The sequence below is a fragment of the Typopeltis vanoorti genome, chromosome 10 (assembly GCF_054136105.1).
Source record: "Typopeltis vanoorti isolate ZY-2024b chromosome 10, IOZ_Tvanoo_1.0, whole genome shotgun sequence".
In the NCBI taxonomy this organism is placed as follows: domain Eukaryota; kingdom Metazoa; phylum Arthropoda; class Arachnida; order Uropygi; family Thelyphonidae; genus Typopeltis; species Typopeltis vanoorti.
Window position 1 is genome coordinate 21,523,912 of NC_143558.1, and position 288,358 is coordinate 21,812,269.

The 288,358-nt window shown below is 36.4% G+C and overlaps 1 protein-coding gene across 2 annotated transcripts; it reads left to right on the forward strand.

Annotated features, from left to right (window-relative positions):
• The first annotated feature begins 3,337 nt into the window (after positions 1–3,337).
• LOC150102217 (SANT and BTB domain regulator of class switch recombination) lies at positions 3,338–217,020 on the forward strand. 2 transcript variants are annotated; one of them, XM_090399431.1, is made up of 15 exons: positions 3,338–3,552; positions 42,174–42,339; positions 56,343–56,532; positions 69,868–69,949; positions 73,230–73,456; positions 89,980–90,133; positions 109,103–109,168; positions 114,578–114,730; positions 126,053–126,097; positions 133,004–133,289; positions 149,175–149,393; positions 178,091–178,157; positions 187,370–187,481; positions 201,104–201,180; positions 216,662–217,020. In XM_090399431.1, the coding sequence occupies exons 2-15, from the start codon at positions 42,181–42,183 to the stop codon at positions 216,724–216,726; spliced, it is 1,902 nt and encodes a 633-aa protein (XP_090255557.1). In that variant the 5' UTR covers positions 3,338–3,552; positions 42,174–42,180; the 3' UTR covers positions 216,727–217,020. The 2 variants fall into 2 exon arrangements, with proteins under 2 accessions (XP_090255557.1, XP_090255558.1); XM_090399432.1 differs by having other exon boundaries at positions 126,071–126,097.
• Positions 217,021–288,358: the final 71,338 nt, after the last annotated feature.

Sequence of the window (288,358 nt, forward strand, 5' to 3'; positions counted from 1 at the left end):
AGAATGAAACCTGTGAAACTTTCGAAGTTCTACATATATTCGGCTTTGAAGTAATGATCGATTTTTATTCCCACCATTTCTAAATACCGCATTTTTCCGTGTATAAGACGATACTATTTTCTAAAATTTTTGGACCAAAAATTCGGAGTCGTCTTGGCAACTGGTTGAGAGACCAGCATGGTGAAATTGCTGGTACCTTGTCTCCGCGAACAGGCTTCCGCCAATCACTTGTCTTTGTTAACTCTGTCGATTAACGTCATTAATGGCTGATTCTGAATAAACCAATCAGAATTCTGAAAGCATTCATACGTCTGCAACTCTTTGGTGGGGTAAGTTAATGCACTAACAATATGAGCACTAGCCCATAAAAATGCGGTAATTTATTAATATATTCTTGGATATATTGTTAACTTAAGATAAGAAAAAATCAGCTAATGACTTTATACATGTATAGGGAGTAGGCGAGACGTTTTAGTCCTATCTAACTTTTGGAGATTGAGTGGTCATTTCAATCTCCATTTGTAGCCAATCAGAGATAGCTGGCCCAAAGCTATCATATCACTGATTTAAATTGTACGCAGTGAAGACACGACTAAGAAATGCTGCCATTTCTGGTCCCTGACACAATATTTTTAATGTCTGAAATAGTGTGAGTTATATGGTCGATTTTTTGAGATATCGTGACGAAAAAACTTCGTCTCTCCTGGAGAAAAAACTCACTTGCCCTTTCCAGAGATCAGCTAACGGAACCGGTCGAAAAAAGGCTTAGAAAAAGTTCCTCTAGTCGGAGACTAAAATGGGACTCATCACGCTATTTCTTTGGGCTGTCCAGCGCTGAGGAGGAGTGAAAACACCACTCCAAGTGAACTTCAACACAGGCTCTTAAGGTAGTGTACAAAATGCTGTCATTGTGTAGTTATACTAGACAATGTCTAGTATAACTAGATATGGCAACTAGTATACAGCAGTACAACTAGTATAGCAAAGGTACGCTATTGCTCTGTCGAGCAACAGCGTACTGTCAAAAGGAAGCTAACGTAGATTTCTGAAAAGACCTTTCTGAACAAGAGCATCGTGACAATCATATTGACGATGCAAATGACAATGAAGAAAATAAATTAACACATGAAACTTCGTAGGTTACAAATTATTCTATAAACAACCCGAGAGATACAAAAAGTTGAGAAATGTTTAGAAAAACTCAAAAGGGAAAAGAAAAATAAGCGGAATAGCTCTAACTATTCAGGTTAAAAAAATGAACGATAGGAGGAATTCAATCAAGAAGAAAAATAAAAGAAAAGGGATGGTAGTGCTTATAGAAACAAATGATTTTATAGCATGAAATCTATACAGCCTGTATAAAAGAAATCAGTTGGAGTGTTTGAATGTGTTTATCGAGTTTGATAGTGGAATTGATGTATAAGAGATATAACATGCAATTGAATGGATTATCATCAGTAACGGAGAATTATTCATTACAATGAATGATTGGCGACATACAGCTATTTGCTGATGATGATGCAACGATAGGTTGGGTAATCAGGAATGCTGCTGATATGCAGTACTTGCATAATGATTTGATTAGGCTGGAATTATTATTGAACTGACATTTTGGATGTCAGTTCAATGTCAGTATATGTAAAGTCATTCACTTCGGCGTGATTAGATGTCCAATGTTGTATTATATTGGTGGGATTATACTTGAAGAAACTGGTGAGGCTTGGGATCTTGGAGTGTTAGTAGACAAGGAAGTTGACGTTCAAAGATCATATTGCAAAAGTTGTAAATACAACTCAGAGAATACTGGCAATGCTGAAACGAACCTTGACATGTAAAGATAAGGAAACCATTTGACCTTTTTATAAGGCCTTCATAAGATCTCACCTGGCCTACTGTGCAGAGGTCTGGTTTCCGTGGTGATTCTGATAAAGTGGAGAGAGAGTGCAAATGACAGTGTTAAAATTATATCAGGACTCTGTAATATAGATTATGAAGACAGACTAAGAATTTGTAGGCTGCAGACAAAAGAAAGAGGGCTGATATGATTGAGACTTACAAACTTCTGAAAAGGTCATACAGGATACCAGTAGATCGAATTTTTCGCTTTATGGAGGGTGGAGAAAGAATTCGAAAGCATTCATAGAAGTTAATGCAGTCAAGAAGAGGATTAGGGCTAGGTTTTTGTCTCAAACTGTGGTGTGTGATTAAAATGGATTGTCATTGGATGTTGTGTGTGCCAGTACAGGTATGACAAGTGGTGCGAACTGTATGCCCTCCCTCAATGAGTTACTGACTTCTTGGATGTCTCTCTTGATAATAATAATAAGAAGAAGAAGAAAAAAAAAAATCAGCTAACAACTTTTTGTTCCCGCTTTAGCCCTTTTGCAAACTGAGTGGACAGTTCAATCTCTACTGGCAGCCAATCAGAGATAGCTGGCCCAAGGCTATCTAATTAATCGGTAGGCAGTGAAGGAGGCGGCTAGGAAGTGGCGCCATCTCGTGGTCCCTAACACAATCTTTTCAATGTCTGAGAATAGTGTGGGTTCGACAGTCGATTTTCTTTAGTTTACGGTACGAAAAATCCGAGTGTTCTTGAGGAAAAAACTAGTCAGAGATCAACTAACTCGGAAAATGGTTAAAAAAAAAAGCTTAGTAAATGTTGCTGTAGTAGGCAACTAGATTTGAACACAAGTCTTCTGTCGTGCAATCTAGTGCGGTGGAATGCAAATGCCATTTTCACCGAGGAGCCTGTGTAGCTCAGTAAAGTGACGTTTGCACACTATGGCATGTGACCGTACGAAGGAAGACTTGGGTTCAAATCTAGTCGCCGACAAGAGGAACATTCTCTAAGCCATTTTTCCAACCGTTTCCGAGTCAGTCGATCTCTGCCTTCTCGAATAATATTTTTCTCATTTGCCCGTATATACGAGATCGTACAAATTTCTGCAATATATTAACACCTAGAGAAGCTACACTAACTCGTCTATAGTTTGATGCTTCCTTTTCTCACCATTTCTATACAGTGGCACTGTCTTACCCTCTTTCCAATCCCCAGCGACATTTCCCTTTGCAAGGTTTCATTAAGCAACCAGGTGAATGATGCTGTTGGTTCTTTAATACATTCCTTTAGAACACTTGGAGAAATTTCATCTAGTTCTATTCTCAAAATATTGAAAAATTCGGTGGGACTAGATGAATCCTAGAATTATTTTGGCGGCAGTGCTTCTGTTATAAATTATGGAGTTAATAAAAATGTGAAGCAGAAAGAATTGTCAGTGTACAGCGGCGGTATCTTTGTTAGGTTGCTAGGCAACAGTTATGCCCTGTCATGGTCGTTTTACAATGTTAGGTTTACCAGAATACTTTAGCATTCTGGTTAAGTTAATGCTAATTAAATGCAAATATTTGGAATGGCTATTAATTCCTTTTATAGTAATCTCATAGCCCACTTTTTAAATTATGAAAAACTTTAAATGAAAAGTTTAATACTAACTTCACATATCGCAAAGTTTTTTGTTATCTTCATTCCACATCTGCAAACAACGCAAATAGGTAAGAAGGTTTGTCTTTATGAGTATATTTAATCAACGTGGGTTATGTATCTTATCCAGAATTTTCAAATATCATTAAATCCTTTAAAAAATAAATATGAAATTAATCCGTATTTTTATCAACAATATGGATTGGTTAGTACAGATATTGTCAATATTTTTTATCCTATTTTAATGAAAGAAACAAACTATACTTATTGGGATAGGGAAAGTGAACCTTTGCCCTAAAAAAATAAAAGTAAAAAAAATAAAAAAAAACTTCGAAAGTGAATTTTTCAAACCCAGAAGTGACATATCTTTTCATTACTTGTATATGGAACATTTATGACTTCTCCATTAATTCAGCCTTTGTATCTCTTCTGGGTCTGGTCAGGCTCCCACCAATGAGATCTCAATGAAGAGAAACTAGTGGAAGTAGTGATCCTTCCTAAAATTCATAGTAATATACACTTCTGAAAGGAAATGTACTTTACATTATGGGATTCCAAGCAACTAATGTTAAGTCATGAGCCTCTGTATAGAAATAGTCTAGTCGTGAAGATGCTTCATGCACAAAATTTGTTTTTTTGATATACTTGAATAATGGATTAAACAAGAATGTAATTTCTTGGCAAGTTTAATTTCACATGCACACGCCATTTAGTATATAGTCAAGATCGCATTCATTTGAGTTTCATTAGAATGGTTTTATATGTATTATGAAGAGGAAATTGGATATTCATAACATAGTAACCTCCCTTCCCCCTCCATGCACACATTAAGCTTTACAAATTTTTAGTACTTCACTGTTATCTTGTTTAATATGGTGCATAACTGGAAGTTGATGGCATTAATTTAGAAGTGAGATATGCAATATATATGTGGTTTTCACAAAAAAAAAAAAAAAAATTTGCTTCAAAATTACAGTAACTCATTTTGCAATTACTAACATGTTGATTTTGTAATGTTGTTACTATGTGCATTCATCATAGTGTTACCAGATTGTTTACATAGGCATATAGTTAATGTTTTTGGTTTATTTATAAATTCGAAATATGTTAAAATTTATATAATGAAGGGAAACTTATATAGAATTACTCTCAGTGACATAGTTACTTTTAGCATATGGTTACTGTGACCATATAAAATTGATCTGCATTTGCACAGACATTGTTCAGATGGTGAAGATACTTCTGAATAAGTAAAACACATAGATAGCTAAAAATATTTAATTAAGATGGATGAATTACAAATATTTCGATTCATGTATTGTGGATCATCTTTAGTTTAAAATAGTTTGAAATTAGTTTTGAAGATTGCACAAACATGTAATTCTTTTATTATTACACTGACCACACATTAAATTGGATGAGAACTAATATTAGTTAGTATCATCATGTCACTTCCCTTAATATTATATTTACTATAATACATTGATGATGTTGAATAATGACTGCTTGCCTATTATCATGTTAGACTATATTTTTTGTACAGATAAAACCTACCTACTTCGACTTATAGTTCTCATAGATGTTTAGAGACATTAGTATTAGGGTGAGGAGTGGTTTCTTTGCATGGAGGGTGGTTGAACCATGGAATGCATTGCCTGATGGAGTGGTGGGCGCGAGAACAGTCAATGCGTTTAAGGATATGATAGACTTTGTGTTTCTTAGGAGGGACCTCCCTTGATGAGTCTTGATAGACCTGTGTTTCTTAGAAAGGACCTCCCACGATGAGTCTTTTGACTCCATGGAGGCCAGAATAATAATAATAATGATAATTAGTATGGAAATGCAACCATGTCTGTAAAGCTTCTGACAGTCCTTGAATGGAGGAGGGTGCAAAGATGTTCTAGAACATCTCACTGGTGTGGATCAGGTTGAGATCTAGTGAATTCACTCTAGATAGCAAACATTCAGAACAAACAATGCTGTAAGGCAGAAAACATTTCCTGAACCAGTTGTTTATAGTGATTGTTCTGAAAGGTTGTGCTTCAGAGTCAATTCTTGTGTCACACTTTTATTCTCTCCCTGTGTCTTATTCTACTGACATCTAATTGCAGTTTGAAAATTAGCATGTATTCACCCCATTCCTAAAATGTGTGATATGATAAATCTTTAACATTGAATTTCCATTCAGTTTCTCTCATTATAATTCTTTTCAGAGTAATAGAGAAAATCATTAACTTTCAACTTCTAGTCTGCTTGCAAATTTCTCAAGTAAATTATCACCATTCTGGATTCTCGCTATGTTAGTCAACTAGGAATTGACCTTGTTTGTATCATGTTACCCATCTTTGGAAAATACCATGGAAAAGCATGGAGAATCTTAAATAATTGCTGTTAACATCTGTAATGTATTTGATCATATTTGGCATGAGGTCCTATTAAAACAGTCTATCGTATGGTCTGTCTTCTGATTCATGCAACTGAGTTGCTAGCTTTCTCTTTGTTCATATATTACTTGTAATGGCAGATGGATCTGTATTCTCGAGTTTTGCAATTAATTTTGGAGGTCTACAAGTCGGTTGTTTTACTTACTCTTCTTACTTACTTTTCCTTAATATTGACAATCTTCTTCAGTTTTGTTGCTGAGCTCACTGTGCTCCTCATTCTCTCTTCGCAGATCTAGCACTACACAAACTATTAACATCTGAATATCAACATCCACAGTCATGAATTCTAATCTCCAAACCATTTGTCAGTGAGTTTTTTTTTTATTTTTTTAGTAACTCATGTGCCAGTAGAACTCAATCACATCTCATTGCTCACAAAAAAAGAACTCTTTCTTCCAATCTCACTATTAACAATAATCTGATATCTCTGTAGACAGGATGAAATTTCTCTTTATGAGATAACTATAACATCCAGTCTTTCTTTATTTCTTGACATAAACATTTTACGCATATTGCAGCATCCAATTCTTTTTTTCTTTTGCTCAAGGCAATGCTTTACCTCTGAATAGCTATGAACTCTATACAAATCACAAATCCATTAATACAGTTCTCTCATTTGAGGAAGTACCCTTTAGAGCTTCTTAAAAATCATTGACTCAGTAGAATAGAGTAATAAGTTCATTATTGACCCATCTTTCTCAAGTTTGCTCTCTTTCACACAGCCATCCAATTTATGCTCTTGCATTTTCTGTTATCAAAATTGGCATCAGTAATTCTTCCATTGTCTTCTAAATCTTTTAAGTGTAGATACTGTTCAACACTCCTTTGCAGTTACTAGATAAATTATTATAACATTCCCGTTGATCCCTTTTTATCCGACATTTTCTTCTGAGTAACTTAGACCACAGCCTTGTGCAAACCAATCTGTGGGGACCAAGTGGAATTTTGCAATCCACAGGCTGTGGATACAAATCTCAATGGCACTGATGCTTTTGAGCATCATTAGATGATTTCATTGCCTGGTATGAGATCATCACTCTGTCTATTTGAAAGTTTGATTAGGCTTGAAAAGTACTATATTTGGCCTCTATAGTAGATTTCTCAGTTATATGACTCTTAAACCATTCATGTTGTTTAATGTGGTAGGTTTACCACATTTTGTAGGTATGATTATCATAAAAAATCATAAAAAATTCTCCTATGAAATATTTTTATCATAACCATTCTGAGCATTATATCCTTTGAAACTATAATGGTCAAGCAGTAAAACATCCACTCAGCTCTTCCATGGTCAAACTGCTGTTACGAATCTAAATACTTCCTCGGATTAATTTATCAAAATAATTGTTTATAGAATGATAGCTTTCCTTTCTTATTATACTCAGATTCCTCATTCATTCATTTCCTGTAATCTTGTTTTTCCAGTAATATCCCAAGGTATCCAACTAAAAATTCAATATACAAGTGAAAGAAAATACGAAACTGTCAATACAGCTAATGCAGAAGTTAGCAAGAGCCTCAAAATATAACCATTATCAAAACCAAATACAACTTTGAAAAACAAAATAAGTACAAATGGTGGTCATTCCTTCTGGTGTCTTGCCATTGTTTACATTTCAACCCATCATTGTGTGCACCTCTCTTACAACCAGATGCCATCCATTGCAGTATTATCTTAAGACAAAGTTGTTGGAAGTTTTTTCACTTGGTTATACTATTATGAAAGATACCAAGAAATTATATATTTAGTTTGATCCTTTATCCAAGTGTAAGCAAACAAGTTTGCACTTGAACTATTTTCAGGATTGGGGCAACTCGTGATATAAGCTTGTGACTTCACATCACTTGCCTTAGTATCCCATAATGCAAAGCACATATCCTTATGGATATGTATAATGCTATGCATTATGGGAAGGGTCACTACCCAGACTGTTTTGATGTTTATTGAGGTCTCATCAGTGTGAGCCAGACCCAGAGGTGATACCAAGGTTGAAGTGATGCAGAAATCATATTTTCATATATGAGTTGCCAAAAGGTGTCACACCTTATTATCAAAATTCTTTGGATTAGAGATAGTTGTTGGAAGTTTTTTCACTTGATTGAACAAAGTATTAAACCAAGTGTATAATTTCTTGGTATCTTTAATTTATAGTACTCCAAGTGAAAAAAACTTCCATATCCGTAAGGATATGTGCTTTGCATTATGGGATACTGAGGCAAGTGATGTGAAGTCACAAGCTTCTGTATATGAGTTGCCCCAGTCCTTAAAAATAGTTCAGACTTGTTTGCTTACACTTGGATAAAGGATTAAACCAAGTATGTACTTTCTTGGTATCTTTAATTTATCTTAAGACAAAGTTGATCTCCTGGCATTGTAAACTTTTCTTTCAACATCTTCACGAGTGACCTCTTACCATGGAAAAAACAGTGTACTGCACATTCCTTGATCTTTTTACAGAAAGCCATTTGATGAATTTTTAAGTAGCCTACATAACAACAACAAACCAAAAAAACCTGAAATATTATACTGATCTTAAAAGTATTTATTTCATCTTAATAGTGTTGACTTGCATTATAGCAAACACTAGGAGATGAATTGGTGGTGCTGATAGCATTAGCCTGCAAAGATTCTTGGGATCTCTGAGACATGGTAGACAGAAGACGATATACTGACAGCAATAAAAATATCAGGGTATAGCATTTTTCGACAGGATAAGAAGGGAAAATGCGGTGGTGGAGTACTGCTTATGATAAGTGATGACTTATGTCCTCTAAGAATGGAGGATGTGGAGGGAAATGGCACTAATGGTTTTGAAAGCATATGGTGTGAGGTAGAGGTAGGCAGGACAGGATATTTAGTGGGGTGTTGCTATAAGGCAAGGAACATGGAGGATGAAGAGTAGGAGATGTTTAGGCAGATGAGCTTGGCAAATGCAAGAAGAATGATTGTTATGGGAGATTTTGACCTAGAGCAGTATAAATTGGGAAGAAAAAACTGATGTAGTAATAAGAGAATGGAATTTTTGGAATTCTTGAGGGACAATTGTCTTAGGTTTGGATTTAGTCATAGCATCAGAAGAGTTAATTATAACTGAGATGGCATCTCTAGCCCCATGGGAGAGGGTAACCATGTGATTTTGACTTGGAAGATTGAATAGACATGCAGGAGTATTAAATGGAAAGGAATGTAGGTGGAATTATAAGGCAGGTGATTATAATAGACTTAGGTATCAACTAGGGGCAGTTCCATAGAGGGAAGAATTGGAAGGCCAGGATATCATTAGTGCTGTTATTAAAGAAATAAGGAGGGTCGTGGAGAGCAGATGCATGAAGAATATAAGACTCAGGCCAGGAGAGTGACGAGTATGGTAAGGAAGGCAAAACTGGAATACGAGAGGCTGGTAGGCCCTGAGATCCAAAGAAAATTCTAAGGAATCTTTTCACTATGTGGTCAGTAGGAGAAGAAATGATTGTAGAAGAATGGCATTGTTGGATAAAAATGGGAACAGAGTGATTGATGCAGAAGATAGTAGAGTTGTTCAGTGAACTTTATTGGGGTATTTCATCCTGGAGAAGTGGGTTTTAATACTAGAGAGATAGGGCAGATTCAAAGTTTAGAAGTGCAATAAGAGAGTGTGTGTTTCAAAAACTGAGGATGCCAATAAAGCAGTGGGACAATGCTATTTTGCCATGAGTTTTGAGAGAATGTGCTAAAGAACTGACAACTCCGTTGGCCAGTCTTTTCAATGAAAGTCAGGTCACAGGAAAGGTACCTATTGAGTGGAAAGAGGGTAAGATAGTATAAGAGTGGTAGTAGACTGGAAGTGTCAAACTATAGACTAATTTCTATTTCATCGGTAGTTGTTAAGATCTTGGAGAAATTAGTGAGGATCATTTACAGCAATGGACAGATGACGGTAATGTTATCTGTGAGAGTCAGAATTATTATTATTATTACGGGCAACTCCAAGGGATCCATAGACTCATCGATGGAGGCCCTAACATCATGTCAAGAACAATTATTTGACATTCACACAGTATCTATCATACTTCTCCTTGAACACATTTACAGTCATGGCCCTCACAACAGACTCTGGCAGCTTATTCCACTCATTCACCACTCTCCAAGTAAAAAACCTAGCTCTAACACCCTTGCTAACCACACTCTTGCCCAGCATTCATGTATGGCCCCTAGTCCTCCCACCACCAGTCATATTCTCAAAAATATCTTCTGAATTAATCTTATAGAAACCCTTCAGTAATTTGAATGTCACAATCATATCACCCCTTTTCCGCCTATCAACCAATTTCTGCAACCCACAAATCTTCAACCTGTTCTCATAAGGTTCATTCCATAGACCTGCTATCATCTTGGTCACTTGTCTCTGGATCCTCTCCACCTCCCCATCCAGAAGAAACCCTGGTGCCCATATCTGGGCACAGTAGTCTAGATGGTGTCTTATCAAGGCTCGATAGAGAGGAACAATAACCTGTGTTTGTCTCTGCTTTAACAAGCAGAGACAAACTGGTTTTTTTCAGCAACCAAGTGATTTGATGAGCTGATTTAGCCACTTTTGCGATGTGCCCCCTGAACTTCAACTCCCTATTCACCAACACTCCCAAATCCCTGGCCTCATCAATCTCCTAGAGTACAGTTCCACAATGTGATATACTGCTGCTAATCTTTTCACCATAAAATGCATAACCTTACACTTTGCCACATTAAATTGACATCCATTCTCCTTAGCCCAGTCCTCCAAACTATCCAAATCATCCTGCAAAATTTTGACATCCTGTGCACTCACTATTGCTCTACCCAACTTTGCATCATCAGCAAACAAATGAACAGGTCCTCTGAGATCCTTTCCTATATCCTTATTGAACAAATTGAACAGTAGTGGTTCAAGAACAGAGCCCTGCGGCACACCACTAGTCATAGGCTGTCTTTTGGACTCTACTCCTGAATAAGCCACTCTCTGATATCTCTCCATCAACCACCCTCCTATTCATCTCACCAACCCTATATCCATCCCCATATGCTGCAGTTTACTGATTAGAATTCCATGCGGTATCCTGTCAAAGGCCTTAGCAACATCCAGTAGAATCACTGTAAACATCTCTCCCACCAGTTGGAGAGAGTGACCATATGGTTTTGACTTGGAAAATGAATAGACATGCAGGAGTATCAAAGAGACAGGAACTTAAGTGGAATTATAAGGCAGGTGATTATAATAGTCTTAGATGTCAACTTCGGGGAGTTTCGGGGAGGGAGGAATTGGAAGGCCGGGATATCATTAGTGCGTGGGAAATTGTGAAAGAATATTTGTTAGCAGCAATGGTAAGTTGTATACTACGAGTGAAGAAGAGGACACAATTTGGAGTAAAGTGGATAATAAACAATATTAAACAGGAATTGCATGCGAAAAAGAGACTATGGAAGAGACATAAGGAGACAGGTGAAGAGAAGATGCATGAAGAATATAGGACACAGGCCAGAAGAGTGACTAGTGCGGTAAGGAAAGCGAAACTGGAATATGAGAGGAGATTGGCCCTAAGATCCAAAGAAAATCCTAGGGACTTTTTTAGCTATGTGGCCAGTAGGAGGAGAAATGACTGTGGAAGAATGATATTGTGGGATAAAAATGGGAATAGAGTGGCTGATGCAGAGGACATAGTGGAATTGTTCAATGAACACTTTATTCGAGTATTTCATCCTAGAGGAGTCAGTTTTAATGCTAGAGGAATAGGGCTGGTTTGAGGTTTAGAGGTACAGGAGGAGAGGGTGTTTCAGATACTGAGTACTCTGGATGTCAGTAAAGCTTTGGGACTGGATGGTATTTCACCATGAGTTTTGAGAGAATTGCTAGGGAACTGACAGTGCCTTTAACCTGGCTTTTCAATAAAAGTCTGGCTTCGGCAAAGGTGCCCAGGGAATGGAAGGAAGGTAAGATAGTGCCATTGCATAAGGGTGGTAGAAGACTGGAAGTGTCTGATTATAGGCCAGTCTGTGTGTCATCAGTAGTTGTTAATATCTTGGAGAAAGTAGTGAGGGACCGTATACAGCATTGGGCAGATGAGGGTAATGTTATCTGTGGGAGTCAACATGGATTTGTGAAAGGGCGCTCTTGTTTTAGCCTTTTATAATAAAGTTACAAGAACATTAGATGAGGGAAGGGCATATACTGCAATTTTCTTAGACTTAGCAAAGGCATTTGACAGGGTGCCACATGATAAACTGATATTTAGTTGCAGCACAAGGGTCTGGATGTTCAAATTGGTCAACTGGATTCAGGATTGGCTGTCTGATAGGTATCAGAGAGTTGTGTATGGTGGAGCAGTTTCAAGGAAGCAGAGGGTTACAAGTGGGGTCCCACAGGGCTCAGTACTAGGACCTATATTGTTTAACCTTTATATCAATGACATTGCCAGTGGATTGCAAGGATATTCAGTTGTTTGCGGATGATGCGAAGCTGGGAAGGATTATTAGTAATAGTGCAAATGTAGTAGCCCTGCAAGAGGATTTAAATAAGCTAAATAAATGGGCAAATGAATGGGGGTGTCAGTTTAATAAAGCAAAATGTAAGGTCTTGAGGTTTGGGAAACATCGATGGGATGCTGCATACTCTATGGGAGGAGTTATACTGGAGGAAGTATGGGAGACAAGAGATCTGGGGTTGATGATTGATAGAAAGCTGAAGTTTAGGGGACATATTGCAAAGGTGGTGAAGATAACACAGAGGATTGCTGCTATTATGAGAAGGATACTGACCTGCAGAGATAAGAGGGTTATCATTCCGTTGTATAAGTCTCTGATCAGACCACACTAGGACTATTGTTCTCAGATTTGGTCCCCAGGATTTGAAGGGGATAAATTAACTGTGGAAAGGATACAAAGACAGATGACAAAGATGGTTTCAGGACTGTACAAGGATAGTTATGAGGATTGGTTGAGGGAATGTGGACTGCAGAGTTTGGTGGATAGAAGAAGAAGGACAGGTGATGTGATTGAGACTTTTAAACTGTTGAAAGGTGGTTACAGGATTGACTGGGAAGTTCTTTCGCTTGGTTGAACAGTGGGAAGGAGTGATGACAAGAGGCCATCCCTGGAAGTTACGAAAGGAAACTGTGAGCAAGAGGGTAAGGTGTGGTTTCTTTGTGTGGAGGGTGGTTGAACCGTGGAATGCATTGACTGATGGAGTGGTTGGAGCGAGAACGGTCAATGAGTGTAAAGAGTGGTATGATAGACTTTGTGTTTCTTAGGGGGGGGACCTCCCCTCGATGAGTCTTGACAGACTTTATGTTCTTAGGAAGGACCTCCCACGATGAGTGTTTTGACTCCATGGAGACCTAAATAATAATAATAATAATAAACCCATTGCCCTTATCCAGTTCGGTCTGACTCTAAAACTTGAGCAAGTTACCGAGGCATGATCTACCCTTCACAAAACCATGCTGTATCCCATACAGCAGGGGTGTTCAACTCGTCGATCACGGAGCGATTTTTGGTCAATCTCTTGTGTATTCCTCCTTACAAATTTAATTAAAACTGAAAACATAATATTTTATTTATCATTAGTTTGTATTATTTTTAATTCGCTTTAAGCATATTGCTATTGGTTATTTATTTTTTGTTAAAATTGTCAAATCAATAATTTTCTTATAAGATCCAAATTAATTCATTGTAAATGAATTAATTTGGATCAGTGGAAGTCAAACAGCGAGCTGAGTGAATACGATTATAAGCAAAGTGTAAAAACTCGATTGCAGCTTAAATATTAAATATTCCAAAGCATGTTACATTGATTTTTTACTTAGGTTAAGTCCCATGTGAATATTGTAAGAAAATAAACTTTGTTTGTCTCGGTATAGTTTGTATTAGATGTTTTTGTAAATAACTTTTGAAGCTAACTGTATGTACTGCTTTAATAAGAATATGTTAGAGTGTTAAAAACAAAAGCAATATTTTTGTCACTGAAGCTGTACATGGCGGCATTAGAAAGATTGTTATTGAAACTTGTATGTATGAGAAAGTCTTGCAGGCTCTAAGTGTAAACATCTCCGAAGTCAGTCAGAAATAGTTCAAACAACTTTCCAATGGCCGGCAACTTACAATCAAAAGAAAGTGGAGGAGAACAAAAGGCTTGCCGAACTTGAAACTTAAGATGAAAAACTCGTACCGATTCTTTGGGGGGGGGGGGCTGCCAAACTTCATGCGAGGTCTCAGAGGAGGCCTAATAAAAAGGGACTGAAGCAAGCAGAAGGGGTCCCGGTTCCAGAATTGCTGTCAGAGAGGAGGCTGCCCAGTCCAGAATCGCCGTCAGAGAGACTGCCCGGATCCACGTTGCTTGAGAGAGGAGTTTCCCGCTTCCAGAAAGGAGCTTCTCGGTTCGAGATGTCACTAGAGAGAGACTACTTCTAAGCCACAGACAAGGTTTCAAATTGCTGAAAGGAAGAGTTCCAATTGCCCGAGAAAAGTTTCCAGGCCAGGTTAATGTCAGACATTCACCAGTGTTGGGTTTTCATTACAATTTGATGAATCAAACGACTTCACTGATATTGCTCAGTTAATGGTATTTATTTGCATGGTATGTCAAGATTATTCAAGTAAAGAAGAACTTTTGAAAATTATACCATTATTGGGAAGGGCTAGGGGAGAAGACATTTTTCGGCATTTGATGAATTTGTGAAACAACACAAACCTCTGCTTCTTAAACTTGTGTCTATTACTACTGATGGTGCTGCTGCAATGATAGGTAATAAATCAGGTTTCATTTCATTATGGTAAAAACGATGAAAAATATCCAGATTTTTTAACATATCACCGTATTATTCACCAACAAGTACTGTGTAGTAAACGATTAAACACGAAAGATGTTTTGGATATTACATTTAAAATTGTAAATTCTGTTCGAGGAAAAGCCCTGCAACGGCAGTTATTTAAATTACAGGCAGATGACGATAGGGAACTTCTGTTGTACAGTAACGTTCGCTGGCTCAGCAGAAATCAATTTTTAGAAAGATTTCTTCTATTAATTAATGATATAAAAAATTTTCTTGATGAAAAAGGAGATATTTATCCACAATTGTGTGATAAAGGATGGTTGTTACACTTATCATTTTTGGTAGATTTCTGTACGAAATTAACCAATTTAAATTTAGAGTTACAAGGTAGAGATAAAAATTTAATTGACATGTTAAGTTCAATAAACACTTTCCAACAATACTTACTTTTATTAAAGAGAAATATAAATGACCGCGAATTTAGACATCTCCCATATTTATTATAATTTTTTGAACAAAATCAAGAAATGCTTTGCTGTGATTTAAAAGAATTTATTCGTGAAATAGAATTAGTTGAGGATGAAGTAAATTTAAGATTTAGAGATTTTAATAAAACTGAGATGATTGTATCTTTTATCAATAATCCATTTCAAGAAAACTTGAACATCACAGAAATTTCAAATAAAATTAGTGGACTGTTTGATATAAACCAAGCTGAAGTAGAACATGAGATAATAAACATTCAGAATAGTTTACATTTAAAATCAATAAACAATGAAGTCATTTGGAAGTGTGCACATAAAAAATTCTCAATATTAACTGATATTGCGCAAAAAATTCTGTCGTGTTTCGGATCAACATACTTGTCAGAATCCGCTTTTTCAAATATGACCGTCATAAAAAATCAGTTAAGAAACCAAATTACAAATGATCATTTGGATGATTGTCTGCGATTGGCCACTTCTTCATATCAACTTGACTATGAAAATATTGCAAGGTCCAAACAATGCCAAATTTCACATTAACTTTTTTTTTTTTAATCAACCAGCATTTCCTGTAACTTGTGAGTTTGTAATCAATCTGTTGTTTTTTCTAACTTTGATTTTTCCAAAATAGAGAAATAAATATTTTATTCCATTTGTTTTTTTGTTGTTGTATTAAAATGTTTGTTGTATTAAAATAATTAAAAGTGATAAATAAATTTTTAAATACACAAATAAAGTTTTTAGTTGAGTATTTTTTTTAGTTGTTTATTTGTGCGTAATCAGATATCAGGTTGGGGGAACGTGACCTATATAAGAGAGTAGGTCGCTGAATAACTTATATATAAGAGAGTAGATCGGCAAATTACTTTTTATAGAAAAGTAGCTCACATAGTAAAAAAGGTTGAACACCACTACCATACAGTATTCCATTTTCATCTATCCAATCCTGTATTTTCCTCTTGACTATTTTCTCCATGACCTTGACAACAATTCCTGATATGCTGATTGGTCAGTAATTTACAACAGCAGTCTTGGAACCTCCTTTATGCAGTGGAACTATTTTCCCCTCTTTCCACCCCCCTTGGGACTAACCCAGACCTGAGACTCAAATTAAACAAAATGGTCAAGGGCACTGACAATTCTTGAGCCATTTCATGTACGACACGAGCTGGTATACCATCCAATCCCACAGATGTTTTGACATTGAGGTTTTGTAATAGACTATTCACCTCCACTTCATTCACCACAATTCCCATATAAGCTGTTGGTTCTTTCATTCCTGCAATGTCACCACCTGGATGATATACTCTTGCAAAGTGCTCGCTCAGTAATTCCACTATATCAACTGATTCGGTTACCTCCCTACCTTCAGCATTCTTAAAAATAATCATTCTGCCATATACATTTTTTCTTTTACTTGCAACATATCGAAAAAACTGTTTGGGATTCTCTTTAGCCTGCATGCTAATGTTCTTTCATAATCCTCTTTTGTTTTTCTTACCACACTCGTTACCCTTCTGGCCTGCGCTTTATACTGTTCGTGTGCCTTCCCGTCAACTTTCTCCTTAAATTCCCTCCACAGTTGTTTCTTTTTTTGCAGCTCAAGCTTAGGTATACAGTCAGCCATTGCCTCCTGCAAACACTTCTTAACCGTCTCCCATGCACTATCAACATCCAGCCCTTGCAGTTTTACATGCCATGGCACTGAGCTAATCAAACTCCTAAGTTTGTAATACTTACCTGTTGAAAGTTTATTTTTCACTTGGTTAGACTATAACAGTGGCGGCTGGTGAAAATTTTAAGTGGGGGTGCTGCATATACAAAAAAAAATAAAAAAAAAAAAAAAACACCTTTTTTTCTATAATAAATTTAGTTTAATCCTTTATCCAAGTGTGAGCAAACAAAGTTTGCGCCTGAAAGTATCTTCAGGACTGGGTTAAGGTGGTACACACCAGGGCAACTCGTTGCAAAGGTGGAGCAAGCTGCCAACACTCCTATCCTAGTATCTCCTATAATGCAAAACACATCTCCTTGCGGGGCAGCTTGCTCCACCTTTGCAACGAGTTGCCCTGGTGTGTACCACCTTAACCCAGTCCTGAAGATACTTTCAGGCGCAAACTTTGTTTGCTCACACTTGGATAAAGGATTAAACTAAATTTATTATACTCTAACCAAGTGGAAAATAAACTTTCAACATCTTTCTCTAAATCCAGAGTAATTTATTAAAAAAGGGTGGCACACCAATTGGCAATTCCTATAGGTGGAGATGACCTGCAAATGCTTCTGCCTGATATCTCGACTTGGGCCTGGCTCCCACTGAAGAGACCTCAATAAAGATCGAAACCGGTCTGGGTAGTGGCCCTTCCCTTAATGCATAACAATAGACATATCCGCAAGGAGATGTGTTTTGCATTATAGGAGATACTAGGATAGGAGTGTTGGTAGCTTGCTCCACCTTTGCAACGAGTTGCCCTGGTGTGTACCACCTTAACCCAGTCCTGAAGATACTTTCAGGCGCAAACTTTGTTTGCTCACACTTGGATAAAGGATTAAACTAAATTTATTATACTCTAACCAAGTGGAAAATAAACTTTCAACATCTTTCTCTAAATCCAGAGTAATTTATTAAAAAAGGGTGGCACACCAATTGGCAATTCCTATAGGTGGAGATGACCTGCAAATGCTTCTGCCTGATATCTCGACTTGGGCCTGGCTCCCACTGAAGAGACCTCAATAAAGATCGGAACCGGTCTGGGTAGTGGCCCTTCCCTTAATGCATAACAATAGACATATCCGCAAGGAGATGTGTTTTGCATTATAGGAGATACTAGGATAGGAGTGTTGGTAGCTTGCTCCACCTTTGCAACGAGTTGCCCTGGTGTGTACCACCTTAACCCAGTCCTGAAGATACTTTCAGGCGCAAACTTTGTTTGCTCACACTTGGATAAAGGATTAAACTAAATTTATTATACTCTAACCAAGTGGAAAATAAACGGATCTGATATGAATGAATCAATCGACCGTGAGATGCGGTGATTGATTCATTCAATCCAACACCCTTGAAGGGTAATGGAAATGGATAGCAATGCTGTAGCTAATGAAGCTCTAACTGAGGCTCGGCTATTGCTGTTACCCTCCTGCCATGATCAGAGCTTTAATAATAGCTCAATAACCTTATCCCTACACTGTCCGCTACAGATAACGGGGAATATGAAAAGCATTCTTGCTTCGCCCCTTTAAGCCAGTCCTTATAAGGACTATAAGGATGGAAAATAAACTTTCAACATCTTTCTCTAAATCCAGAGTAATTTATTAAAAAAGGGTGGCACACCAATTGGCAATTCCTATAGGTGGAGATGACCTGCAAATGCTTCTGCCTGATATCTCGACTTGGGCCTGGCTCCCACTGAAGAGACCTCAATAAAGATCGGAACCGGTCTGGGTAGTGGCCCTTCCCTTAATGCATAACAATAGACATATCCGCAAGGAGATGTGTTTTGCATTATATAGGAGATACTAGGATAGGAGTGTTGGTAGCTTGCTCCACCTTTGCAACGAGTTGCCCTGGTGTGTACCACCTTAACCCAGTCCTGAAGATACTTTCAGGCGCAAACTTTGTTTGCTCACACTTGGATAAAGGATTAAACTAAATTTATTATACTCTAACCAAGTGGAAAATAAACTTTCAACATCTTTCTCTAAATCCAGAGTAATTTATTAAAAAATGGGTGGCACACCAATTGGCAATTCCTATAGGTGGAGATGACCTGCAAATGCTTCTGCCTGATATCTCGACTTGGGCCTGGCTCCCACTGAAGAGACCTCAATAAAGATCGAAACGGGTAGTGGCCCTTCCCTTAATGCATAACAATAGACATATCCGCAAGGAGATGTGTTTTGCATTATAGGAGATACTAGGATAGGAGTGTTGGTAGCTTGCTCCACCTTTGCAACGAGTTGCCCTGGTGTGTACCACCTTAACCCAGTCCTGAAGATACTTTCAGGCGCAAACTTTGTTTGCTCACACTTGGATAAAGGATTAAACTAAATTTATTATACTCTAACCAAGTGGAAAATAAACTTTCAACACCTTTTTTTCCTAATCAGTAACGAATTTATTAATAAATAAATTTACATATTAAAAATTGCTTTATTAAAAATATTTCATCCTCACCATGAACAAACACTTATAATAAAAGTTTCGTATGAATAGCAATGACAAGTGCAAACAAATATAGGCGTTAGATCGCAGTGCGTGTGTTTTGTGTAACGATAATTGAAAAAATATAATTCTTTTCATATTTTCAACAGTGACACTTGTCATAATTCAGCCTTGTATCTATAATAAATAAATAATTATATGTTATTTTAACAAAATAAAATAAGATTTACAAAAAATAGTTCACCACGCACATGCACCAATAATAAACGTTTGATATCTCACAGAAATAAGGCGCATAAGCATACTAAAAATACACTGCTGTTTGAGCAGTTACAGTTGAGAATGATGTAACGTGCAATGACAAGTGCAAACTATCGGCATTAGATCGCAGTGCATTTGCTTCGTAATCTAAAGCGTTAATCGAACAATTCCAATTATTAACTATTCAATCAATGTCAAAACATAAGCTGTAGCCTTTAACATATTGTACTGCATTTATATAATGTTGTAAGCATTGTTATTATTTATAAACACAAATAAATTTTAATTTTTCCATTTCTTCCTTGGGGGTGCTGCAGTGTTGCAGTGCTTTTGTACGGGCCACCACTGGACTATAATAAATTTAGTGCTGGGAAAGGTTAATAGTAATAGTGCAGATGTTGTAGCCCTGCAAGAGGATGTGCAAATGAATGGGGGTGTCAGTTTAATTTCAACTAAATGTAAAGTCTCGAAGTTTGGGATTACATTGATGGGAGGCTGTATACTCTATTAGAGGATGTGGGGAGAGGCAAGGGATCTTGGGATAATGATTGATAGAAACCTGAAATTCAGGGAACACATTACAAAGATGGTGATGGTAACCCTGAGGATTGCTGAATACTTAGAAGGATGCTGACCTGCAGAGATAAAAGAGTTGTTATTCCATTGGTAAAGCCCCCGATCAGACTACATCTTGATTATTATGCTCAAATTTAGTCCCCAAGATTTGAAGGGAATAAATTAACCGTGGAAAGAGTATAGAAGTGGATAACAAAGATGGTATCAGGACTTCCGATGTTATGAAGATTAGGTGAGGGAATATGGACTGCAGAGTTTGATAGATAGAAGGAGAGGGTGATATGATTGAGACTATTAAACTGTTGGGAGTTGCAGGGTTGACACTGGGGAGTTCTTTCATTTGGTATAACAGGGGAAGGAGTGAGGACAAGGGGCCATCCCTGAAAGTTGTGAGCAAGAGGGTAAGGAGCGGTTTCTTCGCATGGAAGGTAGTTGAACAGAGGAATGCATTGCCTGATACAGTGGTGAGAGTACAAACGAGTACTCTCACCACTATGTTCAATGAGTTCAAGGATTGGTATGATAGACTTTGTGTTTTCTAGGGTGGGCCTCCTATGATGAGTCTTGTGATTCCATGGAGGCCTGAATAATAATAATAATAACAGACCACCAAAAATTACTGACATAAGTCCCATAGGTACAATGTTATTTCAAAAAAAAAAATTCACTATAGCAAACTCTTCTCATAATCCCTAGAAGTTTACTGGAGAAAGTTGACTGTACAGAACGTTGCCATTGGATGTTGTGAGTGCAAGCAGTGGGTTAATTTATTCCCTTCAAATCCTGGGGAATAAATTTGAGCACAATAATCGAGATGTGGTCTGATCAGGGGCTTTATCAATGGAATGACAACTCTTTTATCTCTGCAGGTTAGCATCCTTCTAAGTATTCACAACATCCAGTGGCAACATCCAATGTTGCCATTGGATGTTTTGAGTGCAAGCAGTGGAATAAATTGAAGAATAAATATGATTGCTAGTGAGTGTAGTATGTGGCCTCCATCAGTGAGTTCTTGACTCCCTTGAGGATTCTTCAAATTCCACCTATTGTCGCTTCCAATTCCTCCACTTCCATTCTCTTCTTTCACTCTTTTTCTCTCGTGTGATTTCATTATTACTATTAAGAGAGATCTCCAAGGAGTCAAGGACTCATTGATGTATGCGACATGCTACACTCACCAGCTATCATAATTATTCTTGAATTCATTCACACTACTTGCACTCGCAACATCCAATGGCAATCCATTCCAATCACGCACCACCTTATGAGAGAGAAATCTAGCCCTCACCTCCTTTGCACCATTCATTCTCAGCTTCAAAGGATGCCCTGTTGTCCTTTCCCCACCCTCCATAATTTGAAAAAGCCATCAACTGAAATCTTTTATGACCTTTTCAGAAGTGTGTAAGTCTCAGTCATAACCCTTTTTCTCCTGTTTGCTAGTGTTTGCAGTCTACAAATTCTCAATCTGCCTTCATAATCAGAATTCCACCTGATATCATTTTTAAATTCTCCTGTACACTCTCTCCACTGTATCAGAATCACAATGTAAATCAGGAGACGACCTGCACACAATAGTCCAAGTGAGGTCTTATCAAGGCCTTGTAAAGAGGCAAAATGACATCCTTATATTTACATATAAATGTTTCTTTCAGCATTGCAATTATCTTTTGAGTTATATTTTCAGTCTTTGCTACATGATCCTTGAACTTCAACTTCCTATCTACTAACACTCCAAGATCCCTAGCCTCATCAGTTTCTTCAAGCATAATCCCAATATAATACAACATTGGATAGCTAATCATGCGAAAGCCATTTTCCCATGCCCACAATTCCAGCCTATTCAAATCATTCTGAAAGTACAGCATATCACCTTCATTCCTGATTATCCTACCTATCTTTGCATCATCAGCAAATAGTTGTATGTCGCTTGTGAAATCCTTCCCAATATCATTAATGTACCGATTGAATAACAGTCAGCTCACATCCCCATATACCACTTTTTGATATCTGTTGGTTGGCCTTCCTCTTATCAATGCTAATATTCTATAATCCAAGCCCATATTCTTCAATTTATGTAATAGTCTACCATGCTGATGATTGTCAGCATGATTATCACTAGATAAAATAAATTGATGAGGTTTATGTTCTTTAAATAGTTTCAGTATTTCTTCTGATTTTGTCAATATATACCATCATTTATGGATACCTAAGTCATTTTTGTATATTCACCTTCCTATTGACTTCACACACTGTCGCACACTTCACACACTGTGGGTAGGAGGTGCCCTTGTGCAAAACTTTTTTTCAGCGCCTTCGTAAAATAAGTTTCCATGAAAAATTTTACTTTGTTAAAAGTACAAAACAGTTTATACGCATACATAAAAATAAATTTTATTTAACAGTAGTAGAACATTGTAATCACTGAAATTCATTAATAAGGAATTTTTAATAATAAAAATTTTCAAAAATGTTTATTCCTTGATATATCAATACAACAGAATATGTGTATGTGTGTGTGTATATATATATATATATATATATAAACAAAAATTACTTTCATTTTAATATAAAAACAAATATTACATAACAAAGATAATTTGGAGATATGCTTTTATCTATATAACAATTAGAATAAATGTAGATTTATTTTACATTTTTATCCATCTTGCTTTAGCCACCACAAAATTTTTAATAATATCTTTAATGTGTAATGAATCCATAATATTATTTTCAATTGACATAATTGATAAATCCGTTAGATGCTCTCCGGACATTGTCGACCGCAAATATTATTTTATTAGTTTCAGTTTTGAAAAACTTCTTTCCCCTGGTGTGCTATGGATATTGGTAATGTTAAATAAATGCGCATCACAATTGCAGTATTCGGAAATGTGTTGGTTAATTTATTTTCGTATATATAATTTAAAACATCCTGAGGAGCCGACTCTTTTTTAATAAAACATTGCAAAGTTTTTAGTTCCTCAAATAAAGTCATACCATCAATATCGTGATTGTTGGAATCTTGATTGTCGCTCAATTTTATGTGCAAATCTTTACAATGTTTCATTAAATCTTCATCGATCCAATCTTTTAATTTGCTGATGTCTCTTTAAAACTTTAAAGTCCTCGCTATGTTGTTTTAAGAGTATGAATCTTTCTATGACTAAAGTTAAAAGTTATTGTCGTGTCTAAAATCACGAAGAAAAAATTTATTTTAAAATTTTGTTTAGGATCATGCGTTGTCTCATCTGATGCTTCGTAACCAAACATTTTTGTTTTTGTTCTTTTGCGAATGTCTGGAAAAATAGGATCAATATTAAGACTTTGCTACTTCTTTTGCAGTTCTAATAATATTTTCAAAATATTGGTTTGTTCGGCATGTATTTAATTCTTGTATAACATAATCAAGATTTTCTGTAATTTTTCCTATATCAAATGTCGGATGCTGCATTAATTTTCTTGCAACATTTACGAGACTTAAGATTTCATACCAAACATGAAGAGAGCAAATAAATTTAAACGAATAAATCTTTGAAATTAAATTATCTGCCTGAACTCTAGAATTGATGTCTTTAGTTTCATCTTCCGTAATATCAAAAAGAGCCTGGTAAATTTCCTTGATGTTATTTTTAAGTGGCTTTATTGCCTCTACTCTACTTTTCCACCTAGTAGCAAAAAGTGGTTTCAAATTTAAAACACGAATATGTTTTTTAATATAGCCCAGCGCTTCACAGATATTGAAAAATAATTATATAATTCCTGTATTACCCCAAAAAAATTTACAGTTTCACAGGATATCTTAGCCATGATTAGCTACCAAATTTAATGAATGAGCAACACACAGAATTAAAAAAGCCCTTGAATTTATTTCAAGGATTTTTTTCTGCAGCCCATTATGTTTGTCTCGCATATTTGAACCGTTATCATAAGCTTGGCCGCGTAAATCCGAAATGTTAATATTCAATAATTTTAAATAATTTTTTATAAATTGAAATAGTCCTTGCCCAGTGGTATCTTCTACAGATTGAAAACCCAAAAAATGTTCATGAAGTTCTGCTATATTTGTTTCTTTATTTCGATTAACAAATCTAATAACAATAGATAATTGTTCTGTGTGGCTTATATTCGGAGTAGTGTCAAGAATTAATGAATAATATTTCGCCTCTTTAACCATTTCTAAAATACATTTTTTTGTTTTATAGCTTCAGAAATTATACGGATGGTTTCATTTTGTATTTTATCACCTAAATAATGAGCAATGTTCCTTTTTTGTGATGTTTTGATGCTATGCAAGTGTTCTGCCATTATCGAATCAAATTTAGTGACAGTTTCTACTAACTTTAAAAAATTCCTATTATCATTTTCAAAAAGTTTTTGTGAAGAATCTCTAAAAGCTATACACTATCTTGATAAATATTGTATAATGTAGATTAACCGTTCTATAACAGATTGCCAATATTTTTTCTCAGTTTCGTATAATCTTTGTTGTGTGCAATCAATAATGCATTTCAAGATCAATGACATTTTAAGTACGCTGTATTTTGAACAGTTTTTAATGTGCGCGGAACTTGTCTCGTGTATTTTTAGTATATGACTCAAATGTTGCCAATTGTTACAACCGTATTTGTTAGTAAGTTGGGAATTTTGACTACCAAATATATTGCAATAATAACAGAAAACTGAATTTTGCGATTCTGAATAAACTAAATAACTTCGTAAAAGTTTTTCTCCATTTGCTAAAGTTCGATAATAGTATGAATCAGAAAACTTGCGGCCAGATTCATATTTGGGAAATTCTTTATAAACTACTTGATGCGGGCAATACTCAACTAAACAGTCTCTAACTTTGGTAGTTATATGATTCGGCCAAGTACCTGGATCATTAACATTAAAATTTAAAGTAAAATTTGAAGTTTCGTGTTTCGCTGAATCGGAATCCAATATTTCTTCTGCTGCAACTTCTGTGGACAGTCCAGTCAAGCCAGTTTCATTTTCGCATGTAACATTGGTTTCTTCATAGTTATCTTGTGTCCTCTCTTTTTCTGTTGTAGAGCTACATGGAGTACTTGCTTCATCAGAACTTTCTGTTCTTCGTTTTTTTATGTGGTCCTGAAGTTAAAAATTTATTCAGCGATCCAGCCAATTTATGTTCCAGTTGTGCTTATTGTAATTGTCTTTTCCTGTTTTGTGCACCAGATCACTTCATCTGGCTTTTTTTCCCCAACATAAAGTCTAACCAAGAGTTAACACACTTGGTTAGACTTTAAATTAAGAAGAGTGTTAAAAGTTGTTCACCAAAATAAATAATAATTTCTGAAATTTTCCCTTAAACTTATCTTTCAACCCCTTAACCGACTATTATTTTTAAGGTGAATGGTCCAAGACTGACTTTTTTTTTTTTTTTTTTTTTTACAGAATTTGATTTTTCAGATGTTTTGAATAATAATTAGGTATTTTTTGAAAATTAACATGTAGAGATATTAGCCACTGGTTGATTTCTCAGTGATATTTATTTAATATTTTTTACATTCTGGTAATTGTTTAATAATTAAGAAATTTCTAGAATATTAAAATTATTTATTAAAGAAATTAGTAAAAGGACCTGAACTTCAATGTCTTCCAACCAGAACAAGAACAAATATATAAATGAATCTCTTATTGAAAATTTAGTTATTTTCTAGATGTCTACCTAACATAAGATAAAAATCTTGTGTTCAAAATAAGATAATTAACTAAAATGAAACAATTTAACTGATTTTCAAACTTAGCAAAAATCAAATAGACATACTTACTTTACATGAATAATAATCCAAATTCACAAAAAATTTACTAAACAATAAATATATTTTATAACACAAAAGGCAACTGCACAGTAACACTGTAATGCACACAAAATGAAATGATGCAAAAATACCCCAAAAAAGTATCAAGAAAGGGCCAATTGCAGTATGTTAAACAAACTTAGATCATCTAAAGAATTTTATAGCTCATAAATAACCAATGTTTATTAATTTAATTCGATCCACGCCAGCCTGATGCGCTGATAGTCTACCCCGCATATATACGGGATTTTTAGCTATGGTGCTGATTATTATGTTTATAATTTATAAACTATTATCTTTAAAATTTTATTTGTCTATCAAAAATTCAAAAATAAGTACACAATTAAAATCAAAGTCAAAAATTGTCCAAAGTCACTTAAACCCAGAATACACAATACACTCAATATGTTTCACATTCAAAATTGAAATGATGCTGAAAAAAATGTAAGAAGTGCATATTTGGATAGACGCTAGTTCGTCTATCCAAATTCAAGGCGGAATTTAAGAAAATGACCATCGTAATATACACCTATGTTTCAGACTAAATATTTGGATAGATCAGTGTTTCTGAAACTTCAGATATCCGTTTACCCCTTCTTTAATTTTCATTATTACCGAGTATCTTTTCAAAACACCCTTATCAAAATAATAATAATAATAAATAACAATATATTTCATTATAAATGTCTGTTTTATTTGAATTTAGAACATTTAAACAAAAAAAAATATGATTTATTTTTTAATAGAATAAAATTTATAAAGATACTATACATTTTTACTTAATATAAATAATTTATCATCAATCAGACAAGTTAAATTGCTTATTTCTATATCTGCTATATTGCTCTCTTTTGTGCGTTTTATAAATCCAGTCTTTAACTAATAATTAAGAATTATTGGTTAAAGACATACTTAAGAATTTGAAAGCTAAAAAAATTACCATATTTACTCTACTATAACTCACACTTTTTTCCCAAAATTAAAGCTAAAAAATCGTGGTGCGAGATATATGCGGAGATTTTCGGAAACTAAAGTTTTCAGAAAAAAAGAACTGAAAATGGGTATGACTTACCAAGAAGCTTCTATTCTCCATCGCTTCTTCTGTCTTCGAGAGCGTTTTCCTTGTGTGCAATCAAAGTTATCTACCCAAATAGAGTCATCTTCTTTCTCGTTACATCAAGCAAAAATTACCAGTAATTTAAGACTTGAGATACATAATGAACAATCCTTGACAAATTACTAATGAGAAGTGAAAGATGTGCACGATTAACAAAAAATTACATGACCCAAACAAAACAAGCTGACAATTGAATTGAAATGCTAATTCTCTTAAACCAATTTCCATAATATCTAAAATGCATTCACTATATATTTCTTAGTTTTAACACGTTCATGACCAGGTAGTGTCAAGCAAAACCATATGTTGCACTTGCAACATGTGGTTTGCTCCAGTCTATACAGCAGTTTCTATTGTAGGAGAGATGTGATTATTAGTTAGTATTTATATATTCCCAGTTTTCTCTAATTGCACTGTTTGTTGAGAAATATATTACACAGTCTGCAAATGTCTGTGGACCTTATTCAGTGACATGATAAAACTAATTGTTTTTCGTGTTTCTGCAGTATAGTTGCTGTTGTGGAGGGCTTATTGTTTACTGCAGGGAGCATGCAGTAAAGAATGTGAATTCATGCATAATATAATTTAATATATGTATATAGACTATAAAAGTTTATGAAATTCACATCGTATGATACTTTATGGTTGCTTCCTTAAGTATCTAATAAGTGGGTTCTAAAATGTTTAGTTTTAGTATGTATGACTGTAATTTTTTTATTAATAAAAATATAATAAGCACATATTTAACTGTCAATGGGAACTGCGCTTTTTTTTTATTTGCTAAACTAAACGCTGTATTTTTGTGAAATATCATGTTGCCGTAATATGGCTGAACGAGCGCCCTTATTAAGCAGCGCTGTGAGGCAGGCTGCCTCTATGCTACACTCTGTCGGTACTGGGCAAAGCACAGCATAAGAATGAATTCATGGTCTCTCTTAAACTAACAATTTCCACTAAAAATATAATAAACAATCGAGAATATTTATACAATTTTCGCCGAGTCGATGCTTACTATGAGAAATAAATCTGTGGTAATATTGATAACGTTTCACTTCAAACAAATTATAAAAAACTGGTGATGTATTAAGTTAAAAAAGTTGTTAGATTATTAAGAATTAATAATAATTTGACTGATTTAAAATTTCATTTTTATTGCATTAACTATAATTTGTAATTGTGATATTTATATAGTACGATATAATTTAAGAATAAGAAAATTTATATATATATATATATATTTATTTATTATTTCCTGTGGTGAAATGGCACCCCTATCTTCAAGCGCCCTTGTGCGGCGCACAATCTGTACAACCGCACGGCTCGGCCCTGACTCCACATGACTGAAAAACCAAAGATTTATTTTTGACTTGATATACTGACGGTCTTATTTCAATTTCTCTTTCCTCACCTACATCTTTCACTTTCCTAATCTGAATTTATTTTTTTCTCTTCATGCAAATTTTCATGTATTATGATTATTGCTATATGGGTATCTCCATGGAGTCTGAAGGCTCATTCTGGAAGGTCTGTGTTAAACATTATTCACACAATGCCTATGATACCTCACCATAAGCTCATTACTGATAAACACTCACAGCCACCTCTGAAACTCGCTCCACTCATTAAACATCTCCAAGCAAAGAATCTAGTGCTAAAGCCTTGTCCTTCTCCTCTCAACAGATTTCAAAAGAATATATTCTGAATATATCCTTAGAGTTCAAAGAATAAATAGGGTAGGAGTGAAATGATGTGCAACAATATTAAGCAAGAATCCATAATAAGAAGAGCATGTGGAAGGAATATTATGAGAATAAGAGTGAGAGGAATTATGAAGTGCAGGCCAGAAAAGTAATGAGTAAAGCTAAATCAGAGTATGAAGAGATATTGGCTATGTAGGCTAAATGCAATTCAGAAGAATTTTATCATTATGCTGCAAGTAAAAGAAACAATGAATGTGGAAGAATAACTTTTTTTTACTGAATGCAGATAATACTCTAGTATCAGAAGCTAATGAGATTTTTCAGTTAATGAGTGCTCACTTTGCTAAGATATATCAACCAAGTATATGTAACATGGTGCACAGTGCTACTACTACTACATTGAATAAACAGTTAAAGGTGCCTGAGAATGATGTTGAAGAGGTGTTGCATAACCAGGATAAGAATTTGGCAATGGAATATCAGCACATATGCCAAAGAAATGTTCAGCCAAACTGACTGGGCCTTTGACATGTTTGTATAACTTTAATCTCAACTCAGAAAAGATACTACAGGAATGAAAGGAATGCATGATAGTTCCATTTTGCAAGGGTTCTCATGATTTCACCCTGATAAGGATGACACACCCTTATAAATTGATCACTGAATAACTCAACAATCTTCTGCAGCAATTAACATTCTACCATTTTTATCCATTAACATCATCTTACCATAATCATACTTTCTTCTATTTGTTACATATCTGAAAAACTCTCTAGAGTTATTCTTTGCCTGATTTGCCAATTTTTGCTCATAATGCCCTTTTGTTGTCCTTACTAACTGTATCACTCTCCTGACTTGTTTTTTATACTTTTAATATACCTGATTATTACCATTATTCATCTTTTGCTGCTTTCAAAGTGCCTTCTTCTTCTTCTTCCAGATTTCAATGCTTAAGCCCCATCATTCATCTATTTTTACACCTACCTTATTCAGCCTTTTCACCTTCAGAGTACATTCATACATTGATGCTGTCATGTATTTTTTTGTCATTTCCCAAGCAGCATTTATTTTCTTACCGCTCAACTCCTTGTTCAATGCTATAGCTCCAAGCTGTCTTCTAAGCTTTATCATAATCACCCGTCTTGTACCTCCACATATATCCTTTCCTCACATAAGTCTGCATATAGCTAGCCACAACTCAGGTGATCACTGCATGATCACTCTCACCAACTGGAGGAACGTGCAAAACCCCACTCAGTGGATGAGATAATTATCTCTCAAGAACTTGAGAAATTTACTTTCCTTGTTCCCAAATGCTATCTCTTCATTCCAGTCTTCTTCTTCTTTTCAGCCATTTTCTGTCCACTGCTGGATGAAGGCCTCCTCCAGCTCTTTCCACCTTTCTCTGTTCTTGGCAATGGTTAATTAACCAATTTTTCCCAACGAAATTTAGCAGTTCACCACTCCACCTTCTTTTAGGACATCCTTGGCGTTGTTTCCCTTCTTTTGGAATCCAGTTCATCAGTATGGTGGTCCATCGCTCATCTTCTCTTCTGGATAGATGTCCGACCCATTTCCATTTTAGTCGCTCATGATGAAGAATGATGTCAGTGATGTGAGTCTGGCTTCTTATCCAGGTGTTTCACTTCTTATCTTTTAATGTGATGCCTAGCATCAACCTCTCCATTTTTCTTTGAGTTGTTGTTAGTTTATTTGCCAGTGCTTTTGTTAGCAACCAACTTTCACAACCATATGTGATGACTGGAAGTATACACTGGTTAAATGTCTTCCTTTTTAAACAGAATGGGATGTCATTGTTTTGAAAAATGCTTTTCAATTTTCTGAATGCACCCTAGGCAAGTTGAACTCTCCTATTTATTTCCTTTTGGAGTCCCCAGTTTAGATCAATGAGATGACCTAAGTATGTATATGAAGAGACTCTTTCCAAGAAATTGTTTTCTATTATTATGTTTTTTGGTGTTACAAAATGATTAAACATGATTTTAGTTTTTTCTCTGTTTATTTTTAGACCGACTTTTCTGCTTTCATGATATAGGTCTTCTATCATTATATTAAGGTCTTCTGGAGTGTTTGCAAAAATTATGATATCATCTGTGTATCTTAAGTGTGTGAAGTTTCTGTTATTAATTTTTATACCAAGGTTTGTCCAGTTTATATCTGAGATATCCAGTTTATTACTGAGATATTTATCTCTCAAGAACTTGAGAAATTAATTTTCCTTGTTCCCAAATGCTATCTCTTCATTCCAGTCTATACCTCCATAATTAAAATCCCCATAATTAAAATACAGGAAGGGGCACTACCCAGACTGGTTTCAACCTTTATTGGGGTCTCATCGGTGAGAGCCAGAACTCCGAAGTGATACCGAGATTGAATGCAAAAGTCATATTTCCATATACGAGTAGCCAAAAGGTCACAACTTATTACTAAAATACTCGAGATTAGAGTAATGCTTCTCATAATACATAGAATTACACATGTCCATAAGGATATGTGCTTTGCATTATGGGATACTAAGGGCAAGCGATGTGAAGTCATTAGCCTCTATATACAAGAAATTATTACCCAGTTATGAAGTTACTTCATGCGCAAACTTTGTTTGCTTACACTTGGATAAACAATTAAAACAAGAGTATAATTTCTTAGCATCTTTAATTTATAGTATAACCAAGTGGAAAAACTTTCAGTACCTTTATTACTTATCACATATATCTATTCAGTCTCAACTTCCCTACATGTACCACGATCTGTTCCATTTCTATGCTGATCATTCCCATATGTACATTCACTGCTACTTCCAACATCCACTCTCTCCCTATGCTGTGTTTCCTTGTCCACCTGGACTTTCCCCATTTCTTTGTTCCTCTTGCATTCCCATTCTCTCCCCATCTTTCACACTGCTACTGTTTCCATTGCCAAGCACTTCCGTTTCTTCAATACCACCCTCCTGATCTTTCACTTCATCTCTTACTTATGATCTCTTATAATGTGTAGGTTATAGTATGTTTAGGAGGGACAGAGAGAATAAAATGGGGGAAGGAGTGTTATTGATGATATCTGATGAACTGCAGCAAGGACAATTGAAGTTGTATTGCAGGATAGTGAAAAGAGCTCATTTGAGGCTATTTGGTGTGAGATTGAGACTGGCAGGACAAAATATATAGTTGGGTGCTGCTATAGACCAGGTGATGGAATAGATGGTGGAGATAGTATGCATAAACAAATTGATGAAATGAGTGGAAGGAGGGTAATTATTATGGGAGATTACAACTGTGGTAACATCGATTGAAAGGAGGAGAGGACACATGTGAGAAAGGAAATGGATTTTATTCAATTTTTAAGGGATAACTATCTGAGACAGCATGTAATTGAAAATGCTAGGGGGTTTGAGAGTGCTTGACCTGGTAATAGCATCTGAGAATTTGACTGTAATGAATATGATCATGTTGTCACCTATTGGTGAGAGTGATCATAAGGTCTTGACCTGGGAGGTGGCTAAAGGTGTGGAATTTTCGATTAAGACATGGTATATGTGAAATTACCGTGCTGGCAGGTACGACAAGCTTAGGAGATTGCTTGGATCAGTGCCATGGCATGTAAAACTGCAAGGGCTGGATGTCATTAAGTTAAGCTTGAGCTGCAAAAAAAGAAACAACTGTGAAGGGAATTTAAAGAGAAAGGTGACTTGCAGGCACACGAACGGTATAAAGAGCAGGCCAGAAGGGTAACGGGTGTAGTAAAAAAAAGCAAAAGTGGATTAATGAAGGAAAGTAACTATGCAAGCTAAAGAGAATCCCAAACAGTTCTTTCAATATGCTGCAAGCAAAAAAAAAACTATACATGGCAGAATGATTTTAAGGAATGACGATGGTAAGGAGGTCACTGAATCAGTCGATATATAGTGGAATTACTGAGCGAGCACTTTGCAAGAGTATATTATCCAGGTGATGACATTGAAAAAATGAAGGAACCATTAGTTTATATGGGAATTGTGATGAATGAAGTGGAGGTGAATAGTCTATTACAGAATCTTAATGTGAATACATCTGTGGGATTGGATGGTATACCAGCATGGGTCTTACGTAAAGCAACTAAAGAATTATCAATGCCCTTGACCATGTTGTTTAATTTGAGTCTTGGGTCTGGTTTAGTCCCGAAGGTGTGGAAAGAGGGGAAAATAGTTCCACTGCATAAAGGAGGATCCAATATTACTGTTGCAAATTACCGACCGATCAGCATATCAGGAGTCGTTGTCAAGGTCTTGGAGAAAGTAGTCAAGGGAAAAATGCAGGAATGGATCGATGAAAATGAGATATTGTACGGGGGGACAGCATGGCTTTGTGAAGGGTAGGTCATGCCTCAGTAACTTGCTCAAGTTTTATAACATAGTGACAGCTGAACTGGATAAGGGTAATGGGTTTACAGTGATACTGCTGGACCTGGCTAAGGCATTTGACAGGATACCACATGGAATTCTAATCCGTAAACTGCAACATATGGGAATGGATAGGTGGCTGGTTGATGGAGAGATATCAGAGAGTAGTTTATTCAGGAGTAGAGTCCAAAAGATGGCCTGTGACTAGTGGTGTGCTGCAGGGTTCTGTTCTTGGACCACTGCTGTTTAATTTGTTCATTAACGATATAGGGAAGGATCTAAGAGGAACGGTTTATTTGTTCGCTGATGATGCAAAGTTGGGTAGAGCAATAGTGAGTGCACAAGATGTCAAAATTTTGCAGGATGATTTGGATAGTTTGGAGTTCTGGGCTAAAGAGAATGGATGTCAATTTAATGTGACAAAATGTAATGCATTTTGGGGTGAAAAGATTAGCAGCAGTATACCACATTGGTAGAACTGTACTCCAGGAGATTGATGAGGCCAGGGACTTGGGAGTGTTGGTGGATAGGGAGATGAAGTTTGGGGGGCACATTGCAAAAGTGGCTAAATCAGCTCATCAACTCACTTGGTTGTTGAAAAATACTTTGACGAGCAGAGACGAGCAAGTTATTGTACCTCTGTACCGAGCCTTGATAAAATCTCATCTCGACTACTGTGCTGATTTCATCACCTAGGTTTCTTCTTGATGGGGAGGAGGTGGAGAGGATCCAGAGGTGAGTGACCAAGATGATAGCAGGTCTATGGAATGAACCTTATGAGAACAGGTTGAAGATTTGCAGGTTGCAGACATTAGTTGTTAGGCAGAAAAGGGGAGATATGATTGAGACATTCAAATTGCTAAAGGGTTTCTATAGGATTAATTCAGAGGATATTTTTGAGATCAGTACTGGTGGCGGGAGAACTAGGGGACACCTATGGAAGCTGGGCAAGAGTGTGGTTAGCAAGGGTGTTAGAGCTGGGTTCTTTACTTTTAGAGTGGTAAATGAGTGGAATAAACTGCCAGAGTCTGTTGTGGGTGCTATGATGGTGAGTAAGTTCAAGGCAAGGTATGATAGATCAAGGTATGAGAATGTCGTATAGTTGTGTGGACATGATGTTTAGGGCCTCCTTCGATGAGTCTAAGGACTCCCTGGAGTCGCCCGTAATAATAATGGTGGTCTCTTATAACTTCTGATAATGGTGGATAGGAATTTGAAGTTCAAAGGTCACATAGTAAAAAATGCAAATACAACTCCGAGGATAATTGCAAAGTTGAAGTGAACCTTGACATGTAAGGATAAGGAAGTCGTTTTTCCTCTTTACAAGGCCTCGATAAGACAGCACTGCATATTTGGTCTCCTTTGTTCCAAGGAGATAAAAAAGCTGCAGAAAGGATGCAAAGGGTGAGTTACACAGATTATATTGGGATAATGGAATTTAGATTATGAGGACAGATCAGTATGGTATATCCAGACAGTTAACAGGCGAAAGAGGTGGTGATATGCTAGAGGTCTTCTTAATTGGTGTTATAGGATATTGTCTGATGAAATGTTTTGTTATATGGAAGGCAGGGAGAGAGCACAAAAGGGGGGGGGGGATCCAAAGGGACTAAGAGCTAGATTTTTCTCTTGCTGAGCAGTGAGTGGTTAGAATAGTTTGACTTTTGAGGTAGTGAGTGCATCTAGTGTAAATGAGTTTAAGAGATGGTATGACAGCTGGTTTGGATGGTGTATAGTCTCCCTCAATGAGTCCTTGACTTCCTGGAGATCTTAGATGATGATAATGATAACAAACCATCCCTGAGATACTTGATCAGTCTATGATTTGCTACCTCTTTCTTGGAGTTTCCTTCATTGAAAAGAAACTGTCCTTCTCTCTTTCTTCTCTCTTGCGACCTGCCAGCATTGAGACTTTGAGAATTAATTCATTGAGAATTAAATAGCTACTTTCTCACAACACACACACACACACACACACACACACACACACACACACACACACACACACACACACACACACACACACACACACACACACACACACACACACTATTCCATCCAATCCCATGGTCATATTGAGATTTCACAATATCCTAAACACTGTCACCTCATCTATCTTCATCAAGCACTACTGTTGGTAACTACCAACACCTAAGCTTATCATTATAGTATCATCTCTAAATTTGCTTTATCCATTTCACATCATGGTGATCAGATTTGAGCAGTAACCGAATACTTTCTGATCAGAACCTTATATAATGGGACCACAACCATCTTATCTCTGCTTGTAAGTCCTTCTCAGTATTGCAGAATTCCTCAGGATTGTCATCACAACTTTTGCTATGTATCTCCTGAACTTCAAATTTATATCCATTATCATCCCAAGATTCTCTGCTTCCTCCAGTATAGTTCTGTCAATAGAGTATACAGCCTTCCATTTGCAGATGTCAAATTTCAAAACTTTATACTATTCAACATTTTCAACATTCTTTAATCTTTCCCATTCTCACACTTACTCACCTGCATCCTCTCCACTCCCCTACTTTCCAAGATTTTGCACTCTCATTCTCTTATTTTACTAAACACTACTTTCTCCAGACATCTCACTCTAAATTACTAACTATTATAATAACAGAATTAACTCACATAAATTATTCTTTATTCATAGAATTTTCACCTGAGTATCACAGGCATCATCATCAGTACAGGTACAAGGCTAATTAAACAATAACTGTTATATTCACAAAGCGCCACCTAAGTAGCTAAGGTTAAATTTCCTAAATTTATTTTATTATTATTATTTATTTATTTATTTTATCTATTTTTAAGAATTTAAATTTAATTATTTAGTTATTTAATTATTAAATAATAATTATTTTTATTCAATTATAATAATTATTTTTATTTATTTTTTTTTTATATATATATATGTGTATACAATTATATGTTAGGAAAGATTTGTTGCTTTATAAAGTACTATCTCCCACAAGGGGGAAAGACATAGACCATCGGATCTGTTTAGGTTAGGGGAGTGAAGTAATGTTTCTTTGTATAGCAGTTCCATTACGAACCGACTTTTGTGAATGACTTTTGTCTTGTTCCACTTAACTCTATGTCTGGTGTTGATGGCATGTTCTGCAATTCCAGACTGTTCGGGTTCAAGGTACTGGATGTACGACTGGTGTTCTTCTAACCGGACCTGAGCAGATCTTCCTGTTTGTCTGAAATATGATAATCCACACGAGCAGGGAATCTGGTAGACACCTGGATAGCTGAGATGTGGGAGCTTGTCCTTTGGAGACATTAGGAATGTGGAGATTTTTCTGATGGGTCGAAAAGCCACACAGATATTTAGTGGTTTTAGCACCTTAGCTATGCGTTCACTAACCCCATATACATAGGGGATACATAGCTATATGTGTAGGTTCTTCTGTACTTAAGAGGATGCTGGAGCACGACTACTTAAAGCTCATTTTATGAAGGACTTCTTATAGCCATTGGATATGAAGGAGGAATTAATATACTGTAATTCTTTTTTTGTAAAAGTTCTTCTGAAGGACAAAAGGATTTGGCTCTATGAACTAGCGGTTTTATAGTACCTGCCTTCTGGCTGGGATGATGATGTGATTCAGTGTGGATGTACTGGCCTGTATGATTCTCTTTCCTATAGACTGTGAATTGTAGATAACCATCTGGTTGGCGAAGAATCAAGAGGCCTAGAAAGGCTAACTGCTTATTTACTCCTACTTTTAGGGTGAACTGGATCCTTGGATGAAGTGCATTAATTTTTGAGAGAAACTGTTGTAGTTCTTCTGAGGTGCCCTTCCATATGGCAAAAATGCCGTCCACATATCTGAACCAAATGTTAGGTCTGGGTGTAATGTTATCAAAGATACGTTGTTCGAAATGCTCCATGAAGTAGTTGGCAATAGCAGAAGATATTGGATTACCCATGGCTGTTCCTTCGATTTGTTGGTATAACTGGTTTTTTGAAGGAAAAATAACCGGACTTTATTACAAATTCAAATAATTTGACAATGTCTGGAGGAAATTCTTGGTGTAGTAATTCTATGCTGTCCGACAACGGAACATTCGTGAATAGTGAAACAACATCTAGACTAATCATAATCTCCGAATCGTCTAGATGCAGATCGTAAATTTTATTTCTGAAGTACACAGAATGTTTTTTATATTAGCAGTTCTTCTAGTTGAAGAAGTGAGTAAATTTGACAGAAATTTTGATATTTTGTAAGTGGGACAACCTATACAGTCTACAATCGGTTTTATGGAATTCCTGGCTTATGTACTTTTGGAAGACCATATAATCTCAGTGGGTGCCCAAAGGAGGTCTTTAGTGTTTTCTTTTTATCTTCATCCCATATCGATATTTTTTCTATAAGGGCATTAAGCTTTTTTATTTGACTGCCGGTAGGATCTGAAGTGAGTGGCCTATAAGTCGAATAGTTGCGGAGTAACAGTGATATTTTTCTCTCGTATTCTCTTCTGTCTTGGATGACTACAGCCTTCCTTTTGTCAGCTTTCGTAATAATTAAGTTCTTGTTATTTTTTAGTGATTTCAGTGCTTTTTGTCCAGCATACAATAGGTTCGGCCGCGGAGGCTTGGTGTTAAAAAGAATTTTTGCACACTCGAATCGTGTTCTGTTAGCTGATTTTTGGGGTAAGCATCAAATACTTCTGTCTATACTATGGAAAAAGTCTATTATGGGTACTTTATTCGGAGCAATGGCAAAATTATGCCCTTTTGACAGAACGAAACGTTCGCTGTCTATCAGTGGGCAGCCTGATATGTTGATCACTACTCTATCTGTATCAATGACAGTATTACTAGATTTGGGGTGGCTCACCAGTGAATCAAACTTGCATTTCAATCTATCACGGGAAGCATTAAAAACCTTTCGGTATGACATCGATGAAATGCATAAAACGGTGTTAAAATTTTCAGTCTCTAATACTGGTTCTATAGCGTTCTTGATATCTATTATTTCTTTGTTCAGAAGGGCAAGAGATTTCTTTGCTTCTTATAGCTGACAATTTAACAGTGACCTACTGGCCTTTATATAAATCCGATGGGCTCTTTGAGACTCAAAAACTTCTTTTAGTTTACAGCAAGTAAACTAAAAGTAAACTCACTCTAAATCTGCTCATGAATAATCCATCAGTCATAAGTTCCTTTATCCACCAAATTCACTCCATACCTTTACATACTGCATATCATTTCTGCATAACATCTCCATTGATTCATTAACAATCATGGCCTATCACATTATAACATTTCACTCCTATCACAACCAACCAGCTAACCAACAATTTATATTCTTTTTGCTGCTGCTTCTTGCTTAATGCAGGAGGAGGGAAAGTTATTATTATTATTTGACACCTTCAAGGAGTCCAAAGACTCATTGTGGAGGGCACATTACTCCATTATACAACTCACCATTTCCGCTTAATCCTCCAACTACACAACTCTACTACCATTAACATGCACAATGCCATCTATTGCCCATGACCAAAATTATTTTGCATCTGTAAATTGCATGTGTGTGTGTGTGTGTGTGTGTGTGTGTGTGTGTGTGTGTGTGTGTGTGTGTGTGTGTGTGTTCGTTCTCAAGGTTGATTTGCCTGTATTCAGATGAAAAACCCAAGTTTCTATGAAGAAAAACCCTTCTACCTCCATCTAAGATCAGCTAACTTGCCTTCAATTGAAAAAGCCCATATGAAAAAGTTTGTCTGAGGTGTACAATATTGAAGTATAGACAAGCTGTTCTTTTTTTATAATTTACCAGTTGATCTTTATGTATTTGTTTTCTATTTTTTTCCTAATTTATGCCTTTTGAATCTTTTTTTTTTATCCACCCATTCATTTATTTTCCTAAATAACACTTTCTTCATACATCTGTGACATTAACTGATGGGAAAATAGAGATTGATGAATTATGCTTAGGGTATTGCAAAACTTTAATGCAATTAATGTTCTTCATAAATCTATTGATCTACTGTTTTATCATTACACAAACTTGTATTTATATATTGCATTTTTCTTGCAGGTGAGTGTGGATCTAGGTAACCTAGACATGAGTAAGTGGGGGAGTGATCACATGATGCTAAATGTAATTCCCCAGGGTCTTAACATTAGTGGGATAATCATTAGAAGGTGAAACAGTGGTTGTGAGATGAAGAGTGTATTGCAGTTTATGGACACTAATGCCAGACATATTTGAAATAATGGTGAGGAGGTTTTGGGATTGTTAGTTCAAATTGACCAACATCTTCTGTCAACTAAGTCTTGCTTAGTTGACAGAATGGGAAGATGAATTTTGCTAATGATAGCAGAAGAAATGAAACTGAAGAAAGTAAAAGTACATCGGGAAGACAGGGATGCAGATGGCAGCTCAGCTGATGAGAGATAGCCCAACAGAATGAAATACAGTATATAGTTGGTTGTGCTATAAACCAGGGAGTAAAAGGGTATAACTTTCATGGCTTAAACATGTAACAAAAATTATATAGAATTTATTCAAAAATTCTAATATATTTCATCCAACATATTGTTTTATGGAGCATCTAGAAAAAGAACTCTTGGACACTATATTCCCTCATCCTCATATATGGTTATGTTTTGTTGATGATATATTTGAAGTCTGGTCCCACACTGTCAGAATTACTTAAGTTCTTAGAGAAAACAAACTCCTTGTACTCCTGTATCAAATTTATTATTGAACGTAAATCCCATAACCAACTACCCTTTTTGGATACCTTAATAATTCATAATCCCACAGGCCATGTTGAATTTTCAGTTTATTGGAAGCCAACCTTTATTGGCAGATACATTCACTCATCCTCCCACCTTCATTCATCACAAAAATGGGTATTACTAGAATTTTGTATATAGAGCTCATACAGTCTACTCTTCTGATCCCTTTTTGTTAGATGAACTGAATAAAATTAAAAGCAATCTGATATGCCTGCCTGGTTGGCTGAGTGGTTAGCATATCCGCTCTCCAGCCAAAAGGGTACAGGTTCGAATCCCATCGTGGACATGGATGTTTGTGATTGTCTGTGAAAATAATAGTGGTGATGGTGGACAGTAGACAGGGCCGGCATTACCATTTAGACAAACTAGGCAAAAAAACAAACTAGTGCAAAACTTTCAAAATTTTTCAAAATTGAAGGCAAGAAAAATTTAAATTTGATTTTCATATATTATACATATTGTATATTACTTTGTATATTATTAATAAAGCATGCCAAAATAATTTTTATTTTTTATATTTAAAATTTCATTTTAAAAAATATCCAACTTGTGAAATAAGGGGTGCACTTGTAAACTTTTCCTATGGTGCAAAATATCCTGGCACCAACAGTGGCAGTAGATGGCATTGGTGTAGATGAGGCAGTTTGTGGATGAGGTTGAGTGGTGGAGACGGAGAGTTGTAGAGTAGGTGCCCTCCCTCGATGAGTGTTAGGACTCCCTGAGGTGTCAAATAATAATATGTAATGGATACAATAAAACATTATTGTTAATTATCTGGTAGAAGAATGATAACGAACAAAAAATTCTTGTTAATTATCATCTTTCCACCAGACTACAGTCCATTGTGAAAAGAATTTCAATACCATGCCTTAAAGGAACCTCGGAATAAATAACAAGGATTCTTCGTAAATTCAATCTCTACACTTCCTTCATACCAGCTTGGAAACTTGTTCATCTCTTTCTTCTAGATTCATGGAAAGAAAGTATTGTATCTTTCAATATCCTTTTCATATCAGCATGTTATCCTCAACTTAGCATCCAGTCCTGTTTTACTAATGTGAATTTTTTTATTGAACTTGGTCATTTAGCAATACTTTCTTCATTCTTAATATTAGCACTTATAAATAATCTTAGCATTTATAGACAATCATAACTATTCACACTTTCCTCCTGTTGGTGAACGTGAACATGAAGTAATCACCTGTGTGGTGGCTGGTTATATGCAGACTCTTGTGAGGAAAAGATATATGTGGAATTATAAGACTGGTGATTATGACAAGCATAGGAGACAGCTTGGAGCTATAGCAGCTCCAAGATCATGATATATTTCCTTACTGCTAAACAAGGAGTTTAGCAGTAAGGAAATAAATGCTGCATGGGAACTGACAAAGAAATACATAACAGCATTAATATGTGAATGTATTCCGAAGGCTAAAAGACTGAATAAGGTAGGTGTAAAATGGATGAATGTGGAGCTTAAGCATGAAATCTGGAAAAAGAAAGTACTTCGGAGGAAGTACAAGATGAATAATGGTAATAATCAGTCACATGAAAAGTATAAAGAACAAGACAGGAGGGTAACTCAGTTATTGAGGAAAACAAAAGCAGATATGAGCAGAAAAGTTAGTCAGGGGTTGTTATCGGATTGACGTAAAGAGATTTTTCATAGAATGGGAGAGGGGGGGGGATAGAACAAGACGGCATCGCTGGAAACTGTATAAGAAGGGTGTGAGGAGTGGGTTCTTTGCATAGATAGATTGGTGAGTGGAACACATTATATGAGTGTGTTGTGGGTGTAGACACATTGAATCAGTTTAAAGCATGGTTGGATGAGTACTGTATGCAATAGTGTGTACCTCCCATGATGAATCTCTGACTCCATGGAGGTCATATGTTAATATAATAATGATATATAATGATGATGATATATAATAACCAGAAGACATTTCTTTGTTTTCTTAATTCTTTAAGGAATGTCCTAATATTATTTAATCTGTAATTATCTCATATTTTCAAATATGGTATCATGATGAGATGTTTGAACCAGTAATTTAGTATTAGTTTTATATTTTTTTGTTCTTTTCATTATTATTCTGGTTAATAGTTCTTATTAAAATGCAGAAATAACAGATGTTTTCATCCAGATTTAATAATAAAGAATATGAATTTTTTGCAGCATTATTATGTGTGCATATCATTCAGAAAGTTCACCTTCATCTTCTTTATTATCACCATATTCAAGTTTTCTTCTGCAGACATTAGCTTCCCAGGAAGATTTTGTTAGTTGCTTTAGCAAAAATTGGAATGCCTTTACATATCTTGCATCTTGTGATACACAGCAGGTTAGAAATTTAATATTTACTTTTGATTCCTTTTTTTTAGTTAAGTAAATTAATTATTTAAAAATGTTTAATTATTATCATTAAAAAATTATGCTCTCAATATCATAGTAAATCATCTATATTCCAAGAAAGATACTGGGAAGATGACAAGGGAGTGATGACAAGAGGCCATCCCCGGAAGTTATGAAAGGAAACTGTTTGCATGAGGGTGAGGAGTGGTTTCTTTGCATGGAGGGTGGTTGAACTATGGAATGCATTGCCTGATGGAGTGGTGAGAGCAAGAACGGTCAATGAGTTTAAGGAGTGGTATGATAGACTTTGTGTTTCTCGGGGGGGGGGGTGACCTCTCCTCGGTGAGTCTTGATAGACTTTGCGTTTCTTAGGAAGGACCTCCCACGATGAGTCTTTTGACTCCATGGAGGCCTGAATAATAATAATAATAATAAAAAGATAGTTGATTAATATATAGTTAGTGGTTCAGGATTTGAGATGATAATATTCTCAAATCTTGAAAAATCACCAATTTTTGAAAATATAGACTGTGATTTAAAATGCATTAAACATCATTAACTTTGTAATACCAACATCCTTCATTTGCCAACTCAAACATAAAGCAAATGAATTAGGTGCTCTGAAGATGTCTTTTTAGTCAGTGATGTTCCTTATAATGTAGGAAATTCAAAACTTACCAGTCATTTTGTTATAAGAATAGAATGCTTTTTTTTTTTTTTCAAGTTAGAGCTGTGATCTGTATTTGAATACTATCAAATACATTTTTATTATTCAGGACCTTCATGGAGTCGCAAGGCTCATCATAGAAGTAGTATCCTGAACAACACAAAGTCTATCATACCCTTTCTTAAACTCATTCACTGTTCATGCTCTCATGACCCTATCAGGCAATGCATTCCATGGTCCAAACACCCTTCACACACACAAAAAAATAAAAATAAAAAAATAAAGGCACTCCTCACCCTCTTACTTACCACTTCCATTTGTAACTTCCAGTGATGGTCATTTGTCCATGCTTCTTCCTCTTGATCTATCATACAAAAGAACTCCTTACTGTCAATTCTGTAACTATTCCCTCAGCAATTTAAATGTCACAATCATATCATCTCTTCTTCTTCTGTTGACCAAATCCTGCAGTCCTCATTGACTGCAATGCATTCCACGGTTCAACCACCCTCCACGCAAAGAAACCACTCCTTACCCTCTTGCTCACAGTTTCCTTTCGTAACTTCCAGGGATGGGCTCTTGTCATCACTCCTTCCCGCTGATCAACCAAGCGAAAGAACTCCCCAGTGTCAACCCTGTAACCACCTCTCAACAGTTTAAAAGTCTCAATCATATCACCTCTGCTTCTTCTATCCACCAAACTCTGCAATCCACATTCCCTCAGCCGATCCTCATAACTATCCTTGTACAGTCCTGAAACCATCTTTGTCATCCGTCTTTGTATCCTTTCCACATTTAATTTATCCCCTTCAAATCCTGGGGACCAAATCTGAGAACAATAGTCCAAGTGTGGTCCGATCAGAGACTTATACAACGGAATGATAACCCTCTTATCTCTGCAGGTCAGTGTCCTTCTCATAATTGCAGCAATCCTCTCTGTTACCTTCACCACCTTTGCAATATGTCCCCTAAACTTCAGGTTTCTATCAATCATCAACCCCAGATCTCTTGTCTCCCCTACTTCCTCCAGTATAACTCCTCCCATAGAGTATGCAGCATCCCATCGATGTTTCCCAAACCTCAAGACCTTACATTTTGCTTTATTAAACCGACATCCCCATTCATTTACCCATCTATCTAGCTTATTTAAATCCTCTTATAGGTGGATTAATACAGTAAAAATTACCTTAGAAGATAGAAATATAAGAACTGATAATGTTGGAGTCTTGACAGTTAACAGACTGATTTGGAGGAAAATTTTAGATAGGAAGCTAGTAATGATATAAATTTTTCATGTAGGACTATCATATCCTGAACATCCCTTGAGGGTATATGTCAGGAATCTGATGATGAACTTCTTTATCTCAAATATGGAGGTACAGTTGCTAGTTCTTCAGCTGTTTTTGCTGATTCCATAATCATCTTCTTTAGGAATCAATCATAAGCTAATTACAATTTTAAATACTTTAATTAGGTATTATATGCTTCTTTATCTCAAAGATATCAAAAAAGTTTTGTCAGTATAAACCTGCCTATTATATACAGGCATTTTATCTTTCTTGATTAAAATAAAGTTGGAAGCATTTTGCTCTTGCTTGAAAACAGGCGATTTTATATTAATTAATGTTTAAGAACCATCACACTAATTGAATCTTTTATCTGAACGGCTGCACTTTTTAACTTCCTGTGAAAATATTTATACTAAAATTCCTGAATCATCTAAAATGTAATATATTTTTTGATTTGAACTAAGACCTTAATAAATATTAACAAATTTTAGCATCTGTATTTTAGTATAGTGGTTGATGTAGGATGATATAATACACAGAAATTGAAGTGGCAGGGTACAGCATTTTTCAGCAGAATAGGAAAGGAAAACGTCGTGGTGGAATACCACTTGGCAGTGACACTAATAGTTTTGAAAGCATATGGTGTGAGGTAGAAGTGGCCAAGACTGTATATTTAGTGGGGTGTTGCTACACACCAGGGAGTACAGATGGTGGGGAGCAGGAGATGTTAGGCAGTTGAGCTTGGCAAGTGCAAGAAGAATGATTGTTATGGGAGATTTTAACTACAGCAGTATAAACTGGGAAGAGGAAAATGCATGTAGTAATAAGGGAATGGAATTTCTAGAATTCTTGAGGGACAAATGTCTTGGGCAACATGTAAGAGAGGGAACAAGAGATTCAAGAGTTCTGGATTTGGTCATAGCATCAGAAGAGCTGATAATAAGTGAGATGACATCTCTCCCACCAGTTGGAGAGAGAGAGAGTGACCGCGCAGTTTTGACTTGGAAGATGAATAGACATGCAGGTGTATCAAAGAAAAGGGAATGTATGTGGAATTATAAGACAGATGATTCTAATAGTCTTAGGTATCAACTAGGGGCAGTTCCATAGAGGGTAGAATTGGAAGGCCAGGATATCATTAGTGCTTGGGAAATTGCGAAGGAATATTTGTTAGCAGCAATACTAAGCTGTATTCCACAAGTGAAGAAGTGGACACAGTGTAGTGTAAAGTGGATGACAAGCTATATCACACAGGAACTGCAGTTGAAAAGAGGTTATGGAAGAGATATAACGAGAGGGGTGGAGGGCAGATACACGAAGAATATAAGATGCAGGCCGGGAGAGTGACCAGTATGGTGAGGAAGGTAAAACTGGAATATCAGAAGAGATTGGCACTAAGATCCAAAGAAAATCCTAGGGAATTTTTAGCTGTGTGTCCAGTAGGAGGGGAAATGATTATGGAAGAATAACATTGCGGGATAAAAAAGGGAATAGAGTCACAGATGCAGAGGACATAGTGGAGTTGTTCAATGAGCACTTTATTGGAGTATTTCATCCTGGAGAAGAATGTTTTAATACTAGAGGGATAGGGCAGGTTCAGGATTTAGAGGTGCAAGAAGAGAGTATGTTCCAAATACTGAGTACTCTGGATACCAGTAAAGCTGTGGGACTGAATGGTATTTCACCATGGGTTTTGAGAGAATGGGCTAAAGAACTGACAGCTCCGTTGACCTGGCTCTTCAATAAAAGTCTGGCTGCCGAAAAGGTACCTAAAGAAGGTAAGATAGTGCCACTGCACATGGGCGGTAGCAGACTGGAAGTGTCTAATTATAAGCCAGTTTATATGTCGTCAATAGTTGTTGAGGTTTTGGAGAAATTAGTGAGGGACTATATACAGCGTTGGGCAGATGAAGGTAATGTTATCTGTAAGAATCAATGTGGATTTGTTAAAGGACACAATTACTTTAGTAATATGATTGCCTTTTATAATGATGAGCAGTTGATGAGGGAAAGGCATATACTGCCATTTTTTTGGATTTTGCAAAGGCATTTGACAGGGTACCACATGACAAGCTGATATTTAAGTTGCAGCACATGGGTTTAAATGTCGGCTTAGTCGACTGGATTCAGGATTGACTGTCTGATAGGTATCAGAGAGTTGTGTATGGTGGAGCAATATCAAGGAAGCAGAGGATTACAAGTGTGTTCGACAGGGCTCAGTACTGGGACCTGTATTGTTCAACCTTTATATCAATGACATTGTCAGTGGATTGCAAGGGGATATATTCAGTTGTTTACAGATGATGTGAAGCTGGGAAGGGTTATCAGTAATAGTGCAGATGTGGCAGCTCTGCAAGAGGATTTGAATAAACTAGACAGATGGGCAAATGAATGGGTGTGTTGGTTTAATGCAGCAAAATGTAAGGTCTGGAAGTTTGGGATCCATTGATGGGAGGATGCATACTCGATTGGAGGAGCTATACTGGAGGAAGTAGGGGAGACAAGTGATCTGGGGATAATGATTGGTGGAAAACTGAAATTCAGAGAGCATATTGCAAAGGTGGTGAATGGAACCCAGAGGATTGCTGCCATACTGAGAAGGACGCTGACTGCAGAGATAAAAGAGTTATCATTCCGTTGTATAAGACTCTGATCAGACCACACTTAGACTATTGTTCTCAGATTTGTTTTCCAGGATTAAGGGGATAAATTAACTGTGGGAGGGGTACAGAGGCAGATAACAAAGATGGTTTCGGGACTGTACAATGTCAGTTACAAGGATCGACTGAGGGAATGTGGACCACAGAGTTTGGTAGATAGAAGAAGGAGAAGTGATATTATCGAGACTTTTAAACTGTTGAGAGGCAGTTACAGGGTAGCATTGTGGAGTTCTTTCACCTGGTGGAAAGGCGGGAAGGAGTGATGACAAGGGGCTATCCATGGAAGTTACAAAAGGAAGCTATGGTGAGGAGTGGTTTCTTTGCATGGAGGGTGGTTGAACCATGGAAAAAATTGCCTGAGAGAGTGGTTAGAGTAAGAACGGTAAATGAGTTCAAGGAGTGGTGGTATGATAGACTGTGTTTCCTAAAAAAACAACCTCCCATGATGAGTCTTTTGACTCCATGGAGGTCTGGATAATAATAATAAATTTTCCAGTAGGACATGCTATTGTCCTGTTGGAGTGACTATATGCTGTTCTTGTTCGGATGTCAACATTTTTTATTTATGTATTTTTTATGTAATCCATTCATTCTCTTCTGTAACACAAACATTGTGGTGTGGCCATTAATAGTTTCATTTCACAATAATCAATAATAAACTAGCATAGCTATTGTCAACAGTTAAGTACATTGAAGAGTATGATTTACGGCAGTTGTATTTGTGGTAAGAAGAGTCTTTTAAATCTAAAAGTTTGTTTCTGAAAGTTTTAGACCACGTGCAAATGCGATTGAAGGCAAAAAATATGATGTGAGAGCTCTCTTCCTTGCATGTTGTTGGTTGTCATACATAAATTAACACTTTTTAGCTTGGCCTATTTGTATCCAATATGCAGTTGACAGGTAGTCCTACCAAAAAATAATTATCATCTTTGTCATGTTCAGAGATTAGTATATCTACTTTACCTTTCTATAAAGTGGTAACTGAAACTGAACAAAACATTTCTTTTAAAAAAAAGAGTATCTTTTTTTTGTTAACCCATATGAGACATTACAAAATGTATAACACAACAGTGCTTTGTATGGAGAAGTGGTTAAGGAGAAAGAGAATATCTGTTAACAAGTTTATTGAAAACCTGGGAGTTGTATCATTGGGGAAGGGACAATATTATTATTATGGGCTACTTCATGGAGTTCTTAGACTCATCAAGGAGGCCCTAAACATAATGAAAAGCAGTATCCAACATTTGCACAATATCTATCACACTTTGCTTTGAACTCATTCACAGTCATGGCACACACAACAGACTGGCAACTTCTTCCACTCATTTACCACTCTCCAAGCAAAAAAATCTAGTCATTCTGTTTACAATCCTGACACCCTTGCTAACTACACTCTTGCTCAGTTTCCAAGGATGGCCTCTAGTTCTCCCACCACTAGACCTGTTCTGAAAAAATTTCTTCTCTATTAATCTTGTAAAAATCCCTTCAGTAATTTGTATGTCTCAATCATATCACCTGTTTTTGCCTGTCAACCAATTTCCATAACCCACAGATCTTAAGCCTGTCCTCATAAGGTTTAATTCCATAGACCTGCTATCATCTTAGTCACTTGCCTCTGGATCTTCTTCACCTCCTCTTCATCCACAAGAAACCCAGATGGCCATATCTGCCCACAGTAGTCAAGATGGGGGTCTTACCAAGGCTCTATATAAAGGTATAATAACCTGCTTGTCAGGATATTCTTTAGTAACCAAGAAATCCAATGAGCTGCTTTAACCACTTTTGCAATATGCCCTCTAAAGTTTAACTCCCTATCCACTATCACCCCCAAATCTTTGGCTTCATCAATTTCCTGGAGTACAGTTCCATCAATGTAGTATACAGCTGGTAATCTTTTCACCCCCCCCCCCCCAAAATGCATAACCTTACATTTTGCCATATGGTGCAGCTGTGTCCAACAGCATTAGATGGAATAAAGGAAAAAGATGAGAAGTTGGTTCAATATATTTGGATTTTAGCAGTGTATGGTTGTTGTCTAGTACCTTTTGGTGTTCTGACATGATTGGAGAAAAGTAGAGAAGTGGTAGCAATTAGTTTGGTGAAGCACCACCCACAAAAGTACGTATAAAAAGCATAATACAGAAACATAGCATCTTTGAGAAGGTGACTGTAAGAGAAGAGGTTCACCTTAAGCAGATTGTCCTCTTCTGTATACAATCAAGAGAATTCTTAGGGAGATCTTGGGTATACTACCTCAAATGTGAGAACAATATATTCTAAGGTCATTCAGATTTGAGATTTATAAAGCATTAGAATTTAAACAGAAGAGCAGTAGTGTTTTGAACAAAAGATATACACCAAGTTTTTTGGAACCTGAGGAAATTGATGTAATATGTTTATACCAGATATGCTAAATGTGGAAGCCAACTGAAGAAGAGAATACTGATCTTGACTGGAAATCAGAATGTTATCAAAAGTAAGAGGGAGTGAAGCACAATCTTTCTTCCAGGTAATAAGACATGACCATGTTTTGATAGCATTGAAATTCACTAGATTTTCTTCACCCACTTGAATATAGTGGGTAATTAGTGTTTAAGACTTTGGTTTATGGAAAGATCCTTAAGCTTGAATGATTTGAATACTACAAGGTTCCTTGAATGAAGAAGAATAGAGAGTACTGTCATAAGCAAAACTATGGACAGTATTTAAAATCAGAGAGAGAAAATCATTTAAGGTAAGTGAGAAAGTCAGTATAGGTAAGAGTACAGTATCCTGGGGTACTCCATAATTGATAAAGAAATCCGATGTGAGGAAGTCATCCATCATGTCACACTCCTGCCATTTATGATTGGCAGTCCAGTGTCATAAAAGGCAGGAGAGGGGGAGAGCCTAAGATGGTCTTGGTGAAAAGGCCTTGATATCACACATGATCATATGCCCTTGAAATATCATGCAACATAAGCTCCTCCAAATCTTTCCATGACCTGTGTCCAAAGGTTGGTAATGTTAGCGATGAGGTCTGTTTTAGAATGAAGGAATCTGTATCATTGATCATTAATTATTATTAAAACATTTAAGGAATAGAACAACGTAGTTAAGGATATAAATTAAATTAAACTTTAATAAATATTTTCCGATATTTCGGCAACGTCACGTTGCCATTTTCTAAAGGAACTTACAAAAAAGTTACGTGCACGTATGCACTACAACACAGAAACTGGAAATGAAGAGATGAAGCTATTGTTCTCCTAACAGTCCTGATGGTGCCCTCTAGCGGGCTAAGTAGGTGTTTTTGGCCATTGGGCTGAAGGTCTGCAGATGTAGGCCTCCCAAATTTGGGGCAGTCGCATACAACCAAATTTGTTGAGGTTTGGAGAATTTCTTAGGGCTGAGGCTGATTCCATAAAGAGTCTTTCAAATTTGTATTTGCTACGGTGTATCACTGTAGCTTTCTTCCACCATATTCTGTGGCGTGTATCCAGAGCATGGTCCGCAAGCCCAGAATGACTGTATTTGTGAAAACGGATGTAGTCCTTGTGTTCCGAAATTCTGATAGTTGCTGTCCTGCCTGTTTGGCCAAAGTAAGACAGTTTACAACTGCAAGGGACCTGGTAAACACCAGGTAGGTCTAGGGGAAGTGGTTGGTCTTTAGTGGAGCGGATAAGGGATGCCAATTTTCTGTAAGGTTTGTAACAGGAGGTCAGGTCATGTTTTTTTAAGATTTTGGTAATCTTTTCCGAGGTTCCTCGGATATAGGGAATGGTGATGGATTTAGAGTAATCCTTGTTGTGGGGGGGGGGAGGGGATCTGTGGTTTGTAGGTTCTAATATTTTTTGGATTTTTTTGGGGGGGGGGAGCCATTAGCTGAGAAAGTGTTGAGGATGTGATTTAGTTCAGTGTTTAGGGCCAAGTCGTTTGAACAGATTAGTTTAGCCCTGTTGTATAATGTTTTCACTACTCCATATTGTTGTGAGGGGGGGGGGATTGTTGGTGAATGTATCTGCCTGTATGGGTGGGTTTTCTGTAAACTGAGAAAACCAAGGATCTATTAGGCTGGCGGGTGACTAGTGTGTCTAGGAAAGGGAGGCTGTTGTTTTCCTCTTTTTCCAGAGTGAATTTCACTCTGGAAAAAGAGGAAAAGCGCCTCAGAAAAGATTACCAAAATCTTAAAAAAACATGATCTGACCTCCTGTTACAAACCTTACAGAAAATTGGCATCCCTTATCCACTCCACTAAAGACCAACCACTTCCCCTAGACCTACCTGGTGTTTACCAAGTCCCTTGCAGTTGTAAACTGTCTTACTTTGGCCAAACAGGCAGGACAGTGAATATCAGAATTTCGGAACACAAGGACTACATCCGTTTTCACAAATACAGTCATTCTGGGCTTGCGGACCATGCTCTGGATACACGCCACAGAATACGGTGGAAGAAAGCTTATACAAATTTGAAATACAAATTTGAAAGACTCTTTATGGAATCAGCCTCAGCCCTAAGAAATTCTCCAAACCTCAACAAATTTGGTTGTATGCAACTGCCCCAAATTTGGGAGGCCTACATCTGCAGACCTTCAGCCCAACAGCCAAGAACACCTACTTAGCCCGCTAGAGGGCACCATCAGGACTGTTAGGAGAACAATAGCTTCATCTCTTCATTCCCAGTTTCTGTGTTGTAGTGCCTACGTGCACGTAACTTTTTTGTAAGTTCCTTTAGAAAATGGCAATGTGACGTTGCCGAAATATCGGAAAATATTTATTAAAGTTTAATTTAATTTATATCCTTAACTACGTTGTTCTATTCCTTAAGTGTTTTAATAATGCATAACCAACGTATAAGCCTGTCTACGAGAATGATCATTAATTAATTGATGAGGTTCCTAGTAATGAAGAAAGTGGTTGTTGATGGCCTTCTGCATCACTTTTATGAATGTTGAGGTGAGGGCAGTGGAATGATAGTTTGATGGCTGACCATTGCCTCCCTTTTTAGGGATAGGCTGGATAAAAGCTTGCTTCCATGCTATGTGGTAAATAAATGCTATATGAGTATGACAGCTTATATAAGGTATTACAGGATGGATGCTGATTCTGGAATACAAGTTTTTAGTACAACTGGAGGGATACCATATGGACTATAATAAATTTAGTTTAATTCTTTATCCAAGTGTAAGCAAACAAAGTTTGCCCCTGAAGTATCTTCAGGACTGAGGCAACTCGTGGTAAAGGTGGACCAAGCTCACATTACTCCTTGTCTTAGTATCTGCCATAATGCAAAGCACATCTCCTTGCTGACATGTACCAGCCTCAGAGATGGTGATACCAAGGTGGAAGCAATGGAGAAGTCATATTTACCTATATGAGTTGCCAAAAGGTGTATCACTTTATTATTAAATTACTCTGGATTTAGAGAAAGATGTTGGACCATATGGACCAAGAGATAAATTGGCATCAAGGATACTCATTATTTTTCTGACAGTAATGAGTATCGTTGATAATAGAAGATTTGTCACAGTCAACTAAACAAGAGCCTTACCTTTCAGAGGTGTGACCACCAGAGTGAGAAGCATAGCATGGTTGCAGTTTTGCTCAACAGCCCTAGTGAGGGACAAAGAGGACTCAACTGCCATTTAAACAGGAGGTAAGCTTAGTTCATTTGGCTCTCACATAGTCTACTTTAGACTTGTTGATATTTTTTTACAGTTGTTATAGGCTGTAGTGTAAGCTGCATGAGAAGATGAAATCTTTTAACTTGATTCATAGAATATATGCTGAATTGTTATCTTGGACTGCTTTGGCAGATTTATTGGAGAACATACGCTTGTACAGATGTTATAGGTTTTGAGTGGATAAAAGGTGCTTATTTCAGAAAGAATAATTTAATTCATTTGGTCAAAACAAGTGCTTGGATCAGGAGGGAGGGGAGGGACAATAATCAGACCATGAAATGTTGCATAGAAATCCTGAAGTCCCAGTTGTTACCATTGTAGTGGTATCATAGGATACAAGGCTGAGAGGAGAAACATCGACCACCCAGGTTATTATGGTCACAGTTGCCAAGAGGAGAGATAATATGAATGGTGTTAAGGTCCACAGTGTTGGAAGAATGATGAGGATTATTGTATTCTGGTAGGTTGGACAGTTTTTGTTCATTACATATAGATCATTACTAGCAGCAAACAGTTCTGCTTCTCTTCTTCTTCCCTCTACTTCCAGCATGGTCTGTGAAGTTAGAGAACGGGAGCCAGATTGTAATTATGAAGTCTCTGAGGAAGATGATCTCATATATGGATAATTATTATTATCCTAAGACCCCACAGAGTCACAGACTCATCTCCCATCCCATTCATGTGCCATCTCCTATCCAGGAGATGGCACATGAATGGTGCACATGGTAGTCAACCATTATGTGATTCATAGTTAACTACGGACATAATGACATGTGGTGAGTGCCCTACTCTTCCACATATTGGCATAAGTATTCATGGCTGTGTGTGTTCACAGCACTAGTTTGTCTGTTCTGAGGGATGAAAAACCTGAGTTTCCAGGTGAAAAATCCCTCTACTTCCATATGAGACCAGATAAAGGTTCCTCCCGTCATGGACAGGAATCGAACCAACCAAAGGGCTACGTCCATACCGACTGAACCACAGACTCGTCTAAGAGATCCCTCTTGTCATACCACACCTTAAACAAATTCAAATTCTTTGCAGACACCATACTCTCAGGCATTGCATTCCAATCATTCACAACTTTCCGTGCAAAGACCTGCTTCTCGCTTCCTTGCTCAAACCCTCCTTATACAGCTTCCAGGGATGACCTCTCTTGTTCTCTCCCAATTTCTCACCATGTTATGAAAAACTTCTTCAATGTTAATTCTATAACAACCCCTTACTTATTTGTACATCTCTATCATATCACCCCCTCCTCCTATCCACTAGACTCTGCAAATTGCATCGTCTCAACCTTTCTTCATATTCAACATTCTGGAGATCAGAAACTATTTTGTTCAATTGTCTCTGGACCCTCTCCAACATCTCTTCATCTTTTTGAAAACCAGGTGACCAAATCTGTGCACAGTAGTCCATATGTAGCCTAATCAGAGCCTTATACAATGGAACCAGAATCTCCTTACTTCTACAAATCAATGCCCTCTGCATCATTCTCAGAATTCATTGCATTGTCCTCACATATTGCCAAAATTGTCCTCTAAATTTCAGATCCTTATCTGCCATCACCCCAAGATCTCCCATTTCCTTCACCTCCAAAAATATATCATTAACAAGAGTAAATTCTATATTCCATCTTTGTTTTCTAATTTGGAATCTAGAGTGTAAATTCTACATTCCAAATTTTAAAACCTTACATTTTGGAAGATGGAACTGTCATCCCCATTCTCATGCTCATTCGCTTAGTCTATTCAAGTCCATACACCATAGCATCTGCTCTACTCATCCTAGTTCATTCCAACTTTGCATCATCTGCAAACACCTGTATATCCCCATTCAAATCTTATCCGATATCCTTAACATACAGGTTAAACAGCAATGGCCCTAAAACAGACCCATGAAGCACACCACTAGTGCCTTTCCTCTTTGGGCTATTGCTCCTTCATACACAACTTGTTGATACCTATCAGACAGCTAATCTCCAATCCAATGCTGCTGTCACCTTATTGTGATAAGTAAGTAGGTTACTAAAACGTTACTGCTCTTTAGCATATTTGTGCTGTCCATCACAATTCTATATTGCTGTCCATCACAATTCAGATAATACCATTGTTGTCAGCCTAATTCTGAATCCTGATTCTCACCAATCTTGCCACCACTTGAACCAAAACACCTGACACACACACACAGATTGGCCTATAATTTGATGCTTGAATTCTGTCACCTCCTTTATGAAGTGTACAGTTTTGCCTTCCTTTCACTCCTTTGGAACTTGACCCAGAGTAAGACTCATATTAAACAGATATGTCAAGGCAGATGCCAGATGTCCTCATCCACTGCTCTCAAACTTTCTATAATGTCACATTCAGAAGGATGAAAGACCTTTATGAACTACTCATTAAATATCTCAACTATATCCACTATGGCAGTTGTCCTTATACCACTTTCTCCTACATATCAAAAGTACTCTCTGTTTTTGTTTTTTTTTTTCATTAGCTAACTGCTGCTCATACTTCACTTTTGTTATCCTTACCAACTGAGTCACCCTCCTTGCTTGTTCTTTGTATTTCTCATATAATTGATTATTACCACTCCTCTTATGTTGCATCCATAATGCCTTTTTTTCTCTATATTGCATGCTTAATCTCTTGATTCATCCATTTCACATCTACCTTATTTAACCTTCTGACCTTTTGGAATACATTTAGACATTTTTTCTTTTAGGGTTACACAGCAGTCAGCATTCATAGTGAAGAATTTATGGAGACACAACACGTGTTAGAATAATTACTTTACTTATCATTAAGAAAGTGACATTTAACGTTTTTGTGTAGTGTAGTGTAGTGTCATGTAGCTTGTATCCTGTACATATGTGTATTTTCCTGGTGATGACCTCAATACAGAGGTCAAAATGTTGAATATTACTTTCTTAATGATAAGTAAAGTAATTATTCTAACACATGTGTGTGGTGTCTCCATAAATTCTTCACTATGAAAATTTAGACATTGCTTCTATAGATAGTTCTTGAATATTATCTGAGCAGCAGTGATCTTCTTCCCACTCAATTCCTCATTCCATGCTACAGCTGCAAGCAGTTTCCTGAGGTTCTCATAATTGCCAGCCTTGTGATTCCACATATACCCTTTCCTCACAGAAGCCCTCACACGGCTGGACCACCCAGGTAATCACTTCATGGTCCTCTCACCAACTGGAGGGAGATTTGATTATTATAAACATCAAACTTGATGTTTATAATAACATCAAGTTTGATGTTATTATAAAGATTTATGATTTTGGTTTTTATTGTTACTGTGTGCAATAGAATCTTGCTTGCATAATGAAAACTACAGTCACAGTAACTCGACTACTTACCATCAAAATTGTAAAAATGTAATGATCTCTTAGTTTTTGTAATTTGAACTGCTAAACCTTTGAGTATAATTATATACACTATGAATTTTGAGTTTGTTATGATAATGCAGTCAAGATCTTATTTGTTCACCACAGTGGCTAAGAGTGAGCGCCAAAATATTCAAAAGACAACAAGATTGACTGATTTCCACTGCTTTTAAGTGATTTGTGCACTTTCATGCAATTATTTATGTGTGTGTGTATCAGGAGGATGAGAAAAGAAAAAAATCATATTCAATTATATTATTTTATCATGAAAAAAATAATAATAAAGTTATATTTTCCCCCTAACTTCCTTCAGTGTAAAGATGAATTTGAATGGATCAAAGTGACTTCTGTTCAAGCAAGTTTTGCTGCTCAGTCTGCTAATAATAGCCCAAGTATTGCTTGTGGAATTATCTCCCAACAAAATAAAGCATTACTTGCATCATTGAAGGATAAATCATCAAAAAAAAAATCCTCTGGCAAAGTTACTCGTGCTTCACAGAAAGGTATGTGAATTGGAATAGTTATAATGTATTTTAAAAATTTTGATATACTAAATGAAAGATATTCCAGTTTAGACCAAGATGCAAATAATTTTATATTTCTTGGATATCAGCATGACAAGCTTTTGTTTTATGTTTTCCAGCAGATAAGATTCTGAAAATAATTATGCCCAACCAGAGACACACCTTCTGAGATCATTTAGTAATCGATAAGACTTTTTCGCAAAGTTTCTTAAATGTTAGGTAGTCATCTTTTAATGCGTTCTGTTGATTTGAGCATGCATAGTCTGCACTTTTAGCTGACAGGCATTATAAGAATGATTGTTTACTTCTGCTATTTGGTTTCATAAAGAAAAACAGATGTGTAGTATGCATATGGCCATATTTTTTTGCTATTTTTTTTATTTTTGAAGGGAATAGGATATAGGGAGAAAAAGTGATTGTAGCATTAATTAAGGCAGCTCTTAATTTATGATTTAAAAGATTTTTCCTAATAAAATTTTTTGACTAGTTAACAAGACATATTTTTGCTTCTATTTGATGCTTCTTGGATGTTCAAGAATGCAACTTTTAAATATATGCTCATAGATCTTTGAGTTGCGTAAAATTGAACAGAATCATTTTGTATTTAAAAACCATCACTCTCTCAGATATACTCAATTGTTATTATTGCAAAAAATTTCATTGCAAAATTTTATTGCAAAAAATTTCTTTTTTATTCTTTCTTTTCATTATTTTTAAAGACTTTTAGTAATTTAGGATACCTTTACTATGATATTAAGGTTGCTTAATTCTAAAAAGCTAACTACTGCATAAAAGTTTCTAATTTAACAAGAACACTTCTGTCAGAAAAGATAGGGATAAAAAATTAGAGATTATTCCTAAAAACTATCTTTCTCCATTCTGTGAAAAATCTCTTCCACGTTAGTAATCACCCCATATCACTCCTCTTCCTATTCACCAGGCTTTGCAAATAGGAAGAGGATGAGGAGTGATATGCTCAATCTGTCCTCATATCTGACATTCCAAAGACATGACACAGTAGTCACACCTCTCCTCTGGACCCTTTCCAGTACACCATTATTCCCCTTGATATACAGATGATTAAAACTGCACACAATAATTCATATGCAGTCTGATCAAGCAGTGTTCAGTGGAACAGTAACATCATAACCTCTTTACTTCTGCATGTCAGTATCCTCCTTATCATGCCAGAATCCATTGTAACATCCTCCTAATTCTAGTGAAGTGGTCCTTAAATCTCAGGATCTTTTGAATGGTATACTCTACATTCCAAATTTCAAAACCTTATGCTTTGAGGCACTTACCTAGACTATTCCCACTCACTTTACCACTTGTGTATGATTGGAATCAAGAAGTTGTTGATTCCAATCTCTCTTATCTTAGTCTCTTATCCAACTCAATATTATATTATCCGTCTCCATCCATCACAGTTTTATTATCAGCTTGCCATGTGGTAATCCCATTCAGTTTTATTACAAACCTGCCTTTGTGAAAAGTCCTAAAAGCAATTTGCAAAATATAACTACTGTATAAGCATATTCTTTATCCAATGTATTTGTATCCTATTTTAATGTTTTCATATGCATATTGAATCTAACATTAGACTTTTCTGATTCTAAAACACCTTCTTTACAAACTGTTCTCTTGAAAGTCTATATAACACCTATTAGAATCTCACATTCATACTTTTTTAGTATGAATCAGATAAGCAATGTTTTTAAAATGTTTTTAATACTTCAGTTGTTTTTTTTTTATTCTCATGTCCTCTTCCTTTAAGTTCTCATATTATTTCATACAATTTAAATCATAGATGCTCTGAATAAGCTGTGCTCTTTGTATAATATAAATAGCTATTTCTTTTACAAAGAATAACTTTTTTAGTATGCAATAAACGGTATTTGCAACTGACAGGTTACTGTGATTTTGCTGGGCAGTTCAAAATCAACTGTGGCAAGCTGTGAATCTTTGAGATTTTTGAATTAGCATTTAATATAGCATAAAGGACCATTCAGATATAAATAATGAAATCACAAGCTTAAATTAAAAGCTACCCTTTATTTTGTTGTTATTGTAGTGGAACACTGGAACATACTGAAGCATGCTGTCACCTCTGTTAATAAGTTGTCATTTCTGTGTAGTGTGCAAATAAAAAAAAAATTATACTTTTTTTGAGAAAGCGAGTGTGATTGTGGAGCTTGTGTGTATCTTAATAAGTTACAGCTTAATGGTGACAAGGCATAACAAGGGTAATGAAATGCAATATATCATTGTTTGGGAAGTTCAACATGCATGGCTATGTTATATATAGTGTGTACATAATGTATTCATTAGTGAGGATGAGAGATTTGCAGGTACAGAGTGAAAAAGTTTGTTTTGAGAGCACAAGAGAGAGAGAGAGAGTGAGAAGGTGTAGTCACGTTTAATCATAATAATGATTAAGCACACAAAATGAGATCATGGTGGAGCTAGAAAGTAGCAACTCATCTAAAGTAGTGAAGGATGGTGAACAAATAATGGAAAAGTGAATTGGAATTAAGATATACAAAGAGAAGATTAGTGGTGAGAAGTGGCTTATGAAAGAAATTGTGTGCTTGTGAAGAAGACTCCTGACACATGACACATTTTTCTGCTACAGATAAAGAAAGAAACAGAAAAAATTATGGAAGTCTGAAAAGAAGAGTGGTATTGTATTGTAGTATTGTATAGTGATCCATGATTGGGGTTTACTTGATGAAAATTGTCAAAAATCATATTTTCCTGGAGTATAGATTACAGATGTGAATGCGCCTATTGGATTACATAGAAGAAAACAGTGGATATATTGTTCACAGGTACAAATGATTGGAAAGATGATGTGTGGTATGAGAAAGGATGCGAAAGTGTCACAGGAGGAAGTGAAAAAGAAGAATGTGAGAAAATAAAGATTGTAAATGTCTTGCCAAGGTATTATTATTAAGATCTGATCTCATGTGTGATACTGTGTATCTCCCACATTGTGTACCTCCCTCATTGTGCGTATCTCCCCACAATGAGTCTAAGACTCATTGTGGGGAGATACACACTATCATACACACAAAGTTCATTCAACCATGTCTTAAACGGATTCAGTGTGTTCATCTCTATGCTGTATTTGGTCACTTATTAAATATTAAACTGGAACTTTATATTGGCTTTATATTTTTCAAAAAATCTCTGGTAAACTAATAAAAGCCAATATAAAGTTCCAATTTAATGATTCAGTGTGTTTCAGTTTAATGATTCACAACACACTCATAATGATAAGAATAAATTTGAGGAGGGCTATGATAAGATGAGCTGCTGTGTGACTTATGTAAGAGGCATGGTATACAATTTATAGATTTATGGAGTGAAACTGATTGATGAAAAAACTTATTGTGAATGATAGCCTGTATTTAAATGAATTTGATAAAGTTGGGTGTTTTGAAAAAAAAAAGTGCCAGTTTGAGAAAGAAAGTGAAATATTAGTAAACAAACAGGTGCTTGTGTGTGTGTGTGCTTGCGTGCGTGCATGTGTGTGTGTGTGTACATGATTGGTGAAAAAACTTATTGTGAATGATAGCCTGTATTTAAATGAATTTGATAAAGTTGGGTGTTTTGAAAAAAAAAAAGTGCCAGTTTGAGAAAGAAAGTGAAACCAGAGCTATTAGGAAACAAACAGGTGCTTGTGTGTGTGTGTGTGTGTGTGTGTGTGTGCGCATGCTTGCATGCATGCATGTGTGTGTGTACATGCATAAGCACCTTTCAGGTGAGAATGAGCATGATAAGAATGTTGAATGGAGTTTCCCAGTCTCAAATCTATATGGGACTCATTAAAAGATGAAAGAATACCTAGCAGACCAAGGGGATATTGCAGTTCATGTTTACTAATGCCAGAATTCTCAGAAATAAGGGCAAGGAGCTTTTGGCATTGGTTAGTTCAACTTGGCCAAAAATTATAGGTCTCAGTGAAACTCTGTTAACAGTGGAGAATATCATTACAGGGCTAGAATGTAAAGGTTTTATTTATTTATTTACTTTTTTTTTATGGAACTGTTTCTGACACTTCCCACCATAAGCATTCATCAAAATTATTTCACCATAGCCATTCTTCCTTTTACTTGCCACATACCAAAGGTAATCCCAAAGAGTGAGTGCTGTTGTATGCATGTGCATATAACAGCACTCAAACAGTGCTATTATATGAACGTGTGGTTTGTATGTGCTGACAGCTGTAAATGATTTACTGATGGATTAATGGTTTATGTGCTGTTCAAGTGGTTAACAATATTTATGGCTAGACTAGGCATAATTATTACTATTATTACGGGCAACTCCAGGGAGTCATTAGACTCATCGAGGGAGGCCCCAAATCATATTCATCACAACTATTTGACATTCATACAGTATCTATCATACCTCGCCTTAAACTCATTCACTGTCACAGCATCCACCACAGACTCAGGGAGCGCATTCCACTCATTCACTACTCTAAAAGTAAAGAACCCAGCTCTAACACCTTTACTAACCACACTTTTGCCCAGTTTCCATGGATGTCCCCTAGTCCTCCCACAACCAGCCCTGTTCTCAAAAATATTTTCTGAATTAATTTTATAGAAACCCTTCAGTAATTTGAATGTCTCAATCATATCTCCCCTTCTCCGCCTATCAACCAATTTTTGCAACCCACAAATCCTCAACCTGTTCTCATACGGTTCATTCCACAGACCTGCTATCATCTTGGTCACTCGCCTCTGGATCCTCTCCACCTCCTCCCCATCAAGAAGAAACCTAGGTGACCAAATCTGAGCACAGTAGTCTAGATGGGGTCTTATCAAGGCTCGATACAGAGGAACAATAACCTGCTTGTCTCTGCTTGTCAACGTATTCTTCAGCAACCAAGTGATTTGATGAGCTGATTTGGCCACTTTTGCAATGTGTCCCCTAAATTTCAATTCCTTATCTACCAACACTCCTAAATCTCGTGCCTCATCAATTTCCTGGAGCACGGTTCCACCAATGCAGTAAACTGCCGCCAATCTTTTCACCCCAAAATGCATAACCTTACATTTTGCCACATTAAACTGACATCCATTCTCCTTAGCCCAGACCTCCAATCTATCCAAATCATCCTGCAAAATTTTGACGTCATCTGCATTCACTATTGCCCTACCCAACTTCGCATCATCCGCAAACAAATGAACTGTTCCTCTCAGATCCTTTCCTATATCATTTATGAACAAATTAAACAGCAGTGGTCCAAGAACAGATCCTTGTGGCACACCACTAGTCACAGGCCGTCTTGTGGACTCTACTCCTGAGTAAACCACTCTCTGATATCTCTCCGTCAACCACCCTCCTATCCATCTCACCAACCCTATGTCCATTCCCATATGCTGCAATTTACTGATTAGAATTCCATGTGGAATCCTGTCAAAGGCCTTGGCAAGGTCCAGTAGAATCACCGTAAACCCATTACCCTTATCCAGTTCAGCCGTCACTGTGTTATAATACGTGAGCAAGTTACTGAGGCATGACCTACCCTTCACAAAACCATGCTGTCCCCGATACAGTATCCCATTTTCTTCTATCCAATCTTGTATTTTCCTCTTGACTATTTTCTCTAAGACCTTGATAATGATTCCTGTTATGCTGATTGGCCGGTAATTTTCAACAGCAGCCTTGGAACCACCTTTGTGCAGTGGAACTATTTTACCCTCTTTCCACCCCCTGGGGACTGACCCAGTCCTGAGGCTCAAATTAAACAAAATGGTCAAGGGCACTGACAATTCTTTGGCCGCTTCACGTACGACACGAGCTGGTATACCATCCAATCCCACAGATGTATTGACATTGAGGTTCTGTAATAGACTAGTTACCTCTACTTCATTCATCACAATTCCAGTATAAGCTGTTGGTTCTTCCATTCCTGCAAAGTCTCCACCTGGATGATATACTCTTGCAAAGTGCTCGCTCAGTAATTCCACAATATCGACTGATTCAGTTACCTCCCTACCCTCAGCATTTTTTAAGATCATTCTACCATGAGCATTTTTCCTTTTACTTGCAACATATTGAAAAAACTGTTTGGGATTCTCTTTAGCCTGCGTGGCCAATTTCCTTTCGTAATCTGCTTTTGCTTTTCTTACCACCCTTGTTACCATCCTGGCCTGAGCTTTATACTGTTCCTGCGCCTGATGGTCACCCTTCTCCTTAAAATTCCTCCACAATTGTTTCTTTTTTTGCAGCTCAAGCTTAATAGTGTTATTCATCCATTTAACTCCTAATTGATTTATTATTCGGACTCTTGGTATACAGTCAACCATTGCTTCCTGCAAACAGTTCTTAACCACCTCCCATGCACTATCAACATCCAGCCCTTGCAGTTTTACATGCCATGGCATTGAGCCAAGCACACACCTAAGCTTGTCATACTTACCAGCCTGGTAATTCCACATGTACCCTGTCTTAATTGTAAATTCGACTCCTTTAGCCACCTCCCAAGTCATGACTTTATGGTCACTCTCACCAATTGGTGGCAATATGGTCATGTTCATTACAGCCACATTCTCGGTTGCAATTACTAGGTCCAGCACTCTCTGCCCCCTGGTATTTTCCAATACATGTTGCCGTAGATAGTTGTCCCTTAATAACCGCATAAAATCCAATTCCTTCCTTCCATGTGCCCTCTCCTCTTTCCAGTCAATGTTACCATAATTGAAATCACCCATAATAATTACCCTCCTTCCACTCATTTCTTCTATTTGCTTATGCATACTATCCCCACCATCCACTCCATCACCCGGTCTATAGCAGCACCCAATTGTATATTTTGTTCTGCTGGATTGTATCTCACACCAAACAGCCTCAAATCCGCTTTTTTCCCCATCATGCAGTTCAACTTCTATACTCCTTGGCTGAAGATCATCAGCTCTCATCAATAACACTCCTCCCCCCTTTTTATTCACCCTGTCACTCCTGAACACGCTATACCTGTCGCATTCAATCCCACTAGCTTTATCATCTTCTGTCAGCCATGTTTCACTAATACCGACAACCTCTGGCCTGGAAGTGCCAACCATGGCCAAAAACTCTTCCTTCTTGTTCCTAATACTCCTGGCATTAGTGTACATGAATCGCAGAAGCCCATTTGTCCCATCCTTACTTTGATGCCTTATACTAACTATCCCATTCTGATTTGTTGTCCGTTGTACTCGCTCGGGCATAATATACTCATTCATACACTTAACTGCCCCCCTAAAGTCAGTATATCTACTCCCCCCCCTCTTAATAAATCTAGTTTCGACCACAGAGAATCACATGGACATCACAGAGAATCCTGCTTTTATCATAATTTTGAATTCTTAGTCCTCCCCAATCTTTCCAATACTTATATAACCCCAGGCATACACAGATCAGCCTATCACTTTATTCCTATAACTTCTGTTATAAATTGGAACAATTTTACTTCTTTATATTTTAGGACACTCTTTAAGCCCTGTTATGGTACTTGACAAACAGGTATGCAAGATTACAACTGCAAATTCAGATGAATCAGCTTGTGGCAATTTGTATAGCTGACAATTTCAAGTAGAAAGCAGGTGCACATTAAAATTTTTAAATCGAGCATAAAGGAGCCACATTGTAGCACTCAACAAGATAAAAGGCAAAAGGCTTAGCTAAGTGAATTTATTTGAAGGAAGTGCTTTTAGGAAGGAATAAATTTTCAGACTTGGATGTCTTGTAATGTCTTAAAGACATAATCTAGATGATTTCACATGGGGAAGAACTGGAAAGTCTGAAGAATGCTGCAGAATTACTGATATTGCCAGAGAGTTTGGACTTTCACATAGCATTGTATCCAGGCTCTGTGCAGCATTTCAAACCAATGGAATGTGTTCCAGACATTTGCTAAGAGATCAGCGTTGCTCTACCATGAAGCACAAAGACAGATTTTGGTTATAACAGCAAAACATAATCTGTGTGCTATGGCAGGTCAGCTTGCAAGTCAGCTCTATTCAAGCACAGGTACATGGATATCTCAACAAACTGTGAAAAGACATCTGCTCAAATAGACCAACGCTCCTGAAAGTCTGCATCCCTTTATCAGAGCTCATCGTAGAACACGTTTTCAGTGGTGTTGTAACCATAAAAATTGGACAAGACACCAGTGGGCTAATGTACTCTTTACAGACGAGAGTCGTTTTAGTCTTTCCTGCAATTCTAGACAATATTTGATCTGGCCTGAAAGTGGTACTACTTACCATTGGGAGAATGTTCTTGAAAGTGATAGATACGGTGGTGCCGGTAGATGTACGATAGATATGGTGTGGGAAGGCATTATACTTAATGGACGCTCCAAGCTACAAGTGCTGGAAAAAGGCAATATGACTGGCAAATGGTATTGTAACAAAGTTCTTCAACGTCATGTTTGATTTTTCCATGGTGCTGCAGGCAAAGAAGTCATTTTTATGGATGACAGTGCCACACCACATTGTACACAAGCAGTGAAGGTACTTCTGGAGACCAAAGATATTAATCGAATTGAGTGCCCAGCACGTTTCCTAAATTTCAATCCCATAGATCACATTTGGAACTCAATTGGGAGATGCATTGTTGCTTGAAATCCCCCCTCCAGAAAACAAAGAAGGCTTTATCTTTGCTTTGAATGAGGAGTGGACCAGTTTGCCTCCAGAACTCCTGACTCACTTGTTGCTAAGCATGGTATAATGTTGTGAGAGTTGCATCACAGTTTGGGGTGGACATATTTCATACTGAAATGTCTCTCCGCATAGTTTACCAAAAGGACTGTACTTTAATTCCTTAACTTTGTCCTTAGGAAATTTGTAACTTTCGCAAAAAATGTATTGGAATTTAATTTGTATGAATTTATACACATTTTTTGTTTAATATAATTTATTAGTATGCTGGCAATAAATTTGTCTGCATTTGGCTGTAGTGATGAAATTTTTTTCATATACAGGTAAAAATGTCATTCGTCTTTAGCTTTTGCACACTAGTGTAGTTCTTCCTGCACAATACCATCTGCACTCAAGTGCTTCATGTGCATTCATGAGGATGAAATACCCTGACCGGATAAATTGCTCATTTAATACTTCAGCTATATCCTCCCCCAGCAGTTATCAACCTACCATTTTCATCCACTAACATCCTCCCATAACCATTCTTTCATCTAATTGCCACACATCAGAAGACTACTCTAGGATTTTTCTTGGCCTGATTAGCTAATTTCTTCTCATACTGCACGTTTGCTATTCTTTCCAACTTCCTGACTTGCTCATTATATTTCTCATGCAACTGATTATTACTCTTCATCTTGTGCCTCTTGAGAAATTAGAGAAGGCTAAGTGTTTATAGCATTGAAATTTACAGTGTTATCCTCATTCCATTGATGCATAACAAGGAGATCAGGGTTTAGGACATTTGTTATTGTAGAGCTTGAAGCTTCTAATAATTGGAAACTACATGGTTTGTCAAATGAAAAAGGGGATTGGAATGTACTGTCATCAGTATAGCTATGAATAGGATTTGAAGTCATTGAAAGTAAGTCATTTATGTAAGGAGGAAGAGAGTGGGTGAAAGTACAAGACCCTAATGTGTACTCCAGCATTGGTAAGGGAAATCTGAGGAGAGAAAAAAACATGGCACATAATGAGTGATTAGAGAGGAAGTTGATGACCCATTTTCAAAAGGTAGATGGCATACCATAGGATGGCAAAGATACCTGCTCAGCAAACTACCATAGGATGGTAGTTTGCTGAGCAGGTGTCTTTGTCAGACCCAATCAAATGCCTTTTAGAAATGTTGCAGGCAATTACATGGGTTCTCCTAACTTTTCTATTTGCCCAAGAGTAGGTGGTGAAAGTTAGATCCATTCTGAATTGAGAGTGGCAAAATTCATATTGCTAGTGATTCAGTCTCCAGGTGGAGAAGAAGTTTACTTTGATGGCATTTTCCATTGTTTTTAAGAGAACTGAAGTGACAGCAGTTGGATGATACTTTGTTGGCTGACTTTTATTGAACATATACTAAAAATATTGACACATCCATAAGATGCACATGTTGCTAGCAGCATCATATGCATCATCGCCAATTTTTTAGTTGCCTCATCTGACTGATTTGATGTGACATCCATAGATGTTTGTAGGTTTCAAAGTGCAGATGATCTGTACACTTCTGAAATATTTTTGCAAGTGCATAATAACAGCTATTCTAAACATTGATTTTTCATTTATCATGAGTTTTAATATCAGTTTTCCCTACTGTAAATGAAAATGAAACATAACTGAGTTCCAAAGTTTAGAAATCTTCAAAGTTTAAATTAAAATATAAAAAATAAAATAAATTAGCCAAGAAGTATTTGAATGACTTATGAGTCAATAACAGTGATTTTAATTTATTGAGCAGCAGCCTCAATGAAATTATAGAGAAACAAGAAAGTTAATGGTGAATGAAAGATTTCAAGAAGTAAGATAGATGTGAAAAAGCAAGAGAATAAGAGAGGTGAGTCTGAAATGTGATGGTGGTGGTGGTGGCAAATCAGCAGGGAGAGAATAACAGTGATGGTTAGTAGAAGAGTGAGGAAGGAGAGAATGGGCATGCAAGATGGATAGCAAAATGGCGAAGGGAATCAGGGTAGACAGGAAGATATGGTAAGTTTTAAAAGAGGTATACTGTGAGTAGACATATCGATACAAAATAAATAACGGAAAAAACTCATGTACAAAGATTTAATAGTATAATTTTCGCTTGTGAGATGCCTGTGACACACAGGCGAAAATTATACTATTAAATAATCTTTGTACGTGAGATTTTTCCGTTATTAATATTGTATCGTTAGGAAGATATGGTATGGAAGCAGTGATGAATATATGTTTAAAGTAATCATATATGGGGATATAGGGGAGACTTCGAAGTCTAGTGTACAGGATTCAGAGCTGAGAGGTGGTTTGGACTAATTATGGACCCCACAATGAGTTGTTTTATTTGTTTATATTTGTAAACTAAGTGAGCAGTGGTTATATAAGTAAGCCCAATGTCATAAGATAGTAGAGTGTGATGATATCACTGTGATGTGCTTTACAGAAATATTCTGGAATTAATGTCACACTTGAAATGCATATTTAACAGTATTCTTTCTAAAGGAGAGTTTCTGGAATGGTAATAAGGTAATAAGCAGTAGGAGCCACAATTTGTTTGGTAACTGTAGGATTCTGTAATAGACAAGATCAAAAGAAGACAACTTCATTGGTATGGACATATTGAGAGAATGCCACCAAAAAGGCTATCCATCCTGCTTGGTATGCGAGATTAGAAGAAAAAAGAAAAAAAAAAGGAAGATCAAGAACAAAATGGATAACATCAATAAAGGTTAACTCCAGATTACAAACCTATAGACAGCTTACCACCCATGCAAGAAATCAAGACTCCTGGAGGTTGCTGTGGAAACACGGAAGACTCAACCCATCTCCAATGGAAGAGGACAGTAAGTAAGGATGATCTGCACACATGTCAGCACAGATCTGTTTGGAGGAAAATCACATTTAGCTGTTTACTTACCTTTACAATAGGGTGATAGATTGTATTGGAGTTTTGTGCAGAGGAGCAATATCCCAGATTAAGAAAGCATTAATAGTGTACTATAAGGGTATGTTTTAGAGAATAAAAAACAAGGGAATGGCAGTAGACAAGAACTTAAAATTCAAGGGCTACGTTGTAAGAATTGTGAGGACAAAACAGTGGATTAAGGCATGATGAGAAGAACATTGACATATAAAAAAAAAAAAAAAGGAAAAACACTGATTTTTGAAGAAATGAAGAGATATTGGAAAGGGTTTGCCAAAGTGTAACCAACTTAGCACTCCAGAAAGCTCAGTATGAGAAAAGATTAAGGGATGTCAGCTGCAGGGCCCAGTGGATAGGAAGGATCTACCATTACTTCAAGGTCCTGATACTCCTCTGCCTTCTTCAAAATACCCTCGACAATCTTACTCTTACCTTCCAAATTTCAAAACCTTATATTTACAACACTAAATTTGTATTCTCACTTAATATTACAGATATTCTATTCATATCCTCTTGTAGAACTAAATCTGCTCCATTCCTTCTAGTTCTCACCAATTTTGTACCATCTGCAGAGTTACTTTAACTAATTTATATTTAGATATGGCCATGCACAGTCTCATCACTATCCACCTCAAAAACTTGGTATTATCTCTACGCTAGTCAAATATGCCACTCACTCCTGTGTGAAGAAGAAGATATTAACAAAGAACTTCAGTTTCTTCTTACAACCTTTCAACAAAATGGTTATTCAAAACAAACAGTAATAAGTTATTTTTCAATCCACCTCCTTGCCATACTTGAAGATAGTGAAAAAGTCTTTTTCATAGTGAAAAAGACTACATGTCCCTACCAATATATATATGAGTTCCGTTTTGCCAAAATTGGCCAAAGTTCTTAAAAAATACAACATCCAGACTTCTTTCACTCCTCTTCAGAAACTCTGTTCCTTGCTTAGTAGGCCCAAACAAAAACATAACAACCTGAAATATCCTGACATTTACCGAATTTGGTGCAACTGCAATTAACTTTATTTTGGATAGATGGAAAAATCCATCGAATTACATCTTGAGGATCATAAAAGAAATGTCACATACGGCAAAACCAGAGCTAGTGCTCTTTCGAACTATGTCCTGAATTCTGTTGAATGTTAATGAGGAAAACTTCATTCATCCAGTCTTATGGGACAAATATGAAAATATCTTTCGATGCTATGATGAACTGGAAAGAAGAATTGTGGAATTCAAAAGAAATGTCCTCAATCAAACGTATTTCAACACCAACCTCAGCTATAATCTCTCAAACTGCCATTGCATTGCCATCCAACTTTAGCGTTCACCAGATGTTGAATGCATGCGCACGCCCAACAATGAGGAGATACGCGAAACAGCTTCAAATGTTAATACGCTAACACTTTAATGTATAAATTTTTTGTTCTTTCGCAAGTTTTTGTTGGTTGTTCCCTCTTGTTATGTACCCAAAGAAGTCTTCTATGAAGATGAAACTAGTCATGCAATCTACCTAATTAAATACTATTTTTTACTTTTATCTCTCGACTTTCAATCATTTAATCTTTTTAAAAAAAAAATATGTCTCTTCGAGTAAATCTGTTATGCCATATATTATTATTATTGTAATCTTTTTTTTTTTTTTTTTTTAGAAATAAAATATATCAGTATGTTATGTCTCTTGAGATGTATCTCAGGCATATAATTACAATAATACTTATTTCAGAAGCTGGATTACAGGAAAACAAAGTCATTATTAACTGTACCAAAACTAAGGAAAGGAAAGGAGCTTCTTCAAATGCAGAAAAGTAAGATTAAATAATAATAATAATTAACATATAGGTACACTGAAATTAGTGTGTGGTAGTGTTTTTCAACATTTCTTTAGAAATGTTGTGTTTTTGTCCTTTGATTTCAGTTTTTGCAGCTATTATTAGTAAGAAATTCTTAATAAGTAATGCTGTATGTAATTATGCATCATATAGGCACCTCATGGTTTCAGTTCTCCATAGAAATATGGAGCAAAAAGAGTGTCCATTAATAGGGAATAAGCAGTAAATGAAGGAAGTGAAGATGTAAGAATAATGTTTTATTATCAGAGATTTTTTTCAGAGTTCAAGAAGAGGAGGTAATAGTGATTGATGAACATAGATAGGGAAAGAAACTTATGTAGAAAGCTTTTTCACTTGGTTAAAAAGTAAATTATACTCAACAAGAAATTATATTCTTGTTTAATCCTTTATCCAAGTGAAAGCAAAGTTTGTGTGTAAAGTATCTTCATGACTTTGTTTACACTTTTTTGCTTACTTGTCAAGTCCAAGTGAAAAAACTTTATCTCTTGCTTGCCCCAAATTTAATAATAAGGTGATACACTTTTTTTTTTACTACTTGTATATAGAAAACATGATTTCCATATTAATTCAGCCTTGGTCTCTGGGTGTGGCTTCCACTGATGAAACCTCAGTAAAGGTCAAAACCAGACTGAGTAGTGAACTCTCCCATAATGCATTATAGGATACTAAGACAATTGATGTGAAGTCAACAGCCTCTATATTCAAGTAAAAGTTGTGAAGATACTTCACCTGCAAACTTTGTTTGTATACACCTGGATAAAGAAATATACAAGAAAATAATTTCATGTCGAGTATAATTTAAAAGAAATTAAAAATATGGATGTATAATACATAATTATTGTACTACCGAGACGGAAAATTTGTGAACGATAGAAAGGGGAATTGGAGAGTGTAGAGATGAAAAAATGTGTGTGTGTGTGTGTGTGTGAGAGAGAGAGAGAGAGAGAATGTGATATCAGCAATATGAATGATTTCATTCTTTACCTTGACAATGAGCAAAGTAAAGAATGGAAAATATAGTTATTAAGATTAGATTATCAGTAGTATAAGTAATGTACAGAGCACTTCCAAAAGCATTTCAAATGAAGGGGAGGCGGCTGCTTTTGTAGAGATTAGTAGGTTATTATTAACTGACCTCCATGGAGTCAGGGACTCATTACAGGAGGCATGCACTATCACACAGATATCTCATAAAACTGTGCCTCAAACTCATTCAATGTGCGTGCATTCAAAGCACACTCAAGCATTGCACTCCACTTTCCATACAAAGAACATTCTCCTCACTCCTTGCTCACCCCTTATACAGTTTCCAGGGATGGCCTCTTGTTGTGCTGTTAACAATTTCTTCCATCTTAACCTGGTAAGAACCTCTGACCAACATTTTGTCTCAATCATGTCTCTTGTCCTCCTCCTCCTATTCACAAGCTTTGCAAACTAGATTCTCTCAATTGGTCTTCATACCCCACATTCCAAAGACCAGTTGCTATCTTTGTGAATCTTCTCTGGACCCTTTCTAACATACTCTCATATTCTTGTTACTATGAAAACAGTGATCAAAATTGTGCACAATAATCCATGAGACCTGATCACAGCCTTATACAATGAAATCATAACCTCTTTATTTCTGCATGCCAAGGTCCTCTGAATCATTGCCATTTTCCGATGTGATAACTTCATGAATTTGCAGTCTGGCCCTTGAACTTCAGTTTCTTTTTTTTTTTGTCCACCACCACTTCCAGCTCTCTCATCTTCTCTACCCAAAGTTTTCCCAACTAGTGTATACCTTGCCTTCCATTCTTGCTGGTGAAATTTCAATACCTTACACTTTGCAACACTAAACTAATAGTTCTACTTACCTGCCCATTCATACAATATATTCAAGTCCTGTAAAGCATAACAATGCTTGACTCCACATTGTTCTCTCCAGTTTTGCATCATCTGCAAAAAAAATTGCCTGTCATCAGTTAAACCTGCCTCAATATCATTAATATACAAGATGAACAACAACTGCACTAATACAGATCCTTGTGGCAGACCAAAAGTGGCTTTCCTTCCTTTGAATATTGCACCCCATATATAACTTTTTAACACCTTTCTGGCAGTCAGTCATAGATCCAACTCACTATTCTGTTATCCAACTCCATCCATTTCAGTTTATTTAGCAGCTCGTACTTTCTGCTCATACTGCAGAAATACGCAAATTTCTGCAGTATCCATGCAGTTTCCATGCAGCATTCTCCCTCCTGCTTAACTCCTCATTCCATGCTATAGCACCAAGCTGTCTCTCAGCTCATAATCACCAGCTGGCCACCACCACTGCCTAGGTGATCACCTTATGGTCATAAGTAAAGTGTAAATCTCAATGGATGAAGACCAATTACAATGATCACTTCTTTTACATTAGAATAATTGATAGCTATTATTATTTCTGCAGAATAGACAGGTCTGAGAACTCATGCAATTGACAGACATAAATACTCATTGCTTTTGCATTTGTCAGCTGCCTTATTGTATTACTAAGCAACCAAAGTCAATATAAGTAGAGTGCTAAAAGAATGTGAATATTTTATGAGTTTGAAGAATAAATGAAGTAAAGAAAGAATGAATGATTTGCAAGAGAGAGAAAGAGAAAAAAGGGACATGATCAAATTGTGGAGGTGGTGATGGTGAGTTCACCTCTTCCTCATTATAATGTTCCGTAAGTCTAATCCATTTAAAGTGCATATTTGATGGATTGAGACTAATTACAATGATCACCTCTTTTACATTAGGATACAGGATAGCTATCAGCAATAATACCAATGCAAAAATTAAAATTTTTGTTTATTACTTTTTTATACAGGCAGTTGGATAGTAACTCCTTTTCCAGAATCTAAATTTTTTCCCTAGAATCCTTACTTCTAATCGTTATAATATCTTTCATGAAACACTAATATGTTATGTTTTAATGGCATTTGGTAGTATAGTACAGTATGTGTTTGAAAGATCTCCATGAATAAAAAGAAATCTTAATGCATCATTGGGATGATGGGCAAAGAAAACAACCCATGTCTTGATGATGCTATTTTCTTTCAATTATACTTACAGGATAACTTTATTTTAAAAAAAAAAGAGGCATGATCAAGTAACAAATACATTTGAAATTTCAAACTTTGTAGATATGTTTATTTTACAGTTATTAATTATAGTAGCTATTATATCTTACATCTGACCCTTCTTATAAATAATTTTATAGGAAAGATGTTAGTATATGTGTTTTGGATGATGCTAGAGGTAGCCAGGAAACATTTTCTTGCTCTTGGGAACTGTTGACAAAAGAGATGCCATATTTTGATCAGTGTGTAAACTCTGAACAGCCTGAAGGTGAAGTACAAATTTCAGTTCACTGTGATTTATCAGTTTTTAAGAAACTTATGGCTTACATTACAAGAGGAAGTGGACCACAAGAAGCTTTTTCATTTGGTAAATAATATGAAAGATAATTTATTAATTTTTTAATGCATGGTTCATAGCATAGAATTTTTCATGGCACAGCAATGAAAATTACTGTAAATATATGTATATATATATTTCATTATCTATACTTATAGTTATCCACACTGAGAGGTGTGAGTGTGCTGTAAATTCTGGTTAATTTGAAGCTCAATTAAAGAATTAAAATTATTTCCATAATGTTTGTTCAGAAAGTATTTCCATAAAGTTTGTTCATGCTCACTTAGTTCTGCTCTTCTTATTTCCCCATAAAGGTTGAAGGAGATGAGGTGAAAGGCACTACAAAAAACAGGTATTACAAGTATTTACAAAAAGGTCACTGTAATATTTATTCTCAAATCGGCATTTGTTTATATTTATCCTTACCCTCAAAAAAAAAAAAAAGAAAAATAAATTACTGTCAAATACTCAGGATTGCTCGGTAAGTCATGGGCATCGCTCCCAATACCCTAAACTCTCATTACAACAAATGCCTCATTATCATTGTATGTAGCTTTACTCAGGAACAACAGATATGCAGTTTGCTCCTTCAGGTTGGGAAAAGTGCATATTTTATCTGTCAGTGATAAACTGTACACCTAGAGGTCATGTTGTTTATAGCTTAATTCTCTAAAGTTAATATACTTTGTATTGAAGAACATGACATATTCACATAAACTGTACTCAATCGCTAAACAGATTTTAACTTCATTAAAACTTGAGACTTAGACGCAAAATAGTTATTAAAAATTCTTCTATAAAACAGAAGATCAAAGGCCAAATGCTAATTGAATATAATTCACACCCACTTATCACATTATAATAAATTTAGTTTAATCCTTTATCCAAGTGTGAGTAAACAAAGTTTGCGCCTGAAAGTATCTTCAGGACTGGGGTAAGGTAGTACAACACCAGGCAACTCGTTGCAAAGGTGGACCAAACTAACATCACTCCTATCTCAGTATCTCCCATAATGCAAAACCCATCTCCTTGCAGATATGTATAATGTTATGCATTAAGGGAAGGGCCACTACCCAGACTAGTTTCGACCTTTATTGAGGTATCTTCAGTGGGAGCCAGGCCCAGAAGAGGAGATACCAGGCAGAAGCAATAGCGAGATCATCTTTACAACTACTTGCCCGGTGTTGTACTACCTTACCCCTGTCCTGAAGATACTTGGATAAAGAATTAAACTAAATTAATTATAGTCTAACCAAGTGAAAAATAAACTTTCAACATCTTTCTCTAAATCCAGAGTAATTTAATAAAAAGGTGGCACACTTTTTGGCAACTCCTATAGGTAAAGATGACCTCGCTATTGCTTCTGCCCAGTATCTCCACTTCTGGGCCTGGCTCTCACTGAAGAGACCTCAATAAAGGTCGAAACTAGTCTGGGTAGTGGCCCTTCCCTTAATGCATAATAACATTATACGTATCCGCAAGGAGATGGGTTTTGCATTATTGGAGATACTGAGATAGGAGTGATGTTAGCTTGGTCCACCTTTGCAACGAGTTGTCTGATGTTGTACTACCTTACCCCAGTCCTGAAGATACTTTCAGGCGCAAACTTTGTTTGCTCACACTTGGATAAAGGATTAAACTAAATTTATTATAGTATAACCAAGTGAGAAATAAACTTTCAACACTTATCACATTGTGATAAATGATGTCACTTTTTGATACTGCTAGTGCTGCTTTTGATACAATTAATGCTATAACTGGCATTTTACAAAATCGTTATTTCACCATGACAAGCTGCTTATCCTACCACATCAAGGAAAAAATAATGATGAAATTTTTAAGCTAGGGATAGAAGAGAAAGAGGTATCTATTGCTTTGTTATGGGGGGGGGGATATTCTAATCTATCTGTTATATATATTTCTGGCATTTGTCTGGGTTGTGGGATAAACGACCTGAGTTTCTAGTAGGAAGAAAAATGTCACCACTGTGTAAGATCAACTAATTCAACTTCATTTAAAATGCCCATATATAGGTTCTTCACATCCCAGAATGCAGATCTTTCCATCTAAACAACATAATCATTCGTTGTTGACTGAGCTGTTGAGGCTGTACTTAAATAATTGAAGAATTATATAGAATTACTAAAATAAAGAGCCAAAAGGCTTCAGTTTGGTGATGCAAAAATTATAAAAATCAAGTGGGTATTAGATGCAACATTATTTCAAAGCCGAATGTAGAAACTATGAAGGTTTTGTAAAAATAAGTTGACCAGAGAGCTTACAGGAATACGCCTGCCAGCATTTACAAGTTGCCCTAGTGCGGATCACTTTAGAAAATATGCACATTAAAAAAGCGTCCTATATTCACTTTCTGATTTGTTCCATTTTGAAACCTTAAAAAAATGGACCAAATTAGAATATATGGACATCTCTGGTCAACTTATTTTTATGAAACTTTCATAGTTTGTACATTCAGCTTTGAATTTTCACTATATAATTTAAGGAAATTGCAACGTACTAGGATATACATTAAAATTAAATTTTAATATATTTCTATATTTCGGTGACGTCACGTTGCCATTTTCAAGAACTTAAGTACAAGACACGTGCATGCAGGCACAACAAACAGTAAGTGAGGAAGAAGTAGGAAGCTCATTATTTCTCCTAAAGTCCTGATGGTGCCCTCTAGCGGGCAATGTTGGTATTCTTGGGCGATTGGGCTGAAGGTCTTCTGATATAGGTTTCCCAAATTTGAGGAAGTCTCATGCAGCCAAATTTGTTGAGGTTTGGATCGTTTCTTAGGGCTGAAGCTGATTCCATGAAAAGCCTTTCATATCTGTATTTGCTACGGTGTATTATCCTGGCTTTCTTCCACTGTATTCTATGGCAGGTATCCAGAGCATGGTCAGCAAGACCCGAGTGGCTGTATTGATGAAACCGGATGTAGTCCTTGTGTTCTGAAATTCTGATATTTGCTGTCCTGCCTGTTTGGTCAAAGTAGGACAGCTTACAACTGCAAGGGACCTGGTATACACCAGGTAGGTCTAGGGGGGAAGGTTGGTCTTTAGTAGAGCGGATAAGGGATGCCAATTTCTTATATGGTCCGTAACAAGAAGTTAAGTTATGTTTTTTTAGGATTTTTGTGATTTTTTCCAAGGTGCCTCGGATATAGGGTATGGTGATGGATTTAGAGTAATCCTTGTTGTGAGGGGGTGGGGGGGGTTGTGGTTTACTGGTTTCAATATTTTTTGGATTTTTTTGGGGGGGATAGCCATTGGTTGAGAATGTGGTTTAGTTCTGTGGTTAGGGCATTGTCATTCGAGCAGATAAGTTTAGCCCTGTTGTGTAGTGTCTTAATGACTCCATATTGTTGTGAGGAGGGCTGGTGGGATTGTTGGTGAATGTATCTGCCTGTATGGGTGGGTTTTCTATATATTGAGAAAACCAAGGTTCCATCAGGCTGACCTGATGGAACCTTGATGGAACCTTTGGGAAACCTACATCAGAGGACCTTCAGCCCAGTCGCCCAAGAATACCAACGTTGTCCGCTAGAGGGCACCATCAGGACTTTAGGAGAAATAATGAGCTTCCTACTTCTTCTTCACTTACTGTTTGTTGTGCCTGAGTGCACGTGTCTAGTACTTAAGTTCTTGAAAATGGCAATTGACGTTGCCGAAATATAGAAATATATTAAAATTTAATTTTAATGTAGCCAGCCTGATGGAACCTTGGTTTTCTCAATATATAGAAAACCCACCCATACAGGCAGATACATTCACCAACAATCCCACCACCCCCTCCTCACAACAATATGGAGTCATTAAGACACTACACAACAGGGCTAAACTTATCTGCTCGAATGACAATGCCCTAACCACAGAACTAAACCACATTCTCAACACATTCTCAACCAATGGCTATCCCCCCACAAAAAATCCAAAAAATTTTGAAACCAGTAAACCACAACCCCCCACCCCCCCTCACAACAAGGATTACTCTAAATCCATCACCATACCCTATATCCGAGGCACCTCGGAAACAATCACAAAAATCCTAAAAAAAACATAACTTCTTGTTACAGACCATATAAAAAATTGGCATCCCTTATCCGCTCTACTAAAGACCAACCTTCCCTCCTAGACCTACAAGGACTACATCCGGTTTCATCAATACAGCCACTCGGGTCTTGCTGACCATGCTCTGAATACCTGCCATAGAATATGGTGTAAGAAAGCCAGGATAATACACTGTAGCAAATACAAATATGATAGGCTTTTCATGGAATCAGCTTCAGCCCTAAGAAACGATCCAAACCTCAACAAATTTGACTGCATGAGACTTCCTCAAATTTGGGAAACCTACATCAGAAGACCTTCAGCCCAATCGCCCAAGAATACCAACATTGCCCACTAGAGGGAACCATCAGGACTTTAGGAGAAATAATGAGCTTCCTACTTCTTCCTCACTTACTGTTTGTTGTGCCTGCGTGCACGTGTCTTGTACTTAAGTTCTTGAAAATGGCAACGTGACGTTGCCGAAATATAGAAATATATTAAAATTTAATTTTAATGTATATCCTAGTACGTTGCAATTTCCTTAAATTATATAGTGAAAATGCATAACCAATGTCTAAGCCTTTCCATGAGGATTCAACTTTGAAATAATGCTGGATCTGATATCCACTTGATTTTTATAATGTAGATAAATCTATTTCTTTTTTTTGTAACTTCAGTAATTAGGTTTGTTAATGTTTACTTGATTCTTTTTGGCTTCAACAATTCTTTTTATTCTTTAATAAATGATCTTTTTTATAAAGACTTATTTGCTGTTTTTCTATTCTGAAAAATTCTAAATTTTCAAAGAATGTTTTATTTTATTTTTTTTTTAATTTTGTGATGTGACATGACATTGTTTTAGTCATACCTGTCCCCATCTCTCCCCACCAGCTTACTTTCCTGAAACCCCTGGATTATGACATTTTTCACATTTGAGAAATATATACCATATTTGCTGGCGTATAAGACGCTCCCCATTTTTTGTACACATTTTTTAGGAAAAAAACTTTATCACTGAATATTATAATCAATTTACAGTATTTCAAATATAAAGTAATAAGTAGGTCTACTTTCAACAAATACCTAATCTAACTAGAAAAGAGTACCCACCTTTTAATCTTCTTCGTCAAAAACCCAGAAATTCATCTCCAGAGCTAAATGAAGAGACACTTGAAACCTCTTCTAAATCAGAATCTGAGTCCTCATACAACAAATTGTCCTCTGTACCATCCAGTGCATTACTAATTCCACACTTCTTAAATGATTTAACCACTGTCTCAGTTTTCACAGCATCTCATGAATGACCCCACTCACAAACTTGCAAAATGCTAGGCCTCTTCCTTCTTCCTGATGGCATAACCTCAAAATCTGAAGACTGCATCCAGCTGTTCCATTTCTCCTTCATAAATCCCTTAAATGGTTTATTAATACAGACATCTAAAGGTTGTAGCTGACTAGTTAGACCTCCTGGAATTACAGCTAACTGAGTTTTCAATTCCTTGAGTTTATTTGTAACATCGTCTGTTCTGTGAGAATGAAACTGATCCCATACTAGCATGGCAGGCTTCTTCAACAGTCCATCAGGACACCTAGACCAAATTTTATCTATCCATAACTTCATTCCTCCTCCATCCATCCAGCCTTTTGCATGAACATGTACAAACGCTCCTTTAAGCAGTTTTTCTTTGGGTAGCGTCTTCCTTTTAAAAATCAATAGTGGCGGCAATTTTTTCCCATCAGCACAGCAGGATAAAACAACCGTGTAGTGAGTTTTTTCATGCCCCAGAGTTTTAATAGTAACACTTTTAGTGCCCTTGGAATCTACAGTTTTGTTTGAGGGCACATCAGAAGTCATCGGAACCTCGTCCATGTTTCCTATTTGCACAAATTCAAAATTTTCTTGATTCCTTGCATTAATGATGAATCGATAAAATTCAATCATTTTTTCTTCATATTCAGCTGGCATCTTTTGTGATATTTTTGTTTTAGTCTGCATACATAGCTGGTTTCTCTTCATGAATCTTGAACACCATGATGTTGATCCAGTAAAGTTGGTGATTCCTCTGTTAGTGGCTATCACTTTCGCTTGATGAATAATCATTTTTGTAGACACTGAAAGTCCCGCTTTTCTGTAGTCTAAAATCCAAGTATTCAGTTCTGCCTCAAGTTCTGGCCATTTTGCAGTTCCACTTCGTAGGTTATGTTTACTGTGAGTTGCTTTTTTTAAATCCTCTTCCTGATTCCGCCAAGTTCTTATCATTTTCTCAGTTGGGGATGGTCTGAAATGCCTCTCTGCAGCCCTGTTTCCATGTTCTTTAGCATACGCAATCACACTTGGCTTGTATGCAATATTGTAACAATGCTGACGTTTTTCAGCCATAATTTGCCAAGAAATTTAGAGAAAATTTAACGGTAGAAATTTATCACCGTTCACAACTGCGACAACAATTGGAAAGTTTAAACGAACAGGACACAGCTGTGATTGTCGATGACAGTGCATGCGCATCCACTGAACTCTACGTCAGTGTTTCTCAAAGTGTGGTACACATACCCCCGGGGGTCCGTGGTAATTTTCGGCGATGTATCATTAACGCATAGAATAAAATTCAATGTATCCGTGAAGTTTGAGATCGTAAAACGTTCCTATTGTATCACTGAATAAGGTACAGAAACATCTGCAGGCCATGCAATATGTTTCTCAACAAGCAGTGCAATTAGAGAAAACTGGGATAAAAACGGCACTAACTACTGACTCGCATGTCCAAGCAAAACCATATGTTGCTGGTGCAACATATGGTTTTGTTTGAATGAACGTGTTAAAACGAAGAAAGATATAGTGAATGTGTTTCAGATATTATATAAGGAATTCGGTTGAAGAGAATTAGCATTTCAACTCAATTGTCAGCTTGTATTTGTCATTTAGTGGCATGATCTCTTGTTAATACTGCATCAATCATATGAACGTGGATGTCTGAAGTTTGAGAAACAGTGCTCTATGTAACCGGAATGCTCTCTCTCACACACACACACACACACACACCTCAAGGAAGCAATAAAGAAATCACATAACTTGGAGAGAAAATTTCCAGAAATGAAAATAATAAAAAAACTGAGTATCGGCGTATAAGACGCACCCTGTTTTTCAGACCTATTTTCAAAGAAAAAAAGTGCATCTTATACGCTAGTAAATATGGTAATTGCAGAAGCATGATGTTTACATTGCAGCTTTCTCACAAATTTCTTGCATTCAAACAAAGAACATAATATGCTTCTTGCAAACAGTAAACAAAGTACAAAGATAATAAACCAAAAGGCTATTTTACCGGCGAATTTGTTAATTAAGAGGGAGATGTTAAGTCCCGTTTTATTTTATAGCCGGGTACGAAACTCGGGTCGAAATCCATCGACATCCATAGAGTTTCAATGCCGAAAAAACTATCGGCGGAACCAAGCGAAAATTATCACTTGGATAGTACAACACCAGGGCAACTCCATACAAAGGTGGAGCAAGCTCCCTCACTAACTTTAATATTCTTTCATAATGTAAAACCCAGCTCCTAAGAGATTTCGGCATTGAAACTTTATGGATGTCGATGGATTTCGACCTGAGTTTCGTACCCGGCTATAAAATAAAACGGGATTTAACATCTCCATCTTAATTAACAAATTTGCCAGTAAAATAGCCTTTTGGTTTATTATCTTTGTAGTTAACAATATTTTACATTATATAGTACACCACTTCGGCAATTCGATAGTAGAGGTATGTAAGTTCCTGTTCACTTAAAATCTTGATATTCCAGGTCTACCTACTCACTGATGAGACCTCAAAAAAGGTTGAAACCGGTCTGGATAGTGACCTTTTCTCATAATGTAAAAAAATATATATACATCTCTTAGGAGCTGGGTTTTACATTATGAAAGAATATTAAAGTTAGTAAGGGAGCTTGCTCCACCTTTGCATGGAGTTGCCCTGGTGTTGTACTATCCAAGTACAACACCAGGTGGCAAGTGATAATTTTCGCTTGGTTCCGCCGATAGTTTTTTCGGCATTGAAACTCTATGGATGTTGATGGATTTCGACCCGAGTTTCGTACCCAGCTATAAAATAAAATGGGATTTAACATCTCCCTCTTAATTTAGTAAACAAAGTAATTTCACTGTATGCAGTCCATTTTTATTTGTAAGTAATGGCTATGTATTTCTTAAACACATTCACAGTGGGAATTCAGAACAAAATCACTGAAGTTTTAAAGCATTACTTGAATTTCTTTTATATAGTCACAAAAAAGAAATTACTAGATGATGACCAACTAAAATCATCCAAGCAATTTAAATAAGGTCACTCACTCAAGCATGGCAATTGAGTTTTTCTATAAAATCAAAATTCCTTAGTGTAAAAATATATTCTTCATAATAGAAGTTTCTTTTAGATAGAAGAACCTTTCTTTGTCTATTTCAGTCAACTCTTATCAAAAAAGTCCTTTTGATAATTACATTACAACTAAAACAAAACTCAGAATCAGTTTTTAAGTGTGCCTTTTCACACTGAGGAGTGAATACTCATTAAGTTTCAAAATGCTCAGAAGAACTAATATCAATCCCTTCTCAGTATTTTCTATGTAAACACTAGTAAGCAAGAGGTGCTAATAATAGATATTGATGCATGCTGTCTTTGGAAGCTTATAGCATACTGAGTGTTATCAGAGAAGAGTAGTAGATGTGCCTTCACTTTTCTAAGGAAAGGAGATTATACTATTAAATATACATTAAACTGCAATAATGTTTAAATAACTGCATGCTAAAACTTATTAACATTTAATTGCTCGATTACTTTTAGAACAGAAAACAGTGTAGGTGTGTTTTGTGGTATGTAAACATCTAATATACACATACTGAATTAGAAACTTTTATTTAATACTGTGTTGGACCTCCTTTAGCATGAATTACAGCACATGTAGTTTGGCATAGATTCGGCAAGGTGTTGGATTGCATCTATGTCTACAACATACCAGGATTTACCACACAGTCCTTTTAACTGGCTCAGATTTGGTAGAAGAGGACTTTGCTCCTGGCTTTGTTTTTCTAACATACTCTATACATTATCAATGGGGTTCGGATCCAAGCTTTGTGGTGGCCAGGGAAGATGGTGGAAATTGCTGTTATGCTCGCTGAACCACTGCTAAAAATTATTGCATGATGGACAGTAGCATAATATGGACAGGAACTTTTGATATGTTTCCTTCTTTTCCTTCACTACCTCTTTAACTTCCTGTGTCCACTGGAGTTCTGATTTTTTTGTCCTTGCAGACAACCTCACCAATGTTTTCTTCAGGGCTTGCCACTGAATCCCCAAGGTTTGGTTCCTGTCCTCAAACTCTTTCATTTTTTCTTGAAGAATGTTTGTGTATTTTAGTCTACAGTTCACATCTGAGAGCTGCTCAACTTTTATTCACTTTAAAACTTTTTTATATGTTCTTCTTTTCAACATGAAATTCAGTTTTATCCCACTCAAGACTAAATGGTGATCACTTCCGATTTCAAATCCTCTGTACACTCTAGTGTCCTGGGCCAGTAAGAAAACATCACTATCAACAATAACATAGTCAATGAGACTTCCTTATTCCTTGCTTCTTCTCTAACCTTGTCTCTTCTCTGCCACTACCAATCCTCTTCAATTCCCTGCACATAGTAGAAGAGAGGGATTGGAGATAATAGAAACAGGGATGAGAGAGAGATAGGGGAATGATAGAAACGGAGAGAATAGAAACAGTAGAAGAGAGGAAATGAGAGAGAGATATGGAAAGGATAGAAGAGTAGAGAATAGGAGCAGTAGAAGAGAGGGAATAAGAGAGAGGTATGGGAAGGATAGAAGAGGAGAGAATAGAAACAGTAGAGGAGAGGGAATGAGAGAGTTATGGGAATGATAGAAGAGGAGAGAATGGAAATAGAGAGAGAGAGGAAGTGAGAAGAATGTGAGGGAGTGCTGAAACCAGGGATAGTGATGCCAGGACAGGTGAGGTAAATAGGGGAACACTGAAAGAAAGGGTTAGAGGGGAGAGAGAGAGAGGGATGCAGGTGAGCAATCAAGGAACAGAGTGGTAAGAGGTGTGATGTATGGAGGCTCGATGATCTGTGGTGTGCAAGATAGGATGCCAGAGGAGTGTTCGCCTGAAGGAATGATAGAAAGTGTGGCTATGGCAATTAAGCAGGATGAAAGGATGGATGAAATCATTGTGATGGCGGGCATGAATGACTTGAGAGGCAGTGTAAATCAAGTGGTGAGAGATCTGAGATTCATGCTTGAGGTTGTATAAAAGAAAATGCAGAGAGGAAAGATATTGTGCGTGTGTTACCCAGGTATGATAATGAGGAGCTTAGCAGAAGAGCAGTAATAATGAATAGCATAATAGCCAGAATGTGTCAAAAGAGAGGATTGGAATATGTGGATGCTTGGAGGGCATTTGAGAACAGAAAGTAACTGTATGCAAGAGACCACTTGTATTTGAATGAGGAAGAATGTAGACATCTGGAGAGATTGCTGTTTTCTGAATGAGTCGGTGTGTCAATGCAGGGAAACTGGAGTTCCCAAGTTGGATGGTAGCAGGGGTGGCCTCTTGTGGGAATGGGTGCTTGGGGGAGCTGGATGACATGAGATAACACTGAGTCCAGTGGTGTCTGGAGGAGATAATGATAAGTATAGAAGCAGTGACATTTTTATGCTTTATACTAATGTCAGGAATATCCAGAATAAAGGAGATGAATTGATGGCACTGATAGCATTAGCCTCAAAGATTATTGGGATCGCTGAGACGTGGTTGATGGAAGATGATATAGTAACTGGAATAGAAGTAGCAGGGTACAGCATTTTTCAGCAGGATAGGAGGGGAAAATGTGATGGTGGAGTACTGCTTATGATAAGTGATGACCTATATCCTCTAAGAGTGGATGGAGTCTTTGGAAGGCAGTGACACTAATGGTTTTGAAAGCATATGGTGTGAGGTAGAGGTGGGAAAGACAGGATATTTAATGGGTGTTGCTACAAGCCAAGGAGTACAGAGGGTGGGGAGCTGGAGATGTTTAGGCAGTTGAGCTTGGCAAGTGCAAGAAGAATGATTGTTATGGGAGATTTTAACTACAGCAGTATAAGCTGGGAAGAGGAAAATGTATGTAGTAATAAGGGAATGGAATTTCTAGAATTCTTGTGGGACAAATGTCTTAGACAACATGTAATAGAGAGCACAGGAGGATCAAGAGTTTTGGATTTGCTCATATTTAAATTCTTTGTTATCATCAGCAGTTCACTGTTTTCTCCCATTTCACAAAGATACTGAAAATGAATAAATAGCTAGAAAAATGAAACTTATAATTAAAAACATTTATTTTATGAAACAGGTGCTATATACCACAGTTGTACATATATGGAGGAGTCTTACTTGTATTCACTTGATGTATTAGCAGGTTGCAGAATGAAACTGCTACCTAATAAGTTGTAGGATATCAAATTAACTCCCAATCAAAATTAAATGGACAGTGAGACTACATTTTCTCTTCAAATGTGATAAATTAATTTAAAAGCATGCAAATAATAATTATTATTATTATGATGATTCAGGCCTCCATGGTATCACAAAACTCATCATGGGAGGCCCACGCTAGATAACACAAAGGCTATCATATCACTCCTTGAACCCATTGACCATTCGTGCTCTCACCACTCTATCAGGTAATGCATTCCACTGTTTAACTGCCCTCCATGCAAAGAAACCACTCCTCACTATCTTGCTCACAACTTCCTTTCATAACTTCCAGGAATGAACCCTTATCCTCACTCCTTCCATCTGTTCTACCAAATGAAAGAACTCCTGGTGTCAATCCTGTAACTACCTCTCAACAGTTTAAAAGTCTCAATCATATCACCTCTCCTTCTATCTACCAAGCTCTGCAGTCCACATTCCCTCAGCTTATCATCATAACTAATATTGTACAGTCCTTATATCATTTTGTTCTGCTTCTGCATTCTTTCCATGGTTAATTTATCCCCTTCAAATCCTGGGGACCAAATTTCAGAACAATAAGACATCTGAAGTGTTGTCTGATCAGGGCTTTATACAATGGAATAACAGCTCTTTTATCTCTGCAGGTCAGCATCCTTCTCAGTATTGCAGCAATCTCCTGGGTTACCTTCACCACCTTTGCAATATGTTTCCTGAATTTTGGGTTTCTATCAATCATCATCCATATCTCTTGCCTCTTCCCACTCCAACAAAGTAGGCAGCCTCCCATCGATGTAATCCCAAACTTCAAGACTTTACATTTAGCTTAATTAAACTAACTCCCGTTTTTTTGTCCATTTGTTCAGTTTATTCAAATCCTCTTGCAGGGATACCACATCTGCACTATTACTAACTCTTCTCAGCTTCACATCATCTGCAAACAACTGAATATATCCTCTGCAATCCATTGACAAATGGGTGGTTCAACTGAAGACACCCCAAGCCATCACTGATCCACCACCATCTTATACAGTTCCGACCTGACATGCAGGATCCATGGCTTCATGGAATTGACACCATATCTTCAGTCTCCCATCAGTGCTATGAAGTTTAAATTGTGATTCATCACTGCAGGCTATGCATTGACAGTTTTCATCCAGTTTCGATGTTCTTTAGCCCAGGCAGGGCATTCAGCTTGGTGTTGTGCCATTAGAAGTCTGACTCTTATAGATCGGTGGCTCTCGAAGCTGAGAGGGCGAAGTGAATGTTGCACAGCCCTTGCACTGACTTTCCAGCTGGAACCCTCATTCAGATGAGTCAGATGGCAAAGCCCATGATCATTCAAGACTGGTTCCCCTTTTCAGTTTGTCCAGGTGCTTGTTTTTTAGCTGGAATTTTCATATTCCCGGAACACTCTTGAAACTGTCATACGAGATAACCCAAGTTCGTTGACAATTTCGGAGAGAGTGACCCATCCATTGGGCACCTACAATCTGCTGTTTGTCAAATGTATCTAAATCCTTCACCTTTCCTATTACTCTTCTCATGACGAATGCTTGGGAAAGCCAATGCCAAATCAATGGCACGTCAATGTATATAGTCTTATATATTTGATTCAATGGATTTACTTGGCTATATGACATGATCAAATAAATTTAGTGACTAGAAGCCGAGAGATATCAAAATAGAAAAAATACTATTTATTTTTTGAGCACACGTTTCATTTTCTAAGAACACTTCATTGGGTGCATAACATGAAAAGAGAAATACAAAAATATGTATCACAAGAGGCAGCTATAAATTAACTTGCAAATGTATTGCTGACCCTTGAAGGTATTCTGATGCCATAGTATTGTTGGGCACATTCATGCAGGCATGATCTCATGTCTGCCAAGTTGGGTAGCTGAAGAGTGACAATCAGATAGGTTATAGCTAACAACTATATCTCTTCTGCGTTAAGGATTTCTGTTGATTCCACAATTCTTCTCTTCAGTTCATCATAGCATCTAAACATCTGATTTGTTCCAGATTACTGGATGAATGACAAAATCTTCCTCATTAGGGCAAACAAAATTAAGAACATGATCAGATAGTGCACCGGTTGTAGTTCTGCCATACGTAATGTCTCTCACATGCGCTTCCATACACAACTCAATGGATTTCTCCATCTGACCAAAATAGGGTGCATTGCAGTTACACCAGTGATGATAAACTTCTAGATACTTTAGGCCATCATGTTTCAGTTTAGGCGTACTGAATAAGGAATGGAGTTTGGAAAGAGAAATAAAAGAAGTGAAGATTTTAAATTTTTGAGAATTTTAGCTAACTTTGGTGAAACAGAGCTGATGTATGGTAAAGATGTAAAACATCAGTATCTTCAGTACGGTGAGCAAGTGGATTAAAAAGTAGCTTACAAACAGTCTGTTTAGAATAGCCACTTTTCTGAAAGGTTTGTTGTAAGAAGAAATCGTAGTTCTTTGGTGATTTTTTTCTTCACTGAGAAGGGAGTGAGCATGTTTACCCAAAGTAGAAATGATGCTGAGCTTTGGGGGCAGAAAATGATGGAATTGCACATTCAAGTATCTGTTGGTTTGGGTGGGTGGGTTTTCTATAAATAGAGATCTTCAGTTTTTCTGAACTGAGTTTTACATCCAGGAATGGGAGAGAACCGTTAACTTCCAATTCTGAAGTAAATTGTATTATTGGGTGTTGATTGTTGAGATGGTTCAGGAACTCCTTTAATGAATCTGGTCCATGACTCCAAATTAAGAAAACATCATCAATATACCATTTCCATAACCTTTGCTTTAACAGGAAGGAATTGATTGCTTTTCCCTCAAAGTTTTCTAAATATAAATTTGCTAATATAGGAGATAATGGGTTGCCCATGGCCAAGCCAAAGTTCTGTTTGTAAATAGTATTTTTAAAAAGAAAGTAACCAAAATTTATGCAATGGAATGGATCAGGATTGACATAACTTTTTGTGATAACTTATTTTTTAAAAGAATAAAAATCTCTTCTGCATTTTATATATATATATATATATATATACACACACACTGTATATATATATATATACACACACTGTATATATATATATACACACACTGTATATATATATATATACACACTGTATATATATATATATACACACTGTATATATAGAACATATATAATCTTATATACATATACAGGGTGTTCGGGATAAATTTGACAGTTTCGTAAGGAAAAAGAAAATCTTCTTTGTATCTATTAAATTTAATGAATTGACAAAAAAACATTACAGGCAGAGTTAATTACAATACTATCAACAAGATTTACTCAAAATAACCACCATTAGCATCGATCACAGCTTCAATTCTGCTTCGGAACCTCGAACAAGCTGATGCTACAGTCTCCCTGGGAAGGGCCGCAAAAACTGTTTTAATTTTATCCATTAACTGGGCTTTTGTATTACTGGAAGTGCGATTGATGTCTTTTTCAACTGCGCCCCATACAAAATAATCCATGGGGTTAAGGTCTGGGGAGTTTGGAGGCCAAACATTTGGACTGGTGAAGTCGTAGAAATTTTCAGACAACCATTTTTGACTTTTCCCAGAGGTGTGGCAAGGGGCCGAATCCTGCTGCCATACATACGGCCTACCATTGGCTACCCTTGTTATCCAGGGCTTGACTACAGTTAGCAACTCCACGAACAAAGCCCGAATTCCAATGCCAGGGTTCTTCAACACCTGTTCCTGCAGATTTGCGAGGAATTCTGCTGTACGAACGCAATCAGATCGCCTGCTAGGGATCTTTCTTCTTGCTACATCCTCGTAGTCACCATTGCAAGTCTCTAGTTCATGCCTGATTGTTTTTACTGTATTCAGGGAGCATTGGGCAGCAGTCGTAATATCCTTATTTTGATGGCGGGCACGAATCATCATGATACAAGTTATTCTCTTCCATGATTCAGGTGGGTTCCAGCTATCCATCCTTTCTGACATCTTGTATATGAATGAAGAAGGGTCCAAACTTTTAAATGAAGAGAAGTGTGTGTTAATACATGTAACTTACGGAAAAATATAATTAATTATAAATATGTCAAATTTATCCCGAACACCCTGTATATGACTAAAAAAAACCTTTATATCTGCTTTACTATAACACTCTACTGTAACTTATACACTAGATGATTGCTGTTCTTAACCCCTAGTGACCAGAGACATTGTTCATCGTAATAGGCTTGCTATAGTGGATTAGTATTTTTATCCTAAATTCAAAAAGATCACAGGAAATAACATAAAAGAAAATGTAAAAAAAATTTAACAAATGAAATCATGGGAAATGCAATGAGTCTTTTGACTCGAAGGAGGACTGGTGTTAATAATAATAATAATTATTAATAAACAGAACAAAAAAAATCACATGAAATAAAACCAATCACCAGGAACAGGTGATTGGAAATTGTGGGAAATAAAGAAAATCAAAGAAATAGAAAATGTTCTTTTGTTTATTTCTCACAATTTTACTTTTTCTGTTATATTTCTTATAATTTTATTTTATATTTCCTGTGATTTTCATTGTTTCCTGATATGATGTTAGTTGCTAGGAAGTTCATTTCACTCTAGTGAAGGATTATAGCTTTTACTGTTTTTTTAATATCAAGCTTCAAACAGCATTACTTCTAATGGGACTTATACTGGGACTTTTCTGTAGTTTGTTATAGCGAATCTTTTCATTGTCAAGGTGTTTACTACTGGATCTCTTTTCAAATCCGTTGTTGTTATTTTACTGTTTTTTTTTTTGTGTCAGTTACACCAAGGATGATCTCTAAGTTTCAACATGAAATATTTGGTTATATATTTTAATAATAAACTTTCTTGTGTCTTCATGTTTATATATTATTTCTATGGCACAAGTCCTCTTAAAATTCATATAGTAATTTATGTACATATTTAATTGAGAAGTATATATCATTAACAAATAAACTGATATTATACATAAAACAACTTTTCCATTCTAGATTCAAAATATGCCATCCATCTTTTAGTCTCAGCAGAATTCCTGCAGATGAAACAACTTGTTGAAGAATGTTTGGAATATTGCCATGAAAATATGTCTTCTATTTTAGAAACCAGCTGTCCTGTGACTGCTCTTAATGATTCATTGTTGGGAAGGTAATTTGATGAAATATTTTTTAACTGTGTGCTTAGACCTCTTTGTATTTCAAAGATTATTTATTAAATCTGAAAGAGTTCCTGGTGAAAATCAATTTTTTTTTTTTTTTTTCAATAAATTGAAAACTAAAAAACTTCACCATTGTCATTTCCTGGCATATACTCTCATGGGATTATTATTACCATCATCATCTGACCTCCGTGGAGTCAAACGACTCCTCATGGGAGGTCTGTACTCTTTTATGGCAAAAGAGCGAGTCCTGCCTTGAACCTTCACAGTTCCGAACTCACCACACTTTCAGGCAATGCATTCCACTCATCAGTCATGCTCTATTCAAAGAACCTGCTTTTCATTCCCCTGCTCACATCCTCCTTATACAGTTTCCATGGATAGCCTCTAGTTTTACCTTTGCCTCCCTCTACTCTACTATTTGAAATATCTCCACATTAATCTGGTAACAATCCCTCACCAACTTATATGTTTCAATCATATCTCACTCTTCTATTCACAAAGCTCTGTAAGTTGCATTCCCTCAATCTCTCCATTTCATAGACCTGACACTAACTCAGTACACCTTCTCTGGATCTTCTCCAATACATCCTCATTCCCCTGAAAACTAGGCAACCAAATCTGTGCACAGTAGTCCATATGTAACTTCTTCACTTCTGCATGTCAATGTCCTTATCATTATTGCCATAATCTGTTGGGATGTGCTTACAATTTTAGCAATGTGACCCCGCAACTGTAAACGTCTGTCTACCATCACTTCCAGATCTCTCATCTCCTCCACATCCTTCAAATTTTCTGCATTAATTAGAAACTTTGCATCTCAACCTTGTCTACCTTTTTAAGACCTTGTACTTTGCAACATTAAACTGTTAGCTCCAGTCACTTTCCCACTCACATAATCTATTCAGATTCTTCTGCAAGGTCACAACGTTTGCTCTACTTCTTATAGCCCTTCCCAACTTAGCATCATCAGCAAAAATCTGCACATCTCCAGTTAAACCAGTCCCAATGTCATTAGCATACAAGTTGGTCCCAAAACAGATCCCTGTGGTACTGCACTAGTGACCTTCCTCTTTTGGGATACCAGTCTTCAATATACAACCTGCTGATACCTGTCTGACAGCCAATCAGCTATCCAGCTTACTTCTCTGTTATCTAATCCCATCATGTGGCAGTCTGTCAAAGGCATTTGAAAAATCCAAGTACACCACCATATATGCATCTCCTTTATCAAGCGAGTTTGTCACCTTGTTGTAATACATAAGCTGATACATGACCTCCCCATAACAACCCATGCTGACCACTCATGTTAAATAGTTGCACCAAAGGTGGCATTAATTTTATAGGAAATTCCCTCAACACATGCAGTGATATACTGTCAAATCTGACAGCCTTATTAACATCAAGTTTGCTTAATTCCTCATAGACTTCCTGCTCATTCATCATCAGTTCCTGTTTTGCCATACATTCTACACTCCACCTTCTCCTGATGTTGCCTTCATGAGGATGAAACACACCCCTGATCTGATCATTGAATAATTCAACTATATCCTCTTCACTGTTACCAATCTGCCAGTGTCATCAACTAGCATCATCTTCCCATAGTCATTTTTCCTTCTATTTGCCATATATCGAAAGAATTATTATTAGCTAATTTCTTCTCATGCTGTACTTTTGCAACTGAGTTACCTACCTTCATGTAACTGAACATTATCAACATTCATCTTGTGTTGCCTCCACAATACCTTCATCTTCTTCTTCTTCCAGATTTCACACTTAATCTCTTCATTTATCCATTTTACTCTAACTTTGTTTAGCCTTTTCAACTTTGGAATACACTCACACATTGCTGCTGTTAAATAACACTTGATCAATACCCAAGTACTCTTTCCGTGCTATAGCTCCTAGTTGTCTTCTGAGTGTTCCATAATCACCAGCATTGTAATTCCATATATATCACTTCTTTATAGAAGTTCTCATGCGACTGGCTGCAACCCATGTAATCACTTCATGGTCACTCTCTCTCCACCCAAGAGAAGATTAGACACTGAACAATTATAATACACAATTACATCCTCTTATGATATAACCAGATCTAAGACTCTTAACCCTTGTGTGTCTTCCGTTATGTACCGCCTTAGATTGTTGTCCTTAAGAACTCGAGAAATTCACTCTCCTTATTCCCTGATGTTATCTCTTCATTCCATCAGTATTTCTGTAGTTGAAATCATCCACGAAGATCACTCTTTTGCTTGCTCACTAATCCAAGTTGCCTATACATTTCTTTGTCTTTACCTTCTATATTCCTTGGCCTGTAGCAACACCCCACCAAATATCTCATTCTATCAACCTCCACTTCACATCATACTGCTTCAAAACCACTGCCGATTTTTTCTTCTTGTATCTCAATCTTGCACAGATATAATTCCCCTGCTATTATAAGCAGCATCCTCCCCTCCCTTCTTGCTTTTCCTGTCTTCATGAAAAACATCATATCTCTCCATTTCTATCCCATCACGATGTATTCTCATCCAACCATGTTTCACTTATTCCAACTATTTTTGGACACATAAACCCAATCAATGCAACAGTTTTTCATCTCCCTTGTTTCTGACACTCCTAGCATTCACAAATAACATAACTATTCATTTCTTGGTTTACAGCCAGTCCTACTCATGCTGTCCCCCCATTTGTGGCTTCTCTCTGCCTGTTCCTGTCTGTTCATCTTTTGCCCCACATAGCCTCTCAGACTCAATCCCACCTCCATCCCTCATATATTCCTGGCTATTCCATTTCTATGCTGATCATCCACATATAGGTATTCATTACCACTTTCATAATCCACTCTTCTTACACCCTGTTCCCCTAATTTTCCTGTCCAACTTGCTTTCTTGTTCTCACATTCTCTTCTCCATTCACAACCACATCAGTCTCACCTAGTCCTCCTGCTCATACACATCATCATCTTTGACTTCCCCTGATGCCTTGTTTGCATCACTCATTACCCTCCCCTCCAGCAGCAACTTTCCCAAATTACTTACTCCAGAACCATTCATATGCAGTCCATCACTCTTATACAGCTTCATTTATCCCTCAAACTCATACCCCATGTTCACAAACTGCACTCCTTTCTCTTCACACATTTCCACTAATGTTCCATTAAAGATCTTTGCTCTCTGCCACAACTCATCATTGTCATACTTGGATAACACACAAACTACCCTTTTATCACACTGTAGTCCTTCATTCTCCTTAATAACCTGCTGATATCCAATCTCACATTCTTCTTATGCCCAATCAAATCATTTATGCCAACTACAACCACTAACTCCCTCACATGCTTACTTCTCATATCTAGTGCCTCAACCACCCTGTTCATTCTCCCTCCTGGAAAACATACCTTGTGCATCCTCTCATCCACCACACCTTTTATGATAGAATTCCCTTAGTGCTATTCAGGAATCATTTGCTGCTACTTCTTTCTCTCCACTCTCTTGCTTTTTATTCTTTCACACTCTTCCATTCATGTTTCATATCTGCCATACATCTAATTTCATTCTGTACATGACTCATTTCATTCCTCATCTGAATAATTTCATTCTTCAACTCTTGCATTCCATCAATCACTCTTCCACAGTCACGTCAGGTCTTGCTTCATCAGTCAGGCACACTGCTACTTCAGTAATTTTTTACTGAAGTAGAATTTTCTTCAGTAATTTTGTACTGATTGTGAATACAAAATTTTTTAATTTCATATTCGCAATCACATTTTCCACACTCATATTCACATGCTCACTCTTCTGGCTATCATTCTTAGTCATACATCCATTGCTGCTTTTTGCTTTTCATCTGGTATTCTCCACTTTCAGTTCCCAACTTTCATTCAGATCACTACAATCATTAACATATCATACTTTCTAGACCTTCACTCTCTCTTGCATCTCTTGTTTAATCTCTCAACAAACATATTTGTCACGTTTGCCCAAGCTTACATATTACATTCCCAGCAATGAACCATCTTGATAAAATCCACACCACTCAACACACTTGACTTTGTCCTTGTTATTAGCACTGTTGTTAATTGTTATTCTGCAAAAGTGCTTCAAATTGATTAATTTCAAAATGTTAACACACCACACTCCGTCAGAACAAAACCAGACTAAAATTATGCTAAAATTACACTAAAGTTATAATATATCATTATCAATTAATGTTGAAATTTATCTTTTTTTGCAAACTATACATTGCAGGAGACTGAACTGTTCACCCTCTAATGGCAAATATCAAAGGATGTACAGGATACCATAATAGTTCTACATAGCATCCATTCAAATGCAGGCCACCCTCTATAAGAGGGATGACCTGCACTTGAATGGATTTGGCATCATGAGCCTGGAGAAATTATTTATTGGGATGAGACCTAATGCAGAAAGTCAGGGAATCTAGATCATCATCATGGAGGAATGGTGAGAATGTGTGTGTAAGTTCAGCTAAGGTATGGAAATGTGAGTGCTTAAGGGTCAAAGCTGTATAACTGAGAGGAGACCTCCACATAGCCTTTAAAGGAATGCGGAGAACCGACCAGGGCTTCTGACCTAATGTCCAATCCTCACCTTCTCGTGGTGCACCCTGTTGGGTATCTACTTTGATACTGAACGAACGAGGATGGGCTGGCAATTTGGGATTTAGCCGACCAAATTGTATTCTTATTGGTTAAACCAAAATAAAAAATGATGGTACAACATGACAAAATTTCATGCCGGCTGGGGCGTCGCCCGGTTAAACAAGGCCCCCGTTGTTTTCGCCAGGGAACCAGGGCGAACAGCGAAAAGTCAGCTACTGGAACAAATCTGAAAACAAACCCCAACTCAACATCACCAGAGTTAAAGATCGGTACTATCAACGTAAGAAGCCTGAATGGCAAAGAAATGGAGCTAGCTGAGGAATTAGATAAGTACCAGATCGACATAATAGGGGTGACTGAAACAAAAAAGACCAAAACTGGTGAGATCTTTCTGAGCAATAAATACAAAATGTTATATTCAGGCAATAACAATCAAGGAAAAGAAGGAGTAGCCATAGTATTCAACACAAAATACGAGGCTAATCTTCTTGAATGGCAGTCAGTCTCAAGTAGAGTAATGTGGGCAAATATGAGAATGGGGAACTGGACAATGAGACTTATTTGTGCCTATGGTCCCACAGAAGGTTCTACTAAGGTAGAAGTGGAGGAATTTTTTGAGGCTTTAGAAAAAGCAACTGACACAATGAAAAAGGAAAAGTTGGTCCTTGTTGGGGATCTAAATAGTAGAGTAGGAAATGATTGTGAGACATACAAAAATATTTTGGGAAAATTTGGAGAAAAGAGCAAAGCTAATAATAATGGCAAATATCTGTTGGATTTCTGCTCAGGACATGGACTGGTTATTACTAACACCATGTTCCAACATAAAAATGTGCACAAATTCACATGGAGAGAAGAGGCTAGGAATAAGAAAAGTCTCATTGACTATGTTATTGTTGATAGTGATGTTTTCTCCCTGGTGCAGGACACCAGAGTGTACAGAGGATTTGAAATTGGAAGTGATCACTATTTAGTCTTGAGCAGGATAAAATTGAATTTCATATTGAAAAGAATAACATGTAAGAAAGTTTTAAAGCGAATAAAAGTTGAGCAGCTCTCAGATGTAAACTGTAGACTAAAATACAGAAATATTATTGAAAAGAAAATGAAAGAGTTTGAGAACAGGAATCAAACCTTGGAGATTCAGTGGCAAACTCTAAAGGAAACATTGATTGATTCTGCCAGAGAGGCATGTGGTGAGGTTGTGTGCAAAGATAAAAAAATCAGAACTCCCTGGTGGACACAGGAAGTTAAAGAGGCAGTGAAGGAAAAGAAGAAAGCATATCAAAAGTTCCTGGCAAATAAGTCAGCTTTTACTCTTACAGAATACAGAGACAAATGTAAGAAAGCTAAACAGTGTGTAAAACTAGCTAAACAAAAGTCATGGGAGGACTTTGGCAAGAATATAGAAAATAAATATCAAGAAGGTGGCAAAATATTCTGGAGGTTGTTGAAGAAGCTTAGGAATGGAGGAAAGAGTGCTGTAAAAGGAATTAGAGATGATAAAGGTGAAATGAAAACAGGAGAAAAAGATATCCTTGAAGTATGGAGTAATTACTTTGAAAAACTGCTAAATGAAACAAGCAGTGATGACAGCACAGTGATAAAAAACACTGACCAGGCATGCAGTCAGGAATACATATCCATACTTGAAGTAGAAAAAGCCATCAAAGGCTTGAAATGTGGAAAGGCAGCAGGAGTAGATGATATTCGACCAGAAATGCTGAAGTATGGTGGTATAAGAGTCTTACAGTGGCTGCACTGCATAGTTCAGAAAGCCTGGACAGAGGGACGAATTCCCGATGATTGGAGTAGAGCTCTGATAGTACCCATATATAAAAAGGGAAATAAAACTGAATGTGAGAATTACAGAGGTATTTCCCTACTGAGTGTTCCTGGCAAGATCTATGCAAGTATACTTGAGAAACGGTTGAGAAGAATTGTGGAAGAAAAGCTTGGTGAAGAACAAGCTGGATTCAGGCCAAATAGAGGCTGTCAGGATCAGATCTTCACTTTACGACAAATAGTCGAGAAAGCATGGGAATATAACAAAGATCTGTATTTAAGTTTTGTCGATTTGGAAAAGGCATATGACAAGGTGCCAAGAGAGAAGCTATTCAATACGCTGCAGTTATATGGTGTCAATGGGGCATTATATCAAGCAATACTTAGTCTTTATTTGAGTTGTGAGTCTGCAGTTAGAATTGAAGGAAGTACAGGAAGATGGTTTAATGTTAAATCTGGTGTGAGACAAGGATGTACGTTATCCCCTCTGTTATTCATTATCTATATGGATCACATTATGAAGGAATGTGGTATTAAACCTGATATCAAAATTGGAGATGTTAATGTCAGCTCTTTGCTTTATGCGGATGATGTTATACTTCTAAATAAATCCGCTACAAGTCTGCAAGATTCTCTGACTAAATTGAATAGCTGTTGTAATAGATATGGTATGAAGGTCAGCAATAAAAAGACAAAGACAATGAAAATAGGCAGAATCATTGAAAATGTCAACTGTGTTGTGAATGGAAAACCTGTGGAACAAGTAAAACATTTCAGCTACTTAGGCACAATTTTTACTGAAGATGGTAAACTAAATATAGAAATAGACAACAGAATCAGCAAAGCTGGTATCGTGGGAAGTCAGTTGAATAAATTCATATGGAATAAGAAAGAAATTAGTCGGAACACTAAATTAGCTGTATACAAGACTGTGTTCAAACCAATTTTAACTTATGGATCTGAGAGCTGGGTCAGAAGTAAAACACTTGACCAAAGACTAGAGACCGCAGATATGAGAGTCCTGAGAAAGATTAGAGGCGTGAACAGATGGCATCAATGGCAATATCATATTAAAAATGAGGATATTAGGAAAGAACTTGACATTGTCAGCATCCAGGAATGCGTTAGCAGAGCTAATCTCAGATGGTATGGTCACTTAAATAGAATGGGAGAGGAAAGATTAGCAAAACAAGTGTTCTCTGCCAGGTTGGCAGGAAAACGACCCAGAGGAAGACCAAGATATAGGTGGATTGATACGGTACAAAGTGCCTTAGACGATAGAAATATAAGATCTGATAATGTTGGAGTCTTGACAAGTAACAGACTGATTTGGAGGAAAATTGTAGATAGGAAGTTAGTAATGATGTAATTTTTTTCATGTAGTACTGTCATATCCTGTACACCCCTTGAGGGTACATGGCAGGAATTTGATGATGATGATGATGATGATGATGATGATGATGAATATAGTTATGAATCTGATGAAGATTGTGGACCTGTATGCTTTGGGTTTGGGCTTTTTGAGTGTGTGTGTGTGTGTGTGTTGGGGGGAGGAACTGCTAATGTAAGTATATGAAAAAGCCAGGAGGTAACGTGTTACATCTATACACAAATGCCAGGAGCAGAAACAAAGGGGTTGAGTATATTGCATTGGTGAAATTTGGCTCTCAGAATCAGATGTAGTAATTAGAATTGAGTGTAAAAGGTTTAAATAGTATTTTCAGTAGGAACAGAAGAGACAGGAGAGGAAGAGTGAGGTACTAGTGACAATATTAGTAGTACCTCATCTCCTCCAATTATCCTGATGGGTACTAAACAAGTAATTGTTATGGATGATTTAAATTACCAGAACATTAATAAAGAAAGAGTCATATAGCTTCATTTCAACAATGTAAATTATATGTACATAGTGGATATTAAAGATCTAACGTTATTTCAAAGCCAAATGTATGTAGAAACTATGAAAGTCTCTGACAAAGTTTCTCTAAGAACATTTCTCTGACATTGGATTGCTTTAGTATTGAATGAGGGGGGGGTTACATTGTATTCTTATAAGCTCTGGTCATATTAAGAAATTTTCATAATTTTCTTTATTTCAGCTTGGAAATAATGTTGGATCTTTAATATCCACTGTCTTCATATAAAAACATTGATTGTGCAGCAGAGAAAATTCATGATAAGAATGAAGGAAAATAAACTGTTGTGAGACAACTTCCTTCAGTAGCATGCGAAAGAAGGAACTCAAGGTCAAAGAGTGTTAGATTTGATCATAGCATCAGAATGGAATCTTTTGATTTTTTGAATTAAGAATGTGATTGGTTTTGTCACCAGTTGGTGATCATGCCATACTGTGCTGGGAAGTAGCCAACTATATGGATGTTCCAATTAGGACAGGTGAAATGTTGAACTACTAAGCTGAAGAATGACAAGCTCAGGAGAATTATTATCTTTGGTACTAAATGGAAAAGAATAAATAGAGTGAAAGTGAAGTAGATGTATAGTCTTATTAAGCAAGAGATCCATAAGAAGAAAATGATTTAAATAAGATTGGGAGGATTCAAAATTTATCATAATAACCTCACTGAATGCAGATAAATATGCTTGTGTGAGAAGCAGATATGATTGTTCAAATAATGAATGCTCACTTTGCTAAGACTTTCAACCTGGTGCCCATTCTGTGGATGAAGAGATAGGAGTGCATAAGAAAGAGGTTCAAGAGCTGTTGCATAATGTTAAGAATTTGGCAGTAGGGACAGTGGGGATATCAGCACACATGTTAAAGGAATGTTCAGGTGAACTGATTAGGCCCTTGACATGATTTATAATTTATAAATCTCAGCTCAGGAAAGTCCCACATATGATAGGTCCTTTGTACAAAGGTAGTGTAAAAACTGATGTGTCTAACTACCAACTTACCAGTATCTCTGGAAATTGGTGAAGATTTTAGAGAAGTTGGTAAGAACTTGCATACAGAAATGGGTTGACAAACAAGGTATTCTTTGCAGGGAACAGCATGGGTTTAATAAATTACTATTACTATTACTATTATTACGGGCAACTCCAGGGAGTCATTAGACTCATCGAGGGAGGCCCCAAATCATATTCCTCACAACTATTTGACATTCATACAGTATCTATCATACCTCGCCTTAAACTCATTCACTGTCACAGCATCCACTACAGACTCAGGGAGCGCATTCCACTCATTCACTACTCTAAAAGTAAAGAACCCAGCTCTAACACCTTTACTAACCACACTTTTGCCCAGTTTCCATGGATGTCCCCTACTCCTCCCACAACCAGCCCTGTTCTCAAAAATATCTTCTGAATTAATTTTATAGAAACCCTTCAGTAATTTGAATGTCTCAATCATATCTCCCCTCCTCCGCCTATCAACCAATTTTTGCAACCCACAAATCCTCAACCTGTTCTCATACGGTTCATTCCACAGACCTGCTATCATCTTGGTCACTCGCCTCTGGATCCTCTCCACCTCCTCCCCATCAAGAAGAAACCTAGGTGACCAAATCTGAGCACAGTAGTCTAGATGGGGTCTTATCAAGGCTCGATAGAGAGGAACAATAACCTGCTTGTCTCTGCTTGTCAACGTATTCTTCAGCAACCAAGTGATTTGATGAGCTATTTTGGTCACTTTTGCAATGTGTCCCCTAAATTTCAATTCCTTATCCACCAACACTCCTAAATCTCGTGCCTCATCAATTTCCTGGAGCAGGGTTCCACCAATGCAGTAAACTGCCGCCAATCTTTTCATTCCAAAATGCATAACCTTACATTTTGCCACATTAAACTGACATCCATTCTCCTTAGCCCAGACCTCCAATCTATCCAAATCATCCTGCAAAATTTTGACGTCATCTGCATTCACTATTGCCCTACCCAACTTTGCATCATCCGCAAACAAATGTACTGTTCCTCTCAGATCATTTCCTATATCATTTATGAACAAATTAAACAGCAGTGGTCCAAGAACAGATCCTTGTGGCACACCACTAGTCACAGGCCGTCTTGTGGACTCTACTCCCGAGTAAACCACTCTCTGATATCTCTCCGTCAACCACCCTCCTATCCATCTCACCAACCCTATGTCCATTCCCATATGCTGCAATTTACTGATTAGAATTCCATGTGGAATCCTGTCAAAGGCCTTGGCAAGGTCCAGTAGAATCACCGTAAACCCATTACCCTTATCCAGTTCAGCCGTCACTGTGTTATAATACGTGAGCAAGTTACTGAGGCATGACCTACCCTTCACAAAACCATGCTGTCCCCGATACAGTATCCCATTTTCTTCTATCCAATCTTGTATTTTCCTCTTGACTATTTTCTCTAAGACCTTGACAATGATTCCTGATATGCTAATCGGTCGGTAATTTACAACAGCAGTCTTGGAACCACCTTTATGCAGTGGAACTATTTTCCCCTCTTTCCACCCGCTCGGGACTAACCCAGACCCGAGACTCAAATTAAACAAAATGGTCAAGGGTACTGACAATTCTTTAGCTGCTTCTCGTACAACACGAGCTGGTATACCATCCAATCCCACAGATGTATTGACATTGAGGTTATGCAATAGACTACTCACCTCCACTTCATTAACCACAATTCCCGTATAATCTACTGGTTTATTCGTTTCTGCAATGTCACAACCTGGATGATATACTTTTGCAAAGTGCTCACTCAGTAACTCAACTATCTCAACTGATTCAGTTACCTCCCTACCATCGGCATTCTTTAAAATCAATATGCCATGTACATTTTTTCTTTTACTTGCTACATATCTAAAAAACTGTTTAGGATTCTCTTTAGCCTGCATGGCCAATGTTCTTTCGTAATCCTTTTTTGCTTTTCTTACCACACTCGTCACCCTTCTGGCCTGCGCTTTATACCGTTCATGTGCCTGCCGGTCACCCTTCTCCTTAAATTCCCTCCATAGTTGTTTCTTTTTTTGCAACTCAAGCTTAATGGTGTTATTCATCCATTTAACCCCTACTTGATTTATTATTCGGACTCTAGGTATACAGTCAGCCATTGCTTCATGCAAGCACTTCTTAACTACCTCCCATGCACTATCAACTTCTAGTCCTTGCAGTTGTACATGCCATGGCACTGAACCAATCAAACTCCTAAGCTTGTCATACTTTCCCGCCCGATAATTCCACATGTACCCTGTCTTAATTGAAAATTCTACACCTTTAGCCACCTCCCAAGTTAAGACCCTCTGATCACTCTCACCGATTGGTGGCAATGTGGTCATATTTGTTACAGCCAAATCCTCAGATGTAATTACTAGGTCAAGCACTCTCTGATCCCTAGTATTTTCCATTACATGCTGTCGCAGATAGTTATCCCTTAATAACCGCATAAAATCCAGTTCCTTCCTCCCGTGTGTCCTCTCCTCACTCCAATCAATGCGACCATAGTTGAAATCTCCCATAATAATCACCCTCCTTCCACCCATTTCTTCTATTTGCTTGTGCATACTGTCACCACCATCTTTTCCATCACCTGGTCTATAGCAGCACCCAATTGTATATTTAGTTCTGCTAGCCACAATCCCCCACCAAATGGCCTCAAATGTGCTCTTTTCTCTATCCTGCAATTCAACTTCTATTCTCCTTGGCTGGAGCTCATCAGCTATCATCAACAATACTCCTCCCCCCATTTTATTCTCTCTGTCATTCCTGAACACACTATACCCATCACATTCAATCCCACTAGTTATGTCATCTACAGTCAGCCATGTTTCACTAATACCTATAACCTGTGGTCTGGAAGTGCCAACCATGGCCAAAAACTCTTCCTTCTTGTTCCTAATACTCCTAGTATTAGTGTACATGAATTTAAGACCCCCATTAGCCCCTACCCCACCTTGATGCCTTATATTAACTATCCCACTCAGATTTGTTGTCCTTATTTGCTCTGGCATATTATATTCATTCTTACATTCAACTGCCTCCATAAGGACTGTATCTCTACTCCCCCCCCCCTAACAAATCTAGTTTCCCTGAATTTGCACATCCACTACATTCAGCAACACTTTCTCAAGTCTTCTTACACCGTAACCATTCAAATGCAAGCCATCCATCTTATATAGATCCTTTCGCCCATCAAACTCACTCCACACATCCACAAATTCCACACCACTCGTCATACATAACCCACGCATAAAGTCATTTGCAATTATAGCCCTCCTTTTAAACATTTCACTGTCATACCGTGGCAAAAGACTAATCATTCTAACTCTCTCACTCTTTTCTTTTGCTACCTCAAACAATTCATTCAGGTCTTCTATCATTTCCATTTTATCTCCTTTCAAATCATTCGTACCTGCCACAACAATCATTTCTTTCACCCTTTCCTTTTGCTCTCTAATAGACGCAGTTACGTCCTTTATGGTCGCACCAGGTTGGTACGATTTTGTCAAATCCTCTACTAACACACCTCGTACTAACGAGTCTCCATACAGCACTCTATCCTTCATTTTGTTCATGTTCACATTCATACGTCTATTTTTCCTGTCATACCTTTTATTATTGCTTGGTTCATTCAGTCTACTTTTGTTCATGCACTCTAGCTGCTGTTTTGCTCTTTCTATCGCACTATTCAACAATGCGATCTCACTCAATGCATCTATCTCATCTTTTTTGTTCTCTGAGAAACCATTTATACTATCATTCACACTTTCTACATTCACACTCTCACAATTTTCATGTACAACCTTGCCGTTTCTTGTCATATCCCTATTTCCTTCATTTTGAAGGTTGACAAAAATATCACACTCACGATCCGAAAGGGAAATAAAGGGAAGTCATGATTGAGCAATTTGGTATGGATGCATAGACATTGATTATTACTTATGTTAATGTTTAAGGGAGAAGACACATGTCTAAATATAATAATTAATGTTAAATGCAGTTAAATTTATTTAACTAATTAGTTTATAAGCCAATATTTTGCCTTGGTTCATTACATCTTCATGGGCACAAAGAAATACTGAGCACATGAATGCAGGCACCAGCATGATTCCTACACACCCAACTGGTGCCTTTTATGGATGTGATGATGGAATCTTGCTGAACATTATGGTCTCCCAGATTTTTGACAATATGATGCAGCTGAAATTGTTAAGGTTTGGAGAATTTTGTAGTGCTGTGGCAGATTTCGGAAACAGTTTCTCTGATTGGTATTTGTTTCTGTATAAGAGGGAAGTTTTTCCCCATTGGATCTGGTGATCTATCCATGGCATGGTCTGCTACCCCAGAATTGTTGTAGTGCAGATGATGGACATATTTTCTATGTTCTTCCAGAGAACAGCTAAAAAAATATATCCATCATCTGTGTTACATCTGTTCTGGGGTAAATTAAAGTATTATTAAGATCTTCTTCTTCTTCTTCTACAGCTTCTCCCACTTAAGTGGGGTCACTGTTTCTTATGAGTCTCCTCCACACCTTCCTGTCTTGGGCTGTCACCACATCCAAGTTCTTCATCTTCAAGTCCTCTTCTACCAGCTCCCTCCATCTCTTCTTTGGCCACCCACGCTTCCGCCTTCCTTGCACATCCATCTGCATGACCCTTCTTCCCACATATTCGTCCTCCCTCCTCATCACATGACCAAACCATCTCAACCTTGCTTCCTGTATTTTCGCTCCTAAGTTCGTAACTTTCACTGTTCCCCTGACATAGTCATTTCTCAGATGATCCTTTCTGGTCACACCACACATCCACCTAAGCATTCTCATCTCTGCTACTTCCATCCTGCTGATGTTATTTTTTCTCAGGGCTACAGTTTCTATAGCATATGTCATAGCTGGCCTCACTACTGTCCTATAAATTTTGCCTTTCAGATTGATCGGCACCTTCTTATCGCATAACACTCCAGCCATCTCCCTCCAGTTCCTCCAACCCGCTTGTATCCTGCATCCCACTTCCTTCTCAGCTCCTCCATCTTCTTCCACTGTTGAACCTAAGTATCTAAAGTCTCTCACCTTCCTGATGACATTTCCTTCCAGCTCCAGATCTGTCTCCTGGCCACCGCCCACTGCGCAACACGTATACTCTGTCTTACTTCTGCTCAGTCTCATACCTCTCTCTTCCAGTACTTTTCTCCATCTTTCCAGTTTAGTTTCCGCTTCTTCTCTTGAATCTACACACAGCAAGATGTCATCTGCATACAACATTGTCCAAGGTGCATCTTCTCTCACCTCCTCTGTTACCACCTCCATCACAATATTAAACAGAAACGGACTTAATGCTGACCCTTGATGTAAGCCAACTGTTACTTGAAAACTTTCTGTCTGTCCCAAACAGGTCCGAACACTTGTCTTCACATTTCTGTACATTTCCCGCACCAACCTGACATATTTCTCCAGCACCTTCTTCTCCCTCAGACACCTCCAGACTTCTTGCCTTGGCACTCTATCGTATGCTTTCTCCAGATCAATAAATACCAGATGTAGCTCCCTTTGTTTCTCTCGATATTTTTCCATCATCTGTCGTAACCCAAAGATAGCATCTGTTGTTGATCTACCAGGCATGAAGCCAAATTGTTCCTTTGCAATCTCCACCTCCTCCCTCAATCTACCATCAAGAACCCTTTCTAGGATCTTCATTGTGTGGGACATCAACTTTATTCCCCTGTAATTTTTACAGTCTTGTGCATCCCCTTTACCCTTGTAGATGGGAACAAGAGTACTCTCCCTCCATTCCTCGGGTATATTTTCCTGTTGGCAAACTTTCATGAACAGGTCCCACAGCAGGTCAATTCCCTCTTCCCCCAGTGCCTTCCATGCCTCCACTGGAATTCTGTCGGGGCCCACCGCTTTTCCATTCCTCATCCTCTTCATGACCTCTGTCACTTCCATTCTACTGATGTTCTGCACCATCCCCTCAGAAGGCTGCCCATCTCCTCTGTGAGTCCTTGCATTTTCCTCATTCAAAAGTCCCTCAAAGTATATTTTCCATCTGTTTCTTATGTCCACATCCCTCCATAATACTCTTCCTTCAGCATCTTTGATCTGCCTCACATGTAAGATGTCCTTAGCTGCTTTATTTCTACATTTCGCTAGTTGGTAAATTTTTCTCTGTCCTTCCTTTGTTTCTAATTGATCATACAGATCTTGATATGCCATGGCCTTCGCCTGTGCCACAACTCTCTTGGCTTCTTGCTTTCTCTCTTTGTACACCTCTCTATCCTCTTCCACTCTTGACTCATCCCACTTCTGCTTTGCCTTCCTCTTAGCTGTCACTGCCACTTGTACATCATTATTCCACCACCAACCCTCCTTCTGCTCTCTAATCTTTCCAGATGTCTCACCAAGCACCTCGATTGCACAGCTCAGGATTACTTTTGAATTATGTTTCCACCAATCTTGTACACTTTCCAGTCCATCCAAAATCCTCTCTAACACTCTATCCCTGAAACGATTCCTCACACTCTCCTCTTTTAAGCGAAACCACTTAATTGTCTTCATCCCATGGCAACCAGAAGTTCTTATCTTCGATCTTATTTTAAAGTATGCGCACAGCAGTCGGTGTTGTTGTGCTACTTGATCTGTTGGAATTACTTTACAATTTGTTGTTTTAAGGATACTTGCGACATAAGACTGAATGATATAATCACGTAATCACAAGAAAGATATTTATTTAACCAAATATTTCGGTCTGGAAATAGCAGACCATCGTCGGTGGTATTACAAGAACAGTTTAAAAAATATACAAGCTAGAATACTAACAATAGATCGTTGAAATTAGAACATGCCGCGTGATGTTATATCACTAAGTATGAAACGAAATATTTTGAAGTAGAAACATGATTGAATTTGCTATTAAAAAAAAAAAAAAAAAAAAAAAAAAAAAAAAAAAAAAAAAAAAAAAAATTTAATGAGTAATCTTTATTAGGCTTTCCCAGATTTTTGATATAGATATGCAGTCATTACGATTCAGGTTGGGATGATGGAGCAAGGCCTCCACGCTTTCCTTGAACAAACGTTCAAGGAAACCAACATTCACAGGTCGTTATATTCTGAAAGAATCAGCCCATCATCCATGTCATAAAACAGGAATTATAAAATGTCTCATCAAAAGAGCCAAAACTAATTGTTCTACTTTTGATTATCTACAGAAAGAACTTTCTACTATCCAGCAACACATGAAACTCAATGGCTTTTCTGAAAAAAGTATTCAACGTCTTCTTACATCTTATAATCCTCCACAAAACAACAAAGATTCAATACGTCGAGTACCTATTCCTTATATCTCCGGTATTTCAGAACCTATCGCAAGAATTTTGAAGAAATATGATTTAACAGCTACGTATTCTCCTATTAACAAATTGTCTTCTCATTTTCCTTCTCCTAAAGACAAACGCTCAACTTTATCTCTTCCTGGAGTTTATCAAATTCCTTGCAACTGTGATCTCTCTTACTTTGGACAGACTGGACGTTCTCTTGAAAAAAGAATCCAAGAACATCAATCATCCATTCTTCACAATAAACCTGAAAAGTCTGGTTTGGCTCAACACGAGATTGAAACTGACCACAGCATCCTTTGGTCCAAAACGCGCCTCTTACATAGATCCCGTTATAGGTTCGAACGTTTGTTCAAGGAAAGCGTGGAGGCCTTGCTCCATCATCCCAACCTGAATCGTAATGACTGCATATCTATATCAAAAATCTGGGAAATCCTAATCAAGATTACTCATTAATTTTTTTTTTTTTTTTTTTTTTTTTTTTTTTTTTTTTTTTAATAGCAAATTCAATCATGTTTCTACTTCAAAATATTTCGTTTCATACTTAGTGATATAACATCACGCGGCATGTTCTAATTTCAACGATCTATTGTTAGTATTCTAGCTTGTATATTTTTTAAACTGTTCTTGTAATACCACCGACGATGGTCTGCTATTTCCAGACCGAAATATTTGGTTAAATAAATATCTTTCTTGTGATTACGTGATTATATCATTCATTCTTACTTTACAATTTGTCACAACCTTAAGATGTTTTCTTCTAGTCAAAATGTAGTCAATTTGTGAGCTGTTGTTACCACTTCTAAATGTTATCAAATGTTCTTCCCTCTTGAAGAAAAACGAGTTCACAATTGCCAGATCAAACGCTACTGCAAAGTCCACAACCCTCTCTCCTTCCTGGTTCATCATTCCCACTCCGTGGCCACCATGCACCCTTTCACAGTCTCTATTCTGTCTTCCTATGTGCCCGTTCAAGTCTCCTCCGACAATCACCATCTCATTTTCTTCCAATTCCCTCATTTCTTCATCTAACACGTTCTATCACTACTTTCATCAAATATATTTATATATCTTAATAAAGTATTATTAAGATATATAAATAAAATTAAGGTAAATTGTAAATTAAGGATAAGTTAGTCATTTCACCTCTTTACAAGGTTTCAATGTGACTTTACCTACCTTGCATAAATTTGGTCTCCTGGTTTCTAAGGGAATGAATAAGCTGTGGAGAGAGTGCAAAGAATAGTTTCCAAGATGCTATTGTGATTATGGAATACAGAACTTGAGAATATGTGGACTGCTGACGCTATTAAACAGGAGAAAGATGGGGTGATATGCGAGAGGCCCATAAACTTCTAAAACATTGTTATATGATGCAGGTTGGTGGAATTTTTCATTATATGGAAGGTGAGGGAGAGGACAAAGGGCACTTACAGAAGTTGTGTGTATTTGAGAAAGTAGTGAGAACCAATTTTCCCCCATCAGAGCAGTGAGTAAGTGGAACGGTCTCTCGGTTGAAGTGGTGAGTGCATCTAGTATGAAAGGGATTTTAAGAAAAGGTATGAGAGCTGGGGTGATGTATGGCCTTTCTTCTCTCAATGACTCCTTGACTTTTGGAAGTCTGATGATAATAATACAATAATCCCACAGCAGGAAAGCAATTTCCTGGTCGAATAACTGAAGGTCCAGATAATGGTTTGTGTGTGTCAAGTGATTTCTAGTACAGCATGTTGCTGTACCAGAAATGACACACAAACCATTCAAGGATTGGTTCTTTGAAGGCTGATTTGTTTGAAGGTTAGATAATTGAGAGAGAATATTTTGAACAGGCATTGTTCTGATTTTGCAATCTGGAAAGTTGAAAAGTATATATGTGTATGTTTTAATACAAAAATTTTAAATAAATAAGTGAGAATAAGAAATAACAAGTAACTCATGATAAATGATAATTAGATAGCATTCCTCTAGCCCTGTAATTATCATCTGTGTTTAATTGTGCTGATATTGACATATTTTCAGTTCCTGACAATGTACACCTCGTGTATTCTATGGTGGTCTTTATTCCAGTTTATAAAATGATTTGCATTTTAGTATATTACAGCATCTCATATGTATGTGTGTGTATATATATATATATAAGAAAATAAATATCTGGACTGATTATAATTCTCAGCATTATATATCTTTAATGTTATGTTTTTTCTGATCACTTAGCCAAAAAATTAATATTCATAACATGGTGAAGATATCCAGTTTATAATTGTGAGACTTCTTCACTTTAGGATAACGACTTTGTTTACTCATAATGAAGTGGAGAGTCTTGAAGATCCTTTGGACAAAATAAAATCGTAAGTTGGTATGCACATTATTTTGATGCATTACTAAAATTTTTTTTTAAAAGGATATTAATACAGCCCTTGCAAAGTTGACAACTTTTAATTAGTTCTTCAACATATACAGTATATGTTCATATATTATATTTATAAAGTATTATTAATAAGCTTTATGTGTTATTCATATATTTATATACACACATAGATTGGTTAAATTTGGAGTGTAAAATAATCATTATTAATAAAACATGAATTAGAATTAGCTGCCCTGGTTGGCCAAGTGGTGCATATCTGCTTTCCACTCAACAGGCTGAAGGTTCAAATCTTGCCATGGACATGGATGTTTGGTGTTTTGGTGGTAGAAGAATTTCATCACCCTGTGTGAGAGACCACTACTCTGTTTATTGGAGGCCTGAAGTGGCTTGAAAAAGTTCTGTGTTTCACCTCTGGAGCATGGTTTCTAGACAATTTAAATAAAAATATATAAAAATGATTAAAAAAATCATTGGCCCACCCATTGTACAAATGTATTATAGGTTTGCAAATAAACTGTCATGAGGAGCTACATAAATAAATAAAAAATACTCCCTTTACTTTGTGCACTTCTTAACTAGGGATTAAAGATATGATTTTTTGCTTTCAGAATCAGTTCATAATATTTCACTGAATGCATTATTCAATTAGGTTATTTCCATTCTTTTTACTGTATTTATATATATCACATTCACACATGGGGTGCTTAAGGGTCAAAGCTGTATAACTGAGAGGAGACCTCCACATAGCCTTTAAAGGAATGCGGAGAACCAACCAGGGCTTCTGACCTAATGTCCAATCCTCACCTTCTCGTAGTGCACCCTGTTGGGTATCTACTTGGATACTGAACGAACGAGGATGGGCTGGCAATTTGGGATTTAGCCGACCAAATTGTATTCTTATTGGTTAAACCAAAATAAAAAATGATGGTACAACATGACAAAATTTCATGCCGGCTGGTGCGTCGCCCGGTTAAACAAGGCCCCCGTTGTTTTCGCCAGGGAACCAGGGCGAACAGCGAAAAGTCAGCTACTGGAACAAATCTGAAAACAAACCCCAACTCAACATCACCAGAGTTAAAGATCTGTACTATCAATGTAAGAAGCCTGAATGCAAAGAAATGGAGCTAGCTGAGGAATTAGATAAGTACCAGATCGACATAATAGGGGTGACTGAAACAAAAAAGACCAAAACTGGTGAGATCTTTCTGAGCAATAAATACAAAATGTTATATTCAGGCAATGACAATCAAGGAAAAGAAGGAGTAGCCATAGTATTCAACACAAAATACGAGGCTAATCTTTTTGAATGGCAGTCAGTCTCAAGTAGAGTAATGTGGGCAAATATGAGAATGGGGAACTGGACAATGAGACTTATTTGTGCCTATGGTCCTACAGAAGGTTCTACTAAGGTAGAAGTGGAGGAATTTTTTGAGGCTTTAGAAAAAGCAACTGACACAATGAAAAATGAAAAGTTGGTCATTGTTGGGGATCTAAATAGCAGAGTAGGAAATGATTGTGAGACATACAAAAATATTTTGGAAAAATTTGGAGAAAAGAGCAAAGCTAATAATAATGGCAAATATCTGTTGGATTTCTGCTCAGGACATGGACTGGTTATTACTAACACCATGTTCCAACATAAAAATGTGCACAAATTCACATGGAGAGAAGAGGCTAGGAATAAGAAAAGTCTCATTGACTATGTTATTGTTGATACTGATGTTTTCTCCCTTGTGCAGGACACCAGAGTGTACAGAGAATTTGAAATTGGAAGCGATCACTATTTAGTCTTGAGCAGGATAAAATTGAATTTCATATTGAAAAGAATAACATGTAAGAAAGTTTTTAAAGCGAATAAAAGTTGAGCAGCTCTCAGATGTGAACTGTAGACTAAAATACACAAAGATTATTGAAGAAAAAATGAAAGAGTTTGATAACAGGAATCAAACCTTGGAGATTCAGTGGCAAACTCTGAAGAAAACATTGATTGATTCTGCCAGAGAGACATGTGGTGAGGTTGTCTGTAAGGATAAAAAAATCAGAACTCCCTGGTGGACACAGGAAGTTAAAGAGGCAGTGAAGGAAAAGAAGAAAGCATATCAAAAGTTCCTGTCAAATAAGTCAGCTTGTGCTCTTAGAGAATATAGAGACAAATGCAAGAATGCTAAACACTGTGTAAAACTAGCTAAACAAAAGTCATGGGAGGACTTTGGCAAGAATATAGAAAATAAATATCAAGAAGGTGGCAAAATATTCTGGAGGTTGTTGAAGAAGCTTAGGAATGGAGAAAAGAGTGCTGTAAAAGGAGTTAGAGATGATAAAGGTGACATGAAAATGGGAGAAAAGATATCCTTGAAGTATGGAGTAATTACTTTGAAAAACTGCTAAATGAAACAAGCAGTGATGACAGCACAGTGATAAAAAATACTGACCAGGCATGCAGTCAGGAATACATATCCATACTTGAAGTAGAAAAAGCCATCAAAGGCTTGAAATGTGGAAAGGCAGCAGGAGTATATGATATTCGACCAGAAATGCTGAAGTATGGTGGTATAAGAGTCTTACAGTGGCTGCACTGCATATTTCAGAAAGCCTGGGCAGAGGGACGAATTCCCGATGATTGGAGTAGAGCTCTCATAGTACCCATATATAAAAAGGGAAATAAAACTGCATGTGAGAATTTCAGAGGTATTTCCCTACTGAGTGTTACTGGCAAGATCTATGCAAGTATACTTGAGAAATGGTTGAGAAGAATTGTGGAAGAAAAGCTTGGTGAAGAACAAGCTGCATTCAGGCCAAATAGAGGCTGTCAGGATCAGATCTTCACTTTACGACAAATAGTCGAGAAAGCATGGGAATATAACAAAGATCTGTATTTAAGTTTTGTCGATTTGGAAAAGGCATATGACAAGGTGCCAAGAGAGAAGCTATTCAATACGCTGCAGTTATATGGTGTGAATGGGGCATTATATCAAGCAATACTTAGTCTTTATTTGAGTTGTAAGTCGGCAGTTAGAATTGAAGGAAGTACAGGAAGATGGTTTAATGTTAAATCTGGTGTCAGACAAGGATGTACATTATCCCCTCTGTTATTCATTATCTATATGGATCACATTATGAAGGAAAGTGGTATTAAGCATGATATCAAAATTGGAGATGTTAATGTCAACTCTTTGCTTTATGGGAATGATGTTATACTTCTAAATAAATCCGCTACAAGTCTGCAAGATTCTCTGACTAAATTGAATAACTGTTGTAATAGATATGGTATGAAGGTCAGCAATAAAAAGACAAAGACAATGAAAATAGGCAGAATCATTGAAAATGTCAACTGTGTTGTGAATGGAGAACCTGTGGAACAAGTAAAACATTTCAGCTATTTAGGCACGATTTTTACTGAAGATGGTAAATTAAATATAGAAATAGACAACAGAATTAACAAAGCTGGTATGGTGGGAAGTCAATTGAATAAATTCATATGGAATAAGAGAGAAATTAGTCGGAACACTAAATTAGCTGTATACAAGACAGTGTTCAAACCAGTTTTAACTTATGGATCTGAGAGCCGGGTCAGAAGTAAAACACTTGACCAAAGACTAGAGACCACAGATATGAGAGTCCTGAGAAAGATTATAGGCGTGAACAGATGGCATCAATGGCAATATCATATTAAAAACGAGGATATTAGGAAAGAACTTGACATTGTCAGCATCCAGGAATGCGTTAGCAGAGCTAATCTCAGGTGGTATGGTCACTTAAACAGAATGGGCGAGGAAAGATTAGCAAAACAAGTGTTCACTGCCAGGTTGGCAGCAAAATGACCCAGAGGAAGACCAAGATATAGGTGGATTGATACGGTACAAAGTGCCTTAGACGATAGAAATATAAGATCTGTTAATGTTGTAGTCTTGACAAGTAACAGACTGATTTGGAGGAAAATTGTAGATAGGAAATTAATAGTGATGAATTTTTTTTTATGAATTCAGTACTACATGAATTTTTTCATGTAGTACTATCATATCCTGTACACCCCTTGAGGGTACATGTCAGGAATTTGATGATGATGATGATGACATTCACACATGAAAAATTGCACACTTTATAACACATTAGTGTTCTATGAAAGCTTGCAATAGAGCAGACAGAAAGTACATCTTAAAATATTATGTTCTTTTTCAACAGCTGGAAATCATAGTCCTTGAAGAACACCAGGTGTGGAAGGTTATTCCGGGGAATAAAAGAGAAGAAGTTAGTTTGGTGAGTTTGTAGCTGAACTATGAACAGATGTTTACCAGCTGCTGTTCACATTTTTATTGGTTTACGGGAAAATGGATGGAGGTAATGATAGATGCCAGTTCAGGAGAATAGCCGTCATGGAAATACTTGTAGAAAAGATTTAAGGCAGAAACAGATAATCTGTGAGCTAGTAGTTTGTGTGAGTTTATGAGAAATAGATTTCTTTGTATACAGACCTTGATCACGCTGCATTTGAACTGGAGAGTCTTGAAGATCCTTTGGACAAAATAAAATCGTAAGTTGGTATGCACATTATTTTGATGCATTACTAAATTTTTTTTTTAAATCTGTGTGCAGATTTAATTGCCAGGATTTTGAGGAGTGGAATGGATGTAGGAAATCTTCCAGAAAAGAATGACTAAGAAAGTGAGGTCATTGGATTGTTATGTATGAGAATAGAATGAGGAAATTCTATCCAAATCTGATGGATAGGAGCTGAAGGAAAGATATGACTGAAATGTATAAGTGGTCAGTGATTTAATTTTATGAGATGAATGCAGAAAAGATTTTTCACAAAATGAACTAAAAAGAGAATGGGAACAGAACAAGAATCATTTCTGGAAGTTGGGAGTCAAGGAGATTTCTTATTGGGAGTGGTTTATGAGTGGAATGCATTGCCTGAATGATGTTGGTGTAGAAACAGTGAACTAGTTTAAGGCACAGGTTTGATGAGTATTATATTTGATAGTGTAGACCTCTCACAACAGGTCTTTGATTCCATGGGGGGGGGGGGGTCAGATAATGATAATAACAACAGCAATAATAATGAATTTAAAGAGATTTCTAAATATATGTTTTATTTTTCTCATGAAAATAAAAGTCAATAATAACTGGGAAAATATCCATATCTCAGTACCAGAGCTTAGGAAGAATATTTTCATTCATCTTTTTTTTTTTTTTCATTCTCACACTTTTTGGTATAATTTTCAACAATCCTATAATTTATTAATTGACAGTTATCATGAATATTAGAGATAATAACATTACATAAACTGTCAGCTTTAATAGGCTTGTCCTAATCTTTTAATAACATTGAAATTTTCAAGATAATGCCAGATATCTTATTCATATTTTTTTTTTATTTATATTTCAGAAGAATGTATAAAAAGTTAACTGATAATTTACTAAGACCAGAAGGAGCTAGTTTTAAAGGATATTCAGGAAGTGCTAAGATATTTAAATGTTCTGTTTGTAATAAAATTTTTGCGATGAGACTGAAATCACAATTTGTCTGTAAATCCAAAAGGTAATGGAATGCATTTAATTATTTTTATGAATGTTTATGTTACCACTAATATTAGTAAAATTTGAACTCAGCTTTTCATTTAAATGTTTTGATATATTTTCATTCATTTAAATATGTATACATATCAAAATATTTAAATGAAAAGCTATACAAAGAATAGAATTTACCATATTTATTTTAGTGAAACTGTTTTGAATAGTCCTAATTTGAATAAAAATTTTTGTGGCAGACTATAATTATGAAAGTACATTATCTTGTTATGCATAGCCTTGACTGTTTTTATTTTTCCTTCAGCTGAATTGCTTATCTCCCAGTTATCAGAGAGTTTAGATAATACATATTTACTACACTGAAGTGTACTTCCCTTAAAATCCTTGATGCTGTCTAGAGGCAAGCAATTAGGCTCATAAATGATTCCTCTCTCTTACAGACTCACTTTAGTCTCTATCTTACAGGTGCAGTGTTTCAACACTGTGGGTACTTTCATGGTCATTGCTGCAGCATATTGGCAACAATCATGCTTCAACTTTCTTTGCACCTGTTAATCATGCTGTCTATTCTGTTGCAGTTAATCGGGTTCTGTAAAACTTGTGCCGCTTCCAGGAACAGTCTCTGCGATTTGAAACAGATTTGTGAAGTAGCCTGGCTTTCTTCCATCTTAGTCTTTCTCTATGGCATGTTGAGATATAGTATGCCCACAGATTCAAGACCCTTTGACACTTCTGCACATGTCAACAGGAGGAGAATCCATTCCAATAATAGGGTAATCAGTCCATATTGTGGGATGAGTTGTTTATTATTACACATCGGAAAATTAACTTCTCTTTTATGATCATTGTAGTTAACTATGTTGCTTGTATAACAGTTGGACAATTTTACCTATGAAGCATGTGATTTCTCCTGTTGGCAACCAATTCGTACATCCTTCATTTCTTTCTCCCCTTCAGCATGAATCGACTATTCTTGGCAAGACACCAAGCAGAGATCTACAAACTGTGGGTGAACTATAGTCTGCTTTTTGGTTCTCCATTCTGGATGTATTTTTTGTGTTCTGTTTTCCTGACTAAAGTAGTTTGTTTTGTCTCTCCAAATTACTGAGTTCCACACTGGCAGAAGATGCTGTAGAAACCTGGAAAGTTGAGAGGAGTCTGGGAAAATTTGTCTTAGACAGGTAGAAATCTTGTTTAGAGGTTTGTATATAGTTCTGATTCTGTGTCATTTCAGGAGGAAGCCCAGTTTATTTGTTGTGTCTTTGTAAGGGAAAAATATAGTGTATGTATATTCTGATTTAAGAGGGTGGATATTTGTTGTTCTTTTTAAGGAGTTTGGCCAGAGTTTTTTTGTTGCATCCATTTCGTTGGAATAATGCCAGCCTGGTTGGCTGAGTGGTTAGCGTATCTGTTCTCCAGGCAAAAGGCTGGAGAGCAAACCCACCATGGGCATGGATGTTTGTGATTGTCTGTGAAAATACTAGTGGTGGTATCAGCAGTAGGTGGCGTTGGTGTAGATGAAGGTAGTTGTGATTGGTGGAGTGGTGGAAACCGAGTTGTAGAGTAGTTGCCCTTCCTCGATGAGTCTTTGGTCTTCCTGAAGGGGTTATGTAATAATAGTAATAATATGAGTAGAGCCTGTTGTGTGCCAGGTGCAGTGCTTATCCTGATGACAAAATTCACTCTGTCCTGGAGGCTAAGGTTTTTAAAATTCCAAGGGTTTGGGAAGAATGGTGGCATGTAGGTATCTTCCTGTGTGTGTGTGTGTGTGTGTGTGTGTGTGTGTGTGTGTGTGTGTGTGTGTGTGTGAGAGAGAGAGAGAGAGAGAGAGCTTATAGTAAACTGAATATATGAGGGACCCATCTGCTTGCCTTGTAAAGTTTCCAAGAAGGCAAGAGCTCCTTTGTCTTTTTTCCACAGTGAAACTGATTCAAGAATTGATATTATTGAGGAAATGTACAAAATGAGACAAAACCTGTGGGCCATTCAGCCAAATGGCAAAGACATTGTCTATATACCTCAACCATACTTTGGGCTTGAGGGGGGGGGGGGAGAATTAAGTACCAGAAATCCAAATGATTTCATGTATAAGTTGGCAATGGGGATGAAAGTGGGGAGCCATTGCAACATAATAAATAAAATATAAAAATAACAAAACCATTACATATCCCTATCATACTATAATCCAAATTCTTAAAAATAATAAAACGCATGGCATTGCTTTATTTGTTTATTGCTTATACTGTGGTGACTGCTTCTCAGCAGCTGGCACCACACAGTCAGTACACATTTGCAAAAACGTATTATTTTTTTATTTCTTCTTCTAATTTTGCATATAACTAAGGCCATTGACAGAATTTTAGGGCCCAGTAATATAATATCTATGTGGTTCCCTATTATATTAGAGTTTTTGCTTAACCCTTTTGATGCCTTTATGCAGTGTATAAAAATTAACAAACACGATTCCGTTTTTACCCTAAAAATGCTAAAATGCCTGATTCATCATTAGTTTTTTTTTTTTTTTTAATCTGTTACACATTTATATGATTTGGCTTGTTATCGAAACCGTTGAAAAAATATTTATTATATTCTTTATGTATGGTTAGTCTAGAGCAGGGGTGGACAACCCTTGGTTAAATATTTATGGTTAGTCTACGTTTTTTTTTAATCTGTTACACATTTATATCATTTGGTCATTGTCGAAACAGTTGAAAACATATTTATTGTATTCTTTATCTATGGTTAGTCTAGAGCAGGGGTGGACAACCCTTGGCATGCCTGCCAAACATGGCACATCAATGACTTTTCTGGTACGTAACTCAGGGCTCATCTTAAAAAATAATTAAATAAAAAAATACATTTCAAATATCTTCGCTGACTTGTATGTTTTATATTAATATAATACAATTTTATTAAGTACAGTGATATCAAATAAAAATACAATAAATAAGCAAACCCTACTAACTGTTTGAGTAATAATAAGTAATAAGAAAATTAGAAACAAACATCCTATTTCCAAGCCATCTATATTTTCGTGATATACTGATGTAAAAGTTTCGTACAGTTCAGTTGTTGCATCATTTGTCAGCCATCCAAACGTGGCGTGACTCCTTTAACATCATTTGATATATCTTTTCATGTTTCGTAAATAATGTAGCTAACGTATTTTCTAAAGTCTGTATCTACGTGGATTTGGATTTTATTAAATCAAAAGTCATTAAAATATGGATTGGAAGTATTTATTGTCAATTAATGTATGTGTGGGGATTTTCGGAAACTAAAGTTTTCAGTTTCTTTTTCGTAAAATTCGCGCATATATCTCGTACCACGATTGCAATTGCTATTTCCTACCTAGAGAGCAGTTTCCTTGTGTGCATCCTACCCAAATAGCATCTTTCCCATTATTTCAAGCAAAAATTACCAGTAATTTGCAAGACTCGAGATACTTAATGAACAATCCTTCATGAATGACTAATGAACAGACAGCTATGGTACTAGGCCAGTAAAGATATAGCGGCTGTGAAGATGTGCATATGACTGGTGTGGTGTTAACAAAAGATCGCGCGAGTCAAAGATAAAAGCCAGCAGATAATTTTTGAATTGAAATGGTAATTCTCTTCAACCAAATTCAATATCTGAAAGTGCCATAACAATATTCACTGTATTATAACTAAGATGAACAGCCTAACAGCCTATCACCTTTGCAACGAGTTGCCTTGGTGTGGCACTACTAAGTGGTCACTTACGCTTGGATCCGCCGACAGTTCGTCGGCATGAAACGTTCAGATCGTAGTTTTCGATCTTAGTTTCGCTTACTGGCTGAAAAACAATAAGGGATTTTTATCCCCTTAAAATATTCACTATATATTTCTTAGCTTTAACACGTTTACGAATTTTAACACTTTCCATTGATTTTTATTGTTACTTTGCATTTGAGCTGGGGGGAAGACTCCCACACATGTAGTTTTTAGTTTGCCGGTGCAGCATATGGTTTTGCTTGAGTCTAAATAGCATGGTTTCTGTGGGAAGGGGACATGTGATTCATTAGTCAGTGCCATTTTTATCCCAGATGTCTCTAATTGCACTATCTGTTGAGAAATATAATACACAGACTGCAAATGTCTGTACCTTATTCAGTGATTTACTTGTGTCTGCAGTCATTATTGGCTACTGGGGAGGGAGCGTGGTTTGCCATGGAGTCACTATCGCCCTGACATGAATGTGATTAAACTTTTATCTTTCCTGTGCGAGGTATACGCGAAATTTTTCAATTTCTTTTTTCGCAAAGTAAAATCAGGGTTGTAAGTTATACGCGAAGGCGAGTTATATGGTAAGTTATTTTTATAGCTATGTGAAATGTATTATCAATATTCAGGATTATGAAGTGTTATCTGCACGTGATTAGATTGCATGCGTACCCTTCTCTTTCATTTGCATGTGTAAATCGGCTTATAATTGTACAAATTTTTGGTTTGCTTAAACTTGTTGGTATATGCAGAGAGATTATGATGAAATCGAGTCCAAATTATAATTTTTGTCAGTGTCTATATGTCTCTGTCCATTTTTACACCCCATAATCAGATTTTCATTAAAGTTAAGAGCTGTATGAATAAAGCAATTATTTAATTGTTTTCTTATATATATATATATATATATATATATATTTATTTGCTTCCTGCTCTTTACAGATTGAGCAGAATGTCACCACCACCAGCAAAGAAACATAGACATTCAAATGAAAAGGATATTAGACAATTTAAAGAATACTGGACTGAAAAATGTGGCATGATTAAGAAAGATAATCAAGCATTAGTTCCGAATCAGTTGTTTGTAAGACTTCTTCTGTAAATAGACATTTTCAAACTGTTCAGAAGAAATTAAGTAATAAAAGTGAGCAAGAACAGAGAGAATTAATTTCTCGTGAACTGAGCAAGATAAAAAAATAGTCCAATATTTTGAAATTTATTTCAAGTAGGCCTAGTTGCTGCTAGTTTTGAGGTTTCAATAATTATTATCCAACGTGGAAAACCACTCAGTGATGGGGAGTATATTAGGGAAGCATGGCTAGAATGTGCTCCGTTCCTTTCTGACAATCTTTCAGAAAAGGTAAAAATTATTCGGCACGTTAAAGAATTGTCTGAGTAGAAAAACAATTAAGGATAGAATACTTAAGTTGGAAAGGAATACAGCAGAGCAATTAACAAAAGATTTGGCTTCATGTAAGTTCTTTTCTATTTGTGTTGATGAGAGCACAGACATTACATCATCAGCTAGGCTGGCAATCTTTGCTCGATTTTGTACGGATGACGATGTATGCAAAGAGATGATTAACCTTGTAACACTACCTGAGCATACTTGGGGTTGAAATATGTAAAGCAGTTAGGAACGAATTATTTATTCAGAAAACTGATATTTCAATCATGCTGGGTGCACCACACGGATGGTGCACCCAGCATGATTGGTAAGGAAACAGAATTTGTAAATCTATTTGCAAAACATGTTGGTCATCCACTAATAGTTTTTCATTGCATCCTACATGAGGAGAATTTATGTGCAAACGCTGGCCTAAAGGAACTTCAAGAAGTGATGCAAACAGTAACCAAGGTTGTTAATTACATTTCTGCCATTGCTTTGAATAAAATACAATTTCAGAATGTATTGAATGAAGTGGATTTGGTGTACAAAGGACTAATAACATACAACAATGTTCGTTGGCTTAGTTGAGGTCTTGTTCAGAAATGATTTGTTGAATGCCTGGATGAGATAAATCTCTTTTTGACTAATCAACAAATGCCTTATAAAGAAATGTATGACATCGTGTGGGTTTGTAAACTCATGTTTATTACAGATTTTTGCGAATATTTAAATGACTTGAACCTCAAACTACAGGACACGAAAACATCTTCAAATAAACTTGCAGATGTTTTCGTGGATAAATATGGATGATTTTGAAATGCAGTTCATTGATTTTCAAAGTAGCTCAATTTGGAGGCAGAAATTTGTTGACCTCAGAGTTGACTTGGAAAATATTGAAAAAGAATGATTAGAGATGGGAGTAACAGAGAAAAGTGCAGATAAGAACTTGGAATGCTATTCCCAAAACTTTTGTATGTTTAAAAACCCTTGCAACAGCATTATTATCCATTTTTGCATCTATATATTCTTGTGAATCATTGTTCTCAGTGATGAACTTTGTTAAGTCTCGTAACAGGAGTAGCCTTACAGATGAAACTAGTAGCGCCTACATATCTTTTAAGGTTACAAAATATAAACCTGATATAAATTAATTGTCATTAATGATGCAGTAGCAGCAAAAGTCTCATTGATACTAAATAAATAAAATGTCCACTATTTTTCTTTAGTTTTGATTTGATGTTTTTTGCTAAAAATTGTAAAGATTAACTTCTGTTTAATATATTATGTAGGTAAAATAACAATTTATTTTGTTTGTAATTTTTATGTATAACTTGTAAGGGATTAAGAAGTAATATAATCATATCTTTAATTTTATTTTCTTTTATTGTGGTTTAGTCAAGTAAAATGATTATGAGATTGTGCGCTGCAATATATTGGGAAAACTTGAATAAACTTATGTCTGATTGATCTTTAAAAAAAAGAAATTTTTTTTAAAAAATCAGAATTATTGTTTACTCTTTTGCTGATGTTAAAAATTGTGTCTTTAAATTGTGTGGCTTTATATGGCAGCTAGAATTACACTTAAATGCAAATAAAAAATTTTCATGCTATCAACAGGGTAGAAGGACGTAAGTAAAAATTCCATCACTAATTATTATATTCATTCAATATTTACAATAACCACTCTTACAATATTCTTTTATTTTACCATTCTAGTGTGATTTTTGATTATTTGAAAAGGTCTTTCCAATACTTAAAAGACATCAAATAATAATATGTTCCCAAAAATTTCGGTTGGCACGTGAGAAAATTTTGCATCAAAGATTTCGCGATTTTGATATGCACAAGTTGCTCACCCCTGGTTTAGAGTCTAGATTTAAACAAATCGATCATACTGCTGTGTGTTTGGGAGTTTATGGCGATCAGGGAGCTGCGGTGAATATGCCAGCCAGTCTTACCAGCGGTGACAGTGACTAAGCCTCAGATTGTGAAAAATGCTATGTCTTTTTGACTTGTTTTAGTATTTTTGGTGGGTATTGAAAAGGGCGGCAAATAGCTATGCCACTGTATTCAGTGATAGAATAAAACGACCTGTTTATACTTCTGTCTGCAGTCACTATTGGCTACTGGGGGAGGGCGTGTGGTTTACCATGGGTAGTGAGTTACTATCACCCTGAAATGTGTTTAAACTTTTTTTTTTTTCTGTGCGAGGTATACGCAAAACTTTTCAATTTCTTTTTTCGTAAAGTGAAAGCAGGAATGCGAGTTATATTCGAGTAAATACGGTAAGTTATTTTTAAAGCTATGTGAAATGTATTATTAATATTCAGGATTATGAAGTGTTATCTGCATGTGATTAGATTGCATGTGTACCCTTCTCTTTCGTTTGCATGTGTGTAGGTCAGCTTATAATTGTACTAATTTTTGGTTTGCTTAAACTTGGTTGGTATATGCAGAGAGTGATTATGATGAGATTTTCCGAATCCAAATTATAATTTTTGTCAGTGTGTGTATGTCTCTGTCCACGTTTTTACACCCCATAATCCGATTTTCATTAAAGTTAACAGCTGTATGAAGAAAGCAACTATTTAATAATTATTCAATTATATATATATATATATATTTATTTATTTATTTGCTACCTGCTCTTTACACATTGAGCAAAATATCACAACCACCAGCAAAGAAACAGACATTCAAATGAAAATGATATTAGACAATTTAAAGAATGCTGGACTGAAAAATTTTGCATAATTAAGAAAGATAATAAAGCATTATGCATTTTATGTTCCGAATCAGTTGTTTGTAAGACTTTTTCTGTAAAGAGACATTTTGCAACTGTTCATAAGAAATTAAGTCATAAAAGTGAGCAAGAACAGAGAGAATTAATTTCTCGTGAACTGAGCAAGACAAAAAAACAGTTCGATATGTTGATGAAATTTACTTCATCAACATATCGAACCTTGATTTTTTTCATCAACAAGGTTGTTGATGAAAAAAATTTATTTGATTTATTTCATCAACAAGGTTGTTAATTAATTTAAAAGTTATTGCCCAACATGGAAACCACTCGGTGATGGGGAATATATTAAATAAGCATGGGTAGAATGTGCTCCTTTCCTTTTTGACAACCTTTCAGAAAAGGTAAAAATTATTCAGTCCATTAAAGAATTGTCTGTGAGTAGAAAAACAATTAAGGGTAGGATACTCAAGTTGGAAAGGAATACAGCAGAACGATTAACAAAAGTTTGGCTTCATGTAAGTTCTTTTCTATTTGTGTTGATGAGAGTACAGACATTACATCAACTAGGCTGGCAATCTTTGCTCAATTTTGTAGAGATGACGAAGTATGCAAAGAGAGGATTAACCTTGTTACACTACCTGAGCGTACCAATGGTGTGAAATATGTTAAGCAGTTATGAACGAATTATCTATTTGGGCAAATTGATATTTCAAAAGTGGTATCCGTCACAAAAGATGGTGTGCCCAGCATGATAGGTAAGGAAACAGAATTTGTAAATCTATTTGCAAAACATGTTGGTCATCCAACTGATAGGTTTTCATTGCATCCTACATGAGGAGAATTTATGTGCAAACGCTGGGATAAAGGAACTTCAAGAAGTGATGTAAACAGTAACCAAGGTTGTTAATTACATTTCTGCACTTGTTTTGAATAAAAGACAATTTCAGAATCTATTGAATGAGGTGGATTCGGTGTACAAAGGACTAATAATGTACAACAATGTTCATTGGCTTAGTCGAGGGCTTGTTCAGAAACGATTTGTTGAATGCCTGGATGAGATAAATCTCTTTTTGACTAATCAACAAATGTGTTATAAAGAAATGTATGACATCATGTGGGTTTGTAAACTGATGTGTTTTTGCAGATTTTTGTGAATATTTAAATAACTTGAATCTCAAACTACAGGACACGAAAATATATTCAAATGAACTTGCAGATGCTTTCGTGGATAAATATGGATGATTTTGAAATGCAGTTGATTGATTTTCATTGTAGCTCAATTCGGATGCAGAAATTTGTTGATCTCAGAATTGATTGAAAAGGAGCGATTAGAGATGGGAGTAACAGAGAGAAGTGCAGAAAAAGAGGTATCAAGAATTTGGAATGGTATTCCCAAAACTTTTGCATGTTTAAAAACCCTTGCAACAGCATTATTATCCATTTTTGCATCTACATATTCTTGTGAATCATTGTTCTCAGTGATGAACTTTGTTAAGTCTCGTAACAGGAGTAGCCTTACAGATGAAACTAGTAGCGCCTACATATCTCTACAGGTTACAAAATATAAACCTGATATAAATTATCTTTCATTAGTGATGTAGTAACAGCAGAAGTCTCATTGATGCTAAATAAATAAAATGTCCACTATTTTTCTTTCTCTAGTTTTGATTTGATATTTTCTGCTAAAAATGGTAAAGATTAATTTCTTTTAATATATTATGTAGGTAAAATAACAATTTATCTGTAATTTTTATGTATTACTTGTAAAGGATTAAGAAGTAATAAAATTATATCTTTAATTTTATTTTCTTTTATTATGCTTTAGTCAAGTAAAACGATTGTGCACTGCAATATATTGGAAAAACTTTAAAAACCGTGTGTCTAACTGATCTTTATGAAAAAAAAAGAAATCAGAATTATTGTTTTACTCTTGCTGATGTTAAAATTGCAGCTTTATATGGCAGCTAGAAATACACTTAAATGCAAATAAAAAAATATTCACGCTATCAACAGGGTAGAAGGACATAAGTAAAAATTCCGTCACTAATTTTTACATTCATTCAATCTTACATGTCTTACAATAATCACTCTTATAATATTCTTTGATTTTACCATTCTAGTATGATTATTTGAAAAGGTCTTCCCAATACTTAAAAGACACCAAATAATAATATGTTCCCCAAAATTTTGGTTGGCACGTGAGAAAATTTTGCATCAAAGATTTGGCAATTTTGGCATGCCCACAAAAATAAGTTGCTCACCTATGGTCTAGAGTTCAGATTTAAACAACTCTATCATACTGCTGCATGTTTGGGAGTTTACAGCGATCAAGGAGCTGCGGGAAAACACCCGCCAGTCTGATCAGTGGTGATGGTGACTAAGATTGCCATACGTCTTTTTGACTTTTTTGTAGTATTTTTGGTGTGTATTGAGAAGGGCGGCAAACTCAGGGACCACCCCAGGCGGCAAAAGCTCTTTATGAATAAATTTGAATCCTCCCCATCTCTGTATGAATAAAATCTACTTTTCCAGAATGAAATACCTAATAAAGTGATCATTAAACTACTCCACCATGTCTTCTCCATCAGCCACTCTACTCACATTTTCATTCTTTCACAATCTTATGTTCAGCATCATGTGATCACTCTCCTACTTGCTCATGTCTGTGTTACCTGGACCTACACTCACCTGTCCCCTAAATTTGGATGATTTCTTCTTTTCCATGATTGACTCTTTTCTTTCTGAGTCCACCATGGAGTTTTCATTTTTCTATTATTGCAGACAACTTCACCATGTTTCTCTGGTTGGAATACTCAGTGTTTTCTTCAAAGTTTGCCACTGAGTCTGTAAGGTTTGATTCTTGTCTTACTTTTCTTTTCAATATGGTATTCAATTTTATCCTGCCCAAACTGATGATTACTTCCTATTTCAAATCCCTTGCATATCTGTTCTTTTGTCCTGAGCCAGCATGAAGATAACATAATCAATGAGACTTTTCTTATTTCTTGTGTCTTCTCTTCACATGAATTTGTGAACATTTTTGTTGAACCTGATGTTAGTAGTGACTAGTCCAATTTAATGGCATTAAAACTTTTACTAGTTTATTTGTTTGTTTTGAAAATGGTTCTGATACAGAACTGAAATATTAGCAATAATTTCAATAATATGTATATATATATATATTTTTTTTTTAATGAATGTCATCTAGTTTAATTGATTCAATATATATCTTCCATTAAAGCAGTGAAAGTGAAATTCTTACTGGTTTTAACTAATCATCAAATATTTAACTTGCATCCAAAAAAAAAAAATATATATATATATATTGTACTTCAGAATTCTGTAATCCAAATGTTATCTTGTGATCTCTATAATAACAATGAATTTTATTCATAATCACATATCATAACATGAATGTTATGGAATATTGTAGTTTTATTTTAAAATTTTCAGGTATGATTTAAATCAAAGAGGACAACTTGTATTTTGTCACAAAAGGTAAAATTCATTTATTTATTGCATAAAATTTCACTGTTTTATTATAATTGTCCACCTTCTTACCTTTGTTTTTCTTTTATTTGATGAAAGTTGGAATTTTACTGCTTACTCTATTTATGAGTTAGACTTAATTGAAATGAAATAAGTATATAGTTTTTACATGCCTCTGTTATTTTTTCCTTTGAAAACTTCACTATGTCCAGGTGCATTAAAAAACTTACATATCATATTATTTGATCCTGTGGAGTTTCCACTGATTTAAATATATATTCAATAAAAGATTATAAAACTCAAAAAAACTGCCATTTTGGATTATTTTATTAATATTATATACTTTTAGCTGATAATTGGGAAAATGGAATCCAAACTGACAGCTATTGAAGATGTGTTAATATACAGATCAGGTGAATTCCATTTTGATCCATAGTAACATATTCATTCAGATATATCATTGAACTATTCAAAAACAGTAAATAATGCTTGTCCATTTAAGTTAGCTCCACTTAATCTCATTTGTAGAAACATTAATTATTATTATCATATTATTACATGAGACCTCCAAGGAGTCCAAAGATTCATCAAGGGAGTGCACCTATGCAGAACTGAAACCACTTGAAACCAACAGGGAGCATACAATTAATTTCATAACTATTAAACTTGAAGTGTTCCTAGAATTTATTATTATTTTTATTACATAAGCATCTCAATGAAACTGCATGTGTGAATGAAGACTCATCATGGTAAAGAATCACACTAACCATTATTCACACAATGTGCATAATATTTGTTAAATTCATTCAACTTCCATGTGATCCTATTTTGCCAACTTTTGCAGACTGCTATCACATCCTCCAGTGTAGTACATATCATGTACTACAATTTTTATTCTAAAATGCATAACCTTACATTTTGCTGCATTAAATTAGCAACCATCATCCTGTGTTTACATTGTTTAAATCATCCTGCTGGCTCACTACATCATATTTATTAACCATCAGCCTACCTAGTTTTTGCATCATTAACAAACAACTGTCAAACATTTTCCTTTATCATTAATGAACAAATTGGATGGCAGTGATCCAAGTACTGAGCCTGTAGTACACTAATGGTCACCTGTCTTCTCCTGCATTCCACCTTACCATATCATCCATCCATTCATCCATCAGCGGCTTTAACAGGTATTTAAGCGCCCATGGCCTTCCAAATATTCTTGGACTTCCTAACCATAATATAAGAATAAGGTGATTACCACTATGGCTCAAAGTATTCTTGTCTATAAATTACTTATGTTCCACTGGCTGGTTTGTCTGTTTTGAGAGACAAAAAACTCGAGTTTCTGGGAGAAAAAAAACCCTCTACCTCCATACGAGACTGGCTAACCCACCTTCGCTGAAAGAGACCAGATAAAGGTTCCTCATGTCACTAATAGGAATTGAACCCAGGTCTTTCTGACCAAAGGGCTTCGTTATATGGACTGAGCTACAGAGGCTCATCCTACTATATATACTCCTATTTGTCTGTCTGCCAGCCACATACTCTTATCGATATCACTGGCTTCGTAATCATCTCCCATTTAATCCAGTTTAAGTAATAGAATATTCTGTCAAATTCCTTAGTAAAGTTCAGCACTATTATCATGTAGCCATTTCCTTTATCCAACTCTGTCATTTTATTATAGAAAGTTACTAAGGCAAGTAATCCTATCCACCTATTCCTGAATTCTGCCATTGACCAACTTCTCCAGTACCTTAATTCATTTACCATTCATGAAGTTGTAACATTAATTTAAAATAAAATAATTACTTGACATTTCAACCTTCATATCAAGTTTAACATCATGATTGCACACACACACACACACACACACCAAGAGACAAAAACGTCATTGTGATTCACCAGTACTAGTCTGACCTCTGGTTAGAGACAAAAATCAATCAATAAATAAATAAAATAAAAAATAATTAAAATATAATTGCATCATTAGCTATTGACTAAAGTTTAATTCTCTGGAGCTCTGTTATTGTAGAGTCATATTGTCATGCTTTATGAGTACTGGAACCAGTTGTTAAAATCTGCAGTTCTAATTTTGTATTTGTTAGTTTGGTTGGTTTAAGAGTTATGTTATCCTTTTGTCACTTGAACTAGATGTTATGGTTGTAAATGGGGCCATCCATATTCTGGAGATTCTAAGACCATCATAATCATTTTTCAGTATAGTATATGGAATGGGTGTTTTCTAATCAATTTGCATATTTCGAGTGCATGATTTGAAAGAACTGATTTTTTATAATTATTGAATTTAATGTGCTATGTGTGTGTTATTCTTTGCTTATTGCAATTAGTCATCCTGTTACTTATATATAGCAAGTTATAGGTGCATTAGATTTATTAATACACCTAAGTGGGCTGAGATGGATATCCTTGAACGAGTTGAGTAGGTGGTTCTTTAATTTTGTGGATGATGTTTAAATGTAGTAAAAACATTGCATTTATTTAGTATTTTATTTAATTTTTACCACTATTCCTTTAGCATACAGAATAGCAATGGCCTTATGGTAATCTTTTTATTATTATTATTATTATTATTATTTTTTTATGTATTGTTGTGGAGAATTCTGTTGATTGTTTTCTGCTATGGGCATTCTTTAATGCTTGCTTATCAGAGCAAATTGTCAAGGCTCTGTTTTTGAGGTTGCTGATGACACCTAGTTTTTGTGTTGGATGGTGGTAATCTATACATAGGCATTGGTCTGTTCATGGTGTGTGTGGGGGGGGGGGGAGTACTTATGATAGACAATGAAAGATACCATCTGAGGAAAGATATATGACAAATGTATCCAGTAATGAAAGTGCATTTCGTTTTTCAGTGGTGTTTAATGTTTGGCAGATGTAGGACCAAATAATGAATACATCATCAACCTATCTGAGCTGGACTTTGGTTAGCAGAATTCTCTACAAGAATACATCCAAAAATAATTAAAAAAATTATAGTAAGACCATAGCCATTCTATGTGTTAAAGGAATTTTGGAAAAATACAGAGAATACTACACAAACATGGTGTTTATATTACATTTTAAACCATCCACAAAATTAAAGTGCTACTCGAGCTCCTCCAAGGATTTCCTGCCCAGCCAGGTGTATACCAAATCCATTGCACCTGCAACTTTCCATACATGAAACAGCGCACATTTCCAATAAGAAAACAAAACAATACATCAAATTTAGTAATTATGAGAAATTGGGCCTTTCAGAACTATTGATCCTCCATCATGCAGGGTTCCAGAGCTCTTTAAGCAAGATCATAGGAATCTAAAATAACAGAAATTTATAGAATTAAACTCTAGCCAATAGATAATGATGCAGTTTTATTTATTTATTTTTTTGTTTCAATTATATTTTCCATTGCCAGAGTTCAGGCCAGGGTCAACAGTTGACCATAGTAGCACTGTTGTAGTATAATATAGTGAATCACAATATAACTTGTGTCTCTTTGTGTGTGTATATTTGTACTCCTGAGGATGACTTTAATATGAAAGTTCAAACATCAAATAATTATTTTAAATTAAGTAATTTTAATTTTTTTTTTGCACAGATCCCATACTTGAGAGGTAGAACTTATGTTGTGTGTGAGGTATAACAGGTAGCAGTTGGAAAAGAAGTTTGTCAACATTTTAATTAATGAGTTGGAAGTTGTAGTGTTCAAAAACACTTCAATACAAAGGTGCTTCAGAGGGAGGGAGAGAGAGAGAGAGAGATGGAATAAAAGAGCAATAGGAAAGCAAGCAGGTTTGATATGTGTTTATTTGTACTGAAAGGAATGTTGGGCAGCTGCTCTCTTGTGTGAATAGGCCCAAAAGAAAGTGGAGGAATGCTGGTTGTCAGTTCAGTGCAACAGTGATGACATGGGAGTGTTTGTAGAAAAGACAGAGATGAAATAGTGCATTCCACTTATTGGTGGTCTGAAGTGGCTTGAAAAAATTCCATGTTTGTTCTCTAGAGTAGGATTTTCAGACTGTGTAGGAGATCAATAAAAATTAATAAAGAAATAAAAAAAATCCTTAGCCTACTCACAGAACTAATGAACTTTTTCTGATTGAGAATCACTTAAAAAAATCTGTGAGATAATAGTTGAACTGTGTAATGAAGGGATAATCCATGAATTGAATTGCTCCCCTCTGAACAGCATTGAGAATTTTTAGGGAGGTTTTAGGTGCACCACCCTAAATTTGAACAGTATTCTAAGAATGGGAAGATTTGGAATTTGTATAAAGTTAATTATATGAGTGGGTGAAAAATAGCATCTTGAGTAGAAAAGAATACCTAGTTTTTTAGATCTTAGTATTTTTACATTTAGTGTGATTAGGGCAACTAGCTAAATTACATGGAAGTTCCATAATACTTGGCAGTATTCACAAATAATAATAACAACAGGTGTTTGATACCAGGATAGCAGGAAAAGGTCCCAGAGGGAGACTAAGATCTATGCAACATTGCAGAATTTATTATTATGATGATTTAGGCTTCCATGGAGTCACAAGATTCATCATGGGAGACCCACCTTAGAAAATGTGAAGTCTATCATACCACTCCTTGAACCCATTGACTGTTCATGCTCTCACCACTCTATTAGGCAATGCATTCCATGGTTCAACCATCCTCCATGCAAAGAAACCAGTCCTTACCCTCTTGCTTACAGCTTCCTTTCATAACTTCCAGGGATAGCTCCTTGTCCTCACTCCTTCACCCTGTTCCATCAAATGAAGGATTTCCCTAGTGTCAATCCTATAACTACCTCTCAACAGGTTAAGTCTCAATCATATCATCTCTTCTATATACCAAATTCTGCAGTCCACATTCCTTCAGCCTATCCTCGTAACTAATGTGGTACTGTCCTGATATCATCTTGTTAACCCACCTCTGCACTCTTTCTGCAGTTAATTTATCCCTTTCAAATCCTGGGGACCAAATTTGAGTACAGTGGTCCAGGTGTAGTCTGAAGGATTTATACAATGGAATGACAACTCTTTTATCTCTGTAGGTCAGTATTGCTTCTCAGAGTTTCTATCAGTCATCACCACTTCCTCCAACAGAGTATGCCTCCCATTGATGTAATCTCAAACTTCAAGACTTTACATTTTGCTGAATTAAACTGAGCCCCATTCATTTGCCCATCTGTCCAGTTTATTCAAATCCTCTTGCTGGGCTACCACATCTGCAGTATTACTAATAACCCTTCCTAGCTTCATTTCTTCTGCAAACAACTGAATATCCCTCCTCCCCCCCTGCAATCCACTGACAGTGTCATTGATATAAAGGTTAAACAATATAGACCCCAGTACTAAGCCCTGTGGGATGAAACCCAATTTGTAATGTTCTGCCTTCTTGATACTGCTCCCCCATACACAACTTTCTCTCTCATATAGCCAATCTCAAATCCAGCCATGATGTTTAATTATGGAATAACCACGTGTGTCCTTATGCACTAACAATCTGTTAAAATAAACAAACAAAAAATTCTATAATTACCACAGCTAATACATTCTGCATCCCGAATGTGTCTAAAAGTTGTTCCTATTCTCTAAATTCGTAGAAAATATTTGAACATTTAAAATGTGAAATGTAGAAAAAATTTTTATTGTAATATTAATCGTACATTTATAATATATAACATATACACCCTCTGTGCAAAAAGAAACTGAACTTTTCGAAAATAGAAGAAACTAGTGGTGCCACCTGTTGTATCTTTTCATTGTTGAAAGCAGCAACCTTCATTAGTGTTGTGTCAACTGTTTATGGCATTTCATTAGAAGCCGAGTTATAGTGCCAAGAGTGACAGTGTGTTTTGACGAACTGTCAGAAAATGAGTTTCAAACAGAGAGCTGCAATTGACTTTGGTGTTAAACTTGGTAAACGTTTTACCAGAATCAAATGCTTCAAAAAGCATATAGTGATGAATGTTTATCCTGTACTCAAGTTTACGAGTGGGTTTAGCGATTTCAAAGTGGTCGTGAGACTCTTGAGGACGACTAAAAGCCGGGCCGTCAAAAACTGGACTGAGCGAAGTTAACATCCAAAAAGTGCGTGATTTCATCAAAGAAAACCCGAACCCGTCTATAAGATTGATTGAAGATGAATTGGGGATTCCAAAATCAACTGTGTACAATATTTTGACTGAGAGTTTGGGCCTTCGTAAATTGAATTAACAATTTGTTCCCCACAAGTTGACCGACAACCAAAAAAATGTATCGAATTGAACACCGCAAGGACCTCATTAAAACTGCTCGTAAGGACTGAAACTTCCTTGAAATGACCATTACCGGTGATGAAACTGTGTTTTGAGTATGAGCCCGAAACAAAGCGGCAGAGTGCTGGGTAGAGACCACCAGAAGAGGGGCATCCGAAAAAAAGTTGCTTGGAGAAGTCAAAAGTAAAGACAATGCTGATTTGTTTCTACGATTCCAAGGGCATGCATTATCCACAAAGAATTTGTTCCGCCTGGCCAAATGGTCAGTGGTGAGTTTTATCTCGAGGTTTTGAAGAGATTGATAGAATTCGTCGCATACAGCATGAATATAGATCGTCAAAACACACTGTCACTCTTGGCACTATAACTCGGCTTCTAATGAAACAAATGTCATAAACAGTTGACACAACACTAATGAAGGTTGCTCCTTTCGACAACAAAAAGATACAACAGGTGGCACCACTAGTTTCTTCTATTTTCGAAAAGTTTGGTTTCTTTTTGGACAGAGGTTGTATAGTATCAAGATATCATTATAAAACAGGTTGCATTATATTAATATGATAGTGTAACTTGATATTTTATTTAATAAAGAAAATATATTTGCTTTTAAGTAATATATTTTTTAAACACAATTATTTACAGGTTTTTTTTTTCCCATTAGGGATCCTAACTTTAATATACAACATTATATTGACAGTCTATTTAGAGAACTGGGTTTGTGGAGAAGTGTATACTGGAAAATTTGGGGCTTAGTTACATATCTATATTGTACTTCTTGTGAAAAGCTCTTTTGTTGTTCTGATTATGCTAAGTGCCGTTTCCATCCAGAACCTGTTGCATTTTGTCACTTACTTGACCAATTGAAAGCTTCATCTTCTGGTAAATTTCCGTGTTGTGGTAAGAAAAACTGGAAATTTGATCCCCTTGATCCTTTGGGTGTAGCAACGGTAAGTACTAATATTATTTTCATTGTTAATGGGTCTGTGCATTAATATCACAGAATGTTGTTGTTGGAACAGGGATTAAAATGAATAGAAATGGTTTTATAGAAGCTACAAAGACATTCCATTCCATTCATTCATGTTCTTAAGTGAACATTTCACAAATACTCCATTAAAATATCATCTATATAATCTCAGTCACTATGATAATGTATGCTATATGACTAAACAAACACATGTAATAACAACAGTAATAAGTTTTAATAAGTAAATATTTCATCCTAAGTATCTTAGGACATTGTAAGTACTGTTAATTCAAACAATACTAAGAATGATGTACAGTTAGGGCCATGATTACAGTGGAATCCCAATATGTATGAAGTAGCATAGAATTAAATTAAAATATTCCTGGAGGGAAAAAAAAAGATTACATTAAAATAAGATAACATATATAAAAATTATTTTACACAATTTTGTATGACAATTTCCCATACTTTAGGAATAGCAAGAACATCATTACAGTTTAGATTTGGTCTATGAAGTAGGCTTCAGCACTTGTTACTGTCTTGTAATATTTTTGTCAACAAGATAATTGTATCAATTATCTTGTTGTCACGGCATTTTTTTAAAAAAATGATCCTCGCTTGTAACTTACCTTGAGTTACTAATAGTTTGCCTAATCGGTTTTTTTTGAAGTTTTTCCCATGAAGAAATAAAATTTGATTTTTTAACGATACTTGTGACATAATGATTAGAAATATATACACGTTAGCACAAGAATAATGTTTAATTTGCCAAATATTTCACATTAAATTATTATTATTATTATTTTTTTTTATCAGTCTAATGTTATTTAAGATCATTATATGAATTTTTGAATTAATATCTTTAATTATGTTTTAAAAATGTTTACTCTTCTAATACTTAGCGATATGACATCACGCAGCTCATTCTATGTATGAACGATCAATTGTTCGTATTCCACTTTGTTTTTTAAAAACTGTTCCTATGTAGCCACTGAAGATGGGCTGTAATATTCAGACCGAAATATTTGGCAAATTAAACATTATTCTTGTGCTAACGTGTATATATTTCTAATCATTATGTCACAAGTATCGTTAAAAAATCAAATTTTATTCCTTCACGGGGAAAACTTCACCAAAAAAACCAGTAAATTAGGCAAACTATCAGTAACTCAAGGTAAGTTACGAGCGAGGATCATCTTTTTAAAAAAATGCTGTGACAACAAGATAATTCCTAATTTTGCTAAGATTAAAGAAACCATTAAATCTCCTGGAGCTCATAATATTTACAGGAACACCAGTTTATCTTTAATCCGTAATCAACTCAAAGCAGCTAAACATGATCTGGCTATTAACAGTCAACTAAACATGATCTGGCTATTAACAGTCAGCTAATTTCTGATCTCCATATCTATATCTCCACAAACTTAGAACCACATCTTTCAAACATAGTTCTGAATGTAGCTAAACGCTCTTTACAACGTTCTTATAAAAAACAGAATCAACATCTAAACCACAAATATGATGTTCTTGTTTCTAAACAAATCAAGCCTTTCCAAGTTCCAGATAATTGGATAATCAACGTATCCGGTTGGCCTTTAACCGATAATGAAACACTCAACCTCTCAAAAGAACATGATTTCTCTATTGTCCCTAAAAAGATTCCATATCTAGATTTTTTAGTTAACATCGAATGGAACTTCATTCATTCATTCATCTGTCAAGTGAAAAAAGCTAATGCTCTCTGGCTAGAAGTTGCTTCTTCGCTACTTAAAGCCAAGCTTCCTCCTTCGAACATATCTCCTTCTGAAAAGAAAGCTATACATTCCTTAAGAAACAACAGTCACCTCATCATTACCAAAGCTGACAAGGGAAAAGCGAAATTATGGACTCTTCAAACTATAAAAGAAAACTTTCCCTTTTACTTCGAGATCACTCAACATACCAGGAACTCAATTACGATCCAACCAACAGACAACTGAAGAAATTAAATTCCCTTCTAGATGAGGTCATAAGTTTAGATATAGACACTATTGAAAGACAAAAAACTCATTTTGCAAGGCCTCCGAGGTTTTATGGTCTACCAAAAATACATAAGACAGATATTCCTCTTTGCCCTATAGTGGATTGTATTGATTCTCCTACCTATCGCATAGCCAAATATCCATCTAAATTATTGAAGTCACACATTGGCAACTCACACTTTTTTTGAAAAACTCTTCTGATTTCTTAAATAAATTAAAAAACTTCTCTTTACAACCTACAGATCTTATGGTTGCCTTTGATATAGAATCTTTATATACGAATGTACCTCTCAAAGAGACTTTGGAATTACTAGCTGACATCTTCCCACAAGATATTATAAAACTATTTGATTTCGTAATGCACTCTGGATATTTCTTATGTCAAAATAAATTTTACAACCAAGTGGAAGGAACAGCTATGGGAAGTCCACTCTCTCCTGCTCTTGCAAACTTTTATTTAGAACATCTAGAAGAAGTCCTGTTCTCATCTATTCCCTCAACCATTCTTTTGGGTTAGATATATAGATGACATCTTTGCTGTATGACCTCATGACAGAGACTCCTTACCTTCCTTTTTAAGCAGTATCAATTCCTTACATCCTCGTATAAAGTTTACCATGGAAATTTAAAAAGACGACAAGTTATCCTTTTTAGACGTCCTTCTCATCCGTTCACCTTCTGGTATTCTTACAACAGTTTACAGAAAACCAACTTTCACAGGTCATTATATTCTCAAAGAATCTGCTCATCACCCTTGTCAAAAAACAGGAGTCACAAAATGTTTACTCCGACAAGCCAAAACTAACTGTTCAACTTCTCATTTATTACAGAAGGAACGTTCGACTATCAAACATCACTTGAAACTAAATAGCTTCTCCGAAAAGAGTACACAACATCTTTTCGATTCTTACAAACCAACACAGAACAACCAAGATTCAATACGTCGAGTTCCAATTCCTTACATTTCTGGGATTTCAGAACCAATTTCGAGAATTTTAAAGAAATATGATCTAACATCCACTTATACACCTATTAACAAATTATCCAACCATTTCCCTTCATCTAAAGATAAATGCTCAACCTTGTCTACCTGGTGTGTATCAAGTTCCTTGTAATTGTAATCTTTCTTACTTTGGACAAACTGGACGTTCCATAGAAAAAAAAAAAGAATTCAAGAGCATCAGTCATCAATTTAACACAACAAACCTGAGAAATCTGGATTAGCTCAGCACGGATTAGAAACAAACCACAACATCCTTTGGTCCAAGACTCTCCTCCTACACAGATGTCACTGCAAATTTGAATGTTTATTTAAAGAAAGTATAGAGGCCGTACTTCAACGTCCTAACTTGAATCGTAATGACTGTATATCTATATCAAAAATTTGAGAAAGTTTAATTAGGATAACACATTAAATTATTATTATTTTTTTATTTATTTATTTTTTTATCAGTCTAATGTTATTTAAGATCGTTATATGAATTTTTGAATTAATATCTTTAATTATGTTTTAAAAATGTTTACTCTTCTAATACTTAGCGATATGACATCATGCAACTCGTTCTATGTATGAATGATCAATTGTTCGTATTCCACTTTGTTTTTTAAAAACTATTACTATTCCTACATAGGAATAGTTTTTAAAAACTATTCCTATGTAGCCACTGAAGATGGTCTGTAATATTCAGACCGAAATATTTGGCAAATTAAACATTATTCTTGTGCTAACGTGTATATATTTCGAATACTATATATATTTTAAGTAATTATAAATAGATCATTTCTTAACCATAATTTGTTAGCACAATAGCCTGTCATGGCTATTGTGCTAACAAATTAATGTGACTTCATTATCATCTTGAATCCCTGATATGTATTTACAAGGATGCTGGATATCATAGTACTATACAGTAATATCTCATTTATGCTTTGATGCTATCTTTTTTATGAATCACGCTCACAAAATGCTGCTGGCCCACAGTATGTATTAGTATAATAAATTTAGTTTAATCCTTTATCCAAGTGTGTGCAAACAAAGTTTGCGCCTGAAAGTATCTTCAGGACTGGGGTAAAGCGGTACAACACCGGGCAACTCCTTGCAAAGGTGGAGCAAGCTACCAACACTCCTATCTCAGTATCTCCCATAATGCAAAACACATCTCCTTGCGGATATGTATAATGTTATGCATTAAGGGAAGGGCCACAACCCAGACTAGTTTCAACCTTTATTGAGGTCTCTTCAGTGGGAGCCAGGCCCAAGTGGCAAGGAGATGTGTTTTGCATTATGGGAGATACTGAGATAGGAGTGTTGGTAGCTTGCTCCACCTTTGCAAGGAGTTGTACCACTTTACCCCAGTCCTGAAGATACTTTCAGGCGCAAACTTTGTTTGCACACACTGGGTTAAACTAAATTTATTATAGTCTGACCAAGTGAAAAATAAACTTTCAACATCTTTCTCTAAATCCAGAGTAATTTAATAAAAAGGTGACACACCGTTTGGCAACTCCTATAGGAGGAGATGACCTGCTATTGCTTCTGCCTGATATCTCCACTTGAGCCTGGCTCCCACTGAAGAGACCTCAATAAAGGTCGAAACTAGTCTGGGTTGTGGCCCTTCCCTTAATGCATATCATTATACATATCTGCAAGGAGATGTGTTTTGCATTATGGGAGATACTGAGATAGGAGTGTTGGTAACTTGCTCCACCTTTGCAAGGAGTTGCCCGATGTTGTACCACTTTACCAGTCCTGAAGATACTTTGTTTGCACACACTTGGATAAAGGATTAAGCTAAATTTATTACAGTCTGACCAAGTGAAAAATAAACTTTCAGTATGTATTAGTATATCACAGCTGAGCTGAGGATTAGATAATTCAGAAGACCTGCCTTAGAGAACAAACCTGGAACATTTTTTTTTCAAGCCCCTTCAATAAGTGGGATAATGGTCTAAAAATTGTGCCTAAATTCCTGAATACTTGTTCTGTAAGCCAACATTGATATTATAATTGATGTTTTATGGTTCCTGCCTATTTTTATAGTTTTTGTCCTTTTGGTGGTTTTTCATACCAAACTTGTCATAGCAGTTATTCAGTTTAGTTAAATAATCCTGAAGAATAGTAGTCAATTTATTTAGGACTGTAACATCATCTGTATAAAGAACTGAGATTGATATTTCCAGTTTTTATATCAAGTTTAATACTAGTTTTATTCATACAGTGGAGCCCATCCATAGCTTAGTTGTTATCAGTAATATCCTTCAGTTGTAAAGATTTGAATAATCATGATAAGTATATTATTTTCGACCATAAAACTAAGGTAATTAAAATAACTAAATACGGTTTATTGGTCATAAAGATTTAATACTACTAGTTTTGCTACAAAACCTAGTGCAGTTATTCTTAACCAGGGGACCGTGGAAAATTTATAGAACGTTTCTAGTTTTTAAAATTTTGAAATCTCTTAAAATAATTATTTTTTGCTCTTTATTTTACTTTGTTTCAAACTTGTATCATTTTATATTAGTAATCTGAATTATGCAGTTTAATGCAGTAGTTTCTTTTGTGGTGGCACTACAAGTTGACTTTTTGCTGCTGGCAACACTGCAAGTCGTGACATCTGCCTACTGGATGTGTGATAGAAGTGATTCTCTGCCGTTTTAAACAATATTAGTAAGAATGCATAGAACTTAACATTGATAAGTGCTACTTGAATGCAATTACTTTTCGAAATTTTCAGTGCTGTAATACTGATTTGTTATTTCTTAAAATTTACCCACTTATAAAATGAACAAACAAAGAACATTATTTGATTTCCTAAATATAAATACAGTAAAGTTTTTATAGTAATATTTAAGTAAAGTTGATTTCTGTTTTCTGATTTTTTTTTGTCATTATAATCAGTAAGTAAAATCACTGTTTTTTAAAAAAAAAGTTTAATTATTATTATTATTATTATGTTACTACAAATTAGGGGTCTGAAAAAATATTTTAGGATACTTAGGGAGCCGTGACTACTAAAAGGTTAAGAACCACTGACTTAGTGGCTTCATCTGGGTTTTGATGGACATACAAATATGGATATACAACACAAAAAACTTTAATTATGAATCAATACATTACTAAAAAAATACTGAATGTGTAGAAACTGTTACACAAGTACAACAGAAACACATGGAGCATGGATGCTGGCACAGGTGCATCCAGTAGTTAGCAAAGAAATTAAACTCTGCTGTATTTAGAGATCTAATGAGTGATTTCCAGATGTCACAAAAATCATCACTTGGTTTCTGTTTAGAGTACCTTGTGAATGGATTACCATTGTAGCCTCTTTGATGTTGCAGAAGCTGTAGTCTTCTTCTATATATGGCATGTAGAGGTTACAGTGGTAATCCACTCACAAGGTACTCTAAACAGAAACCAAGGGATGATTTTGTATGGCATTTGGAAATCACTCATTAGATCTCTAAACACAGCAGAATTTATTTTCTCTGCTGACTATCAGATGCACCTGCTGAACAATGACTGACCACATGCCAGCATCCACTCTCCACATGTTTCTGTTGTACTTGTGTAACGGTTCCAACACATTTGGTATTTTTTTAGTAATGCATTGATTCATAATTAATGCTTGTTGTGTTGTATATTCATATTTGTATGTCCATCAAAACCCAGATGAAGCCACTAGGTTATGTGGTGAAAATAGTAGGTGACTAATATTAAATCTTTATGACCAATAAACCCATTGTTTAGTTATTTTAATTAGATTTGAATAATCCTTTCTGGAATATCAAAAACATTTATGAGGACTTCTCAATTGAAGGTGAGTTAGCCTATCCTCCTCCTTTTCCCTCCTAGAAACTTGGGTTTATCATAACATAAAACTGTCAGACCAGCCAGAAAACACATGCAATTAAATTATGCAAAACACTTGCCTTGTAGTCTTAGTTACTTCTGCCCCACTTCAAAAAAAAAGTAATAATGAATAAATAAAATATAACAACAGCTTTCAACTGATGAATAACAGTGGAGATAGTGTACATCCTTCTCTTTCATCTGATTTTACATCACACCATCTGCCCTGTACATCCTTCAATTCTTGTTTAATGGAATAAAGAGAATATGTGGAAGAAATTAATCAGTGGTTTTATGACTCCAGTATTTTGTCACAGAGACATTACTAGATACATATACAATATAAGAATTATAACATGAACATAAGCAGCACAAAAACAAACTGGAAATTGTTAGAATAAAAGTCTAAAGTTATAGAAAGGACAACCTTTAGGGTGCTAGGGTAGCATTGGTTAATGGACAGAGGTGTAAGAATTAGTTTCCCATATTTGGGAGAACTTCATACAACTATATTTATCTCATGTTTGTATCTACGTAGTAGTGATTCTGTGCATTTCTATAGCATGGCCTTCTAAACTGCTGACCATAATTGTGACAGTCAAGATATTTCTTTTGTTTTCCAGATATACATTGGCAAATCCTGCAGTTTGTTCATAATAATAAACATTGCACATTCACTATAAATGAGCAACGAGAGAGTTGGTATTTAGGGGAACAGATAAGCATGCAGATATATATATGTATATATTATATTAAAAAATTATTTAATACAATTGGAATGATAATTTCCCAAACTTTTGAAATAAAAAGCCCATCATTATGCTTTCAGGCTGAAAGAGTAAGGCTTCAGCACCTTGAACAAACATTCAAATTTAATTTCACATCAGTTGCTTTATCCAATAATGCAGAGCACACTTCCTCTTGGATGTGCACATTGCTATGTACTGAAGTGAAAAAGTAAAACAGTGTTCATCATATGATTAGAGTAATTAGTATAGGGGTGAAAGAGAGCCTGATAGTATTAGGAGAAAGAAAAGACAAATAGATGGTATGAGAGATACAGAAAAAGGCCTCCCCTTTTTTTATATCATTACATCATCAGAAAGCAAAGTCTGAGTATGAAAAGAAACTGGCTCTGCATGCTAAAGACAACCCACAAGAATTCTATCGATATGCTGCAAGTAAAAGAAAGAATGAATATGAAAGAATAACTTTTCTAAATGCAGATGGCATGAGGGTTACAGATGCAGAAGTTATTCAACTAATGAGTGCTCAGTTTGTTAAAAGCTATCAACCTGGTGTATGCGACATTGAGCTCACGGCTACCTGTTCGCTGGATGAAGAAACTCAGGTGTATGAGGATGAGGTATTAGAGCTGTTGCAAAAACTGAATAAGAATTCAGCAATAGGGACTGGGTTGTCAGCATGTGAGCTAAAAGAATGTTCAGCTGAACTGGCTATTCCATTGACCAGGCTGTTTAATATGAGTCTCAGAACAGGAAAGATTCCACAGGAATGGAAAGAATGTATGATAATTCCATTGCACAAGCATGATGCAAAGACCGATGTATCCAACTATTGACCAATTAGTATTTCAGGAGTGGTGGTGAAGATTTTGGAAAAATTGGTTAGGGCTCGCATTCAGAAATGGGTTGACAGCGAATCTCTATTTTGCAATGAGCAACATGGGTTTACTAAGGAAAGTTCATGTTTTAGCAACTTGCTCACATTCTGTAACAGTGTTACCATTGAACTAGACAAGAAGAATGGATGCACCATGATACTTTTGGATTTTGCTAAGGCTTTTTGACAGAATACAACCTGATAGACTGTTGCATAAATTGGAGAATATGGGTTTGGATTATAGAATATTAGCATGGATAAGAGGATGGCTGACTGACAGACATCAAAAAGTGACATATGGGAGATGTGAGCCTGCAAGATTTAAGGTAACTAGCTGTGTACCACAAGTATACCCTTGGTCCAATCCTTCCCAATATCATTAATGTATAGACTGAATAACAGTGGATACATTTATGATATTGGGAAGAATTTGACAAGCGACATGCAGCTATTTGCTGATGATGAAAGATAGGTAGGGTAATCATGAATGCTTCTGATATGCAGTACTTGCAGAATGATTTGAATAGGCTGGAATTGTGGGCATGGGAAAATGGATGTCAGTAAATGTAAAGTCATTCACTTCGGTGTGTTAGATATCCAGTGTTGTATTATATTGGTGGGATTATGCTTGAAGAAACTGATGAGGCTAGGGATCTTGGAGTGTTAGTAGATAGGAAGTTGAAGTTCAGGGACCATGTAGCAAAGATCGCAAATAACAATTCAAAAGATGATTGCAATACTGAAATGAACGTTCATATGTAAAGAGAAGGATGTCATTTTGCCTATTTATAAAGCCTTGATAAGACCTCACTTGGACTCTTGTGTGCAGATCTTGTCTCCTGGTTTCCGTTAATTTGATATATTGGAGAGAGTGCAAAGGAGAGTGTTAAAAATGATATCGGGATTATAGGATATGAAGACAGATCGAGAATTTGTAGACTGCGCACACTAGCAAACAGGAGAAAGAGGAGTGATAAGATTGAGAAGACTCACAAACTTCCGAAAAGGTCACACAGGATTTCAATTGATAGAATTTTTCAATTTATTGATGGTGGGGAAAGGACATGAGGGCATCCTTGGAAGCCGAGAATGAATGCTGCTAAGAGGTGGGTGAGGGCTAGATTTTTCTCTCATAGGGTGGTGCATGATTGCAATAGATTGTCATTAGATGTTGTGAGTGCAAGCAGTATGAATGAATTCAAGAGTAAGTATGATAGCTGGTGTGTGTGTAGAATGTGGCCTCCCTTGATGAGTCCCTGATGCCCTCAAGGTCTCTCTTAATAGTAATAATAATAATTTAACCAAAGACTATCATTTTTCTTTTTTCACCGGTCTCATGTAGATGAACATCCAAAAGATCAATTGAAAACTAAAGCCCAAAGATGACTAATACTTAGATGGTAGCCTTATCTGATTGCTCTCCAGTCATCCTTGCAATTGACCATAAGACCACATTAAACTAAAAGGATGGACCCATTTACAAAAACCTCTCATAGTAAAAATAGACAGAATTTCATCCCTCTCACCTGGTAAAAATTTGATATTTTTGGCTAGGATGTTTCTTTCTAAATACAAAAATTGTCTGACTGAACAATAAAATTTCCTCAGTACAGTACTGTAAAGCATTTGTATATCATATTGCTGGTTTTTCAAATCCATGTTTCTTCTTAACCTTCCATAAATGGTATTTTAGTTCATTAATTAAGGAGTGGTATGATAGACTTTGTGTTTCCTAGGAGGGACCTCCCTCGATGAGTCTTGATAGACTTGTGTTTCTTAGAAAGGACTACCCACGGAGAGTCTTTTGACTCCATGGAGGCCTGAATAATAATAATAATAATAATTATTATAAAAATCAAAATTCTCTTCTCATTGCTGGCAGGTTGTGAGTATTGCAAAAGAAAAACCTCTTCTGTTGTAAGTAATAGAATACCCAACATATTACTTAATCTCTTCTCAATACACAGGGCAAAAGGGCAGTTGTAAAATGGATGTTCTACTATTTCCAATCGGTAACAGAGGTCACAGATTGGATATCTCATGTTCAAGTACCTTTATTTGACTGGAAAGTAACAATATGCAATTCTCCAAGCATGACCCCCCCCCCCCGTTAGGGTATCCTTGGAACTTCAGTAATTTATGAAACAAGTGTGGTTTTCAGTATGCAACTGTGAAGGCAGAAGATGAAAATCTAAGTCATACAGGAGAAGGTCTGCAACATTTTATGGATTTTGAAACTGTATTTTGTAGTGAGGTCTCATCTGTGGGAGCCAGATCTGAAAGCAATACCAAGGTTGAATTAATATAAAAATCATATATTTTGAATATACAAGTAGCAGAAGGTATATCATCTTGTTATAAAAATACTGTGGATCAGTGATAGCTATAGACAAGTTTTTCACTTATTTATAAAGTAAATTATACTTGACAAGAAATTATATTCTTATTTTATTCTTTATCCAAGTTGCATATGAAGTATCTTCACAACTAAGCTACTTTTAGATAGAGGCTGTTAACTTCACATCAGCTGCCTTCTAGTAATCCATAATGCAGAGCACACTTCCTTTTAATGTAGCTTAGTTGTGAATATACTTCATATTCTAGAAAAATTTCTCATCAAGTATAATTCAAATTTAAAAACTACAGTTATACACAAGCTTGTTGTTATCCCATTGGATCTCATGGCTAGTGTTGTCAATTCCATGTTATCCCAGGCCACATCTACACCATCTAGTAAACACCATATAGCAGCAACGGTGTTATTTTGACTTTCGGAGATAGTAAGCAATTGCAGATTTTATTCATAGGATGGGAAGTTGAAGGTGAAAATGAGTTATAATTTAATTTCTTCAAAATCATTTTTCTTCATTTTCAGAAATGTTTAATATAAGACATAATATGAGTCTTATATTAATATAGAAGTTCTGCAGACGTTTTTCCTTGGAATATGTTGAGGGAAACTGTCAATAATTTTTGTGTCATTCTTAGGTTATAACAGTTAATAGAGCCATGTGTTCTGGTTTCTCATGAAGAGACAAGCAAATTTTATTTGTGCTCTAGATCAGCGCTTCCCAAACTGTGGGCCACGGCCCCCTTGGGGGCCGTAGGTTTTGTTGAGGGGGGCCAGGAAATAATGAAAACAAATTTAAAATGTTTTAAAACTAAGTAGCTTTTTTATTTTAAAAGAAACGTATTTAACTTTTTTATTATTTATTTTTTGTTATTTTTTATATTTTAATGCAAAAATTCACACATTGGTGTTGGTTCACAAACTTTGCTTCCTGCGTATTTCGGCGCTTAATAAATATTAGTAAATATTGTTTATTCATATGTTTCATTTCAAAGCAGTGGTTAATTGTATTTACTTCGAATGCTCTCCAGGGAAGCTCCAAATCTTCCTGTCCCTTTCATCATGCATTCGTAATCAGGGACTGTTGATATTGACTTTATATACATATCAAAACTCGTTTTATATTATCACTGTCATCCAGCTAGTTTTCTGTTACCAATAAAAGTTTCGCATATACTTCACACATGAAAAAAAGCTTAAACAAGTTCATGTGGGGAGATAGTAACTCACTTGCAATGGTAAACAACACCCCTCCCTAACAACCACTATACTGCAGAGGCAATAAAAACAAGTACTTTTATTATGCCAGTGAATAAAGTATGAGGAGTCTGTGTAATATATTTCTCAACAAATAGTGCAATTAGAGACAACTGGGATAAAAACACACTAATTAATGAATCACATGTCCCCTCATACAGAAACTATGCTGTATAGACTGAAACAAAACCATATGTTGCATGGGCAAACACAGTATCTAACTAAAAACTATTGTTATTAATTAGATGTGTGTGAGTTCGATTTCCCAAGGCAGCAATAAAATTCAACCGAACGTGTTAAAATTCGTAAAAGTGTTAAAATATATATAATGAATGTTATGGCAGTTTCACATATGGAATTTGGTTGAAGAGAGTTAACATTTCAACTCAATTGTCAGCTACGCTTTTATCTTTCGGTTGCGCGATCTTTTGTTAATACCGCACCAATCATATGCACGTTTTAATAACCTGCCTTTGCTGTCTGTTTCGCGTTAGGATTAATTACCTTAAAGGGAGAAAAGTCACAAAAGAGAAAAATATTCCTGGTCCGGGGATTCCCTTATTCAGGTAATATTCACTAATTTCATGTTATCAGTCTGTGGTGTGCCAGTATCGGTAAGTGGTGATATTAGTTGATCTATTCTACGTTAAAAAATGTAACCCTGAGATGGAGAAGTGGCTGATAAAAAATACTGCACACAATCAGAAGAAGCAGAAACATACTTAAAAAAAAAAAAAGGACAGTATTTCATATTTTACCAGAACAGCCCGCATCGTCTTCAGAACCAAACGGTAAGAGGCAAAAAATGTAATATATGCATTTGATTTTTGCAATATTCGCTGTGTATGTTTTGTATTGAATATAAATACAATAAATATTATAATAATATATCTCTCTATTACGATTTTTTTTCGAGGGGGCCCGTGAAATATTTTAATTTTTGCAACGGGGGCCCCTGACATCCAGAAGTTTGGGAAGCACTGCTCTAGATAACAAGAATTATATAACTCCATGGATAGCGTGTAGATCAAATAGGAATAGAGCAACCCTTAAGAGTTGATGGGGTGCTTCAAGGAGCAGCAAAGCTACATAACTGGGAGAAAAACTCCATTTGTTATTTTGTGTTACAATAACACAAGAAAAGGATCAATAATATTTATTAAAAGGTCATATATTTCTATCTGAAAATTACTGATCATCATCAGTGACAATAGGTAATAAGAATACAAGATAGGATTGGAACAATCTACCTTGTATTCTGTCAGTGGACTAATTTAAAACAGTGAGAGCAATGTAATATCATTCATAAAACAGCAAAAACTGAGGAAACACAGTTTTTGCTGTTATTAGTTATTAGTTATTAATTAATTTGTACTGTTAATTATTTAAAAATCCTTTAATTATGTGTGATTAGAATAAGACTTTTCCATATTTTTGAAAGTGAGAGGCAATCATTGCAATTCAACTCCATCATCCAGATGGAGCAAGGCTTCAGTGCTTTCTTTAAAATAAACCTTCAGAACTATTCAGATCATAGGATATTGTGGTTGGTATCTCTTTATGTTGTACAAGGCCAAGGTTTCCCATTGATGATGCAGGACTAGTGTTCTTGCATTATTTTCTCTGCCAAACATTCAGTATGTCTGAAATAAAAGAGGGTACAATCACATGGAATTTGGTAGATGCCAGGAAGAGCCAGAGGGGAGCATTTATCTTTAGAGGATGGTAATCATGATGACAATTTGTTGAATAGGATAAATGTTTCCACTAGATTATGTTTATTGAGAATTCTAGAGATTCGTTCCGAGATGCCAGAAATATACTAAATAGAGATTCTATGTACTGTTTTCTTGTTAAGCCAGGGTTATAATCATCAAAAATACACTGTGTTGTCCACTTTGAAAAGCCAATGTGATTCATACATCATTTGATGTTTAAAATTCCTTGCTGTAGTGTACAACATATAGTGTTCTACACTTGTTGCGGTGTAGAACATATAGTGTGAGCACAACATAATAAAGTTTTAATAATTCCAGTCTTTTGACAGAATGATGAGCCGGCTGATGAGTGGCAGAGTAGGATGTCTAGGAAGGATAATTTTTCTTTCCCTATTTCCATAGTGAAATTAATTTGTGGAGGTAGATTATTTATGTTAGTTAGAAAGCTAGGTAATGTTTCTTCCTTGTGGGACCAGATAGCAAAAATAGTGTGTATTATATAATACACTCAAAATGAAGGTTGGGGGTATATGGATGAGAAAAGGATGTTTGAAAATAAATGTTTCATCTAAATGTTTGAAATAAAAGTTGATGGGAAAAGGAGAGAGTGGACTCCCCATGATGGTTCCTTCAACTTGTTGGAGGTATGTGGATATAGTGAAATTAATAACTTTGTTAATTTCACTATATCCTGTGGAAAATAACGAAGGTTTATTTTCTTGATCCTGAGAATTAATAATAATATTTTTGGTTTACAGATCAAGTGTTGATCAATTTTATTAATTTTGGTTAAGTTAATAAAATTGATCAACACTTGATCTGTAAACCAAAAATATTATTATTAATCCTGTGGAAAAGTTTGTGAAAGCAGATGTAGCATATCTTCTAGAAATACATTAGTGAAAAGTGATTCAATATCAAAATTGACCATTAAATGAGTAAGTTGGAAGGAAAGATTTTTTACTTTATCTAGAATGATTTTTTAATGAAGGAGCAGGAGTTATCAATGAGCTTTTAATAAATGTGCTTTATAAAAAAAAAAAAATAATAATAATAAAAAAAAAAAAGACGTGCACCAAAGTGAACATGCAGTGATAGTGAGTTGGTAATTACTGAGTATAACAAAATGAATGCTTTTACAACCAGAAAAGAAGGAATGTAACTTTTTTTTTTTTTTTTTAGAAAATAATTTGGAAAAGAATACAGTTGTTGACATTTAATAACACACTGAATGATTTAAATAGTGCTGATAAGGTTTATAGTTCTCAATCAAACAATGTTTTGATGAAATTAACTTTTATTTAATTTTTTTGGTAAATTGTTTTCTGTGATTTGTTATTTTGGTGAGTTTTTTTTATTGATTATTAATAACTGAATTGGTTTTTCAATTAATTGTTGTTTGAAGAATTGCTTTGTTGGTTAGTTTTTTGTTTTCTTCTTTTTTTTCATCTTTTTTTCTTTTCTTTCTTTCTTTCTTGTTTTTTTTTGTTTTCGATGAACTCTCTTTTATGATGAATTTTCTGTGCATTTTCTCCATATCCTGCTTTATTATGACTCTCAACATATCACCCTAATATAGATATCACTTTTCTAAATGTTTGATGAAAATTTGATGCAATTATCTTTTGTAAACAAGCCTTTTTTTTTTACCAAAAAAAGAACACTAAATATCTTCTTGGTAAACAGTGATTTTTAGTATAGAACTGGCTAAATCTATCTGTTCTTCTTCTTCTTAACTCCATTCTTTTAAAAACATTAGAAGAATACTTGCAATTTTATCAAAATTTTGATCTCTCCCTCCCCCTCCTCCTTTTGCATCCTAACATTTTCTCAAATTTGTGTCTCGTCTACTTCTTCCTGTCAAATACAGGAGCAGAATAACACCATATTTCTTGAATATTGTGCAATGGATTAATACTTCTAATGCTTATTGCATACTTGCATTAATAATATAAGTTTTCTTGCATCCGTTATTTGTCATCATTACTTATGTTTCATTTATCATACATGCAAAATGTTACAAAAACATTTATTTTTTAAATAGGGGTGCCGTTATCGATATCACACAGTGGATCCAAACAAAAAAAATACTCAGGTGTTCCAAGATTTATTGGCTTACCAAGAGCTATTTCTAAATAAAGCAGATACTCCTTCACATAGTGAGAGTTTTGAGAGAGCATCACCTTGCTTTGGAGATAACAGAGCAACTCGATGGACAAAAATATCTTCATCATCATCATCACAATCATCAACGACATCAAAAGTAAGTTCTAAAACTATTAGATATTCTTTATGTATGTGTGGACAGACTTATGTGTTCGTCGAACATGTTGTTTATTATTTTAACGGTATAATAGATAATAGCTAACAACATACGTTTAGATGTGGCCAACATCCTAATCAAGTCCAAGCCTCCAAAAAATAATATCCCACATAAGGAATTCATTGCTATAAAAGAGCTACACAACAACAGCCAGATTACCATAACAAAAGCAGACAAAGGAAATGCAACCGTGGTGATGGACACAACTGAATATGAAAACAAAATGCACACACTATTACAAGATCAGTCAACATACAAAATTATAGATCGCAATCCCACCAACACACAAAAGAATAAGGCACGAAAATTATTAAAAAAAGTCACTTCCTGGCCCAAAGACACAGTTAACAAACTCAAACCCTTCCATGTTAAAACACCTAGGATCTATGGATCACCAAAAATTCACAAACCTGGCACACCCCTACGCCCAATTGTGGACAGTATAAATAGTCCCACATACAAACTAGCTAGACATTTAGCGAAGCTACTAGCCACTCTCACTAACAATTCTCCCTCCTTTATCAAAAATTCAGCACACCTAAAAAGCATCTTACAACACCTCACCCTAAAAAGCTCAGACTTAATAGTAAGCTTTGACATCACTTCACTATTCACAAATGTACCACTAATAGAAACCCTCAATCTACTGAAGTCACACTTCCCCCCTGATATATTTGAACTATTCAAATTCACAATACATGCAGGATATTTCACATGGAAAGGGAAAATATACAAACAAATTGATGGGACAGCCATGGGCTCCCCCTTTCTCCCCCCCTAGCCAACTTTTACATAGAACACCTGGAAAAACAAGCAATCAATACAGCCACTCTCAAACCAACACTTTGGCTACGCTATGTTGATAATGTGCTTGCTATTTGGCCACATGGCCCTGAGACATTGAAAACATTCTTAGCACATTTAAATAGCCAACATCCAAAAATCCACTTTACTATGGAACTGGAAGCCAACAACTGTCTGCCCTTCCTGGATACACTCATCACACGTCTCCCAGATGGTTCCTTATCATTTTCAGTTTTTAGAAAACCCACACATACAGGCAGATACTTACACAAACAATCACACCATCATCCTTCTCAACAATATGGCATATTAAAAACGTTAACCCATAGAGCGAGAGCAATCTGTTCAAATGACAAGGCTCTTACTGCTGAACTGACTCACCTACGCCACACCTTCTTGGCCAACGGCTACAATCCACAAAAAATAAACAAAATACTAAACACTCCTAAGAAACCCCTCCCACCATCCACCACAGAGAACTACAACAAAACAGTCACCATCCCTTACATTAAAGGCACATCCGAAAAGATCTCAAGAATTCTCAATAAACATAAACTACGCACTACATTCAGACCATGTAGCAAATTAGCCACCCTCATCCGCTCACCCAAGGACAGCATTCCTCCTTTATCACATCCAGGAGTCTACCAAGTACCCTGCTCATGCAATCAAGCCTACTACGGTCAAACAGGAAGAACTGTGAATATCCGCATCAGCGAACATAAACGATACGTCCGGAAATATCATTATGGGAAGTCGGGCCTAGCAGACCATGCTCTGGATACCCCTGCACACAGGATCAACTGGAAGGACACAAAAGTACTACACAGAAACCCATATAAATCAGAGAGATTGTTCTTAGAGGCGACAGAAGCCCTAAAACACACTCCAAATCTCAACAAATATGGCTGTATTAACTTGCCGAAGATCTGGGAGACAGTCATATTAAGAAAAAACTAGCACTTTTCTAGGACTCTAGTAATATATGATAGCGTTTTTTTTTTTTTTTTTTTTTCAGATAGAGGGCGCCAAAATCAGGACTCTAGTCTTTGTGTTGCTGCTACAGTTTTGTTGAAGTACACCATGTTGTTTTAGTCTCGCATATTGTGACAAACAGTGTTTTTGTGCTCTGAAGATACTGGTTATAATACCAGCGAAATATCAGCATCTAGTTAATAAATTAATTATTTACTTAGTTTCTGTGTTCTATTATACCGTTAAAATAATAAACAACATTCTTTATGTATGTTGAAGTTATCATAAATGGGTGGTCAGAATTTTTATTCTGTTTGGGTTATATTTCTTTTAGTTTTTAAAACAACAAAATTATATGATAACCACAGTAATAATAAACATTAATGAAAGTACGGATATTTCATACTGAAAATAACAGTACATCATCAGTGTGTAGAAACAACAAGCAAATCATAGAACAGGAATACAAGGTACCTATAACAATCGTTTTACCAATTAAAAATGGTTGTTGTATGCTAGAAATTAATATTAATTAATAATATTAAAACTATTTTTGGTGTTACATAAAATGAGAATCTTCCAAACTTTTGGAAAACGTTTGGAAGAGCCCATAAAAGTGCTTCACAACTTTCTTTGAAAAGTGCTCATGTTTAAAACTGCTTCAATGGAGAAGATGAGCTTCATCTCACAGGATACTGTGTTTAATGTCAGTACTATGCTGTGCCAGACGAGACTTTTGAGGTTTCTTGTATTATATGTGGTACTGATGTTCATTAATAATTTTTTTCACAGAATGGTCTGTCTGTCCAAAGTATGTCAAATTACACAAGGGATCTAGTAAACACCAACTAAAGATAGAGATGACAGTTTGTCTTTTGTAGATGGTAAGAGATGAGAAATGTTGTTGATAGGAAAATATGTGGGATTAAGGTGATACTTCTTCAAAATTCTACCAACAGGCTCACAGATACTAGAAATATAAGAGATGATTGGAACCCTGTAGTCTATCGAAGAATCCTTAGGTATTGGAACATAGGAGTCTATTACTGTTGGATTTGATGACGGTTGTAACCGTTTAATTCCATTTCCATTGAAGTTTTGAAATGAGTTCTTGTTGTAAGCTTGAGGAAGAGGGGCACATGTTATTTGCTCTATTAATTAATGACTTGATAACACCAATTATCTTGAGTAGTGTGATGAGCAGACTTTTTATGAATGTATCCGCCAGTAATATTAGATTGCAATAAACACTGGTTAATAAAGTACCAGAGGCTGTGCCAGTAAGGAGGATATTCAAGAATAGTAAACTACCAACATTTTCTTTTTCTATGGTGAGTTGAATGTGTGGGGGAAGGCTATTGATCCAATGTAGGAACATGGTAAGTTCATTTTTAGAATAAGGCCAAACTACAAAAAATGTCTTCAATGTAACAAAACCAAAGAGATTGGAAGTTTAAGTTTTTCACTTGGTTAGACTATAAATCATATATTTAGTTTAATCCTTGATCCAAGTGTAAACAAATAAAGTTTGCACCTGAAGTATCTTCAGGACTGCGGCAACTCATGGATAAAGGATTAAACTAAATATATAATTTATAGTCTAATCAAGTGAAAAAACTTCCAACGTCTTTCTCTAATCCAGAGTAATTTAATAATAAGGTATGACACCTTTTGGCAACTCTTATATGGAAATATGATTTCTGCATTGCTTCAACCTTGGTATCACCTCTGGGTCTGGCTCCCACTGAAGAGACCTCAATAAAGGTCAAAACCAGTCTGGGTAGTGACCCTTCCCATAATGCATAGCATTATACATGTCCGCAAGAAGGTGTGCTTTGCATTATGGGATACTAAGGCAAGTGATAAGAAGTTAGTCCACCTTTGCCACGAGTTGCCCTAGTCCTGAAGATGCTTCAGGTGCAAACTTTGTTTGCTTATACTTGGATAAAGGATTAAACTAAATATATAATTTATAGAAACCAAAGAGAGGATTGAAGATGAATGAATGAAAAGAAGATATCTTCTAGATCAGCGCCTCCTGAACTGTGGGCTGAGGCCCCCAAGGGGACCATTGGTTTTGTTGGGGGCGTGAAATAATGAAAACAAATTTAAAATGTTTTAAGACTAAGTGTGCCATGTTGAATGTGTGTGTAAGATGCTAAAAATGTAATATTTGCATTTGATTTTTGCGATATTCTCTGGGTATGTTTTGTATCGAATATAAATACAATAAATATTATAATAATATATGTCTGTATTATGATTTTTTTTTCGATGGGGGTCGTGAAATATTTAAATTTGGACTTATGGACTTTACATCCATAAGTTTGGGAAGCACTGTTCTAGATGGTTCAAAAAACAGTTATCACCAAAGGTGGAGACAGAGCTGTATTTCTAGAGATATTTCTAGCTGAAATATCTTGATTGTATAACAAATTCAAAAATCTTCACAACATCAGGAGAAAATCGTTATATAGTAAATGACTTGATGTCAGATAACGGAATGTTGGTAAATAGAGAAATGGTGTTAAAGCTGACTCTTGTACTTGAATATCCTTTTTTTTTTTTTTTTTTTTTTTTAATGGTAGAACCTGTGTAGGTGATACAAATTTCCCTGCCAAAAAGACTGTGATATCCCCTACGCAGGTTCTACCATCAGGTCTTTATGGGCAAGACTACAAGAACACTTCCATGACTGTAACATCTCTATTCCAGAACATTTAAACACTAATAAATGTAACATTAAAAATAAAATACAAAGTACAGGGAAAACAGAAATAGCAGTTCACACCCTTGAACAGAAACATACCCTGCAAATCGACAAGGCCATCATAATAGACAGACAAGACAACAAAACAATGCTTAGAATATTGGAAACAATAGCCATAAAATGTGACAAGAACTCAATCAACGTCCACCGACCCTACATAATCTCCGAGTGTTGGAAGCTCCACAACATAAAAGTTAGGTCACAACTCCGACCAATAGACGATAACACGAACATTTCAAAGGCAAAAACACCAAGCTGACACGACATAGTATCCACTTCCTCCATGAGTTCAGATGATGACCCACATGATTGAAATGGCTCGCACCCCATCAACCCTCTCCCAGCGCCCCCTTTTCCCTTGAACCCTTCCCCTTCCTCTAAAAAACAGTTTCTAATTTCAGCCCCCTTTTTCATCTTTTTCCCACCCTACAAAAAAAGCGTTCCACCCATCTTCAAAATAATATATGTATATATTATATAAATAAACCTGGGTTTTTTCAATTAATTCTCCCACATTGCCTAAGCCCCCCCCCCCACTACTCCCCTTTCAACACCATAACAGCAGATGTATGCACACCACAGAAAGAAGACAACAGGCAACAATATCCAAGAAATGGTATGTGTGAATTTTCTTCTATTTTTATACATATATTTGTCTCTAAAATACATCTGCAATGCCCTAAAAATTCTTGAGTAAAAAAGCCAATGACATTAAAAAAAGGGGTGCTCCTAAACAAAAGCAGGCAAAATAGCCGTAAAAATAATAGTTTAATATTATTTATTCATTTTTAGCATTGCGCAACAATTTTAATTGGTAAAACCTATTGTTGTATGTATACTTATATTCCTGTTCTTTGATTTGCTTGTTGTTTCTACAAGATGATGTACTGTTAATTATTATTATTATTATTATGGGTATCTCCATGGAGTTAGTAGACTCATCGTGGGAGACCCAAACTATCAAAACAATATCTATCATATCTTAAGTATAAAGAGCTAATAAGCTTCATTTTGGCAATGAAAACATTACTTAAATTAAGGGGATATTAAATCCCACATAGTTTTAAAACCGAATAAGAAACTCAGAGATCTATCATATCTCTTCTTGAATTCATTTACAGATGAAGAACACTCACAACTAGTCAGGCAATGCATTCCTCATTCACCACCCTCCAGGCAAAACACGTAGTTCTCACACCCTTGTCAGCAGAAGATATGGTCAATTCCATTAACCATATCTTCTGCTGACAGCCAAGTTTCACTAATGCCTACAACTTTTGATGAGATTGCACTGACTAATGCCAAAAATTCCTCCTCCTTATTTTGAATGCTTCTCGCATTAGTATACAAAAATTGCAGATTCCCTTTACTTCTTGTACCAGCTTTAGAAGTGATATACATGTCACTAATTTCAGTAGTCCCATGCCATTTTTTATCCACTCTATTCTGCAGTTTATTCTGCGAATAAGGATCAACAAATATACAATCACTGTCTCTTACACTCACTGCCTCTTAAGTTTCTCCCTGTTACACTCAACCTTTTCAATTTTAGTTTCCCTGTCCAATTACTTCAACTTGTTCAGAAAACAGTAACTTCTTCAATCGCTTATGACCTTCCATGTTCAGATGCAACCCATCTCTTGCATACAGCTGTCTTTTGCCTTCAAACACACTCCAGACAATAACAAATTACAGAGCTCTTTTTTTTTGCACATTCTTGCAATCATATCATTCATTATCACCACTCGTCTGCTTAACTTATAATTGTCAAAACGAGACAGCACATGTAGTATCCTCCCTTTGACACTTTTCTGCTTCACAATATCTAACAATGTTCTTAAATATTTTGCCACCTGATTAATACTACCACTGAGGTCATTTGTACCCACCATAACTATCATCTTTTCTGCATCATGCCCTCTCTTTATTGCTAAAGCCACTCTCTCTCTCTCTTTGTTCCACCAGCCAAGCACTTCTCAGGCATACCACTCTTCATACCCTTAATCATAGAATCACTATATATCGTACCACTCATAACTTCATTCAAGTCTGGACAAGCATTCACTCACAGGTTCATTTTCTGCACTATTCAGCATGACTCTCCCAGTTTCATTACTTTCCCTCAACGCTCTTTTACTTACTCCCTCACTCTCATGACATCTCATTTCTTCTAGACCGCTTGTGCTTTCATTCTGTCAATTCCCAATCACTCCCATACTATTTATCACTTCATCAACCACCAAAGACTCTCCCATACTTAATCCTGCTCTAGTTACTTCAGCTGAAGTAATCTCCATAGTCCTAATTTCTCTATTCAACACATTTAACTCAGTTTTAATTTCCTGAACCTCCTTACTGATCACTTCCAATTCCTCTTGCAGAAGATGAAGGTCACTTTTCATTTTCATGAACTCCTGCCGAAGTTCTTCTGCTGTGGTCTCGACATCTGCTTCCATTCCTAATTGCTCCAGTCTATCCTGACACTTCTCACATACATTGACATTTTTCATTCTTCTCATTTAGCCAAACAGTCTGTAGATCCTTCACATTCTTCAGCGCATACATATAACAGTTTCTACAACGCATCCATTGTGAAAAATTCAAGGCAGAGCCAGACTTTTGTATAGAAGTCCTCCGAGCCGCTGACGTACATCTCTTGTTGGATGCCATCTTTAGATGCTGAAGAAGTGAAACAAACAGCAGTGAAAACACAATATATATATACAACAGAGTTTCAAACAATAACACCACTGAAGGACACTTGTAGTCAACTGAAGCACAACTACAGCACAATTTGAGACAAAAAGCCACACATACTTTAACTTAAAAACACGTTTTCTAGCATAACTCAACACGACCGCCACGTTCACTAGCACCACATCCATTTCGGTATGGAATAGCTGTATTTCATTAAAGTTTATTACTGTGATATCATTTAATTTTTTTGTTTTATAGTTATATAACAGGTACCTTTAAAGATTACATTTATAGTTATTTCTTTTGAGCTTTTTTTTCCCCCTCAGCCTATATATTCCCTACTGTTGGGTAAAGGCCTCTCCCATTGCAGGAGGGTTGGGTCTACTTCTCCCATGGTGACTCATCCCATCTTGGGAGAGTGATATACCTGTATGAATGAATGTATAAAGATGAAAGACAATCACAAACATCCATGCCTACAGCAGGATTTGCACCTGCAGCCTTTTGGATGGAAAGCAGATATGTTAACCTCTCGGCCAACCAGGCTGCCTTTTTGAGCTACAAATAATGGTAACTGATAATAACAAGAGCCTATAGAGTTTCATGGGATATGAAGACTTGCTGTCATTTAGTAAATGTAGTACGCAAAGCAAAAAACAAGAGCTATTTTTCTCTATTGTATATGAATTCTTCACAAAATACTATAGTCTCTTTCATATACTAAAATAAAACAGTTAGTGTAATATAATTTTTATTTCTTAGTGGCAAAATTAAAAACCACATATTATGGAAGTATTTAGCATGTTTACACAATTCTGCCAAGAAGTCAAAATGATAGGTGATGATGTGGAAAATACTGTTTTCTCTTTGGGCACATAATCTTTTCTTTATTTTGTGTTTAAGTTTTGGCTATATATCATGTCATCAAGAGCATGCAAATAGTATAGACATGTTTTGTTACATCTTTGGTAATTTTCAAATAAAATAAGAGACAGCAAAACTTTTACACATTTTTTTAAGAAATGCATATTTTCAGATGAAACTTGGAGACATAATTAACCATGGGCAATACATAATGTTCGTCATACATGTGTTCATGCACACACAAACACATTGAACAGTTAAAGAAATCGAAGAGACAAGAAGTCTCTTCCTTCTGCTATTTCAGCTATGGAGAAGATTATTATTATTATTCAGGCTCCATGGAGTCAAAAGACTCATCGTGGGAGGTCCTTTTTAAGAGACACGTCTATCAAGACTCATCGAGGGAGGTCCCTCCACGGGAACACAAAGTCTATCATACCACTCCTTAAATGCATTGACCATTCTCACCACTCCATCAGGCAATGCATTCCATGGTTCAACCACCCTCCATGCAAAGAAACCACTCCTCACCCTCTTGCTCACAGTTTCCTTTCGTAACTTCCAGGGATGGCCTCTTGTCATCACTCCTTCCCGCTGTTCAACCAAGCGAAAGAACTCCCCAGTGTCAACCCTGTAACCACCTCTCAACAGTTTAAAAGTCTCAATCATATCACCTCTCCTCCTTCTATCCACACTCTGCAGTCCACATTCTCTCAGCTGATCCTCATAACTATCCTTGTACAGTCCTGAAACCATCTTTGTCATCCGTCTTTGTATCCTTTCCACAGTTAATTTATCCCCTTCAAATCCTCGGGACCAAATCTGAGAACAATAGTCCAAGTGTGGTCTGATCAGAGACTTATACAACGGAATGATAACCCTCTTATCTCTGCAGGTCAGTGTCCTTCTCATAATAGCAGCAATCCTCTGTGTTACCTTCACTACCTTTGCAATATGTCCCCTAAATTTCAGGTTTCTATCAATCATCAACCCCAGATCTCTTGTCTCCCCTACTTCCTCCAGTATAACTCCTCCCATAGAGGAGTTATACTGGAGGAAGTATGCAGCGTCCCATCGATGTTTCCCAAACCTCAAGACCTTACATTTTGTTGCATTAAACTGATACCTCCATTCATTTGCCCATCTATCTAGCTTATTCAAATCCTCTTGCAGGGCTACCACATCTGCACTATTACTAATAAACCTTCCCAGCTTTGCATCATCCGCAAACAACTAAATATCCCCTTGCAATCCATGGACAATGTCATTGATATAAAGGTTAAATAATATAGGTCCCAGTACTGAGCCCTGTGGAACCCCCACTCGTAACCTTCTGCCTCTTTGATATTGCTCCACCATACACAACTCTCTGATTTTCTATCCGAGTTGTGTATGATGGAGCCATGTCTTAGAAAAGGAAGGTGACCAGTGGCATGCCTCAGGGTTCTGTTCTTGGGCCCCTATTGTTTAACTTATTTGTTAATGATATTTCATGTAGATTGACTGGGATCTTCAAATGTTTGCCGATGATGAAAAGTTAGGTAGAATTATCAGGAGTAGTGCTGATGTTAATTCTCTAAAGAAAGATTTGAATAGACTTTTAGCTTGGACAGATGAGTGGGGTTGAAGTTTTAATATTAATAAATGTAAGGTGTTACACTTTGAGATACAGAGATATAAGGCTACATACTGTGTTAGTGGAGCTGTACTTCAGGAAGTGGATGAGATTCTGGATCTCAGAGTGATGGTAGACAGTGGTCTGAAGTTCCTTGTGCACATTGCACATGTTACAAAAACTGTACATCATATTGCTGTTATGATAAAAAGTACGTTGACATGCAGGGTTAAGGAGGTAGTAGTGGTGGTGGTGGTGCCTCTATATAAGGCATTGGTCAGACCACATATGTACTATAGTGCTCAGATTTGGTCACCTAGTTTTCATTATGATGTGGAAACATTAGAGTGGGTGTCTATGAAGAGTGTTTGAGAGAATGTAGATTAGAGATTGGTGGATAGGAGGAAAAAAGGACATATGCTAGGGGCTTTCAAGTTAGTTAAGGGATTCTATCAGATTAATACAGAAGAAATGAAATAGAGTGGATGTTAAGATGGGAAGAATGAGAGGTCATCCCTAGAAGTTGTGTAAAGATGTCGTGAAGAAGTGTGTGAGGAGTACATTATTTATGTGGAGAGCTGTTAGTGAGTGGAATGCATTGCCTCAGTGTGTTTTGAGTGTAGGTAGTCTAAATAACTTCAAAGCTCATTATGATAAACATGTTGCAGGTTGAGTGGGCCTCCCACATTGAGTCTGTTGACTCCATGGAGGGGTGCTTAAGGGTCAAACCTGTATAACTGAGAGGAGACCTCCACATACCTTTAAAGGAATGCGGAGAACTGACCAGGGCTTCTGACCTAATGTCCAATTCTTAAATTCTCGTGGTGCACCCTGTTTTGTATCTACCTGGATACTGAACAAATGAGGATGGGCTGGCAATTTTGGATTTAACAGACCAAATTGTATTCTTATTGATGGTAAAACATGACAAAATTTCATGCCAGCTGGGGCTTTGCCTGGTTAAACAAGGCCCCCCGTTTTTTCACCAGGGAACCAGAGAAAACAGTGAAAAGTCAGCTACTGGAACAAATCTGAAAACACACCCCCAACTCAACATCACCAGAGTTAAAGATCGGTACTATCAACATAAGAAGCCTGAATGGCAAAGAAATGGAGCTAGCTGAGGAATTAGATAAGTACCAGATCGACATAATAGAGGTGACTGAAATAAAAAAGACCAAAACTAGTGAGATCTTTCTGAGCAATAAATACAAAATGTTATATTCAGGCAATGACAATCAAGGAAAAGAAGGGGTAGCCATCGTATTCAACACAAAATACAAGGCTAATCTTCTTGAATGGCAGGCTGTCTCAAGTAGAGTGATGTGGGCACATATCAGAATGGGGAACTGGTTATTTGTGCCTATGATCCCACAGAAGGTTCTACTAAGGTAGAAGTGGAGGAATTATTTGAGGCTTCAGAGAAAGCAACTGACACAATGAAAAAGGAAAAGTTGGTCCTTGGGGATCTAAATAGCAGAGTAGGAAATGATTGTCTTTGCTTTATGCGGATGATGTTATACTTCTAAATAAATCTGCTACAAGTCTGCAAGATTCTCTGACTAAATTGAATAGCTGTTGTAATAGATATGGTATGAAGGTCAGCAATAAAAAGACAAAGACAATGAAAATAGGCAGAATCATTGAAAATGTCAACTGTGTTGTGAATGGAGAACCTGTGGAACAAGTAAAACATTTCAGCTACTTAGGCACAATTTTTACTGAAGATGGTAAACTAAATATAGAAATAGACAACAGAATCAGCAAAGCTGGTATCGTGGGAAGTCAATTGAATAAATTCATATGGAATAAGAAAGAAATTAGTCGGAACACTAAATTAGCTGTATACAAGACTGTGTTCAAACCAATTTTAACTTATGGATCTGAGAGCTGGGTCAGAAGTAAAACACTTGACCAAAGACTAGAGACCGCAGATATGAGAGTCCTGAGAAAGATTATAGGCGTGAACAGATGGCATCAATGGCAATATCATATTAAAAATGAGGATATTAGGAAAGAACTTGACATTGTCAGCATCCAGGAATGCGTTAGCAGAGCTAATCTCAGATGGTATGGTCACTTAAATAGAATGGGAGAGGAAAGATTAGCAAAACAAGTGTTCTCTGCCGGGTTGGCAGGAAAACGACCCAGAGGAAGACCAAGATATAGGTGGATTGATACGGTACAGAGTGCCTTAGACGATAGAAATATAAGATCTGATAATGTTGGAGTCTTGACAAGTAACAGACTGATTTGGAGGAAAATTGTAGATAGGAAGTTAATAATGATGTAATTTTTTCATGTAGTACTGTCATATCCTGTACACCCCTTGAGGGTACATGGCAGGAATTTGATGATGATGATGATGATGAAATGATTGTCAGACATACAAAAATATTTGGGGAAAATTTGGAGAAAAGAGCAAAGCTAATAAAAATGGCAAATACCTGTTGGATTTCTGCTCAGGACATGGACTGGTTATTACTAACACCATGTTCCAACATAAAAATGTACACAAATTCACATGGAGAGAAGAGGCAAGGCATAAGAAAAGTCTCATTGGTTATGTTATTGTTGATAGTGATGTTTTCTCCCTGCACCAGGGAGAAAACATCACTATCAATTTCAAATCCTCTGTACCAGAGTGTACAGAGGATTTGAAATTGGAAGTGATCACTATTTAGTCTTGAGCAGGATAAAATTAAATTTCATATTGAAAAGAATAACATGTAAGAACGTTTTAAAGCGAATAAAAGTTGAGCAGCTCTCAGATGTGAACTGTAGACTAAAATACACAAAGATTATTGAAGAAAAAATGAAAGTTTGAGAATAGGAACCAAACCTTAGAGATTCAGTAGCAAGCCTTGAAGAAAACGCTGATTGATTCAGCCAAAGAAGCATGTGGTGAGGTTGTCTGCAAGAATAGAAAAATCAGAACTCCATGGTGGACACAGGAAGTTAAAGAGGCAATGATGGAAAAGAAGAAAGCATATCAAAAGTTCCTGGCAAATAAATCAGCTTGTGCTCTTAGAGAATACGGAGACAAATGTAAGAAAGCTAAACACCATGTGTTCAGTTATGGAAGAAAGAGTGCTGTAAAAGGAATTAGAGATAATAAAGGCGACATGAAAACAGGAGAAAAAGATATCCTTGAAGTATGGAGTAATTACTTCGAAAAATTGCTAAATGAAACAAGCAGTGATAGCACAGTGGTAAAAACACTCAACAGGCATACAGTCAAGAATACATATCCATACTTGAAGTAGAAAAAGCCATCAAAGGCTTGAAATGTGGAAAGGCAGCAGGAGTAGATGATATTTGACCAGCTCAAGTATGGAGGTATAAAAGTCTTACAGTGGTTGCACTGCATAGTTCAGAAGGCCTGGACAGAGGGATGAATTTTGAATGATTGAAGTAGAGCTCTCATAGTACCCATATATAAAAAGGGAAATAAAACTGAATATGAGAATTATAGAGGTATTTCCCTATTGAGTGTTTCTGGTAAGATTTATGCAAGTATACTTGAGAAACAGTTGAAATAATTGTGGAAGAACAAGCTGAATTCAGGCCAAATAGTGGCTGTCAGTATCAGATCTTCACTTGACGACAAATAGTTGAGAAATCATGGGAATATAACCAGTGGTGTGTTGGGATTTGTTAAAATTTTTCAAATTTAACCAGCTGGTTGTTAATGTTTTTAAGTCGGGCGAGCCAGTTATTAAAATTCTTTATGAAAGGATAGATGATGAATGGTGGTATATACTTTTTCTCGTAAATATTTTGAAATTGTATAATAAATACTTACATATATTATTATAATTATTAAAAATAAATGCCTAAAGGAGAATTCACAAAACACAAACTCAAAACTCAATTTATGAATGGGAATTGGATAACGATTTTATTTACTAAACAATGTCTGTATTCATTAAAACATAAACACGTTATCAAAACTCCCGAACTGGATATTTGAATAAACAATAATGCCTTATTTTTCGGCGAATTTCCAAGAACTTGCAACATTAAGTTCTTAAAAATGCAACATTGTTGCACTATCGATAAATACAAAAATTCATCGTGACGGCTACAGTCTCTGGTCATTTGATCGACTACGGGTGGTAATATTAGTCTTACATTTTTTTTGTTCAGGATTTCACTTGATAATAGGTAAGTTGTGGGTAATATAGAATTTATTATATATTATTTATTATAAAAATATATAATAATATATGTTTTTATTTCTGTTTTTTCTTTTCTTTTTTTTAATAATTAAAATAATTTTAATTAGGGTTAGAGTTTTGCGGTCGAAAAAGCGGATAGCCATTACTTGAAAAAATGAAATAGAACGAAAGTTCTTAAACATTAAAAGGACAAAATTTGGAGAAACAGAAACAAAGACATCTGAAGATACAATAGAACTTTGTGAAGAATCAAATTTTTCATAAAGCGAGCCAGTTGTTAAAAATTTACCAACTCACCACTGATATAACAAAGATCTGTATTTAAGTTTTGTCGATTTGGAAAAGGCATATGACAAGGTGCCAAGAGAGAAACTATTAGTACAGTTATATGGTGTCAATGGGGCATTATATCAAGCAATACTTAGTCTTTATTTGAGTTGCAAATCAGCAGTTAGAATGGAAGGAAGTACAGGAAGATGGTTTAATGTTAAATCTGGTGTGAGACAAGGATGTACATTATCCCCTCTGTTATTCATTATCTATATGGATCACATTATGAAGGAATGTGGTATTAAACATGATATCAAAATTGGAGATGTTAATGTCAGCTCTTTGCTTTATGGGGATGATGTTATACTTCTAAATAAATCGGCTACAAGTCTGCAAGATTCTCTGACTAAATTGAATAACTGTTGTAATAGATATGGTATGAAGTTCAGCAATAAAAAGACAAAGACAATGAAAATAGGCAGAATCGTTGAGCATGTCAACTGCATTGTGAAAGGAGAACCTGTGGAACAAGTAAAACATTTCAGCTGCTTAGGCACGATTTTCAGTGAAGATGGTAAGTTAAATATGGAAATAGACAACAGAATCAACAAAGCTGGTATCATAGGAAATCAACTGAATAAATTTATATGGAATAAGGGAGAAATTAGTCAAAACACTAAATTAGCTGTATACAAGACAGTGTTCAAACCAGTTTAAACTTATGGATATGAGAGCTGGGTCAGATGTAAAAGACAAGAGACCGCAGATATGAGAGTCATTAGAAAGATTCGAGGCATGAACAGATGGCATCAATGGCAATATCATGTTAAAAATGAGGATATTAGGAAAGAACTTGACATTGTCGGCATCCAAAAATGCATTAGCAGAGCTAATCTCAGGTGGTATGGTCACTTAAACAGAATGGGCGAGGAAAGATTAGCAAAACAAGTGTTCTCTGCCAGGTTGGCAAGAAAACGACCCAGAGGAAGACCAAGATATAGGTGGATTGATATACTACAAAGTGCCTTAGACGATAGAAATATACGATCTGATAATGTTGGAGTTTTGACAAGTAACAGACTGATTTGTAGGAAAATTGTAGATAGGAAGTTAGTAATGATGTAAATTTTTCATGTAGTACTATGATATCCTGTAACCCCTTGAGGGTACATATCAGGAATTTGATGATGATGATTTCATGGAGGTTACCAAATAATAATAATATCCAAATCTTCTATCTGCCATAAGGCTTGTAAATCACAAGCATGATCTTTCTATACTTTTACGTTCAGAATTGCTTAATATACAGCTGCGTCATCCAATCTGGAACGTGACTCCTGCTAGCCTGAAACTTATGACTCCATACATACAAGATCAAAAAACCTATAACCACATCAGTGTGCTGTGGGTTTGGGATTTAAGTGAGGATTGAAAAAGTTTATTAACATTTTTCTTAAAGACTTGCAGGTTCTAGCTTTTTGAGAACACTTCATGAGGAAGGCTGTTCCAAAGGACAGAGGTAGGTGGAATAAAAGAGGAAGAGAAGAAACAGGTTCAGTGTGTTTTCAGTTGCACTTAAAAATAATGCTGGAACACTGCTGCTGCCACTCTTGTTTTAACTGATCTAACAGAAAGATGTAATGTGTTTATGCCAGGAGAGCTGGATGTTAATGTTAGTCCAAGCAGAGAGATCTGATCCTGTGATTTGTGTATTATTGATGGAAAGGATAGGTGAGCTGGGATCATTTTTGTGAGAGAAAATAAAAACTGTGTTTTGGTGGCATTGAAGGTTGCCATCCTCTCTACAAGGTGCTGGTTGAAGATAATTTTGAAGCCTGGGATGTCTAAGCATTGTTTGTCATATGAGTAGGATGAATAAAGAATACTCTCATTAGTGGTGATTAGGAATAGGTAATTTACGTATCATAGAAAGAGGATAGATGAGGAGGAGCACTCCACTGGTCACCACCAATGGAGGAGTGCTTCATTGCTCAAAGAGAAGCAATTCTCCATAAGTGAACCACAACAATTTAAACACACAAAGCAAGTTAAATGATCTGCTGGTGAAATTAATATGTAGGATTTTCTGAAATTATTGTGTAGCTCTTGATAGTCAATAATCAACTGAAAATAGCAGTGCTTTTATGGTAATGGAATTTTCCTTTTATTGCAACCTGTAGGCTAAGAATTAAAATTTGTTATATTAGAAAGAATACTAATTAGCCATTTCTGAATATTTGAGAAGGTAGAAATGACACAGATAATAGAGATAAACTCCATAATTAAATAAAAAATAATATGCTTTTGGAAATGTTAAAAGGTGAATAACCAGTGTGAACTTAGATGTATGTTAAATAGTAGAAATAAACCATGGAAAATATGATGATGAAGATAATTATTAAAAAACTATAGATTATAAATGGTTAAGAATTAAAATTAATAAACTGAAAACCTTAATATGTACAACATGTCAGCATGATGAATGATGGTATGCCATTTCATTGGATTTGTCTTCAGATTTTAGAAATAGAAAACTCATTATTTTATGATCCATAAAATAATGAGGTATTCAGTGGAGATTGGTTTGTTCAAGAATAAGGATACTAAGTTATCTTGTTTAATTTCCAGAAAGGAGAAACTAAATCATCTTTTTTTTCTGTTTTTTTTATTGGTTGATTTTTATTGCTAGAGATCAGAGCAACATAATTTAGTTTATTTTCTTGAAAAATCAATAATGGTGACCTTCTTTGATATAAGGAGTATGTTTTGATCATATTGCACGTAATGAATTTCAGTAGTGGTTCTTTGTGGTCGAATATTAACAGTCTGGTATATGAACGTACATTCTTCAATTAAACTTGAAGGAATAAATAGCAAATCATATGGAGCACATATTTCAACTAGATTGAAAGATAAATTTATAAATTACATTATGCCAGATTGAAAGATAAATTTATAAATTACATAATATTTCAGTTGGCACTATTGTGGTTTTATGTTTTAGTAATTTTTGTAGTTTATTACTAATGATTAAACAATGTGCAATCAGAATATTTGATGATCCATTTGATAGCTTTGTAGATGTGTGTATATATATATATATATATTATCCCCCAAATGAAAGGTACAAGAACCTATAGCACATGTATGAAGTAAAAAGCTGAAAAATTATGGTAATTTTAGATATGTTGCTCTGAGAAGAGGTCACATGTTTTGGGCCAAGTGAAGTGCATAATCTATTAGTTGTTGGGGATAGTGTCAATTGAGGAAGTCAGCAAGTTTGAGTACCTGGGATCCATTATTAATGTGAAGAATTGCTGTTCAGAAGATGTCAGAAAAAGGTTAGGAATGGCTAAAACAACAGTCAGAGACCTGTCTAAAATCTGGAAGGATGGATCTATCTCCATGGGAACAAAGTTGAGGATTTTGGATGCAGTTGTTTTTCCAACAGCAACTTATGGATGCGAGACTTGGAACCTAAAGAAGTCAGATAAGAAACGGATATCTGCTTTTGAGATGTGGTGTTACAGAAGACTGTTGAGGATATCATACACTGAAAGGCATACAAATGAATGGGTGTTAGAAAAGATTAGTAGAACTTTAAGGCTCCTTAAGGATATTGACAAAAGAAAATTAAAATATTTTGGACACATAGAAAGGATGGAAGGAGGACTTCTCAGAACAGTAATAGAAGGTAAAGTTCCTGGAAAAAGAGGCAGGGGTAGACCATCAATGAGATGGATGGATGGCGTGTGGAGTGTCTGATCTTCAGAGAGTTGAGGCTGCCAGAAGGGCAAACAACAGGACTACATGGCGAGGCCTAGTGTGGAAAATCATCGAGCATTGGAGTGACCATACGGCATCTGTAGATGCCCAGTGAACACAGACAGACATAGTGTCAAAAACTGAAGATATCTTTTGGACATATAATTTCTATCTTCTCTCTCTCTCTCTCTCTCTCTCTCTCTCTCTCTCTCTTCCCCACTGACATATCTTCCTGCAGCAAATATGTGGAAGATGCCCTGTGTATGTCCATTTGGTACACTTTTTAATATAATAAATGTGAATTAGTAAAACTTAATTTGCAGCCTATAGGCTGAAATAAAGGGGCAACTATAATAAAATCTTTATTTTTAGTTGATCTTGAGAAAGATTTAGAAGCAATCTTCACTGTGTATTCAACAACATTTCTGGACTTATATAATCCCAGTAGATGGAGTTTATATGTTGACTCATCTAAAAGAAGATTGAAAATTGTTCTGCTTTGAAGTAGAACTGTTTTTAAGCAGAACAGAAATGGCAATAGTAATATTTTTTACTCTGGTTGGAGTTGCTCATGCTGTTCAATTGAAAGAGACTTATGAAAATATTAAACTTATTCTTTTTGATAAACTGAAATATAAAGAGTGTGATTAGTTAATTTTTAGAGATTGAAAATTCTCCATGAAAATACCATATTTTTTTGTGAAGAGGGCAGCAGGGGCCTTATTCAGTATTGGTTTTAAATAAAAAGTTTAGTCAAGAAAAGGAACCTTCATTTGAAAAATGAAGGTTCCTTCAGGCTCAAAAAGTATTCTCTGTAAAAGTTTATGGAATCCAAATAAAATGCTACTTCATCTAAAAGTTTAAAGAAACTGTTTATTTAAAGAAGAATAGTGAATATTTTAAATATCTTTGTTTTAAATTACCAAGTCTTTTATCTAACAGGCTGAAAGAGGAGGGTATATATATATATTATTATTATCACCATTATTGTATGGGCACCTCCATGGAGTCTGAATACTCATTGCAGGAAGCCCAAAACTATCCATACCTCTCCTTGAACCCATTAACAGACAAAGCACTCACAACTGATGCTAGCAACCCATTTCACTCATTCACAACTCTCCAAGCAAAAAATCTAGTCCTCACCCCTACTAGCCATACCTTTATTCAACTTCCAGTGATGACCTCTTGTTCTGTTCTCTCTAGCCAAGTGCTGAAACACTTTCCCTGCATCAATCCTATAAAACCCTTTAAGCAACTTAAATGTTTCTATCATATTCCATCTTTTTCTCCTATCAGCCAACTTTTGCATTCCACACACCATCCATCTATCTTTATAGGGAACATTCGACACCTCTGAATCCTCTCCACTGCTTCCTCATCCCCAAGAAACCCAGGAGCAAGACTTGAGCACAGCAATCCAGATGTGGATATATCAAGGCCTTATAAAGAGGAATAATGACTTCCTTATATCTAATTGTTAATGTGTTCTTCAATAGCCAAGCAACGTTATGGGCTACCTTAGCAACCTTACCAAAATGTCCTCTAAACTTTAACTCTCCATCTACAACTACCCCTAAATCTCTGTTTCATCTATTTCCTGGAGTAAGTACAGTGCCATCAATTTGATACACAGCTTGTAATCTGTTTACCCAAAATGAATAACTTTTACATTTTTGCACATTCAACTGATACCCATTATCTTTTGCCATGCTGACAGCCTATTTAAATCATCCTGTAAGCTCTAAACATTGCCTTCATTAATTATTACTGTATTACCTAATTTCACATCATCAGCAAAAAACTGAATATTTCCTTTCACGTTATTTTTTTATATCATTTATGTACAAATTAAACAGCAATGGTCCCAGCACTGAACCTTCGGCACACCACTAGTCATCTGTTTTGCCTCGATTCTGCATCTCCACATACCACTTTTTTGATATCTGTTTAGCAGCCACCCTTTTATCCACTTAACCAGTGTCATATCCATCCCCATTTGTTCTAATTTGTGTAACAGAGTTCTATGTGGTATTCTGTCAGATGCCTTTCCAAAATCCAGCAGAATCATCATGTAGCCATTTCCTTTATCCAACTCTGTTGTTCGTCTATTATAAGAAGATAGTAAATTACTAAGGCATGACATCATATTCTTATCCACCCATTCTTCAATTTTCTTTTTGACCAATTTTCTAGTACTTTTACCACCACACCTGAGATACTGATTGGTATATAATTTGCTACTGAAGTCTTAGAACCTCCCTTATGCAAGGCTATTATTTTGTCCTCCTTCCTTGGAACTCTATCAGAGGTGAGACTTAAAGAGCCTAGGCCAGTGATGGCAAACCTATGACATGCGTGTCAGCACTGACACACTTGAGGGTTTCAGGTGACACACCTTGGATTTTGAAAGATATTGGTATTCTGATGAAAAAACTGTGATAAATCGTGTAAGATCACTCTCAGTTAAGGTGAAGGTAGGTTTCGGTTCATTGAAAGAATTATATTTTATAGTTAGCCTATTTCTATTTTATTTTGTAACTAGTCTATAAACAATGAGCGTTTTAAGTTTACGTTTTCTTTCTTTATCATTAAAATTTCTGCATAGTCATATGATATTATAAAAACTTATAAATATGTGCTTTATATATTATAAACTTAAAGTTTTCATTTGACTTCTGTGTGAAATTTATTCATGCATGCATTCCAAATCTCTCGACTGAGTAATACAAGTTCTAACATATTTAAAACCACTTTACAGAAAATATAATTCGCAGCATTAAATATTGAATTTATCTGAATAAATAATGAAAACATTTTTATAGTTGCAATAAATTCAGTAAATTTTGTTAAATAATGCAAGTAGTAACAACTTGCGATGACATTGCAACAAAACCTACTAAATAGCTGCTATTTAGTAGCATGGTAGAGAGTAAAACGTAACAATGTTGCTACAAACGTACCGGTAATAAATCTGGCAACCCTGCTGAAAGAAGTAGTGATAGTCTTGCATGGTCTGCCACTTAAGTAATATGAGTTGCTGGTGTATAATTCATTTCCAGTAATTGTTAGTTCTTATTAATTATTATTGTTTAATTACCGCTGTATATAATTGTGCTCTTTTTTAATTTTGAACCCTTTTACAATATCAGCTAGCACTGATAAAAACTAAAATTATTGCAGAAAGGAAGTGGAAGAAATTTCCAAGATGCCTGGACTGAACAATATGGTGTTATTGACAGAGGCGATAAAGTTCTCTGTAAATTGTGTGGTGAGCTATCTGTGAATAGAACTTGGAATGTAAGAAGACATTTTGAAACTAAGCACAAATGGCTCCTAGAAAAAACTTTTGAAGAACGCAAAGAATACATATCGCAACACCTACAACTGGCAGAATCACAATCAGGGACTTTAATTAAATTTGTTTCAGGACCTTCAAATTTAGTAGCTGCAAGTTACAGTATTTCACATACTATTGTTGAACATGGGAAACCACTTAGTGATGGGGTTATATTAAAGAAGCTTTCGTAAAGTGCGCACCATTTTTATTTGAGGACTTTCATAATAAGGAAGCTATTGTAAAGAACATGAAAGAGTTACCATTAAGTAGGAATACTATTAAAGACAGTTATATCAATGAATGCTAGTATAGAAAATCAAATACAACAAGACTTGAACTCATACCATTGTTTCTCCATTTGTCTCAACAAAACTACAGATATTACATCATCAGCTTGATTGGCTATTATTGCAAGGTATGTTCACGGTGATTCTATGCATGAGGAATTGATAAAGTTAGAAAATTTATCTCAAAACACTATCGTGTTTTGAGGTAAATATGCAACTGTGTTGCATATTTACCTAAAAATTGTTGTTAAAGTGTTCTGTGAGAAACAGATAGATTTATCGAAAATTTTTTCCATTACAACTGATGACGTGTCTAATATGGTTGGCCATAATGTCGGTTTTATCAAACAATTTACAGAATATGTTGGTCATCCCCTGGTTTGTTTCCATTGTATTATACATTAGAAGACACTGTGAAATCAGGCTTAAAGGATTTGGATGATGTGATGAGAATTGTGACAAAGGTAACTAATTTTATTGCTGCCAGAGCTTTAAACAAATGAGAATTTAATTCACTTTTAGGCGAAGTTGAATCAGTGTACAATGGTCTATTAATGTACAATAATATTCGATGGTTGAGTCGTGGCCAAGTACTTGAACGATTTGTTGAATGTTTAAATGAAATTAAATTATATTTAAATACCAAGGGCAGAGCACGAATTTCCTCAGTTGAACAATTCTGCTTGGCTCGGTAAGCTGATGTTTTTCACAAATTTTTCATTGCACCTGAATGAACTTAATATACAATTGCAAGGTTTCGAAAAATCTGTTGATGTTATGTTTGGCATGATCAAGAGCTTTGAGAATAAACTCAAAATATTTCAACGTGATTTAGAAAGTAACAATTTTAAGTATTTCCCAAGAGTGAAAATTTTTTTAACGAAACCAGTCCCAAAAATCATGAACAACATATCAACCAATCTATCGAAGTTCTAAAGTCAGTAACTTAGCAGTTTTCTTCTAGATTTGAGCAATTTCGAATGTTGGAACAAACAATCCAATTCATAAAGTATCCTGATGAAACAGAATTCATGGATCTTAAATTAGATGGCTTTGAGTGGTTAGATTTAAAAGATCTAGAAATGCAACTAGCCAACTTCCAGTGTAATCCTATCTGGAAAAGAAAGTTTATTGCGCTTAGAAATGAATTAGAAGAACTTAAGTGGAAAGTCTGCATGATACCACATGTAAAAATTCAGACTGTGAAATTCTAAGTGTGTGGAATAGCCTTCCTGAAAACTTTCATGCTCTTAAAATCTTTGCTAAAGCTCTTCTAACAATTTTCTCTTCTACCTACTCTTGTGAAACTCTATTTTCTGCCTTAAATAATATCATATCCAAAGGTAGAAATAGGTTGAGCACTGCCTGTGTAGCATTAAAATGTACACACTATAGCCTTTCTATAAAGCAACTTTCTACCAGTACTCAGAAACAGACAAGTCATTAAATGTAATGTAAGTTTGTAATTTCACTTTATTAAATTAATTGTATAATATGAATTCATAGATTTTATATCAATGTTCTATTAAATAAATAGCCTAATATGATATGTATAAGTCACCATCTATGATTATGTAGTTAAATTTATAATGCATGTATGCAAGTGGCACATCAACAATGTCAATATTTAAAACAAAAAGATGTTTGACACACCTGAGTAAAAAGGTTCGCCATCACTGGCCTAGGCAGTGGCATTGCCAGTTCCCTTGTACATTCTTGCAAAATCCAAACTGATATCCCATCTAATCCTACAACTGTATTTACATTGAGATTTTGCAATATCCTAAGAACCTCCAATTCATCCACCTCTGTTTCCACATTAGTGTCTGTCACATATATTAAAGTAGTAACCTCACTAGGATGATATACCCTTGCAAGGTGGTTGCTCAATAACGCAACTGTTTTATCTGCATCAGTCACCTTGTGACTATGATCACTGATTAAGGTTAATCTTTCATAATCATTCTTCCTCTTACCACATAATGAAAGAATTCTGGGACTTCCTTTGGCCTGCTTGGCTAGATTTTTCTAATAATCTTTTCATAATTCTTCTCACCAAACTCATTGTTCATGAGTTTGCTTCCTGTAGACGACCCTTAAATATCTCATGCACTACTAACATCCTTATCCAGCAGTGTTTTATGCCATGGCACAGATTTAAGCTTCATCTTAAGTTTGTTATAATCACCTGCCTTTTGTTATAATCACCTGCCTTTTAGTTTCACATATGCCCCCGTTCTTGACAGAATATTCCTCTTGTTGTACGATCTCCCAAGTCAAGACTGCATCATGGTCACTTTCACAATCAGAGGCAATGTTGTGGTTACCTTGGTTATGAATTGCTCTTCTTATCCTATGACCAGGTCTAATACTCTCCTGCCCCTATGGCCCTCCATCACATGCTGCCTCAAATAATTATCTCTCAGTAGGTGTATAAATTCCATTTCCTTCCTGTCATGTGTTCTTTCTTCCTTCCAGTCTATATCTCCATAGTTCAAGTTCCCAGTAATAATCACTCAACCTATAATCATTCTACTAACTTGGCAATGCATGTCTTCCAGATGATCTGCAGAACTCACTGGCCTACAGCAATAACAACTGTATATTTTCTCTTATTAGCCTTAATTTCATACCAGACTGCTTTAAATGAACAGCCACCTCCCTCCCTATCTTCTGTTCTTTTTTTTTTGGCCTGCAATTCATCTACTATTATTAGCAGTACTCCTCCTCCCAATCCCATCTTCTCTGATAATACTAAACCATTTCACATTCTGTTTCTGTAACTACATCATCTGCTGTTAGCCAAGTCTCACCAATGCCTATAACTTTTGGCAAGGTTGCACTAACCAATTCCAAAAACTTCTCTCTCTTGTTCTTAATACTTTTGACATTAGTATATATAAATTGTAGCATCCCTTTAGGCTCCCACCCACCTTTACTTCCTGAATTGACTATCCTATTCAATATTTTTACTTGAGAGACTAGATTCTGTACTTGGTCATTCTCACACTCATTCGTCTCATGGGTGCCTTCACACATACTCACCGCTTCCACTCTAATTCCTTAAGTTTTCCTGAATTTGCACTTCAGCATACTCAGTGAACAAAGTTCTCTCTAGATACCTAACATCAAAACCATTTAGATACAGTCCATCAGCATTGTACAAATCCTTCTCTCCATCAAATACAGACCACAGATCCACAAATCCTACATCATTCTTTCTGCATAACTTATGTATAGACTCATTAGCGTGGTAGGAGACTTACAATCTTCAGCTTCTTGCTCTTCAGTTTTGCCTCTTCTAAGAACTCCTTTACATCCTCCCTCATAGAATACTTCTTATCTCTCAAATAATTTGTGCCAACCAAGACAATCATTTCCTTCGACTTACCTTTTTGCATCATATATATATATGAATAAGGGAGAGGAATTGGTGGCGCAGATATCATCAGCCTGGCCAAAAATTATTGCGATCACTGAGACGTGGTTGACAGAAGGGGATATAACAACAGGAATAGAAGTCGCTGGGTATAGCATTTTTTGTCAGGATAGGAGGGGAAAGCGTGGTGGTGGGGTATTGCTTATGATAAGTGATGACCTATGTCCTCTAAGAGTGGAGAATTTGGAAGGAAGTGAGACAAATGATTTTGAGAGCGTATGGTGTGAGGTAGAGGTAGGCAAGACAAGATATTTAGTGGGGTGTTGCTACAGACCCAGGAGCACAGAGGATGGGGACCAGGAGATGTTTAGACAGCTAAGTTTGGCAAGTGCAAGAAGAATGATTGTTATGGGAGATTTTAAATTCAGTAGTATAAATTGGAGAGAGGAAGATGCATGTAGCAATAGGGGAATGGAATTTCTAGAATTCTTGAGGGACAAATGTCTTAGGCAACATGTAACAGAGGGAACAAGAGGTTCAAAAGTTTTGGATTTGGTTATAGCATCAGAAGAGTTGATAATAACTGAGTTGACGTCTCTCCCACCAGTTGGAGAGTGTGACCATATGGTGTTGACTTGTAAAATGAATAGACATGCAGGAGTATCAAAGAGACGGGAACTTATGTGGAATTATAAGGCAGGTGATTATAATAGTCTTAGATGTCAACTTCGGAAAGTTTCATGGAGGGAAGAATTGGAAGGCCGAGATATCACTAGTGCGTGGGAAATTGTGAAAGAATATTTGTTATCAGCAATGGTAAGTTGTATACCACGAGTGAAAAAGAGGATGCAATTTGGAGTAAAGTGGATGACAAACAATATTAAACAGGAATTGCATGCGAAAAAGAGGCTATAGAAGAGATATAAGGAGACAGGTGAAGAGATGCATGAGGAATATAAGACACAGGCCAGAAGAGTGACTAGTGTGGTAAGGAAAGCGAAACTGGAATATGAGAGGAGATTGGCCCTAAGATCCAAAGAAAATCCTAGGGACTTTTTTAGCTATGTGGCCAGTAGGAGGAGAAATGACTGTGGAAGAATGATATTGTGGGATAAAAATGGGAATAGAGTGACTGATGCAGAGGACATAGTGGAATTGCTCAATGAACACTTTATTGGAGTATTTCATCCTAGAGGAGTCAGTTTTAATGCTAGAGGGATAGGACTGGTTCGAGGTCTGGAGGTACAGGAGGAGAGTGTGTTTCAGATACTGAGTACTCTGGATGTCAGTAAAGCTGTGGGACTGGATGGTATTTCACCACGAGTTTTGAGAGAATGTACTAGGGAATTGACAGTGCCTTTAACGTGGCTTTTCAATGAAAGTCTGGCTTTGGCAAAGGTGCCCATGGAATGGAAGGAAGGTAAGATAGTGCCATTGCATAAGGGTGGTAGAAGACTGGAAGTGTCTAATTATAGGCCAGTCTGTGTGTCATCAGTAGTTGTTAAGATCTTGGAGAAAGTAGTGAGGGACTGTATACAGCATTGGGCAGATGAGGGTAATGTTATCTGTGAGAATCAACATGGACTTGTGAAAGGACGCTCTTGTTTTAGCAATATGCTAGCCTTTTATAATAAAGTTACAAGAACATTAGATGAGGGAAAGGCATATACTGCAATTTTCTTAGACTTGGCGAAGGCATTTGACAGGGTGCCACATGATAAGCTGATATTTAAGTTGACCAATCTGACTGGATGTCAGATTGGTCAACTGGATTCAGGATTGGCTGTCTGATAGGTATCAGAGAGTTGTGTATGGTGGAGCAGTTTCCAGGAGGCAGAGGGTTACAAGTGGGGTCCCACAGGGCTCAGTACTAGGACCTATATTGTTTAACCTTTATATCAATGACATAGCCAGTGGATTGCAGGGGGGATATACAGTTGTTTGCGGGTGATGCGAAGCTGGGAAGGATTATTAGTAATAGTGCAGATGTGGTAGCCCTGCAAGAGGATTTAAATAAGCTAGATAGATGGGCAAATGAATGGGGGTGTCAGTTTAATGCAGCAAAATGTAAGGTCTTGAGGTTTGGGAAACATCGATGGGATGCTGCATACTCTATGGGAGGAGTTATACTGGAGGAAGTAGGGGAGAGAAGAGATCTGGGGTTGATGATTGATAGAAACCTGAAGTTTAGGGGACATATTGCAAAGGTGGTGAAGGTAACACAGAGGATTGCTGCTATTAGGAGAAGGACACTGACCTGCAGAGATAAGAGGGTTATCATTCCGTTGTATAAGTCTCTGATCAGACCACACTTGGACTATTGTTCTCAGATTTGGTCCCCAGGATTTGAAGGGGATAAATTAACTGTGGAAAGGATACAAAGACGGATGACAAAGATGGTTTCAGGACTGTACAAGGATAGTTATGAGGATCGGCTGAGAGAATGTGGACTGCAGAGTTTGGTGGATAGAAGAAGGAGAGGTGATATGATTGAGACTTTTAAACTGTTGAGAGGTGGTTACAGGGTTGACACTGGGGAGTTCTTTCGCTTGGCTGAACAGCGGGAAGGAGTGATGACAAGAAGCCATCCCCGGAAGTTACTAAAGGAAACTGTGAGCAAGAGGGTAAGGAGTGGTTTCTTTGTGTGGAGGGTGGTTGAGCCATGGAATGCATTGCCTGATGGAGTGGTGGGAGCGAGAACGGTCAGTGAGTTTAAAGAGTGGTATGATAGACTTTGTGTTTCTCAGGGGGGGGGACCTCCCCTCGATGAGTCTTGACAGAATTTATGTCTTAGGAAGGACCTCCCTCGACGAGTCTTTTGACTCCTTGGAGGCCTGAAGAATAATAATATATATATATATATATATATATATATATATATATATATATGATGCAAAAAAGGTAAGTCGTTGGCTGGGATAAATCCGAAAACATTTTTTGCTGCAGTGATGAGCTTGAAAGGAAAATCATGGAATCCAGGGAAATCCTCCTTAATCCTGAACATTTGAACAGCAATTTAAGTTACAACATCCCTGATAGCCATACTGCACTTGTTCAATACTGGCTACTAGGGGCGTTGTTTTGATTCATGATAACACCTGCGCACACATGGCTGGCGTAACATAACTTCTCACCACCTTCACTGGGAACAATTCCATCATCTCCCATATAGTCCTGACCTTCACCAAGTGACTTTCACCTGTTCAAACATCTGAAATCTTTCCATGGTAGCCAGCGGTTTCAAGATGACGATGAGGTCAAAGAAGCAGTCAATACGTGGTTTGCATCACAGGTGGCAACCTTCTACGATGAAGGTATACAACTCTTGGTGCCCTCTTATGATAAGTGTCTGAACAATGGCGGAAATTATGTAGAAAAGTAGTGAAAGATGTCTGCTTTAATTTCCAAAAAAAGTTTTCTCTGACAGCCCATTGGAACTTACTTTCTGGATGTCCCTTATAGTATATACATAAACATTTTTGAGATTTTTTTCTCTCTTGTGTTTTGTAATCCTCAATATTTTAACCATATATTTGTATTTTATTATTCAATCAAGATAATAAAAATACATAATAATAAATAAATAATAATATTGAAGAGCAGTTTTTTAATGAAAGATATGTAATTGCCAGATGATTATGTCTTGAAATAAGTTATAAAGAGAAAACTAAACTCAGTTAAATTCTTTAGACTTCACCAGGAAGACTTACACGTGCAGACACCACCTCATCCTCAAGTAGCAGTAGCTCTACTTCAGGTCGGTGTGAAAGTTTTTGCTTTATTATATGCCATATTTTTTTATATTTATGATGGATTAAAAATAATGCATATAAATATTTATTATTATTTATTATTGTTGTTTCTGTATTCTGCTCTGAAATTATGTTGGATTTAATATCCACTTAATTTATATAATTTTGCATCGCTGAATTGAAGCCCTTTGGCTCTTTATTTTAGTAAATACTTTATGCACCGACCGAGAGTTCGTTTACGGAAAATACACCTCTTCGACGCTTCAAGTTCCTTAGTACTGAGAGTTTTTGCTCTCTTAGGTTTCTGCCTAATCTCTAATGAAAACCAATGAGTTTGAAACAGCTGTCAGATCAGTGAAACCTTATTAAAAACCTTATTAAAATTGACCAATAGTAGGCGAATATACAGGTGCGTCACCATGTGTGCTTGCTATTAGGTTCAGCCATGACAACTCATAGTATGGTGGCGAGCGTATTCCCGCAAGCTCTCTGGTCAACTTTCAAATACGAAACTTATAGTTTCTGTGTTAGGCTCTGAAATTATGTTGGATTTAATATCCACTTAATTTATATAATTTTGCATCACTGAATTGAAGCCTTTTAGCTCTTTATTTTAGTAAATTTATTATTATTTACAGCATCTCCATGGAATCTGGAGACATTGTGGGAGACCCAAATCAACCACCATACACAAATCCTATCATCCCTCTCCTTGAATCCATTCACTGTCAGGGAACTCACAGCCAATTCTGGCAATCCATTTCACTCACTTACCATTCTCCATAGAAAAAATCTGGTCCACACACTCCTTACTAACCACACTCTTGCACAACTTCCATGGATGGCCCCTAGTCCTCTGACCATTTGTCATATATTGAAAATTTCACTTTCCTGTTCTCTGCACAATGTCTTCACAGGAACCATGTTCACCCACATGGATACCTATATGGAAAATGTTCCAGGCTGACTGGAACACTTTCTCTCATCTTACAAAATTTAATGCTGATGCCATCAGTCAAATGCCTATCAATGAAGTGGTAAAATATATAACAGAGTGCATTGTCCAGGCAGAAACAGTCTCCATCCCAAAAAACATCATCTCGGTTTCTACTCTATCCAAAGCCTTGGTGGAACCCAGAATGTCAGACAGCCAAAAAAGATCAACACAGCGCATGAAATATATTTCGTAGATATCCCACCACATCAAACCTTATAGCTTTCAAGCATGCTATGTCAGAGTCAAAAACAACCATGGATCCAATTTACTACATCAATTAATCAAATGACCAGTCCAAAAATTGTATGGGATAAAATCCAGAAAATAAAAGGCAGATATAGAACACATTGTTTGTCTACCTTAGACATAATGGAAGTGTTATTGCTGATCCCAAAGCCATTGCAGACACTCTGGGAGAAACTTTTGCCAGAATCTTAGCAATAGCTTCATATCCTCCTCAATGTTTAATTCTGAAAGAACAGCAAGAGAAACAAAGGCTAAATTTTTCTTCCAATGTTCTTGAACCATACAAGCAGCCATTTGTTAAGGAGGAACTAAAAAGAACTCTCCTACTATCTCACCTTAGCACAGTAGGTTCTGATGACATCCATTATGAAATAATAAAACATCTACCATCATCTTCTATGGATTTCCTTCTCTTACTATATAATACTTGCAGAGGAAGAGTTTCCAAATTCTTGGCATAAGTCAATTGTCATTGCTATCCTAAAACCAGGAAAATATCTAACACAAGTAAATAATTATCGATCCATTTCTCTGACCTTTGTAAGATACTAGAGAAAATGGTTAATGCCAGACTTCTCTGGTATTTAGAAAGTAACAATCTTCTCTCCAATACACAATGTGGGTTCTGTAGATATCGCTCAACTTTAGACCATTCGGTTTGTTTAAAAACTTGTATAAAAGATGCATTTCTGAAGCAAGAACACCTTGTTTCAGTTTATTTTGACATGGAAAAAGCTTATGACACAGCCTGGAGATGTGGCATACTAAAAGAGCTCCATAGGGGTCTTAAAGGACACCTTCCTGTATTTATTAAAAACTTTCTTTCCAGGCAAATTTTCCAAGTCAGAGTGGGAAATACGCTATCTCGATCATATCATTTATGAACAGGGTGTTCCCAAGGCTCTTAAGTGTGATACTTTTCGCTGTTAAAATTAACTCAATCACCGAACAGCTTTCTCCCACTGTAGACAATGCTCTATATGTTGATGATTTAACAATTTACTGCCACTCCCATAACATGAGGGTAACTGAAAGACAACTTCAGCAAGCAATTGATCATGTTTCTCTGTGGGGTCTTAGTAATGGGTTTAGGTTTTCAACAGAAAAAAAGTGTCTGTGTACTCTTCTGTCGAAAACGCACTCTTCACCCAGATCCTGAATTAAGAATGGGACACACTATTATTCCAGTAGCTACAGAAGCCAAGATCTTGGGACTGATATTTGACAGTAAATTTATATTTCTAGCACACATTCATCAACTAAGAGAAAAGTGCAAGAGAGCATTGAATCTTTTCGCACTCTATCCTCTACTGAGGGGTGCTGATCGAGCTTCATTGCTCCATCTTTATCATGCACTTATACATTCAAAGCTGGATTATGGGTCTCAAGTCTATGATTCTGCAACAAGAATAACCTGCGATGGTTGGATTCCATCCATCATCAGGGTATATGGATAGCTACTGGTGCCTTTCGCACATCACCTACTCAGAGTCTTTATGTTGAGAAAATGAACCAGCTCTATCACTTCAACAGAAACAGTTGTCTCTTAATTATGCCCTAAAGATAAAGTCTCTCCCACATCATCCTACATGGACTGGTTTCTTTTCTCTGCACTGGGAAGCTCAATACCACACACTTCAAACTACCATATGTCTGTTTGGTATCCATGTTAAAGAGACTATGCAAGCTCTTGGTATGAATGTTGGCAACATTGCCTACACTAAACATAACAGCATCCCTCCATGGCAGGTTTGCACATCATCCTGCAAATTCTCACTTTGCCAACTACAGAAATCTCATACTCCATCATCTGTCTACCTCCAATTGTTTAATGCACACTCTGATTTCTTGCCTATCTGTACTGATGGTTCAAGAACTGATACCTCTGTTGGCTGTGCTACTTGTTTTCTGACATTATTATCTCCAACCAGATCCCACCTGATTGCAGTAATTATACAGCAAAGTTACATGCCATTCAGCTTGTACTTGTTCATAATTAAGCATTGGCATTCTAGTCAACGAATAAAGAGAAGAGAGGAAGTTGTTCTCACTAGGCTCCGCATAGGTCATAGTCATCTTACACATTCTTATTTACTAAGAGCTAATGACCCTCCCATGTGTGAAAAATGCAATACACATCTCACTATTTATCATATACTGGTAGAGTGCCGGCACTTTGCACGAGAGAGGAATGAAATTTTTGCCTACCTGGACAGACCATATACACTCAGGCAGATTGCATGATATTTTTAATTTTTTACAAAGAATTAATTTATATAAACACATTTTGACTGTAATTTTAACTTTATATGTAAATACTGTATTGCTTCACTTAACTTTTGTATGTATATATTACAAAATATGTAATGTTTTGTGATGTATATGTGCAGGAGTTGAATGCTAATCTTGTTGTAAATTTGTTAATATGTAAATACCAAACTGCTAAACTTTATTTTTACATACATATTGTATAATAATTCCTCTTTAACTCTATGTATTACTGTAATAACATTTGTTGTAATCTTATTGTAGTAATCTTGAAAGTTTTCCTTTATCCAAGTGTTAGCAAACAAAGTTTGCACCTGAAGTATCTTCAAGAGTGATAAGAGCTTGGTATACTTTTGCTACGAGTTGCCTCAGTCCTGAAGATACTTCGGGTGCAAACTTTGTTTGCTAACACTTGGATAAAGGATTAAACTAAATTTATTATAGTAATCTTATATGTAGATACTGCATTCCTTGGTTTGGCATTGTATATGCATTTTGTTTATTAACTTGTATTGTTGTCTAATTATGTACTGCCTTAAAAGCTGCAGTAATTTTATTTGTATGTAGATACTGCATTTCCCAGCTTAACTTTTGTGCATACATATTATTTACTTTTTTTTTTTTTGACTAATTATGTATTGTTATAGGACACCTTGTATATTTGTGTAACCTTCTTGTAATTTTGTTTATATGTAGGTGCCACATTGCCAAATTTTATTTTTATGCATACATGTTGTATAATATTTCCTTTTTGCCTATTTATGTATGGCTGTAAAAACGTTATAATTTTAACTATATGTAGATACTGCATTCCTTGGCTTGATGTCTTGTACACGCATTTTGTTTATTTAACTTGTATTATTGACAATTTTGTACTACTGTAGCCTTAACCTTGTGTATTGCTGTGCCCTCTGCAGCAATTCTGTTTCTGTGTAGATGCTTCTTTGTGGAACCTAATTTTTGTACAAACATATTATTTAGAATTTTCTTTAACTGCCTATGTATAGTTGTAACCGTAATATGGCACAAACCTCTAAACCAGCTTTTGTAATATTTTCCATGTGGTATTCTGTTTAAATGCCTTGACAAAGTCGAGCAGTATCATGGTGTAACATTACATTTATCTAGTTCTGCTGTCACATTATTATAAATGTGAATAAGTTACTAAGACAGGACCTACCATTTACAAAGCCGTTCAACACTATAGAGTATCGCATCCCCATCCACTCATTGTTGTATTTTACCTTTTATCAACTTTTCCAGTACTACTTTAACAACAACTCGCAATATATTAATTAGTCTGTAGTTTGCTACTTCTGTCTTGGAGCCATCTTTATGTAATGGTATACTATCTTACCCTTTTTCCACTCCCTTGGAACCCTGCCAGAGATGAGACTTAGATTTGAACAACTTTGTCAGAGGAAATGTCAATTCTCTTGCACATTCACATAGTACACAGGCTATGTTATCCAGTCCTACGGCTTGTGTTCACGTTCATATTTTTTAATATGCTGAACACCTTATGTTGGAGGTTTAATGGATTTTTTACAACACTCAAAAAGAATTAAAATAGAATTTAATACTTCCTATATTTCGTCCTAGTCACTAGGACATCTACGGGGATTACAAAAACAATTAATGTAACATGCACACAAAAACTTACAATACTAAGCCCAACCACGTGGGTGACACTAAAGTCCTATCTAGGTGGAGCGCCCTCTAAGGGCAGTAGTAGGTGGCCTGGAATGTAAGATGAGACTTCTGGTGATGAGTGTTTCCCAAATCTTCGGAAGCTTAATGCAACCGTATTTATTAAGATTTGGTTGGTTTCTGAGAGCTGCTGCTGCTTCTAAGAAAAGTCTCTCTTTCTTGAATTTGCTGTGGTGGAGCATGGTGGTTTTCTTCCATGATACTCTGTGGGTGGTGTCCAAAACATAGTCAGCCAAGCCTGAATGGCCATAGTTGTGTTTAACGATGTACGACTTGTGTTCCTCCAGGCGGATGGATGCTGATCTGCCTGTCTATCCAAAGTACGCAAGCTTACAGGAACCGGGTACTTTGTAAACTCCAGGCAGAGAGAGAGGAGGGAGCTGATCTTTCGTAGAACGGATAAGGATAGCAAGTTTGCGGTAGGGCTTATATGCTGTGTGTAGGTTATACTTTTTTAGTATCTTGGCTATTTTTTCCGAAGTGCCACGGATGTAGGGTATGGTGATGGCAGTTTTAAAATCTTGTTGACGAGAGGGATGGGGAATGGGGGAAGAATTGATTATTTTTTTGATACTGTGTTCGCTGTAGCCATTGGAGAGGAAAGTTCTGTGTATGTGGTTAAGCTCACTAGTGAGGGCGGTTCCACTGGAACAAAGATTGTGGGCTCTCTTGGTAAGAGTTTTAATGATGCCATATTGTTGCGAGGGGTGGTGGTGGTGGGAGAGTTTGTGAATGTATCTGCCTGCTCTCCCACCACCACCCCTCACAACAATATGGCATCATTAAAACTCTTACCAAGAGAGCCCACAATCTTTTGTTCCAGTGGAACCGCCCTCACTACTGAGCTTAACCACATACACAGATCCATCCACCTGGAGGAACACAAGTCGTACATCGTTAAACACAACTATGGCCATTCAGGCTTGGCTGACCATGTTTTGGACACCACCCACAGAGTATCATGGAAGAAAACCACCATGCTCCACCACAGCAAATTCAAGAAAGAGAGACTTTTCTTAGAAGCAACAGCAGTGCTCAGAAACCAACCAAATCTTAATAAATACAGTTGAATTAAGCTTCCGAAGATTTGGGAAACACTCATCACCAGAGGTCCCACCTTACATTCCAGGCCACCTACTACTGCCCTTAGAGGGCGCTCCACCTAGATAGGACTTTAGCGTCACCCACATGGTTGGGCTTAGTATTGTAAGTTTTTGTGTACATGTTACATTAATTGTTTTTGTAATCCCCGTAGATGTCCTAGTGACTAGGACGAAATATAGGAAGTATTAAATTCTATTTTAATTCTTTTTGAGTGTTGTAAAAAATCCATTAAACCTCCAACATAATGTACTCACAGCACTTAAGCCTCTACACAAGAATGCTGAACACCTGTTCATCTACCTCAATTTTGATACGTATCTCTGTAACATCAGCAACTGTAAAATCTCCATCTGGATGATACACCTTTACAAAATGATTGTTCAGCAACTGAACTATTTCTTTTGGCTCAGTTACCTTCCTACCTTGAGCAGTGTTTATTTGTATATTTAAAGTCATTTACCATAGTCATTTTTCCTCTTACTACATAACAAAAAAACTCTTTTGGGTTACTTTGGCTAATTCTCTCTCATAATCTGATTTGGCCGTCCTTACCATACTAGTCACCTTTCTTGCTGGGCTCATGAGTATGCTGATCGCTGTTTTCTTTATATTTCCTCCACAATGTTTCCTTTTTTTGCAGCTCTTGCTTTACATCCCTACTCCTAATTGTAGGGATGTAAAATTAGTAGCACAAGTACTACCTGAAATATCTGAACTACTGGATGAAGCTAGAAGCATTGGTAACTTAGAATCATTCTCTTCAAGTTCAAATGAAGAATTAGACTTTGAAGCTTACATGGACAAAACAGAATGTTCAAAAGTAAAGCGATGTCACTTATGCATGGGAAAAACTAGTAAATATCAAAAGAAGGGAATTTCAGCAAGAGTTTTTTAAAGGATTAAAAGAAGAGGAAAAGTATGACTGCTCATAATTTTTGAATGGTATCCAGAAAATTTACCGACAACAATTTATCAAAAGACAATAATGAATGACAATTTATCGAAAAACAATTAATTGAATAAACCATAAATTGAAAGACAGTTCATTGAACAACAGTTAATTGAAAACACAATTTGTTGAATAATTGTAGAACAACATGGTTTCCTATTGTCTTTCTTGTCCAATAAGTGTTTCCTGTCTGTAAATATGTGTTCATGGGACTGGTTTGCCTGTTTCCGAGAGGAAAAACCCCACCATCTCTGTATAAAGCCTGCTAACTTGCCTTCAGCTGAAGAGGACCGATAATAATTATTCGTGCCATAGATGGGATTCCAACCCAAGTCTTTTAACTAAAGGGCTTCATTTATACTGACTGAACTACAAAGGCTCCATTATTATTATTACTATTAGTAGTAGTAGTATTAGTATGTGACTTCTACACACACACACACCAGTGATATGGGATGAATTTTACTCATATTTGGTATTTGAAATTTTTACAAAAATTTTTCGAACTATTTCAGTTTTTAGTTCAGCTATATTTTGGACAACGTGTCGAAATTATATATTACAATAACTCTTAGACTTAGTGGAATTTGAAGAAGTTGTCTGTGCAGTTCAGTTTTAGTTCCAACTGGATCACTTTTATTATTACATTTTCACAAAGAAAAATTATATTAGTAATTTTGCTCTGGCCAGATGAAATTTTATAGTTAAGATCTATATTACAATTTGTCAGTTTCTTCTTATTATTATTATTTGACACCTCCAGGGAGTCTAAGGACTCATCAAGAGGGCACCTGCTCTACAATTCCGTCTCCACTATTCAATCACCAACTGACCACAACTATGCCAATGCCATCTACTGCCAACCACTACTAGCATTTCCACAGACAATCCCAAACATCCATACCCACGGTGGGATTCGAACCTGCAGCCTTTTGGCTGGAGAGCAGATACGCTATCCACTCGGCCAACCAGGCTGTTTTGATTTCAATCTGACCATTGTTGTTGTTGTGAAAAAATTAGGTAGAATAAAATTTGTTGTCCAGAGATCACTATGATATCTTATGATATAATATGATCACTATGTTATAATCATCACTATGATATAGAAAATCACTATGAACACAATCAAGCAATATATATACTTACAGAAAATTTGTTCTAAAATACAACAAAATAATTATTACATCTTAATGACTACTTATGCATGTTGTCTGTATCTTGAGTAACGTTAGACCAAACACTTTTAATAATAGTTTGCAAGAAAAATTATTGGTGAATAGTTTTTTGAATCAATCGCATTTGTAACAAATTCTCGTGCAATTAACTGTGGTTCGACAAATTGTTTATTCGATAAATTACCTTTTGGATTAATTACCATTCTTTAAATTGTTATTCGATGAATTGCCATTTGGCAAACTGTTTTATGATTAACCGTTTTCGGTGAATTTTCATGGAACCTTTTTGAATATAGCAAAGCAAGGCAAATAGCATACTAGCATATTATGAGGTGTGTGTGTGGGGGGGGTGCCACTTTGAACTATATGCAGCTATTAAAACATTTTCAGCAATCTGAGCTATAAATATAGTAAAAGATAAAAGCAAAATATTCATTAATTCAAGAAGCATGCTCAATATTTTGAAATAGTAGTTTGGGGTGCTATACATGCATATTTTTGCTTAATTAATTTATTTAAAGAATTTATTTTTTAAATAATAATTTAACTTAGCTTGACAAGCAGTTTAACTGTTGTTTCTATTGAACTATTAATCTAGATAAACAGAAATGACAGTTTTCCAAAAAAAAGTGTGTAAAGTTATAAATTAATTAGTTATAAAATTCATCCTACTTATAAAATTTTCTTACTAATAAAATATCTTTTAATTATATACATTTAAATTCTTTATAAATAGTTTATGTTTATTAATATAACCTATTTAAATAGGCACACATCCCAAATCTGATGGAGCTGAGATTAAACCCAAAAGGAATGCTGTACTTACCAGACAGCATTCAGTGCCATCTTCACTTCTTTCCTCTGTTCATCAGTATAGCAGGTTTGCTTGCCTTATTTCTAATATCAGCTGTATTTATTATTATTATATTAGTAACATAGATTTTGTGATTATATAACAAAAGCTTAGTTAAGTATCAGCCAGTAATAAAAGTGAAAATGTCAATAAGGGGAAAAATTTATTTTGTAAAATGCATCTAAATAGCCAGAATTCAAGCACCTGCATATTGATAACGATTAAAAATAAATAAATAAATATACACACACACACACACACACACACACACACATATATGTATATATATATATATATATGTATGTATATAAGAAATTAATCTCACATGATGTATCTTCTGATTCCATGGAAGCCCAGAAATAATACTTATAAGTGTTTTGTTTCCTTTTATAATTCTTCTTGTATCTCTCTCTCTCTCTATGAAGAAACTACTCAACCCAACACTCTGGATCTTTTCTTAACCAGTCCACCTTTTGAATATACTACCAATGTGACTGCTCTTTTTGGTAATTCAGATCACCATCTTCTCATCCTAGTTTCAACTCTAGTGGAGCACTCTTCCCTCAGCAATTCACAAATTCAAGTATTTTGACACTGCAACAGTGTTAAGTGGGAAGATCTCTGAGGTTTTTTACTCCCTCTTTCCATAGTCAGACTACTGTTTCCAGTTCAGATCCAGATACTTGTTGTCATCTTCTTACATAAATTATCTATGTTGAAATGAGGACCTTCACTCTCACTCTGTTCAAAATTCCTATGCGATATCCTGGCAATGGTTTCCAAAAAAGTATTTTTCCAGTCCAATGGAAAAAAAAAAAAACAGCTTATCATAAATGGCTTCATTCAGCTTCCAGTTTCATTCACAGCCAACACTGAAGTCTGCAACACTTGCAGAACTATCATTCACTGGACTGAGTCTGACTTTGAAAAGGCTAAACATAGAAAAATCACCACTTCTGCCAATGGCAGTCATGCCTTCTAGTTGCTTATAAAAACTGTTAGATGCAATTTATTTCCATCTGTGCTCCATCTCTCTTATTCTCACCCACCCACCCACCCACATGGTAATGTTGCAATATCAGCTAAGAATAAAGCTGACCTCTTAGCATCAACCTTCTCATCCAGTGCTCCATAGATTACCAAGCAGTCACCTCCTTCTTGACTTAGAGCATTTCATTGCATGCATTCTGTGGCCTTCCGCCAAAAAGACAACATTGGAAAAGTCCTCAACAATCCGGATACCAAAAATGCCCTGTTTCTAATATCTCATGAGTTGGTTGTGCTCAAGAGATGTGCTTTTGAACAGCTGTCCTTTATCATCTCTGCACTATGTTATACTCAGCTAGCCTCCATTCTACAGCATGGTATAAAGCCCATATAGAGCAAATTCCAAAAGTTGGGTGATAAATAACTATCATCAAACTATAACCCATTGTTCTCACCTCTGTGTTGTTTAATGTAATGGAAAAGGTTATTAACAGTCAAACTCTTTGATACCTGAAGAACTAGCAACTAATCAGTGACCACCAAAATGAATTTTGCCAACCAAGATCCATAACAGATCTCCTTCTGGACATATGCCCAAAGATAAGTTTGGTGATACCTGTGCTGTTGCACTTCATGTTTAAAATTCATTCGAAGGTTTAGCATCAAGGGTATCTCAGAAAATTGCCATCATAATCTACTTTCCTTCCTTCCTTTGTAGTTGAACTGTCAATTTTTTTTCTTTAGAGTCGTTCACTGCACGTTATAGTGAAGAAGGTAATCTTTTCATATTTTCCAACTGATGCAGATGTTCTTTAGTCTGTTATTTTGTGCACACTCTTCCTCATATACATAGATGAACTTCTCTTACTGACCTCAAATGATGATAGTGCTTTCCACTCACTCTCCATCATCTCAAGCTTCATGATTATCCATCTCATGAGGCAATAACAACCTAGTTGCTTTCAGGGTTCCACAACATGGTTTGGTCTTTTTGCTCAGGGAAAACAACATAGTTCTTCTCTCCTTACCTTTAACCACATTGCTGTCAATATGGATAAAATACATCACTCCTCTACACTTTGTATCCATCATATATTTCAATGTAATATCAATAGTGTTACAATTTTAATATGCACTTCGCATCCATGGTTACCTGGACGTATACGTAGGCTGTTCAATAAGTAATAAGACTATATTTATACAGAAAACAGATTACCTTTAATCGTCATCATTTACATGGTCTTTTTCGAAGTAACGACTGTGAGACGCGATGCATTTGTCCCAATGTTGCGTCCACTTCTTAAACACGTGAAAGTCCGTTTTTTGAGAGTTCTTTCAAAACCACCTCCGCAGCTTTCACACGTGCTTTGTTGCTTTCAAAATGACAGCCTCTTAGTAGTTTCTTGAGCTGAGGAAACAGCCAGAAATCACACGGTGTGAGATCAGGACTGTATGGAGGATGTGGTAGGATATCTGTGTTGTTCTTCTATATGTTGTTGTTCTGCAATATGTGGCCTTGCATTATTGTGGTGCAATAAGAAGCCATTCTTCAGCAATGGACACTTCCTTTTGCTGTGCTTGATGATAATCGCTGCTGTGTTGATCATTGTCTCTGTGATGAACGTTGAGGGTCTTTCCTCACATTCAAGATCTTCCACATTTTGCTTTCCTTCCTTAAAAGTTTTATGCCAGCAAAAAACACTTGCCCTCGACATTGCTTCATTGTGAAAAGCTTCGCGTATCATGTTAAAAGTGTCTGATGCCGATTTTTGCAAATGCACACAAAATTTAATCACATAACGCTGTTCCAAGGACGCTTCCATTTCGAAGACTGGTCGCACCTCGTAGGCACGCCGATGAGTACTTGCGTTTAGTCACGTGACACTCTGGCACATCAGCCTGTATATGCCATCTATCAACCTCTTTTGTTAATACATACAGCAGCATTTCTTTATTCCACAGAAATTAATATTGTGATAGTGGTTCCAAGGACACTTCCATTTCGAAGACTGGTCACACCTCGTAGGCGTGCGATGAGCACTTGCATTTAGTCACGTGACACTCTGGCACATCAGCCCGTATACACCATCTATCAACCTTGTTTGTTAATACATACAGCAGCATTTCTTTATTCCACAGAAATTAATATTATGATAGTGGTTTTGCCACAGTAAAATTAGTCTTATTATTTATTGAACAGCCCACGTATATATGTCTTTGCCTGTTGGGTGGTTAATAATGCTCAGCTTAACAGTTAAGACCAGATCTCTTCTAAGACTGGATTTTGCTCCTAGACTTTTCTGGCATAATTCAAGTGTGACTTCTGTAGCACTCTTGAATTTAAAAAAATAAATTAAAAAAAAAAAAACATAGGCATCATTGTGCAATCCTTTTCATCTGCCAATTACTTATTCTTTAGAAATCTCAAATTCATCCAACCTTGGGATACTGTTCTCACATTGGATTGGTGCATTTAAAATCTCTAAAAATTCTTAATGTGCTGTTTAGAAGGAAGTGGTTCAGTTGATTGACTCCTTCCCCCTTTCTTACGGACTCTCTTCAGAAGCCAATGTTTCATAGATGGTCAGAGATATTTTCATGGACAACTCTTCAACAAGACTAGTTTTTTCTTGCCCCCCCCCCCCTCCCATCTCTGCTAAATCTACATCAATATGAGTTGAACTTCTGATTCACCAAACCTGCTATTCTCTCTACCTCGCTTCTGTGGAACAGTGTTTTTCTCCCATGAAATATTCCCAAAAGCTACAACCTCCAGCTATTCAAAAAGAATATCAACAGATTGCATTGCTCTTTCGCCTTAGCCAACAGATGGTGTTTATTTGCTATAGGTCTTGTGGTCTGTCTTATGTAGAAATGAGATTAAAAAAAAAAAGAATCCATCATTCCATTTTTCTCTGTTACATCCTTACATTCCATTTTCCATAGTACCATTCACCCTGTTTGTCACAGGAATGCTTCAAAATTTTGTTTGTAAAATAAGATTTTATAAAAAGGATGAAAATTAGATTTAGGCAGTCTAGATTGTTCTATAGATAAATTCATTCTAACAAGATTTTTTGTATTCTTCTATTCAGTCAATGAGTCTTACTGATAGTTCTTAAATGCTATCATCATAAGATGAAAGTCCTAACCACACCAGAAGGTCTGGCATCCATGAGTACCAGAGTATCTTGCTGTGATGGTGGAGCAAATACTGGAAGATTTGAAAAGTGAAAAAGTACTCTTATGACAAATTCTAAATTTTCATAGGATATTAATGTTTGTTTTTCATAGAAAATCCATATATGTTAGTTAAACAGAAATAAAGTTACATAATCTTTTGGTTCTCTCCAAATCACTGGTATCCTGATCATAGACTGGGATGCCAATATTTTTTATTTTCTGAATCCATTGAATCAAATTTACTTTACAATGCTTATTGCAATATTGTGGAGTCCAGTTTTCATCTTTGTCCTTTATTTCACACCAAGACTAAAGAAAGGATACGGTTCTTGCTACATGAGGGATGTTGCATTGCTGCCTGATGCTCGTAAATGAATCACACACAACAGACATAACAAAAGCAGCTTGCATTTACAGCATCTGACTTTTGAAAACATCTGAGCGCAAGTGACAACTCTTCTGATAAACTGAGTTTGTATTATAGTATCAATCATAGGACAGGTTCAGGAAAATATTTTCCTGAACTTTTCAAACTTTTACATTTTAATATTTTTACTGAAATTTCAAACTTTGAAATTTTAAAGCTTAGTACTTCAAAATATTCATATTATTAATATGAAATTATAGTAAATATTAAAATAGTACTTTGGAATTTTAATATTATTATTAAGTAATTATTAATAATACTAAAAAACATAACTCTGTCTCGATATGGAGGTGGTGGCAGGTTTTTTTTTTTTTTTTCATCTTACATAACAGGCAAATCAGCTCAAAGAAAATACATACAATTTATAACCATGGTACATAATGTAGATAGGATTAAGAGATGTATAAATACTGTTTTACATTATGAGAAGAGGTCACTACCCAGACCGGTTTCAACCTTTTTTGAGGTCTCATCAGTGAGTAGGTAGACCTGGAATATCAAGGTTTTAATAGTTTCGGTTCACTTAAAACGTAGATAGGATTAACTTCCCTATTATAAGCAGCATCAAGTTTTGAGAAGTCAAGTTACTTGGCTGACAGGTGATTGTGCATAACACAACAGAGAAGATTTATTTTATTGCAGATTTGTACTCAGCACCTCCATACATTAAAATCACATAAATTAATTTCAGCAAATAAAAATGGTTTTCCTTTTTTGGTCGTTGTTATTATTATTATTGATATTGTAGACCTCCATGGAATCAAAAAAAAATCATTCCTGTCAGAACCACTGAGCCAAATAAGATATCTGTCATATTGCTCTTGAAACTCATTTTCTCTCTCTTCACAAACCACTTTGGAAATAAATTCCACTTACCGTTCTTCACGTAAAAAATCTGCTTCTCGGTTCCTTTCTCACCATACTATTTTTACGTTGGATATAATAAGAAATTTAAAATCATAAATGATTCAAAAACATCTAAGTACAAGTGAAAGCTATAATATCTAATTGAATTTGTAGATAAGGGGGGGGGGAGGGAGAGAGAGAAGGTCCATTGCTTTCATTTTTTTTGCACCACAGTAGTCATTATGGAATTGGTAGGAAGTGCTTCTAAAATGCTCTCTGGTCAGTTGGTGGGAACATCTAGTTGTCTACCACATGTGAATACTTCAGTGCTTATCTGATATAAATATAAATGTAATATTAAGTTTGTATAACCCAGTAGTTCTAAACCTTTTTTGGATCGTGCCCCACCTCAACACCTCAAAGATTTTGATCTCCCCCCCCCCAGCATAATAGTCAACCAAGTTCTGAAAATGCATAATATGAATAGGTATTTTAAATAAAAAAGGAACATAGGTAAAACTGCTTTTAATTTGACTTTCTTCAATGAATATAAATTTTATATTATACTTTGTATATTATAAACATAAATCGAACTCAACTCGGGGAAAATAAAATCCAAGTTAATGTGATCCTTGAGTTTGATGTCTGCTGCAAAGAGTTTTTATTTGAGGTACTAATTTAGTCAGTAGTCAATTTCAATCTCAAATCACCACGGTTTGTGATATCCAGATGATTTCTTTTTTTCAGTAACAAATCATTTACAGCACTAAAGCCACATTCAACTAAATATGACGATGGGAAGGGCAACAGTAATTTTCTTGCAAAACTAGTTGAATTTGGGTATTTCGTTTCTGTCTCATCATAAAGCCACACCATTGTTCCTTTTATGCGGAATAAAGTTCTAATAGACTCATCATTTTGCATTTCTTGATACAGCATGGCCACAACAGTTAGGTCCACTAGCATTGGCTGAGTTATTCAAGATGGAAATTAATTTCTTTTAAATCAGCAAATCTGTCATTTAAATCACAGACCATTTTGCTTAGGTGATTAACAATAACAAGTACAGCAGCATCAGTTACCTCACACTTATTCAGCCAATAAAATTGGTCAGATTTTTTTGACTAAAACATTATTTTGATATGATTGCAGAAATGCAATGAAACCCAATTTCTTGGCCTTTGCATCAAAAAGGGTCTTATTTGCTTCTTGTAGTTGCTTATTTAACATATTCAGTTTTTCAAAGATATCTGTCAAATAACTCACAAATGCATGACCATCAACTGTTTGTAAGAGTTTCATTTCAAGTTTGTCATTCAAAAACTTCCTTGCGACAGCCACCTCACCTCGGTGTGAAGCAGTAGTCTTACATGGTCAGCAGCTTTATCCTCGCAAAATTGTTTGAAGAGATGCTCACATTTGGCATTAGCTTTGATAGTGTTGATACATTTTATAATCGAATTCATATCTCATTTAGAACAGGTGAAAGTTTTTTTTAAAACTAAATTTTCTCTGTGAATAACACAATGCACAAGCAACATTTCAGGATTGTTATCCTTCATTAATTTTAAACAGCCACGTTTCTTGCCCATCATAACAGGCGCACCATCTGTAGCACAAGATGTAATATTTTTCATTGATATTTGAGCTTCATCTAAATAATTTTTGAGTTTATTGTATATACATCAATGGTAGTAGTGGTGGTTTCCAATGCTTCACAGAACAACTCTTCAGTAAATTCACCATTATCAATATATCTTATATAGGCCATCAATACAGCCTCACTGTCTCTTACAGTTGATTCATTCAACTGTATTGAGAATTTCCTTGATCTCAACTTTTCAATAAGTTGTGTTTCCACATCTTTAGCCATCTCATCTATTCTTCTGCGAAGAGTGTCATTGCTCAATGTCATTCCTTTGATAACTTTGTCATCTTTCTCCAGAACTGTTTTGAAAAATGTTGATATCGCTGGTTTAATTAAATCCTCCCCTATAGTATGATTTTTTCCAGATTTAGCTATGAGCAGAGAAATTTCATAACTAGCTCCAAGAATACGATTTTGGGTAGCGTACAGAGAACAATGAATCTGTTGTTGATCTTTTCTCAAACTTCTCCTTTAGAGACTTAAATTGGTTCAATCATAGTTCACATAAGCGCTATGTTTTGCCTTCAAAAGTGCTTCGAGATGACCTTTTTTCATTGATTCGTTGGTCAAGCAATGTTCGCACAATAGACAGAGTGGTGACCGTTCATCCTGAGGGGTGGGTAGGAAACCAAACTTCAAATACTCATCTGAATACTAACAAACTTTTTTCTTGCTTGCATTGGGTCAAAGCTGTATAACTGAGAAGAGATCTCCACATAGCCTTTAAAGGAATGCGGAGAACCGACCAGGGCTTCTGACCTAATGTCCAATCTTCACCTTCTCATGGTGCACCCTGGTGGGTATCTACCTGGATACTGAACGAACGAGGATGGGCTGGCAATTTGGGATTTACCCAACCAAATTGTATTCTTATTGGTTAAACCAAAATACAAAATGATAGTACAACATGACAAAATTTCATGCCGGCTGTGGCATTGCCCGGTTAAACAAGGCCTCTGTTGTTTTCGCCAAGGAACCAGGGTGAACAGCGAAAAGTCAGCTACTGGAACAAATCTGAAAACACACCCCAACTCAACATCGCTAGAGTTAAAGATCAGTACTATCAATGTAAGAAGCCTGAATGGCAAAGAAATGGAGCTAGCTGAGGAATTAGATAAGTACCAGATCGACATAATAGGGGTGACTGAAACAAAAAAGACAAAAACTGATGAGATCTTTCTGAGCAATAAATACAAAATGTTATATTCAGCCAATGACAATCAAGGAAAAGAAGGAGTAGCCAAAGTATTCAACACAAAATATGAGGCTAATCTTATTGAATGGCAGGCAGTCTCAAGTAGCGTAATGTGGGCAAATATCAGAATGGGGAACTGGACAATGAGACTTATTTGTGCCTATGGTCCCACAGAAGGTTCTACTAAGTTAGAAGTGGAGAAATTTTTCGATGCTTTAGAAAAAGCAACTGACACAATGAAAAAGGAAAAGTTGGTCCTTGTTTGGGATCTAAATAGCAGAGTAGGAAATGATTGTCAGACATACAAAAATATTTGGGGAAAATTTGGAGAAAAGAGCAAAGCTAATAATAATGGCAAATACCTGTTGGATTTCTGATCAGGACATGGACTGGTTATTACTAACACAATGTTCCAACATGAAAACCAGGGTGAACAGCGAAAAGTCAGCTACTGGAACAAATCTGAAAACACACCCCAACTCAACATCGCTAGAGTTAAAGATCAGTACTATCAATGTAAGAAGCCTGAATGGCAAAGAAATGGAGCTAGCTGAGGAATTAGATAAGTACCAGATCGACATAATAGGGGTGACTGAAACAAAAAAGACAAAAACTGATGAGATCTTTCTGAGCAATAAATACAAAATGTTATATTCAGCCAATGACAATCAAGGAAAAGAAGGAGTAGCCAAAGTATTCAACACAAAATATGAGGCTAATCTTATTGAATGGCAGGCAGTCTCAAGTAGCGTAATGTGGGCAAATATCAGAATGGGGAACTGGACAATGAGACTTATTTGTGCCTATGGTCCCACAGAAGGTTCTACTAAGTTAGAAGTGGAGAAATTTTTCGATGCTTTAGAAAAAGCAACTGACACAATGAAAAAGGAAAAGTTGGTCCTTGTTTGGGATCTAAATAGCAGAGTAGGAAATGATTGTCAGACATACAAAAATATTTGGGGAAAATTTGGAGAAAAGAGCAAAGCTAATAATAATGGCAAATACCTGTTGGATTTCTGATCAGGACATGGACTGGTTATTACTAACACAATGTTCCAACATGAAAACCAGGGTGAACAGCGAAAAGTCAGCTACTGGAACAAATCTGAAAACACACCCCAACTCAACATCGCTAGAGTAAAAGATCAGTACTATCAATGTAAGAAGCCTGAATGGCAAAGAAATGGAGCTAGCTGAGGAATTAGATAAGTACCAGATCGACATAATAGGGGTGACTGAAACAAAAAAGACAAAAACTGATGAGATCTTTCTGAGCAATAAATACAAAATGTTATATTCAGCCAATGACAATCAAGGAAAAGAAGGAGTAGCCAAAGTATTCAACACAAAATATGAGGCTAATCTTATTGAATGGCAGGCAGTCTCAAGTAGCGTAATGTGGGCAAATATCAGAATGGGGAACTGGACAATGAGACTTATTTGTGCCTATGGTCCCACAGAAGGTTCTACTAAGTTAGAAGTGGAGAAATTTTTCGATGCTTTAGAAAAAGCAACTGACACAATGAAAAAGGAAAAGTTGGTCCTTGTTTGGGATCTAAATAGCAGAGTAGGAAATGATTGTCAGACATACAAAAATATTTGGGGAAAATTTGGAGAAAAGAGCAAAGCTAATAATAATGGCAAATACCTGTTGGATTTCTGATCAGGACATGGACTGGTTATTACTAACACAATGTTCCAACATGAAAATGTGCACAAATTCACATGGACAGAAGAGGCAAGGAATAAGAAAAGTCTCATTGCTATGTTATTGTTGATAGTGATGTTTTCTCCCTGGTGCAGGACACCAGAGTGTACAGAGAATTTGAAATTGGAAGTGATCGCTATTTAGTCTTGAGCAGGATAAAATTGAATTTCATATTGAAAAGAATAACATGTAAGAAAGTTTTAAAGTGAATCAAAGTTGAGCAGCTCTCAGATATGAAATGTAGACTAAAATACACAAAGATTATTGAAGAAAAAATGAAGGAGATTCAGAACAGGAACCAAACCTTGGAGATTCAGTGGCAAACCTTGAAGAAAACCCTGATTGATTCAGCCAGAGTGAGGTTGTCTGCAAGGATAGAAAAATCAGAACTCTATGGTGGATACAGGAAGTAAAAGAGGCAGTGAAGGAAAAGAAGAAAGCATATCAAAAGTTCCTGGCAAATAAGTCAGCTTGTGCTCTTAGAGAATACAGAGACAGTAAGAAAGCTAAACACTGTGTAAAACTAGCTAAACACAAGTCTTGGGAGGACTTTGGCAAGAACATACAAAATAAATATCAAGATGATGGCAAAATATTCTAGAGGTTGTTGAAGAAGCTCAGAAATGGAGGAAACAGTGCTGTAAAAAGAATTGGAGATGATAAAGGTGACATGAAAACAGGAGAAAGAGATATCCTTGAAGTATGGAGTAATTACTTTGAAAAATTGCTAAATGAAGCAAGCAGTGATAGCACAGTGGTAAAAAACACTCAACAGGCATACAGTCAGGAATATATATCCATACTTGAAGTAGAAAAAGCCATCAAAGGCTTGAAATGTGGAAAGGCAGCAGAAGTAGATGATATTCGACCAGAAATGCTGAAGTATGGAGGTATAAAAGTCTTACAGTGGCTGCACTGCGTAGTTCAGAATGCCTGGACAGAGGTACGAATTCCCAATGATTGGAGTAGAGCTCTAATAGTACCCATATATAAAAAGGGAAATAAAACTGAACGTGAGAATTACGAGTGTTCCTGGTAAGATATATGCAAGTATACTTGAGAAAAACGGTTGAGAAGAATCGTGGAAGAAATGCTTGGTGAAGAAAAAGCTGAATTCAGGTCAAATAGAGGCTGTCAGGATCAGATCTTCACTTTACGACAAATAGTGGAAAAATCAAGGGAATATAACAGAGATCTGTATTTAAGTTTTGTTGATTTGGAAAAGACATATGACAAGGTGCCAAGAGAGAAGCTATTCAATACGCTGCAGTTATATGGTGTCAATGGGGCATTATATCAAGCAATACTTAGTCTTTATTAGAGTTGTAAGTCAGCAGTTAGAATTGAAGGAAGTACAGGAAGATGGTTTAATTTTAAATCTGGTATGAGACAAGGGTGTACATTATCCCCTCTGTTATTCATTATCTACATGGATCACATTATGAAGAAAAGTGGTATTAAACATGATATCAAAATTGGAGATGTTAATGTTAGCTCTTTGCTTTATGCAGATGATGTTATACTTCTAAATAAATCCATTACAAGTGTGCAAGATTCTCTGACTAAATTGAATAACTGTTGTAATAGATATAGTATGAAGGTCAGCAATAAAAAGACAAAGACAATGAAAATAGGCAGAATCATTGAAATTGTCAACTGCATTGTGAAAGGAGAACCTGTGGAACAAGTAAAACATTTCAGCTACTTAAGCACGATTTGTAGTGAAGATGGTAAATTAAATATAGAAATAGACAACAGAATTAACAAAGCTGGTATGGTAGGAAGTCAATTGAATATTTTCATATGGAATAAGAGAGAAATTAGTAGGAACACTAAATTAGCTGTATACAAGACAGTGTTTCAACTAGTTTTAACTTATGGATCTGAGAGCTGGGTCAGAAATAAAACACTTAACGAACGACTACAGACTGCAGATATGAGAGTCCTGAGAAAGATTATAGGCATGAACAGATGGCATCAATGGTAATATCATATTAAAAATCAGGATATTAGGAAAGAACTTGACATTCAAGATTGTGTTAGCAGAGCTAATCTCAGGTGGTTTGGTCACTTAAACAGAATGGGCGAGGAAAGATTAGCAAAACAAGTGTTATCTGCCAAGTTGGCAGGAAAACGACCCAGAGGAAGACCAAGATTGATACGGTACAAAGTGCCTTAGACGATAGAAATATAAGATCTGATAATGTTGGAGTCTTGACAAGTAACAGACTGATTTGGAGGAAAATTGTAGATAAGAAGTTAGTAATGATGTAAATTTTTGATGTAGTACTATCATATCCTGTACAACCCTTGAGGGTACATGGCAGGCATTTGATGATGATGATGCATGGGATTAACAACTGAAAGGAAAAAAATAGGTCTATAAAGTATACTACGCATATGTGGATTATATAAGGAAATTAATGGTGCATAACATGTATTTATATTACAAGTTCTACAAAGACATATAATAAATAAAAAGTTTACATAATAAAAACGTAAAATTTTAAAAGTCTACTGTCACAAGCAGAGAAAAAAACAACAATGAAATATGAGAGCTTATGTTCATGTTTTCACCTGTCAAACAAACCTAATACACTTGTGGCAATTGTATTAGGTTCGTAGCAACTTTTGGCTAACCATAAAACTAAAAACATGTAAAAATGTTACATAAAAATGCCTGCTAGCATAAAAAACATTGACAGTACATAAAAAAATTAAACAAACTTGCCTAGTTGTTTCTGCAACAAAAACTGCATAATGTTAAATTGGCACTGTTTACTTTTCAGAAGTGATGGGTGCTACGATCTAACCTTAACACACTTACGGCACCAATTATTTATGTTGACTGCTGTATAGTCCGACCCCAAAAGTGAGAGCTACCGGTGACGTACTGCCAAGAAGAGTCAATTCATGTTGAAGGGGAGAAAGAAATAAGGCGATGTACGAATTGGTCACCAACATGTGACTAATCACGTGCTTTATATGTAAAATTTTGCAACTGTTATACAAGGAAAATAGTTACTGATTTAAAAACTACAATGATCATAAAAGAGAAGTTAATTTTCCAACGTGTAATAATAAACACTCATCCCACAATACGGATTTATTACCCTATTATCAGAATGGATTCTCTTTCTTTTGACATGTGGAGAAGTGTTGAAGGGTCTCGTATCTGTGGGCGTACTATACTAGTGTTGCCAGCGTTTTTCTTTTTCTCGGAAATTCAGAATTGCAACATCGATAATTTATCTCCGACAAAGTCGATTTCTAATTGCCTCCCAAAATATTCAAATTGTTGCCCTGTGGAGTGTATGTCCCACGTTGAAAAACACTGGTATAACATAATAATCAGTCTGTTATAGTAAAGTCTGATAACTGTAAAAGAAAATAAATGAATGGTAAACTCAGCCTTTTGAAATTTTTTTGAGGGTTTTTGGTATCAGCATGTTTCCAAATAGATGAAAACTTTATTTTATATAAAAACTTGTTTTCAGTTGCAAAGATAACATAAAAAGTAAATGTTTTTCTTTTTTAGCTATTTAATTAATGCTCAAAATTGTTGAACTATATACAGTCAATTTCAAATGTTTATCAAATTCAAATAACATTTATAAAATAGAATATTTACTTCGCATACTCTGTTGTATTTTAGCAAAACACCAGAAGTTAAAAAATTGTGGAATCCCAATGCTTCTCTATGGCACAACCAAGATATAGTACGGGAATGTGGTAAAGTATTCCATGATTGTACAATTATATTGTATAATGTTTTAATGGAATTGAGTAATGGATTTAAATTAAAATTCTGGTTATATAATTGTATATCTTCAGAAATCATGTTTTGAGTAATGTAATACCATATCATACTAAAGGTTACATGTTTTTTGATGGGCGAGAATATTTCATGATTTGATCACTCATAAGTAATTGCACCACTGCCTGACTGCATGCATATTGTAGTCTGGTTCTTAATGGCATTCTTGAATCTGATATTATAGTAAACAACATTCAGTTATGTTAACTATTTGCTTGTACTCAATTGATACCAATTAATTTGTCAAAGTTAATTGGTATCTATTGAATACAATCTATTGAGGATTCAAATACACAAATATTATTCAAGAAAAAAAAAATGAAAGAGTTTGAATACAAGAACAAATCTTGGAGATTCAATGGCAGACACTAAAGAAAACATTGATTGATTTATCTGCAAGGTTAGAAAAATCAGAACTCCATAGCAGACTCAGAAAGTTAAAGAAGCAAAGAAAAAAAGAAAAAATATCAAACGTTTCTGTCAAGTAAGTTAGCTTAACAGAAATGAAATGAACTGCTATCACTTCAAGTCATTCAAACCAGACCAAATTCCTAATGGTATCTTAGCTGGCAACCTCTCAACTGTCCAAATTACACTTTACACAGTTCATTCCATCAGAAGGAATTCATCTGAATCAGTGGCGGCTCGTCCATAAGGGCTGAGGGTTGCATTGAATGCAGCTCCAATGTTGAGTATACTAGGGAGTAATACTGGCTAGTATACTTAGCCTCCACTGATCTGAACTAACATTCCATTCCAGAAAACCCAAACCTTCAAATCTCCCCATCCCCCAATTTGATCCACTGTGGTTCAAGATCTCCAAATGCTGATAATCACCCAAAACTTCTTTGACTACTTATCTCTACAGACCACAACTTTATCCAAGACATAAGACTGAGAATGGCTGGGTCTCGCACCCCTTCCCTTTAACACCTGTATCTTCTGGCATTGCAGGGGTGACAAATGGAGTATCTTCATGATTTATACTCCTTCTTTCTATGGTCTAACTACTATTTCTATTCTCCAAATCAGATTCTTCTTCTTCTTCAGCTTTTCCCACTTAAGTAGGGTTGCTGTTTGTGGTGAGTCTCCTCCACAACTTCCTGTCTTGGGCTGTAGCCACATCCAAGTTCTTCATCCTCAAGTCCTCCTCCACCATCTTCCTCCATCTCTTCTTCAGCCATCTGTGCTTCCTCCTCCCCTGCACATCCATCTGCATGACCTTTCTTCCCACATACTCTTCCTCCCTCCTCATTACATGACTAAACCATCTCAACCTTGCCTCCTGTATCTTTGCTCCTAAGTTCGTAACTTTCACTGTTCCCCTTACATAGTCATTTCTCAGGCGATCCTTTCTGGTGACACAGCACATCCACCTAAGCATTTACATCTCTGGTACCTCTATCCTGTTGATGTTATTTTTCCTCAGGGCCACAGTTTCCATAGCATACATCATAGCTGGTCTTGCTACTGTCTTGTAGATTTTGCCTTTTAGATTGATCGGCACCCTCTTATCGCATAGCATTCCAGCCATCTCTGTCTCTCTCTCTCCAGTTCCTCCATCCTGCTTGTATCCTGCATCCCACTTCCTTCTCAGCCTCACCATCCTCTTTCATTGTTGAACCTAAGTATCTAAAGTCACTGACCCTTCTGATGACATTTCCTTCCAGCTCCATATCTGTCTCCTGGCTGCCATTCACTTTGCAACACATACTCTGTCTTACTCTGCTCAGTCTCATACCTCTCTCTTCCAGTACCTTCCTACAACTTTCCAGTTTAGCTGCCACTTCTTCTCTTGATTCTGCACACAGCACGATGTCATCTGCATACAACATAGTCCAAGGCACGTCTTCTCTCACTTCCTCATCACCACCTCCATCACAATATTAAACAGGAATGGACTTAATGCTGAACCTTTATGCAAGCCAACTGTCACAGGAAAACTTTCTGTCTCTCCGAGGCAGGTTCAAACTCTCGTCTTCACATTTCTGTACATCTTCTGCACCAACCTGACATGTTTCTCCCGTACCTTCTTCTCCTTCAGACACCTCCAGACTTCTTGCCTTGGCACTCTATCGTTTGCTTTTTCCAGATCAATAAATACCAGATGTAGCTCCTGTTGCTTCTCTCGAAACTTTTCCATCATTTGTCGTAACCCAAAGATAGCATCTGTCATCAATCGACCAGGCACAAAGCCAAATTGCTTCTTTTCAATCTCCACCTCCTTCCTCAGTCTTCCATCAAGAACCATCTCTAGGATTTTCATTGTGTGGGACATCGACTTTATTCCTCTGTAATTCTTACAGTCTTGTGCATCCCCTTTACTCTTGTAGATGGGGATGAGTACTTCCCCTCCATTCCTCAGGTATATTTTCCTGTTGACAAACTTTTATTAACAGATCCCACAGCAGGTCAATTCCCTCTCCCCCCATTGCCTGCCATGCCTCCACTGGGATCCTGTCAGAGCCCACCGATTTTCCATTCTTCATCCTCTTTATGGCTTGCTTCACTTCCGCTCTACTAATGTTCTGCACCATCCCTCATAAGGCTGCCCATCTTCTCTGTGAGTCCTTGCATTTTCTTCATTCAAAAGCCCTTCAAATTATATTCTCCATCTGTTTTTTATATCCACATCCCTCCTTAATACCCTTCTTCCAGAGTCTTTGATCTGTCTCACATGTATGTTGTCCTTTGATGCCTTATTTCTACATTTTGCCAATCAGTAAATCCTTCTCTGTCCTTCCTTTGTTTCTAATTGATCATAAAGGTCTTGATATGCCATGGCCTTCGCCTGTGCAACAACTCTCTTGGCTTCTCGCTTTTTCTCTCTGTCCTCTTCCACTCTTGACTTGTCCCACTTCTGCTTTGCCTTCCTCTTAGCCATCACTGCTTCTTGTACATTATTATTCCACCACCACCAACCCTCCTTCTGCTCTCTGATCTTTCCAGATGTTTCACCAAGCACCTCAACTGCACAGCTTAGAATTGCTTTGGAATTATGTCTTCACCAATCTTGTACACTTTACAGTCCATCTGAAATCCTCTCTAACACCTTCTCCCTGAAACGTTTCCTCACACACTCTCTTCTTTTAAACAAAACCACTTAATTTTCTTCCTCCCATGGCTTCCATAGTTCTTGTCTTCGACTTTATTTTAAAGTCTGCGCACAGCAGTTGGTGTTGCTGCACTACTTGATCTGTTGGGATTACCTTACAATTTGTTACTGCCTTAAGATGTTTTCTTCTAGTCAAGGTGTAGTCAATCTGTGAACTATTGTTCCCACTTCTAAATGTTATCAAATGCTCTTCCCTCTTACAGAAAAAGGAGTTCACAATTGCCAGATCAAATGCTACTGCAAAGTCCAAAATCCTCTCTCCTTCCTGGTTCATCATTTCCACTCCATGGCCACCATGCACCCTTTCACAGTCCCTATTCTGTCTCCCTATGTGTCCATTCAAGTCTCCCGCAACAACCACCATCTCATTTTCTTCCAGTTCCCTCATTTCTTCATCTAGCACATTCCAAAATTCATCTTTCTCTTCTGCTGTACAGCCAACTTGTGGGGCATATACACATAAGACGACCAATTGCTCTTCTCCAAGACCCAGTTTCATTCGCATGATCCTGTCATTTCTCCTACCCACTTTCAATACTTTGCCTTTCATTCTGCCAACACCACAATTCCAACACCATTTCTTCCCTCTTTATTCACTCCAGAGTAGAACGATTTATACCTGTCTCCTAGTTCCTTTGCCTTTCCCCACTTCCACCTTGTCTCCTGCATGCATAAAATGTCCAACTTCCTCTTCCTCATCATGTCTGCCACCTCTCTTTCCCCTTCCAGTCATGCTTCCAACATTCAATGTTCCCACTCACAGCATTCTCTCCACTTGTGGGGTCGCTTCTATAACTGCACCTGCCCTTGATGCAGCAACCCTCGTCCACTTCTCGCATCTGTAGGGCGATGTGGCTGCGCATCGCTTAAGGGGGATGCCCTAGCCCTTGTATCACTTTTTTTTCAACTCATTTGATCATAGCGCTAGAGCTGGCGATGAAGTTTTATGACCAGATGCCCTTCCTGACATCAACCTTCACCATTTATCCGGGCTTGGGACCGGCACCTATTGGGGCTAGCTTGCCCCTTCGGTGGCTGCAATAGGCAAAATAACATAGCAAGATACGAAAGATTCATCCCTAGCCCTTGAATACTCTAATAGCATTAGGGGTAAAGAGCAAGAAGAGAAGAAAGAAGGGGGAGAGGACCAGTCTACAGATAATATAACAGATGTATATTACATGAAGTAAGGCATGGTCCAACATCAGGTACCTTGGGTTTGCCATGCCCGTACTCACTAAAGTGAGCCCATGAGGAATGTTCTCCAAATCAGATTGAATAACAAAAATAATTCTTACTAGAATGAAGCTCTTCATACCACCATTCCACCCAAAATATCCAACCACTCTCTAACCTATGACTTTACACAAAAACTTCGAATTGTACTCAGCTCATACTGCAACTTACAACAACAACTGAAAAAAAAAATATTTTGAAAGGACCAAATGATGCAAACTTCCCTCTTGTTAAGTTGTTTGCATTCATTTGTTGTCTCTGCCACTCTCCAAATGCTGTTAACCATTCAGGATCTCTTTAACTACTGCTCTTTAATACTTTGAGTCCTAGACCTACTGGGACTTAAAGAATCCTGTGTCCTGACCATTTTTATCTCTATTTAAAAAATTGCTGTGCAGTATTTCTATGGAATATCCAAATAATTCTTTTTTGTGTTTTAGTTAGCATTTTTGACAATTAATTGGAACAAAAATTTTAGTTATACATGTGGTATGGTCTCCAGAAATGGTTGCAAGAAATCAAGGTTTTTGACAAAAATAAAAAGTTAACTTTTTATTAGTTTTTACTTATATTTACTTCTTTCGTGTTCAAAATTCAACAAATTCAGTCAAAATATTGCTTTTATGTTACATAAATAATGAAAATTATAAATAAAATTTATGTGTGTTATTATTATGATGAAAATATCATTTTACATAAGGTTTACATCACTATAATTATCCACTATTGGCCACAAAAGTCAAGTGATAAATTATTGAATTAGGCCATTCAGTTTTTGAAATGCAATGACCTTGCGTGCGATTGTGAACATGGCTTGCTAGACGGCCTCAAATTGGTCACCTTATTCAAAGTTCTGCATCACTGTTGCTTGACTCAGAGCACACATTTGTGGGGAGATCTGCTTCTTCTTTCTAGATCACTGTCTGCCCAATCGTTTAATTCAGATCCTTCATTATCGAGTATTTCCTCGAGCATTTGTTCTAATTCGAATTCACTCAAGAACTGTTTTACACTCCTGCCTTTGGGCATCACTGGGTCCTGATCTGTCCATGGTGACAGAGAAATTCAAACTGATCACTCAGGTCACAAGAAGAGAGTTGTGAATCCCTTATATTGTTTAGATTGGAGCAGCCAGAGTTATGACGGTGCGATATAATATAAACATGAACATGTGCAATCGTACGTGACGCAACTGATGGGCAGGCATTACAATATACTAATATAAATCCCCTTTTTTATTGATAAAAGTCAACCATCTTCATGTATAATGAAGCTGAAGGTTCAGATTTAACTACAGTACAGTCTGATAATAAATTTCAAGCATATATTATTATTTTCGAAATTTTTAATTTACCGATATAAATATACATCGATGGGATTCTGGGTTCATGTGCGATCAATGTATATTTACATCGATAGGACTCATAGTGTTAAAGTTGGATTTTCTGAAATATGCATATAGTGCAGTTATTTTCCTCAGAGACTTCAGTGTCAACAATTCAAATTGGCTTTAGGTTCTTTGCTAAAGCCATTGGTTGCAACTTTTTTGTCCATCCATGTTTCCCTCTCTTTCTCTCTCCAGATGGTGCCATTGTAACATCAGCCAAAGACAAGGTGATGCCTTACTGGCATCACTCTTCTGCCAAATCTTGCATAGAGCACCAAGTAAAGCATCTCCACTTGATCAAGAACTTCTTGTTCCATGATACCCCTAATCTTTCCTCATAAAGAAATCAGGAAAATCCTGAATAACTTGAGCACCAAGAAGGCATCTAGTCCTGACAGTATCACTCCTGTTATGCTAAAAACCTGTGCTCCAGAACTAACACCATTTGCCTTTGGCATCTACCTACAGTATGGAAAGAAACAAGCTTACATTCAGCCCATTCCAAGAAAGATGATAAAAGTCAACCAACAAACTACTTTCTCACTGCTTTTACTTTGATTCTCTCAAAAACCTGGAGAAGATCATCAGCAGTCACCATCTTCATTACTTGGGGGTCCAATGGCTAATTAGTAGCCAGCAATATAGATTTTACCACCATCAATTTGCAACTGATCTTCTACCATTCAGTAGCACTTGCTTTTGGACACAAGCTATGGATAGACTCAAAGAAACTCGCATGGTTGCCCTCGATGTTTCTAGAACATTTGATCAAGTCTGATACAGAGGCCTGCTTAGCAAACTACTCCCCATGGTCTGCCTTCTACCTTTTGCAGTCATCTCTGGCCACTCACTGTGCATCGTGGTAGATAGTTTCTTCTCCTCAGATTTCCCCACCAATGAAGGAATGCTCTGGGCTTTCTACTCTCACTGACTTCATATTCATAGCTTTGCTGATGACAGTATACTCCATTCCTTTTCATCTGACAAACCTTGAAGTATCCTGTCATTAGAAGCCTCAAGATCTATAACTGAACAGATCTTTTTTACTATTCTTCAGTGGAATGAGAATAATTTTGTGAACTTCAATGCCGCCAAAATGCAGTCCTGCTTAATTTCTGACAAGAAACATCTTGCTTCACTTCACCTTACCTTTGTTAATATGCAGTTCTCCAAACATGATCCACTTTCTTTACTTGGGCTATTAACACATCTCAGTCATAACTTCTTCAGCTTCTGAGAAACTTGATGTTTCTTTGATAATGAAGATGCTACTTCTCACTTGTATGGCATTTGTTGCTGTAAATGCCAAATTCATCCAATCATGGAATACTGCTCGCCATTTGGGGTGGTGCACCCAAAACCTCTTTAAGATTGCTCGATGTTATCCTTATTCAAGGTAGCCAGTCCAATTGATTGACCCCCCCCTTTTTTTTTTTCACAGATTCACTCCAGTCATGATGCTGGTTTGCAGAACTGACTACTATCTTTCCTTTTCTTTCTTCCAAAACTGTAATAAGAGCAGCTAGTTCCAATTCATTTGGAACAGCCTCCTTCAATCACTTTGTCTTCCCTGAAGGCTACAGTGTTCCAAGAAACACATAAGATTTCTTCTTCTTGCCCTCTTTATCCACACATGATACTGATGTGCCACACATACTGGGGGGGGGGGGGGGCTGTAAAGTTCTGATAAACACCTAGAACATGGTTTTACCTCAATTCTTTCATGGTAATTATCACAATTTTTCAGCACACCCTTGTACAGCATTTTTTTTTATGTAACTCCCAACCCATTAAAGGTTGGTAAGGGGTAAGGATTTTTCTATTTTTATTAATTTTTTATATTTATTTATTTATTTTCCATAATCTAGAAACCAAGTATGGAACTTTTTTCAGCCACTTTAGGCCTCCAATAAGCAGGGAAGTGGTATTGGTGGGCATTGAAATTCATCTCTCACCTAAAGACAATCACAAACATCCATGTCCACAGTGGGATTTGAATGCACAGCTTGTTGGATGGAGAGCAGAATTATTAACTACTCAGCCAACCAGGCTGGCTAACATAATCAAATGCCATGTTGGCCTGGCCATTTGATTAACATTACCTTGCATACAGAGAACCAGGACACATGCATACAATAAAATGCCAACTACTTGAACAACTTAAAACTCAATGGAATTGAAGATAGGCTTAATCATCATAATAAACATCAGGAAAAGAGATAGAGCTGGCAGAGGAATTACAGAAATAGCACATTGATATAACTGGTGTTATTGATGATTTATTCTGGCAACAGTAATCAAGGAATAACTGTAGTGTTCAACACTAAATATAAACTTCTTAAATGGCAGGCAATTTCACATAGAGATATGGCCACCTAAAATGCAAATTGGAAAATGTAACTTATTTGTACTGATGGTTCTGAAGAAGATACCAATAGTGAAGATGTATAATGATTCTGAGTTATTAAAGAGGAAAGTTTAAAAAGCTATATTAGTGGAGTTGGAAATGAATCACAAATGTAAAGAAATATTCTGGAAAAATTTAGAGAAAAAGGCAGGACTAGTAACACTGTTCAACAAGGATTTTTAACTAGGATCAAAATTAATGAATTCTGTGTGTTTTAAGCTGTTGATTTTAAAAATGAAACTTCTTTTTTTTTTTGCCAGTTTGTCAGGATTATTTCTTACAAAGCCAGAACATAAGTTGAAGTATAGTTAATAATAAAAGTTAATGTGTGTATGAGAGAGAGGGAGCAAGAGAGATTGTCAATTAAAAACAAAATAAAATGAATATAAACAGCCAAAATTCGGGTATTTGCAATTTTACTCTCTTTACAATAATTAAGAAAATTTTAAAAATTGTTAGAAATAAAAAAATAAATGAATAAATAAAAAATTAGAAGTATTTATTGAGTATTTTATTTCCTCCTATAAGCATCTATTGTGCATGTGTTTCTTTAAAGAAAGAAACTGAAAGTTTTCCATCATACTAGCATTCTCTTTTGCTTGGCTTCATTGCTACATTATCATGATGCTAGTGGAACCATTCCAGGAATTCTAAAAAAGAAGAAAGTGTATTTTTATTTTATATTTTTAATAAAATTTTTATTTTCTTGTTTCTTCATTTTAGTTTACACTAGAGGTTGTACTATTTCATATGTTCACGTTAGTAAATTTGATTTGTCTTATGTTATTTTAAGTTGACACAATATGTATACTTGACTTATATTTGTGATAATGCAATTATCCTAGTGGATGATATCACAGTGCACTTTGTAAAATGTGTAAGAATCTGTAGGATTCGTTTTGTCTATCTACTCATGTGCAAGTTATTCCATGACTCTGGGCTGATGGATTTTATTGAAATTAGGTATTTGGAATCCTTATAGAAATTTGTTAAGCCATCTCAATTTGCAAATATTGGTCCTTTGTAGGGACACAAAAGGGGCAAAACATATCAGAATTATATATATTTTTATTAGTAGTACATGACACCTTCAGGGAGTCCAAAGACTCATCGAGGGAGTGCACCAACCTCTACAACTCTCCATCTCCACCAATTACAGCAAACCTCATCATCACCAATACCATCTACTGCCCACCACCAACACTAGTAATTTCACAGAAAATCACAAACATTCATGCCTATGGTGGGATTCAAACCCACAACTTTTTGGCTGGAGAGCGGATACGCTAACCACTCAGCCAACCAGGCCAGCAAACCACAGCAGTAACTCTGATGTGGCTAAATGGAATTTAATCAAATTTGGGCTTTTGGATGCATATAAGAATATATTTAGGTGATTTAGTTTTGGTATGTTGGCATGATTTCATGAAATGAAATCATGAATTTTACACTGGCTGAATAGAAATAGGAAATTTGTATCTAGGATATCTATTAGAATTTGTTAGACTTTTTCCTTTTTGGTTTCAGTCAGACCATTTGTAGGGACTAAACAAAATTGTAAGTCTAGAGTTCACAAGCTAAAAATGGATCAATGATTTATAAAAAATTAAATAGCATTTGCAACATTCAGTGTTTACAAAAGTACCAACATTTATTAGAACTCTAGTAATGTAAATGTGTCACTGAGATATCATGATCGTTTTCACAAAAACAATGAAAATATAACAATAATTGAAACTTTGCTTCTGAATAGTTTCAAAGTGCATTATATGTAAAATTTATAAGAACCTGCTTGCATGGTGTGCATTTGGTCATATGGATATTTTGTGATTGAATAATTTTCATTCTTCAACCAGTCTTAGTCTCAAGTCAGGTTGATTAAAGATACTTTTTTTTTCCCTCTCCCTCTTATAAATTACATTTTTATAGACAAGCTATTTTGAAATGGCCTTTTTCTTTCTTTTTTTTTTGTTCATATATAATGGGACTATTATTATTATTATATTACTTGACCAAAGACTAGAGACCGCAGATATGAGAGTCCTGAGAAAGATTAGAGGCGTGAACAGATGGCATCAATGGCAATATCATATTAAAAACGAGGATATTAGGAAAAAACTTGACATTGTCAGCATCCAGGAATGCGTTAGCAGAGCTAATCTGAGGTGGTATGGTCACTTAAACAGAATGGGCAAGGAAAGATTAGAAAAACAAGTGTTCTCTGCCAGGTTGGCAGAAAAACGACCCAGAGGAAGACCAAGATATAGGTGGCTTGATACGGTACAAAGTGCCTTAGACGATAGAAATATAAGATCTGATAATGTTGGAGTCTTGACAAGTAACAGACTGATTTGGAGGAAAATTGTAGATAGGAAGTTAGTAATGATGTAAATTTTTCATGTAGTACTATCATATCCTGTACACCCCTTGAGGATATATGTCAGGAATTTGATGATGATGATGATTATTATTATATGGGCACCTCTATGGAGTCCAAAGACTCATCATAGGAGACCCAATTTATCATACCTCTCCTTTACTTTACCTATTAACAGGCAAAGCACACAACTGACTCTAGCAATCCATTCCACAATTTGGAGAGTTGTGAATGTGTCATTTACAACTCTCCAAGCAAAAAATCTAGTCCTCACACCCTTACTAACCACACCTTTATTCAATTTATAGGGATGACCCCCCTTGATTTGCTCCCTCTAGCAAAGTGCTGAAACATTTCTTCTGCATCAATCCTATAAAACTCTTTAAGCAACTTAAATGTTTGTATCATATCCCCTCTTTTTTTCCTATCAACGAACTTCTGCAATCAACACATCCTAAATCTATCCTCATAGGGAACATTCCACAGGCCGATCACTATCTTGGTCAGTCACCTCTGAATCCTCTCCACCACTTCCTCATCCCCAAGAAACCCAGGGGACCAGACTTGAGCACAGTAATCTGGATGTGGATGTATCAAGGCCTTATAAACCAGAATAACAACTTAATTATGTCTACTTCTTAATGTGTTCTTCAAAAGACAAGTAATCTTATGGGCTACCTTAGCAATATGTCCTCTAAACTTTAACTCTCTATCTACCACCACCCCTACATCTCTAGCTTCATCTATTTACTTGAGTACAATGCCAAGTGTGATACATGGTTTGTAATCTATTTTTCCCCAAACGCATAACTTTACATTTTTGCACATTAAACTGATACCCATAATCACTTTAAATAGGCTGCCATATCCACAGCCTATTTAAATCGTCCTGCAACCTCTCTGCATCACCTTGATTAACTATTTCACATACCCAATTTCACATCATCAGCAAACAACTTAATATTTCCTTTCGGGTTATTTCCTATATCATTTATGTACAAATTAAACAGCAGTGGTCCTAGCATTGAACCTTGTGGTACACCACTAGTCACCTGTTATCACCTCAATTCTGCCCCTCCATATACCACTTTTTTGATATCTGTTGAGCAGCCATCCTCTTATCCACTTTCAGTAAATAAGAGGATAGCTGCTGGATAGATATCAAACCAGTGTATGTCCATCCCCATTTATTCTACTTTGCATAACAGAGCTCCATGCGGTATTCTGTCAGATGCTTTTGCAAAATCTAGCAAATTCATCCTATAGCTATTTCCTTTCTCCAACTCTGCTGTTTGTCTATTATAAAAAGACAGTAAATTACTAAGGCTGCCCCTTCACTAAGCCATGTTGACCCTTATAGAGTATCATATTTTTATCTAGCCATTCTTGAATTCTATTTTTGACTAATTTTTCTGATACTTTTACCACCACACCCGAGATACTGATTGGTCTATAATTTGCTACTGCAGTTCTTAGAACTTCTCTTATGCAAGGGAATTATTTTGCCCTCTTTGCACTCCCTTGGAACTCAACTAGAGCTGAGACTTAAAGAGTGTAGACAGAGGCATTGCCAGTTCCTTTGCACATTCTCGCAAAACCCTAGGTGATATCCCATCTAATCTCCACATTTGTATTTAGATTGAGATTTTTATTTCCTATCCTAAGAACCTCCAATTCATCCACGTCTGTTCCCATATCAGTGTCTGTAACATGTTAAAGCAGTAACCTCACCAGGATGATATACCCTTGCAAAGTGGTCGCTCAGTAATTCAAGTATTTTATCTGCTTCTGTATTCTCGTGATCATCATCGCTCATTAAGGTTAATCTTTCATAGTCATTCTTCCTCTTACTTGCCACATAATGAAAGAACTCTGGGATTTCCTTTGGCCTGCTTGGCTAGATTCTTTTCATAATCTGATTTTGCCTACCTTTCCATGCTGGTCACCTTTCTTGCCTGAGCCTTCTACTGTTCATGAGTTTAATAGTCGCCTTTCTCTTTATATACTGTGAGTAATATCATTAAGCACAAGCAGTAGAAGAAGAAAATGTTTAATGATATTACTCATCCATCTAACTCCTATCTGATTAATCCTCCTTACCTTAGGTATGCAATTTAATATTGCTTCCTCTAGATGATACTTAACTATATCCTATGCATTACTAACATCCTAACCTTTTAGGAAAACAATTCAAAAATGATAATAATAATTCCTCTCTCCCTTGATGGAATTTAATGAAATTTAGTATTTTAGTATCACTATTAAAATTTGTGAAGTTATTTCTGTTTGACCACTCCAATGGCATAATTAGGCAAAGTGCCTCCATGGTTCACTTAGTTTTGATGATCAGAAATACCTAGGTTTGAATCCGTTTAGCATGCAAAAAACTTGTATCAGGACTTTTCAGCTGAAGGGAAGTTAGCTGATCTCATATGGAAGTAGCAGAGTTTTCCTACCAGAAAATTAGGTTTTTAATCTTGTAAAACAGGCAAATCAGTCAAAAGAACATAGGCAATTTACAGACAAAGAATATTAAGGGAATAAGAATTAACTACCCTATTCATTCCATTCAGATCTGGTTTTGGAAGCCTGTATGGTCTATACATAAGCATAAAAACAGGAAGGAAGTAATTAAACAAAACAAAATTATGTCTGCAGTACCTATGCATGCTGAAAATGGCCTATGTGCAATTAGTCATTGTAATAATGAATAGCATCTTATACAAAAATGCTATTAGTAACTGCACTTATTATTATTATTTTTCTTAAATAGCAGTTATTTCCTTACTTATTTCTATCTAAATGTTGTCGATTAGGTCGCAACATTGCACTTCAAAGCCAGATATAACTAATGATAGAAAATCGATATGTCCAGTTATTAAATTTTGATATAGCTTTATTCCTCTTATGCTTTCATCATCACTCTTCTATAAGTTTTGATACTTTTCTCTCAGCATTAACTTTCACAATTTCATATACAAGTGCATATGACCCACTATTATATTACTTTATGTGTGATTTACTTGAGATATCAAAATAACATGAGTAAGTAGATACGCTAGATAGTAGCATCACAAATTGTGAAATTTCAACAATATGAAAGAATTTAAAAGTGTATACATACAGTTTATCAATTCATTATGGAAATGAACCAGTTAAACATAATGCATGTGAGATTGAGTGTTGTCACATCTGTGTCAGTGTGCCTACTCCCACCATCCCCATAACTGACAGGAATGGAAATTGGAGAGGACATCTGCTGTTGCTATACTTCTACCATTGACAGGTTTTGATCCTGTGCATTCTGATTTATTATTAGATTTTGGATTATTAGAATCATGCAGTCCGATGACAAGCATAGTCGGTCAAAGGACAGTGTGTCACAACAGTGGTGTACAGAGGAGCATATCAGGATGCACAAGGTATGATTTAGACCTTGCCACTGGTGGAAGCATAGCAACAGAGAATCTCTTCAATTTCCTGAAATAGACATGATTACACTTAGCCTCATATGCGTTGTGTTTAATTGATTGATTTTCATAAATTTGAAATGATGCACTGTATATATACACTTTTAATCCTTTCAAATTGCCAGGATTTCAAAGTATGCAATGTCTCACTCACATTCTCTCTCCTACTCTCATATTATGTTTGATATTTTCAGGAAATCAAATTTGAGTAGCACAGCACACAAAGTAATATGGGCATAAGTGCTATAAGAAATTGTGAAAATTAATTATGAGAGAAAAGTATTAAAAACAATGACAAAACTACTATTAGAAGAGGGATAAAGCTATATTCACATTTAACAACGAAAAACATTGATTTTCTTTTATAGTTATGCCTGGTTTATTTTTCAAAAAAACTTTTTTTTTTTTCTTTTGAATAGATGATAGTAAACAGAGATGTGAATCCTTTCTCTCCTTACTTACTCACTTCCATCTATTGAAAAAAAGGTCGTTGCACTCATCTTGTAGAAAAATTATAGTTGACATAAAGTGCAGGAGAGAGAGAAATTTTTTAGGTATCATTCTTGCTGTCCTCCTAGTTGGTCGACATCATTTGTGGATATCATTTTCACTCTCCAACCAACAGAGTATGTTTTTGAATTGCTTAATTCCACTGTGTCATGAAAGTTTGTGCAAGTCTTTAGGTAGCAGATGATCATTCCATTGTTAAACCACCACTCTGTTTATTGGAGGCCTAAAATGGATGGGATTGACATTTTATTTAAAAAATAATAAATAAATAAAACATAAGAAAATTTATAGTAAACAGACTAAAATAAGTAATTATATGCACATGGCATGTAAGATCATCTTGAAATTGCTGTATTGCAAAAACATTGCAGAAGTTAGTATTGATTATAGACCCTATTGATTTAAATATCATAGTTTTTCTTTCCATACAAAATTCAACTTAAAGCAAACATTCAGTATAGATCTGTTTCACATTCTTTCATTTTCTGATTCTTGTTCCCATTTGTTCTTTATTGGCAGTGCATGTCTACTATAGTCTTGGTAGACATACTACAGCCATTGTTGGCAAGATTCATGTAAAAGCAAATGACATCTTACACATTTATAATTTTGTATGAGTGGACCACATTTAGTAACATGAGATACACCACTCTCTCAGATGTAGTTAAATATATATATAAATTTAATTTGCATGTCATTCATATGTTACTTCCTTTTACTGTATGCCATTAAAGTCTTTTTGGTGAATTTCATTTTCCCACTTTTCTGTAAATATTTCATTATTAACTTAATTTTTTTAAATTAAAATATCTTAGTTAACAGCTTCATATAATGTCTTTCTTAAAACTTGAAAGGTTTAAGGTTAGAAAACAGTTTCATTTTCATATTTTTCAGATGGTCGCCAGATGGATCTTTTGTTAAATCAGTTGCAAAAAATGAGAATCATAGATCGACACTAAGGATCAAAGTAAATCCAGCCAGCTTGAAAATAATTTCTGTATTAATGCACTGGTATAAAGGAACTTATGTTTGATGAAACAAATATGAGTACCATAAAGAGCTTTGTGCAGTTTGATGCTTCCAGTGACATTAGCTCTCCCACTGCCCTTGCCATCCATATTATTAGGATATTGTACATATGCATTATACACGATATGCAGAATGAATTTCCATATCATGATTAATACTCACTGTATTGAGGGAAAAAAAACATTGTTCTTATATTAACAGTATTTATATTTATGAAATTTAAAGAGGTTTATAATTATTTCAGTTTTTATCTTCTTGATTGCAGTATTCATAGCAAACCATGTATGTACACACACACACACACACACACACACACACACACACACACACACATTCATCATAGAAAAGACCAGGACTGCTTTATGCATAGAACAAAATAGTCAATCAGGCCTTCTTTCTGATTTTATCTAATATTTGAATATTGAGAAATAATAGTGTTGAATGGGGAATAATTCAGTCCTTGGCAAACTTCCTTAAAAGTTTGCCAAGTACTGAATAAATGTGTAAAGCAGTCTATAGAAATAACTGTAGAATATAATTTTTGCAGTTTAGTAATTGTTCATTGCATATTATTCACATTTTGCTTTTATGAATCAAAGAGAGAAAGGAACAATTAGTTGGGAAGCAATTCTGTAATATGCTAGAGCACTTTCTATATTGTATATTTTACCAAATAGACAGGCTATCTCATCATATGCTGTACACAACACAGTTGTTTCTGCTTTACACTTGGTTTACATTATGGTTAAAATTTTATTTATACACTCGTTTTGGACATGATTTCCTGTAATCATGGGCTTGTTATGATACTTAATGATGTTTGCTGGCCTGGTTGGTCAAATGGTTAGCATATCCGTTCTCCAGCCAAAAGGCTGCGGGTTCAAATCCCACCGTGGGCATGAATGTTTGTGATTGTCTGTGAAAATACTGATGGTGGTGGGCGGTAGATGGCGATGGTAGTTGCAGTTTGTTGTAGTTGGTAGATTGAGTGCTGGAGACAAAGAGTTGTAGAGTAGTTACCCTCCCTCGATGAGTCCCTTGTACTTCCTGGAGGTGTCACATAATAATAATAATATTTATCTTGAATCATATCTTGTTATGACTATGGAATTTTCACAGTGCATGATCTCATTCATATGAATATGATAAATAGTTATATGAAGGTACTTTCTTGAAATAATCAAGCCATGGTTAACTAAATATGTTTGAAAGCACCAGGTTAGTTATTTATTTGCTGAGATGACATTTCAATTGCTATTTTCTCTGGTACTTTGGGTTTTGAATCATGGACAACAACAGAAAAAATATTATTGCTGAAATAATAGAACATCAAAAAAGGATAACAAAGCAGTTCTCTTCATGGTGAAACCAGATTGGATAAGATTATGCTGTTTGCTTATGTCTGTGACGTGAATTATATCTGCTATTTATTTATTTTCCTGAACACAAACTATACATTCTTTATTCTTAATTTACTTTGTTATATATGCTTTAAAAGATTTCAAATCATTAACTGGTTCTTCTAAATCCTAAGTGATTTATTCTTGCATTAATAAACACAATAGAAATTTATTATATTATAGTGAACAACATAGAAATATTCTCTTCTTCTTCCTATCATGGATTTTAGACCAAGTGGCCTGTTTTGGTCTCATGCCATCACTGTCTTACAGTTCTTCTTTTTCCATTATTTTATATCTGTGTAGTATATTTGGCAGTTTGCTATTATCCATTTGATCCAGATAGTAGTTAATTGTTTTTTTTTTTATAATCAGGGATTGTAAAATATCCTCATTTCTTTTATGGTATATCTCAGCTGATTTTCTGAGAAATTTCATTTCTGCTGTTTGATTCCATTTTTCATTCTTCTTTTTTATGGTCCATGTTTCACTTCCATATAATAAAGTTAATTTAGACAGGATCAGAATGAGGCTATTATCTAGTCTGTTTCTGGTATGTGTGTTTTTTACCAGAGATGGCTGAAATATTATTATTATTATTATGTGACAACTCCAAGGAAATATATTGTTTATTATGCTCTTTACTTTAACAAAATTTTATATGTAATTTTTAACAATAACATATTTTGATATGTTATTTTTTTATCTTTAACAAAATTTGATATGTCTATACCATCCCAAGTATTTGAAAGTATTTTACTTGATCTAATATTTTATTATCTATCACTATTTTACTTCTTATTGGGTTTTCTTCTTTGAAAATCATTATTTTTGTCTTTACTTTTGATATTATATTATATTATATTGTTCTGAAATCTTATTTAATGATTTACTGATCTCTGTAGATCATCTGATGTAGCTAATTCAACTTGATCACCAGTAAATAATAGTGTATCTATCTCTATTTGTGGGTTTATTTGTATACCAAATGGATTATGCTGTTTCCAAATTGTTACAATTTTATATATATACTAGGGGGGGCTATGCCCCCTATGGCACTCAACTCCCCCGTGTTCCTAACTGGTAGGCCGGTTCTTCTTGAATTCTGATGACTCGAATTTTGAAAACTCGAAAGGGGGTTCGCCCCCCAGCACCTACACCCCCCCCTGAGTTCCGGACTGGTAGGCCAGTTCTCCTTGAATTCTGATGACTCAAATTTTGAAGACTCGACACTCAGGATAGCCCCTGAGTTTCAAAACGTCTCAAAAAACATGACATAAAAAGGCTTATCATTTTATATATTTAGGGTAGATATACAGGAATACCTTGTATAGCGAGGTTTTGAACAACGCGGGTTTTATTATTACATTTATCATTTAACAATGTCAACACTGACCGGCGACTCCCGGGCACCGCAAGTGACAGTCGAGAGCCACATTTATGCAATAGTTATTCAATTGGCTCTCACGTAGACAGGTTCTTTCCCTGCGGCATTTTATTATTTACGTTAATATTAGTATTTAATATTTTTTTATTATTTAAGTATGAGTGAAAAGAGACGAAACAAAGAAGACACTGTTGGAGTAACAAAAAAATGCAAGTGGTTGACATTAGAGAAGAAACTTGAAATTATAAAATGTCACAAGAATGGCGCTTCGTTTGCTAAAATAGCACGTGAGAATTCAATGAATGAGTCATCTGTACGAACAGTTATTCAGAGCAAAGAAAAGATTAAACAACATGGAATGAGCACCGCTTCTTATATGTCAAAAGTGATCATGAGAAGTCGATCTTCTACAATAGAAAATGTGGAACGCCTTCTAATGATCTGGATTGAAGATTGTAATCAGAAAAAGATTCCTTTGAGTGAAACAATAACCCAGGCAAAAGCAACAAGTCTATATGACAAAATAAAAGAAAATGAAGGAATTACAACCAGTGTAACTTTTATAGCAAGTCGTGGGTGGTTCTACAATTTCAAAAAGCATGTGGGATTCCATTACATAAGAATCCAAGATGAAAGCACAAGCGCTGACACTAAAACTGCAGAATTATTTCCCAATGAATTGAAGGAGCTTATTGAGAAGGAAGGCTACACAGATGATTAAATTTTTAACGCTGACGAGACTGGCTTGTTCTGGAAAAGAATGCCATCATGCACATTTCTAGCAGAGAAGGAAAAAAAAACACAAGCTGGGTATATAAAGTCCAAAGACGATTGACACTTTTACTAGGAGGTAATGCATCAGGTGATTTAAAATCGAAGCCACTGTTAGTGTACAGAACGGAAAACCCAAGAGCTCTTAAGGGCTTTACAAAGAACAATTTACCTGTTCATTGGCATTTGAATTTGCATGGGTGACTCGTTCAGTTTTCGAAGACTGGTTTAAAACTTGTTTTTGCCCTGAAGTTAAAAGCTATTGTAAAAAGAATGATATTCCTTTCAAAATTTTGCTTTTATTAGACAATGCGCCAGGCCATCCAACTCTATTGACTGACTTAGATGAAAATGTGAAGATTCATTTTTTCCCTCCAAACACAACATCAATTCTGCAGCCGATGGATCAAGGCATTATCTCCACTTTCAAGGCTTACTATTTAAGACGAACTTTTGCTCAAGCTATTAAAGCTGCAGCAGAAGAAGATTCTTGGACTTTGAGTGAATTTTGGAAGAAATTTAACATAAAAGATGCCATTCAAAATATTTATGAATCTTGGCAAGAGGTGACTCAAAGCAACATGAGAGCCGTATGGCATAATATCTTGTCACATTGTTCAAAGGACTTTGTTGCCTTTGCAACACAGAAAGAGGAAATCTCAACAGAAATTATGCAGATGGGCAAAGATCTTGGTTTTACAAGTTTAGATTGTAACAATGTGAACGAATGTATTGATTCTCATTCAAATGATCTGGATGATGAAACCCTTTTGGAGTTCGAACAACAATGAGCCTATGAAGCAGAAGAAGACGAAAATGACCCCACTGATGTCGTGGTTGAAGAATTTTCCTTTGCTGACCTTTCAACTTTTGTGAGAAAAATCGATGAAGCTTCCGACTTTATCATAAATGCCGAACCGAATTTGGAAAGAAGCATCAAAGAGAGACAAAGTCTCAATAATGCCATCAAATGCTATAGAGATCTAGTACTTGAAGAGATAAAGAAGACAAGGATGGTTCAGAGAACACTAAAAGGCTACTTTAGTAAAAAAATTAAATTACTGTATGCTAAAATTGAAGCAATATTTGTTTTGTTTTCTACAACTTTTATATCAGTTTAAAAGGATTTAATTTGTTATTTAGTTAATAAAAATAACATTTTTTTTTTCATTTTTAAACATTTTTATTATCCTAAATTTTTGCAATAAACAAATTAAATTGAAAACCTTTATAAATAGACCTCGAACAACACGGTTTTGCATAGCGTGGACGCTTCTTGGAACTGTGTATATATATATGTATATATACACACACACAGAAAGGTATTCCTGTGTATATATATATATATATATATATACACACATATATTTATATTAAAAAGTAGAGGTGATAAGGTACATCCTTGCCATAGTCCTCTTGATATGTCTTTTCATTCAGATATTTGTTCTAATTTGACTGCTATTTTATTTCCTGTGTACATTTCTTGAATAGACTGTAACATTTGGTTTGGTATATTTAGATCAGTTAATATTTTAAATCATTTTTGTCTATTAATTTTATCAAAGGCTTTTCATAATCAGGGAAGGCCAAATATTATTATTATTATTTGACACCTTCAGGGAGTCCAAAGACTCATCGAGGGAGGGCACCTGATTTACAACTCTGTCTCCACCACTCAATCCACCAACTGGCTGCAACCACACCAACACCATCTACCACCGACCATCACCACTAATATTTCCACAGACAATGACAAACATCCATGTCCACGGCGGAATTCGAACCCACAGCCTTTTGGCTGGAGAGCAGATACACTAACCATTCAGCCAGCCAGGCTGGCCAATATGTTTCTTTTTGAAAAATTAAATTTAAAGTCAATGCAAGATCAGCCTTTTCGGAATCCATTCTGTTCTTGTAGTATTTTCTCCTCTACAACGGTTTAGTTTTTCTTTTAATATTCCTGCATATATTTTGTACCCTTCATTTACCAGATTTATCCCCTATGGTTAATCCAGTCATCTTTATTTTTTTTTTTTTTTTTATAAATTTGGATAACCAATACTCTTTTTCCAAGAGTTTGGAGTTTTTCAGAAATCCAGATCATGAAAATGAAACATAAAAATATTAAAAGATATATCTGTTGTCAACCAGTTTACTATGATAGTGACCATAGGTTAGGGAGAGAGTAAAAACTGAAATTGGTAATGAAAAAAAAACCTTCAACACAATGTGAAGATAAGTAAGTCATAAAGAAAAGTTTCAGGAAATATAGAAGTAAAGTTGAAAGAAAGAAATGTGTATTAATCAGACATTATTATTATTATTATTATTATTACGTGACACCTCCAAGGAGTCCAAAGACTCAAGGAGGGGAGGGCACCTACTCTACAGCTCTCAGTCTCCACCAACTACAGCAAATCACAACTACCATCATCATCTACATCAATGTCATCTACTGCCCACCTGTGAAAATGCCACTAGCATTTTCACAGACAATCGCAAACATCCATGCCCACGGTGGAATTCGAAACTGCAACTTTTTGACTGGAGATCGGATAGGCTAACCACACAATGCCAACCGTCTGAGAGAATAGAGGAAATAGCTTCAATATTAATAGACGTTAGTAAAGGTTTAAGAAAATCATTACCAGCAAACAGATCATCTATAGAAAAAAGAAAAACTTACTGTATGGACAATTAATCTAATCAAAAAAAAAATTAAGAAAAAGGAGACAAAAGTAACACAGACAATATACAGTTTATAGAAATTCAAAAGTTAGAAAAGAACTCACAGATGATATCAGAAAATATGAGAACAACTCAATGCATGACAAAACAAACAAAAAATCACCAAAATTGATGAAAACAAAGGTTGCATAGGATGAAAAAAATGGGTTCCAAAACTGAAAATTAAGCGAGGAGTAGCAGGAAAAAAAAAATGGAAATATGCAGTGGTTTTTATTGGGCCCTATACAAAGATGAGGTAGATATTAAACCACCAATCATAATAGAAGAATTATGTAAGGTCCTCAATTCAGCAAACAATGATAAAAGACCTGGAGTAAATTGTATATTAACAGAACACATAAAATTAGGAGGTTCACAGTTTCATAAGGTCATTTATGAAATGACCTTATATATAAAATGCAGGTAATTCTTAATTAATGATATTTTAAGTACAAAAAAAATTGCAGCAATGGCATGAATCTGTGATTATCTTATATAAAAAAAGGCAGCAGAGATAGCAATAACTAGGTAAATCAGTTATTTTTGCAATTGTATAGAATTTTTATATCCACTATTTTAAATAGAATCAGAAGATTTCTTATGATATTATGTGCAAGCAGGCTTTAGAACAAGTTTCTCTACAGTTAGATCATATCCACCCTGTCAACAACAAAGTAATAGAACACGTAAATGAATATCGTTAAATTAAACTTGCCAGGAAATTATTTTCTTGTTTAATCCTTTAAACCTGTTGATTCCTGTAGATGATTTATCTGCATGTTTAAAAAAAATGAAGATATTTAATATATGCATTATTCCAGTGTTTGTCTATGGAAGTGAGACTTAAACACAGTGGTGTAGCTGGAGCTTTTGCTGCCCCTCTCAATACACACCAAAAACACTACAAAAAGTCAAAACGACATATAGGGAAATAAATTAAACACTATGTTTATTTTTGAAGTAAAACTTTAATTTCAACATACTAAAATGTTATTTTTCTTGCTTTTCTGTTAGCAAAATCGTCAATGACATTGGCGGTCTATTTCATAGTAATGCAGGTAATTCTTAATTTTACTTAAGAATTACCTACAACCCCCTAGCTATGCCTTTGCTTCAACAACAACTGAAAAACAGGAAGAGGTTGCATGTGGCCAAAGAAAGTCTTGGAGAGAAGAATGCTCCACATAAAAAGGCAAAAAATAAAAAAACAGAGAGATGACTAGAGTAATTGATATGGTTATCATAAAGCACATGAATATGTAGATGGGCTGTCCATATATTTCTACAAATATAAATGAATATCATCTTCCTGCATATTTAGTTTTGTGATTTTGAGAAAGCTTTTGATTGTTTATGCCAATCAGAAATAATAAACAGCTTAAAAAAAGAAACAGGACATCCTAGGAAATATATTATTATTATTATTATTATTACGGGCGACTCCAGGGAGTCCTTAGACTCATCGACGGAGACCCTAAACATCATGTCCACACAACTATACGACATTCTCACAGTATCTATCATACCTTGCCTTGAACTCACTCACTGTCATAGCACCCATAACAGACTCTGGCAGCTTATTCCACTCATTTACCACTCTAAAAGTAAAGAATCCAGCTCTAACACCCTTGCTAACCACACTCTTGCCCAGCTTCCATAGGTATTCCCTAGTTCTCCCACCACCAGTCCTGATCTCAAAAAATATCCTCTGAATTACTTAAATATAAAGAGCCAATAGGCTTCATTTCGGCGATATAAACATTATTCAAATTAAGGGGATATTAAATCCCACATTGTTTTAAAACTGAATAAGAAACTCAAAGATTGGAATCAGAGTTTCATGCCGAATATAGTAAACTATAAAAGTATTGGCGATTACTAGCGTGAGCTAATGCAAGTAGTACGTAGTACAATCTCGGGCAACTCGTTGCAAAGGTGGGGAAAGTTCTGATCGCTATTCTTGGTATTTCCCATAATGTGAAAACACATTTCCTAGGAAATGTATGCTGTTATTACATTATGGTGGGAGGTCGCTACCCTTTGCAATGAGTTGCCTGAGATTGTACTATGTACTAGGACTACTTGCATTAGCTCACACTAGTAATCGCTGATACTTTTATAGTTTACTATATTCAGCATGAAACTCTCTGATTCCAATCTTTGAGTTTCTTATTCGGTTTTAAAACAATGTGGGATTTAATATACCCTTAATTTGAATAATGTTTATATCGCCGAAATGAAGCCTATTGGCTCTTTATATTTAAGTAACTTAATGGTTGCACCTGTTTGACAACTCGTATAGCAGAGTATATAAGTTCTTTTTTCTATATACCCTTTGGTATCTATTTGGTCTAGCTACTCACTACCCAGAACGGTTTCAGCCTCAAAAAAGGCTGAAACCGGTCTGGGTAGTGACCTCCCACCATGATGTAATAACAGCATACATTTCCTAGGAAATGTGTTTTCACATTATGGGAAATACCAAGAATAGCGATCAGAACTTTCCCCACCTTTGCAACGAGTTGCCCGAGATGGTACTACGTACTAAGACTACTTGCATTAGCTCACGCTAGTAATCGCCGATACTTTTATAGTTTACTATATTCGGCATGAAGCTCTCTGATTCCAATCTTTGAGTTTCTTATTCGGTTTTAAAACAATGTGGGATTTAATATCCCCTTAATTTGAATAATCCTCTGAATTAATCCTATAGAAACCTTTTAGCAATTTGAATGTCTCAATCATATCTCCCCTTTTCCGCCTATCAATCAATTTCTGCAACCCACAAATCTTCAACCTGTTCTCATAAGGTTCATTCCATAGACCTTCTATCATCTTGGTCACTTGCTTCTGGATCCTCTCTACCTCCTCCCCATCAAGAAGAAATCTAGGTGACCAAATCTGGGCACAGTAGTCGAGAGTTTGTCTCTGCTCGTCAAAGTATTTTTCAACAACCAAGTGAGTTGATGAGCTGATTTAGCCACTTTTGCAATGTGCCCCCTAAACTTCATCTCCCTATCCACCAACACTCCCAAGTCCCTGGCCTCATCAATCTCCTGGAGTACAGTTCCACCTATGTGGTATACTGCTGCTAATCTTTTCATCCCAAAATGCATAACCTTACATTTTGTCACATTAAATTGACATCCATTCTCCTTAGCCCAGAACTCCAATCTATCCAAGTCGTCCTGCAAGATTTTGACATCTTCTGCATTCACTATTGCCCTACCCAACTTTGTATCATCAGCGAACAAATGAACCGTTCCTCTTAGATCCTTCCCTACATCGTTAATGAACAAATTAAACAGCAGTGGTCCAAGAACAGAACCCTGTGGCACACCACTAGTCACAGGCCATCTTTTGGACTCTACTCCTGAATAAACTACTCTCTGATATCTCTCCATCAACCAGCCACCTATCCATTCCCATATGTTGCAGTTTACGGATTAGAATTCCATGTGGTATCCTGTCAAATGCCTTAGCCAGGTCCAGCAGTATCACTGTAAACCCATTACCCTTATCCAATTCAGCTGTCACTGTGTTATAAAACTTGAGCAAGTTACTGAGGCATGATCTACCCTTCACAAAGCCATGCTGTACCCCGTACAGTATATCGTTTTCATCAATCCATTCCTGTATTTTTCGCTTAACTACTTTCTCCAAGACCCTGACAATGACTCCTGATATGCTGATCGGTCGGTAATTTGCAACAGTAGTCTTGGATCCTCCTTTATGCAGTGGAACTATTTTCCCCTCTTTCCACACCTTCGGGACTAAACCAGACCCAAGACACAGATTAAACAACATGGTCAAGGCACTGATAATTCTTTAGCCACTTCACGTAAGACTCATTCCGGTATACCATCCAATCCCACAGATGTATTCACATTAAGGTTCTGTAATAGACTATTCACCTCCACGTCATTCATCACAATTCCCATATAAACTAATGGTTCCTTCATTTTTTCAATGTCACCACCTGGATGATATACTCTTGCAAAGTGCTCGCTCAGTAATTCCACTATATCGACTGATTCAGTGACCTCCTTACCATCGGCATTCCTTAAAATCATTCTGCCATGTACAGTTTTTTTTTGCTTGCAGCATATTGAAAGAACTGTTTGGGATTCTCTTTAGTTTGCATAGCTTGTTTCCTTTCATAATCTGCTTTTGCTTTTTTTACCACACTCATTACCCATCTGGCCTGCGCTTTATACCATTCGTGTGCCTGCAGGTCACCTTTCTCTTTAAATTTCCTCTACAGTTGTTTCTTTTTTTTGCAGCTCAAGCTTAATGGTGTTATTCATCCATTTAACCCCTACTTGTTTTACTATTTGGACCCTAGGTATACAATCAGCCATAACCTCCTGTAAATGCTCCTTGACCACTTCCCATGCTCTATCGACATCCAGCCTTTGCAGTTTTACATGCCATGGCACTGATCCAAGCAATCTCCTAAGCTTGTCATACTTGCCAGCATGGTATTTCCACATATACCCTGTCTTAATCGAAAATTCCACACCTTTAGCCACCTCCCAGGTGGAGGTGGCTAAAGACCTTATGATCACTCTCACCAATAGGTGGCAACATGGTCATATTCATTACAGTCAAATTCTCAGATGCTATTACCAGTTCAAGCACTCTCAAACCCCTAGATTTTCAATTACATGCTGTCTCAGATAGTTATCCCTTAATAATTGAATAAAATCCGTTTCCTTCCTCATATCTGTCCTCTCCTACTTCCAATCAATGTTACCATAGTTGAAATCCCCATAATAATTACCCTCCTTCCACTCATTTCATCAATTTATTTATGCATACTATCTCCACCATCTATTCCATCACCGGCTCTATAGCAGCACCCAACTGTATATTTTGTTCTGCCAGTCTTAATCTCACACCAAATAGCCTCAAATGAGCTCTTTTCACTATCCTGCAATACAACTTCAATTCTCCTTGGTTGCAGTTCATCAGCTATCATCAATAACACTCCCCCCCACCCCATTTTATTCTCTCTGTCCCTCCTAAACACACTATAACCTACACATTCTATCCCACTAACTATATCATCTTCCGTCAGCCATGTTTCACTAATGCCAATAACCTGTGGCCAGGAAGAGCCAATCAAGGTCAAAAATTCTTCCTTCTTGTTCCTAATACTCCTGGCATTAGTATACATGAAATGCAGAGGTCCCTTTGTCCCACCCCTATCTTGATGCATTATTCTAACTATCCCATTCCGATTTCTTGTCCTTAGTACTGGCTCAGGTACATTATATACATTCTTACACTCAACTGTCTCACTGATGGCCACATATCCACTCCACCCCCATCCTTGGTAGTTCTAGTTTCCCTGGTTCTGCACATCCATTTTCACTTCATTCAGCAACATACTTTTTTCAGTCTCCGCACACCAAATCCATTCAAATGCAGGCCATCCATCTTGTATACATCCTTTCGCCCATCAAACTCATTCCACACGTCCACGAATTCCACACCACACCATCTGCATAACCTGCGCATAAAGTCATTTGCGATTATGGCCCTCCTTCTAAACTCCTCTCTGTCGTACCGTGCAACAGACTCACCATCCTAACTCTGTCACTCTTTTCTTTCGCTAACTTTAACAATACTTTCAAGTCCTCTCTCATAAAAAATGTATCTCCTTTCAATTCATTCATACCCGCCACAACTATCAATTCTTTCACCCTCTGTTTTTGCGCTCTAATACTCTCACTTACATCCTTAAATTTCTCACCTGGTAAGTACGATTTAGTTAAACTCCCATCTATCACTCCTCTTAATGACAAGTCACCATACAACACTCTTTCCTTCATTTCTGAAACTCTCCCACTCTTACGCTTATTTTTCCTTTCAAACACTTGTTTATTTCCGTTAGCCGAGCCACTCTGGAAAGAGTTTTGCAGGTGCTCCAACTGAAGCTGCGTACTGTGTATCATTCCGCACAACCTAGCAATCTCACTCCCTACAAATAATTCCTCATTTTTTTCATCATTTAAACCATTTTCTCTCTCTGTATAGTTGCTTTCACTCTCTCTCTGATCACCGCTCCCATTGCCATCTTGTACAACATTGCAATTCCCTATCAAGCCACTATTTTCACTCACATTCTGGCTTTCTTCAATCATAACTATCTCGCAACCCGACACATACTTCAATTCTTCACTTTGCTTACACTTTCTCGCTTTCTGCACATTCTCCCACCACTATCACCTTCCATCCAAAATCCAGCCTTCTTCGCGAAAGCATACATCCCACACACATCACATTGGACAAACTCCCTCACATTACAGTTTTTGAACAAAGCCGTTATTTTTGGACGCCATTATCTTATGTCACATTGGCGCCATGTGCTATTCTATGAAACGTATCGTTAAAATACTAAGTTAAATAAATGGAATTCATACCAAAATCACACAGACACAACAAGCTACCAAAATTAAACAATACTACATTAAGATTTAAACCAATATTCCAATTTTCACTCAAAATTATACTTAGCTTTCGGGAGCTCTCTGAAAACTCTACACACCATGTAGCCCTCTCTACCCTTCCAATTCATATATCAGATTATTAGAAAGTATATCAAAACTCAATAGCCAGTACAAAGTTACTACATCAGGGGAAAGGAATTCAGCATTGAGAGAGGAGTGAGGCAAGAACTAACAACATCCAAATTGTTTTCTGCTACATACATTAGAGGTTTTCTTATGATACTTTCTTATGAAAGTATCATAAGAAAACTATAGAATTAACATCAATGGAAAAAATCTAAATTTACATTATTTATTTTGCAGATGATATTGTTCTGTCAGTAAAAATTAGAAAAATCAGAAAATGTTAAATGACTTGGACACAGAAAAGAGGGAAAAAAGTTTAAAAAGTTTAAAAAGAAAAAAGTTTAGTTTCTGAAATGAAGGTAAGAGTGTTGTATGGTGATTCATTATTAAGAGGGGTGATAGATGGCAGTGTAACTAAATCGTACTTACCGGGTGCGAAATTTAAGGATGTAAGTGAGAGTATTAGAGTGCAAAAACAGAGGGTGAAAGAATTAATAATTGTGGCGGGTACGAATGAATTGAAAGGTGATAAATTTTTTATGAGAGAGGACTTGAAAGTATTGTTAAAGGTAGCGAAAGAAAAGCATGACAGAGTTAGAATGGTTAGTCTGTTGCCGCGGTATGACAGAGAGGAGTTTAGGAGGAGGGCCATAATCGCAAATGACATTATGCGTAGGTTATGCAGACGGTGTGGTGTGGAATTCGTGGACGTGTGGAATGAGTTTGAAGGGCGAAAGGACTTATACAAGATGGAATGGCCTGCATTTGAATGGACTTGGTGTGCGGAGACTGGAAAGAGTGTTGCTGAACGAAGTGAAAATGGATGTGCAAAACCAGGGAAACTAGAACTACCAAGGGGGGGGGGGGGGGGAATGGATATGCAGACATTAGTGAGACAGATGAGTGTAAGAATGTATATAATGTACCCGAGCCAGTACTAAGGACAAAAAATGGGAATGGGTCATTTAGAATAACGTATCAATATAGGGGTGGGACTAAGGGATCACTGCATTTCATGTATACTAATGCCAGGAGTATTAGGAACAAGAAGGAAGAATTTTTGACCTTGATTGGCTCTTCCTGGCCACAGGTTATTGGCATTAGTGAAACATGGCTGACGGAAGAAGATATAGTTAGTGGGATAGAATGTGTAGGTTATAGTGTGTTTAGGAGGGACAGAGAGAATAAAATGGGGAGAGGGGTATTATTGATGATAGCTGATGAACTGCAGCCAAGGAGAATTGAAGTTGTATCGCAGGATAGTGAAAGGAGCTCATTTGAGGCTATTTGGTGTGAGATTGAGACTGGCAGAATAAAATATACAGTTGGGTGCTGCTATAGACCAGGTGATGGAATAGATGGTGGAGATAGTATGCATAGGGAAATTGATGAAATGAGTGGAAGGAGGGTAATTATTATGGGGGATTTCAACTATGGTAACATTGATTGGAAGGAGAAGAGGACACATGTGAGGAAGGAAAAGGATTTTATTCAATTATTAAGGGATAACTATCTGAGACAGCATGTAATTGAAAATACTAGGGGTGTGAGAGTGCTTGACCTGGTAATAGCATCTGAGAATTTGACTGTAATGAATATGACCATGTTGCCACCTATTGGTGAGAGTGATCATAAGGTCTTGACCTGGGAGGTGGCTAAAGGTGTGGAATTTTCGATTAAGACAGGGTATATGTGTAATTACCGTGCTGGCAAGTATGACAAGCTTAGGAGATTGCTTGGATCAGTGCCATGGCATGTACAACTGCAAGGGCTGGACGTCGATAGAGCATGGGAAGTGGTCAAGGAGCATTTACAGGAGGTAATGGCTGATTGTATACCTAGGGTCCGAATAGTAAAACAAGTAGGGGTTAAATGGATGAATAACACCATTAAGCTTGAGCTGCAAAAAAATAAACAACTGTGGAGAGAATTTAAAGAAATGGGTGACCTGCAGGCACACGAACGGTATAAAGTGCAGGCCAGGAAGGTAATGAGTGTGGTAAAAAAAGCAAAAGCGGATTATGAAAGGAAACTAGCTTTGCAAGCAAGAAAAAAACTGTACACGGCAAAATGATTTTAAGGAATGACGATGGTAAGGAGGTCACTAAATCAGTCGATATAGTGGAGTTACTGAGCGCGCACTTTGCAAAAGCATATCATCCAGGTGGTGACATTGAAAAAGTGAAGGAACCATTAGTTTATACGGGAATAGTGATGAATGAAGTGGAGGTGACTAGTTTATTACAGAACCTTAATGTGAACACATCTGTGGGATTGGATGGTATACCGGCACGGGTCTTGCATGAAGCGGCTAAAGAATTATCAATGCCCTTGACCATGTTGTTTAATCTGAGTCTCAGGTCTGGCTTAGTCCCGAAGGTGTGGAAAGAGGGGAAAATAGTTTCACTGCATAAAGGAGGATCCAAGACTACGGTTGCAAATTACCGACCGATCAGCATATCAGGAGTCGTTGTCAAGGTCTTAGAGAAAGTAGTCAAGGGAAAAATACAGGAATGGATTGATGAAAACGAGATACTGTACAGGGGACAGCATGGCTTTGTGAAGGGTAGATTATGCTTCAGTAACTTGCTCAAGTTTTATAACAAGGTGACGGCTGAACTGGATAAGGGAAATGGATTTACAGTGATACTGCTGGACCTGGCAAAGGTGTTTGACAGGATACCACATGTAATACTAATCTGTAAACTACAACATATGGGAATGGATATAGGGTTGGTGGGATGGATAGGTGGTTGGTTGATGGAGAGATATGAAAGAGTAGTTTATTCAGGAGCAGAGTCCAAAAGACGGCCTTTGACTAGTGGTGTGCCGCAGGGTTCTGTTCTTGGACCACTGCTGTTTAATCTGTTCATTAACGATATAGGGAAGGATCTAAGTGGAACAATTCATTTGTTCGCTGATGATGCAAAGTTGGGTAGGGCAATAGTGAATGCAGAAGATGTCAAAGTCTTGCAGGATGACTTAGATAGATTGGAGTTCTGGGCTAAGGAGAATGGATGTCAATTTAATGTGACAAAATATAAGGTTATGCATTTTGGGGTGAAAAGATTAGCAGCAGTATACCACATAGGTGGAACTGTACTCCAAGAGATTGATGAGGCCAGGGACTTGGGAGTGTTGGTGGATAAGGAGATGAAGTTTAGGGGACACACTGCAAAAGTAGCTAAATCAGCTCATCAACTCACTTGGTTGTTGAAAAATACCTTGACGAGCAGAGACAAGCAAGTTATTGTACCTCTGTACCGAGCCTTGATAAGACCTCATCTCGATTACTGTGCCCAGATTTGGTCACCTCGGTTCCTTCTTGATGGGGAGGATCCAGAGGCGAGTGACTAAGATGATAACAGGTCTATGGAATGAACCATATGAGAACAGGTTGAAGATTTGTGGGTTGCAGAAACTAGTTGATAGGCGGAGGAGGGGAGATATGATTGAGACATTCAAATTGCGAAAGGGATTCTATAGGATTAATTCAGAGGATATTTTTGAGATCAGGACTGGTGGTGGGAGAACTAGGGGACACCTATGGAAGCTGGGTATGAGTGTGGTTAGCAGGGGTGTTAGAGCTGGGTTCTTTACTTTTAGAGTGGTAAATGAGTGGAATAAGCTGCCAGAGTCTGTTGTGGGTGCTATGACGGTGAACGAGTTCAAGACAAGGTATGATAGATACTGTGAGAATGTAATCGCATAGTTGTGTGGACATGATGTTTAGGGCCTCCCTCGATGAGTCTAAGTACTCCTGGAGTCACCCGAAATAATAATAATAAAAATAATAATAATAAAACAAAATTTATGACAAATTCAGAACAGATTGAACTAGAATTAGCAGGTAATCCTATTGAAACTGTGGATGACTATATTCACCTCTGACAATTAGTTAGCTCAGGAAAAAAAAACAAAGATAAAGAAATAAATAGAAGAATCACACTAGGAAACAAAACATTTAGACTACATAAAATTTATCTATTAGGAAATTTACCTGTATGTTTAAAAGAAAAGATATTTAATATGTGCATTATTCTGGTGTTTACTTATGGAAGTGAGACTTAGGCAACAACTAAAAATAAGGAAGACAGGTTGCATGTGGCGAAAAGACCCTTAGAGAGAAGAATGCTCCACATAATAACAAAAAAAAAAAAAAAAATTAGAGAAGTGACTAGAGTATTGGATACTGTGAAGTATTGTAAAGCATGTAGATGGGTTGGCCATATTATCAGATTAACTGATGAAAATGTTCCATCTCGTGGTATCTTCTCTGCTGAATAGATACCAAGAAAGGAAAGTAAAAGTCATGAAAACAAAATCGAGAGATAATCTACAAAGGTGTGATATAAGATGATGGACATTAGCTAAAGCCAGAAACAACTGGAAATTTATGGGAGGCCTATATCTAGTAGCGGATGGAAAGAGCCCGAAGAAGATGAATAATAAACACAAATCTTTGTTTTTTTATATTTTGTTTATCCTCAGAGTATTTATTCAAAGTCATGATCATTCAGTTTTAAGATAAGGTGATTAATAAGGTTTTCATATATTTCAGGAGAAAAATTGTACCATCTTTGAGTAAGAGTGGCTAACTTTAGCCAGCCTGGTTGGCCATATGGTTAGCTTATATGCTCTCCAACTAACAGGCTGTATGTTAGAATCCTGCCGTCGGCATGGATGTTTCTGATTCTCTTTAGGTGGGAGATGAAATCTGGTGTGAGACCACTGCCCTGCTTATTGGAGACCTGAAAGGGCTTGAAAAAGTTCCATGTTTGGTCTCTAGAGCATGATTTCCAGACCAGGTAAAAAAATAAATAAAAATAATAGGTATTATTTCTGGGAAAATTCCCATGTTACTCCTAAAAAATAAACTATTATTTTAATGGCTAATATAGCCTATTTTCGTTTAGGAGGGCCCCTTTTTTATAATGTCATTGGCTCTTTCCCAGAATTCTAGGGCATTACTGAAGTGTTGTAAAACTAATATATGAAGAATAAAGAATAGGAGAAATTTTAGACACCTTTTGGATGTTGTTTTCTGTGTCCTTATTCTGGCGATGTGCCTTCATATGCCACTAAGTTGTTAAAGGAAGGGGGAGTAAAGTAATGTGGGGGGAATTATTTAAAAAAAACTGGGCGTTTTTAATATATGTATAAATATTATTATTAAGGGTAGGTAGAGAACATTTTGGGAAGGGGTGAGAGAAGGATCTGAAGATAGAAATTATTTTTGGGGGGAAGAGGAGGGATTTAAGGGAAAAAAGTCATGGGTGAAAGTATAAAAATTATATATATATAAAAATCTTTAGCCTATCCACAGTATACGAATGTACTATAGGTTCACAAATAGACCTTTCGTGGGTAGGAGCCATGTAAAAAAATAATAGAACTTAGCTAAAAAAAACTGATAGGATGTAACGTTTTTTTGTTTTTGTTTTTTTTCATAGAAAGTGAGTGGAAAGAATGTATTTTTAGAGTGTTGCTGATGCTGAGTGTGAACGAACCGAAAGTAAACATGACAAGTTTCTGGTTGAGAGAGACTTCCTGTCTCTTTCACAGCAAATGATATGGTCTAACTGCTCAAGCATGGAAACTTTTATTTTGAATGAAAAAAATCCTAATTGTTAAAAAACATCCTTGAAGAATTCATCTCCTAGTTAGAAACATATATTTATACGAAAGTTTATTCCTAATTTCCTGCAACACTGATTGCTGCAGGAAATTAGGAATAAATTTCCCATAAGCAAGATCTGTATGTTCAGATTTCAACTAAAGGTGAGTTAGTCTTTTTTATATAAAATTAACAGACAAAACTGCATTTATGAGGTAGATTATTATTATTATCATCATCTAACACCTCCAGGGAGTCCAATGATTCATCGAGGGAGGGCACCTGATCTACAACTCTCCGTCTCCACCACTCTACTAACTGCGACTACCTTCCTCTACACCAAAACCATCTACCGCCGACCATCACCACTAGCATTTTCACAGACAGTCACAAACATCCATGTCCACGGTGGGATTCGAACCTGCAGCCTTTTGACTGGAGAGTGGATACGCTAACCACTCGGCCAACCAGGCCGGCAGTGGAAGACATAATGGCCAGATGAGGTAATGGATTAGTACAGTGTAGAGCAGCTTCTCACGATGTCCAGTGACTCCTTGCCAGATAAAATCATAATAATTTAAGGCACATTTTCTACACATGTGATCTGGTATGCTTGTAATTAAAGAAACATTGAAGTAGAGAGCAAGCTTAATTTTACAACAGGATAAAGGCAACTGCCCATCCACTTTACTAAAATGCATAACAGGTTTCTGAACTTTCATGAGAATACTTTCCTTTAATGTTACATGGTGATCAGCATTCATTTTGATAAATTATTGAGACTACCTGTGTTAAGAATAATTACTTTAATTTCCTATTGTTTTGACCATATTAAAATTATTATGCCGGCCTGGTTGGCCGAGTTGTTAGTGTATCCACCCTCCAGCCAAAAGGCTGTGGGTTCGAATCTCGCCATGGGCATGGATGTTTGTGAAAATACTAGTGGTGGTGGTAGTGGTCGGCGGTAGATGGCGTTGGTGTAGATGATGAAAGTAGTTGTAGTTGGTGGTTTGAGTGGTGGAGACGGAGAGCTGTAGTAGAGTAGGTGCCCTCCCTTTATGAATCTTTGGACTCCCTGGAGGGCTCATTTAATAATAATAATTATCCGGAGTACACACACAGAGACAACCTTCGTTACATTTCAAACAGTATGCCAAAGTGACAATGATTTGATCAACCATTATTCTACTGGGCTGACCTCTGTTGGAAAAAAACTATATCAGAGCTACTAATTATATGAAGAGCCAAAGGCTTCAATTCGGTGACATGAACTTATTTAAGTTAAGGGATATTTCATCCCAGATTAAGATACTAGAGTACTATGAAATCTGTGAAATCTTTGAAAGCAAGTCAGGATATTGTAATTATTAGAGATGGATAAAGGGAGTGTTACAATTGTCTTAAACCAAACAGCTTACTTTAAAAAATAAATCAATTATTCTCAGACAACAGCACCTATCAACTTGTGAAATATAACTCAACTAATTGGATTAAAAAGAAAACAGAGAATTACTTAAATCACTCACTATCTGGTCTGTAAACACAGTTAAAAAAACTACTTCCACACTACACTAGTTTCCCGAAAATTTACAGTTTACCTAAGATTCATAAGCAAAACATACCACTTTGGCCAATAGTTGAAGGTATCAATAGTTCCAATTATCATCTAACCAAGAAACTAGTCTAATCACTCAAGGAGTTGGTAGGTCATTCCCCCTCCTATATAAAAAATATGCAACACTTTGTAAATAAAATTAAGGGATTCCCATATGATAAAAATGATTTTTATTAAGTGATAAAAATGCCTGAATCATCATAATAATAATAAAAAAAGAAGGCACAGCCACAGGTTTACCATTATCCCCCCCCCCCCAAGTGATAAAAGTCAGTTTTGACGTATCTGCCCTTTTCACAAATGTTCCAATCAATGACATAGTTCTTTTACAGGACAAATTTCTGCCTGATATCATGGTACTCTTTGCCCATATACTACATTCTGGTTATTTTATGTGGCTAAAGTGAGAACATTTTTCTTAATGTAGAAAATGGGAAGAACTTTGTGATTTGGAGATTAGTATAATGTACCTCAGCAACATTGCATCAGAAGCGGGAGAATACCAACTGAGAGAGAGAGAGAGAGATGAGTAGCATGATTGAGGGTGAGGATAACAAGCAAAATATAAATGAAAACATAAAATTAGGGAGTGTTGTTCACAATGACAGTCATTCAAGGATGAGTTTTCAAAGATGGTGTTAATTGGGAGGATGAATGGCGAGCAAGAGTGAGTAACTTGCAGAGAGAGAGAGGTGTTGAAAGAGGAGGTGAATGTTCTTGGGAATGAGTTGAGAAGTGTGAAAGAAGAGATTAAGCGACCAGTACCAACAAATGCAACAAAGTGAATCAGAGTAGGAGTGATGATAGAAGATCTTCTATCATGGGAATGATAGAAGAGGACAGAATAGAACCAGTAGAAGAGAGGAAATGAAAAAAAATTCAGGGAGTGCTAGAATCAGGGATGGAGAAATGTCAGAACAATAGGTAAGTAGAAGAACAAAGAAAGAAAGTGTTAGAGGAGAGAGTGAGGGATGCAGGTGAGCAAGGAAGGAAGGAACAGAGTGGTAAGAGGTGCGATGTATGGAGACTCGATTATCTGTGGTGTGCAAGATAGAATGCCTAAGGAGTGTTTGCTTGGAGGAACAACAGAAAGTGATGTGGCTTGTGGCAATTAAGTGAGATGAAACGGTGGATGAAATTATTGTGATGGTGAGCACGAATGGCTTGAGATGCAGTGTGAATCAGGTGGCAAGAAATCTGAGGTTCATGGTTGAGGCTGTATGGAAGGTGTGTATGTGTTGCCCAGGTATGATAATGCAAAGCTGTGGAGAAGAGCATTAATAATGAATACTATAACAGCCAGAATGTGTTGAAAGAGAAGCTTGGAATACATGATGCTTGGAGGGCACTTGAGGATAGAAAGGAACTGTATGTTAGAGACAGCTTGCATTTGAATGAAGAAGGACATAGGCATCTGGAGAGAATGCTGTTCTCTGAATAGGTCAGTATGTCATTGCAGGGAAACTAGAATTATCAGGATGGATAGTAGCAGGAGTGGCCTCTTATAGGAATAGGTGCTTGGGAGAAGGGGGAATACATCAGATAATGCTGAATCCAGTGGAGTCTGGAGGGGATAATGATAGGTATAGGAACAGTGACATTTGTATTCTTTACACTAATACCGGGAGTATCTGGAATAAAGGAGATGAATTGGTAGTGCTGATAGCATCAGCCTGTCCAAAGATTATTGGGATCTCTGAGATGTGATTGACAGAAGATGATATACTAATAGGAATAGAAGTATCAGAGTACAGCATTTTTCAACAGGATAGAGAGGAAAAAAACGTGTCGTGGTGGTGGAGTACTGCTTATAACAAGTGATGACTTATGTCCTCTCAGAGTGGAGGATTTGGAGGGCAATGGCACTAATGGTTTTTGAAAGCATAGGTGTGAGGTAGAGGTGGACAGGACATTTAGTGCAGTGTTGCTACAAGCCAAGGAGCATAAGAAGGAAAAGTTTAGACAGATGAGCTTGGCAAATGCAAGAAGAATGATTGTTATGGGAGATTTTAACTACATTAGTATAAAATGGGAAGACAAAACTGATGTAGTAATACGAGAATGGAATTTGTAGAATTCTTGAATGACAATTATCTTAGGCAACATTGTAGAAGGAACACAGGTTTCAAGAATTTTAGATTTGGTCATAGCATCAGAAGAGCTGATTATAACTGAGATGGCGTCTCTGCCCTCAGTTGCAGAGAATAACCATGTGGTTTTGACTTGGAAGATATGTAGGAGTTTCAAAGAGAAAGGAATGTAGGTAAAATTATAAGGCAGGTGATAGACTTTGTGTTTTTAAGGGTAGACCTCCCATGATGAGTCTTGTGACTCCATGGATGCCTGAATCATAATAATAATAATAATAAAAAACGCAGCCATGGGCCTACCATTATCCCCTCAATTGATGTCTTTTATATGAAAGCATTTGAGCAATGTGCTCCAGATTCCTTTACTTTAAAACCCAGAGTCAGCTAATGTACATTGAAAGTATCTCCGTTATCTGGCATCATGGCTGCCAGACTTTGGACGCCTTCCTCAGCCACCTAAACACATACAGTTCACGACTGAAATCAGAACATGCTTCCTAGATGCACTTATCACACATTTTCCTTTACGGTAAACAGCAAAGTTTTGCCTTCACTGTTTACCGTATGCCTACACATAAACTCTAACAACCACCCAACACAAAAACTAGGTGTCATTAACACACTAAAAAATAGGGCTTTAAAGATTTGCTCCAATGTACAAGCACTTAAGCATGAATTAAGAATAATTAGCAATAATTTCCTAAAAATGACTACAGTAAAAATACTATAAATTTAAATATAAATTTAAATATTTATATTTAACTATAAATATAATTTCATGCCAAGAAATTATATTTTTGGTTTCACCCTTTATCCAAGTGTAAGAAAACAGTTTGCGCCTGAAGTTACTTTATGACTGGGCTACTTGTATATAGAGGTTGATGACTTCATTATACATATCCATAAGGTTATGTGCATTGCATTATGGGATACCAAGGCAATTGATGTGAAGTCGTTGGCCACTATATATACAAGTAGCCCAAACGTGAAGTAACTAAACACGCAAACTTTGATAAAGGATGAAACCAAGAATATAATTTCTTGTCATTTTTAATTTATAGTATCTTCTTCTCTTCTGTATAAGACTGGTTGAGTCTTCTCTATTCCTTGCTGTTAGAAAAAGTTCCTTATATGTTCTGATCCCAAGATGTTCTTTATTAATTTCAGCCAGGTTCTTGGTCTTCCAGATCTTCTTCTTTTTTTTTTCGGTTGGAAAAGCATCAATGTGTACAGTGTGGCCAAACCATCTTAGTTGTTGTTTTCTAATTTTTTCTATTATTGTCTTTTTATACAATAATTCTTGTCTGACTGTGCTGTATATATAAAAAATTGTATATTTTTCTTAACTGTCCATGCTTCTGCTCCATAAATGACTGTTGGTATAATTATTGATTCATATAATTTGATTTTGGCTTGCTTAGATATCTTGTTTATTTTCCAGATTTTTTGTAATTTTCCCATGGCGGTCCATCCTATTGCTATTCTGTGTTTGATTGTTTTGAGTACATCTATTGTTTCTGTTACTTTTGATCCAAGATATATGAAGTTGTTTATTTGTTTAACATTTAGGGTGGCTGAGATGTTAGTTTCGTTCCTCTCTATTTTCATCACTTTTGTATATTTATTGTCATGTCATATGTTTTACAGGTTTCATTTAGCTTGTTTATCAATCTTTGTACTTCATTTGGGGTTCTTGCAATAAGGATGAGATCATCTGCATATTTGATATTATTTATGTTTAAACCATTGACATCAATTCCAGGCTCATTGTCTGTTTGTAGTATTTTATTGCCTTCTTTACAACTTTTTCTAGATATATGTTGAATAGGCATGGGGATAATGGGCATCCTTGCATTACTCCTTTTTGGATCTCTATGGGTTCTGTTGTGAGTGTGTCCTTTTAAATTATTGCATTTGTCTTAGAATAATATTTTATCAAAAACTGTATTATATATTTGTCCGTTGCTTTTTCTAGTAGAACTTTAAAAAGGATTTCTCTGTTGATGATATCGAAAGCTTGTTTAAAGTCCACAAAACAATAATATAGTTCTTTATGGTCATCTCTGCTAGTTGGTGCAATGTGAAAATCTAGTCTATTGTTGAATAGTTTCCTTGGAAATCAGCTTGTTCTGTGCCTATCAGTTCTTCATAGGTGTTTTTTAATCTATTTTGTATAATTCTTACGAATATTTTATAGGTGTGGAAGAGTAAATTGATTGGTCTGTAATTTCTGCAGTTTCTTTTGTCTCCTTTCTTGTATATTGGGATGATCTTTCCGGTTCTCCAATCATCTGGGATCTCTCCTGTTTGTAGTATTTTATTGAATAGGGTTGTTAAATATTCTATTGATGTGCTGCTTCCATATGACCACAGTTCAGTAGGGATAGTATCAATGCCTGGTGCTTTATTGTTTTTCATCTGTTTTATTGTGTATCTAACTTCTTCTTGTAAAATTTATGGGTGGTCGTTATTTTTTTCTATTGTTTCCTTGGTGAAAGATAGTCTTAAAATGGTTTGACCAGATTTTTCATATCTTCAATATTCTTGGTTTCAGTCATCTTGTTGTTTATCATTGTTACTGATTTTGCTGATTCTTTCTTTTAAGGTTACATGGTGATCAGCACTCATATTTGTAAATTTAGGGACACAAAAACACACGTGTTGAACGTATTATTTTATTAATTGCTAATAAAATAAAACTTGACGTTTCGACCATTGTATCGAGGTCATCATCGGAAGAATACAAGTGTATAAGGAACCAAGCTACATGCTCATGCCCTGTATACCGGTAAACTAAATCTAAGTAGTTAATTAATCCTTTTCCCTAGCCTGACCTCTAGTGATAAAAATAAATTAATTAAATAAATTAAAAAAAAATAATAAATATTTGGTATTTTTCCAAAATGGAGGTATTTAATGTGTCGTTTGTGTTCGTCTTGTCTGATTGGGATAGTTCGCCCAGGATAACCGGCCTTTCTGACCATGCACTCCAAACATACCACAGAATTGATTGGAAAAATACCAAGTCCCAACACTGCACCAAAACCTGGTTTGAGAGAAAATTTAAAGAGTCTTGTGAAATGCTCAAACACAACCCAAATCTCAACAAAAATGATGGCCTAACCATTTCAAGAATGTGGAGGACCCATCTACAACCTGTATAACAACCTAAACTAGCCATAGAAAAATCCCACTACAAGAAGACAACCTGGTGAAGTGTTTGTAACATTCAACAGCAACTGAAAGAAATCATATTATAACAATCAGAACTATCCAGAAGAATATTAATACATGAGGACTTTAGCAGTTTATTGTAGTTGTATTTAATTTAATTTAATTTTTTTTTTAATTTATTTATTTTTATTTTTTTTATCACTAGAGGTCAGGCTAGGGAAAAGGATTAATTAACTACATAGATTTAGTTTACCGGTATACAGGGCATGAGCATGTAGCTTGGTTCCTTATGCACTTGTATTCTTCCGATGATGACCTCGATACAGGGGTCGAAACGTCAAGTTTTATTTTATTAGCAATTAATAAAATAATCTGTTCAACACGTGCGTTTTTATGTCTCTAAATTTACAAATATGATTTTGCTGAGAATTCCTTTGTAATTTCTCTTATAGTGTCATGGAAGACTTTTAGTTTGTTTTGTTGGTATGTTTCTTGGCATTTCTTAGCTTTTTCTTCTAACCATTTTTCTTTGGCTTTTTTTTTTGCATAAGTTACAACTTTATTTTTTAGTGCTCTGTATTTTTTCTCTATTCTCTTCAGTTTTGTTGGTTTACAAGTATCTTGGCCTCTCTTTTCTCTTCTATTGTAGCTACAATTTCTTGGGTTATCCACTGTTTGTTTATTTTGGGTTTGCTATCTAGTGTCTTTTGCAATTGATAACACTATTTCTTTTCCTTCTTCCCAGTATTTTCCACTATTCTGGAAGATGGAGGATTTTAATTTCAAGCACATCTGTTCTAAAAATCGGCTTTTGTTTGAGCTATCTTATAATTTTGATAGGATGATGTTTTCTTCTTTTCTGAAAACCATATGGTACACTGGCAACATATGGTTTTGTTTGAGTGAACGTGTTAAAACTAAGAAATATATAGTGAATGTGTTTCAGATATTATATAAGGAATTCGGTTGAAGAGAATTAGCAATTCAACTGAGGAACCTATTCCATTATGTGTAATTTTCGGTGAAACTTTGAAAAATGAAACCATGTAATTTAAATCGCCATTTTGAATGCAAGGACAAACCTGTCGAATTTTTTCAAAATAAACTAAAAAATTTAAAAGAATCTCAAAAAGTGAAAACATGAAGGCTTTAGAAGCTTCATATCGTGTGTCGCTATTAATAGAAAAGCAGCAGAAACAATTGGGTGAAACTGGTCAAGCCTGCAGCAAAAATAATAGCTGAAATTATGATCGGAGATAATGCAAAAAGATCTTTTGATCGGATTTGCCTTTCAAATAGTACCGTACATCGAAGAATGGCTGAAAATATAAAACAAACATTGTTATCCGATATACGTAAGAGTCGTTATTATGCGTTGCAGATAGATGAATCCACCAACATTACAAATTTTGCAAATCTAGTGTTCGTTAGGTACGAAAAAAATCAAAAAATTCATGACGACCTTTTATATTGCCAACCCTTGCCAGAACATACAACAGGAGAAGAAATATTCAATAGTATAAATACCTTTATGCGTCAAAACAAGCCTTGATTGGAAAAGTTGTGTTGGAATAAGCACGGACGGAGCGAAATCCATGGTCGGATCTAAAAATGGGCTTGTTTCAAGGATTCAAGCTGTTGCACCAAATGCAAAGTCGACACACTGCTGCATACACAGGGAGGATCTGGCTACACATATGTCTACAGACCTAAGAAAAGTTCTTGATGAAGCTGTAAAAATCATAAATTATATTAAAGGCCGTCCTCTAAACGCCAGACTTTTCTCTCAGCTTTGCAAAGAAATGGGAAGCAATTATACACAACTTCTTTTCCATACCGATGTTCGTTGGCTTTCTCGTGGAAAAGTCCTTACTCGTTTATTTGAACTTCGGAATGAACTACAAGTTTTTCTTGATGAAAAGTTTGAATTGAAAAAGTATTTACATAATTGGAAATGGCTCAGTCAATTAGCATACCTGGCAGATATATTTGCTGTATTAAATAGTCTTAATTTATCTTTACAAGGCAAGGAAATTTCTATATGTCATGTCCAAGATAAAGTGAACGCCACGTTGGCAAAAGCGGGTTGGTAATGGAGAATTTGATGCGTTTCCATCGCTTCATGAATTGCAAGTTGAAATGAACAAATTGATGATGTGAAAATTACTATCATGCAGCATTTAAAAAGCTTACAAATGAATCTAGAAAAGTATTTCCCTGAATTGAACATTAATATTGAGTGGATAAGATACCCTTTCAATAAAAAAAAAAAATTATGCCATTAATATTGAGTAGATAAGATACCCTTTCAATAAAAAAAAAAAATTATGCCAAGGGGTCTATCGTCAATAGAAGAAGAACAACTTTTAGAACTAGCTTCTGATGGTTTCCTAAAAAATAAATACAGCGAGAATACGTTATCATCATTTTTGCTACAAATACAGAATGAATTTCCTGAATTAACAGATAAAGCTCTAAGGTTCGTTTTTCTATTTCCAAGTTCATATCTGTGCGAAGTAGGATTTTCGGCTCTTGTAGATATTAAGACGAAGAAGAGGAATCGCATTATAGATGTCAAACCCCATCTGAGATTGAAATTAACAACTATAGAGCCAAATTTTGCTGAAATTTTATCTCACCTCCTCTCATTGATGATAAATTATTTCAAGTAAGTAAAACTTTATAAAATTTGTTCTATTAAAAATAAATCATATTTTTTGTTTACATGAACATATAAATTCAAATAAAATAGATATTTAATATTTTAAATTAATTTATTCGTTTTAATTAATTAATTAGGGGGTACTTGATAATAATGAAAATTTAAGAAGGGGTCCGCGGATATCTGAAGTTTGAGAAACATTGGTATATAGCATAGCACAAATTTATAATATAATCAAATGAAAAAACTTTCGACATCAGCATAAGTAGTACTATAAACATAATTCTTCACAAAACTGTACCCACTAATAAAAAATAAACTAGATTACAATAAAATTGTAGTCATGCCGTATATTAAAGGGATATTAGATAAAATAAACAGATTACACAAATACAACCTTAATGCTACCTTTAAACCCCAAAATTAAAGAACTGGCCCATCCTGGATGCACAGTTCTAATCAGAAAAAAAAAGGAACATAAATGATACATAATAACTATGGTAAATTTGGTTTTTCCGATCATGCCCTGAATACTCTTCTTTGAATTGACTGGAGAGACACCTGTTCGTTACATCAAAACTTTAAAGAGGCCTGTTAAATTCTAATCAACCAGCCTAAAGTGATTACACCACCAGTATTGCTGTATTAAAAGACTTTTTTTTTTTCCATTAGAGGTCAGGCCAGTATAATAATGGTTGATCAAATCATTGTCATTTTGGCCTACTGTTTGAAATGTAATGTAACTTCTCTCCGTGTGTGTGTGTGTGTATATGTATACTGAGTGATCCAAAAGTTACAGAAAAAGTAAAAATTCAATAATTCGAAAAGTATAGACAGTAGCACGATGCAGTTTTCACAGAAATGCACAGAAAAACATGGGATTTTTTTTTTTAATAACGAAAAATTTTATTGCCAGAATAGTTACATTTGTCACCGACATGTAGCTGGTGGCGCTGTAGCGGTCCCGGAGCTGCTACCTGTCACTATTTAAACCGTGAGGTATGTAAATTGCAGATGTAGTGAATACTGAAGTTAAACTTTCAGCATTTAACGTTTATTACTGAAGTTAAACGTTCTGCCAAGGTGTTACGAGATAAATCACTTTTAGTTAAGCTGTATTATCAGAACTCCGAATGTGCAAATGTGGCTTTGTGCACCTATCGTTCGATGCGGGGTGTTAGAAGTGGAAAGGGACCGATGTCTTTTTCCTCACTGATAGCTACGATGAAAAGGTTTGAGGACGCTGGCAGTTTGGAAGCACGTGCAAGAAGCGGGAGACCCAAAATAACTATTGCAGTTGTGCACAAGACCAACACACAATCGGCAGCTTCCGCACATGGAGAATGCAGTGCACGTGAAATTTCAAGACGAACTGGAATTTCGTACGGTACTGTGTGGCGATCACTCAGGATCATCGTCAAGAAGTATCCTTACAAAATCCAACACGTACAGGAACTGAAACCAGCCGATTTCGAGAGACGTCATGAATTTGCAAATTGGGCTTTTCAACAGATGGAAAACAATGCGGACTGGCTGTCAAACGTCCTGTGGACTGACGAGGCGCACTTTTCGCTTAATGGAGGTGTAAATGCGCACAACTGCCACACCTGGGCGAGAGAGAGAGAACCCACACGCGATTGTGGAAACCCCTTTGCATCGGCCAAAGGTGACAGCATGGTGTGGGTTCACTGCATCATTAATTATAGGCCCCTTTTTCTTTGAGGAAGTCCACAGCGGTACATTTCGAACTGTTTCTGTCACAGGCGAGCGTTATGCAGTGCTTTTAAGAGACAACATCATTCCCTCCTTGCAAGAGAGGCAAGCGCTCCATAGTGTAACATTCATGCAGGATGGAGCACCTCTGCACATCACAGGTCCTGTCCAGCACCTGCTGCGATCGACATTTGGCGATGACCATATCCTCAGTCGCTCTTTCCCCATGAATGGCCACCAAGATCTCCAGACCTTATACCTTGTGACTTTTGGTTATGGGGCTACTTGAAGTCAAAGGTGTACAGAGGTCGGCCGACGTCATTGGCCATGTTGAAAGAAGCTATTCGCCATCATGTGACAGCTGAAACCCTCTTCGATGCTGTGCAGGGTGTCGTGCCACATCTGACTTCCATTCTCATGAATGACGGCCGTCACACTGAACATTTGTAATCCTAGCTGCGTTGCGAATTGTGCTGCGCCACTGCACAAACTACTGGCAGAACTAAAGCGCCACCTCTCGGTGGCAAATGTAAGTATTATGGTAATAAAATTTTTCGTTATTAAAAAAATCCCATGACTTTCTGTGAAAACCGCATCGTTCTACTGTCTATACTTTTCAAATTATTGAATTTTTACTATATATATATACATATACATATACAGTGGTGTAGCTAGAGCTTTTGCCGCCCCTCTCAATACACACCAAAAATACTACAAACAACGTATAGGGAAATAAATTAAAACACTATGTTTATTTTTTAAGTAAAACTTTAATTTCAACATTCTGAAATATTATTTTTCTTGCTTTTTTTGTTAGTCCAATCGTCGATGATATCGGCGAAGTCTATTTCATAATAATGTAGGTAATTCTTAATCAGTTTTATTTAGAAAAACCCCTCTCACAACTAGCAACACTTAACAGAGATTGTGAGGAAAATTCGCAGTAGTATTACAATATTTGGAAATGAGTTCTCGAGACTGTATTTTAGAATTAACTGCAAAAGTTCAAAAAGGTTTCAAGTGTCGCCCGTGCGGATCATTCCCTCCACTCCTCCCTAGCTATGCCTCTGTATATATATATATACTCCAAATGATGGACTTTAATATGAAAGTTGAAACATCAGGAAATTAAAGTAACTATTCTTATCACGAAAGTAGTTTCCATAATTTATCAATATGAATCTCATTAGAATAATTAAAAAAAATTGTGCTTATGGAAAATGCACCATTTTTTTAATTTCTGATTTCAAAAAAAGGCTATAGTCTTGAAATATAAAACACATAAAAATAGTGGTAATCTGAACTAACATAGAATTAGCCTCAAATTTGAATAGCATATCACAGTTTGAAATTATGTTCTTCCATGTAGGCATGCCATGTAAGATTATTCATTCTAATGGCATATTTTTAAAAGAACAACAATAGTAGAAAGCATATCATATAGATCTGTTACAATAACAGATCTATATGATATGTTTTGTTAATAATAAATTAGATAATTATTAACAAAGATTTGTTACATTTACGTAAAGATAAACAATATATGGAATTCCAAACTTCACCAACTTGATTAGGCAAATAGATAGTGTCTCTAAGATGAAAAGCCAAACGGCTATTTTTTTCTGGCGAAGTTGATCAGTTAATGGGATAAAAATCCCTTATTGTTTTTCAGCCAGTAAGCGAAACAACGATCGAAAACTACGATCTGAACGTTTCATGCCGACGAACTGTCAGCGTATCCAAGCGTAAGTGACCACTTGGTAGTGCCACACCACGGCAACTCGTTGCAAAGGTGGAGCAAGTTCTCTCACTGTTCTTGATATTTTCTCATAATGTAAAACACACAGCTCTTGGAGATGTAATACTGTTTGTGTTACATTATGAGAAAATATCAAGAACAGTGAGAGAACTTGCTCCACCTTTGCAACGAGTTGCCGTGGTGTGGCACTACCAAGTGGTCACTTACGCTTGGATACCCTGACAGTTCGTCGGCATGAAACGTTCAGATCGTAGTTTTCCATCGTTGTTTCGCTTACTGGCTGAAAAACAATAAAGGATTTTTATCCCATTAACTGATCAACTTCGCCAGAAAAAAATAGCCGTTTGGCTTTTCATCTTAGTTATACTATGTTATAATAATATAATATAGTGACACACCTTTCTGGCAATCGTATAGCAAAAGTATGTAAGTTCTTTTCACTTAAACTCTGATATTCTAGGTCTAGCTACTCACTGATGAGACCTCAAAAATGGCTTGGGCCTGGCTCCCGATAACCTGATATGGCTTGATGGATTACAGTCCCGTGGACTTCGATCCCTTAATCGGTATGAAATAGTCGTGTATTAAATGTTAGCGAGCACCTGGCTCACCCTATTTAGGGTTGTACGGAGGTACCAGAATCGAGCAAAGCAGCTTTCGGGCGCTTATGTTTCCACCTATCGTGTTCGTCATAATTAGATGACTCTTGAATGAGTTGATTTGGATGAACAGCTGCTTTGGCAAAATAAGCAGCAGCACTGTCATGGAGGAAAGTGGGAATATCTGGAATATCGGCATCTCGATGTAAGAGAGTATTTCTGACAAACCACGGAACGTTGAAGATCATACGGAGGCACTTGTTTTGTATAACTTGTAGCTTTTTGATGTTAGTGGGGGAAGTGTGACCCCAGGCTGGCGATCCGTAAGTTAATGATGGTCTGATAATTGTTTTGTAGATCCGTAGTTTATTATCAGTGCTGACTTGACTTCTTTTATTGAGGAGAGAATAGAGTTGTACAATTGCAGAGTTTGCTTTTTTGCATGCATAAACTATGTGGGAGTTAAAGTTTAAACGGTTATCAAGTTGAATGCCTAGATATTTGGTGCTAGATCTCCATGGGATGGCTGTGTTAAAAAGTTTAACTTCTCCAAAGTGAGATGCTTGTCTTCTTGTGAATAGAATGGCAGTGCTTTTATCGGCATTTACAGATATTCTCCATTTTTTGAACCAGTCCTCTAAATTTGTTGCTGCAGTTTGTAATCGCTGAGTAGCTATATTAGGCCTGAGAGATCTGTTAAGAATAGCCATATCATCCGCATAACTAGCTATAGTGGTTAGTGATGTGCTAGGAACATCAGAAACAAAGATGTTAAAAAGCAGCGGTGAGAGCAGCGAGCCTTGAGGGACACCAGCAGTGATTTTTTTCAGTGAGGATCTAATTCCACGCAACTTAACCTGAATTTTACGGTCCTGTAGAAAGGAGTTAATAATTTTGGTAAGATAAAGAGGGATGTTGGCTGCAATTAATTTGTAGATGAGACCTTTATGCCAGACCGTATCGAAAGCTTTTGCAACATCTAGAAAGATAGCTCCTGTGTGCTGTTTCCAGTTAAAGCCTGTAGTGATGAACTCAGTCAGTCTGTGAATTTGCTGTGTAGTGCTATGTCCAGTACGGGAACCAAATTGTTCTTTCGGAATTATGTTATTTTTATTCACCTCCTCATTAAGTCGGTTGAGAATGACTCTTTCTGCTATTTTTCCTAGGCATGATAGAAGACTGATGGGTCTATAGCTCTGTGGCGCTTTACCAGGCTTGAGAATAAGGAAAATATCGGCTTGTTTCCATCTTGAGGGGAAATAATTAATTCTCAGAATTGCATTAATAATGGCTACTAAATGCATGACAGCTTTGTGTGGGAGGGCCTTGATTGTTTTGTTGGTAATTTCGTCTGGACCAGAGGCTTTTTTGTTTTTGAGCTTCTTGATGATTGAATAGACCTCTTTAGGTGAGGTGGGGCAGATATTTTCACAGCTACAAGGTCTCCGAAGCACAGAGCGTACCTTACGGTGTATTTTTTCTATGAAGACTAGATCCGCTTGTGCATAATTAGGACGGCACTGAAGTTGGAGGGATTGAACGAGTGCTTCTGCTTTTTCGTCATCTCTGTAAACAAGACCACTTTCTCCGTGAATGGGCTGGATGTTAGAGCGATCTGTACGGAGAGCTTTAGTCAACTTCCACAGAGAATTATCTTCGGTTTTGAGAGAACAGAGTTTTCTTTCCCATTGCTGGTTTCTGTGATCTTTTAGAGCGTAACGGACGAGGTTGGACGCTCTGTTTAGTTCTTGACGGTCTTGCGGAGATAGCGTGTTGTGATAGCGGCGTCTGAGCCTATTTTTGTTCCTTATCAGAGCAAGGATTTCTGCAGGAAGTAAGTTTACTTGAGCTGGGGTAGAAGTAGAGCAAGCTGCGGATAAGCCAGCCTGTATTTTACATTCAAGATTGTTGACTGCCGCGTCGATTTCTTCACGGGTGGAAATAGTCGGTACTGAGTCTATAATAGTGTTCATTTTAGTCTTGAATTTTGCAAAGTTTGTGTGGGATTGGCCGGGAATGAGCTCAGGTTCCTCCCCTAGACTTAAGAGTACTGGATTGTGATCTGAGCTTAGCTCGTCAACTACTTGAAGTCTGAATTGATGAGAAATATTGTTAAAAATAGCAATATCCAAAACATCAGGTCTGCCGGTCGCTCCGTAATGTGTTGGCTCAATCGGGCCTGCAATAACGATATTTCTCTGCAAGGCAAAGTTGTAGAGGATCATTCCGTTGTTGTTACAGCTTTTGCTGTTCCATAAAGGATGCTTGGAATTGAGGTCTCCTGCTACTATTACTGCTTCATTTGTATCCAGTAGCTGAGAGAGATCAGAGGGGAGTAGAGGTTTGCCAGGGGGGTTGTATACAGAATACATCTTTAAGCTGCCTGCATGGTTGGTAAGAATTTCTATGCCTGTCACCTCGAGGTTAGATGTAGTAATCTTCTTAGTCTCATTATAACGAATGTTTTTTCTGACAAAGATGGCAGTGCCACCACCTCTGGCATTTAGTCTGTCATTTCTAAGTAACGAGTAGTTTCTGAGTTTGGGATTATCGCAGGGACGTAGGTGTGTCTCGTTAATGAGGAGAATATCAATTTGCAAATGATCTGTAAGCTCCTGTAGTTCCAAAATTTTGCTGTTTAGACCGTTTGCATTCCAGAATATTATCTGCATAGAATTTGATGTTAAAGCCGGGTTAGTCATTAATCATGGAGAAGATGGCTTGAGTATTCCTAAGGAATTTGCTGGTGTCGGCCTGGCTTGGATTTGTTTTGCTGAAGGCCATTAGCATCTCCCCAAGTGAGGCAGCGAGTATTGCTGAGGAATTTTGACAGCTAGTTGCAGGGAGTACCTTAATGTTACTCGAGGAAACCACAGAAGCATATGATTTATCTGGTGTGACTTTTTGCACTTGGATTTCAGGCACAGATCTCACAATATTTTTCTGAGTGGGCTGGGTTAATTCCTGTCTAGGCTTTTGAAGGTTTGATGGGTGGAGAGAGCAACCCTTGTAGTTTGCAGGATGTGGGCCACTGCAGTTCGCACATTTAGCAGGTGTGGTCTTTGGCTTGACGCAAGTGTGCGAGGGATGTTTGCCTCCGCACTTCACACACTTGTAGTCTGCTCTGCATAACATTTGTGCATGCCCAAATTTTTGGCAGCGATGGCATTGACCAGCCGATGCCTTTCTTCGTAGTGGCTCGGTCTTGATGACCAAGTTGCAGACTATTTTAAGATCATAAATTTCCCTCTGGTCTTTACTGATCTCTACTAAGACCAGAGGCATGGGGCGCTTGTCTGCGCGATACATTCGCGAAATCTTGACTGGCTCCAAGCCTTGTAATCTAAGGTCAGTAGCTATTTCGTCTGTTGTTATGTTTTCTACCAATCCTCTGATCATTACCTTGAGGTTCTTTTCACTTTTAAGTTGGTAAATATGGTATGGAAATTTATGATCGTCCATAAGTCTGGTGAGCTGGCGGTAGTCCGTTGTTCCTTCAGGCTGTATGCGTACTCCGTCATCTGTGTTTTTGGCTGACGAGAACTTGATGTTACTTTTCTTCATCGTCTCTGCAAGCAACGACCATTTTTCCTTAGATCGCAGGACTACTGGTGGGATCCTCTCTTTGGGCTGTATCGGTATATTTGTCTCAGTGCTTGCACTAGATTGTGCTGATGTGTCCATTTGAGGTGAAAATTCATGTTCTGCAGCAAGAGACTCTTTCTTTCTCTTCTTTCTGCTGACTTCCTGGTAATCATTAGAGTCTATGTCAGTTGTAGCGGAGGAAATTACGCTGTCATGTGTAGGGCGAGGAGAGTGTTCGGAGGTTTGAGGGTCTTCTTTCTCGACCTCCATAATCTGATGAACTTCTACCTTTCCTGGCCATTTTGTGTGTAAGATGTTACCAATTTGCCGAAAGATAGCTAGAAGTTCTTTGAAGGAGAGATCTTCATATGGTGAATCCATAATCTAGACTTGAAGTGGGGGAAGGACCTGCCTTGTCCCTTCAACCACCGAGTGTTGTACTGAGCGGGGAACAGGAGAGAACCTGGAAGATGTTTTTGAAGGTGAAAATAAAAAGTCTTACCTGCTCTGATGATCGAGCACGCTGTTGACGCATCAAATAATCACTATTTAATTTTAATGTTGAAAGTAACTCTGAATTAAGCATTAAAAACAAAACTTAACTCACTGCTGTAATACTACAAGGAGCGCTGATAAACACATCTGTACTCAATCAAGATCACAGACAGTAAATCGCAACCCAGAATAATCCGCCTCCGATAGTAAAATCTCTCCCACTGAAGAGACCTCAATATCGACATCGACAGAACTGTTAACTGTTAACTTCTGTGGCTTGATGGATGTCAATCCCGTGGATTCTGATCCCGTCATCGGTATGAAAAAGTCTTATTTTAAAGGTTAGCGAGCACTCGGCTCACCCTGATTAGGGCATTGCGGAAGCGCCTGAGCCGAAAGGTAGTGCAGCTTTCGGGCGCTTAGAAAACTCCTGAATGAGTTGCTCGGAATGAGAAGCTGCTTAGGTGAAAAGTAGCGGTAGTGTTACGAAGCAATGTGGAAATATCTGGGATATCAGCATCGAGATGCAGGAGCATGTCATTGGGTGATCATGGAGAAGATGACTTGAGCATTCCTGAGGAATTTCTTAGTGTCGGCTTGGCTGGGGTTCATCTTGCTAAAGGCTATTAGCATCTCCCCAAGTGAGGCAGCAAGAATCTGTGCAGAATTTTCATTGTGATCTGTCGAGGCTACGGGTAAAATCCGGGGAGAGACCGCAGAAGCGTATGTTTTATCGGCGGGAACACTCCGCACTGTGACTTCCGGCGAAGGTTTCGTGTCTTGAATCTCAGTGGGCGGAGCCAACGCCGCTCTAATCTTCCGTTGGTTAGATGGGTGAATTGAGCAGCCTTTAAAATTTGCTGGATGGGGGCCGCCACAATTCGCACATTTAGCAGGTGTAGACGATGATTTTGTGCAAGTGTGCGAGGGATGGTTGTCACCACACTTTACACACTTGTAATCTGCTTTACATAACTTTTGTGCATGCCCAAATTTTTGATGATGATAACCTGATAACCTGATTTGGCTAGATGGATTACAGTCCCGTGGACTTCGATCCCTTAATCTGTATGAGTAGTCATGAATTAAGTGTTAGCGAGCACCTGGCTCACCCTATTTAGGGTTGTATGGAGGTACCAGAATCGATAAGCAAAGCAGCTTTCGGGCGCTTGTGTTTCCACCTATCGTGTTCGTCATAATTTGATGACTCTTGAATGAGTTGATTTGGATGAACAGCTGCGTTGGCAAAATAAGCAGTAGCACTGTTATGGAGGAAAGTGGGAATATCTAGAATATCGGCATCTCGATGTAAGAGAGTATTTCGGACAAACCACGGAGCGTTGAAGATCATACGGAGGCACTTGTTTTGTATAACTTGTAGCTTGTTGATGTTTGTGGGGGAAGTGTGCCCCCAGGCTGGTGATCCGTAAGTTAACGATGGTCTGATAATTGTTTTGTAGATCCGTAGTTTGTTATCAGTGTTTGTTATCAGTAGACAAAATCGGTGGGAATCCAAACACCGGAACTGGCGGCATTGACGCTTTAAAACGATGCTGTACTAATTTTGATCTCGTCGATATCTGGAGGCGGAATAACTCCTCCAAAGTAGAAACTACGTGGTGCTGTGGCCAGATAGCGACAAGACTAGACAGGGTGTACGTGTCCCAAAACTTGGAACAATATGTTCAGAGGATACGTCACACCGCAGTGCACAACATGACAACTGACCACAAAATGGTCATACTCAAAATCACGCTCCCGGAGGTTATGGAAACAGCCAGAGGGCCTTGGTGGCTTCCTCCCACCTTTCCCAGTCTTTTTAGCGACCAGCTACAGAACCTCTATGACAGATGGACAAATACCAACTGGGACTGGGAAAACTGGCTGAGCTTCAAGTGGCAGGCTAGGGAACTGTTCCAAAAATGCGGGCGCGAAAGGGCCTACCAACAACGCAAACGGCTGAGGGATCTCTACAGGGAACTCGGCTGGTACCGGACAAACGAACGGAGCGGAGTTCCCTGCGGACATCTTATCAGGCAAGTAGAAATAGAGCTGCAGCAAGAGCGGCAGAGTAGAGTCGAGGACCTCGATTTTCGAACGAGATTCTATCTCAGAAATTTGGAAACACCTTCCGCCGCATTCTACAACCAACAACGGGTGGCGGCTAATGACGAGAAAACGATTTAGCAGATCGAAGAGAAGGGCCAGATTCTACGCTCATCCCACGAAATACTCCGTCACTTTCATCAGCAGTATATCGGCATCTTCTCTGATCAGCAGCGCACAGATGACTTCAGTGAGTGGGACTCAACACGTTTTCCCGATCATCTCAGTGCCCTGCATGATAGGCCGATAACTGCAGCCGAAATAAAGGCTACGTGCAAAACGATGAAAACAAAGAAGACCCCAGGGCCAGATGGACTGGGGATAGAATTCTATAGATCTATCTGGGAATTTGCAGTGGCAGCATTAATAAACATCTTTAACGAATTCCTCACTTCGGGAAATATCCCCGAGGAATTCGTTAAGAGCTATACCATATTTATCCCCAAGAAAGACCGAGATCGGACTTTGTCGAATAACTGGCGTCCAATCTCCTTAACCAATTTAGACTATAAGATCTTTGCAAAAATTATCTGCACACGCCTTAAGGGTGGTATTGAAAATATAATAACAAGCTCACAGGTCTACGGGATCCCCGGTAGATCTATGGAACTCAATCTCTTCTTGTTAAGAGACTTGATCGGACTGGCTAAGGAAAAAAAATACCCCCTGGCACTTCTCTCCACCGACCTGGAGAATGCGTTTGACAGCGTCAACCACAGGTACTTGCAGAACATCCTACAAAAAACAGGCGTGGGCCCGAGACTTCGGCGTACAATTAAAAACATGTACGCGGAAGCCACGACCCAACTATCTATTAATGGGTTTCTGACAGAACCAATCCGCATAAAGAGAGGGGTTAGGCAAGGCTGCCCGCTAAGCCCCCCTCCTCTTCTCCCTAGTATTAGAACCCCTAATCAAAAGAATTGATAACACCCCCGCAATTAACGGTATTCCACTGCCCCAAGGCTCCAGACAATGCAAAATAGTGGCATATGCAGACGATGTAGTGGCTACACTCAGAGACTCTGAGTCCATCTATATCTATCTGCACACGCTGCAAAAATTCAGCATAGTCAGTGGTCTTCGCGTTAACGCACAAAAAACCAAAATCAAAAGTTTCGGAAATTTCCATAGCACTGGACTTCCCTACGGTTTAACGCTACAGACACAGCCCCTAACTATACTAGGCGTGCCCTTTTCAGACACCCTAGCACTACCAATCCAAAAATTGCAGGAGACAAGCAGGGAAAGGATAAGGCTGTTCAAACCAACCTTCTTCTCCTTTTATGGCAGAGCGACAGTAATAAAAACAATCGTCACCCCAATGCTGATGCACACTGTCAATATCACAGGCATCACACTGGCACAAGAAAATAAGTTATCAAAAGAACTCCTGGATTTCTTCTGGAATGGGAGAAAACGAGAAGTAAGGAAAGAATACCTACAACTCAAACAGGAAGAAGGGGGTTATGCTCTGCCCGATCACAAAAGCTTGCTACAAGCAAACACGTTCAAAACTGTACGGAAGGCCTTAAACTCCAACCACATTTCTGGCCTACTAATTAGATATTTTATAGGACTTTTCCTCCCCCTCTTTGGGATCACGGACTATGCTGGGCCCCGCGCAAGGGGGGTGCCCAAGTGGTACCGTACAGTAGTGAAATCGATCACAACACTCAGAGACAGAGGAATAGCAATCCTCACACACAAACCCAAAGCAGTATACTGGGATTTCTTCCATCTTTCCAGGCGTGATACACCCAATCTTAGTACAAATAATGAAATTCTCTTCAGAAACATCAAAAATAGCTGGGGACAGCCTTTTCATCGGGATCTAGCCTGGAGAATAGCCTACGGGTGGCTCCCGGTGAAACAGGTGAAATCCTGGTATGCACCTAACCCGTGCGACCCATTCTGCGATGTCTGCCGGGACGTGGAAACGGTGGACCACTTCTTTTATTTTTGCCCACCAGCCCAACGCATCTGGCGGAGACTCAGCACAGCATTGGGAATCCCCATGCTGACAGTAGAAGAGGTCGTACGACTACAATTCCCGCCACCAGTCCAAAAAACCCAAAAGTTCGCTATCTTCCTAATCAATGTACTAAAATATCACATCTGGAAAGTACGGAAAAAATCCCAGGTACGAGACGCAAATTTAATGTATGCAAGAATAAGAAAAGGTTTCTTTTTCTACTTACCCAAATTTCTTGCACAAGAAAGGCACTTACTAGGAGACTTTAAATTTGTGAATCAATACTGCAAACCACCGACAATATGCTTTCTTATACAGGGACGAGGCCCTGTATATCTCTTTAGAACCCAAAAAACCCACCATCCCCCCCCACCCCAGGAAAAAGAATAACCACTCTGTCTCCCCTAGCCACAAAGCTTTCGCTGGCACGGTTTCTTTACTCCAAACAAGAGGGGGAGAGCTGAGAACCCGGGCGGCGAAGGCTTACTGCGAGGCGGTGCCGCTCCTCGTGAGCGGCATCTCCCGGGCCAGTCTACACGATCCTCAGTAAGTTCCTCTTCACTCCTACTTACAGGACCTTAAGTCCTGTTATTTTAGATTTAAAATAAATATTTAAATAAGTCCTATTATTTACATCTTGTCTTAAAAAAAAAAAAAAAAAATTATTTACCTGGAATAAAAATAAGGATATTATATCTAGTAACATAAAAAGAACCTCCATTAACACTGGAGTAAATCATTACTTTAGATAAAATAATATGTGAACTATAGACAAAAGTCTATGTTTAACCTTTTTTTCTGAACAGATAAATTGAGATTATATGTTACAGACCAATTAGCCAATAAGGCTAAACAGGTTGACTGAGGCCTCTTTTTACCTCCTACTATTCTACTCTATCTTATATCATACTCCTCTTTTACTGTCTGCTGATCCTCAGCATGCTTTATTCTCCAAAGGCCAATGATGAGAGACATGAACTCCCATTCTACCTCAAAAAAGGTTGAAACCGGTCTGGGTAGTGACCTCTCCTCGTAATGTAAAACAGTATTATATCTCCTAAGAGCTGTGTGTTTTACATTATGAGAAAATCGTAATGTAAAACAGTATTACATCTCCTAAGAGCTGTATGTTTTACATTATGAGGAGAAAATATCAAGAACAGTGAGGGATCTTGCTCCACCTTTGCAACGAGTTGCCGTGGTGTGGCACTACCAAGTGGTCACTTACGCTTGGATACGCTGACAGTTCGTCGGCGTGAAACGTTCAGATCGTAGTTTTCGATCGTTGTTTCGGTTACTGGCTGAAAAACAATAAGGGATTTTTATCCCATTAACAGATAGTGTCTCTGTTCTTTAATCAGCAGGCTGTGGGTTTCAGTTACACTGCAACTTGAATGTTTATGAACTGCAGTATCCGATGTGAGAACCCAATCTAGGTGCACTGGAGTCCTGAAGTAGCTTGATAAAAGTTTCATATTTGTTCTCTAGAGCAGTATTTCCAGACTAACTAAACTTAGCTCACCATAATACTAATGTACTGTAAGTTTACAACCTTTTTTTTTTTTTTTTTTGGAAGGATTTTTCATGTTAAAAAAATAAGATAAAAAATGCATAATTTAAAAACCTGGAATGAAACAAGGATCTACAGTGTTGAAATTTTTAGAATACCATTGTGAAAAACTAAATGGCAAACTACATACATGACCAAGAGAGAGAGAGAGAGTGACTTGTGAAAAGTTAGACAATATTATTAAATAAAAAAAAATATATATATATATATACTACCAATAATATACATATGAAAAGAATTGCTATTTATCAGTAATTAAGCTGATATTTCACCTTCATCTTGAAAGTTATTGTAAGAATTATTATATAGTACTATCTGTATAATAGTACTTATACACATCCAGAAGGGTATAAAGTGCATTGTGTCCAGTAGTGAGCAATAAGGGGCTTGCGGGGGCCCTTTGTTTAATTTTTCTCAAATTTGGGAGCCCCTAGTTCTTGTTTTCTTTTTTATTTTTTCAAAAAAAAAAAAAATTTTTTTTTAAACATATTATGCGACAAACTCATACGGTAACCTAACAAAATTTAGTCTATTCGGCAGTGGTATACTGTAGATTAGTTGGAATTATTGTTTCAACGCCTCTATAACGAATGTGTCCCAAGTTTGAAAATAAAATAAGTGCATGCTCTATCTTTACCCTTATCGTAGCCAATCATATAAAACTAGTAGCGAATCAAATATTTTATAAAAGATTATAAAATATTTCATTCTTATTATATTTTGGTAGTTAAAAAATGTTTTTCTTGTGTAAGATAAATTAACACAGTTCATTTTGTGCAAATATTTCATGTTTAGATCATGAAATATGGTCTAAACAAATTCCAAACAAAAAGTATGAGAAAACAATCAACCTCTAAAGGGTATAATTTGTTTAGAAATTATACCCTTTAGAGGTTGATTGTTTTCTCATACTTTTTGTTTGGAATTTGTACACAAACTGTATTAATAAAAGTTTTGGTGTGAAATATAGCTTTTTTTTTTTTTTTCCTCGAGGATGCGAGCCCTTTGTTAAAATTTCCATAGCTCACCACTGATTGTGCCTATGTATTGGTGTGCTGTGGATTAAGAGAGAGAACATTTAACATCTGCCCTAAAGAACATAAAAAAATAAGAAACATAAGGTCAAGACTGAAGAGAGTTGTGATATTTAAGTGCATTTAAACAGCCAACATTCCAAAATACCATTTGCTGACAAAAATAATCAAATAACTGTTTTCAAGTCTTTCAAATTGCTAACTGCCATTCTCAGTTTATAGAAAACTAGCATGTGTGTTGATTACACATGCACAAAAATTATTTAGTATCACTTTGGGATGACATTTTATATAAATCTTTATATATAATAATTCTTATATATAAATGCAAAGTTACCCAGATGTTTGTTTGGAAAATGTCTGTATTTTTATTTTCATACTAAATAATTACAGTATATATATATATATATATATATATATACTATATATACTATATATATATATATATATACTATATATATATATATATACTATATATATACTATATATACTATATATATATATATATATACTATATATATATATATATATATATATATATAGTATATATAGTATATATACTATATATACTATATATATATATATATATATAGTATATATAGTATATATATAGTATATATATATATATATATAGTATATATAGTATATATATAGTATATATATATATATATAGTATATATAGTATATATATATATATATATATAGTATATATAGTATATATAGTATATATACTATATATATATAGTATATATACTATATATATATATATATATAGTATATATAGTATATATACTATATATACTATATATATATATATATATATATATATATATATAGTATATATAGTATATATATATATATATATATATATATATATATATATATATATATATATATATATATATATATATATACACACACATATATATATATAGTATATATATATATATACAGGGTGTTCGGGATAAATTTGACATATTTATAATTAATTATATTTTTCCGTAAGTTACATGTATTAACACACACTTCTCTTCATTTAAAAGTTTGGACCCTTCTTCATTCATATACAAGATGTCAGAAAGGATGGATAGCTGGAACCCACCTGAATCATGGAAGAGAATAACTTGTATCATGATGATTCGTGCCCGCCATCAAAATAAGGATATTACGACTGCTGCCCAATGCTCCCTGAATACAGTAAAAACAATCAGGCATGAACTAGAGACTTGCAATGGTGACTACGAGGATGTAGCAAGAAGAAAGATCCCTAGCAGACGATCTGATTGCGTTCGTACAGCAGAATTCCTCGCAAATCTGCAGGAACAGGTGTTGAAGAACCCTGGCATTGGAATTCGGGCTTTGTTCGTGGAGTTGCTAACTGTAGTCAAGCCCTGGATAACAAGGGTAGCCAATGGTAGGCCGTATGTATGGCAGCAGGATTCGGCCCCTTGCCACACCTCTGGGAAAAGTCAAAAATGGTTGTCTGAAAATTTCTACAACTTCACCAGTCCAAATGTTTGGCCTCCAAACTCCCCAGACCTTAACCCCATGGATTATTTTGTATGGGGCGCAGTTGAAAAAGACACCAATCGCACTTCCAGTAATACAAAAGCCCAGTTAATGGATAAAATTAAAACAGTTTTTGCGGCCCTTCCCAGGGAGACTGTAGCATCAGCTTGTTCGAGGTTCCGAAGCAGAATTGAAGCTGTGATCGATGCTAATGGTGGTTATTTTGAGTAAATCTTGTTGATAGTATTGTAATTAACTCTGCCTGTAATGTTTTTTTGTCAATTCATTAAATTTAATAGATACAAAGAAGATTTTCTTTTTCCTTACGAAACTGTCAAATTTATCCCGAACACCCTGTATATAGTATATATATACATATATATATATATATATATATATATATATATATATATATATATATATATATATATATATATATATATATATATATATATATAGTATATACATATATATATATATATATATGTTAAAGATACCAAGTAATTTTAAACATGGTTTTACTCCATTTCCCAAGTAAAATTAAAATGTTTAAAATTACTTGGTATCTTTAACATATTTATACCCAAGGTAAAAATACTTTCTACATATATATATATATATATATATATAAACCTCTCTCTCGATGAGTGTTTGAGCCCAGGAGAGTTAATGTAATAATAATATGTTCACTGGAAGATAAATTAACAGTTGCATACCATCATCCATCCCAAATGTACAGGATCCTAAAACACTCACATATAGGGACAAGGTTCTAATGGCAAAGCTATTACTACTGAATTCAATGGCAATCTGACATACTTTTTTCAGCTGATGGCTACAACTCTGCTAATATATATAAAATATTAAAGTCCTCCCTGTCCTATTGACATAGGTATCATAACAAAATTATTCAGATCTCTGTTTATCTGATTAATAAGGATTGAAAATACGAGGGGGGGGGGAGTTCTGATAAACATCTGGAACAAAATGATATTAGAGCAACTGATATAACCACAAGAAAGAACATATGAGAATATAAGAATATTAGTTACCTTCATAACTCTGCTACTAGTATGTTCTTTCTTGTGGTTATATCATTTTGTTCTAGGTGTTTATCAGAACTTTAAAGACCCTCCCTCGTAAGTATACAACTAAAGTATTACAAAAATATGATATTCACATCACTTTTAACCACTGTACCAGCTATGATGTTTCTATGAAAGAAGGATGTGAAATGTCTGTTAAAATTGAAATAACCTTCAGATACCGATTGAAATAACTTAGTACAAAGCATAAAATGGGTGATACATTTATTATCTGTAAGAACTAATGGATGGTTAAACCATATATCAAACTGTTGGAAGTTTATTTTTCACTTGGTTAGACTATAATAAATGTAGTTTAATCCTTTATCCAAGTGTAAGCAAACAAAGTTTGCACCTGAAAATATCTTCAGGACTGGGTTAAGGTAGTGCAACACCAGGCAACTGCGAGCAAAGGTGGACCAAGCTCTCATCACTCCTTGTCTCAGTATCTCCCATAATGCAAAGCACATCTCCTTGCTGACATGTATACTGCTATGCATTAAGGGAAGGGCCACTACCCAGACTGGTTTCGACCTTTATTGAGGTCTCGTCAGTGGAAGGCTGACCCAAATTCTTATTCTAAGTTATTTGTTTGCTTACACTTGGATAAAGAATTACACTAAATTTATTATATCATATATCAAACTAATGACCTTTATGTCTTCTCCTAAGGACAAATCCAAAGTGTAAAATGTGCACTGTGCCTACATCTTGGTCTACTATGGATTAAGGGAAAGAACAGTTAACATCTGGCTTGAAGAACATAAGAAAAGGAAATAAAATATGCTATTAAAATATATTGGCAAATTAGGACTATTATATCATGCATTGGAGAACCCTTCATGTGGAATTAAATGGAACAAAATACCATTGCTACATAGATATCATGACAAACCTGAAAAGCTTTTTGGAATCAGCATCTGCATTGAAACAACAAACCCCTAATCTCAGCAATATAGCTGCATTAATTTATCCAAAATTTGGAAGATTATTTTTTCTTTTACAGCTTTGAAAATAACAATCCACTAATTGCACCATACTTTTGTGACAAGGACTTTTGTAGTCAGAAATGCTTGTTTGAATGCAGCAAAATAATAAATTATATACTATAGAATTAAATATGCTATAGATGAGAGAGTTATAACATCGAATTTTCCTGGAGCGAAAATTAAAAATATAACACAAGCAATTCAAAAACAGAAAAAGAAAAGTAAATGAAATCATAGTTATAGTGGGTACGAACGATTTAACTGGCGATAAGTTCAATATGAGAGAGGACATGAAAGGGTTGTTGGAAAAAGTAAGAGTGAAGAGTGAGAAAGTGAAAATCGTTAGTATTTTACTGCACTATGATAAAAACGAATTTAGAAGAAGGGTTATGATGGAAACATTCCATGTGTAGGCTGTGTAGAAGGAATGATGCGAGTTTTTGGATGTGTGGAGTGAGTTTGAGGGAAGACTGGATTTGTATAAGAGGGATGGCCTACACCTGAATGCATTTGGTATCAGGATTCTGGGAAAACTAATAACTGGTATGAGACATAACATAGAGAGTCAGGGAAACTAAATTATAAAGGGAGGAACAGTGTGAATATGAGTGTAAGTGCGACAATGTTATATAACTGTGTTATTGATGTGAATGGGCTTTGTCATGGAAATGTTGATGAGGAGAGAACGATTTTGGGTTTGTGTTCATCCGGTTCAGGCACATCAAATGTTTGCAAAGATGTCACATGTGTAAAGCATTAGAGCAGTGTTTCTCAAACTTCAGATATCCACGTACCCCTTCTTAAATTTTCATTATGACCAAGTACTCCCTTATCAAAATAATAATAAATAAATAAAGTATATTTCATTGTAAATGTCTATTTTATTTGAACTTATATGTTCATGTAAACAACAAATATGATTTATTTTTAATAGAACAAAATTTGGAATAGGTTTCTCTTCATTTCCTGTCCATGAAAATCCACATTTCAAGTAATTCATATCATACTCATGAAGAGTTTCATCCTCTTCCTAGTTGGTTCTCTAGAGATATCAGACAACACACCCTTATTTCATTTGATCCAGATGCAATATCAACGTTTTCTTGTTGCTTACAGCTACTTGTATTTGCTATATTTCTCTCTTTTGGGGATTTTATAAATCCAATCTTTAACCAATGATCCATATATAAGAACTTGAAAGCTTAAAAAAATTACCCTATTTACTCGAATATAATTCTCACTTTTTTCCCAAAATTAAAGCTAAAAAAATCGTGCGAGATATGTGCGGGTATTTTTGGAAACTAAAGTTTTCAGAAAAAAACTGTAAATGGTGCGACTTACTAAGAAGCTCCTACTCGCTATCACTACTTTTGGCATCGAGAACAGTTTCCTTGTGTGCATCATCAAAGTCATCTACCCAAATAGCACCATTTTTTTTCCCATTATTTCAAGCAAAAATTACCAGTCATTTACAAGACTTGAGATACGTAGAGCAGCGAAGAACTGCATATGATTGGTGCGGTATTAACAAAACACTGCGCGAACCAAAGACAATTAGCATTTCAACAGTTTAGTTGAAATGCTAAAAATTGTTTTAGCATTTCAACTATATATTGTTGAAAACTATATATTTCTTAGTTTTAACACGTTCATGACAGGGTGGTGTCAAGCAAAACCATATGTTCCACCGGCAACATATTACTATTATTATTATTACGGGCAACTCCAGGGAGTCATTAGACTCATCGAGGGAGGCCCCAAATCATATTCATCACAACTATTCGACATTCATACAGTATCTATCATACCTCGCCTTAAACTCATTCACTGTCACAGCATCCACCACAGACTCAGGGAGCGCATTCCACTCATTCACTACTCTAAAAGTAAAGAACTCAGCTCTAACACCTTTACTAACCACACTTTTGCCCAGTTTCCATGGATGTCCCCTAGTCCTCCCAAAACCAGCCCTGTTCTCAAAAATATCTTCCGAATTAATTTTATAGAAACCCTTCAGTAATTTGAATGTCTCAATCATATCTCCCCTCCTCCGCCTATCAACCAATTTTTGCAACCCACAAATCCTCAACCTGTTCTCATAAGGTTCATTCCACAGACCTGCTATCATCTTGGTCACTCGCCTCTGGATCCTCTCCACCTCCTCCCCATCAAGAAGAAACCTAGGTGACCAAATCTGGGCACAGTAGTCGAGATGGGGTCTTATCAAGGCTCGATACAGAGGAACAATAACCTGCTTGTCAACGTATTCTTCAGCAACCAAGTGATTTGATGAGCTGATTTGGCCACTTTTGCAATGTGTCCCCTAAATTTCAATTCCTTATCCACCAACACTCCTAAATCTCGTGCCTCATCAATTTCCTGGAGCACAGTTCCACATGCAGTAAACTGCCGCCAATCTTTTCACCACAAAATCCATAACCTTACATTTTGCCACATTAAATTGACATCCATTCTCCTTAGCCCAGACCTCCAATCTATCCAAATCATCCTGCAAAATTTTAACGTCATCTGCATTCACTATTGCCCTACCCAAATTCGCATCATCCACAAACAAATGAACTGTTCCTCTCAGATCCTATATCATTAATGAACAAATTAAACAGCAGTGGTCCAAGAACAGATCCTTGTGACACACCACTAGTCACAGGCCATCTTGTGGACTCTACTCTTGAGTAAACCACTCTCTGATATCTCTCTGTCAACCACCCTCCTATCCATATCACCAACCCTATGTCCATCCCCATATGAATTTACTGACTAGAATTCCATGTGGTATCCTGTCAAAGGCCTTAGCAAGGTCCAGTAGAATCACTGTAAACCCATTACCCTTATCCAGTTCAGCTGTCACTGTGTTATAATACGTGAGCAAGTTATTGAGGCATGACCTACCCTTCACAAAACCATGCTGTCTCCGATACAGTATCCCATTTTCTTCTATCCAATCTTGTATTTTCCTCTTGACTATTTTCTCTAAAACCTTGACAATGACTCCTGATATGCTGATCGGTCGGTAATTTGCAACAGTAGTCTTGGATCCTCCTTTATGCAGTGGAACTATTTTCCCCTCTTTCCACCCCCTTGGGACTGACCCAGACCCGAGGCTCAAATTAAACAAAATGGTCAAGGGCACTGACAATTCTTTAGCCGCTTCACATACGACAAGAGCTGGTATACCATCCAATCCCACAGATGTATTGACATTGAGGTTCTGTAATAGACTAGTTACCGCTACTTCATTCAACACAATTCCAGTATAAGCTATTGGTTCTTCCGTTCCTGCAAAGTCACCACCTGGATGATATACTCTTGCAAAGTGCTCGCTCAGTAATTCCACAATATCAACTGATTCGGTTACCTCCCTACCCTCAGCATTTTTTAAGATCATTCTACCATGAGCATTTTTCCTTTTACTTGCAACATATTGAAAAAACCGTTTGGGATTCTCTTTAGCTTGCATGGCCAATTTTCTTTTGTAATCCGCTTTTGCTTTTCTTACCACCCTTGTTACCATCTTGACCTGAGCTTTATACTGTTCCTGTGCCTGATGGTCACCTTTCTCCTTAAATTCCCTCCACAATTGTTTCTTTTTTTGCAGCTCAAGCTTAATAGTGTTATTCATCCATTTAACCCCTACTTGATTTATTATTCGGACTCTTGGTATACAGTCAACCATTGCCTCCTGCAAACAGTTCTTAACCACCTCCCATGCACTATCAACATCCATCCCTTGCAGTTTTACATGCCTTGGCACTGAGCCAAGCACACACACACACCTAAGCTTGTCATACTTACCAGCCCGGTAATTCCACATGTACCCTGTCTTAATTGTAAATTCCACTCCTTTAGCCACCTCCCAAGTTATGACCTTATGGTCACTCTCACCAATTGGTGGCAACATCGTTACAGCCACATTCTCAGTTGCAATTACAAGGTCCAGCACTCTCTGCCCCCCTGGTATTTTCCACTACATGTTGCCGTAGATAGTTGTCCCTTAATAACCGCATAAAATCCAATTCCTTCCTCCCATGTGCCCTCTCCTCTTTCCAGTCAATGTTACCATAATTGAAATCACCCATAATAATTACCTTCCTTCCACTCATTTCTTCTATTTGCCTATGCATACTATCCCCACCAAAACAATATGGCTTTGCTTGTGTCTACACAGCAGTTTCTGTTGGAGGGGAGATGTGATTCATTAGTTAGTGCTGTTTTTATACTGGTTGTCTCTAATTGCACTGTTTGTTGAAAAATATAATGACTCCTTTAATTATGCATAGCCGAAAATGCCACGTACCCCCGGGGTATGCATACCACACTTTGAGAAACACTGCATTAGTTAGAGAATAGAGATCTGCAAGTTGTCCAACTGTGTCAGGCAGACTGCAGACAAGACAAAACAAAAAACAAGCAGGTAGATTATTATGTCGGTACACGAATTGCTAGGAGTATCAGAAACAAAGGGATAGAATTTGTTGCCTTTGTCAATATGTTGCAACCTCAGATTGTGAGTATTAGTGAGACCTAGCTATCAGAATCAGACATACTAACTGGTATGGAGTGTCAAGGATACAGTATTTTTAGGAAGAATAGGAGAGGAGGGGTGTGCTGCTAATGATATCGGATGATTTGAATCTAGTTAAAGTTGAGGCCTATGATTGTAGTACTACTGCTAACAATATTTCATGTGGTACTGAGTTAAGCCATCTGGTGTGAGGTGGAATTTAACAAGATCAATTACATAGTGGGGTGCGATCGCATCTCTGTGTATGATAGTAATTTATTACATAGCGGGGTGTTGTTAGACCTGGTGGATCGGTTGCTAGTGATGAAGAAATGCATTACGAAATAGAAAAGAAGAGCACAAAAAGAGTAATCATGATGGGAGACGTTAATTATCCAAATATTGATTGGGTAGCAGTAGAATCTCACGAGAAGAATGAAAATGCATTTATTGAGCTGCTGCGGGACAACTTCCTCAAGAAACATGCGACAGAAGGAACTCCGGGGTCAAAGAGTGCTAGATTTGATTATAGTGTCAGAGGATGTTTCAGTTAAAGATGTAACTATTCTGCCTCCAGTTGGTGACAGTGATCATGCAGTACTCACTTGGGAAGTGACTAAGTTTATGAATGTTCCGTTCAGAAAAGGTTACATGCTGAACTACAAAGCAGGAAATTATGACCAACTGAGTTCAGTGGAATGGGATCGGCTGCTGGATGGAAAGAATATCAACAGTGCATGGGAAGCATTTAAACAATACTTAAATGATGCAATATCAGAATGTGTCATGAGAGTTCGTAGAATAAATAGAGTAGGAGTCAAATGGATGTGTAATCTTATTAAGCAGGAAATTCGTAAGAAAAGGACGATGTGGAAGGAATACTGTTTGCATAAGGATGAAGTCTGTTATGAATGTTATAAGCAGCAGGCTAGAATAATCACAATTGTTGTACGTAAAGCAAAGTCTGAGTATGAAAAGAAACTGGCACTGCATGCTAAAGACAATCCACAAGAATTTATCGATATGCTCCAAGTAAAAGAAAGAATGAATATGAAAGAATAACCCTTAAATTCAGATGGCATGACAGTTACAGATGCAGAAGAGGTTGTTCAGTTAATGAGTGCCCATTTTGTTAAAAGCTATCAACCTGGTGAACCGCAACATTGAGCTCACTGTTACTTCTTCACTAGATGAAGAAATGCAGGTGTGTGAGGCTGAGGTTTTAGAACTGTTGCACAAATTGAATAAGAATTCAGCAATAGAGACTGATGGAATATCAGCACGTGTGCTAAAAGAGTGTTCAGTTGAACTGGCCATTCCTTTCACCAGGCTATTTAATGTGAGTCTCAGAACAGGGAAGATTCTGCAGGAATGTATGGTAATTCCATTGCACAACGGTGATGCAAAGATCGATATATCCAACTATCAACCAATCAGTAGTGGTGGTGAAGATTTTGGAAAAATTGGTTAGGGCTCGAATTCAAAAATGGGTTGACAGTGAATCTCTACTTTGCAATGAACAACATGGGTTTACTAAGGGAAGGTCATGTCTTAGCAGCTTGCTCACATTCTATTCTATAACAATGTTACCATTGAACTAGACCAGGGGAATGGATACACCATGATAGTTTTGGATTTTGCTAAGGCTTCTGACAGAATACAGCATGGTAGACTGTTGCATAAATTGGAGAAAATGGATTTGGGTTATACAATATTAGCATAGATAAGATGATGGCTGACCGACAGATATTAAAAATTGGTATATGGGGATCTGAGTACGCAAGGTTTAAGGTAACAAGTGGTGTACCACAAGCAGGACCGGCGCATAGTATTTTTCTTGTGTGTGCGATTAATGTCCGGTTAATGCGATTAAAGTGTGAATAAAACGAACAGGAAATGAAAAACAAATGAAAACTACTTTACAGTATAACGTTACTTACGGATTAGTCCTGCTTATATAAATTTTTTCAAGTTATATAAATTTTCAAAATAATATAAAATAGTAATATAAAGCTAAGAGATTTATTCAAATATTCTTTACATTAATTTTGCTAAAAGGGACTCATCTGGCTTTCATTTTAGCGAAATCCTGTCGCAGTACATCAATATTGATAGACTGATGAATATTATTTTCTATTGAAATTAGTGCCCAAGTCAAGTTTATCTTGACTCATGCTTGATCGCAGGTAGTTCTTTATTAATTGTAATTTAGAAAATGTTCTCTCTCTCCCTTAGCAACTGAAACGGGCAAAGTCAATAATATTCTCAATGCAATCAGTAAATTTGCAGGTTGTTATAAATCTGCTTCAAAGCCATTTCTGGTGTACTATTTTCTTCAATTTTTCTAGATAATAATTTCAGCTCTATTTGCAGTTCTTCTACTTCAATGTCCTTGTTTTCTTTGTCACTTAATGCTTTTTCTAACGAACTACATTTTTCTTCCAATTGTTGGTCTTCCATGTTATCACATTCCGTAATGTTGTACAAAAATTCAAAGGGCTCCAAAACGCTACTAAATGAATCAAAACAAACCGACTTTTAGGGCTGGGCCACATGCATCCGATCCGATTAAAATTAGGATACGGCCCTTACACAGAACTCAACAATTAATCATAAGTTGATTTATGATACACCAAAAAATAAAGAACTATTTTAGGTATATTTTCATAAATTTTAATCAAAAATTACAGTGATATAATCGGATCCAGGATACAATTTCAGAATTTATTTGTTCGTTCCCAGGAAGATCTGAAAGGCCCGAACAGAAGACGACATACATTCATAATTATATGTACCATTCTGTACCATTCGTTGTTCGTTTAAACTCTTATCTCATATTTTTTGACATCTTTTATGTGCCTTTTCTTCTGCGGTGCCTGTGTATATTGCACACTTCCCACACGCCACCAGCCAGGCCTGACCACAAGGATCAGTACTTGGTCCACTGTTATTCAATCTGTACATTAATGATATTGGGAAAGATTTGACAAATGACATACAGCTATTTGTTGATGATGCAAAGACAGGTAGGGTAATTAGGAATGTTGCTGATATGCAGTACATACAGATCATGATTAGATATTCAATGTCGTATTATATTGGTGGGATTAGGCTAGAAGAAACTGATGAGGCTAGGGATCTTGGAGTGTTAATAGATAGGAAGATGAAGTTTAGGGGCCATGTGGCAAAGATTGCAAATACAACTCAAAAGATCATTGCAATGTTGAAACGAACGTTCACATGTAAAGATAAGGATGTTATTTTGGTTATTTTGCCCCTTTACAAGGCCTTGATAAGACCTCACTTGGACTATTGTGTGCAGGTCTGGTCTCCTGGTTTCCGTTGTGATTCTGATATATTGCAGAGAGTACAAAGGAGAGTGTTAAAAATGATATCAGAATTCTGGAATACTGATTATGAAGACAGATTGAGAATTTATAGACTGCAGATGCTAGCAAACAGGAGAAAGAGGGGTTATATGATTGAGACTTACAAACTTCTGAAAGGATCATATTAGATTTCAATTGATGGAATTTTTCAATTTACAGAGGGGTGGAGATAGAACGAGAGGGCATCCTTGAAAGCTGAGAATGAAGGCCACCAAGAAGGGTGTGAGGGCTAGATTTTTCTCTCAGAGGGTGGTGCGTGATTGGAATGGATTGCCTTTGGATGTTGTGAGTGCAAGCAGTGTGAATGAATTCAAGAATAAGTATGATAGCTGGTGCGTGTAGTATGTGACCTCCCTTGATGAGTCTCTGACTCCCTGGAGACCTCTCAATAATAATAATAATAATAATATTTTATTCTTCATCATCAACAATTTCCTGATATGTACCATCAAGGAGTGTTCAGGTTATTATTACAGCACTATATAATAAACATTACATTATTAATAATCTACTATCAACAGTTTTCTTCCAAATTAGTCTTATCACTTGTAAGCACTCCAAGATTGTCATATCTAACATTTCGTCCTTCGAAGGCACTTCTGACTGAATCAATCCACCTAGAACTTGGCCCTTCTCTGGATCTTTTTCCTGCCATCTTGGCACAAACACTATTTTGCTAACCTTTCCTCTCTCCCAGTCTATTTAAGTGCCCATACCACCTTAGATTAGCTCTGCTTCTTGAATGCTAACAATGCCAAGTTCCCTTCTAATGTCTTCGTTTTTAATATGATATTGCCATTGATGCCATCTGTTCAGCCCTCTGTTTTTTCTAAGAACTCTTATATCTTTATTAGAAATAAAGCATTTGGTCAAAGATTACTAATCCAACTCTCAGATCCATAATTTAAAACTGGTTTGAGCACTGTCATGTATACTGCTAGTTTAGTGTTTTGGCTAATTTCTCTCTTATTCCATATGAATTTATATGCCTGGCTCTCAACATACCAACTTTGCTTATTTTATTATATATTTCCAAATTTAATTTGCCATCTTTACTAAAACTGCCTAAACAGCTGAAATGTTTTACTTGCATTATAGAACTCTCCATTCAGAATGCAGCTAAAGTTTTCTATGGTCCTGCCTGTTTTCATAGTTTGGTCTTTTCATTGATGATTTTTGTGCCAAATTTTTACAGCTGTTATATAATTTAGTTAAAGAACCCTACAGATTTGCAATGGATGTGTTTAGAAGTAATATCAGGTTTAACACCACTTTCTTTCATAATGTGATCCACATAGGTGATGAATAAGACTGGAGATAATGTGCATCCTTGTCTTATGCTTGATTTTACATCAAACCATCTTCTTGTATTCCTTTCACTTTTAACTGACTTACAACTAAAATATAGACCATGTATTGCTTTGTATAATGTTCCATTTACCCCATGACTAGTGTTATGAAAAGCTTTTCCATGTCTACAAAACCTAAGTACAGATCCTTGTTATATTCCAATTATTTCTTAACTGTTTGTTGTAAAGGGAAAATCTGATCCTGACAGCCTCTGTTTGGCCTGAATCTAGCTTGTTCTCCCAGTTTCTCTTCCACAGATCTTTTTCAATCAAGTATGCTTGAATAAATCTTACCTGGAACACTTAGTAGAGAAATTCTTCTGTAATTCTCACATTCAACTTTATTCTCTTTTTTATACATGGGAACTAGAACTATGAGAACTCTACTCCAATCTTCTGGAGTTCGACCTTTTAACCAGGCCTTCTGAATTATGCAGTATAGCCACTGTAAACCTTTTACAAAAACCTTCATATTTGAGCATTCCTGGTAGAATCTCATCTTTCCATATTTCAAGTTTTTGGTGGCTTTTTCTACCTGAAATATTGATATGTACTCCTGTTTTGCATTTATAATTATTATTATTATTCAGGCCTCCATGGAGTCAAAAGACTCATCGTGGGAGGTCCTTTCTAAGAAACACAAAGTCTATCAAGACTCGTTAAGGGAAAGTCCCTCCCTAAGAAACACAAAGTCTATCATACCACTCCTTGAACTCATTGACTGTTCTCGCTCTCACCACTCCATCAGGCAATGCATTCCACGGTTCAACCACCCTCCATGCAAAGAAACCACTCCTCACCCTCTTGCTCACAGTTTCCTTTCGTAACTTCCAGGGATGGCCTCTTGTCATCACTCCTTCCCACTGTTCAACCAAGCGAAAGAACTTCCCAGTCAATCCTGTAACCACCTTTCAACAGTTTAAAAGTCTCAATCACATCACCTGTCCTTCTTCTTCTATCCACCAAACTCTGCAGTCCACATTCCCTCAACCAATCCTCATAACTATCATTGTACAGTCCTGAAACCATCTTTGTATCCTTTCCACAGTTAATTTATCCCCTTCAAATCCTGGGGACCAAATCGGAGAACAATAGTCCAAGTGTGGTCTGATCAGAGACTTATACAACGGAATGATAACCCTCTTATCTCTGCAGGTCAGTGTCCTTCTCATAATAGCAGCAATCCTCTGTGTTACCTTCACCACCTTTGCAATATGTCCCCTAAACTTCAGGTTTCTATCAATCATCAACCCCAGATCTCTTGTCTCCCTTACTTCCTCCAGTATAACTCCTCCCATAGAGTATGCAGCATCCCATCGATGTTTCCCAAACCTCAAGACCTTACATTTTGCTGCATTAAACCGACGCCCCATTCATTTGCCCATCTATCTAGCTTATTCAAATCCTCTTGCAGGGCTGCCACATCTGCACTATTACTAATAATTCTTCCCAGCTTCGCATCATCTGCAAACATCTAAATATCCCCTTGCAACCACTGAATGTCATTGATATAAAGGTTAAACAATATAGGTCCCAGTACTGAGCCCTGTGGGACCCCACTTGTAACCCTCTGCTTCCTTGAAACTGCCCCACCATACACAACTCTTCGATACCTATCAGACAGCCAATCCTGAATCCAGTTGACCAATCTGACATTCAGACCCATGTGCTGCAACTTAAATATCAGCTTATCATGTGGCACCCTGTCAAATGCCTTCGCTAAGTCTAAGAAAATGGCAGTATATGCCTTTCCCTCATCTAATGCTCTTGTAACTTTATCATAAAAGGCCAACCTATTGCTAAAACAAGAGCACCCCTTCACAAATCCATGTTGACTCTCACATATAACATTACCCTCATCTGCCCAGTGCTGTATACGGTCCTTCACTACTTTCTCCAAGATCTTACTAACTATTGATGACACACAAACTGCTCTATAATTAGACACTTCCAGTCTGCTACCGCCCTTATGCAATGGCACTATCTTACCTTCCTTCCATTCCGTGGGCACCTTTCCAGTAGCCAGACTTTCATTGAAAAGCAGGTCAAAGGCACTGTCAGTTCCCTAGCACATTCTCTCAAAATGCGTGGTGAAATACCATCCAGTCCCACAGCTTTACTAACATTCAGAGTACTCAGTATTTGAAACACACTCTCCTCCTGTACCTCTAAACCTTGAACCTGCCCTATCCCTCTAGCATTAAAACTGACTCCTCCATGATGAAATACTCCAATAAAGTAGTCATTGAACAATTCTACTATGTCCTCTGCATCGGTCACTCTATTCCCATTTTTATCCCACAATATCATTCTTCCACAGTCATTTCTCCTCCTACTGGCCACATATCTAAAAAATTCCCTAGGATTTTCTTTGGATCTTAAGCTAATCTCCTCTTCTACTATGGTTCTCTGCAAATCAATGCATATTTCATTTAAGTCTTTCGAAGTAATTACTCCACACATCTAGGATAACCTTATCCTCAGTTTTCGTGTTACCTTTATCATCTTTGATTTCTTTTACAGTATACTCTTTCCTCCATTTGGATGCAAAGGAAGTGTTGGATGAAGCAGGAATGAAGTTCAAGCAGGTAAAAATTATAAGCTATGAAAGATGCAAATTAAGGAGGAGGGCACTGATAGCAAGTGAATCAATGCACAGGTTTTGGAGTAGAAATGATGTACAGTTTGTGGGCCTATGGCCTGTGTTTGATGGAAAGAAGAATTTCAATAAAGCTGACAAACTGCATGTAAATGGTTTTGTCATTAGGTGTCTAGAGAGAGCTTTCACTGACCATACTAAAGTGCAAATTCAGGAAACTTAAGCATTCAGGGAAGATGCAGGTGAATGTGTATAAAGGCACCTGTGAGACAAGTGCAGAATGTAGTCTCTGAAGCAAAAAAAATGAATAGGATAGTCAATTCAGGAAGTAAAAGTGGGGGGGGGGGGAATGCAGTTTCTATATACTAATGCCAGAAGTATCAGGAATAAGAGGGACAAATTTTTGGCACTGGTTAGTGCAACCTCACCAAAAGTTATAGACATTAGTGAGACTTGAGAGCTAACAGCAGATAATGTAGTTACAGGGATAGAATGTGAAGGGTTTAGTATTTTCAGGGAAGATAGGATTGGGGGAGGGGGTACTGCTGATGATAGCAGATGTATTGCAGCCAAAAAGAATAAGAGATAGGGAGGAGAGTGGCTGTTCATTTGAAGCACTCCGGTGTGAGATCAAGGCCAATAAGACAAAATATATAGTTGGTTGCTGCTATATGCCCGGAGGTTCCAGGAATGATCTGGAAGACATGCATCGGCAAATTAGCACAATGAGTGTGCAGGTCAAGTAATTATTATGGGGAACTTCAACTATGAAGATATAAATTGGAAGGAAGAGAGATCACATTGCAGGAAGGAATTGGAATTTATATACTTCATTATAGTTTATTCACAATATGATACAATGTGAAAAGGGAAAAGAGATTTACATTAACGATTGCAAATTATGGTCTTCCAAGTCTCTCTATCTTGAACTAACTGGTAGATGTCAGATGGAGTTTTACAGTTCAGCCTATTGATGGTTTCACGTATGTGTTGCCAAAATTGTTTGCATGATCTTCCGCTGCTGCGATTGCCATCTTCTGGTTTGTACAAGATGAGGGATTCCAAAAAAGGTGAGACTTCAGGATATTTGAGTTGATGTCGAAGCCATCTCAGTTGTTGTTTTTTGACTATATTGACAAATGATTCTTATCGAACTTTTCAAGGAGTGGATATAGACTCGGATCATAGTTTAGTGATTGCAAACATCAAGTTGAAACTAAAATGAAAATATGAACTCCATCATCAGAAACCAAGAGACACAAGCAAGAATAAGTGAACCAGAAAGAGGATGAGGGTACAGAACAGTGTTAGAAGAGAAACTTAAAAGTGTGGACAAAGAAAAAAATTTGAATCTAAGAGCGAAAGGAGTAATGAAGGCAACAGAAGATGCAGTTGAAACAGTACCAGAAGAAGAGAAAATCAAGAAGAAGTGGATTAGACAGGAAATACTGAAGTTAATATAGGAGAAGAGAATGTTGAAGATAAGAAGGGATACATCAGAACAAATAGAAGAAGGTGTAATGAGGTGGAAAAAAGCAGTCAGAATGGATAAGATGAAATGGTTAGAAGCCCAATGCAATAATATAGAACAGCATTATGGACAGCATAAAACTAGGGAGGTGTACAAAATGATTAGAATTATTAATAGAAGGTGACAACCAAAACAGACCACAATTAAAGATGAAAAAGGCAAAGTATTGATTAATAAAGATAAAATTGTACAGCGGTGGACAAGATACTGTAGTGAGTTATATGAAGAAAAACTAGATTCAGATAGTGTTGGGATGCTGACTGAGGAATTGAAGCAGATTTCACCACCAGGTAATGAGTATAATATGGACATTTTAAGAGGAAAGGTAGAAAAAGCAATAAGACGGCTAATAAGAATCCTGGTAGTGATAACATCACTGGAGAAATGATTAAATATGGTGGTAAAAGTATGGTTACAGAAATGCACAAACTATGTAATATGGTATGAAAAGAAGGGAAAGTGCCAGAGGAGTGGGTGAAATCGATATTAGTGACATTATACAAGAAAGGAAATAAGCTAGAATGTAAAAATTATAGAACAATTGCTTTGACAAGTCACCTTGGTAAGGTGATGATGATGATACTGACAGAAAGATTGAGAACACAATTGGAAGCATACCCTGCAGACAAGCAAGCAGGATTTAGGAAAAGAAGTACAATTCAATAGATTTTGACAATGTAGTTAATAGCAGAGAAAGCTAGGAGAAAAAACAAAAACATATATACTTGCTTTGTTTATTTTCAGAAGGCATTTGACAGTATCGACCAGAAAGTGACATTAGCAGTGCTAGAATCCTATGGAGATAGAAAACTAATAACTATATTGAAAGATGTATATAAGAATGCAGTTGCAGCAGTTAGAATAGGTGATGATTTGGGAAAATGGTTTAGAACAAGCAGATGTACTAGACAGGGGTACCCAATATCACCAAGCATTTTCATTGCACATTTAGAAAGAGTAATGGATAAAATGACGGAAGATGCAAAAGGAATATCAGTACGTGGGATGAAAATTAGCAATCCGAGATTTGCAGATGACATTGTTATTATTAAAGAAGACGAAAGAGAACTACAAAAAACATTGAAACCGTTAAATGAGGGAGGAAAGAGATTTGGACTTGTTATGAACTTGGAAAAAACAAAGACAATGATATTTGGTGAGAAGAACTGAAACAAAAGATAGAAGTGAATGGAACTGATATAGAAAATGTAGAACAATTCACATATTTGGGAAGTGAAATGACATGATTTGGAATGTAAAAAGAAATAAAAATCAGAATTGCAAAAGAAAGAACAAATCTGAAGACCATGGATAACATCTGGAAAAGTAAAATGATCAGCCTGCAAACAAAATAAGAGTGCTGGAAACATGCATCTTTACTGGTGTGCTGAATGGATCTGAAACATGGGTGATAAATAAGGAATCAAGAAAAACATTTTGGCATTTGAAAGAACAGGATGGGTACAGAAAATTACAAATGAAGAGCTCTATTGGAAGATACAACCAAAGAAGAATCTAATGCAGAAGATTATAAAACAGAAGTTGCAATTATTTGGACACATCTGCAGAATGAGTGAGGACCAGAAGATAAAGACTTTCATGTTTGGTATTATGGATGGTGTAAACAGAAGAGGTAGACCATATAGAGAATGGATAGAAGACATAAAGGACTGGTGTAGAATGGGTGTACAGAAACTGCAACACTGTGTATTGGACAAAGAAAGGTGGAAGAAGATAGTGAAGGAGGCATCAGACACCAACAGGCAGTGAGCCCATGGTTCATGATGATGATGATTTTTGCTTAGTCAGATTTAGCACAGCAGAGTTGATGGCATGGTCCATCCAAGGATCAGTATTTATATACCTACTGAGATATAATTACTTGAGCCAGTATGTGATGGAGAGAACTCGAGGGGCAAGAGTATTGAACCTAGTTATAGGATCAGAAGAGTTATCCATAACTAAGGTAGCCACATTGCCTACAATTGTTGAAAGTGACCATGTGGTCTTGAGACTGTAAAAAATTAGGAATATTTTGTCAAGAAGAGGATGGGAGATAGTTAAGGGGCATCTAGAGGAAGCTATATTAAATTGTATACCTGTGATAAGGAAAGTTAATCAGGTTAGAGTTAGATGGATGAGTAATATCATTTAGCTTGAGCTTCAGAAAAAGAAAATGCTGTGGAGGGTATATAAGGAGAAAGATGACCATCAAACTTATGAACAGTACAAGGGCAAGAAGGGTGGTCACCAGTATAGTAAGGAAGACAAAATCAGATTATGAGAAGAAACTAGCAGGTCAAGGGAAATCCCAAAGATTTCTTTCGCTATAAGGCAAGTAAAAGGAAGAATAACTTTTATGAGTACTGATGACCAAGAGATGATAGAAGCAGATAAAATAGTTGAATTACTGAGTGACCACTTTGCAAAGATATATGTCATACAAGTGAGGTTAATGCTGTGACATATGTGACAGAAACTTATGTGGGAACAGAGGTGGGTGAATTGGAGGTTCTTGGGATATTGCAGAATCTCGATGTATTTACATCGACACAGCTTTGGGATTAGATGGGGTATTAGCTTGCATTTTGAGGGAATGTGCAAGAGAAATGGCAATGCCTCTGACTAGGCTCTTTAATTTAAGTCTAAGCACTCTAAAGTTCTAAAAAAGTGAAAAGAAAGCAAAATAATTCCCTTGCATAAGGGAGGCTCTAAGACTGCAGTAGCAAATTATAGACCAATCAGTATCTCAGGAGTGAAGGTAAAAGTATTGAAAAATTGGTCAAAAAGAGAATTCAGAAATGGGTGGATAGGAATATGACTCTATGAAAAGCAATATGGATTTGTGAAGGCTCAGTCATGCCTTAGTAATTTACTAACTTTTTATATGGAGTGATAGCTGAGTTGGATAAGGGAAATGGCTACATGATGATTCTGCTAGATTTTGCACTGACATTGACCAAATTCCACATGGAACTCTGTTGCATGAATTAGAACAAATGGGAATGTACATGACAGTGGTTATGTGAATAAGAGAATGGCTGCTGGACAGATATCAAAAAGTAGTCTACAGAGGAGTAGAATCCAGGTGAAATTTGGTGACTAGTGGTGTACTGCAAAGTTCAGTGCTAGTACCACTACTGTTTAATTTGTACATAAATAATTTATGTACATAAATAATTTTCACAACTTCTCAGCACAAGGGTGTGCTGAGAAGTTGTGAAAATCACCATAAAGGAACTGAGGTAGAACCACATAACTTACACATTATTCTACAAATTCCCCATGAAGTGTTTTACACTTGTTACAATGCTGCTGCATCATTTGCAGTCCTCTGAGAAAAAAAAAAAGTCTTTCCCTTGTTGCACAAACCAGCCATTTTTGTTCTAGGTGTTAATCAGAACTTTTTAGCTCCCCCCCCCTTGTAGGCACTATTGGTTAGTGTTTCAATGATACCATATTGTTGGGGGGGGGGGGAGTTTGTGAATGTATCTGCCTGTGTGAGTGGGCTTCCTGTATATTGAAAAGGACAGGTTACCGGTGGGTAGTCGTGTTATCAAGGTGTCTAGAAAGGCTAAACTGTTATTAGTTTACTTTTACATAGTAAACAGTATTCTTGAGTGAAGACTATTGAGAAGAGAGAGGAAAGAGTCTAATGTGTCTGGGCCATAAAGCCAGATAGAAAACATATCCACATATCTTAACCAGATAGAAGGTTTGAGAAGGGCTGAGTCAAGAGCTTATTTTTCAAAATATTTCCTTAAAAAAAATTGGCAAGGGGTGGTGAAAGGGGAGAACCCATAGAGCAGAACGATACTGACTTGATGGGTGAAGCATAAATGCTTTTCATATTCCCCTTTGTTTGAAAAGGAAAGTTCTTTGAGGGGAGAATTATTGAGCTTTAAGCTCACCCTGAAAGGGCAGTGAGATTAGTTGTGTTCAGCTGAGCATAGAATTGATTTGGGTCTTTTGTATTTGCAGAAATCTGCCTCATTCTAGTCTGAAGCTTGCTTGATCAGTGAGTTCAGATGATTAATTGTCTTGATGAACTTTTCAGCTAGGTCGTGAAAGAGGGATGCGATGTAGGGAATGTTGACTTCTCTGTGAATCTGGGAGTTTCTGATAAACCATGAGGCATCTAAACTCATTCTCAGACATTTGTCCTGTATTCTTTGTAGCTTTTGAATATTTGTGTTTGAGGTATGACTCCATGCAGGAGATGCGTGAGTGATGACTGGGCGTATTACCATCTTGTATATGAGTAGTTTGTTCTGAGTATCCAGTTTACTTCTTCTGTTGATCATAGGGTAGAGCTGCGCTATTACTTTGGATGTCTTTGAGCTTATGTGTTTTATATGATTGGTGAATTGTAGTTTTTTATCGAGAATTACGCCACGATATTTGACTGTATTCTGCCATGAAATTTTAACTCCTAGTAAATGTATATCTTCCTTGATTTGAGGCTTTTTTCTAGTGAATAGTATGGCTGAACTCTTCTGTGGGTTTGCTTGGATTCTCCAGTCCATCAACCATTTCTCTAGCATGTGAATACTGTTTTGGAGTCTTTTGATAGTCTTTTGATGCTGAGAGATCTTGCTAATAATGCAGTATCATCTGCATATAATGCAGTGATTGTTGAGCTTGGATTTTGAGGGATATCAGCTATATAGATAGAAAACAGCAAGGGGGCCAGGAGTGAGCCCTGCGGCACTCTCGCCAGGACCTTGCGTCTGGTTGACACAGTTTCATTTATTTTGACTTGCATGTCTTCTGGTGTAATCTTTGTTTTTTGATGAAAATGTTCATTGTGCTTTGCTTATTCCTCTTTGTCTTTTCATCATAAATTTGTTTATAGCAAGCAAATGCATCATTTACTTTCGTTTCTACTAATAAGTAACGTTCAACATTGGGATCCATGTTTTCAGCCATTTTGAGAACATTGCTAACTTCAGAGAACATTTCTGCAAGACCCATTGCTGTCAATTGTTTAACTTCCTCTTCTTGTTTCTCTTTTCCTTCTTCCTTTTTGCATTTTTCCTCTTCTGCAAGAGGTTGTTCCTCCAATTCAACCAATTCTTTGTTGGGGCAATTTCTATGAGTTGAATTATGTCATCATCACTCCGACATTCAGATCGTTTGCTAGGCCCACTATTACAAACTTCCAAAATCATGCACAAACTATTTTAATGTCTCTTTTCTATATGTCACTCATACTTTGAGGTCACTTTGTCCTAAACCACAATAATATTTTTAATAGTATGATAAATATTGAATGTTTTCCAGAATTCCATGAAACTCTGATCATTTCCTCCAGTAGCAGAAATGGCTTGTGAAAAAGTTCTCCGAAGATAATAAGCCTTAAACACTAAAAGAAAGAACTACGTGATGGATCAATGAATAGTGTTTGGAAGGAGAAACATGACCTTGAACTTGAAGATCACCATTATAAGACATGACCATTTAGAACGTTTTTTTTTTTAAGTCATTATGTCATTAGTTCTTTTTTTGAGTCATTAAACCTAGCTTATAAAATTGCTTTGGAACATTATCTAGAATTAATAAAATTTTAAATTCTACATTTTCTTTCACATAATAGCTTTCCATTTCACTCACATAATAGTTGATTAAGGCATCCTCAAACAATTTTTGAGTCATCCAAGACTTCTTATTGCTTCAAAAATATCAGGAATATGCTTCCTAATGTTTTTGAAGGCTCGTGAATTCTCGCTGTACCGTTTCACAAATGGTTTCAGTTTATATCCAGCCACATTATTCCCTAACAGAATCGTAATGCAGGCTTTAAGAGTTTTGAAACCAGGCATAGAGTTTAGCTTTTTGTGAATGAATGTCCGCTTGGGCATTTTTTTCTAAAAAAAGGAAGGAGGTTTCATCCATATTAAATATTTGCTGTGGCAAATAATTTTCCTCTGTAATAATTTTATTCAATTTCTCCACAAACTCTATGGCAGGCTTCTCATCGGCACTTGCAGATTTATCATACATTTTCACATTATGCATCACAAAACTCTGCTTGAATCTCATGGATCAACCAGAAGAAGCTTTGAATTTGAAATCGCAATCGGGCTTTGCTTTCTCCTTCAACATGTTGAAGAGACTTAGTGCCTTAGTGGTTATGGTCATAGTACTAAGGGGTATGCACTTTTGGTTCAGGTCCTCTATCTGTGATGCAAGTAGCGTTTCCATATTTTGCAACTTCGTTTCAAGATCAATTGCTTGCCTCTTTTTCTGTGATTCTTCACTAGGTTTTTTGATTGTGCATGTAGGAGGGGGGCATGTTTCACAAAACATTCGAAATATTTAAAGATAAATACTCAAATAACTCATTTCTCAAACAGAAAATCAATAGAGGAACTGCAGAAGACACGTTCCGACTGCCGAGGTTGGTTGGCGTTGAAAGCGCTGTAGCCGATGTATATGCTTTCCCTTATGCTCACTTGCATCTTGCTCAAAAGTATAGCCCAAAATGTTATTTATTCCCGTATGGGATCACGGACATAATTCGAGGGTATACAAATTAAACATTAGTGATCCTGGTTAGTACAGAGTCCTGAGTCACTGCACTATGCATCCTCATTCCTTTGAATTTTTAATAAATGTGATTTTCTCCTAAACACCGATTTATAAAATGCTCTAATTTATGTGATTTAAAATGTACCTGTTAATTTTTGCTTGAGGTGCCTGGAAGATTCACTTGGATGCCATCTAGATTACTTAAAAAATTGCATATGTCTTCCCCCATATACATTGGTGTCCAAAAGCTAAGGATGAACTACATTTTTACCTGAATATTATTATTATTATTACATAACACTTCCAGAGAGGGCACCTACTCTACAACTCTTCGTCTTCACCAACGGCAACTACCTTCATTATCTACACCAATGCCATCTACCACCACTAGTATCACAGACAATCACAAACATCCATGCCTGTGGCGGGATTCGAACCTGCAGCCTTTTGGGTGGAGAGTGGATATGCTAACCACTCAGCCAACCAGGCCGGCAAATATGAAAAATTTTTCTTGGCACTACAGCCAAATGTGGTCATAAATTTGCCGTCATACTAATGAATTATATTGCCCAAAAAATTTATTCTAAATTTCGTACAAATTAAATTGCAATACTTTTTGACAAAAGTTACAAATTTCCTAAGAATGTAGTTAAGGAATTAATGTACAGTACTTACCGAATACTATGTGAAGATACATTTCAGTATGGAATATGTCCACCCTGAGCTGCAATGCAACTCTCACAATGTTGCACCATGATTAGCACCAAGTGATTCATGAGTTCTTGAGGCAAACTAGCTTACTTCTCCTTCAGAGCAAGGCATTGTTTATTTTCAGGAGAGGAATTTCGAGCAACGATGCCTTTCTATTCCATCTCAAACATGTTCTATGGGGTTGAGATCTGGGAAGAGTGCTGGCCATTCGAGTCGATTAATGTCCTCCATCTCCAGATGTATCTGCACTGCTTGTGTACAATGTATGGCATTGTCATCCATAAAAATGGATTCTTTGCACCACAAAACAATCGAACATGACGTTGAAGAATTTCGTCGCAATATCGTTTTCCTGTCATAGTCCCTTTTTCCAGTGCTTGTAACTCGGTGTGTCCGTTAAGCATAATGCCTCCCCAGTGCCGTAGATCAAATGTCATCTAGAATCAGAGGATAGACTGTAAAGAGTACATTAGCCCATTGGTGTCTTGTCCAATTTTTATGGATACAAGTATCCATAAAAATTGGATACTAGTATATTCAATAGAGTTGTAAGATACAGTGCCACCGAATATGTGCTCTACGATTAGCTGTGAATAAAGGGACGCAGACTACAGGCCTTCGGACATATAAGCTTACTTGTCTCAGACGTCTTGTCACAGTTTGTCGAGATACCGCCTACCTGTGCCTGAATGGAGCCGACTTGTAAGCTTACTTGCTGTAATGCGTCGATTACGTTTTGCTGTTATAACCAAAAATCTGTCTTCATACTCCGTGGTAGAGTGAGGGCGATCTTTTAGCAAATATCTTGAATACTTTCCATTGGTTTGAAACGCTGTCCAGAGCCTAGATACAATGCTATGTTAGATTCCAAACTCTCTGGCAATATCAGTAATTCTGTAGCTTCAAGCTTTCCAATAATTCTTTCCCGCATAAAATCATGTAGACGATGTATTTGAAACATTACTAGACATCGAAGTTTGCAAACTTTATTCCTTCACGAAAAAAAAGTTTCCTTCAAATACAATTCGCTTAGCGCAGTCGTTTGCCTTTTATCATGTTGAGTGCTACCCTTTGCTCGCGATTCAAAAATTTGAATGTTTACCCGCTTTCTGATCGAAATCGTCAGTTATACAAATAGCCACAAGTTGATTCGTCTGAATTTGTTGTAATCTTCAGAAATAGTGTACGTACGTCCTTAGGTTTTGGACACTAGTATATTTATGCACATTCAAGTTCAAACATTATGGTCGCATATTTAATAACGTGTTGGGTCCCTATATTCTATATAACGACTTTTACGCACTGTGGCATTGACTTCACTAGACCATAATGTTTTAGTACAGTTCGGTTGACCGGAAAGAGGACGGGCGGTCATAATGTTATGGCTAATACACACACACACACACACATACAGTTTTAGGAAATCATTTTTTGGACACATTTGAAAGTTGGTCTAGAAAATTTCAGGACACTGAAATTTTCTAGACCAACCAGACAGAATAACGTACTGGACATCAACGATTGAATGAGGCACTGCCGTCAACTTGCGGATGCTTTGTTTCACAAAATACAAATGTTCACTGGGGTTCAAATCAGAAGAATTAGGTCACCAGGAGAGAGCTCTCGGAATGTTTGCATATGCTCTTCAAGTCATGCTGATGAGACAAGATGATGTCTTGTTGGATCAGCCCATAACCATCTGGCCACATTGCCATTGTGTGGGACAATACCTGGTCCAAAACAATCTCCAGATAAGAATTAGCGACAAGCTATGCTCAGTGTGAATGAGATGATGAAATGATGTCCCAGAGAACAATTCCTATATCAAGTTTCTGGCCAATCATCCAGTTCGATTGACCAGAACCAGAACGGGCGGTCATAATGTTATGGATAATACACACAAACATACAGTTTTAGCAAATCATTTTATGGACACATTTAAAAGTAAGGTCCTAGAAGAATAGCATCCCCAGTCTAAATTATGGCAAAGGTATGTCGATATCTTCTTAATAAGAAGCCACAGACAATCTTCACTTTTGAATATCTTTGAGTGCAGCCATATTAATCTTGAGATAAAATTTACCTATAAGCTTTAATCAAATGGTTCGCTTCCATTTCTGGATCCATCTTTCGAAAACCAATACACACTGACAGGTATTTACATGCCTTCTCGCACCATTACTGACTTCACTAATTGGCTATTGTTTCGCCACTAGGAGAGGGGAAACCTGCCCAATTACAAATAAGGATGAACTAGCTAAAGATCCTTAAAGAACATAAAATGAAAAGAAGATGGACGCTCTTCATTAATGTCAGATTATGGTGTGAGTGCTTCGAACCATACTACGAACAGACCGAATTGATTGAAGAACGTACTGAAGAATATCAGAGATATTAAACACCAAACAATTTAGGCATCAGCTCTGTCTTCAGATGTACTCTCTTCAGCTGACACAATACGCCTCGGCAGAGAGACATAAGTCCGAAATGTTACACCGATCTTATAACATAACCGAGAGAAGAATTTGGGAATCTTTGAATCAAATGCACCTAAACATAAATCCTAGTATTGACTTATGCATCTGACTATAGCTAGCCAAACATGCAAAAGTGAAAGCAACATGCAATGTGTGCTGAATAATATAACACACATCAGACATACTTTCAAATAATATGATTCGTATATACTCAATAATAGTTGCCATCTTATTAATCTTTTAGTCTCTTTTTTTACACACCTGAAGAAATCTTATGTAAGATGAAACGTTGTGCTTTTAGTTAAAGTAATTATTAGATCTTATACCGAATTAGTGACTTCGAAATCGTTATTTCATGCGCGCACACACACACACATACAATTTCCATAGGTCTGTGGAAACGGGATTTGCATCAGGCCTCCCGATGAAAGACTATTTTAAGTTCGATTCTAGTCGCCAACTCCAAGAACTTTTTCTAAGCCTTTCTTTGGCTTTTCCCTAGTTAGCTAATCTCTTGCTGAGCAAATAGGGTTTTTTTTTCCCCCTCCTCATCCCGTAAACTCGTTTTGTAATGGCAAACTCAAGACAATCGACCATAGATAACCATTAAAATTATTAATGGCCCTGGTTCATCTACTTATGATGAACCAAGGATTTCAATTCTGGATATCTCCAGACTTCAAATGTTAGATGAGGCTACACGGTGTCGCCTACTGTTTTGAGAGAACAAATCGGATTAAAGATAAAGTATTGCAGCAAAGTGTATGCTTCTTGTATATTATATTTTTGGCTAATTTAAATTTTAAATATACGCTTGAACTTTATCTTATCTAAGCGCGTTTACTGATTGAAAAGAAGTCAATGGAACCCCAGTGTGAGGAACAACCAGCCATGGCTCCCACCTTAATAAGATGTAGGTCTCCTTTCGTGGCAATGACTATAGCAATCCTACGGAACATATTTTCCACAGCGTAAGATAGCAATCAATGGAAATTTTGCGCCACTCTTCCTATAGACATGTAATGAGATTCTACATATTGTGGGGGGGTGGCGTCCCTTGACCTCATCCGGTGCTCGAGTTCATCTCATAGATGTTCAGTAGTGTTGAGATCAGGGTTCTGTGGCGGCCAGTCAAATATGGTGACCTTCATGTTCACAAATTACACAGTTACAGCAGCCTTATGAACAGTGCATTATCTTGCTGGAAGATACAATGGTCAGTTCTATAGAAATGCCACAAAGTAGGGAGCATTGCATTATCCAGAATGTTCAGATACTTCTCGGAGTTCGATGTTCGTAGCACGATAAACAGAGGTCCGAAGCCAAACCAGGAAAATCATGACTATATCATCACACCACCACCTCCGAATTTCAAGTTGGAGTACGCACCTTGGTAAGAAACGTTCACCGGGGCATCCGCTAATACACATACACCCATGCTTGTTCATCTGCTCGGCTAAGGGTGTGTGTGGCATGGTCCTTCGCTCCATAACACAGCTTTCCGAGCTTCCACGTCCCACTGTAGACGCTCTTTGCACCACTCAAGACAACGCTGCATGTTGGTTCGGGTAATTTAGCGCTTGCATATTGCGGTCCTACCATGGAAACCAATGTCGTCAGACACAAAAACATTCCCTCTGAATGTTTTTGTGCAGATTCGTGTTCCAGTCAATGCCCGGAACTTCGCATTCACCTTGTCGCCCAACGAATTTGGTGAGTCGTCTATTGCGGGCATCACTTTCAACTGACTCCCTGCGCGTCCATCTCAGTATGGTATCCCTGATCGTTGACTTGGGATGGCCCAATTTGTCAATAATTTGCCGAAGAGATAGGCCTGCAACATAACATCCTATCACATCGCCTCTTTCAGACTCCGTCAGTTCCCTTCTCTTCTCGCAGCCATTTTATCCCCACACAGTTGCACTGACTTGAAAGCATCATATTCCTCCAATTTATACAGCTACAAACACTCGACTCGCTACATGGCATAATGTGCCTTGCCCAATAGGG

What these genes read in the sequence shown, in the direction of transcription:
- LOC150102217 (XM_090399431.1), top strand. Translation starts at nt 42,181, where the DNA reads ATGTGTGCATATCATTCAGAAAGTTCACCTTCATCTTCTTTATTATCA. An exon ending in CATCTTGTGATACACAGCAG is followed by an intron (nt 42,340 to 56,342) that starts GTTAGAAATTTA and finishes AACTTCCTTCAG; the next exon opens with TGTAAAGATGAATTTGAATG. An exon ending in TACTCGTGCTTCACAGAAAG is followed by an intron (nt 56,533 to 69,867) that starts GTATGTGAATTG and finishes TACTTATTTCAG; the next exon opens with AAGCTGGATTACAGGAAAAC.